General features: G+C 39.9%; 18 protein-coding genes across 33 annotated transcripts; 8 read left to right on the top strand and 10 right to left on the bottom strand.

Moving 5' to 3' along the window:
* Nucleotides 1-24,616: 24,616 nt before the first annotated feature.
* Nucleotides 24,617-31,977, bottom strand: spice1 (spindle and centriole associated protein 1). 2 transcript variants are annotated; one of them, XM_028004910.1, is made up of 17 exons: nucleotides 31,460-31,977; nucleotides 30,489-30,536; nucleotides 29,900-30,040; nucleotides 29,706-29,808; nucleotides 29,474-29,592; nucleotides 29,307-29,389; nucleotides 28,885-29,021; nucleotides 28,684-28,809; nucleotides 28,287-28,561; nucleotides 27,711-27,842; nucleotides 27,467-27,602; nucleotides 27,285-27,386; nucleotides 26,832-27,202; nucleotides 25,955-26,132; nucleotides 25,815-25,875; nucleotides 25,677-25,737; nucleotides 24,617-25,591 (listed from the first exon to the last, which is right to left on the bottom strand). In XM_028004910.1, exons 1-17 carry the CDS (start codon nucleotides 31,553-31,555, stop codon nucleotides 25,532-25,534), a joined length of 2,229 nt encoding a protein of 742 aa, XP_027860711.1. In that variant the 5' UTR covers nucleotides 31,556-31,977; the 3' UTR covers nucleotides 24,617-25,531. The 2 variants fall into 2 exon arrangements, with proteins under 2 accessions (XP_027860711.1, XP_027860710.1); XM_028004909.1 differs by having other exon boundaries at nucleotides 25,815-25,878; nucleotides 31,460-31,973.
* A 1,186-nt stretch (nucleotides 31,978-33,163) lies between these two features.
* shisa2b (shisa family member 2b) lies at nucleotides 33,164-42,430 on the top strand. Its single transcript, XM_028004912.1, has 2 exons — nucleotides 33,164-34,450; nucleotides 40,358-42,430. The coding sequence occupies exons 1-2, from the start codon at nucleotides 34,147-34,149 to the stop codon at nucleotides 40,918-40,920; spliced, it is 867 nt and encodes a 288-aa protein (XP_027860713.1). The 5' UTR covers nucleotides 33,164-34,146; the 3' UTR covers nucleotides 40,921-42,430.
* A 1,615-nt stretch (nucleotides 42,431-44,045) lies between these two features.
* On the bottom strand, nucleotides 44,046-106,564 carry atp8a2 (ATPase phospholipid transporting 8A2). Of its 8 annotated transcripts, none has more exons than XM_028004900.1 (37): nucleotides 106,276-106,564; nucleotides 101,611-101,718; nucleotides 95,464-95,641; nucleotides 90,548-90,647; nucleotides 89,850-89,948; nucleotides 89,687-89,732; nucleotides 89,421-89,461; nucleotides 87,210-87,283; nucleotides 86,877-86,946; nucleotides 86,047-86,174; nucleotides 85,622-85,733; nucleotides 85,196-85,364; nucleotides 84,972-85,099; nucleotides 84,382-84,459; nucleotides 84,216-84,304; nucleotides 83,916-83,960; nucleotides 83,682-83,757; nucleotides 83,394-83,582; nucleotides 82,681-82,730; nucleotides 82,531-82,600; nucleotides 82,370-82,454; nucleotides 81,446-81,585; nucleotides 79,397-79,535; nucleotides 77,235-77,299; nucleotides 68,414-68,586; nucleotides 61,447-61,630; nucleotides 58,995-59,105; nucleotides 56,806-56,880; nucleotides 56,383-56,505; nucleotides 54,943-55,021; nucleotides 54,805-54,866; nucleotides 53,942-53,998; nucleotides 52,517-52,624; nucleotides 49,392-49,480; nucleotides 49,093-49,197; nucleotides 46,268-46,359; nucleotides 44,046-45,420 (listed from the first exon to the last, which is right to left on the bottom strand). In XM_028004900.1, exons 1-37 carry the CDS (start codon nucleotides 106,316-106,318, stop codon nucleotides 45,326-45,328), a joined length of 3,675 nt encoding a protein of 1,224 aa, XP_027860701.1. In that variant the 5' UTR covers nucleotides 106,319-106,564; the 3' UTR covers nucleotides 44,046-45,325. The 8 variants fall into 8 exon arrangements, with proteins under 8 accessions (XP_027860701.1, XP_027860703.1, XP_027860704.1 ...); XM_028004902.1 differs by having other exon boundaries at nucleotides 95,464-95,608; nucleotides 106,276-106,563; XM_028004907.1 differs by lacking the exon at nucleotides 44,046-45,420 and adding an exon at nucleotides 48,834-48,882.
* Nucleotides 106,565-107,268: 704 nt separating this feature from the next.
* rnf6 (ring finger protein (C3H2C3 type) 6) lies at nucleotides 107,269-113,827 on the bottom strand. Of its 3 annotated transcripts, none has more exons than XM_028005504.1 (5): nucleotides 113,738-113,790; nucleotides 112,206-112,274; nucleotides 111,752-111,907; nucleotides 111,309-111,473; nucleotides 107,269-110,630 (listed from the first exon to the last, which is right to left on the bottom strand). In XM_028005504.1, exons 3-5 carry the CDS (start codon nucleotides 111,891-111,893, stop codon nucleotides 108,787-108,789), a joined length of 2,151 nt encoding a protein of 716 aa, XP_027861305.1. In that variant the 5' UTR covers nucleotides 111,894-111,907; nucleotides 112,206-112,274; nucleotides 113,738-113,790; the 3' UTR covers nucleotides 107,269-108,786. The 3 variants fall into 3 exon arrangements, with proteins under 3 accessions (XP_027861305.1, XP_027861306.1, XP_027861304.1); XM_028005505.1 differs by lacking the exon at nucleotides 113,738-113,790 and adding an exon at nucleotides 112,358-113,685; XM_028005503.1 differs by lacking the exon at nucleotides 112,206-112,274 and having other exon boundaries at nucleotides 113,738-113,827.
* A 2,462-nt stretch (nucleotides 113,828-116,289) lies between these two features.
* On the top strand, nucleotides 116,290-127,226 carry cdk8 (cyclin dependent kinase 8). Its single transcript, XM_028005581.1, has 13 exons — nucleotides 116,290-116,742; nucleotides 120,058-120,133; nucleotides 120,392-120,502; nucleotides 122,036-122,176; nucleotides 122,963-123,020; nucleotides 123,098-123,229; nucleotides 123,321-123,464; nucleotides 124,390-124,459; nucleotides 124,658-124,730; nucleotides 124,809-124,906; nucleotides 125,069-125,147; nucleotides 125,772-125,930; nucleotides 126,278-127,226. The coding sequence occupies exons 1-13, from the start codon at nucleotides 116,615-116,617 to the stop codon at nucleotides 126,401-126,403; spliced, it is 1,395 nt and encodes a 464-aa protein (XP_027861382.1). The 5' UTR covers nucleotides 116,290-116,614; the 3' UTR covers nucleotides 126,404-127,226.
* A 2,653-nt stretch (nucleotides 127,227-129,879) lies between these two features.
* On the top strand, nucleotides 129,880-145,504 carry wasf3b (WASP family member 3b). 2 transcript variants are annotated; one of them, XM_028005448.1, is made up of 10 exons: nucleotides 129,880-129,977; nucleotides 136,845-136,991; nucleotides 139,320-139,454; nucleotides 139,616-139,769; nucleotides 140,402-140,519; nucleotides 140,787-140,968; nucleotides 141,043-141,318; nucleotides 142,777-143,099; nucleotides 143,574-143,721; nucleotides 144,971-145,504. In XM_028005448.1, exons 2-10 carry the CDS (start codon nucleotides 136,859-136,861, stop codon nucleotides 145,107-145,109), a joined length of 1,608 nt encoding a protein of 535 aa, XP_027861249.1. In that variant the 5' UTR covers nucleotides 129,880-129,977; nucleotides 136,845-136,858; the 3' UTR covers nucleotides 145,110-145,504. The 2 variants fall into 2 exon arrangements, with proteins under 2 accessions (XP_027861249.1, XP_027861250.1); XM_028005449.1 differs by having other exon boundaries at nucleotides 144,983-145,113.
* gpr12 (G protein-coupled receptor 12) lies at nucleotides 145,155-156,164 on the bottom strand. Its single transcript, XM_028005450.1, has 2 exons — nucleotides 155,436-156,164; nucleotides 145,155-151,572 (listed from the first exon to the last, which is right to left on the bottom strand). Exon 2 carries the CDS (start codon nucleotides 151,570-151,572, stop codon nucleotides 150,535-150,537), a length of 1,038 nt encoding a protein of 345 aa, XP_027861251.1. The 5' UTR covers nucleotides 155,436-156,164; the 3' UTR covers nucleotides 145,155-150,534.
* An 851-nt stretch (nucleotides 156,165-157,015) lies between these two features.
* Nucleotides 157,016-167,029, bottom strand: usp12a (ubiquitin specific peptidase 12a). The gene is made up of 9 exons (XM_028005288.1): nucleotides 166,873-167,029; nucleotides 165,863-165,943; nucleotides 162,470-162,683; nucleotides 162,126-162,361; nucleotides 161,934-162,010; nucleotides 160,434-160,517; nucleotides 159,783-159,980; nucleotides 158,300-158,378; nucleotides 157,016-158,210 (listed from the first exon to the last, which is right to left on the bottom strand). Exons 1-9 carry the CDS (start codon nucleotides 166,918-166,920, stop codon nucleotides 158,109-158,111), a joined length of 1,119 nt encoding a protein of 372 aa, XP_027861089.1. The 5' UTR covers nucleotides 166,921-167,029; the 3' UTR covers nucleotides 157,016-158,108.
* A 575-nt stretch (nucleotides 167,030-167,604) lies between these two features.
* rpl21 (ribosomal protein L21) lies at nucleotides 167,605-170,419 on the top strand. The gene is made up of 6 exons (XM_028005289.1): nucleotides 167,605-167,707; nucleotides 168,307-168,385; nucleotides 169,018-169,079; nucleotides 169,525-169,637; nucleotides 169,990-170,140; nucleotides 170,293-170,419. Exons 2-6 carry the CDS (start codon nucleotides 168,319-168,321, stop codon nucleotides 170,380-170,382), a joined length of 483 nt encoding a protein of 160 aa, XP_027861090.1. The 5' UTR covers nucleotides 167,605-167,707; nucleotides 168,307-168,318; the 3' UTR covers nucleotides 170,383-170,419.
* A 5,025-nt stretch (nucleotides 170,420-175,444) lies between these two features.
* On the top strand, nucleotides 175,445-177,526 carry gtf3ab (general transcription factor IIIA, b). Of its 2 annotated transcripts, XM_028005332.1 has the most exons (9): nucleotides 175,445-175,644; nucleotides 175,717-175,811; nucleotides 175,884-175,980; nucleotides 176,060-176,148; nucleotides 176,229-176,302; nucleotides 176,366-176,446; nucleotides 176,528-176,760; nucleotides 177,028-177,081; nucleotides 177,159-177,526. In XM_028005332.1, the coding sequence occupies exons 1-9, from the start codon at nucleotides 175,531-175,533 to the stop codon at nucleotides 177,288-177,290; spliced, it is 969 nt and encodes a 322-aa protein (XP_027861133.1). In that variant the 5' UTR covers nucleotides 175,445-175,530; the 3' UTR covers nucleotides 177,291-177,526. The 2 variants fall into 2 exon arrangements, with proteins under 2 accessions (XP_027861133.1, XP_027861134.1); XM_028005333.1 differs by lacking the exons at nucleotides 175,717-175,811; nucleotides 175,884-175,980.
* A 1,315-nt stretch (nucleotides 177,527-178,841) lies between these two features.
* lnx2a (ligand of numb-protein X 2a) lies at nucleotides 178,842-194,507 on the bottom strand. Of its 2 annotated transcripts, XM_028005330.1 has the most exons (11): nucleotides 193,659-194,507; nucleotides 189,911-190,467; nucleotides 184,680-184,915; nucleotides 184,467-184,604; nucleotides 184,191-184,390; nucleotides 182,419-182,841; nucleotides 181,260-181,433; nucleotides 180,941-181,118; nucleotides 180,624-180,849; nucleotides 180,268-180,426; nucleotides 178,842-179,589 (listed from the first exon to the last, which is right to left on the bottom strand). In XM_028005330.1, the coding sequence occupies exons 2-11, from the start codon at nucleotides 190,312-190,314 to the stop codon at nucleotides 179,454-179,456; spliced, it is 2,274 nt and encodes a 757-aa protein (XP_027861131.1). In that variant the 5' UTR covers nucleotides 190,315-190,467; nucleotides 193,659-194,507; the 3' UTR covers nucleotides 178,842-179,453. The 2 variants fall into 2 exon arrangements, with proteins under 2 accessions (XP_027861131.1, XP_027861132.1); XM_028005331.1 differs by lacking the exons at nucleotides 189,911-190,467; nucleotides 193,659-194,507 and adding an exon at nucleotides 188,488-189,893.
* Nucleotides 194,508-194,635: 128 nt separating this feature from the next.
* On the top strand, nucleotides 194,636-196,822 carry si:ch211-140b10.6 (protein POLR1D). The gene is made up of 3 exons (XM_028005334.1): nucleotides 194,636-194,798; nucleotides 195,190-195,264; nucleotides 196,205-196,822. Exons 1-3 carry the CDS (start codon nucleotides 194,773-194,775, stop codon nucleotides 196,560-196,562), a joined length of 459 nt encoding a protein of 152 aa, XP_027861135.1. The 5' UTR covers nucleotides 194,636-194,772; the 3' UTR covers nucleotides 196,563-196,822.
* A 3,660-nt stretch (nucleotides 196,823-200,482) lies between these two features.
* pdx1 (pancreatic and duodenal homeobox 1) lies at nucleotides 200,483-202,689 on the top strand. The gene is made up of 2 exons (XM_028005318.1): nucleotides 200,483-201,254; nucleotides 202,266-202,689. The coding sequence occupies exons 1-2, from the start codon at nucleotides 200,876-200,878 to the stop codon at nucleotides 202,652-202,654; spliced, it is 768 nt and encodes a 255-aa protein (XP_027861119.1). The 5' UTR covers nucleotides 200,483-200,875; the 3' UTR covers nucleotides 202,655-202,689.
* Nucleotides 202,690-202,787: 98 nt separating this feature from the next.
* urad (ureidoimidazoline (2-oxo-4-hydroxy-4-carboxy-5-) decarboxylase) lies at nucleotides 202,788-203,878 on the bottom strand. Its single transcript, XM_028005319.1, has 2 exons — nucleotides 203,586-203,878; nucleotides 202,788-203,487 (listed from the first exon to the last, which is right to left on the bottom strand). Exons 1-2 carry the CDS (start codon nucleotides 203,758-203,760, stop codon nucleotides 203,138-203,140), a joined length of 525 nt encoding a protein of 174 aa, XP_027861120.1. The 5' UTR covers nucleotides 203,761-203,878; the 3' UTR covers nucleotides 202,788-203,137.
* Nucleotides 203,879-204,030: 152 nt separating this feature from the next.
* Nucleotides 204,031-226,737, bottom strand: LOC114136908 (receptor-type tyrosine-protein kinase FLT3-like). The gene is made up of 14 exons (XM_028005317.1): nucleotides 226,582-226,737; nucleotides 217,015-217,091; nucleotides 207,674-207,825; nucleotides 207,461-207,582; nucleotides 207,226-207,337; nucleotides 207,006-207,148; nucleotides 206,690-206,844; nucleotides 206,430-206,565; nucleotides 206,148-206,316; nucleotides 204,952-205,052; nucleotides 204,766-204,877; nucleotides 204,477-204,685; nucleotides 204,284-204,396; nucleotides 204,031-204,207 (listed from the first exon to the last, which is right to left on the bottom strand). Exons 1-13 carry the CDS (start codon nucleotides 226,607-226,609, stop codon nucleotides 204,314-204,316), a joined length of 1,599 nt encoding a protein of 532 aa, XP_027861118.1. The 5' UTR covers nucleotides 226,610-226,737; the 3' UTR covers nucleotides 204,031-204,207; nucleotides 204,284-204,313.
* On the bottom strand, nucleotides 208,435-211,426 carry LOC114136907 (uncharacterized). Of its 3 annotated transcripts, XM_028005316.1 has the most exons (3): nucleotides 209,096-211,426; nucleotides 208,932-209,016; nucleotides 208,435-208,481 (listed from the first exon to the last, which is right to left on the bottom strand). In XM_028005316.1, the coding sequence occupies exon 1, from the start codon at nucleotides 211,012-211,014 to the stop codon at nucleotides 209,281-209,283; it is 1,734 nt and encodes a 577-aa protein (XP_027861117.1). In that variant the 5' UTR covers nucleotides 211,015-211,426; the 3' UTR covers nucleotides 208,435-208,481; nucleotides 208,932-209,016; nucleotides 209,096-209,280. The 3 variants fall into 3 exon arrangements, with proteins under 3 accessions (XP_027861117.1, XP_027861116.1, XP_027861115.1); XM_028005315.1 differs by having other exon boundaries at nucleotides 208,932-211,426; XM_028005314.1 differs by lacking the exon at nucleotides 208,435-208,481 and having other exon boundaries at nucleotides 208,751-209,016.
* A 362-nt stretch (nucleotides 226,738-227,099) lies between the features above and the next one.
* On the bottom strand, nucleotides 227,100-237,168 carry LOC114136905 (fms related receptor tyrosine kinase 3). Its single transcript, XM_028005312.1, has 24 exons — nucleotides 237,064-237,168; nucleotides 234,926-235,002; nucleotides 234,022-234,167; nucleotides 233,809-233,930; nucleotides 233,567-233,678; nucleotides 233,347-233,489; nucleotides 233,031-233,185; nucleotides 232,771-232,906; nucleotides 232,489-232,657; nucleotides 231,550-231,650; nucleotides 231,364-231,475; nucleotides 231,075-231,283; nucleotides 230,882-230,994; nucleotides 230,673-230,805; nucleotides 229,922-230,026; nucleotides 229,735-229,845; nucleotides 229,492-229,648; nucleotides 229,251-229,354; nucleotides 229,045-229,163; nucleotides 228,704-228,826; nucleotides 228,497-228,608; nucleotides 228,308-228,407; nucleotides 228,086-228,191; nucleotides 227,100-227,956 (listed from the first exon to the last, which is right to left on the bottom strand). The coding sequence occupies exons 1-24, from the start codon at nucleotides 237,092-237,094 to the stop codon at nucleotides 227,735-227,737; spliced, it is 3,018 nt and encodes a 1,005-aa protein (XP_027861113.1). The 5' UTR covers nucleotides 237,095-237,168; the 3' UTR covers nucleotides 227,100-227,734.
* A 1,201-nt stretch (nucleotides 237,169-238,369) lies between these two features.
* On the top strand, nucleotides 238,370-256,828 carry pan3 (poly(A) specific ribonuclease subunit PAN3). Its single transcript, XM_028005313.1, has 18 exons — nucleotides 238,370-238,709; nucleotides 239,568-239,689; nucleotides 242,155-242,227; nucleotides 242,955-243,025; nucleotides 243,135-243,276; nucleotides 243,412-243,629; nucleotides 243,977-244,081; nucleotides 244,189-244,246; nucleotides 245,249-245,410; nucleotides 245,678-245,794; nucleotides 246,037-246,138; nucleotides 248,480-248,645; nucleotides 248,888-248,975; nucleotides 249,094-249,233; nucleotides 250,454-250,583; nucleotides 253,175-253,239; nucleotides 253,327-253,465; nucleotides 254,692-256,828. Exons 1-18 carry the CDS (start codon nucleotides 238,370-238,372, stop codon nucleotides 254,830-254,832), a joined length of 2,379 nt encoding a protein of 792 aa, XP_027861114.1. The 3' UTR covers nucleotides 254,833-256,828.
* Nucleotides 256,829-258,685: the final 1,857 nt, after the last annotated feature.

The following is a 258,685-nucleotide window of genomic DNA, read 5'->3' as shown; positions in this document are numbered from 1 at the left end:
AATGGAAAAAAGTAAAGCAACATTATGTTGCATTATTACTTTACATAAAAAGCACAGAGTTATTGCATTAAATCAGGATTACAAAAAAAACTACAAAAAAAAAAAACATTCATGGTTTTCTACAAGATTTATGGACCTTGCACAACAATTAAAGCTGAATTTACTCTGGCATTGTATCTGTCGTTCCAGCTCATTTTCAACAAATGAAACGGCGCCATCACCTAAAGCTTCAATATCCAAGATGTCTTCCGTTTTACATTTGCTAGTCTGACATCAGGAGGAATTCAGTTGTAGAGCTTTATCTAATATTATTGATATCCCTTAATCTTTTAGACATTTTGTCTCATTGCAATAACATAACTTCAATGTGTTTTATTAGGATTTTATATGAAAGACCAACACAAATGGGTGCATAATAGTGAAGTAGAAGAAAAATAATCTATTTGCGCACAAAAATCACAAAAGTGTGGGGTGCCTCTGCTGTGAACATCACCTTTCATGTCCTGCCACAGATTGTCAGGACATTGATTTTGGTATGGACTTTAACTAGGCCATTCTAACCCCCTGGAACATGAGCCTCTGCCCCAGTTTCAAGTCTTTTGCAGTGGATTTTCTTCTAGGATTACCTGGCGTTCACCTCTGATAAAATTCCATGTTCCTGTTGCTGAAAATCCAAACTTCCCACAGCATGATGATGCCACCACTATGGTTCTCTATAGTGATTCAGTGTAATGCATAGCATTAGTTTTCCACCTTTTATAATGCTTAGTATCTCAACAAAAAAAGTTGTTTTTGGTCTGTTTGTTCACCAGTGTTTTCCAACTGAGTTTAAATTACACACCGGTCGGGGTATAAAAATAAAGTAGGCACATGTAAATACATATCAATTTTCATATTTCTGTCAATGGAAATAGAATGTAGTTTGTGGTTGTGACATAACAAAATGTTGACTTTGCAAGGGCTGTAAATACTGTTGTGATGCAGAGCAAGTGTCTTATGAGAGAACAGAATGTTCTGTCAACCTTTCAAGTTCAACTGTATTTGTAGCACCAGGGCTGCTGTTGGCTTGTTTTGGGGATTTTTGCCATTCTAAAACATGACAGGGGTGCAGATGCGGGCTCTAGATGTGTCTCTACTTGCAAATAATTTTGTGCATGACAGTGGAGAGATTCAGTAAGATTGCTGTCATCCCACAAAGAGTATAGGGGCAGCTAGAATGAAGCTTTGTCCAACATCATCTGAAACGCGCCACAAAGCCACGAGTTAGCTGCCAGTAAATACAGGAGGAATGATAACAGAAAGATATTTCTTTATTGTTTAATCATGAGGGTGTTGTAAGACCAAGGTTTTCAACAGAGAAGTCAAAGTTGAAGTTGTTTTTTAAAGTAATTGCTTTCAGGCAAGATGATAACCACCTGAAAAATAAGAAAAGCTTTAGATGTTAGATGTCACTCCATCTTCTGTCACGGTTCAAGTGCTGTCAATATGCTAAACATTGAAGCTACAGGTGTTTCCGTCTCAGAAAGAAAAACCTCTTTTATCCGTGATACATTAGTACTATGTATCTGGAAATCTAGAGTCTCAGGTTTTTTGTAAAACGAGGAGAACAAATCCTAAAAGACAGTTTCAAAAAATTAATTTACACAGTGCATTGAAACTTGCAATGCATTCTGACTATCACTGATAATTTCAGAGCAACCTGGGCAACTTTAAACTCAGTGTACACTTTGACTTTAGGAAAAAGTGAAGGCATTAAAGTAAAAGAAGTCTAGAGAAATCAGGCGGCGGCCATGATTATCAGCCTGATCAGCCATTTCATTTAATTTCATTTGTTGATTGATAAAAAGCTTTAAAATGTTAAAATAAGGAGACCAAAGCGAATAACAATAAATTCATTCATTCAGTTATGGAATTCATTTCAAATGAATTCCATAATTGGTAGTTCTAAAATTTAGAAAATCCTACCTTTATCCTGATCAGAGAACGCACCATACTGAGATAAAGATGAAGATTAATAGAGTTCAATATCAGAAGGAAGTGTAGATCTGGGCTGCAGATGACGTTCACCCTCCAGCAGTAGGACTGTAAATATTGTAGCTGTTGCACTACAAAGGACTGGTTTAAATTAGACACATTCATCTGGTAAAATGGTCCAGTCAAAGCACAGACCTGTCAGGGGCAAGACTTCAAAATTTATGTTCGCAGACGTTCTCCAGACAATTTGACTGAGATTGAGAAAAAGAATTGGGTAAATATTTCAGCCTAGATGAACAAATCTGGTAAAGGAATACAATAAGACTTAAAAGTACATAGAAAGATGTTTGAACAGTGAGCTGATTTATGGAGATTTTTTTTTCCTCCTCTTGACAATTATGGTTTCTCCTTCAGATGCAAGTTTGAGTAGCACTCTATAAGTTTGTGATTGTTTTTCATGCGGTGGATGTTACATATCTTTAAACTCTTTTAGTATTTCACTTGCCACAGCTGTAGAGGCTAAGCTCTGCCTTGTGCTTCACCCCCCCATCAGCTTCCCTGAAAAAAAAAAAAAATCTCAAATTTCCCAGAACAACTGGAGCTGAAGAGATTTATGGCATCTTTTTTCTTTTAAGATGTCTTCTCCAGAAGCGCCTACTATGTACATGTGAACACATGCATACACAAAGGGAGAATTCTTTACTTTAGCTGTGCATCGCCGCCTCGGGAGCTTTTCATATCCGGAGATTTTATTGTACTTGTCCTATCTTAGTGATGTAAAGCGTACTGTGTGTGTGTGTGCGTGTGTGTGTAATAGGCTATTATTGGTTCTCATTCCAGTGGGATTGTGCTGTTGAGACAGACATCAGACTCAGGTGGGGTCGGACCTCAGGCTGAGTAACTGTGCATGTCATGTTCAGGAATGTGCTCCACGACTGCTCTGATTGGATGCTGTTTTTCTTCTCAGAAGGTCTCCAATGATAACAACAGACAGTAATTTCCTGCCTTATGTTAATTTCGCATTATACTTTAGGCTGTGCTGAAACAGCAGTGGACGATAAGTCAAGAAAGCTTCCCTGACTTTTAGTTGATTGCAGAGAACAGAAATCTACAGAGCAACTTTTCTTTTTAGCATTTCGTCTTTTTAATGTAAAAAGTTGCATCTGTGGCTTCGTTTCAGGTGCAAAGGAGTTTACTTTTACAGAATGAAACCTGATAAAAATGCAAGTAGGTGAACTTCTGTGGTGGAGCTGAAGGTGGATACAATTCGACAGCCTCATTTATTAGACCCTAAAAACTGGAAACTAAAACCCGCTAACAAACATCTTTAACCTGTTGTTTTTTCCAGTCACTGCAAACCCTCAAACTGGTGTGTTGCAACATGGAAAAAATGCTCTTACTGGGACAATCTGACAGCAGCCCCACTCCCACTGCCTTCTCTGTTTTCAGGTTTTATCCCCGCAGCCATATTAGGCAGTAAATATCGCAATGCTCTTTGTGGTACTAAAGCTTAAGTGGCCAGCAGTCTAAAAGCTGTGACTTTATATCCCCGCTGGAGTGAAGTGCGAGTTTTGACTCAAACTCCTAACCGTGTCCAAATGCAGCAGACGGTCCTAATTGGACCTGGAGCCGGTTAAATCCAGGACCCGTTCTGCTCAGCTCGTGTAACTGCTTGGCCCCTGGTTTGGCCTAAACTGTCCTAACAGACCTTCTTTTATCCAAACTGCAAAAACTGCAGTGCCTTGCAACATACACATTCAACATTTTTACTTTTCATCACAGTGAAACCACAAACCTCAATGTATTTTGCAATTATATGAGACCTACACAAATTAGCATGTAACACCATGCTCAATGTTGTTGTTGAGAACAGAGGTGTGATGGAGAGTGAAGTAGAGGATCTAATAACTGACAGAAATATGTTAATATGGCATTAATGTAATGTATTTTGTAGATACCCATAAACTTCATCCCAATTCTATCCAACGTTTGAACAAAATCATTCAAAGGAAAAACCACAAAAACACCTAAAAGTCAGAAGTTTGATAATATATCAAGCTTAAATTAAAAAATTACCTGTATTTGCTTTGTATGGGATCAATACCAACATATACAGAATCGCACACCTCTACTAATGATGGCACAGAAGCTTCGGATAACTAAGAAAACAATCAACTCCAGGAAAACAGGACTAAACATAGAAAAAACACAAATAACCCAAAAATACAGAGCCCAGACAAAAGTGATCACAAAGCATAACAATAAACTAGAAGCAATGAGGCATGGCTTTCTATTTTATTTATTTATTTATTTATTTTTTACAAATAAACGTTAAAAAAGTGTGAAGTGTATTTATAATGAGATCCTTTAACTAAATATATTATTTTGCTGAAAAGTCAGTTTGTTGGAGTGAGTCTCTAAAAGCCCAGCACATCTGGATCCCAATATCTTTACCCATTGTTGTTTTTTTGTTTGTTTGTTGGTTTTTTTGTTCTGCAAAATAGCTCAAAGTCAGTCAGGGCGGGTGAAAAGCATCTGTTTCCGAGTCTTACAACATATTCTCTAGTGGATTTAGATCTGGGCTTTAAATAGGCCATTTCTGTTTAGCTTTGGCTGAATGTTGATGGTCTTTGTCCTGCTGGAAAGTGAATCTCCAGCTTAAGTCATTTGCATCTATCTTCCTAAAAACTCTAAGTAACTGGAAGTCTGCAAAAGAAAATCCTCCCCACAGCATGATGCTCCCACCAACAACAGATTCTCTTTGTGTCTTCTGCACGATTTATGGAAAAATGTAATTTTATTGGCTTTCATATAACAGTGGCTTTCTCCTATAAGTGCCTGATTTAATTCCCCTGGATTTCATTTAGGGGTATCAGAGTGACTAATTTGATGAAAATTAATGGAATGTTTCATTTTACATTGTTGTTTTTATGTTAAATGCAAATTAGAAAACATATACAGCTCTTCTTATAATGCAACAAAGTGTGGAAAAGTTCCCACTTTGTAAGATCTAGTCTTGGTTTCACTCTCTGTTTTTGCTCTTGAAGGCATTTCTGTGAAGAACAGCCGATCAGGAGTAGGTGAAGGATTAAAAGAAAAAAGAACAGTAAAGTTAAGTTACTGACTCAAGCTGGTGTTGCTGAAAGGGTCAAAAGGTCGACTGAAAGCAGAGGTCGGGGAGTGCGTGCTGTATATCAGGACGTTGGGAGGGAAGAGAGAACATCCAAAGAACTGTCATGGCAGAGAGTCCAACATTCCAGCTTTTATCAAACACCTGGTTTCATCATCCAAATCCTCCCTGCATATGGTTTTATTTGGACCTGCCTCTCTATCACTCCCACATCACCACTCAGATGTCTCTTCTTGCTCCCATCATCCATCTTGGCTCTCGCTTCCCCTCCCTTATTTTGACTCCTTCTCTCCCACTCCCCCTTCCCGTACTTCCCTCTGCCTCCTATCATCTATCTCCCATTCCTCCCCCTTTCTTTCCATTTCTCCATCTCCAACTTCCTGCTTTCCAGTCTGCCAGACGGTCATAATTAACGAGGAAAACGATAGTCCCCCTGGCCCTTGGGAGCTCTCTCTCTCTCTCTCCGCTCTCTGCCTTGTGTGAGAGAGAGGAGCTGCTCCCACTTTAGCTCCTGGCTCGGCCTATATGGTCCCGCGCCACTCAAAGGGCCTTTATGTTCAGTGTCAGCATGATCTCACCCCCTCCAAAAAACATGCTAAAATGACTAGCAGCGACTCCCAAACACAGGCTGCAAACATGGACTGGTCTACTATCCAAGAGAAATAACACACACCCTCACACACACATATATGCAAGCCCTCTGCTGGCACCTTCTTCCTTTATGACTAATTCTGACAAGGAACAGGAGGAAGTTACAGGCTGAATCTGTGTTCAAGCAGTGCTTTTGTGTGTTTTTACACAATCCTACCCGAATCAGATATTTACATGATGGCATGTGCTTGTGTGTCTTTAGTGCTCTCTTGTTTTGGCATGCCAACGCCATTCCCGCCTCTCTCCACCTTCAGTCAGCGCTGGAGGCTGATCCCAGTTCAGAGGGCAGGGAGCTGATAAGGAGTCTGCATTGATGCTATCTGTCAGTCAGAGCCAGAAGGGTGGAGCTCTGATCCGAGAGGTCAGGACTATCACAGGTCCCTTGGCTCTCCCCCCCACTTCCTTAGCCAAACAAACAAGATGCTTTCACTCACTAACAGAACATGAGAGTGCAGAGTTTGGCCACAACAACAAGAATGACACCTTAGAGGCCAAAACAAGCTGATCAGTGCCAACAAACTCTTTAATATTTGCAGCATTGAGTTGTGGATTCAAATTTCCAGCCAACTGCCTGCAAACAAGTTCCTATAAAATGTAACATTTTTAAAAAGGTTTCTCAAATTTATGACTAAAAGCATTTTTATTTTATTCTTTTGAGTTTAGTCATCTTGTATTTTGTGTGGAAAACATTTTTTAATGTTAAATATTTAAATGAAACAGAGCAGGACTCAGAGACATTTTCTGCCAGACGGTCAGAAAATGGGGCGTGCTGTGGTAGCGCAGGGGGTTAGCACGCCCCGCATTTGGAAGCCTTAGACCCGCAGACGTCGCGGGTTCGACTCCCGACGACCGGCTTTGCCGCATGTCCTCCTTCAAAAATGGTGCCGGCTCAGCTGGCTGCCTGCAGACGCAGCTCCCATCGTGTGTGTGTTAATCTGTGTATAAAAAATTCTTGCTGTAACTGTGAAATAATTTCCCTGCTGGGATGAATAAAGTAATTCTTCTTCTAATTTTGTAAATCGGGAAATGCTAATTTATCCGATAAACTTAAATCTGGATAAATAGTAGAAACCTATATAGAAAACGTCCAATGGCTATTTACATTTCTGTTTCCTTTCTTTTAATTTATCAATGCCTTATACCAGTTTTAATAAAAAGTAAAACAAACAAACAAAAAGTTATCATTGTAACATGTAATTTTCCAGCCCGTAGGATCTGCTCAGGTTTAAGACACTTCATGTCTTCAATCATTGGTGTGATACCTCCACGATTATCCTGGACAAACATATACAGGACCGTCTCCCTGGCAAGGAGGGGTTGCAAGATAACTTTTTGTACCTAACACAGTCATATTGTTATAGGGTTGAATAGGTGAATGCCGGTAGGTTTTTCATATCTTGTGTATATGTGGGGGGTTTTTTGTTTCTTTTTTTTTCTCTTTTTGTTACATCTTCCAGGATTATGTTATATCTTTTAACCTCGGAGGGAAATGATGATTAATATTAAATATTGCATATTTACTTATAATCAAAAGGGGGGAAATGATGTGGAAACATTACAATAAGGTCACACCTGCTAGTTGTATTGCTATTTGTTTATTCTAAGTTCCTGTATATTCCCACCAAGTTAAAGCTGTTTGGGTTACATGTACAAAGTTTTTTTTCCCAGCTGCATGGGAACCAGTCTGTTTCCCATGCTTTGGATCCCTTATCCCTTTGTATAAAACTCATGTGTTGTCTCTGCCTGGCCGAGCTTTCCGTTCAGACTTGCTTCATTATTGATTGTCCTACGAACTCTCTTGAGTTGTGCACAATTCATGAATAAACCTGATTGAGTAATTTCACCTGAACAGTGCTTGGAAATAGTTTTTTTCCACAACAGGCTTGTTAATATTTTAAGCACAAATACACACATAGCAGATGGTTTAAGTGATATATATAAACCGTTTGCACTTTGCAATAAATTGGCTTCATGTACATTGGATAATGCAAAGAGTAAATAAAACCAATCACTCCAATAGATATAAAGACAAACAACTCCAACCAATTCAATCACTGCACATTGTGTGTACACATGTTCTTGTGTTTGCTCAGCCCTTAATCTGTGCAGGTAGGAGCACTGGGCCAGTATTGGAGGGTCTGTGTAAGTGTGTGTGCACACAGGCAGTGTAAATATTGTGTTGTGCTCTAGTAACAGCTCTTCCTCTGGCTCTGCAGTAGCAGCACGCTCGGCTGTTTATTTTCCTTCCTGACGGACGACTTCTTATCAAATAAGCAGACACTGCCTCAGAGCCTGATGTCCAACCACGCGCTCCCAGTAGATATCCCGCCCTCTTCTCATCTGGACCATCACACAGCAAATTCTCCGCTTGTATATAGCAGAGAGAGAGAGCTCTAAATGAACCCTTCATACATCTGTCAGGCGCGGTGACAGTGACTGCTTTATAGTTGAGTTTTGATGAGCTTCACAGGGCATGACACCAACAAGAAAACACAATTCACATGAAGATGACCTGCATTTAATTGCTGTATTTCCATAACTTTAAAAAGCTACCATTATCTTGAAGAGTTTGTAGAAAAGTGGATAAGTTCTCAGATTAGTGAAAGGTTAGCATCAAACAGACGCCATTTATTAGTGATTAAAAACAAATCAAACTGAAAAGGTTTATATCTGTGAAATACAACATGAATCCTCCACAACTTTGTAGAAGTTTGCTGTCAACCTTGCAGCTGATTTCTCATGTGAACAGCAATTTTCTTGCAACAAAAAGTTGTTTTCTTGCCATTTTAAAATAGTGGTAAATCTTAAATACTGCCAGGTATTTTATTTGTGTCCCATACTTAAGGTACAGGTTGTTTTTGATGATGATTCTATAATTACTAGCATTTTGGTCACCGCTGAAACCTTAAAGTTTACTTATTTCTGAATGTGCTGTAAACTAAAGGAGACCGTCAGCTGTAAAGGTCTGCCTGTTCGGATAATTCAAATAATTCATGAACAACTGCGAAACTTTGAAAATCTCAGCAATGCACCACCAATAATAGATTCAACTATCAGCCTGTAACAAAATCCACTAGTTTATCCCACTTTTGGCGGATCTACAACAAACTGATGATCAATTGATCATGCAGATTGATTCAAGCTGCAGCCTTTGCCAACATAACTTTGGCATAGTAACAGAGAGCATTCTTATTTTCCAGATCGTTCCTTTTTAAGCCTTTAAGATTCATGTACCTACAATAATAAGTAGCCAGAGTAACCTTTTAAGGGCATGATAAACATTTTTATGTTTATACAGTACAATATCTCTGAGAGTAACTTCTGTGAACCACCCAAGTTGAATTTCTTAGAAACTTTAAGGACCAAGAAAGCTAATTCACTGTCTTTCCCTTCCCTATGCGTACATTTTCAGGTAGAGCACATCCTAACTGAAACCACCTGGCCATTATTACTGAACCCTCTCTCCTCCACCAGGCCTCCTCCTGCCCGTCTGTCTGAGAGAAGAAGTGAAAACAACGAGCTGCACTGGTCCACGCATGGTTGTGATTACGTGTTTATATCCATATTTGCGAGTGCGTAGCAAAGGGACCATGTTCGTGAGTGTGGTGCTGACAACAGGGTTTGTGTATAAGTCCATGTGTGTGTGTGAGAGAGTGAAAGTGTGTACGAAGAGAGAGTTGTGAGAGTAAATAAACGCTGTGCAGCGGGAACTCACGTGGCGTTATTATCAGAGCTCAGAGAAAAGACAAACTGTTTTTTCTCTCTGGTTTGATTCATACCACCTTCTACTGCCTTCCCCTTTTCTCTGTGACCCACCACAGCATACGCACACCCACGCCCGTGCACGCACGCACACACACACACACACACACACACCCTCACGCAGAAAGACACAATCTCCCCAAAATTCAACACATGGCTTCCATCAGAGGATTATTTTTAGCGCTCATGGAGAAATCTGAATCATTTGTAGTTGTAATTATTTCAGCTTACAAGCTGAAGTTTGTTGATGTAGCTCCATAATGTCATGAGTACAAACACAGAGTTCTAACCTTTTAACTAATTTCTCTGTTTTTTATGAAATCCCTTCATCCTTCATGAGCTTTAAGATTTGGCCACATAAAACATTTGACCAAATATGAACATTTTCAACGGTTTCAACTGTTTTACTCAACAAAAAAGAAAAGAAAAAAGAATCTGACTGTATGCCAGTATGAGTGAAAGTATCTTATTTATTAAGTATAAACCTTCAGTACAATTTAAAATCCACATTTAATCACTTTTAAATATTGTGTTGAATCTTTAATCCAGACGCAATTTTAAACACATCCATATAAGAGCGGAAAAATATCAGTATGATGCAAATTTGCAACATTAGGTGTGCTTGGCTTGACAGTAACTAAATAAATGTTAGTTTCAGTTACATGTAATATTTCATGATGTTATTGCTAAAAGAGGACTTTGCAAAGGATCTACCATTACAATTTTTCACATAAAGCTTAGCATCGGAAAAAGGAATTATATGTAGCTCACTCTCTGGGAGACATTTCTTAAATGACTATTGATGTATGTTGAATATGCATCAACAGGTAATTCCACTGCATTAAGAGTAGAAGTGGTTTGAAGGTGATTTATAACAATAGTCTTCATATGATTACATGTTTGAAACTGAATATTATACAGCTTGAGGCTGGAGGTTGTTTATCTGCAAGGATAATTTATTACATTACTAGTCTCTCTGGAGTCCACTTCTGGTTGGCCGATGAGATCGTCATGACGACTCCATCCCCTACCAAGTGCCAATACGCTAAGTTCTGATACACACACAGAGACCAGCCTATTTCTTCTTTTATTTTTATTGACTTATTTATTGCATTGTATGCTTTCCTATGTTTATCTAATTTGGCGCAAGATTCGTGTGGCTTTCCTGTTTTTGCGTTTCCTTTCACCCGGTCTAAACCAAGGACCGGGTGAAGAACAGAAGCTGAACTGAGAGCCTTCCAAACTCAAATGAGTTTCATTTTTTACTCCAACAGGCTAAGCTAGACTGATACAGTCAGATATTTTGATAACCATTATCACAAAATGAAAGCCTGAGCCGACCACACTAACATGGTTAATTATTTTCATCCTATTTAATTTGATAAAAGTGTGACACTACTAATAAGGTCACATTTTTTAAATAAGAGCTATCTGAACTAATTTTTTGTTTCAGCTCTTTATTTAGCTGTTCACTGATCATTTTATCAATTGGGTCATGTAGAAATGTTTAACTGGATCATCAAACATTATACGGTCACATTTTCTGGTAACATCTATCAAACTCTGTAAACATCTGCCTCTATAGTGCCCTCTTTAGTCCCAAAAGACATCAGTCACAGAATGTGGTGGAACAACAGAACTGAGCTCAGAGAAGCAAAATGTCTGACCCAGAAAGCAGGCGTGCACTTTTCTTTTTCAATTCCCCTTTCCTGTTTTATTGTGCTGTTTCTGGTTTGACACGCTGAGGGCTCTGTTTTCAGGCTGAAGCGCTGAATTGCTTCTGACAAACAGTTTTCCTAAATTTAAAGATTGAAATTGAAACTCAAAACAATTATTTTCTTTGTATAATCCTTGACTTAAATTTTAAACCTTTCAGTGCTGACGAATGACCTCAGTCTGAGAAATATAAATGAAACTCTTTACTTCTTCAAATTTGCAGCAAAAAATTGATTAAACTGGGAGGTGTAGAGTTTATCGGTTCAACACGTTTCCTGAAGATTTCAAGACTTATGTATTGACAAGTTGATTGATATATTGTACTTTATTAACTTTACTGTAGTTCATCCACTGCTACAGTAAACTGACCTCTCCAGCCCCCAAACAAAATGACTCTGGGAAAGCTGGTAAAACTCAGGCCCACTTCGACTTAGTCTTCAGGCGCCTGCCACTTGATTGCAATCTTATCCCATTTGCTTTGTGATCGGGGAATTTTTTAAAACAGCCCAGATGCTCGGAGTGAGCCAGTCTTCTGCGGAATCACTTACTTTGATGATTCGCTGCACCAAAAAAAAAATCCACAAAATAAAGTTTGGTTTGGAGACCACAGATCAAACACACACATCAACACACACGTACAGTATGCAAACTCACACACTCACAATTTGTGGTACACTGAGGCATTCTTTCTCCCTTCTCCTCTCTCACACATACATACACATCGAATTGCACTCATTAATCTGGGCAGACTCAGGAAACCGCTCCAGCGAGCTGGCTGGAGGCCCTGAGAGGGAGGTGGAAGGGTGGATAGGAGAAGAAGGAGGGCAAAAGGAGGGGGGGGATCAAAGCAAGGACGAGAGCGGCGGACTCACTGAAAAGAAACAGCAGAGGAGGGAAGAAAAGAGAGAAGAAAGTTTTGAGAGGGAAGAAAAGAGAAAGGAATATTTCCTTATGGTCTTGAGTTCTGGGAATACAGGAAGAAGAAAGGATCTGAAGCCTCTTGATTTAATGAACCTGGACTACAAAGAGTGTGTGATAGTGTTCTTGCTTCCATCCTAACCTTCAGAATGAGTCAAAGGTGTGTGTGACTGTATAAATGACAAAACTCAGCTGAGAAAACACAGTCAGTTTGTGCTCAAAGCTTAGTAAAGTTTTGCAGTAAAACTCATTCACATGAGCACAGGCTCATGTATGTGCACACTCTTAATAAATGTGCATTTTCCTCCAAAAGGCTCCTCAGGGAGGGTCGACAGTCCTTAAGAAAATATTCCCCAAAGCACTAATTAGAAAAACGATGGTGCTCGTTAATAGCCAGATCCCCCCCCCCCTTCAACCTCCGCCTACATGCATGCACACTACCAAACCCCACCCTCACTCCACCCCCTAAAGTCTGGCAGAAGTAAAAAACACAAAAACAAAAAAGATTCTGGCAGTGGGAGAAGAGAGGCTTTCCACTGGCAGGCCTGGGTTAGACGCTCAATACCTACCGCAGCACGTCTCTGATTCCCCTTACAGCACTGAGCACCTCCCCTCTGCATTGAAACTCGACCCCTCGTCTCCTCCTGCAGCACACACCAACATGCAACAAAGGGGGAGCAACAAGACCCTGGTATAAAACCTTCTGGGGTTTTTTTGGGGGGGGGGTTGTTTGCTGGAAGCAATGTTTTTCCGTCAGTTTACACAATTTTTTATTTCAGAAAATAAATGTGAAATGGTAGGAGTTCCATTATAATCTTCCTTCTGTGTGTTACCCTCATAGCTCACCCCATTTATCTCTCATCATTAGAAAAGGCGGGCCAAGGAGTTTGAATTAGCTATATTATACACAGCAGTAGTAAGCAAATGCCCGATTGCGATATTTTTTTTCTGTGTTGTTTTTTACAGTGTTGCTTAATGCTAGATAATTTTAGCAAAATGTTAAAAAGAGGCATTGAAATTCAAGTTAATTGTAGCTAGCATAAGTGGTGAAAATGCTACAGATACATACTGTAATTATATTATTATAATATTAGCTAAAGTGGTGAATATGGTGAATAACTACAGGTAATTTTAGATATATGAATGAAAGATATTAATGTTACGTAACATCAATGTTAATTTTATTAAATTAAATATACACCTAAATGCTTGCTGATATTAGCTAAAATGACTAGCAGTCAATGCTAACTATACTTATTAAAATAAGAAAACAATATAAGCTAGAATAAATATTTAAAATGGAAAAAAAAAACATTTTAGATACAGCTGAAAGGATCATATGATTGCTAGTTGATATGAGCCATGATGAGTTGTGAGTAATGCCAGCTAAATTTACAGACTATCAAAAGTATATAAGGGGAAATGTGTGGTTAAAAGCTTATGGGCCCCAAAAGAAGCCTAATCTTGTGCTCATATTATTGCTCTGATTTCTAGAATTTCATTTGAGTTGTGATAATAGGCAGGGGAAAACAGAGAGCTGTTTTAATTAAATTGTTATCCATTCTTGTACTAGTCACACATCACCAACAGTAGATAATAGTTGAGTTTGTGCTATATTATAATGAAGAACATTTGTCTTGTGATAAAACCAACATGGCATATAAATATGCTGTGGTGAGACAGAGTGGGAGGAAAAAAACAAGGGAGAGAAAATTACGATGGATGCCATGATCAACCAGCGTAGGGCTTGTGAAGGAGTTCTATTTCCACATTGCCAGACTGCATTCAGCTCAGTGCAAATCAATTTGAAAGATATCTTGGGTATGTTGGCTGAACGAATATCTGTCGCAGCACACTGTGGCCAAAATTCTGCAAATTACAACTTTGACCAGAGCCCAGTGGATGCTTCACTTTCATGCTCAGCACAGCGCAAAACCATTGTTGAGAGAGGAGAGCAAGCCACATGAGTTGGTTTCAGTGCACAGTGCTGCTGGTGCCATTGTCATTCAGAATTGGGACTCCATCAAGCTGAAATTAGCCGCTTAGGTAGTCATGCTATCTGCTCTGGTATCAAGTTAGCCGTCTATGTGACTAAAAAACATAAATATGTAAATAAGGAAAAAAGTATTGTAGCTATCTTTAAGCCAGCGCACTGGCAGCGTGCATCAGCACAAAGTGGATTCAGCTTATGGTCACTCAGAAACTTTCTCTGGCATTTCATTAAAAGGACTTTAAACAGTACGGTGTGACGTTAAAAAGGTTTTGAAATCAGAACATTTTAGAACCTCTTTGATAGTTGTTTCATAGTCGTTGGAGAACAAAAGGTGCCTACAACTGTAGCATAAGGACAACAGTTTCCTCATAAATCTCTATCAAGACAAACAAGGTGGCAGATTTTATGAATCAATTTGTTTTCTCTTTGCGCTCATAGCTCTCTATCTCTTATGGACATTTCCTCCCTCCACCATAGCCCAGCCCAACTGCCTATTACTTAACCACACAGGCTCTTATTAAATGTATATATAGTCACGCTTCAGACCAAGAGACACTTTCTCACACAAAAACTCAAAGGAGTGAAAGGAGGGCCATACAACAAGTTCCTCCTGTGAAGACATGCAGCCTAAGGCACAGAGGGAAACTGAAGCCTGACCATGATCCAAAATGGCCTCAGCTTGTGTGGGCTGATGAATACAGTCAAGTCCAAAATGCCTGCGTCTTGTTTCATGGTGTGCCTCTCTACCCCACCCTGCCTTTACCTCCCAATCAAAATGCATGTCTCCTCTCCAGCCCTCATTAGAAGCATCTCGTTTAGGGTACTAGTGTTATTTCAATGTTTGTAGCTCATTATGGGAGTGTTTTTCCTGCGGCATGGCTCTCGCCGTGCGAGCAGAGAGAAGGGAGGAGGGATTGACGAAGGCTTCACGAACCTGGGTTAAGAGCGTAGAAACATGGAGTGTGATTCCAGATGTGTTTTTTACTGCTCTGGCTGGGATGACAGGGCTGTAAAGAACCTCTCTGGAGTAGCCTGCAGCGGGAGCATGGAAGAGGGGGAGCAGAAAGGAGGAGGCAAACGCTCAGTGACTTAAGCGCCTCAGGGTGAATTAAGGAAAAAGCTGGGGAAGAGTGAAGGGTTGGGAGAGGAGGTCAGGTGGTGTTCAGGGGTTTGGGAGAAGTTAAGTATTGGGCAGTTTGCAAGGCCTTGGGGACTGCAAAGTTTGGGGTCTGGAAGGGTGAGGAAAGAGGGGAGAGGATGAGGGCATGGAGAGACTGAATAGATTTTCCTGTTATAAACATCTGGCTCAGGTGTGCTGAGGGGCGTGTCTGGAACAGTCAGTCGACGATTATGGCTGTCATAGCAATGAGCTGAATTTAAGGGCCTGAGTCCAAGAGTGAAAAAGAGAAACAGACAGAACCAACTTCAAAGAAGAGGTCCAGCAAGCAACTGCTTATCATTAGTTCAGCTTCAACATTTTGAAGCAGTTAGTCAAGTTCTTCCTATAGACCTTTAAACCCCGTGCAGCTTAGTGGTAGTTCATTATGTACAAAAAAGAGACGAATTCAGTTCTCTAAATTCAGACGACTTGCCCGCTTGAACTATTTTAAGGTCACCTTTCAAGCTAAGCCTGGATTTCTCTGCTCCAGCGTGATATGAGTTTTACATCTGGAAAAAGTGTTACAGCCTTTGAACATTTTAACAGTTTGTCACAACTACTGTCCTTTATGTATTTTATAGGAATTTTACATGATCAACTCAAAGTAGTCTATTTTTTACGAAATGGAAGAAAGATGATCAATTATTTTTAGAAATAAGCATCTTGTAAGTGTGCTGTGCATTTGAATGCAGCCCGCAGTAGTGAATGCCTTCTGTAAAATTGCACTTGCAAGCTTTTGCTCATCTAAAGGTGTTCTTCAGATTCAAATTTCTCTTTGTAAAGAAGTTCAAACTCAGTCTAACTGGATGGAGAACATCTGTGATGAAAGTCTTTCTACAGATTCTAAATTGTCTTTGGCTCGCCGTTCGACCAAACCAAAATATACTTATGTGTATAAGAATATTATAGTGTAGATGTAATTGTAGGTGCAATATGTGCAATGTGTACGTATATTACTAATTATAATACACTTATTTATAAACATTTTCACTGTTCTGCATGTGATTTGGGTTGTTGTCCTGCTGGGAGGTGAAGCTCTGATTTTCTCGTTTTTGACTGACAGCATGAAGCTCCTCCTCTCACCATATCAGTGGTGATGTGTAATGTTAGTTTCCATCACACATAGTGCTTTGCATGTAGGCTAAAAAGTTTTAAGTTGAGTCTCCTTGAGTCAGAGCGCATTGCTCGACATGTTTGCTGTGGCAAGGTTCAAAGAGAACCTCTTATTGCTTTTATTTAACAATGCCCCTGTTCTATTATTATTTCGTCAAAGGGATCCTCCCACCTGAGCTGTGGATCTCTGCAACTCCTCCAAAGTTACCATAGGCTACTATGAGTCTAGGCACAGAGTCTAAGTGGAAAACCATGTTTTGTTGGGCACTTGACCCATTTCAGATAACAGTACGGTAGACTTTGGGTGGGAGCTCTTAATTTTCAAAAAACGGATGTAGAGAGCTCCGTAAGATCTTCAAAAGTAAGGATTCTGTTTTATACTATAACTCTGCTTTAAACTTCTTCATGACTTCTGTCTGCTGTGTTCCTTGGTCTTTATTATGCTTTTTCATTGCCAGTGTTCTTGTTGTTGTGTTGTGGCTTTTGCATTTTGCTTACTCTTCTGGGCTACCGTGCAAACTCTTGCTAGAAAATCTCTGTAAAGCGGTTGGTTGCATTAGATTTCATTTTGGGGTGTCGTATCAAGAGCTGAATACAATTATTTGAAACACATAAAAAAGAAAACAATTTTCTCCACCGTTGGCTACTTTTTGTTGGCCCATAACATAAAAGATCTTCACAACAATACGATGGGGTTTGTGGTTACGACGTGACAAAATGTGAAAGGGTTTAATGGGGCATGGATATTTATTGCAGAAACTATGGCCACAGCAAAACAAATCATGACTTGGAAGGAAAAGGAACTGCAAGCGTCTTCTGGCACGAGCATTAAAATATATCAAAACCATTTCAAAAAGATCTCTAAATTAAGTGAAGCTTGGTATGTGTGTAGAAAATAAGCAAAGCTGTGACTAAAAGACAAAGGGCAAACTTCAAGGAGCATGGAAAGAAAATGAAATACTTGAGGAGACATATTGTAGAAGGGTGTGTGTGGGGGGGGGGGCGTGTGCAGGAGTGTGCGTGAAATATACTCTTACAATCCCTGCAGCTTGTTAGTCGTGCTCGTCAATATGGGCCTGTTTTATGGGCTCTGTTCAAAGACTGACGTGGCGTTTCATCTCATCTATACCTTCCTCACCCAGACGTTTGGGAGAAGTGAAGAGAAGTAAGTGGTTGTCAGAGGTAAAGGAATAGTTGTGGTGTGAAAATATGCGCAAAATGTTCATCTTTTTACGATAGAGTGTATTTTATTTGCTAAACATGATGAAACACAGGGCAATGTGTTTGTGGAGGAACAGAGAACAAGTGAAAAAGGTGCGATATATCTTTAACTATCATCACTTTATCCGGATACTAGCAAGAGTATTTCGTTTTTGTCTTCAAATCAACAAAAATCAATCCATCCTTTTAGCAGCCGACTGCAGTCATATGTTACAGATTTACCGTAAGTGTGGAAAAAGTCAGGCTGGATTTTTGCTACAATACTAATGTTCCCCAAATAACCATCTTAGATAATTAAGTTTTAAAAGATCTTGGTTGTAAAGTCTGTCTCTGCAGTAACAGTTTTTAAAAAATGATCCCAGGTAACAGTAAAACCAACTGTGGAAGTTAAGAGAGTCATAAATCACAGATGTTTGCTTGAAATACATCACACTGTGACTGCGTTCTCGTTTTCATTACCTGATGAAGTTAAAACTCCTGTTAACTTAATGTCTGCATCCACAGCAGCAGATTAAGTGTTCCTACCCCTTTAACAGCCACAATATTTGAAGCATTTAATGGGTTTTACTGGGTCTAACCTACACAAAGTTGTGCACAATTGCAAAGAGAAAGGAAACGGATGCATGATTAAGATTCAAAATCTATAATCAAAAGTATTTAGTTTTCCTTTTGCTGCAGTTACAGCTACAGTTGTTTGCAATATGGGTCAAGCCATTTTAACACATTAATATATGTTGGTTTGAACTATTATGTGTTTATGTTTGTTGTCCTCCCCCCAGTCTCTGGTATATATCTAATACCCTCCAACCATCTATAGTTGCGCTGTATTCAGTTTCATCCAACTTCATTCGGCTTCCATGTCCCCTTCTGAAAAACATGCACAATTTTCCTTCCACTTCACAATAATACGCTGCTTTGCTTCCAATAAAATGAAATAAAAGTTGAAGTTGTCATCCAACAAAATGTGGACAAGTTAAAGCTAGTATGCACACTTTGGTGTCAGAAAAAAAAACAGACATTAAACAAACTTATTCCTGTTTTTTTGGGGTTAGTTGTGCAGACTGAGATTCAGTTTTGATTGGCTTGCAGGGTCTGCTACAATGAGTCGCCCCTTTATTCTCGGTTTGCATGCACCGTGGCCCTCTAACTCTATAAGTCTCTTGTTCAGTTGTGCTTTTAACCTTCATGAATGCACAAGGCTCCAGTTGTGTATGTCTGAGCTAAATATCATTATCAGACGGACTGCGTGAGGCCAAACGTGCAAAGTATCGCACCCTGAACCAAGCTACAGCTCTTTGCACATCTGCAGCTCAGCATAAACAGGCTCTTATCCTTACCCCAAATGTTTATGCTCACTGGGGTTTCAGTACAAGTCTGGCAGCGTGGAAATGGAGAAGCATGCTGCTCATGTTCCTGCTCTTAATTGAAAGATTTTTGACTCACTATTTAGGAGGCTAGGGGTTGAAGTGGGAGGATTTTTTTTGGCACACTGTTCAATGGATTGTAAAGTGATGACTACAGGATGTGAAGAAGGAGACAAACGAAAAGCGGTTAAAACGTGCCACATCTCTCCACATTGTACTCAACACACACCGTTTGCGTGTGACCATTCACTCGCCCCCGATCTCCTTTCCTTCCCGCTTTACCCCCCCACCCCCCACCCACTAGGCACGCCAGCACGTCCCCGTCCGGAGAGCCAGGCTTTCTGAGGGGATCAGAAACAGATGTGCCTCCTGCCCTCTTCTCTTAACTCACTCACACACGCTGGCAGGCGTTCAGAACTGGCACCGGGACTCAGCGCGGGCGACGGGCCAGAGTGACCCTGAGCTTGACCCCAGCCTGCAGCACCTCAGACAGGAAAAGGACGCAATTGGCTTCAGCTGTGACCCTCCGCTCCTCCCTCTCCGCTGCATGGGCCCCCTCTGCTCCCCCCCCACACACACACACACACACTCATTAAGACAAACTGTTATTAAAGGCAAAGCAGCTTTCACTGCCACTAAAGCCAACACCCTGGAGCACGGAGCTGGGGATGGAGGGGCAAGGGTGGAGAGATGAAGGGGAAGGTAAAAGAGGCAGAATCAAAAAGAGCTGCCAGGGGAACAAATTATTCTTTTTTTTTTTTTTTTTTTAAAGAAACATCAAAGTGCAGCAGAACGTTACACGGGGAAAAGGGAGCAGCGTAAGAAAATCCATACCGAGAGCAAAGGGGAAAGTCGGGAATATCACTTGCAGCTGTTGCATGCATGTTCCCAGAATGCACTGCAGCTTGGAAAGGCTTTTTCTAATAAGAAATGGTAGTGTCATGGTTACATTCGTATCAAAACATTCAGAGCAACAGCTCCGAATGGGAGGAAAGGGCTTGGGGCAGAGAAAGAAAGGCATATGAAGTCATGAGATAATAATGACAATTAAACTGCTGTAATTATAAACAGCAGGGAGACGCATCTGTCTTAGAGACAGAAGGCAAAGTGAACAAACATTTGCTTCTTTCCAAAAGGAAAAAAAAAAAGAAATCCTTGCCCCCCAGTTTTTTTTTTCCTCACTTTTCTGCAGAACAGCATGTGTTGTTCAAACCCAGCAGAAACAGAGTTTTTTTTTATTGTTTTTTTGTTTTTTTGTCTGTCATACTGCATGTTCCACATCCGAGCGTCTTCAGAAACCACTGACCGAATTAGCATACTCCATGTTTGGTCTCCTGCAACTGCCAGAACCCCTCAACCAGAGAAAGGAAAACCGTGCAAATGTGTGTAAGAATGGGTCAATGTGTGTTAGCGAGAGTGGCAGGGCATGCTGGGGTGGATTAGTACAGCCGCACAGAGGGGGCTGGAGGCGGGAGTGGCTCCCCATTCATAGCTGACTGATGTGCGTCCCAAATTGATTTATGAAAATGGCCCTTAATCAATTATATGTGGAGAAAGAGGCAGAGAAAGACAGAAGAAAAGACAGAGAGGGATTTTATTTCTAAGGAGGTAGACTGGGAAGTAATAAAGGATAGAAAGGATTCAGCGAGCAGAGGGGAATGATGCTGCCCTGCTGAGGAATGTGTCCAGCGGATGTCAGTGTGTGCCACAGCTGTCCAGATCGGTGGATGTCATGGTTTGTCTTACAAAAGTACTTGTATCCTTTTCCACTTTTGCTTCATGTCACAACCGCGGTCGTACATGTACCGTTTTGGAATTTAATGTGGTAAACCAACACAGAGAATCCAGCACTGGGAATAAAGGAGGATGATCTGTTGTTTTAATTTAAAGTTTTCTACAAGTCCTGCGGAGGTGCTCTGCTCAGATAACAGTAAGGTAAACTCTGGGTGGGAGCCACATGCCAGCATCTATTTCACAGAAAACTAAACACACCAGCACTGTCCTATCCACAGTGAAACATGGTGGTGGCGGCATCATGCTGTGGAGATATTTTCTTCAGAAGGGAGAATGGAGTCGGTCAGATACTGGAAGAAAACTTGTTAGAGGCAACAAAAGCTTTGCATCAAGAGTGGAAGCTCACTTTCCAGCATGACAGCAACAGTAAACAAGTTCACTCCAGTGTTAAATCGGCCCTGTCAAAGTCCATTTGGGTGAGAACAGTTTCTTTCTCTGGATATGCAAAAAAATAACAAATAAAAAATCAGACTAATCTGATGTTAAAAGAAGTATTTGGGACACATTTAAGGATGTGTTTGTGTACCTCATAAAGTCCCAATAAAAGCGTTGAGGTTTGTGGTTGTGGCATAACAAAATGGAAAAAAAGTTCAACAGGTATGAATACCTCTGCAACGCTTTTACGCATCTGTAGCAACTTTCATACAAATGACGCATATCAGAAGTAGAAGGAAAAAATGTGCTCTGACATTAGGATGTTGCCGAAAACGTTTTATTTTTCCAGCAGTTTATTTGTCTGCATAGTTTTTGGACCTGTGGAAAGCTTGTCGTCTGTGGCGGGGAAGAGGAGAAGAGTGGAGTTGAGCAAAAGGGCAGTTGTTTAAAAAGCCCTTTTCCTGCCTTTAGCCATTGTGCCTGAGACAGGGGTGTGTGGGGGGAAAGGGAGGGTCACGCTGAGAGCTCGTTTCTCCTGCCTGTCAGAACTCTATCTGGGATCCAGCCGGAACTAATCAACTCCAATAGGCCTCCCCATTACCCAGGGTGCAATGGGCCGCAGGCCGGAGGCTGGCGGGTGGGAAACAGAGAACAGGAGAAGGCAGAGAACCCCCCACCCCACCCCACTCTCCTCCAAAACCTTCCCTACGCCACTACCCCTTCACACACGCAAGCACTCCATTACTCCACCAGCCCGTGCCGCACACACAACTCTCCCACTGTTTCACACTGAAGCAATAATAAACACTTGCAATAATATTTTCACAGCAGCCAACAGCCTGCTGCAGTTCAGAACCTCGTGCAGCTGTGGAGGACGCGTCCACACACACCACTCACATGCATGCTTGCACACACGCAAACATGCACATGTCACGCCATGCACACACTCACATTTAGGTTACTCCGAGGGTCTTTTTTTTTTTTTATAAGATAAGGGCAGGAATAATTCAAAGCACAACTTCATCAAGGCAAGCTGAAATAGGTAATGATAGCAGGTTTAGCTGACACAACAAGCACCTTTTTTCAGCTTTCAACTGTTTTCACATGAAGAAAAAATAAGTATCACACAAATAATGTTTTCCTACTGTGAAATTCTTTGAGTGAGTAAATATGTTGTCAGTATTATTCAACAAGTTTCGGCAATTGTTTGAAAAAGAAATAGGAGATATTGAAAAAGTGACGATATAAAATTCTCATTGCAACATAAGAGCCACAAAATCTAAGAAATACAGAACTCTAGCAAAACATTAATACTGCCCCCTGTTGCCAGTAGACCTGTACTGACACTGTGACAGCGAGTTTTATTTTTTATTTATCTACATTCTTGATATTACTGTAAAATACAACAAAATAAAACACACGGGAAGAACAAATAACTAACTGCCAAAGTATATCATCAAGTTTATATCTATAATTGTTTCTGAAGGAAATGTTAATTTGTTTTTATTTTATGTGCTTTTAAATCCAAGTAACTATAAATTGTCCATAAATTGTATGGATTTAACATCCCAGAGTAGTGACAGTGTTTGTGTTAGGGTGTATGGCATTTAAAAAATCACTATATCAAAAAAAACACTGTCACCTACCTGAACTGTAACCAATGAAAATTAAATTAAATACATAATGAATTATTTTTAAAAGATATTTATATAAAATTTCTAAAATATACATTTATAAGTTTCCCACCCACCTCTTTGCAGGTAGTGTAAAAAAGTTAATTTGAATAACATCAATGTGAAAAAAAACATTTATTATTTTCACATCTAAAAACGTAATCATGTCATTGATTAAATCTGAGGTTTGTTGCACTAAAATACTATTAAAAATGGAGAGAATTAAGAACATAAAATGGTTCAGCTTTCTGTAGAATCTGGGCTACATGCGAATAAGATCCGTGTCACTTTGTTTACTCATTCAAAAAGATTACCTCGAGTGTGTGCACAAGCTTCAGTGTGTTTTACTGAGTGATTTTGGAGTCCTTCACTGAGGTGAAGTGGGGGCACATTTAAATGAGTAAAAGAAAACAGCTCCCATTCTAATCTCCCTCTCACCTCCCCATAGTTTTATAACTGCGTCTATAAATTCAGTGTAATCCATCCTACAAGACTGATATCCCCTCCACCACATTCACTATAGCTCCACTTTTGTGAGAATATTAGGAGTTTAAACAACGTGCTAAGTTGAAGCAGGAAGGTTGCGGTCACATGGGAACTTCCCCTGCAGTGGAGGAAAATGCATTGAGGGGCACTGGGCTAAGGTTAATCCCCATTCACCCGGTCTTTCACCCAGCCTGCCCGGGCATAATGAGCCCTGCCCACCTCCCACTGCGTTGCTGCTGTGACCTCTGCCCCCAGGTTCACGGCCGCCATCGCCGTCCTCATTTATGTCAGTGTCCTGTCGTTATCTGCAATATTTACTTCTTTTAATTTCCCCCGCTGGACATCATCGTCATTATCCGCACAGATCGAATGATTCAGCATGAAACTCTTTTCACTTCTCCCTGGGTCAACCTAAAATGGTAAAAACGAAGCTCAGACAAGTGGAAGCCAGCCAGGGTGTGGTGATGTTTTCAGGAAATTTTGATTCAGGAAAAGGGAAGCAGCATCTCTTATGTTCTGTCTGTAACTGCTTGTTGAAATCATGTTTTTTTTATGTTCTGAAAAATGAAACAGAAGAGTTATACTTGATATTATATATAACTTTCCTAAAGTGTTTCCATAGTTTAACGCCTTGTAGGAATCCCAGTTATAAGCACTCAACGCCTCCTTTTAATCGCAGACTGCAGAATATGCTGTTTAGTGAATAACAAATTACAGTTTGAGTCCTTTTGAGCGCCAATAACTTGTCTTTGCTGTTCTGAAGCTCTTTGTTCACAGTTGAGGATTATATGCTGATGGTCACCAGACGTTTCATCTTCAAATTGAATTTTGTTTTGAGTCTGCAGTGCCACCTGCCGACAGCAAGTTGAGCTGCACCTCTTCACCCTGAACATACAAAACGTGAAATGAGTTGAATCATCAACCAAAGACAAAACCGATCAACAGAAAATGCTCAAATGAACTGTAAGAGAACTGCTGGAGAACAAGTAATGATTAAAATAAATTATTCACCGGTTATTGGCGCTGACTCACCCAACAGGCTAACCTAAAGCGCCATTGTTATATTACAACCACAAAGTATGTTATTTCACAAATTTTATGCAGTTGATTTTTTTCCACATTCTGCTGATCATGGAACTAGTTCCTGATTCAGCACAGCAGCAAAGGACAATTTTGGTTTTTAGTACCTGGAGAAACAGATCAGCTCCATTTTAAAATCTAGAAAAATTAGGTTTGTAGAATCTGGACTAGATAATCTGGACTACAATGATTAGGAGACTTGTGAAATCAGATTTTGTACTATTTTATACCTTTATTGACTAAACCAGGTTCATTTCTGTAAAAATCCCAGATCTGAGAACAAAAAAAATGAAAGAAAAAAAAAAAAACTTCACTCAGTACAATTTGTGAAACTGGGTGGACTGGACAAGTCACATAAAAACTTTGTGACAAATAATAAGGTCAAGGCAGAGTCGCCTAAATATAAACCCAAGAAAACAAATGTTCTCTAAAAATGATTCATTGTATCCTTTGAAACATGTAATAAAGAACGGAGTCTGGAAACTCAAACTTCTGTCCAGACTTACTTCTCAGTTTTCCACACTTGCAAAGCTGGAAAATGATCTAATCAAATTTCCACAATTTTAAAGACTTTATGGGAAAAGAATAAATTTTTTTAGAGATCTTGAGATGATATAAAATCCTAATAAAAGACTGTGGTTGGAAACCAATGACAAAAGTTCAGTGGTAATTGATAAAGCACCTTTGCAAAACGTGCGAGATAAACTTAATCAACCGTGAAGCAGCTATTTAATCCTCATGACTTTGATCAGTTAGTTTTAACTACATCATTTTTGCAATATAATTGTAAATATTGAACACAAATAAAACAAAAAAGCAGTAAGACAGTAACAACAAACTGTTGAGTGGAAAAATTGTCTAAATGGTTAGTAAGCTAAATTTCACTGTCACTAATACATGTTTACTTTAGTTTTACTGCTATGTAACAGTCAGGCTGCTCAGCTCAATTACCTCTGGTAAAAAATAAAATAAAATAAAAAGATGTGAACTCCTCAGAAAATAAAACTTTTCATACAGCCAACATATAAACTGCAGGAATGAAAAATGCACTACAACTATTTGGCTGAAAAATAGAATAAAAACATTCATTTTTGTCAGGTTCGTTTAGTCTTTTCCCTCGTGTCATCTGGTGTGAGCGACCAGAGAAAACCATCCTTCTCGTTCTCGCCGTTTCTCGTTTTGCTGAGAAAAAAGAAAAAGATTAAGTTCATCTAACAGCATCATAGTATGAGAATGTGGATATAATGTGACATTTATCAGCCTGCACCTTTATTTCTCCAGTCTTGCTCTCAAAACTCAAACTGTTGGATGCATCAGAACCAGCATATCTGCAACAAATATGGCAGTGAGTCATGCTCCGTGCATACAAGGTGTAGATTTCCTCTAAATCTGCTCAGCCACTCACTGTCGATGAGACCCAAACTCCCTTTCAGGTGGCAGCACCGACTCCTCTGAGCTCTGTCCTTCCGCTGAAAATCAAACTCTTCTTTTAATTCTTTAAAAAGAAGAAGTCGCAGAGCAGCATGCTTCATTCACTCATTGTACCTGCTGCGTTCGGGCTGACGGCCGAGGAAGGGATGGGGGAGACGGATGGGGAGATTCTGAGCGAAGAGCTTCGCTTCTGCTGCTCGATCAGCTCCAGCAGTCGACTCCTAGCTGCCGCGCTCTGTCTGTTGAGCTCCAGGAGGCGCTGTTCCACGCTCGGAGTGCTGGAGGACGCTGCCTGAACAGAGATCATCACGGCTCTGGTACGTTTTCAGGTTCAAATTCTTTACCTCTCATAGATTCAAATGCCTTACATGAGTAATGCCTTACTCATGTTTAAAGCAATATTTGAAAATAAATATAGGCTTTAGACTCAAAACCTGCACACATACTACAGCAGATAAGAAAGAAGGGATGCAAAATCGGATGAACTGATGAATGGACAAGCGACTAACTAGTGGATTGAACTGTCAAGCCAATAAAAGTATTAATAAAGCAGGAAAGCAAGTATTTTTCTACACTTTCTTGCTATATTGTCATTATGAAGCAAAAATTACTTTACCTTTAGGAAAAGTCATTAGGCAGTGACATATACCAGTACTATATACAGAATTAATGCAATCTTGAGATCAGTTTTTTTAAAGTTTACTTATTTAAGACAGTGAGGTCTGCAGATTGTTTTTACATTTTTATTAATTTGATGGATTAATGAAAATCCATCAAATTCCAGAGCTGGAAGGAACCTCTGCTTGGTTTTGAATTTTAACTAATTTTGTCACAATACCTAACTTTTATTTCTGATTATGTTGTGAAAATTAGCACAACAGTTTTGATATGAAAGAATTTTAATATAATTGAGAATGATTACTTATAAAGGTTTATCTAATTTCCCTTTGAAGGCATCAGTAGCAAAACAACGATCAATCAAACTTCTCACCTGAGAAGCTGAAGATGTTCCCTCTGGAGACTGAAGATGCTGGCCGGTCATCTTCCTCTCTCCAGTGCCGCTGGCTGGACTCGACTTGCTCTGCTCATTGCAGCTGTCAGCCAATCCCGTGTTCCCTGACCCGAGGCTCTTCGCCTGGATGAGCTGAGCCTTGATCAGGTCGTTCTGCCTTTTCAGCTCAGCGATCTCAGCCAGCATGGCTTTAGGGGAGGGAAGGAGGACGGGTTGATTAGAGGGGAGTGACGATGAGGAGACAGACTGACATCTCATGAGAGCGGAGGTGGAGACGTGAGACTGGACGCTTTCACAGGAACGCTGGGTGTCTGACGGGGAAAGGCGTCGCTGTAGTGGTAACGCGTGAACTATTGGAGAAGAAGGGAAGGAATAAAATGTCATTTTTTTATTAAAATGAAGACAGGTCAATTAATGTTTCTGGAAATTCACCAGGACTTTGTTGCCAGTTGTCACATTGTTGAGGTGGGGAAAGGAGGACGGCAGGAGAAACTCTAGTTTGTGTTTTCTCATCACCACCAACAGACTGACAAACTGCACACCAATAATTCATTATCAACGCCTTACAATCAAAACACAGCAAATCTGCACAACCAAATTAATCTGATCTATACCACAAGACTGGGACACTCTTCCATCAGAGACTCTGCTTGGTTTTGTCTGTTCTCCCAGTACTCCCAGTCCACTCATCAGAAGCACCACAGAATCCAGCTTCTGCTCCAGCTCTGTTGTCCGCTGCAGAAGCCCTGCCTGGTCAGTTCAACAACAGGCAGAAAGAATGACTAAATATTAAGGAGTGACATCTTATCTGATTGTCATGATTTATCACTCCAGACAGGAAACCACACTCTGCCTCACCTGCATGGCGGCGCCCTCTTCTCTCAGGGTCATGGTTTCAGCTGTTAGAGCATCCATAAGCCCTCGTTGCTCCTTCAGATCCTCCTGCAGTCGCCGGCGTTCCTCGGCTTCTTCCTGAGCTTCAGCTTCTCTCTAACAGAAAGGAGGCAGAGAAGGAAATAATGAAAGACTGAACATGTGAAATCTGACAATAATTAGTCGCTGTTTCCCCAAATCTGCTTTTTATGGAAGTCTGGTAAAAAAAAAGAAAGAAAAGAAAACCTGTTAGAAGCTGCAACAGACTTGACACTGGGGCAGATTCACTTTGAAACAAAACTACAACCCTGAAACCACTTTGCATCACTGTATTACAAAATGTTGTTGCCATGACAATATCAGCTTTGAGTTTTTTTGCACCACTTTCTCTGTTTTCCCATCATGACATTATTGCCACCAATTTTTCTGAGCTTTAGAACCTCAACGACTTTGATCTATACCACATGTGGGAAAATAAAATGACAGACAGAAACTGATTTTAATGAAATAAGACAAATAATTCAACATTCAAATTGTTTAATAAGTCTACAATAAAAATACCTTTCTGATGAGCTGGACTAAGCGTCCAATCGTGGAGACCAAAGCAACAGAGAATCCGGTAAGACCTTGTCTTTCATAGGGTTCTGGACTCCCTGTTGGTTCTGGTGCTATATCAGAACTCATAGTGTCCAAGTTCGCCTTGACTTGGCCCAACATGTCCTGCAGCAGGCCCAGGCTGGACTGGTCTCCACTAAGAGACGCAACTGAGGAGCCATCCAGCTCCAAGGTCCGACAGACGCCCTTCCTGGTCTTCTCAGTGTGTTTTCTTATTCTTCCTGAGAAAAATTGAAAATGTGGGATTTTTTTTTTTTTGAAACACTAGAATTCAATTATTGAATAATTCATTTAAGATTAAAAAAAAGAACAAAAAACAAAATTAGCTTGTTGCAGATATTACCTGACTGGCGTGAAGGCAGTTCGGGATTCAGGACCTGAGAAACCAGGACAGAAGCCTCTTCCTCGTTTTGATCTGATGGACGCTGTTTGGTCAGAAAACGCTTAACAGCTGCCGTGGCGTTGAGAGCTGGAAGGAAAAAGGCTGGATGAGTCTTTCTCTCAAACTTCAGTCAATTAAACAAAACATCTGGATGAAGCTTACCAGTTGGGTCCGGTGCTCTGCCTGATCTGATGGGGGTCACAGGGATGTTTTCTTTATCTCCTGCATGAGACCTGAGACGATGACCTTTTTGTTTCTGTGTCGCTCTGGTCTGGGTTTTTGTTTTCCTTATATTTGTCCTGCAAACAGTAATTGAGCAGTCATTGATGTTAACATTATTACATTTTTAAAGCCATTTTTTTCACTTGTGAACTGGTAGTACAACAACCACTAAGGAGGACTTAGAAAAAAAAGAATTGGGCGCAAAATTTTGAATTCATCATGAATTTTTCTTTTTAATCCAGCGTTAAATATATACAAACAGCTTTGTCTCATTAACAAAACGAATCCTTTCACATTTCTAAAAGAGTTGATGCTAAATAGTTGCTTTAATAATAATAGGTTGTTGGTGAATGGATTAATACCTTCTGATGAATCGACTCCCTGAACTGCTTGACAGATCCTCATCTCTGACATCTTCTCTTAAAACTTCTACTTCATTAAGTGCCTGAAAAAAACAAATTTGCCTATAAAAATGCCATCATAACCTCTTAGGGAAATCTAAACATTATAAAGTGTCATCATTTCATACCTCTTGATCCATTATGGATTGGCTGAGGAGGGACAGTTGGGTTGGAGGATCAGGTCTCTGGAGAACAGGCAGTTCTGAGTCAGAGTCACAGTTCGGAGCCACAGTCACACTGGGGTGCCCTGCACATGTACACATGTAGCAATAACTATACAGCTGAAAGAGGCATCTAAAGAGACAAATATTCTAGAAACAAATGAGTATAATCTCAGAGAGTTCATGTAGAAACATTCACCAGTCTGCCTCCGTGGAGCATCTCCAAAGAGGTCCTTGACCACAGCCAAGGCTCTGTCAGACTGGGCCAGCGCATCGTGCAGCAGCGGCTGTTCAGAGAAAACCTGCAGCAACACATCACCATTCCTCCAGTGAGCTGTGTTTGAAACTGTGTGGAAAACTAAAAAAGAAACCCAGATTATTTATTTCACACACATCTCTGATGATGGTGAGGCTGGTGTGGTCCAGGCCTGGGGAGCTGCCGGCATGTCTGAGACGACGTTTCAGGGCTTTCTCCCTGAGCTCCCAGTGAGCTGCAGCTTTATTGTGAGACTTGTGGATCTCATGTCGATGACACTGAAGAGGAGAAAAAGAAAAGTCACATCTAGATGTGCAAGCCTGATTGAGATCTATCCATACAGATTCCATGTTGCGGCTGCAGCCAGAGGTGAATCTACTAAATACTGACTTGATGAGGGTGAATATTTATGCACTTACTTATTTTATTTAAAATATTTGTATTTAATTTTCATTAGTTTTAAAGAAATCAGTTTTCACATTGGCATTAAATGTGAAAAAAAAAAAAAAAAAGAGCCAAATTCTGTTGGTTATGATTAATCTTTACAAGAAATAAAAGAGCAAAACATCCAAGATGTGAATACTTTTTATATGCACCGTAACCAAGGAAGAAGTCCTTTATGCAACTAAACCACACATCAAACACTGCGACCAGATTCTTATGTACATAATTCACACTCACACATTTTCCCTCATAAAAAAGTTGTTATAAATAAAAAGATCTTACCAGCTCAGCAGGACTCAGCTTGTGTACAGAGAGGTCGTTGACAGTGCTCTGAAACAAAAAGATCAATGATTAGACTTTAAAATAAAGTTGTTCAGCAAAATATGAAAATAAAAACATGATTGTAAGTCTTGATGATATTAGTGCAACAAAAGTTGTGAGGTTCTACATATCCAGTGATAAAAAGGATCACATTCTGACATATAAGATAAGATAAGATGTATTTGTCATTGTCATCAACAGATTACAACGAGATTGAGATTTGCTCGACTCGAGTTAAAATGCAGGTTATGTGTATATACATAATATACAATATACATATACATACATACATACATACATAAAATAGATAAAGAAATAAATAGTACAAAATGAGAAATAAATAGACATCAGGGAAATAAATAGACATCAGCTCAATAAACCTAAGCTCAAGTGTATTTAAAAAAAAAGGTCTGGTATAAAAATCTCACCTGCTACATCGGAGTTTCTAAAAGACTCACTTAATAGGATTATTATTATTGTTGTTAAAACAGTCATTTTAAAACAGTCGTGTTGTTAAAACACGCATCACGTTTCAAGAATGAGAGAATCAGCCTGAAGCAAAATCAGAAAATTTAAAAAGAATCTTGTTGGCATTTAGTCACCAGTGAATTATTTTCTATACCAAAATATTGCATTGGGCAAAGCAACACATTCAGGTAAAGAGAGCCAAAGTTCCTCCGCAACTCAATGAGAGACTGATAAAGTGACACAAAAATTAATGTGGGATGTTTGTTCTGGTCATTTTCGCTTCATTTTCATAAATAATGGGTGTAATTTGCCTCCTAAAACGTAAAATACGTTTGAAATTTTACAATGTTTTCTGTGAATAAATTGCATCTAAATTACTATCCTCTCGTTTTCAGAGAGGGCTCAAAGCAAACAGAAGTTGATGTCTTTAATCCCTGATTAATTAAATAATCCGTGCTACTTACCACCCAGTCTTTCTTGGGAGCTGCTGCCTTCTTGGGGCGAATGAGTCTTTTCCCTTTGGGTTGCTGCTGCTGCGGACGCCCCGTTCTCAAAAGCATTGCTCACACAGTAAATTAGCTGAGAATCGTTTTTTTTAAAAATCCCACAAACCTACCGCGACCTTCCACTACTTCAAACCTCTGCTTCGGGCTTCCGGGCAAATTAAACCTAGTAAAAAAAAAACTTACATTATCAGTGTAGAGGAACAATTAGCAGGAAAAGGAGATTTTAAGGGGATATAAGCATAACAGAAAAGCTAACGAAAATTTGATACAGTTTTTAAACTGTCGCGCGACACTTCCTGTGTTGTTACCACGGATACCCTTGCTTCCGCCTCTGATCGCTTGACGGCTCACTACCGCCACCAACCGGCCTGACTGACGGACTGCATGAATGATTTATTCTTGAACTAAACACTTTTCACTGACTAAAATAGTCACAAACATAGCGCTGTATAATAAGTGAAAATATAGAAATAATCTGTTAGCAACACTACGAAAGAAGAAACGCACATAGGCATTAAAAACAATACCTGAACTATGACCCCACACCACAGAGGAATGAGTGAGTTATAACATTTAAACTGTGATTTCTGTATGGGTTGCAGAATAAACAGTTACATTGTTGACTAGCAGGCACGTTTTACTAGTCTTAAAAGAGCTCTTAGATACGGACAAAAATTTCAAATGTCCACAGCTAACCTCAGTCTAGTTAGCTGTGGACATGCCCCTATGTAAACAAGGATTAAGAGCAAAAGTGTGAATGCAGGTCAACACCACTAGATGGAAATGTTTCTGCTAATATTAATATGTGTGCTGAGAAAAAGAAAGAGCAGCAGGCAAATGCCAAACTGCCAAAAAAAGTCTTTGCCTCAGGATCAATATATATATACCGTATATTTCATTTAGGATTTCCTTGCCAGAAGTTCTTCCTAAATTAAATTGGAAACCGAGTTGTGGCATTAAACAACCTGACGTTCCTACTCTGTATTCCAAGGCTTGAAACGTTTTAGTACACTTTGAATTTTCTCTCTCATTAATCACAGCATTTTTCTATTCTTCTGAGTTTTGATGTAATCTGCCACTGCACAGTACTACATAATGTTGCAGAAAAGAACATTTATGTCAGACGTACTTAATACGATGGTGCGCATTTGTAAGCAGACCCTTTTTACTCTGTTACTCCTTAATAACTTCCAGTAACTGAGCAACAAGCATGCAGCAGATAAGGAATCTGTTTTACATTCGTTATTTGTTATGAGGCACATTTAGCTCTCTGTGTCTTACTCTTCTAATTAACACGATTATTGCTTGAATTATTTAGGTCTGCTTTGTTTTGTAAAGCATGAATTGTCATTTCACTTGTACTTCTAGCCATGACATTAATTCAATGATTCAATAATTTCAATTAAGCAACAGGAAGAATATCTCATTGACCTGCTGTTGAAGAGCAAATATTTCCTAACACTGTAATGCATCTAACCCAGAAGACTTGTCAGCTAAATTATAGACTAAACTCATGGCTCAATTTACAAATGCATCTTAGGAAATAAAAATATGACTGAAAAAGTTATTCTATGTAATTATGACTTACAGCTAATTAAAACCCAAAGTCAGTTTTTCAGGAGGCATAGAATATTAAATAAATAAAAAACAAGATGAATAAATTGGTCTACAGAAAAACTTGTCTATGTTCTGTATAACATCTGCATTGAGTGCTTGGTTGGGGCTCCTTTTGCATGACATACTGCATCAAGGAGTAGCAGTGCATGGAGATACTGCGTTGAATGCTTCGCCTCACTTTTTTCACTCACACATCTTTCTCTACATTTTTTTTCTTCCACTAAACTTTCCGTTACGGTTGGGTTTCAAGAGTTGTAATTAATCTGGCTACGTGTGCACTTGAAGGTCCTAAACAGGAAGTTGTACAAACCAGTTTCTAACTTGACGTGGTTCATTCAAAGAATCCGTAAGGTGTTTCATTTGCATCCGTCTTCTTTTACGCCCCTCTCACTCCAACGAAAACTAGGGAAGACTCTGCCCAGCGCAGTTCAGTAAGGCAGCAGCAACACACACACACACACACACACACGCGCCCACACACCACGTACGGTTTTGATTGACCGACTTTTGACTTTAAACAATGCAGAAGAGGCCTGAAAAGTTGGAAACTGCATCTTTGGGCACGGGACTGGCTGGGGCAGCAGCTGTGCGCCCACGGATCGGGGTTCATGAGTTGGTTGCCCTGCATTCCTAAGGAAAGTCGCCTGAAGAGTTGGGAGAAGACACGAACAGCCGGGCTGCGGTGCCAATAAAGGAAATCCATTCATCTTTTATACATATTGCATTTACTACCGCTGGGATATTAATTTAACTCTCTTTTTAGAGATTTAATGCTTAAGGCACCACTGGCTACAGTTTGGAACCTACTTTTGGAGACGTTGGCTGTGTTTTACGCACGGGATTTTCTCAACAAATGACCACCTGTGATTGCTCCTCAACTGTCTTCCTTTATCCGCTCAGGTCTTTTTTCCACTCTGACCCAAATCATCATCATAATCATCATCATCATCATTTGCTACACCGGCTTTGACGAAGGAGACTAAAAGGCGTCCCTCCGTGCATCCAAACGCACCGGCGTGTGGCTGAGAATGCGTGAAGGAGGTTTCCCGATGTCCGTCTCCGTGGTGATGACTCTGCTTTTGGTCGTTATAGACGTGAAGGCCAGCGGGGAATACTGTCACGGGTGGCGAGACTCGCAGGGCGCGTGGAAAGACGGGTTCCAGTGCCCGGAGAAGATCGACGGGGAGGACTCGATCATCTGTTGCGGGAAGTGCGAGCTGCGATATTGCTGCGCCAGCACGGACGCGCGGCTGGATCAGGGCAGCTGCGAGAACGACAAGCAGGCTGAGGTACCGGGAACGGAGAGCAAACAGGACAAGGACTCCCGTGCAGGTAGGAAAGCAGAACCAGTGGCGGTTCTTTTTTGAATGGTGGCCCGGGTGAGCTCTTTCATTTGCCCCCAACAAACTACTATAATCCACTCCGTCCTTGACCACTCTCAATAGTGCTTCACATTTGCCTCAATGTTAGGCTATCCTAATGCGGTGAAATCATAAGAAATGGCCCTACAGCTTTGGAATTTCACAGCAAATCATTGGCTGTAATTCAAATACCAACATCGGTATCAATAGCTGCCCTTAGTGTCCCTTAGTGTCCAGCAATAAAGTTTTATAGTTCATACACCTATGAACTATAGGAGGCACCGTTCTCTCTGAATAGCTAAAAAGGCTTCCTGAAAGCAGAGTTGGCATTTTTATTATGCCCCATTGAACATGCAGCCCTGGCAGAAAGCCCTAACACTTATGTCAAAACCAGCAGCAGCCCATAACTTCTACTATTACACCCTTCAACGTGCAGAGCAATCCTCATTCACAACAGAGGGCACAACCTTTTTCTGGATGCTTAAAACTAAACAAAGGAAGTTGAATATAAAAGTCGGTTTAGCATGTTCTTAAACTGTAGGAGGATTTTGAACTTTTTCAGAGTCTCTAAAGAATCATGAAATTAGGGTTCTGAGACGAGGCTGTTTGACTCATTAACTGCTTTACCGTAAAGTGAGTCAGTGGTGATTATGGCAGCAATAGATGCCAGTAAAAGCGACCCACTTGTCAGAGGAGCTGCTTCTAAAAACCAAACCAAACAAAACCATTTTCTTTTTGTAACTTACTTTTGGAACACTTTTTGTAACACTATGAACTGGAAAAATATTATTCAATAAATAAACAATCATTTAAAAAATATATATATATCAAAGTATATCAAACAAATAAATGCAGAATTATTTAAATGTTTCAAATATTTTAAAAACATTATTACATTCAAAGAATTGATAAAATAAGCATTTTCTATTTATTGATGCTATTTATTAGAGTTCTGTGTAAATAATCACATAAAGAAGCATTTGTGTGAGCAATTATTAATGTACTGGATTGTGGTACTTTTAGCTCTCCATACCATCATATCTTCAACAGATTTTTTATTTATTTATTTGCCTCTTAGCTTCCCCTCTGAGGTGCGTCCCTCTGGGCAGAAAGCCTTATTGCCCATAATTAAGTTTATATTCATCCAAAAGAAATCCTGCCTAATATGAATATTTTGATATTGTTGGTTGGACAACATCATGAAAACCCTCCGCTCAGGATGTTTTGGGCTTGATCGTCAAATCCGAAAAGTGTGAAGCTCCAGTTTTCCTCCTCCACTAACGTAGCATTGCGTACAGCAGCCATGGCTCTCTGTAAAAAGAACTCATCTGTTGCGACAGCTGCACAGGAGACAGCAGACTCCTCCAAAAACCAGTTAACAGCCCTCACAAATGGCAAATTGTGCCGTGCCGCTGCACTTTATAAATAGCCGTGTTTGTTCTGTAACAGTGCAGAGTAGGGCCAGGCTCGAATCACGCTGTCCCCACGGGGATCAAATTTGGACTTGACCGGATCTTGGAGAGTGGCTTGCCCTGGGTGCTGACAGGACTGTTCATAAAGGAAGAAAAAAAAAGAAAAAAGAAAAACTCAAATCATGTTATTTTCCTGTTCAACAACCCACCTCCCACCTACTGCAGTCGTTCTGGTGTCTGTGGGCTTTAGGAGATTCACTCTGAAGGGAATCTCCTGACATCCAAAGAGGAATAATTACCAAAAACAACAGCTAAACCTGTAGTTTTCAGCTTATGTTGCTGATTTGTTGACAAAACAAACTCGTTACCAACATTCCCATGAGGTAATCTTTCATTAAGTCTTTGAACTTGCATTTTACCACAGAAAGGCATCAAGAAGTAAGACAGAAAAGGCTTACTTCTTGTTTTTGTCATTGGTCTTCTAGCTACAACGTAACCTGTCATTTGCAACTTTCATACCTTATCACTGCAGGAAGAGGAATATACATTCCAGTCTGTGGCCTCCTGCCAGAATTACCTCAAAGTGGTTGGTTTTTCTCACCAAGCACAGAGAGAACGTTATTTTCAAACAGGAAAACCTTGTTCACTTTGCGCTTTTTGCACATTTTTCACTTGCTTGTGGCCTATTCATCATTCCAGAATGATACAGTGGCAGGAAATTATTAATGTGCTCAACATGAGGGAACATGTGGTATTTAGGAACAAGAGAATCCCCGGGGGATGGCCCGAGGAGACAGAGGCTGGCCGGCTGGCCCAAACAAGAGCTTAAAGGTGGAGGGGGTGGAGGGCTTTTTACTGCAGCGTGGTTGCCACAGCTCAGCGGCAGCAACAGGTGTGGGCGAGTGACAGAAAACAATGGGGGAGCTTCGACCAGCATGTGCATAAAAACCGATTCTTGCTTCTTTTTAAAAAAAATTCACTCCAAGAATGAAGGTAGGATTCAGGGAATCTGAATTGACACTAGAAACACAACAACTGTCTCACAGTTTTGCTCCTTCAATACATGGGACGTTAAAGCATTTAAACATAGATCCAAGTCAGATTTTTATCAAAACTTTCAGTTCCGTTTGTTCTCAAGCTGTCCAGGTGTACATTGCAATTATTTAGTTAGATAATAAAGTTAAAAGGTGGCTTTCATGGAAAGCTTTTCATGCCTCCATTTTTCCACTATATTATGATGCATGCGACTGACCAGCACAATGTAGTGTGAAATTGTGACACTACAGGAGAAGAAAACATGGTTTTCTACTTTTGGTGATGTGCAGTGTTAGCTTTCTGACCCACAGTATTTTGCATGGAGACTTAAAAGTTTAGTTTTGATCTCTATTGGCACTTTTTCCACAAAAGCCAGATATGTAGAAAATATTCTCACACCTGAGCTGTGGATTTCTGGTAGATCTCCTCTAGATCTACCAGAGGCCTCTTGGGTGCTTCTCTGACTTTTGCTTTTCTCAATTTAGGTGAATGTTCACGTCTTGTTAGGTTTGACGTTGTGTTGTTCTGATGACGGATTGAACATTGCTCTCATTCCTGACCTTTCTGCTGTGTTGCTTGATCTTCATGACAGTGTTTATGAACAAATTTTCAGATTTTCTTTATTTAAAACGGTCAAATCTTAATAGAACTCTAAAAGGCTATCATTGTAGCGTGACAAAAGATTTTACAAAAAAGCACAAGGGATTGAGGATATAAAACATTCATTTGAAGTAGATTTGTGATATAGGTATAGTATTGTAACTCTAGTAAAATAAAGGATTTGTTTGCCCACCCATCCAGTTGTGAGGGGGCTTTAGTTTGCATTTTTTACTAAAATGCCAGACTGTATTTTATGTGCGATTGAGCAAGTAAAACTTGAAGCTCGACTTTTTTTTCTTCTTCCACCGTTGATTTAAAAGGTGATTTTAGAAAAAAGCAGATCTGCAAGAAGGGATGAAATCACACACACAAAATAAGCTTTGAAGCACAGAGAAAAGGGGGAGTGGAGGCAGAAATGTTGAGACTGAAGTTGTGTTACTGCAGGGAAGGAAAGACTTTCAGAGATATCTCTGCTGCGAGGAGCGAGGTGTGACACCACCAAATACAAACGGGTCAAGGTCCAGTTTTCCTTCATGTCCCCGCGATACCTCCCTCCCTCTCTGGAAAAGTATCATGCTGTAATCCTTTTAATGCCCTGCGACTTTTGATGAGCATTCTGAAAAAGTCAAACGGTTGCATTTCAAAAGAGCCCAGAGACAAAAGGAAACTGGAGCAGGCTGCCACCTTTCTCTCTCGCTGGCCCACAGTTCCACCTCCCAACAACGCTCAGCTACACCTTGTGGGAACAATAAGACTAAATTAATCACTTTAAATGTCACATGGACGTTATTGTGTTTGGAGGGAATGAATGGGTGCAGGAAACACCTCATGAGTGACATCATGTTATATGCCGTCTGGGCAAAATTCGCTCTCTCTGCACTTTCCCCATTTGGCGAAAAACTGGAAAGCTCTCGCTGATCAGGTTCCAAAGTTGTTCCTGGAGCGCTTCCTGCTCTCCTAACACATTAACACTCTAAAACTGAGGTTTTCGCATGTAAAACTGTCAAGACTTTACATGTTCAACAACAGAGTCCGATTGGTGGAGCTGTGAAAGCTGGGAGCATGATTTGCTGTTTTAACTTAAAAAAAAAAAAAAAAAAAAAAAAACTCAGAAAGGTCAGTGAGAAGGAACCGGCTTATTCCTCTGATTTACAGAGTGGAATAACTTCTCAATGCAACATTAAATCAGTCCACTTTAAAGCCTTTCTTTAAACTGATGCCAAGTGCTGCAGTTCAGCTACAGTAACTTATTTTCATAAGCTTAGTCATAAATAGCTGAGGAAAAAGAGGGGTCACAAATATCCACCGGCAGCTGGGTTTAAGAACATTACCCAGTCCAACACACCCCCACAGGCACGCACACACACTGAAGTCTGTGGGGTGAAGGAGTCTGAGGACACAGCAGGGCGTGGAGGATTAAAACAGATCAAAACAAAGTTAATAACTGCTAATGAGAGCCTGAGAAACCCTGGGGACCCCAATAGCTCTCTGTCTTTTAATCTGCAACAAACACTTGGCTTGTCCAGTCTGCCGTTTTACTACCTTTACAAAAGTTTTAATGCTTCTTAAAGCTTTCCCACATTTTGTCAAGTTACAATCTCGGAAAATCTACATGCATGTTTTCAAAGCCCAAAGAACGAAGTAGACCAGTCAGGGATAAAGTTGTGGCGAAGTTTGAAGAAGGATGAGGTTATAAAACTGTGTTGTAATATTTAAACTTTTGGACTCTGTATTGTTACATCCATCATGCGAAAATAGATAGAAGGCCTACATGAAAATGATGCACATAAACTACAAGAGTAATAACTTTAGGGACTCATGGCAGCTGCGGAGGAGCAGCAAAGATCCACAACTTTATGGCCTTTGTGGAAAAGTCTCAAAAATAAAATCCACAGGTAGTTTTGCTTAGAGGACACACAGAAAACATGTGGAAGAAAGTTCTCTGGTCAAAAGTCGGACTTGTATGCAAAATGTCAGGAGTAGAGAAAAACTAACACTGCATAGCCCCCCCTCATAGTGAAACATGGTGGTGGCGGTATAATGCTTTGTGAACGACTGAGGGGGATATATCAAATTATTTAATTAAAAAATGTAGAAAACTATGCATCATTTTCATTGTTGTGCTAAATTTCCAATGAAGATGGCGACTGTTATGTGGCAAAAATTTTAAAACAAGTTCAAACTGTGTGAATGCTTTTGCAAAGGTCTGAATAGCGGGACTTTGTTCAAACGTTTTTCTTTGAAGACCCTCAAAAGACACTGTCTGCTGAACTGAGTTGGACCATCCAACACTCAGAGGTGCTTTCTTAAATACTGATGCCAGCAAATAGACTTGCATCAGTCCCACAGTGAAACACTGTGGTGGCATAGTCATGTTGTGGGAAGAGGCTGAAAAACAGTCAGAGATTCAATAGAACATGTGGGATGTAAAATATTCATGAGTTAGAATGGCCTAGTCAAAGTTTGAATTCAGTGGAGAAAAGCAGTGTTCCATCCAGACTAATGGAGGCTGAGCCGTGTTACAAAGACCGGTCTCTAGATGAGCAAAGCTGGTACAGACATACCACAAAGACGAGTATTGATCCAGAAAGCTGAATAAAAATACACACCACACCACACTTTTCAGATTTTTCTAAGCAAAACACACAAAACATTTTGAAAACCATGCATTACTCTCCTTATGCTTTATAAATGTGTACTTTGTGTTGGTCTTTCAAATGAAATACTCTGATGGCTGTGGCAGTAACGTGAAAATGCTTTAATTTTTATGTTAGAAGCCAGCTGAAACACTTTAAACTCTTGATTAATGATCCTGTGTCGTCTCCTTTCAGTGCCGATCTACGTGCCCTTCCTGATTGTGGGATCTGTGTTTGTGGCCTTCATCCTGGTGGGTTCTGTGGTCGCCGTGTGCTGCTGCCGCTGCCTCCGGCCAAAGCAGGAGCTCTCCTCGGCTGGCGCCTCAGGAAGCGGAAGCACCGGCGGCCGCCTCCCGGAAACCATTCCCATGATGGCGAGCAGCTCCAGGGGCTCCTCGTCCCGGCAGTCCAGCACCGCCACCTCGTCCAGCTCTTCGGCTCCGCCCGCCGGGGCCCGCCCCGGTCCTGCTCCGCTAATGCGGGCTCAGGCCTCCTGCTGTCTGCCCCCCGATGCCAGCGTCTTCGTCAACATGCCCACCAACTTCTCAGTTCTCAACTGCCAGCAGGCCACCCAGATCATGTCCCACCAGTCACAGTTCATGCACCCACAGTACATCGGCTACGCCCACCCCGTGTCCCCTACGGCGGCCTTTTTAGACCACAGTCAGGGGGGATACAGACCTCTCCAGTCCCCCTGTCCTCCTCCAACAGTATCCAGCGCCACCAGTGACAATAAAGGCCCACCAGTAACAGTGTGATGAGGATGGAGGTGAGGGGGGAGGGTGACTTACTTGCAGACCACTCTGGATCTTGTTGGAGCAGGGACATTTGGGCTCACTTCCAAAGTGGAGAAAACAATAAAAAGAAAAGAAATCAAGGAGTCCGGACTCACATGAAGGACTTTTTAAGCTGTTCCCAGTCTGGACCTGCCCTGCTATTGTGTGTTGGCCTTTCATATGATCTCTTGGCAAAGTGTCGCCGAGCTAAGCTCAACCCGTGATGGGGGTTTATGGATCCATAAACAATTCTCTGCAAAACTGAATGTTTTAGGGTTTACCACGGCCCAGGTGGATAACGACGCACAGTTCAATGCAGTACAACACGCAGCTCAAATCGGACCTGCCTGCAAAAGTGTGAAAAGAGATTTACTGGCTTATATGTGCAGGAATGAGTGACGACTGTTTGATTTATAGCATGAAAAATGGATCTCTGAGCAGAAAAGAACAAGACCACATGTTTTGTTTGAGGCACCGTGCACATCTGTGGCCGCGAATAAATGCGAGTGAGTTTACACAATATGGTGCAGTTTGTTTGTGTTGAAAGCATGAGGAGAGAAAGCATGTGGACAGACGTTTAGTGTGAGCATGAAGCGCGGACGGATGTGGTCTTATGCGAGTAGCTGTGAGTGAACCGGGTGTAATGGGAAATGCAGGTGGTGTGATGTGTAAGGCTGTTGCAATCTCCCAGCAGACCATTTAAAATCTAATGAAGTGAACACGGGACGCAGACTGTGACGCTCCACCCAACTGTACCAGTTCCCCCACGAGGCCTTTTGCCCACCACCCAGAAAGAAAAAACAGCCCCGAGCGGAAACGCTCTCACAAACCCCCTCCAACTATGGCAGTATTCACAGTAGGCTGGTGGTTAATGTTCCCTGGAAGTGTTACTGTGACATGAGCAAGAATGCAAATATCCAGCAACGAATCTAAAACTCTAACCCCATCAATTATTTCCTCTGAGAGGCAGATGTGGCTTTTGATATGGGCCACATGGGCAACTGCCCAGGGAGGCATTAGAAAGGTTGGGCGCAGAAGCACCAGATAAAACCAAAACTCATCGAGTTGTATCGCTTTTAAGAACCAGCACTGGTGAGAGAAGTGAGGGCGTGCGCGTGCGTGTGTGTGTGACAAACGCTGCACAGTTCGGTGAACTTGCAGCCGTAGGGAGTCAGGCCAGGTTTGAGTCACAGTTTTCCACTTTAAAAAGTCACGAAAGTAGCAGTTATTGGCTGTGGGTTAGGAAAAACAAACAAACCTTGCTTAATTTCCAGTCATTTGGTGGAATGTTGCACAGCTGAGGAACATGCAGTTGATGAGAACATGCAGCTACACCAAGCATGGCTTCTCATCTCTAATCCAAGCACATTGAGAGATTCAGCTTGTGTGAGACAAACCGTGGATTCATCATCGTTCCCTCTGAAACAATATATAAGGCAGGGGGAGATGACGCTTTGTTATAAGTTTGAAAAATAAACATTTTGAAACAGAATGTGGTCTGATGAGAGTTTGTGTCGCAGCGGTTTGTTGAAACAGATGAACAAGTGACTCTCAAACAAAGACACTTTGGTTGCTTAAGAGCCAACTTAATCCCTTTCAAACAGCCAAACAAAGAAGTACAAGACACACACTCGCTGACAAGTCTGCTTCCCACAGCTCTCGAAGCACAAAGAAACTTTAAACGTGGACGCTTAAAAGCCCGGGTTCCAGAAATAAGAGAATAAAGTGGAACGAGCCACTGGAGAGGAACTGAAAGAACCGAACTGATTTCTTCCTGCCAAAGATGGATTCTCCACCCAGCAGCAGCTGTGGTTGGTTTTGGCCGGGCCACATCCAGGAAGGTGGGTGGGAACAGGATCTCCAGCTGAGAGAGGGGGAGAAGGGTCTCCTCATGATCCGACTGTGAGGACTCTCCTGAGCTTAATGGTGAAGTGTGGGAGAACTTTGATTCTGGCCGCATTTATTGGCATCCCTGCTATTGATACAGCATCAGAAGCTTCTTTTGCCAATAGGACGGTATTTTCTGTGGAACAAGGTTGGAGCACACACACACACAGAGAGAGAGAGAGAGAGAGAGAGAGAGAGAGAGAGAGAGAGAGAGAGAGAGAGAGAGAGAGAGAGAGAGAGAGAGAGAGAGAGAGAGAGAGAGAGAGAGAGAGAGAGAGAGAGAGAGAGAGAGAGAGAGAGAGAGAGAGAGAGAGAGAGAGAGAGAGAGAGAGAGAGAGAGAGAGAGAGAGAGAGAGAGAGAGAGAGAGAGAGAGAGATCGATCTTTGACCAGATCGTCTATTCTCTTGGCTCAACCTTTATGGTTGTTTCTCTTCAGCTCATCTCACAAGTTTTCAAGATGAATTATGTTGAGATTTTCAGTCAGATTAAAGTCTGGACTCTGCAGGCCTCTCTAGGACATTCACAGATTTCTTCTGAAGCCACTCCTTTGAGAAAAACGACCCCAGTCTGCGGTCAGATGATCAGCGAGTATCTGTGAAAGCAGTGATTATTTAATATAAACCATTCAATCCTCATGGTGAACCTTCAACCCAGTGAACTCTTAAAGCCTCCAACAGGTTTTCTCCAGGAGAGCCCTGGATTTATTGCTACAGAAAAACTCCATTCTTGTGGTAAAATATGGTGTTGGTAGCATCTTGCATTTGAGATGGTCTAGTCAGCGGCATATACAGCTTTAAGTGAAGGGCAAAAATGTAATTTTGGTTGTTCCAGCTCCACCTGAGATTTGCCATGGCTTTCTTCCCTATTCCAGAAATGGCTGGTTTGTTGAATGCAGATCCTCTTTATTTCATGGTAACTGTTACAGGTACCAATAATCGTTACATTAGTGATCTTGCTAAAAGTAGTTTAATTGAAATAACCTGAACTAAAATAGCATAATCAAATTAAAGGTTTTCCAAAATGTAATTAAGGCTTTGTTTACATCCTTACCAGGGGTGCTAGTAAATGCAGTCAACACTGCGCGTATCTCATGTCAAACCCTCGTGGTCTACACACACACTTTCAGCCTGAAACATAAACCAAACTTCTGAAGCTTCCCCGGACCTACAGCTGGACTCAAAAACCTTTCAACCAGCAGTGAAAACACAAAGACATGAGCTCGGGCCATGGATTGATTAGATTTAATGATTAGGACTTGGATGGACATTCCCCCCCCCCCACCCGCTCCTCACAACCCACCCATACAAAGCCTTCAATCTCGCATTCCTAAAGCAGTGTCCTCAACACAGAGCACACAGACAATGGACATTCAGACAGCGCAGAGAAACACATGATTCATGCAAGCGTCCTCAATCTAATCCCTTCGCCATTTTTGGACGCCTGTTAGTAGTTCAAGTAAAATATTCCTGCGGGTATTAACGGGTCTTCCCCCACTTATGAGTACAAAAACATAAGTCAAAAAGGAAAAAAAAATATAAATGCATACACAAGAATGTCCACTTTAATAAAAAAAAAAAAGTTTAGTTAAGAGCAGATATCCCAACAGAACTGGAAGGGGAAGAATTAAAAACGGGCATGCTGCTTCTACATCAGCTGATGGCGTTAGACGAGTGTAAACAGACCTAAAAACTGTCCAGAGGAAAATGAACTTGGCAGCTGCAGAAATGCAATGAGATGCAGAGATAAGAGCGAGGAAGAAATAAACAAGAGGAGGTCTCAGAGGGGTGTTGTAGCAAGGTGGTGGTCCAAGTTTAAGGTGGAGCGTTCTGCCTCAGCTCCACCTCTGTGGTGTTTGGCAGTGAAGCTTGGTGCTGCCATGGAGCCAAAACTGGGTGTGTAGCTGTGGTGCAGAGCTCCCTTCTGTCCTTTTTGAGGAATTTAGCCCGCACTCCATCATTTTGACATCTGTCTCCGCTTCGTTGCGTGACGACAGGTGTGCAGAATCTTCCTTGCTGGAGATGAGCGGTAACCGTGGAAGCGACACACGTAGACAACACATGCACACACGCACAGCGCCACGGTGTGCAGACGAAAATGCACAGGCAGAGGCAAAAACGAACTGAAACAGGCACACACACGCACGCACGCCCACACACACACACACGTCGACGCACAGCGGCGTGAAGCGATCTGAGGTGTATACAGGTACAAGTCTCTGAGTTCGACTCGGCATGTCTGGGATATGGTTTGCTCATGCCTGTGCAGCTTTTTTAGGAGTTTGTTCAGTAATTAGCCTCGTCCCGTCCGCCGAACACCAGACACAGCCCCTCCCCACCCGACCGTGACCCTCCCATCCCCAATGACGGGGAGGTCATGTCACTGTCTCGGTAAGGCCACGGCAGAGGCCGGTCAGAGTGTGGCTCTGAAGTTCATCTGGCTGTCGTTATGACAACGATTGCTACGTTGAGCCAACGCCTCATTTGGGGCTGGCGGAGGCGGCTAGAGGCTGGGGCGCTGGCGGGTGGTGTCGTAGGACCGAACTACCTGGGACTGGGACACCACGCCGTGCTCTTCCTGAGAGAAAGCATAGCCATCTGAAAAAGGACAAAACAGGAGAAATGTTTACAGTTTTACACTCAAACAAGAGCAACTTTTCTCACTGTGAGACTTCAATTATCATTTTTTGAAATACCGTTTGTATTTGAGTGTTTAAATATTTGCTTTTCCACATTAACCATTTTGTCCTTTTGGATCACTTCTGAACAGCGAAATTTACTTGAAAGACTTTGAATTAAAATTCTCTCATCCTTTTGATATTCTAGATTAGGGTTTTTTATAAAAGATTTAAAATTTTATTTTTATAATTTTTTAAAATTTCTTTTGACTCAACATTGGTTTTCTTCTCAGAATAACTGGTTTTATTCTGTCCAGAGCATTTATCAGACTCAAAAAAGTATTCGCAAAGTTTGAACTTTTTCACATTTTGTCACATTGGAATTAAAACCTTTAATGTAATTTAAAGCACTGTAGTGAAATAAAACATAATGCTCAATTCTTTTTATTGAAATAAACAGAGCATTTCTATTTAGCCTCAAAAAATCTAATAACCATATATAAAATCAAGTGCAATCAATTACTTCCAGAAGTCAACAAATTATTAAATTGAGTTGACCTGTGTTTTAAGCTCAGTTTAAATTCAGCTTATCTGGAAATATAAGGTTATATAGGGAGGAAAGCTGACACTGCCCATCCCTGTAATGGTGGCAGCATCATGCTGTTTGAACACATTTTGTTTTCCTTCCTTTTCACAGTAATATGCTGCTCATATTTGTTGATCTATTGCATAAAACACAGAAGATGGAGGCTGTAAGGCGACAAAACTTAAGAGTTCAAAGGGTGTAAATACTTTTGCAAGGCTCTACTGTGTTTAAGGAAACTCACGTGACACCGTCTGCTGCACCGAGTTGGAGCGTCCGACACTTGAAGGCGTTTTCCTAAATACTCTTGTCAGCAGATGGGCTCGTTCGTTTAGACTGCAACACGGATGAAAGGCAGAGCGATTAATCTGCAGTTTCAGAGTGAAAATCAACACTATGCCCCAATACTGAGGGCTAATGGGAGATTGCATCTAAATCAAAGCACATTGATCAACATGTAAAGTGAGTTTAGGTCCAAAGGGATTTAATGATGCATGTTTTGGAGATTTAATTAAGCCCAACTGTAACCCAACAACTGCCTGCAGGGAAACAAGCCATCCACAGTGAACGATTCCTCTCCCCCCGGCTCCTCTCCTCTCCTCATAACTCCTCCTGTCCACGGCGAAGAGTGGCCCCTCTGTTTTAAGACCACACGCCGTCACGGCTCCTCTCCTCCCCTGACCAAAAATAACTAAGCTCTCGCCACATATTCCACACGAACACACACAATCATGAATTTCCCCCCCTGTCTCATCACCATCATGGCAGCCATAAAAGTATATGCACGGGATGTAAACGTTTAGGATGCCGACAGCGACCAGGATGTATAGTTAAGTTTATATCCTCTGGTGTTTAAACAGCGTGAAACCGAGGGGTTTGCGCTGAAACCCAAATGCAAATGCATTTTGCAGCGATTATGATCGGTGGGCTACTTATGAACTTGGGCCAGAATGCCCCGGGCTACAATTTGAATCTGGGAGCCAGGAAACTGTTGGGAATCTTCCCCCGAGTTTCTACCGGAGAGAAGTAACAAACAGCTTTTCAGCTCGCTCAAGGACTTCTTTCGCCTCGAAAAAAGAAATGTCTGTTAGATCGATGACAGAGCTGAATCATAAAAGGCTAAATGGAAGCTGGACATTTAGCCTTCTCCCCTCAAATTCCTGCCGGTTCAAAAGGAGCCCAAGGATATGCTCCATTTTGAACCCTTAAACACACACACTCACAAAAAAAATCCAGCACTGAAACACAGATGTGTTCTCATTTCAGTGTTTCCCACCCTACTTCTCTGACCTTCCATACTTTCCTTTTCTGATTTGAAATGGAGCGGATGGAAGGATCTGGTGATGATTCTGATTTGGAAAGTAGTTTGATTAAGGATGAGACCATATGTTTGGTTCCCCCACTTATCCGTCGGAAACCTGAAGCACAATTTAGGTTTTTCCAGCTCGTTCAATTAGCCAGCTGCGTTTAGAATCGATTTAGCAAACACTCCACATATCAGATGATGAAAAATTAGAGCTACCTTAACCCTCTGTTTAGTTAGAAAATGCATCATGCAACACCCTTCACCACTACTGGCACTTCTAGAGAAAATGATCTACACTTACATGGGCAGCAAACCCTACAAAATAAGCCTACTGATTTCCTGTTCTGACTGTGCTTCAAGAAAAACATGCCATTCAAATAATACACGCATGTTGATCTTCACGTGAGGAAATAGTTAGCCTACTGTCTGAGCAATAATTAGATTAAAACTACAGGAATGGAGTTGATCAGGCTTGGACGAGGACATTAGTTGGTTTTTTCACCACACTGGGAGAGAGATGGCACATTGGAATCCCGTCTATCCTCAGTTCACTATTCACATATCAAAAATATTCTAGAGAAAATACGGCTTATGAAGCTGAGATACTGATGCACAGTGCTCCTCTACACGCTATTGGACAGTGTGTGCAAAGCAGCCAATCCTGGAGCGCCATTTCATTTCCTTTCTGCTGATGAGGAAGACTGTGAATATTAATGCATTTTAAGGTATTTTTGGTGTTTAAACTATTAAAATATGCAAATGTAAGTGTTAGTATAGGAGGACTTCAGAATTTCAACAATTTGCAAGTGGTTGTGGTCCCTAAACTCTGCAAATACTGGGGGTGGACTATGTTTTATTTTATTTTCTTTAAATAAATAAAATAAAATAAAATAAAATAATTACTGATAGAGAGTTTTCGTTATATCACATGCCAACTGTGTTCTTGAAAGTGATGACCCTTTTATGTCTTAGTATTTTATGTAGTTAGACTCATGCTAACTACACTTTTTTGCAGAAGTACGAGATGTTTAAGTGATTGTTTTCCTTTCATTTTAATATTCACAATCCAAAATATGTGTACAGAAGCCAAACAAGGTTTTTGGTTTTTGAATGCATAATAAAATAAATTAGGGTTTTAACCTGAGGTGCTAATCGGAAAAATTGGTTGTGGATTCTGCACTAACTGAATCCCAGGTCCATTTCATCCTAACACAACTCTACAAACACCACACACAAGACCACTAAGTGACAGCCTAAGGAGCCACAGCCAAACAGTAAACACACCAGGTCTGTACAGCAGTTCAAATTGGTCCACCTAAAAAAATAAAAAAATAAAACAAAATCCAGAGGAATGGAAATTTTTAAAGACATATGGAGAGAAAATATACATGAACTTTCAGATGTGATTGAGAGAAAACCATGCGAGTGTCACTCAAAAGTCAGCGTGCAACAAAAAACGCAGGTCTTGTGAGGCCAGAGTTCACAGGGCAAACCTGAAAACTACCTCTGTGGAGCAGTTCTGGGTCTATGGGACCTCGGGTTTGGATTCAGCCCTGTGGGCAGTGCCACAGGGGTAGATTAATTTATTTCCATGAAGAGTGAAATGCATACAGAATATTTACAAAAAGAACTGAAATAGATCTAGAATGAAAAAAAACTGTACCAATACAAAGTAAACATCTGAATTAAATACAAAAACAAACAAACAAAAAAAAATTCAATGTTGATGAGATGACGTTAATTTGTGCTTTCGTATACTGCACCTGCGGCCGCTGGAGTCCCTGAGCACCGCGGCTCCCGGGTCAACGGCCCGCGCCTCCAGCTCCTGCACCTCCTCCAGCAGAGTCTTCCTCACAGTGCGACGTGTCCTGCAGAGAAGAAAAAAAAAAAAGAAGTGAAACAGGGTCTGGATTACTTCGCTTTGCAGACACATGCAGCTCATAATCCGCTGTGCGTCAGTGTTGACATAGACTCGATATGGGTTATGTAAACGATTCACTTAACTTATACAACCTGTGTGTAGATTTTATAATGTATTTATGCTAAAATGTGCTCTACTTACGCAGACCAAGCAAAATCTTTGAGTAAACATGCGGTGGGCACCAGGACCAGACCCAGCCAGAAGTACCAGCACTGCATCACTTTACCAGCCTGCAATCACGACATACAGGTTACATTTGGTTTCACTGACGTTTTGATTTAAATTAAAGTTTAACCCACTTTTCTCCACCCTGAGCCAGTAAAACTTCATATACAGTGCCTCGCAAAACAATCCCACCCTCTATCTTTTTCTCCTTTTATCTCCTTAAAAACCACAAACTTTGATGATTTTATTAAGGTTTCCTGTGACCAGCACAAAGTGCAACATTCAGGGTTCGTACACTTCACCCACAGTAAAGCATTTTCAAGGTAAGTTTTCAAACCTTTCCAGCACCACACTTGGGAGATTTAAAAAAAAAAGAAAGAAAAAAGTTTCAATTCATGACTGAGGTTTTTATTTCTGTTGATAATGTCTTGTGAAGGTTTTCTACAGCAGTGACAAGGCACATAAAAATATAACCAAATGCTATGTTTTAAAATGTCTCTCTCACACACTCTTTACATCCGATTGGTCCGAGAACAAAACACAAATTTAACAAATAAAATTACCCAATTTAAAATAAAAAAATAAAAAATTATGTATGAATATAAGACAATCTTTGGTTCAATTGCACAGATTGATACATTATTTAACTGTTAGGAATAACAAAAATTAATTACATTGAAACAACCTAAACAAACTGTGTTAAGGTAAATGACGTTCCTGCTCAAATTAAATGCTTCAGCACGATCCAAAGAAAGTTACAAACAAATATATCTAAAAAATGTTCGTTCCAAGTTTTCTGCCATTTAGTAAATAGAAATAATTTTGGTAATTCTAACCACCTAAAAACAAAAAAAGGTCAATCCGATTTAACTTCGTATAGTGAGAAAACCATCTGTGTCTCTTTATTAAGTGTATCTACTGTAAATATCTGGCTTCAACTAAATAACATCTTCCAAATTTAGGTTTTTAGTTAAACGTAAGATTGCACTTCACAACAAACCTGCATAGTTTGAAAATGAAAACAATTTCAGGGAGTTTAAACAGAAAGCACCTAATTGAAATTCTATTTGCATCTTAGAGGATTTCAAGCACCCTAACACACCCAGGAGATATTGCCAAGAAGAAAAATGATTCAGTTTAAAAGTTTCTTTGTAAACAGAAATCTAAAATCCTTTTTCTTCTCATTCCATAATTACGTTCTGCTTTGTGTTGGTCAACAACATAGAATCCCAATAAAATGCATTAAAGTTTATGGTTGTAACAAGGTTTTTCAACCATAAAAAGGTGATAAAATTCAAGGGTGGTGAAAACTTTTCCACAGGACTATATGTGGCAAAGATGATTAAGTTTTAAAGTGCATTAAGTACAGAGTGTGAAACGTAAACTCTTAACCCAACATATTTTGCAGCATTCTCACAGATTGTTTCTGCACCACAGAACGGATTCACTGAAACTCTGCTGTGAAACAAAAACCGCACAGATTCTACCCCCTACCTGTCCATGCAGTCCAGCTGCATCACGACTCATTGACCTTTGACCCTGTTCTCGGTCCGTCTCCCAAGATTAATCATGCATCCAACCACTGTCTCACTGTGTCAGTCTGCATGTCTCTCTCCGTTTCTTACTCCCACACATCTTTTCTCCCGCAATTTCCTTCAATCTCTCTCTTTCGCAACCTTCTTTCACCATTAGTGACTGTTGTCTGCTGCTTGTCCTCACCTGCTGCTGCTAATCTTTGTCTTCTCATTCTCACACAACTTTACAAAAGTCTGTCTGTAGCTATGAATATTTAGATCAATTGTCACCTCAAACCACGCTCAGTGAGTTTACCTTCACAGACAGAGACGAAAGGAGCAGGGTTCAAACATTCGTAAAAAAACCAGATCCAACTTCCAGAGTGCTCAGTCCTTCATAGCTTATTTGAAAATACAAAACTCTAAACTACTGTAAATTCATGGATCTGGTGAGGATGAAGGAAGAAATGACAAAGGTGGAAAGAAAGGAATAGAGGAAGGAAAGACAAGAGAATTACAAAAGAAGGGAGGAAGAAGGGAAGGATAAGACAGGAAAGAAAGAGGGGGGAAAAAAATCAGGGAAGTAAGGAAGGAAAGAGGAAAGGATTCATTTTAAGGGCATAATACAAACTGGGCCTGAGGATGAAAAAGAAGAAAGTAAAGACAGTATTAAAGAAGACAGGAAAGATGGAGAAAAGACTCATTCAAGGAAATCCAAGATGGATGGAGGAAATAACCAGGAATAAAGAGGATGAAGCAAGGACACAAAATCAGAGGTGATCACATAAGAGAGAGACAGAGAAAAAGAAAGACAACATTTAAACAATGGAATGAACAATGAAGGCTGTAAATAGTGTTATTTTCACATCTGAAAAATAAAACATTTTTATTTAAATCAGTTAAGAGCCATGAAGGTTTTCCACATTTTTTGCAACAGCTGATGGTGCCACCTTCTGTTATTCTGAGCACAACTATGCTGCGTTTCATCCTCCGCCGCCCTCCCCCCTGGACAAATGGACGTATAGATAGGCGGAGGAGGGGGAAATAAGAGCGGTAAGGGGGTAGTTACGGGGGTTGTGATGGCTGAGTGTCTCCGACTCAGTCAGTCTGAGCAGCTGCAGGGATATTTGACCGCATTCCTGATTTCTGACACAAATTGAATTAATGGGCTGGAGAGAGTTGAGACGGTCCTGTTGCTTCTCCATGTCCACTCAGTGGGACGCCCAGTCCCACCCGGGTCTTTATCCCCAACCTCTGCAATCAGTCTCCCAATTAGGGGGTTCTTCAAACACTCTCCTCACTCCCCTGCTCGACCCTCATAACAATCAGCAGCAGCCCACCCTTATGAGTCAACACCTCCTCAGAGAGCAGTAAAAGACCGGAGTTCGGGTGACACGCAGCAGGTGTGGGGCTGTCCTCTGGGGTAAACACCTCTCTCCTGGGGGGCTCCAGCAGCGCAGACATAGAACACCCAAGAGGTGAGTCTCTTAGACGCCAAGTAGTGCCCATCATGGAGAAATGGTGGACAGGCAATCGTTCAAAAATAATGATATTTAGGGATCAGCTGCTTTAAGGAGAGTAAATTACCTGGCCCAGCATGTCGGGAGCGATCGGGATGGCGGGCCAGAATACAGAGTACACGGCAAAGAAGACCATCCAGAGCGCCATGCTTCCCCAAACGGCCAGGTGGGAAAACTACGACACAAACAAGGGAAGACAAGAACAAAAAGGGAGATTACAGAGACAAGACGAGGTCAAATAGCTCTGAATATAGCCAACCTTTCCCTCCCTCCGTCTGTCCCCTGTCTTCTTCTGTCTCTGTGATGTGCTGTAAGGGGACACTGTGTGAATTCCAGCGGGACCTCACTTCATTACTCCCAGACTGTTGTGTGGACAGCTGAACGGACAAAGGTGTCAGCGCCTCGCTGTCTGTCCTGCCAGTCTGTCACTCCGGCAGCGGGAACTAACTAAATAATGTCACCATCACAGCTGGAGCTCCTGTTTTCCCAAACTTTACCTCCACTTCTGCTTGTGGTTAAGAACTAAAAGCTGACACTGCGCGTTAAGGATCATGAACAGTTTAGAAAGGTGACCGGCCTGATGGAAACTTGGAAATTAAGTTTTTTCAGTACACAAACTGAACATAAAGGCTACCAGGTTGCATGTTTTTGGTATCATTGAAGCATTCTATTCAAATAGACAATGTTTTCTACAAACACTGGGACATGTCTATGGTTCATCCAGGCTGCGACAGACAAAGAGATTTTCAGCAGATAACAGGAAGGCCGAATAACTTACCACCAAGTTCCTCTGTTTTATCCTTTTTTATAGCCTTCAATTGCAGCTTGTTAAAGAATAAGCTGGGACTGGAAATGCTGGCCAAATTCTATAAATTTCACTGTTCCATAAATAAGTACAAGTGATATTTTTGCTGGAAAATTATGAACAGAGCCATATAAATGATCAGTAGTCCTCTATAACAGTTTATAAAAAAAATCCCAAAAAAGGAAAGTGAGTTGAATAAAACATTTTTTTCTAGGAACACAGAGGACATCTGCATTCTACGTTAGCAATGTCAAATTCACTCCATTTTCCTTTTGGTGTTTCTAACTGTAATATCAGTATGATTGATGGTTTGGGGTGTTTTTCTGCTTCACCATGGAGCAACTATGATCTTCCTTTGTTCCTTTCAAAATGAATTTCTCAGAACATATTTAGCATCCGTCTCAGCTGCTTCACAGTAAGGCCTCCAGACTCGAGGGTCAATCTATCATCATTTGGATGTTTCCTAGACTCTGTTTTTGTACATATGAAATACTGCTGAGAAAGAAGTGGAAGGAAGAAAACCGAAAAAGAAGCTGCACTTAGAGAAAACCCATAAGATTTTCCTTGACTGTGGAGAGAACTGACATTTAAAAAAAAAAAAAAAAAACAAGCTATAATATCCTTTTAATTTAAGAGCAAAATATTGCACATGTGGCTCTGTTTATTAAGGGGTGTTAATGCTCCTACCCTGGTCCAAGCGGTGGTCTCCATGCCAGCTTTTAGACAAACTGTAACAACCACATACTGCAAAGAGACACACAAACACCAGGAGCGGACAGGCACACAAACAAAAACAGAGAAAGAAACAGGAGACCGTATTAGAATGCTGGCAACTGTGGAGACAATAAACATTAATGCTGTACAGTAAACTCAGCAACGTCTGTTAAAATACCCCGGACTCCCACCAGCACCTCTATGCAAACACAGAACAGACAGGATTCCTACATAGTTCCCATATAAAAATTCCAGACTTCTCCAAGACTCCACTTTCCAGAGATTAGTCCTCCACATTCAGTCAAAAACATAAAATATTAAAGTTCACAATGAGTTTTTGGCAGAGGAAACTAAATGGAGACAGAACAGAAAGACTGAAGGAACAGAAGGACTGAGGGAAGGAAAGGAAGGAATAGAGAGGAAGGCAGGAAAGAAAGAAGGAACATGAAGAAAGGAAACACACAGGAAAGCCAAACGAGACAAAGATGGAGATAATCAAGGAGGATGCTTGGTGGAGTCAAAGTGTTACTTTCAAACATGAAATTAACCAACTTCAGAAAGAGGAGTGGCCAAACATTCATCAAATTATCTTTGACTAATAAGTATGTAGTTTTCTGCAATGCACCAAAAGACATTTAATCAAGCACTAGTTTTATCTGCCATGTAAAAGTTTGGTCTGAGGAATTGAGGGGGGAAAAAAAGAGGCAAATTCCAGCATGTGCACCAAGTTATTAGTTTTAAAATTTACAGAAAAGCAACATTTCAAATGCATCTTTGAAAGCCCAAAATGAATACATGACACAAATCTGTAGAAAATAAATAAATAAGAAGCTTACCGTGTAGACCATGTTTCCTGCAAACAGGTAGTCGTTTCCCTGGCCGTTACTAAATGGGGAATCTGTGGGCAACACATGTAAAGCTTTATAAACCAGAACTAGCTTTATATGATAAAAAAATTTGTGTGAGTTGCTTACCGTGCTCTAACATTTTGAGTGGAAACCAAAAGAGGATAATTGAATGAATCAGTGCATTGATACAGTGTCCCCAAAATACCTGGAAGAAGGTGTGAGAAACCTTGTCAGAAACGGCCAGCAGACCTCCAGACAAAGTCAACAGTTTTTTTGGAGTTTGTTGAAAAGCAACTGAACACAACGAGTCACCAGATCATCTCAACATGGACGAGGTTCCCCACATGCTTGATGGTTTTTAAATAAATGTAACTTATCGTCCAGTGTGACATGCATTTTTTGACTATACTTTGGCATGACTTGTCTGAAAAATACAGCATAACGATATTGATGCACACGCTTTTAGTATTCCCTTTGATTTTATAGTAGACAGGACCACGTTTATCCACTGACTTTACCGTTACAGCTGAGAAAAGACTAAAACTTTATATTTTTTCCCCAATCAATGCCAACTGAATTTGCAAACTCAATGCCACTATTTTAATGAGGTAAATCTGCATTAAGCTTTGGCTCTCCAACAATTTAAACATCTGTTTGCTACAAAAAAGGCTATTTTATTTGTTTTTCTAAACTGTTAAATGCTTTAAAAATAGTGAATGCATAGTTTATTATTTAGCTAAACATTTTTGGGCTAAAACAAGATACATTTTTCTTTGGGCTGCAAATTCTTTTGACTTGACAAATTTGGTGACAAAAAGTTTGGACACTACCAAAATTTAGTTTGCTGCATCAAACAACAAATATTTAACTGAGCGCCTGAATGATCAGCCCTTAAAGGCGACCTATAACACCTCACAGTTTCAACTTCCTGCCTACTGTTCTCTTATATTTCCCATTTTCTAGAATGTCCAGGAGACATTAACCTCTGTTGCTTAATATTTGTACCTCAGGAAAACAGAATATGACAGATTATTTCAAAAAGGAAAATATAGCATTACAAAAATGCTTCTGTTATGTTTATTTTATAGGATGTGTTCTGAGTCATAGAAAAAAAGAAAATCACTGGTGCTTTTGTTTTTATTCCCAATGAATGAATATAGTTAAAATAGGTTCCAAATCAGGATTAAGCTAAATAAGAGGGAAATTTATTTGAAAGATTTTCACTTTTTTTTTTTAAACCAGAGAAGTGAATGAATAGCACTTACACCATACGGGTCTTACATGTAAAAAAGTAACAAAAAAGCAATTTCTTATAGTAAAGCACAACATTCCCCATGTGTCACCAAAAGCTGCTTTCTGTGCAGTACACACACACACACACCCACATGCAGCAGGCTAAAATGAAAGAGTTTCTTATTCCACAGCTGCGAATTTCATTAAGACTTTGTTTACTTGCCTCAGATCCCAACCCAACACCCGGCATCACTCATCATATCACAAACATCCACAGCAAGCTCAATGTAGACCAGGAAAAACGTTTTTTCCAGGTTTTTTCCACATGCATACCTTGGTGTTGAAGCCCTCGGCATTCTGGGTTATCCTGTAGAGCTGTGGGAAGCGGAGCATGTTCTGCTGGCTGCACGGTCGATCAAAGATACCCAAAGTGAACGGGGGCAGCGCGGTGAATATCTGCAGAAAGCACACACATGCTTTGCTGAGCAGTCATTGTTCTTATCAGATGGTCAGTGCTAAAAAGGAATTCCATAATGTTTTAAACACAGAGGAGCCCCAAGGCATCTGCAGCCAGACGCAACGTACACACAGAGTCGCCAGGACGTACACAAGCACACTCCCATCCAGACATGCATCCATGCAGACGTCTCTGGCATGAGGACAGAGCAGCGATAAGAAGACAGAGTGCTTGAGATCCATGGAGAGATAGGCAGAGAGCAAGAGAGACGACTAGGTGAAAGTGTAGGAGGTTCTCACCACGTTGTAGAGGCCTATGCACCAGCGCTCGAAAAGGATCTGACCGGAGAAGCCGTTCACAAACGCAAACCAGAGCTAGGACACAGACAGAGGGGTGAGAGGTGACGACAGGAGCAAGGTCTGCAAGTAAAGCTAACTTTTTGTAAGAGATGATAGTGGAAACAAGGCAAAGACATGGACAATGTCTTTGCCTTGCGTCTCTCTTAAAGGAATGACATGGAAACCTGGACGTAACCTTTGCAGAGTTGCATTAGGGCAGTGGTTCCCAAAGTGTGGGGCGCGCACCCTACAGGGGGCGCCTTGCCATTGCAGGGGGTCGCAGTATGGATGAATGAAAAAAAAACAGTTACACAAAAGTGATTTACTGTAAAGATGGTTTGTAGTTTGTTTTGTTGCAACCTGAAGTGTGAAATAAACTTCAGTGGAGTTTGAAAACAATATATGTGTATAGGTTTATGTTTGGCTGAACAATGTGTGTCCCCAGTTGATTTTTTTTCTTTTTTGGGGGGGATTTTATTGTAATCCATAGGAGAGCCCAGAAAATCTTTGGGAACCACTGCATTAGGGCATGAATGCCAAAACTTTTGGGATTGTGAAGAAATAGGTGAGCTCTTCTTTTTCAGGGTGGGCTCATTATAAAAGGTATCATATGACTTTCACATAAATTATTGCACTTTGTTCATGTTTATTGAGCTATTTTTTCCTAATTTCCACAGGCTCAATAGTAAACAACAAATATGTGCATATATTCAAATTAATATCTTCATCTGGCTGAATGTTTGCTTACTATTATTAGCAGAATTGGTAAAAATGCTATTAACAGGTAAGTTTCCTTGCAAAGATTCAGCTTTTGAGCTTCCCTGATAGCCAGAACATTCGTCAACATCGGCTTTCCCAGTTCCTTTGTTATTAGAAAATTCCCAATAATTTGAGGGCGCCACCAGTTTGGGTCAGATGGTTGAAAGTTGGACAAAGATTGATGTTCCAGCTGGACAATGATACCCAACACACATCAAAACTGGTTTTGATAGGAAAAAGCAGGCCAACATTAAACTTCTTGAAGAATACTGGTATTATTTGTGATATGAAAGCAATAACTAATTTATCCTTTACAAACTCTGATAAGAAGAGTGGTCTTAAATCAAACCAAAACAATGTGAGAACCATGTTAATGTCAGTGCTTGCGGATGCTACAAAACGCCTGTCGTCCAGGTGCAACTTGGTCAGAGATAACAAAATGTTTGAGAGTTTTTACATCTAGGTCTGTATGAAACAAATAATTCATAAAAGTCCAATAATGATGTACATGATTAATGTATGTCAACTTTTGACTGGCAGCGAAAGACTATTACAAATGGTCCAGTGTGGAGTTTCGCAGGCCACAAGCTGATCTGAGGTCAGATAGATGAAATTCTTGAGGTCGCTGCTGGGAGCTGTGGTGTTACTGGGAGCATACTGTGGCGCAAACAGCCAAAAGGATGAAGTCACACACAAACACACTCTTCCCACTTGTTGTATCTCCTCTAAATGGACAGAGTTCATCTCTAACTTTTGGCACAGAATGCTTCGCTGAAGTCCCATAACGTGAGACAATCAGAGAAACGTGCATTTACTGATAAAGAACCGTGGTTAGAACTGGCGCCGGGCAACAGTCAGCGCCTCCTGTGAGAACCTGCACCTGCTGGCGTCCTTCTAGAGCAGAGCGAGTTGCTGGAAGTGAGCACAGCTGACCAAGGACAGCAGACCCCTTCATCTAATAAAGACAATCCAATCATCTTTCAGGCATTTCCCAAACCGTGACTTCTACCTCCTGTACAATAATCCCTAGTAAAAAACCCTATACCAAGTCTTTCTCTTTGATAATCTGGGATTATTTGGTTCCCAGATGATAAATACATGAAACATGTAATTCAAGTATGTGCACACACAGCAGCTGACCTCAAGGGCCAAGGTTTCGCCATGGCTGATGTAAAGACTCTTTTAAAGTATATATATATATATATATACACTTTATATATATATATATATATATATATATATATACACTGTGTGTGTGTGTATATGTGTGTGTGGAAAGGAGACAGAAAGCAGACACCATAAGGGCACCTCGTCCGTCACTGTCAGCCATGTCGACAAACAGCTGCTGAATGTCTCTGTTAATGTAGCCGAGTGGGTGTGTGGGCTCTTACCTCGATAATGTAGAGGACCACATTCTTATAGAAACAGTAGAGGATGCACTTGGTGACGCGGTTGTAGCTCCACGCCCCGTGGACCAAAAGGAGTTTCTCCAGATAGGAGAACTGAGGAGATACAAATGAGAGACAGAAATGCCTCTGATCATATGAGAAATATAAGAGTTGGAATGAAAAACTTCAGGCAGAGGGTGAATGAAGATGTAAAGATGGCAACCAAGAGAAGAAAAAGTTTCAGCAAATAGATGCTTAAAGATCTTTAAAATGAACCTGATAAACAGCATATGAGCTACTTTAATATGGCTTCAGTATATATTGTTATTTGATTAGTATTGACATCAATATACGTATCCAAAGAACCGCTAATAAACACTAGCTGTGCATATGGCCTCTCTATGCGATTAATTGGAAAAGCTTGTTTAATGGCGCTGAATGTTTTCAAAGGACATTTTCATGTAAAGTAGCAATATGATCAAAAATAACTTTTAATAAAACTGTATTGCTGAGATAGAAATAATAAATGTTATTTGCTCCAACTGATGCATAGACTACTCACCATCTGCAGTTTAGGTTTGCATTGAGGCAGAAAGATCTTAATACTCAGTTAAAGCTTTATTTATAACAACCTTCATTGTCATTATGACATTGCAATATCCTGTGACTCCTCTGTGTGCTTTTATAAAAGTTTATTAACTTAACCATTTTCCCCTGAACAATATTTTCCAAATGGGATCATGCATAAATACAATGCACTATGTGTTTGTCACATAAAATGCTAATAAGATACTTTGGAGTTTGTCATCACATCACTAAATGTGGAAAGAGATAAACTTCCTATAAAAAATAAATACTCCTGCAAAGACGGTTAAGTAATACATTTGCTATTAGTGTCGTTTAATTGCTTACAGTAGTTAACCTGGTCAACTTGAAGCTGGAAAACAATTGAACCAAATTGCAGTCAATGCTAGAACCCCAAAATTTGGTGAAATGAATTTTGCCACATTTTTTCAACAAAATACAGCTTCCTTTTATATTTAGGAAACCTTTTGAAGTTATTTCAGTCACAACCTCCAGTCACCTCCAGTTGTAAATATATGTTTAAGTGCTTTTTAAGGGGTTCAAGTGCTGATAAGACCATTTATAAAATCTTAATATGGGAGTACTTTGTCTTTTGAAGAACTTTAAGATCTCCAAGCGACCATGTTTTTTTAAACTTTAGACCCATTAAAGGGGTCTAAAGCAGAAGACTTATTGTCTTCTGCTCTTGTTGACCTCAATGGTGGTATAAAATATATATTTTTCATTTTGACTTGTGTTTTGTGGATTCTTACATTTAAGTCACTAGATTCACCTGATGGCTCTCATCTGTGGACGGTTAGCAAAATTGAAGGAAGCAGGGACACAATTTAAGTTTACATAAAATATGATAAAAATGTTATTTCTAAAAATGCTAACACATGCATTCATTGTATATTAATTTTACATTTACTGCAATACATAGCACTGCCTCCTAAAATAATGACCACCAAGATGAATATGAGTGAAATCTTTATACCTGCATCTGCTTGTGTTTTGACTATTATTGCATTGGCTTAGTTTATACTGTAAAGGCTTGTTGAGAGCAATGTTTTCATACGGAAAACATGATACTTCACTGATCTTTGTAAGTGAAATCTCCTTTCATTCCCTCCCCTGGGGTGATGTTAAAGAGCAGGATGAGAGGAAGAGCAAGTAGCCAAAACTCAGTAACTGAAGACGTTTCAACAGCGTCAACAACTTTTACAAAAAGGTGATGACACCAAAATTTTGTAATTTCTAAGAAAAATAAACTACATAAATGCTTGAAAATGTTTGATACTTTACACTTAAACACTGATATTTCTACACAGCCATTAGCTTGGTTTTAGGAAACAGCTTCACGCTGTACTTGTCTGCAAAGTTTTAGGGGACTTTGTTGAATCCTTGGACACATTTTATACCATTAACAAAGCTTTCAAGCTGTAAACACTAACATTTTGTTCTCAAGCCATTTGAGTCTGAATCATCGGCTGGTTTTTCCGATGATACATCTGGTCGTAAGTAAACCCGCACTCAGAAATCAGTTGGTGACCGGAGGTTGTTAGTTGACTTGATGAATGTTTCCTTTCACCGGTAAACACACAGTTCTATGTTTATTAAATGTTGAGACATGACTGCTGTGAGAGAGACCTTAGAACGACAACAGGAAGGCCTAACAGAGAACAGGAAAAGGGCTTCATTTAACCCATTCCAGCTTTCAACCTCTGACACAGGACTAAACGCATTTGTAATGTTGTTGGCCTTTTGGAAATCTCAAAGTTAAGGTAAAGGTCTGCAATCTCTAACAAATACAAGAGGATACATTTTGAATTATGTTCTTAAATCTACTTGCATTACAGTCTTTAAAAAGAAACCAGAAATCTGCTCCCACCTGTGCGATAGAGTAGTCTGAGGAGTTGGTGGCCTGCATGCCCTCGTTACCGCTGATTCCCACCCCAACATGAGCCGTCTGAATCATGCCCACATCGTTCGCTCCGTCACCTATCGCCAGAGTGATGGCTTTCACGTGCTTTTTCACCATGTCCACAATCTCAGACTTCTGCAGCGGCGACACTCTGTAGGAAATAGATGGAGATTTTCTAGTTAATATTAGAATATTAATGGATGCAGCTGCTTGAACTGGGGATTAAATTGGAAGGTAAATGTATTTTAAAAGAAGGTACAGGTTGAATCAGTCATTAATGCCAGCAAAGCCAGCAGAGATGGGAGAGCCAATTTCTGAGAGGCTGCTGGAAACACACCACAGTAACCAGAAGCTTTAAGCAAATGCTCACTTCTCTGCTAAACAGATTTGGTGACAGTCATCCTTGATGTGCGTTTATGACTGCATGCATCTTGAGCGGGGTGTGTTCAGGGAGCTTCCAGAGGTACTCCACCCTCTTGACCCGTATCACTGATACTCAGCCTATAACCGGTTCTGTTTCTTCACTGACAAAAGAAGACGGCAGGAGGCTCAATTACAGGTGCTTCCCTGAAGGACGCAGAGGGAGGATGGCAAGGTGTCAGGCTGCATTTACTGAGCCACCGAGAAGACGACTTATGGTTACTGACGGGTTTCTATGGATGAAGGGCACAAAAGGCTTATAGTCCCACATATTATTGCTTTATGCTTGGCTTTCACTTAGAAACTCAATGTAACTGGTTTCTAATGAATGTCAATACTCATTGAGTTTTTGACACCATCTTGCAAAAGCACTAATGCCACTTCTATGATTTGAAATGTTTCCACATTACTACTATTTTGTGACCAGCACAAAGCATTGAGACGATGGTTTTTAAATTATTTTTTTTTTCAACTTAAAGTAGTACTGCATGCATTTGTAATCAACCTCTATGAACAAATACTTTCCAGAACAATCATTTGCTGCACTTACAGGTGCAAGACTAAAACACAGTCCTGTTGGATAAAATAGGACGGAGTAATATTTTCCATCTGCTCTTTCCATCCCCCCCCCCCATCATTAGTTTCCCTGTATCTGCTGAAGGAAAGCTTCCATTGTGACTGTATGATGCTATTTTAATGTTTAGTACTTAGTTAAAAAAAAATTTAGTTTAAAAAAAAAACCCGACTTCCATGCAGCATGATGCCGCACTATCGTGGATCACAAAGAAAACAGATTGTGCCAAACTATAACTGCAGCTTCTTGTTTATTTTTTACATTTTCTTTGCAATCTTTTCACATAAGGCCAGAATTTTGGAGTGCATGAGTAAACATTATATCAGCAGATTGCTCAACCTGAGCTGTGGATCTCTTCAGCTCCTCCAGAAGGATCTCTCAGCTGGGATCAAAGCTCCCTTATCCATTAAGGAGAGTCATGATTTGCGAGGTTAACTGATGTGCCACATACCCTTTCCATTTTAGAATGATGGCTTGAAACCTGCTTTGGCAAGAGATTTCCTGATGTGATCCCAAGAAGCGGATCTATCCATTTTTCAAATTGTAGTTCTCAAATTCCCCACCGAAATTCATCTCCAGATCCTTCTTTTTAAGAGTACGTACATTGTTTGCTTCCACATCTCTTGTGAATCATGCAGCTGTGTTTTGAATATTTTATTTTTTAAATAACAACCTGTATTTATGTGCATTCCTTGAAAAACGCTATTCTTAGTCATGCACAGTTTTGTTGATCTAAAAAAAAAAAATCATATTCTGCCTTGAGAGAAAGAGAAACTATTCTTTGCTCAACAATTTACACAAAGAAGGCACCAGCTTGGAAAAACAAAGTTTAGATCAATAATTCACTACTCATGCTATCGTTTCAAATTTCTTCAGCTTCCTTCCAGAAACAAAATATAACGTGTGTATGCAAGAAACAATCGTGGGCCACACACACAGTGTTTGCATTCTCAGAAGTTGCACCCTGGAGTAAATTTGTCCTTAAGAGTGTGTAAAAAGCCCTCTATCAGTTTCCAGTTACTTGCAGCCAAGCTCTTAAGAAAGTTTCATCATGTACTACCTAAAAAATGTACAGTGAAAACAGATAGGTCTCAGAGGAGGAAACATGGCAGCAACGGGATACAAGCACTGGGATTAGAGATGAAGTACAAAGGAAGTAAAGCACTTGTAATTGTAGAAGCTTTTGTTGAGCATCAAGCAGATAGATTCTCCATATTTTTTATTTTTGCATGAGCTTTGTTAAAATATTGAACAGATTCAGACATACAGTATATTACAGGCCTCTATAGCCAGATACTATACAGCTTTCAGTTCTATAACTGATATTAAGCTACAGTTTGATAGCAAATGTATATGCTATATTTTCCCGATTATATTAAAAATTCCTGCAATGATATCTTTCCGAGAAAAAATCATAACTGAGTGAAGACGACTGGGACTTTTATGGGTTCTGATCATTCAGTTCTTTCACCATTTCTTGCTTTTGAGGTCTGTGCTCAGTTTTTTGGGATACAATTCTGAACCATCTTTCACAGGACACCCACTTACTCACCTTGGGGACATTTTGTAAGCGAAATGACCGACAGTTTTATCAGTCGATGCAAAGAAATCTTAATGTTGTAACACAAAAAAGGCACCATTTAATTGTTTGGAGCTTGTACTAAACAGCAAATAAGACTGTTAAATAACTTCAACTACAAATAATTTAGTCCTTGTTTTACCCTCTCACTGACAGTCTTGTATCAACTGATCGGTTACTGCAAGAAGGTGTGACGAAAACGCAGAAAGAAAAGATAAACTATTATTGCAGAATGACGCTGCATCAATGGAAGTTTGTTTTTCCAAGATTCATCTGAAAAACAAACTTTGTCAAATGCATCTTTACTTGCAGAGCAATGAAACTCTTTAGCATTAACACTTAAAAGGGCCAACACTTGGTCAAAATGTCCCTTATGTATTTTTTTTATTATTAATGGAACTTGACTAAATGTTTAAATTGTTGACTGTGTGTCCTATGATTTTGTATTATTGTGTTTTTATGGTGCAAAGCACTTTGAAATGCATTATTGCTGAAATGTGCTATACAAATCAAATTGGATTTGATTTGATGCATTTGTCCATCTGTCAATCTCTGTGCTACTGACAACTGCTTGTTTTCATGGCTGAATTTCTTCAAGAAAAATCAGAATCAGCTAAAGTTTGTATCGGCGGATTAAACTGGAGATCGGAAATCGGCAGCAGTTCTTTGATGGGTCAAACTCTAGTAGTAACCAGCAGTTACTTCCCTCTCAGTCATGAATGACTGACAAATAGCATTAGTACAATATTTTCTTGAAAGACAAAGTCTCTCTGAGAGCTACTGTTAAAAAGAAAGAAGTGTGACTCCTGGAGGTCAAGTTAAAGCAATCCCCTTCCATGTGTGCAAGTCCTGTGATAACAACATTACAAAATTAGATTTTAGTCAGCTGCATGAGGAGTCACATGGCCAGGGAACAAAATGAGATGATTTTTATGATTAAATTAAATTACAGGCATACTGTACGATGATCCCCTGTCCTCAGGAGGGACTTAAATGAAGCCCACGAGCTACAAAGAATCAATTTGGACCATTCTTCAGATGAGCTAAATAATCAGCTCCAAGTGGTTTTCTAGCACTCATGAAATCATGTGCAAAAACTTGCTGTTCCAATAAAATTAACCTCTTATAACCCACATCACCCAACCACCACAGGAGAGTAGCAGGAACTAAACCTCAGCTGCTTCACTTCCAGGGCCATTAAGGAAGGATGGGATCTAACTCTGCTCTCCGCTTTTCCTGTTTCTGCATCTGAAGTGCGAGCTCCTGCATCTCTTGGCCTCTGACCACAAATCTCTCTTCATCTCCGCCTCTAGCTTCCCTCTAAACATGGCCAACAGAGTCTGGGATTGTGTAAAGTGGAGCTGGGAAGATGAAAGCCGCCCGAAAGCTCTTCACGGTGGAACTGAGCAGAAAATAAGCAGCCGCTAAGTCCTCCTATAAACAAACGCACAGTGAAGTCAGGAACCCAAGCGTACCGAGCACACTCGACCCAACGGCCCTATGAGAGCGAGAGACAGACACATACACACACACACAACCCATTCCCCCACTTTGATTCATCATACACAGAAAATCATAACTCATCTCGCAGACAATTTTAGTGAAATTCAAATCTAGGTCTCATCATATGCATAAATACCTCCTCACTAGAGAAATCTCCAAAAATCCTGGTTCCCTGTTGAGGAGATGGGGTCTCCCTAGGGATGCATGATAAGTCCAAGCAAACAGTTCTGTTTCATTGTGCAACCGTTTTTTTTATGCAAGTTTATCTGATCGCTGGATTTTAAATTTAGCTTCACATCATCTAACCATCGACAGTAATTTTGATAAAAGGCTTCTTGTTGTTCAGCAGATTCCTTAGTGTTTAAAAATATCTTCTGTATGCAATTTGGACTAATTTGTCTTTGATCAAAGACGACAGCAAAGCTACAAGATAAAACCATCTACCAAATGTCACCATAATCAGATTGTTTTAAAATAAATACAGTCATACTTTCATATCTTGTGTATTAGAAGATATAGCCAAGCTAAAATGAAACATGTTTTCCTAAGTTAAAACAGCATATAGTTTGTTTACTTCAACAGAACCAATGGTGGAAGTATGTACAATTAAAGTTACAATCCCAGTTACGGGGGTTTGCCAACTCAAAATCAAAAGATGGCTACTGTTACAGATTATTGTTCAGTCAGGAAAAAAAAATTCCCATGTTCTTCTAAACAGCACCAAGTAAAATGAAGTCTATAAATAATTTCCCCCAGGTTGATGAACAAAGTACAACCATAATGAAAGCATTAACTAATATCTTAGCTCAATATAATGCTTAACCTTAACGTCGTAATAATAAAAACTACACTATAGAAAATGTACTTCTTCATAAGCAGAGTCTAAAAATTGATCTTAGCCTCACTAATGTCAGACAATAAAAACAGTAAAAGAAAACCTGCTGGAACCTAATCTCCACTTAAGCTTCATGTTTATGAACAAACTAGTGCTAGCGCAACAGTAAAGCTAGCTGCTACAGGAAGTAAGCAACAAAAAAAAATCTGTTTAGAGTGGGATATCTTTAAAGTTATGACATCGTTTATGATTCATTAATTTTTATCATGTGAAAAACATCTTGGGTGATAATTTCAGTGATTGTCTTTAGTAGTTTTCAGTTTTGTTTCTGTTTCAGTTATGGGCTGCTGTTTCAACTTATTATGGCTAAACAATTTTGCATGCTAACTCTGCGAATACACAGAGACAGCATAAGTAACATTTTATAACAAGTGTATTTTGCTCTGGTGGTATAGATTTGTGTATTTCAGCACAGACAGCTGCTATAGAAAGTTTAGAGTCTTGTAGACCATTAACTCAAAACTTATGCAATTATTTATGATATACATTTTTTTTTTTGCCAATGTGGAAATCATTTTGGGAGATAATTATTTTAATATTGGTTTGATAGTAGTGTCATTTGTGTCTGTGTAAAAGCCAGTGTTAGCACTGCAGCAGAGCTAGCCCTTAAGGGAAGTTAGAAAAGCTGGAGTTTAAAAATCCTCAAAGATGTATTTGATCTGTGACCTCTGTGGAGTGAAGTACGCCTTTGCATGTGGCAATCATGAGGATGCAGCTTTATTGTTAGAGGTAAAAAGCAAACACTAGTTTTCATAGCCTGCACAAGGCTTTGAAAATATACAACCAAGACAACTTGCTAATTGTATTCGTGAAGGGATCTTTTCTTGGTGCAAATTACATCTGGAGATTTTTTGTTGTTGTTTTAACTAGATCAAGATACTCTTGACCTCGGCAGAAGAGAAGAGGAGTGGACAAAGGAGAGAGAAAAGAAAGAGAGAGAAGTTGGAGGCTGTTTCTAAGGCCTGTGAGACCAGAGGCCTCACAGGCCAAGGATATGGCTTGGATACAGAAGAGAGACTCTTTTACGTCCCTCCTGACTTCAAACACACACAGAAATGCACTCAAGGAGACATGGACAAATGCAAACTCTTAATATTCAACTGGTTCCAACTGCAACATGACCAAAAGAAGGAACATGCAGTTTGCTTTATGAACTAGTTACACTTGGAAATCAGGTGATGTCAAATGACAGCATCCATTATAGGGACATCAGCAGTGAGTTACTGATGACATTTCAATACAGGAACATGACACGACTTTCACTGTCCTCATTCACTTTCTCTCAGGCTCACAACAAAGAATCAAGTGATGTTGTGTAATTCAGTCGGTCTTTGTCAAAACACATAAAACTGCAGTTTTACCTCCAGACTATAGGGAAACTTTTGCTGTTGAACTTCTTCAGCCACAAAACATTAACATTTGAGAGTTGACTTGATCGAAACTTGAAATTGTTGTTCTTTTTTTTAAGAATGTACAAAAGTAACTACAGTCTATAAATGTGCAATGTTAGTTTAAGAAACTTAAGATTTTTGTTTAGCCATAAATGTGTTTATTTCATATTTTGTCTTGTATATTTTTATTACGGTGAACCTTCTTGCACGGCATCAAAAAATCAAAGATTTAAAATACTAACATTGTGGAAAGCATAAACAAGATGTTAACTGGGTTTGTAAAAAAGGATGAGACCAATGATTTTGTACAATAATAATAATAAAGGTAAGGGAACTCCCAAACAAACGCATTCAATAAGTGAACTTCATTTTTTTTAAAGCATGGATTTGCACTTCTTTCTTTTATGTTATCATAATGCAATAAAAACTGATTTTTAAAACCATCTTTTTTCACTTTTTGAGAAAAATCCCATTCAGTGATTTTGCTTTAAATCCTTCTTGACCCATTTACATAAATATAAAAAGGTTTTGTATGAGAAATGCACAATAGATTGCAAATGATTCCTCCATACCGGCAACAGATTACAGCTTTGCAGGACAGCGCCAAGTCGAGGAAGGCCTGGCGGAGCTCGAAGGACAGAGCGTATTTGAGAGTTTGGCCATCGATGATCAGTGCAAGTTCATTTTCTTTTCTCAGAGAGTCGCCGAGGGAGGAACAGTGGGTGGTGAGGGTGGCACGAGTGGCCTGCAGGAAGACAAATGCACAGAGAAAAAGATGCAAATTATAATTTTTAACATTACCCAGATCTTATCATAAGTCAGAAGAAAACAGATGCAAACCTTAATAAGATTACACCAGGAAATGCTGTTGGCATTAAAATGATAAATCTCTTACCATAAATCTAAATCTTGCCACAAAAACTCTTTGTAAACTAAATCTGATTAACAATGTTTCCTCCTTTCCTGCAATGAGGCAGCGGATGTTTCAAACCACCACTTTTCTCTTTTCCATGTTTTCTTATGTAGACACTGTTGTCTTACAAAGTGATGAAAAAGCAAATCACGCACATCAAAACACACTAGCTGGTTTGCTGAAAGGTCAAAGCCACCAGCAGGTAAATGGAATCCATGTGTGCTTGGTTGCACGGTCGGCTTTCATCTGGGGAAACAATTTGCTTCTGTGTACCCCGAAAACAATTAAAAATGCCAATATAAAGTTCACAGTTGTTCCCGGCATCCTAATACAACGTGCAGATGCTGCCAGGTCCTGAGGGTACGTTTAATCGGTCCATAAAAATCCCAAATCCTTCCTTTAAGCGCTGCAGCACATGACGGCAAGAGAAAAAACTAGCAAAAAAACGGAACGGAAGTTAAAAAAATGAGCTTCACCGGTGTAGATGGGTGAAATCTCGCCTTCACAAGTAGCAGCAATAGGTACCTGTGCATGCGTGTTTGCGTGCGTGGGGGTGGGGGTGTGTGTGTGAATGCTAGGTTGCCTACAGCGCAGAGGTTTGGGGCTGTTTTGATTTAGATCTTGATAATGGAGGAACAGGGATTAATAGTGAAAACAAACATCCAGCGGCGGTGTAATGAACTCCATGTGGGGAAGCAGACACGCTACAAGCCTGACCACCACACACACACACACACACACACACCCGTACGCCCACACACAAACCCGCATGCACACCTGAATTAGTTATATCCACTGACTCAAATCCTTATTTACTTTGGAAGTCCCTTGGACTTCAAAAAGACTTTAGCTGATTAAAGGGAAACTAAGATTTAAAAGATAAATTCAGGTTAAAATAAGTAAAATACTACCAGTCAAGCATTCAGAAAAAGGAGGTTTTATACAATACAAATGTTTGTTACATCAGTAAAAAACCTGGCAACCTAACCAGTTTAGTTTTTTGAGCACATGAGAACATTTAAAATGCATGTTCTCTCTTAAAACGATTGTTTATGACAGCAGGAACAAAGATAATTAGTGAACAGTACGTTGCGAAAGAGGTTATTCCCGTTGAATTGGATTAATTCATTTCATTTATCCTTAAATGAAATGCAGCAAATTGCCTTCAGAAGCTTCCCACTTAGTAAACAGAGTGCAGCTGTGTGCAACAAATGTAATCAATATAGCAGTTCTATGAAGGGGTCAAAAACTTCCTAAAGGACATTATTGAACAAATCTGCACTGCTCAATTCTGGGCTCTTTGGAAGAGCAGCAAGAAGAAGTTAGGTGTTGAAAGGCAGCCATACAAAGTCCTTTTCGCAGTTTCCCAGAACAAAACATAACTGAACTTTTTGGTTTAAAAGAAAAAAGGCTGCATGGAGCAGAAAACAACGACGACAACAAAATTACACCCCTGCACTCTGTTATGCTATGGGGACGGTTTTCTTCAACATGGACAAAGTAGCTGGTTAGAGTTGATGATAAGATAGATTGAGCCAAGCACAGGGCAAAATTGGAAGAAAACATTCACCTCTCAGCAGGACAGAAACAGTAAAGAGAAAATTCAGAGCTACATTGGTTTGGATCAAAGCATGTACTAGAATGGCTTAGTCAAAGTCCAGACTTAATTACAAAATCAGTCTCGGTGATTTTTAGGTTTTAATTTTGCTTTAAGAAGGTGCACAAATGTTTTTTTCTTGGTTTTACAAAGTATTAACTCAGGCAAGTTGAACATAAAAATATGGCAAACTTTTAGAATTTCTGTATTTATTTTCACAACCATTTTCCTTCCACTTTAAAATCAAAAATGGTTTTATTTGTGTTAGTCTGTCAAAATAAAATCTTTAGAAAAATGCACTGAAGTTTGTTGCTGCAACACCTTTAAAAAAATAAAAATAAAAACATCTCAAGACATTAAACAGCAAACATTAATACATCAAATAATAAAGAAACCAGCAACCCACGGGGAGGTGAGCCTCCTGCCCACATAGCATTCAAAAGACATGAATGTATCAAACGCAACCATATGAACAAAGCAGCTGCTCTTCTTCCTGCCAAGTAGCGATGCACACGTGCATGCCCTCCCTCCGCAAACTCACGCACGCACGCACGCACGCACGCACATGCCCACACACACACAGGTCCCTTCTCTTCCCTAAAAAATTCCTCCCTCTTGTTTTCTCAGCCTGGGGGCTGTGTGTTTTTCCTTTGAATGCCGGAATTCCTGTTTGCCTTCACCTTTTTGCCCAAAACAAGGAAGAGGAAAACAAAAACATAATGAAAGGATTAAAGGTGGTCAGAGTTCTCAGACTCAAAACCTTGGTGCTGTTGAGTATGTGTAGAGTGTGTGCTTTAGTTTTAAGGTCTTGCACACTTTTACACCTAAAGTTTGATCATGTTTAGCCATTAGTGAGTCCATCCCATCATATTTAATTCACTAATAAGTTGTGCTTTAAAGTATGATAGGTGATCTGAATGCAGACACAGAGGCGCAGAAATGGTCTCCTGTAGCTGCCACTGGGCCCTAATGCGCCACTGTAACCTGTCACAGCAGGTTCAGACAAAGCTTGAGCGGCAGTTACGATAACCCAGGATAATAACCAGGATAAACCTGCGGAGAGCTACGGGGATTTAAAGTGTAACTACAGTTTGAACAATGGTTGGCTTTTGCAACCACACACCAAGTCCAGACCAACCCGACAAGAAAACTGTCTAAACATAAAGAATAGCTCACAATGGTCCATTACGGTCTGTTAGTACTTAAACAGAAACGCTGATGCAAGAAAGAGAAAAGGTCTCCGTCTTTCTCACGCCAAATTACCTTCTATTTCTGGAAACTATGTTGGGGAGGAAAAAAAAAAGTCTTATTTTTTAATTGCAACAATAACAACATGACTGATCTCATTAGTAGACATTTCAGCTTCCAAACTAAATGTTTATGTTTCATATGCATCTGGTCTGGACGCAAGCGGAGAGTCTCAGGACCACAGACACAAACACTGAGGCACAACTAGCAGACAGCATTCACAGGCCAGACGGCATGGACATTTTTTCAGGTTTATATCTGGGTCAGAAGCTGGGTGGTGTATGGAGGCAAGCTGAGGCGTCCCAGGTCACACTGTTACTTCGTTTTAAAACAAAGGGACAATAAAATTAAAACAACCAACCCAAACATATTTAATTAACAGGATTTTTTGCTTATTTTCAAACCACGTAAAAGGTACAACTCTACACAACATTTAAATGTTAATTTCTGAAGCAACCTTCCATTTTTAATCCACAGGGTTTAAAATGATACCGGTCTATCTACACTTTGCAGATAGCTACAACTCTTCCAGAAAGGCTTTCTACAAGAATTAGGAGTGGGTTCATGGGAATTTTCTTCCAGAAGGGCATTTATGAAATGAGAAGTTTCACTGCTGTTGCACTAGTTCATTCCAGAAAAGTATTTGAGATAAGGACTCGCACTAGTCGGACCTGCAACTTTCTCACCTCCTAAGGCAGGGTTGCCCAAGTCCAGTCCTCAAGAGCTACCATCCTGCAATTTTAAGATGCATCCATGCTTCAGCACACATGAATCAAATCAATGGCTCACTACCAGGCCTCTGAAGAGCTTAAAGATGCTGATCAGGCAAACTTTAAACAGGATTTCATTCAACATAATGTTTTCTGCTTGCAGGTCAATTTGCAGAGTACATGATAAAGACCTGTCAACAACTTCATAACTTAGTCTTTCTGATGTTTGCTAATGTTCTACTTCACAGAAGACTCAAGACTTCTGAAAGCTACAATGGATTCTATTTATAGGTATCAGTCTAAAAGGGGGGTGGAAAGAAATGCACACCATTACGTTTCAGATTTGTGACTATAAAAATAATGTGGAAAACTAATGTGCAAAATTTTTCTTCCACTACAGTAAAACTTGAGTGTCGCACACACATGTACACACACACACACACAAAAAAAATCATAAAATACATTGAAGCTTGTGCCTGTAACAGGACAACGTGTGCAAAGGTTCAAAGGGTTTGGAAACTTTTGCAAGGCCATTTATCTGTGAGCTGGTACAGAGACATGTGGAAACACAGACATGGACTGGTGACCAGACAAGCCTTGAAAAAAACTGCAGAGTGGGGGGGTAAAGGCGGGTAAGGACACGCTCATTTTAGCAGTGCAGATTCTGTCACCAGTGAGATGCAATATACCGTTTAATTATCAGACGATGCATCTGTGCAAACAACCCACATCCTCTGCAGCCAGGGTCACACAGGAGGACTTCAGCTGTGAGAACAGCAGCAGTTACAAGCTGGAGCACACACTGCAAAGCTGTGTGTGTATGTGTGTGTGTGTGTGTGTGTGTGTGTGCGCGCACATAAAGAAGATGAATGGGCAGAAGAAAGGGGGTGTTTGTTTAAGGGTTGTACTGCGGGCAGCATGACGAGCGCCTGGCGATTGTGGGAAAGTTTGATGGGACGTTTGTTCTACACGTTTATCATGCTGATCAGGAGGACCCAGTGCCACTTGGTCTTGGGTAAACAGTGGGTGAAGTTAAGCAGAGATGGGTGTGCTTCTGAGATTTTAAGTTTAAAACAACTTCAACGGGAGCAGGGCAAAGATTTGTGCAGGTCTGTGTGTGGCAGTTGATCTGAAGGTGACAGGTGGCGCATGTCACGGCGAGTGCTCGCAAACCATTTACCCAGGGGCATTGGTCTCAGGGTTTGTTTTGGTGAGGAGGAGCACCAAAAGGAGATCGTGTTACCGCTCATTCATCGCCGTAAAATGGGCTGGTAAAAAACTCCACACTCTACCTTTGCCCAGAATGTCCAGCTCATGGATGGAGCCAAATAAACAGTCCCCACAGATTTATTCACAAACCCACTCCTGTGTCTGCAAAAAGGATAAACACACATATACTGTTCCTGTTTTCTGCTCTTAAGTCTACCTTTTCCTGCCACAAAGCAGCCAGGGTGTGTGGTCGCTTCCTGAGCATAAAGAACATGCTGACAGATGTGGAGGTAGCGGCGTAAGGAGGACATGCAGGAAGAGGATCACACACCAGACAGCACACTGAATAATGTCGGCTATAATAATGTTTTGGATGCCATGCATAAAAATGTGTTTATCCATCGATACATTTCACAATAATCTAGAGGTGGACGTAAATCTTAATCTCGAGATATATTAGCAAATCTCTTGCTTTGTTTGTTTGCAATAATGATTTGCCCAATCGACAGGAGAATATTTCCTTCTTCTGACTAATTTTCACTTTAGCTTACTTTAACATAGCCTACTGAAGATACAGACAAATCTGTGAAGTCCAATTTAATCATGAAGGTAAAATCTATCCACAAAAGAAAAATAAGAACAGTGGGTTTCAGATGTGCTTTTTCCTTTATCTTTAAAAAAAAGACACTGACACACACAAGTCCAAAACATTACCAGCGAAGCTACAGTGCCTGATACAAATGGAGGCAAAAGGTCAACCTCGAGAGATTTTGATAAGCAGCTTCTGTTTTCACTCATGTGCAGGTTAGGCCTTCAAACAGGCCCACATGCGTACAGAAAGCGGACCTCGTGTGAGTTATTTTAAGTGAACGGCAGACAAGTGTTAAGCTGAGGATGGCATGGCTTTCATCTGCATCACGCACATCAAGAGCTCTCTGAAGTCATCCTGATAGACTGGAGGGATTAACACCACATGCATGTTTCTTCTGCTGCAGTTTAAAGCTACAATTTCTAAGAAATCTTCCCAGCTTCCTCAAGTCAAAACATAAAAGATTATTGCAAAGTCCACTCAAAGCACTTCATTGAGGTTTTCTGAATCTCATCCGACTGTTCATCTCAAATTTCCTGCTACTCTGGGTAAAATACATCCAAGAAAAAAACATAAACGCCTCACCTTCTCAGTTCAACGAAACTTCCCACAGACCTCTGTTTATGCTGCCTCATCTGCAGACAGCACCATTTATCCTGCTTCATATAAAGTCACTCAGGCATTCAGGATTTTTCTTCTTATGTATGAAAACATTTTTCTTCGAGAAAGATTAGAGTGTTTTCCCTACGCACATGTACACGCAAAATATACTTAGACCTTTTCTCATGAGCAGTCGAGCCAGTAATCTCTGTTGAAAGTGGCAAAAATAAAGAACAGGAAACAAAATATTTGCAATCCACCATCTATTTGAGTGAATTTGACCCCCTTCACATCAACTATTAACCAGACAGCAAACGTCAAACTAATCACACATAGCAGACCTCTAGAAAAAGAAAAGAAAAAACAAAAACAACCAATAATTTGATTGATCAGATTAGAGCATTAACTGTGCTAGCTGTCACCTGTTTAGCATAAAGGATAGGTCTAAAGCACTATATTTGCTCTAAACCTAAAATATGCATCCTGTCCAACTCAATTTACTCAGCTTTTAAGAGGTCCTGCATGCCATCTGGATTCACAATGTCTGGAAACCTCAGGGTTTTGCTTGGAGCATCATTTTGATAAAGTGAGAAATCTCACAAGTGCTCCATTATCTGTCACAATGCAAACATTTTAAAGTGATGGTGAGTACCAGTGTGCAGTTAAATGTGTAATCATGAACAAATTAAAGTCTTTTTACATCACTCTCAAATTAAGTCCCCTGTTAACCATATAAAGGGCTCATGCTGACCATGCGCCGCAGTAATGCAATTATTATATGAGCTAACAGTCCAGGACGCCGACTAACCGAGGCGCTGAAGCAAGAAAATTACAAACCAAACATAGACCTCCACTGTTTATAGCTTTATGATACACTTTGGACCCACAAACTGATATCCATGCACATAATAATGCTTTAGTACAGAAAAAAAAAAGCTACAACCTCATTTTATGTGACCAAACAACACCACAATGTCCACAACAGGAAATTTACAAAAGCATATTATATTTTTAAAAACCGTGACCCAATCATTGTACTTTGACTTTCAGAGACTTTCTGCTCTCATGTCCACTTCAAATGATCAGATAGATTCTATTGGACTAAATAAACTTTTACTTCAGCCAAAACTAAAAAAGCACAATTTACCAAACTGTTAAGATAATAATGGAAAATACTCATGACCCACTATATAAACACGTTTACTCTCAATTAAACAGCATTAACAGCAGCCACCATAGCCAATATATTGCCTTGATTTATATTAGCCTATTTTTTAACCCCTTTACCAAAACAATTTGTTATTATATGTAATTTTTTTTTAAAGGGGGCAGTATTGCATATTTTCCAGGTACATGGTGCAATTTAGTTGTTATAAAATGGCTTTAAATGAACATAACTTAAAAGAAATGAAATTGGGCCTCTGTCTCTTTAAGAAGCTCCTACTCTTTCTCATACTCCACCTTTAAAACATTACCACAACAAATGGTGGTGAGGATGTTGTGCATTATACCGTTTACAACTGCTTTATGGAAATAGGCGGTGCTCTGTGAGAGCAACGGGACATTCAAGAATGTTTCAAACATGCATGAAAGAATCGAGACAACACTCCAGGTATGTTTTTTGATGAGGGAACAACTTTACAACATGAAGTAGAGTTCAAAACAAGTCAGGTTTACATATTACAGCCCCTTTAAAAGGATCTGCAAAAACTAAACACTTAAACCACACTTTGGGAACCACTGCTTTACACTACTTTTACTTTATTACATGATTAAATTAGAGAGCACTAGATAAACTGGAATGTCCAACAACCACGCACTACTCTGGAAATGAGCAGCTTGTTTTCAACAGAGCTGTTTATGGACTATTTATTGTTGTAACCATTTAGGCAAATAATGATTTTAGCAAGTCTGTCCAGCAGTTTGTTCCTTAATAGATCCAATAGTAAAAGCTCCTCAAGCATTGACTCGTTTGCTCCCAATGTGGATAGGATGGCAGGCCTGTAGAACGAGTCAGCTCAAGTATATCAGCTTAAAGATAAAAAGTAAGTTGTGTTTATATTCTTAAAAGCACTGGAGCTGTACTTTTCTGCAGCCAACATCTTATTAAACAAAAGGCAAACAAGTGAGATTCTTAACACATGAAACATGAATGCAAGAAAAACATAGATTAAGTTAAGAAGGAAGATTCAATCTCAACAAGAAAAGCTCTTATACTTGAATGGTAACCCTAAAAAAAGTAAACAATGTTCACACAGTGATTGGACAAAAAGTGTGATATTTTAGTGATCATCATCCATTTCACTAAAGGGGACATTAGAGACTTTAATTACTTCCACCTGGAAACGTACAGAGCCCCACCCACCAATCTGACTGCAGACCACACCCCAGTTCTCACGGTAACCCTGTTAAAACACCCCACCGCATAACTTCCTCCCCTGGGAGCATGAAAAAAAAAAAATCCCCCAGTCCTGAACAAAATGATGCAGGCGCAGGAGGAGGAGGAAAAGGAGGAAGGTTTACTCACATCAAGAGAGTCCTCGTTGACAATGATGAGGGACATGCCGTGTGTCACCAGGCGACAGGAGTAACCTGAGAAAACAATACACCAGAGGGGAGAGAGTGGAGGATGGGAGAGAGATTGGGTTTACTCAAATACAAAAAAGACTGTCACTCAAACCTGCTCAACCTCTGACCAAATGACAGCGTAATAATCTGATGTCACGGTAAAAAGAAAGTATACCATCTTGACATTGTAGAATTTTTTGTCGAGATGCACAGAAAAATCAGATGTTGCCCCCATTGTTGACTTCCAACTTCAAAATCAAACCTTTTTCTGATCAGTGAATGTGGCATACTAAATGCTAAACAATCAGAAAACACAACCTGAAAGTGTTAGTCGTTTGCATCTCATGCAGGGGTTAATTTTTACATATAGATTGTTTTTGTTTCCTTTTCTTAAGTCTGGTTTGATTTTTAATCTCGTGGTCTACTTAGGAACTCACAACTCATACATCAATCAATCAATTTTATAAACATTTGTCAATGAATTGGTGGTTAAATTGGTTTCAGGTTTCAATTAGTAGAGGAAAAGCATCCACTCATATTTTGTTTTCAGGTCCTTGTATTAGTGGACAATTGCCACCAGTTTGCTCTGTGACTCCTACGATAACCAAGAAACTACATTCAGCTGGAGCACAAATATACCGTTTTCCAATAATTTGTCGTTAAAGACCTAAGGGGTTGCATAAATGCTCACATTCAGAATACATACCACTTAAGATTCCTACAAACTGTAGTTAGTTTGTTGGAGTTTGTCACACCTTAAACTAAGGGGGATTTTTTTTCTTTAAATCAAGAAAAACAGCTATGCTATGATCCTCCCAAGCATGTGTTTCTGAAGTCAGATTGAATGCCAGCAGAAATATCTTCTGCTCCTTACTTTGAAACTTGCTTACAAATCTCTCTGGAGCAAATTCTATGAGAACAATGGTCACAATATTTTACTAGGCAGAGTTGCTACTACGTTCCAAAATAAAAGCAAAGAAAAATATGCTAGCAGAGAAATCCTATCCTAGAGTGTAGGGGTCATCTCTAAAGAGGAAGTTGAGCTGCATTTGATTTGTCTCAGGAGTCAGAGGTGAAAATGATGACCTGAGATGAGTGTGCTGTAAAAAAAAAAAAAACACTTGAGAGTTGCCATTTGTTTGGCTGCTGACTTTACTTCATATAAGCGGATGACATTTCTGTATCAAAAAGAATCATGTCCACAAAACTGAAGGTGTACAATATGCACAATGCTATGTTTACTCTGTTAATATGAATCATCACAACAGATTTGGGCAACTTTTGATGCACTTGATATGCATGGACGCCATATTGGATCCTAAACTCAAAACTGTTTGATAAGCTCAGACTTTCTTAATCGGAATATGCGTTTAATTTTTATCAGGGAAGTCTTTTGAGTACAAAGAGGACACACCTTTAAAGTGCAGGATTTAATCAGGAGGAAAATATGTTTGAATAAGAGGCTCTAAATTGGAGCACCAAAGCACTAAAGCAAAGCATTTGTGCAAGAGAGATCGTTTTAACTTAACAGAGCAGCACAAGCAGTGAAATTAAGGAATCGCACTTGTAAACTGAACACTTGTTTTTGTAAGAAAAAATTTTCATAAAGCTACAATCACAAAGCCAAAGTCATAAATTAGAGGTTTTATTTTGCTCCAAGTCTGCCAGACCTTCCCAAAGTATTAGAAACCGGTTTAGAGCAATATTGATTTAGGTCTTTTTAAGGTTTTTAAAAATAACTTGTCACTTTTCCAATCATATTCAGTCCACTATTTGACCATTTTAAGATAAATGTTTATTTTGTTTAAGCCAACAAATTCTGACCTTCAAGGAAAAGGAAAATGTTCCTAAATTCACTACAGAAACTAATGTAACTAACTTTCAGATATTTTTTCCCACCCTTGATAAGTCTTTCTGGCCTCCACTTGTCCATTCATAACATTTCTTTAGCATGCACTCAATATGAGGTCAGACACAAGCACTAAAAAGGAAATCAGCAAAAAAGATAATAAAAAAAATTATAAAAAAAAAAAACAGAGCTACGAGATTTTAAAAAGTCTGGCTTCTTGGAATGACTTTAGTTTATTTGCATTGTGTCTTTATTTAATTGTTTTCTCTCACCTATATTAATGGCCGTCTCTTGCTTGTCTCCTGTGAGCACCCAGATCTTGATCCCGGCCCTCATCAACGTGGCGATCGTGTCTGGGACGCCGGCCTGGAGGCGATCCTCTATGGCTGTGGCTCCAAGCAGCATTAGGTTCTGTTGGCAAAACGGACAGAGCCAGAGGTAATTCTAGGAAATGAACCCATAATGGCATAAAAAAAAAAAAGTTAACGAGGTTTTAAGAAATTATATTAGGACTGATTTCAGAAAGACATCAGGTCCCTGTAAATGTGAACAATTCTGACAACACCACACATGACTAATTTGAGGATGAGAGTGATGCCAGACAGTTCAACTTTGAGTCGAGAAACCATCTAGCGAAGAGGTAACTCATTACCCTTTCCCATGCTAGTTTAAATTTGTTCAATGTTTAAATGCTTCTGTGCCCTCATTAGACACCCACACAGACACACAACTTAACACGACTGTGTTGTTGACTCCGGTTTTATGGGGCTTTTGGCACGCCAGTGCAGGTAATTGCCCTTGTGGTCTCCAAGTCAGAGGTTTCCTCCTCCTCCTGCTTCCTCTTTTTTTTTCTCCTCACATACTTTTCTCACCTCAGCCTTTTCTGCCAAATCAGTTGGCTTTTAAACCTATTAGTTCAGCTCTCTGGTGAATTTCCTGTTTGGTTTTTAACCAGATAGTGTAGTCTGTCAGACATGCAACGCACTGCTGCATCAGAAAGCAAAACATACATGATGAAGAAATCGAAACACTTTAAAAATTGTTAATCTGTGCATTACATTAAAGGTGTAACAAATCAGTAGATCCACTCTGCCACCTGCTGGCAACCAAACTCCACAGTCCATAAATGCTTTGGCTTTATACATCATGTCTTATTGAAGGTGAAAACATTTCAACACAAAGTTCTTAAAAGCTTTCTGTGTTTCCCCCCAAATATTAAAATAAAATCTACACATTCAATGCCAAATTGGAGTCCTTTTTACATTTTTGGATTGGTATAATCACAAACTAATGTATTTTTAGTAGAATTTTTAATGTGATGACCAGGGGTGGTCAACTCTAACTCGAGAGCCATTATTAACCTGAAACATTTAGATGTGTCCCTCCTCCATCGTACCTGAATCAAAATAATAGCTTGTTAGCATGCCTCTGCAGAGCTGAATTACAGGCTGATGAGGGAATTTAACCATTTTCTTCAGGCATGTTGGAGAGGAGATTCATCCAGAAGTTACAGGATGATGGCTTTTGAGAACTGAATTGGGCAAACTCTGTGATAGACCAACAATAAAAAAAATTCTGTAGTTGTGAAAAGGAAGAAATTCATACATTGTTTGAGCTCTACTCTGATGCCCCTAAATACAGCTGTGCAATCAAGAAATATGGACTTTTTGAAAGAAGAAAAGCATTTGCAGACAAGCAAAACAAGATGGATGGCGGAAGACAAATAGTCACATTAAACGTGAATACATGGGTACAGTAAGATACAGTTGTGGCAGAGTCATGCCGTGGGTATTCTTTGCCTCAGCAGGGACAGTGAAGCTGGTAAGAGCTGATGCAAATATGAATGAAGCTAAAACGTACAACAATCCAGGAAGAAAACCTGATAAAACTAGGGGTGAGACTTTGACTCATTAATTTTTAAAGTTAACAACGTAAATTTTCACATGCTAAAAATTAACGCAATTACTTTTCTTTTTTTTTTTTAACAAACATACAAAAAGTCCTGAGCCGGAACCTTTGCTGTGTGTAAATCTGCTATCTCCCCAATAGACAGCAAAGCTGATTTTCTCAGCCCACTGAGGGTTAATTTTTGCGTAAAAATAAGAAAAACAAAACAAAAAACGGACAGGATGCTGGAACAGACTATTGTTATAAGCAAGTTGTGTAAAAAGGAGTTAGCATATTACTGAAGCTATTCAAAACATGTTGCAACAAGCACAGATGTAGCCAATATAATGCTTAAGCAGTTATAATACAAGATTTGCAGAACACTAGTGGGAGATCAACAACATTCAAGCATAATAGATTAAACTTATTAATACCTTTTCCAGTAGTTCGTAACACTCCTCTAGTTTCTGAGTGCGGTCTTTAAGTTCAGTGCTGACACGATTGTATTCTTTCAACCACTCCTCATAGGCGCCTTCCTCCAGGTCCACATAGGCAAAACAGAGCGTCCTCAGACCTGAAGGAACAAAACAAGGAGAGGCTGATGAAAAATACACTAAGGGTAGATAAAACTGCTGATGTTTTCAGGTGAATTTGATAATACACTTGGTGTGTTTTTGTGCATTCAAAAGCACAAAAACACAAAAGGGAAACTAAGTTCAAATCTGATTTATGAGATGAGGGGGAAGATTTGGAGTGAATAATTGGTTCAAAAGCTGCATTCCTGAATTTGTGCAATCACTGAAATTTACAGCAGGAACATGTAATGCTCTTGTTTTCCAAAGGATTACTTTGACAACTGCTTGCAGAAAGGTACATCTTAAAAATATTGAAAGATTTCATCAGTAACCTTTCACTTCACCTTGTCCGTTTGCCATTAAAAAAGATTAAAGATGGAACTCTTCCTGAAAGTCAGCTTAAAGTCTCTGAGATTGTTTTTACACCAGATTTATTAGAAATCACATCTAATCCAGAAAAAACACTTGTGCCAATACCATTGTCTTGACTCCATATTTAAAAGGGAGGTGAAATAAGCGATTGCTAAAATATTCTCAATTCTACAAATTGTGTTTTAAAATGTTGCAATGCAGTAAAAGATTTCTTGAATTAGAGCTGATCCAAGAATGAAAAAAAAGTGAAATTGTACAGATCTCTGGTAAATCATTACTGAAAGGTTAAACAAGAATAGAGTCCTGTAGGAGCTCTGAGTTTAATATGTTAGCTGATAGTACTGCAGTTTATTTTCTCCATTGAATGAAAATATGAAGACATCTGCTGTTCTTTCAGAGGGTAAGTAATACCTTCAGTAGCAAACTGCTCCAGATGAGCGACGGTTAGATCTTTATACTGAGATGCTTCGGTTAGTCGTTCAAAGATGACATTATCCTGAAAAAACAAATTGAAATTTCAACGTAAATTCAAGATTACTGACAGAATGACAACGACAATCTGATGAACTTACAGCTCCTTTGCAGTAAAGGCGCAGCTTCCCAGTGGGCGTCCTCACCACCACGGACATGCGTTTGCGATTACTGTGGAAGAGGTAGGTGTAGTTTTAATGGAAGGTCACAACACGATTATTTGGGAACAAGGACATTTCATGGAGGATTACCTGGAGAACTCCAGTACGTTCAGAAGTTCATAGGTCATTTCCTTTCCTCTCTGAAACGCAGAAAGCTTGTTAACTTATACCAAAAAAGGGGAAAAATAAAAAATACAGTTGCGTTTTAGATTTTTTGGTGAAACTGTCCATACTTGTAAAATCATTTAGACATTTCAAAAGCTGAATAAACATTTTTTTTTAAATAAATATCTAAAAAGTGTTCATTTTATTTACTTCATCCATCTATCAGTTCCTACTAGATTTCCTGTCCATCCTGAAAAAGCATTCCCACTGAATAATACTGACACTACCTTGGTTCACACTATGGATTAGCAATACAATGGGGCAAAAGGCTCCGGAAAATTTCCAGAAACTGCATGTGATTGAGGAACAGCCTAAATATATTTAACTTTACTCACATGAGATTTGTTTTAGTCAGGATTTAGCTAAATAACATATATTACCAAGAATAAGTTAAATCCCTGCTAAGCAGTCATCTAAGTAAAATTTGCTAGCTTTCATCGAATTTTCTAACTCTAAATCGGATATTGTGTTGAAGGGTAATATTCGGTGTTGGTTTTCTGCCACAAACAACATTTTGCAAGTCATCCAAAAAGTCTAGTTTTTCCCTCATCCAATGAGATTACCTTGCCATGTCCTGTACACGGCAAGTTATGAATTTCTAACCAAAATCCCAGCTCAGATTTAACACACAAGCTTACAGCATCGATGATGACCGAATGAGGGGTCCTGGCTGTGAAGACGAAGCCGAGTCCTTTGGCAGCTTTGACCAGCGCTCCTTCGTCCGGCGATGAGGCCTGGAAAATTATCTGGTCATCCTCCCTCTCCGGTACGACAGTGTGGCACACCGCCATCATGGTCAGGAACTCACAGATCTGAGGTGATGTTGGCTAAAAACACGGAAAAGATTGGAAACAATAAGAACATTCACTGCAACCTTTTAATTTAGATTGAATCTAAAACGCAAGAAAAACATTTAGGACACCTACATGATTCTTTTCAATGTTTTGAATGAGACTCGGGTCGTCAAACTCTGTGGAGTTATGGCTGTTGGACGGCAGGTTGCTGAGAGTCGAAAACATGTTTCGGTTATTAGACAGAAACGAATGGATTCATAGATTAAAAGGCATTGTTTAATGTTCTATTTAAAGCAAGCAGGCACACAGTTAATCATTACTAGAGGTGCAAAACAGAAGTCGGAAGCTTGAATGGAAGTAACTCACCTGAAGTCCTCCATTGAACGATCACAGTCAAGATCAGGGAAGTGGCTGCAGTAATGAACGATGTTGAATCGTGTAGGGAATCAGGTCAAAAACAGGTGATTAGTTGATTAGTTTCTTTGATTAAACATGCAAAAGTACAATCAGCTCAGTCTTAATTGGGTTAGTCTGCTACATAATGTAGCGACTGAAACAGCAGAAGTGTGTTTAGCAGCATTCTGAGCTCATATTCTCTTATCAGGATCCTCGTTTTACAAGTAAACTCGGGATGTAAAAGAGGTGTTTAAATAAAGGATGACTGACCCATATGTGATTCCTGCAATGGTACACTTCTTAAAGTGCATGATGTTACACGTGAGCGTTCCCGTCTTGTCAGAAAAGAGGTATTTCACCTGGAAGAGACAGAGATGGCTTAATGTATTGTGCCACTCTTAGTTCAGAAGCCAGTTGCTGAGGATGGGCAACTGACCTGGCCCAGTTCTTCATTGAGATTGGACGTTCGCGCCATGGCCGGCGTGTCCGTCTCCGAGTAGTACATCTCAACGTCCTGAGAAGATAATAATATAGCAGGAACATAACAGGAGACTGCAACCTGCTGCTCCGAAGTGGCTCTTTGGACTTTCCACAATGGCTCTTTAAAACTAGCTAAAAATGATACAGAATTAACTAATGTTTTTTGCAGCAATATTAACAAATGCAGGTTTTTAATAATTTTTTTTTTTAATTCTTGCAATACTAGCACTGAATTTCCACAAAGAATGACACTGAAAGTACTAGTTATGTTTATTTCACTTAATTTTAAATCCTAAAAGTATAAGTAAAATGTTGTTTTTTAAAAAAATGACAAGAGATTTCCTAAAGTAGATACTTCTCTAAAGAGGTGTCTTTTTTCAAAAAGTCTTGGGACATTTGCAGCTCTAAAATTTTATTTGGTTGTCCTGAAAGCAAAATGGCTTATGTACTTGACCCCTGGTGTAGCAAATAAAATCCCACTAAATTACATTGAAGATTTTGATTTTAGCAGAGTTAATCGATTATAAAATAAAATATGACTCATACCCAGTTGATGAAGAGGGCTTGTGTGAACTTCACCACCTCCAGGGTAACTAGCAGGCTGATGGGGATCAGGTTGTTGTAGAGGATGATGAACGTCAGCAGGTTGTATGCAAAGTTAAGAGAGATGTCACCTGGAGGGGAAAAAATACCTTTAAAGCAAAACATTTCTGTGGTTTTTCATGCACTAGACCCAACAGTTTTCAAGGCGAATATGCGTGTGCTCTCACCGGCCCGCGACAGATACCAGCAGGCCTCGTCTGTGTGTTCCCTATTCCAGATGGCGGCACCCACCGAGCTGACCAGCGCCATGACCAGCAGGATGCCGAACAGGACCAGGATCTGCATGTTGGTCACCCGCTCCACGTTCGAGCGCTTCAACGGCGCCTTGGTGGAGTTCTGAAAAGGTGAAGAAACCAGAGGAGTAATAAAGTAATTTCTGAGGCAGAAAAATCCATCCAGCTAAACTTCTTTGTTTACTATATAAGTTAGTCATGTCGAATTACTACTAAAGAGATTATAAAACAAATTTGTTCATTTTAAGTATAAAAGTAAATGAAAACTCCTTGTTAAAGTCTTTCATTATTGTATCAATTTCTGTTCAATATAGAAACAATATGTTTCTTGGCTTTTCAAAGCTCAGAGGTTTGAGGTACCTGCATTAGTTTAGAATCATGGCCAGTGTAGACGACGATTCCCACAACCCACTGTGTATTCCTGAGCTGGGCTCCACGCAGCAGCACCTGGTCTGGACCCAGAGGAGCTGGACTGAGGTAAAGCAAATGGAGATTTCGTCCATGAGTGGAAATTTATAGCATTTAGGAATCAACATTGGCTTCTTATATGGCTCTGCTTTTCTTACGCCAGATGTCTGGATTCTCAGAATTTCAGTTCCCTTGAAAGATCCAAATTTCTAACTCTGAACAGCCATTGTTGCACAACTAGTTTCATGCACATTTTATTCATCTGTCTTTTAAAAATTTATTTAACCAGTTTTTTTCTTTTTTAAAAAAAAAATACAAAAGAAATCATCCATAGCTTTTGGCAATACAACTTTTGCTAAATGTTGTGTATGTCTCACTTCTGGTTCACCAGGCGCAGCGTGCCGGTGAAGTCATACAGGTGTCTGTTGGGGCCTTCGCACTCCAAATGACCCGACAACGCCATCAAGTCATCCAGGGTCTGAAAACCGGCTGTCAGGGGAAGACCCTGAATGTAAAGAAAAACCAAAGAAGTGGAAGATTTATAAACACACAAAACAGAACAAGAGTCCAAAGAAATTTGAGGAAAAGTTGACAATGTAAAGTTCCTGGAAAAATAAAACATTTTCCACATTCCTTGGTCTGTTTTAAATGTGTACTTACAGAAGTAAATTCTAGTATAAAAGATTTTTACTATACAATCAAAACAGGAGTTCATATAAATTTTCATTTCAAAAATCCATACATTTTCCTGGACTGAAGCTATCAGTTGTCAGTCCTCATTGAACCGTAGATGGAAGGAAACACAGACCAGTGGATAGATAAATTAAGATTTATGGATGAGTGAATAAATGGATTGGATGGATGGGAAAAAGTTTGTAAATATTTTTCCCCCCATTATTCTTTTTCCAAAGCATTCCAGATCTGGATTTTTTTTTTTTTTTTGTAATCAAACTTTTCCAGACTGTGGAAAACTGACTGTGGAACTCCATCAATGCGTAGGGAAACAATGGTTTCTTAAGCAATTTATTCTAAAAATGAGGCAGATTTTCCCATTTGAGAATATAAAGAGTCAGAAGAACATTTTTTCCAGCAGCTTTTTTCCTAAATCTAGAAAGCATTACATAAGCTATTTAAATATTTTAAACCTATAGTTAAACCCAGGCAGACCAAAACCCAAATAAATTCTGCTAAACACAGATTATTGTACCTGTCTGATCTTCAGGTTGGTTTCTCCGTCCAGGTTTGAGGTCTCAATGTAGCACATGGCTTGTGGCTCGCTGCAGAAATGGCAGCAAAGTTAAAATGACAAAAGTAATTACACTAGATAAGTTGTTCACAATTAATTTAATTGGTTTGTTTAAAATTCAGTTAAAGTCATGTGGAATTGTTTAAATCATCTAACACCACCTCAGTCAGCAAAAAGTTAATTAAAGCCCAATTAAGTAAAAAGGCATGCCAGTGCCACATTTAGGAAAACATTTTCTGACATTAATCAAAGAATTTTCTAAGACACACACACACACACAAAACGGAGTCTGACCTGGAGGACACTATAACCATGTCAGCTGGAAGATGCTGGCCATTGGTCACCTTCACTATGTCCCCTACTGCCACCTGGTGGCCAGAATGCAGAGGAGCGACAGAATGAGCAAGAGGAACAAGAGTTTGTGTGGGGGCATGGGTAGGTGAAAAGAGGGAAAAAAAGAGAAAGAAAGAGGGAGGTTAATCAGTGATTACAAAGAAAGCAGCCATCAGAGGGAAAAGACTTGTGATAAGATGACAGCGAGCACAGCAGTGCACCATGTTCTGGTCAGGTTGCAACAAATTCAGATTACAGAAACATAACAGCTTGAAAGAATATGGTGATAAGAAAAGGTTCAGAAAGCAAAAGTTGTTACTTTTATTTAAATCAGTCAAGCATGGTGCAGCCATGCTTGACTGATTTAATAATAAATAGTCATTCATTACAGGCAAGAAGCTTTGAAAAAGAACAGAAAGCAATGTAATGTTTTAAAATTACAAAAGGAAAACTAATATTATTAACTTGTCTGACTTTAATATGTTCCAAAGAACATCAACAAAAAAAAGAATGTAATCTCTTTTGAAAACAAGGGTGTGGAAAGTTAATACACAGTATCACTATGCACAAGAGAAACTACCGTGCTGTAGGCTGTTTACTCTTTTTAAAGAGGCACAAATGGAATGCAATGGATCTCGAAAATGTAACCACACCTGTTCTCACAGTCAGAGATTCAGAGAACTTTCGCACAAACTATGAAACTTTAGACAAAACTTCTTTCAGAAGCAAACTTTAATGAGACTGGATGACAGCTGGACCAAATTCCCTTACCTGTCCAGAAACACTGAAGCTTAAATCCTGATAAAAATAAAAAAAGCTTGTCACCCACACACTGTAACAAGGACCCAGATCTGACTTGATTCGACCTAATGGAGCGAGGCTGAGCACAGCTGGGCCCAGTTAATGAGGACATCCAATAAGGAGCAAAAATCTTAGGAAAACAAGTTCACACTGCAAAGTGACAACAGAACATTTGGGAACTTGCTTCTAATAACTAAGCTCAACTGCATTGCTGCTCTTGATTCGGTACATTTCTCCTCCAACTCTGATTATACGTTTCATTGTCTCAATGAGCTGGCTCTCATTTCAGTTACGCATTTACTTTCTGTTTTTGTACAACTCGAGGAAATGCAGCACTCTCCACATTTATTAGCTACAGAAAAGCCTAAAAACACTGAAGTGTTGCAAAAAACTGAACGCTTAAATTGAGTATATATATTCGTAGAGAGAAAGCTTATTCAGAAACAGGTTATTTTTTCTATAATTATTTTTTGCCACATTTATTATCAGATTTATGAACTGTTAATACTTAATGCTTCCCCTATTCCAAATAAAAAGCACATACTCTTTCTCTGAATCACATTAAAATGAAGGAGCATTGGACAAAAGGGGTATTTGATCATTCCTTATCTACAGACCTGGGTTAACTCAACCTCAGTAACATTTGGAAACTCCGAGTTTCAGTTTGTGATAATAGAGTAAAAAAAAAAAAAAATTCCTGGCATTTTGAATGAAAGAAACAAATCCTTCAGGGAGTTGTAACCAATGTGGAAAAATGTTGATTTTGTGTCTGATTGGATTGACTGGGTCATCAGTCCAAATAATGACCCATTTTGGGTTTTCTGTCAGGTTGCGCAAGAATTTCCTCCAAAAATGAAAAAGGTTCATACACTCTGAAAAAGGCCCATTGCATCACAGATTGTCTACATTATGTAAAAGTGTCCATAAGTTGCAAAAACATGATAAGATCATGTCGACTCACGACTAATTACAGACAATAAAGAAAAGGTGTGTTTTTAAAACAGATTTAAAAACAGGAAGCGAAGATGTCTGTCTTAGCATTTAAAGACAGTTTGTTCCAAAGTTTGGGTGCAGACATGCTCAATATTATTTCTTGCCTTTCCCATTTTGAAAAATACATATTTTGTACTGGAATTTACAGAAAGTTGTTTGTTTTTTTTAAAAGAGGATGAATTTATTTTGGAACTGTCAACATTTTTCTTTTTAACTAACAGTTGTTGTATTCCCAACAGGTTTAACTTTAGACACCTTGAATTATTTTATAGTGGGTTTTTTTCATCATTTCTGTTATTATGATGCGATGAAGTGAATGAGAAATCACAGGCATGATAAATGAGATGGCAGCAGCCGTGTTTGCGATGATAGCGATACCTGCTTCCAGATGATCGTCTGCCAAGCTCCGTTCCGCAGCACTGAGAGACAAGGACAACACAGCCATCAGTCAGCCTATGTAGCGGCTCTCATACAGTATTCATGGCCTCTAAACCTTTGTCTTTTTTTTTGTCTTGGTCTGAGTGCCCTCTAATGCTATAATGACCGACAGACAAGGGCCATTCATCCAACCATGAAAGGAAAACAAAACCCAGACAGAAACAGACACGCACGCTCATGGAAAAAAAAACAACTGCTCAATATACCTGTCGTCTTCTTCTTATTCACCGTGTTATCGGCTTTGTGTCTTTTCTGCAACAGGGTAAGAAGAAAATAGAATAAAAACATAAGTATTTATAATAAAGCATTAAAAACTTGCTCTAGGAGCAATACTACAAGTCTTGACCAAGTCCCTGCTGAGCTACTCACATAATCCTCTATGATTTCTTTAATTCCCGCCACAGTGAGAATAAAGATGAGCGGCACCAGAGTGGTGTAGCGACCGGTCGGTGATACATCGGGGATTTGCTGATGAGAAAGAAAAAGAATCTATACTAACATATGTGCTGATGGGCAGCATAGAAGAGCTATTACTATTATCTATGATGATGACAATAATGACAAGCAGAAGGGTACTTTTAAATGACGGTAATGGTTTGGAACCGTCACAGTTTATGTTTCATTGTGAAATTGTAGACTTAACATTCGCCAACACCACAATGTGTCACATTGATAAACATTTTCAGTTTTGAACAGTGTAAGTCAGCAAAGTGTGTTAATTAAATGTATTAATAACTAGCTGTTAGCTTTCACTACTTAGTGAATTTATTTTCATTTTAATGCTGATGTCAACTCAAAGTAGTGAAATCTCTGCTATAGGGTAATAGTGGAAGTATTACAAAATCTGTTAAATTTACAGAATCTCAGAACAAAATTTATTTTGTTGTACTTTTTACAGTTTTAAAAGAAAAATAATAAATTGGACTTTGCAGGTCAGGGATTTAAAAAAACAAACAAAAAGATAAATCAAAAATTTTCCACAAGATCTCTGATTGGTCCATTTCGAGTATAAACTAAAAGACAAAGAATCAGGCCCAGCCCTGATCAGAACCAGCTATAGTGTTTACCTGCATAAGTGCGATGAACAGGAAGAAGGCGTTGGCCGCCCGTCTGATCTGCTCATAGAGGAACCGGGGCAGAAATGTGAGAATCCCATATTTGGTGGTACTGCATGAGGAAAATGGAAACAGATAATGTGTTCAGATAAACAAGAGAAAAGGTCATGTAATGCATTAGCAACTAAAACTCAATAAATAATAGATTAATAAATATCAATAATGATATCTTAACCTAAAATTCTCTGGGGCATCGCTTACTTTAGGGGATGAAAAAAACAAAACTCCATTTGGACTATAAACTCCCAATTGTGCTCAGATAGGGAAAACCTGAGCCACTACAGGCTGCACACACATCGCATTTATAAATAGATCAAGATATTTAGTCCAATGCACTAAATTGAGACCGAGAATGTCAGAAAATAGGTGCAAGAAACCTTGGCAGTCCCAATTTATCTGTCAGCTGTATTGATCAGACAGCTGTATTGATTAGCCTTGATATAGCCATTAGCTACAGTAAGTGCTTATATAGAAGTTAAAAATAAAGTCAACCTTCGAGTTAAGGCCTTGTTTTCTGTTTTTTTTTTTTTTTTTTTGTTTCCCTCTTTCGCCTAAGTGGAGAGAAAAAAAAACTTCTGCAATAAGCTTCCTTTAATGGATTGTGCATGTTTCTGTGTGTGAGTGCAGAGAGTGTGCATGCATCAAATGGCACAGCACAGTTCAGGATCGCCAAGGAGATGAACCCGTAACCCAGACTGCTGCCCCATCTAGATCTGCCTCATCCTTACAGACACAAAATACGAGGAGCAGGATGTTACATGGAAAAAAAACATGGGAGCAACAGCTGTTGACCAGTCACACTGACACACAAGATCCTGACCCGGAGGCGAGGGATACATCCGAGCTGGCGATACTACACGCCTCAATCTAATCAAAGACAAGAGATACGGCACTCCAGCAACAGAAACGCGTGCATTCCCACTGAATCAAAAAAAGGACAGAAATGGAGAAAAGGCACCTGCATGCGTTACTTTTTGTAGTGTACATTGCAAGAAGTGTGAGCAGCTGTTGGCAGCAGGGGTGATGCTGTCCTGCAGCTGTGCAGCTTAGGACTGTTTTTATAGAAAACAGCATTCAAAGAACAGTGCAGTCAAAAAGTATTTGCCCCCTTCCTTTGGCTCAGATTTAAAAAAAAAAAAAAATTTTGATCATTGATCAAAATTTTACTAGACAAAAATAGCCAGGAGTTAATACCCAATAAGTTTCTTAAGATAAATGCCAGAGCTGCAGAACCATGAAATCACTAAACTGAAGCTGTCTTACAACAACAATCTGGAAAAAGTCATCATGTCCCAATTTAAAGAACTTTCAGAACAGATGGGAAGTAGAGGCATTTACATCAGTCAGTCTGGTAAAGATTACAAAGCCATTTCTACGGCTTTGGGACTCCAGAGGATCATTATTATCGACGGCTGGAGAAAACATGCAACGATTGTGAACTTTCCAGGAGTGGTCGGCAAACCAAAACTAATCTAAGAGGGCCTCAACAACTTATCCAGGAGCTGATAAACTCCAGAACATTATCTATGTCATTTATCATTTTCTCACTGACCCAGTTAAGGTCAGTGAGAAAATGACTAGGGAAAAAGGTCAAATATTTACCAATAAACATGTTGAAGGCCCAAGGCTTTGGAAAATATTCCGTGGACATAAGCAACAAAAGTGGAATTTCTTTGACTAAGCTAAGATAGTATTAAAAATATAAACATCTACAGTCAGAAATTGTGGTGGGAGTGTTATGGGTGTTGCTTCTGGTTCTTGCTGTAGTCGAGGCAAGTCGTAGGGCTAAATTTGTTGCTTGCATAACCTTTCTCATATCAAGTAAAAATATTTGAAAACTGCTCATTTGTTTTTGCTCAAGTTATGTCCGATATTTAAACTGTTTGATCTGAAACCGTTAAGGGTGACATAAAAAAGGCAAGACCAGAAGACATCTTCAAAAGGGAAAGCACATTTTCCGGCACTTCTTTATTCTAAAATGATCATGCTGTGTACTGAAGAGTGAAGCCTGGAAATGGAGAGGAGGACAGTGGAGTGAACAGATAAGAGCTGCAAAGCTTTAATCTCAGAAAGAAAAATCAATAATGCTGTTGGACTTTTAAAACACAAACTAAAGAGTTACAGGAATACAAGGACATGAAAAGCTTTTTGCCTCTAGAGCAAGAGTACTCCCGTCCGTCCAAGCTGCACGGTGGAAAGGCGGAGCGCCCAAGCACATCCAATCAGATGGCCGAATGGCACCCACATTAATCTTATTAGGTGAAATGCTTCTTTTTTTTAAAGTGAAATTCAATCTAGCAGAAACACTCATTCTAAAACTTCGCAGCACAAGCAGAAAACAACTCCTTTCTGACACGCAACAGGAGAGTTGATCTACCAGCACACAAACAACAAAACTACAGGAAAAGACACGAGGGAAAACGACACTAAAACAAAACAACGTATTTCCCTAAAGATGTGAGCCCAACAGAAACCTGTGAGAATACATGCGAGAGAAAAGGTGCAAAGATCTGCATCGGAGTTTACTTTTGTCGCACCAAAGCTGTGATAAACTCAGAAGGTCACGTCTAAATAAATCACACCTAAAGCCTTTGACGAGGAGGAGGCACAGGAGACAGGTTTTATCCTCAGTGACATCAGTCATGCAAAAATAATTAATCACAGTTCCCCCTCAACAGAAACGCACCCATCCTGAGGAGCTTTGTGTAAATTTATGTGAAACGTGTAATTAGGGTTTAATTTACCAAGCAGCATTAAATATTAATGCGGACATATTGATTGGGCAACACTGTGTCATGTCATCTTGTTCAGCCAAGCTCTTTTTCCACCATTCAAACATGTTAGCCTCACCCTTTTAGGAAGACGGCAAATAATCACCAACAGGAGAGAGAGATTTTCAGGTGAAAATTTGTAAGAATTTGTAGAAACTCAGAGAATAATCATTATTTAAGTAACAGGAATACATTTTAAGAGACGCAAAACAACCGTATATCCAAGGTTCAAAGTCTACTTGACACACAGGTGAAACGCGGTGGCTGTCCTTCAACTCCACTTGCTGTGGATTTAAAACCTGCTAAGCAAAGATCAGCTTTGATGGACCATCTTTTAGCCAAACAAAACACCAAAAGGTTAAAGAATTAACACATACACTACAAAAATGAATTTTGGATTATATTAGATATTATAACAAAATTATGAACTCTATTTTAATAACACATCCTGAAAATGGTTGTCCAAACTGCCATTAGCTTTTCTCTTTTCTAAGTAGTTTCTCTTGTAAGGCTGATATACCTACATGGAACGCACTGCAAATGAAAATCTCAACTTGGTAGGAGCTAAGAACTTTCAAAAGACTTTTATTGATAAAGTTTCTGTGTTGGAGCAAGGAATTATGTTTGCAACCCGCTGCTAGCTTAACAAAGGCACTAATGCTAAATTCAATGAGGAAATATTTAAATAATAGCACCTGATTCAGTTATGCACAAGCCAAAAAATTAAGTCCTCTGCTCTGCGTATGATCTTTGAGGAGAGTTTATTGCATTTACAACATTCATGTTGGAGTCTATCATGGTTTGTGGATCATTTAGAGTCATTATCTGTCTCAAACACAAGGTTTAATACCCCTTGCAGCTGGGATTCAACCACTGATCTCTGATGAGTTCCTCAGAAAAAATGACGTTTTTACGACTAGATGAAATTACTTCTGAGTCCATGTCTGTGGAATGCTGCTCATCCATACTGCTCATTAAAGCAAACAAATAACGTTGAAGCTCTTTGTGTGGATCAAACTTGTCCTTTAAGACATCAGCAGCCTGAATATTTACTCTGCAGAAACAATATTTTGTGTTTAAAGTGTGCTTTTTGAAAAGGTCGATATTTCTGTGAAATCCTGGTTTGAATATTTATCATTTCTTCCGCTTGCTAAAATATAAAAATAAAAAACAGATTCATCTTTGAGCGGCTCCTTTTATAACTTGTAAGAATTGAACCAATTTAGTCGAATAAGTACATTTTGTAAGTTTGTGTACGCTGGTAGACTTTTTCATGAGCAACTTAATAGGAAGAAGGGCAAACAAAGACGGGAAAGACATGAAACAAATGTCTCAGCATCAGCTTAAACTCAGACTATAACGTTTATGCCCCAGCTTGACCTCTGAGCATGTGGCATCTTTGTCAGCAAAATACATTTTAATTTGTACACCACCTTGAACATAGAATCCCCAAAGGAAAAGATGATGATGGCAGGATCATACAATGGGAATGCTTTTCCTTAGGAAGAAAACTGGTTTGAGCTAAAGTTCAGACTTGCATCCAATTAAGAATCTGTGGCAACCTTGAAAATCGATGTTCACATATACACTTATCCTCATTTGACTGAACCTGAGCAATGTTGCAAAGTGGAAATTTCTGATGCCAGATGTGCAAATGTTGTAGAGGTATATCCAAAAAACATGCAGCTTTATCTGCAGTGAAAGGTGCATTTAAGTACTATTGACCCAGTCCATCTGCAAGCAAAATCATCCCCCACTTTTCAGATTTTTATGTCCAAGAGACATTTGGTTTCACTTCTAATTAAGAATTGTGTCCTACTTCGCTAGTGTTTTAAGTTAAATCTCTAAAAGTATAAAAGTAATCAATTTTGATTTAGCTGGTAGACTTGTGGGATTTCAACCCTAATAAAATTGTCAGATTAGTTTTAGTGATTAAATTCAAACCATGTTTTGTTTCCAGTGCGGTAATAATGCGGTTTCGTGCTACAAATCATGATTTTTGAAGCCTTTAAAGAACCTCCTAACTTAAATAACATTGATAAATAATACACGTCAGAGCAGAAATCAAGCATCAAAGCGGTGGAGTTTTAAGCCTACCTCACGTGGTTGTCGCAGAACTTGGTGCTTTGGGTCCGGTTGAGGATCACAGTCCGCGCAGTCGCGTCTACGGGGTCCGCCTGGGAAGTGGTCCCGGACATCTCGTCATCCGCCTTGCGGTACCCGGCGGACGAGCCAGAGGGTCCTGCGCCGTTGGATTGATGGGAGAGAGGTGAGGCTGAGTGAGTCCGAGTGGGAGATGGAGAGACAGAGACAGGGGGAGGATGGGAGAGACACACACACACACATATAGACGTGGAGACGTGGTTTTTACAGATCAACAGCGACCAATTACAACCAGAGGATGGCTACTGTATGCTGAGATCTGCTGAAGCGGTTCGGGTCGATTCGGTGACGTTTCCCTTCTCTGTGTAATTGTCTTTCATGCGCGCGCGCGCGTTATCCCAAAGCCCACGGGGAACCCCCGCGTGTAATAATGGATATGCTGAGTGATGCACAAAGGCGAACAAACACTGCGGGTTAGTCTGCTTTTTATCAGCTGCTCATGTGGACACTGAGCGCACACGTAGACAGAGAAAATCCAGAAAAGTGACAGAGGAGGAAGAGAGGGATCCCACCCGCTCCGTCTTCTTCTTCCTCTCCTCCCCGCCCGCCTGGCTTTGTCATCTCGAGGCGTCGTGATCTCCGCTCATTCACCCCCGCATGCGCTCCAGCTTCGCGGATTTTATTCCCATAAAACACGGGAGCCAGAGCGTTTCTGCGAAGACGCAGGCAACAGCAGCAACTGGATCTGGAGGCTACAGTTCACTCAGCTGCTGGAACAACGGCGAGCGTGCACTGGCGAGGGCAGCCGTTTCAGCGTTACCCGCCTCCCCGCGCTCCTCTTTCGGCTCGGCTGAGCCTGAAGCTGTCGGTGACATGTACTAAAGTGTGCGCCTCCACGCTGAGACGCTATACGGGCTTTATCTGGTGCGTTTGAGGCGAGCTCCTCCCTCCAACATGACGGCCCCGGCTGCTCACAAACGAAGCGGGGAAGCCATATGGAGCTCCTTCAGAGCTGCGGGACTCAGCTTTTAAAGGGCCAGAAGCCTCGCATCGCCTTAAGGTTCTGTGGTTGGGCACAGATGGGATCAAATGACATGCGGCAGTCAGAAACCATCCATCAGAGATCACTTCATGTCGCTTTCTCTTTACTTTGATGCATGGTAAAGTAATGGGAACAGTTTGAGGAATGGTGTCCAGGACACCATTCCTCAAACTGTTCCCATCTTTAAAATAGAGCCAATTTATAATCATGGGATCAGATTATCCTGTTGTTTGTTATAGGGTAGTCTGTGAGTGAAACCGTCAACAGGCTAATTGCATGAATAATTCAAAAAAGAATAAGCCCTGGCAGGGTTCTGCTTATTGAATTTCCAAAGTCCTGAAATGCCATTTCTGCACCGCTGCAGTGCAACAGGAGATGCATTAGTCTGTCCCATCGTCGATAACCAAAACTGGATTAAGTCCTTCGATTTCACTCAAGCAGGATATTCTGGGCATGAAAAGAAATGGTAAAAAAAAAAAAAAAAGTGCACAGATGTAAAGTAAAGTCAAGTGTATACTATAGATTAATCAGCAGACTGTGATAGTATGTTTTGCAAAGGAAATCATACACCTAGGACTTTTTCATATTTTATAGAACACCATCCAGAAACCTTAAACTTAATGTGTTTTATTGGGATTTTATGTGATTAGGCAACAAAAATAGTGCATGAATGTGAAGTGGAAGGAAGGATTTCTGCACTTCACTTTACTGGCCGGTGTGGGGAAAAGCCAAGGGCTGTAAAAGTTTGCTGTAAGTCATAAGAGGACACAACAAACATGTGGAAGAAGCTGCTCTAGTCAAATAATAAAATCTAGGTAAGGTGGAAATGTTGGGATAAGCATCCTTTAATGTTTCTCCCAACACCTGAAAACTGATTATTACAGTGTGAACTTTGCATTTGCTTGTCACTTTAAATCTCAATAAAATACATTGCAGTATGTGTTCGCAAAATGACAAAATGTGACAAAGTTCTAGAGGTATTAATATTAATTGCACAACAAGCAAATTGTTTGGACTATTCTAAATAATATGATTATTTTGAATGGACAAAATACATCATCTTGACATTTTTAGAATTAAAACACTTCTACCTTACAACGCCCTCCGCTGCCAGAAAGGGTTTCTAAAAGGACTTGGCGAGCCCAACATTCTCCCTTTTTGCTACAGTTCAATGAGCTTTGAATAATTTTGTAACTCCCCTTCCATCCTCCTCGCTCTGCAGGGCGGCATTGTAGAATAGGGTCCTTGTCCAGCCTTAATGTGGAATATTATCTTTGCTGTCCAGAATTTGAGCTGTTAGTGTGTCATGACAGTCATGAGACTGTCACACAGCAGCAGTCTTAAATCAGAAGCCTCTTCTGGTAAGTTGCAAAACTAACTATTACCACGCGTCTCCATACATAACAACTCTTCGAAGATACTTACATGATATGAGGTATAACAACATTTAATTTCTCCTTGAGAAAATAAGGTATTTTTGAAACGAATGGAAGACAAACGGGCCTCGGTGTCACATCAGGTTTATACCCCAGTGAAAACAGGAAGCAATGGATTATTAAATAAAAATTATAATACATTTTAACCACCTTTTAAAAGTAGATAAACACATCTTTACCAGGTGTGCCAATAACTATAGAGGATGTTGTACATGCAGCATTTATTCTTTGCCATCACACAGAGATCCAGTATGAGGCAAAGAGCAAGGGTCAAAGTCTGTTGAAGTAAATTGATAATTGACAGCCTCTCTGCCTTTTTCTATATCTTTGCACATGACCTAATGAGAGATATACAAACTGAGATGTGAGTCACAATCATACCTCAGCACACTGAGCTGTAAACAACTCTTGGAGCAGCTGGCATAGCAGCAGACAATTCAGCTGATTACAGTAAACATGAGGTTAAAAGTATAGGAAAAGGCCATCGTATTGATGTGATCAAGTTACAGCATTGTCTTTCAAGAATCCTTTGGAAATTGTAAATACACTATCCTTCATTTTCTAACCCTGATGGACTCCACCTTACCAGAAACGATCAATAATGGCTCTCTCTGCGCCACGCTTATAATTCATCTCTGTGGAGATCAATGCTCCCACTACTCATCGCGGATGGAGTGGAGGCCGCAGATGCCTCTGTAGCTGCACTGATGCACCGCCGATGAGTCAGCAGCAAACTCCAACAAAGCACAGCCCAGGTCAATTACACGCGAAGCGCCTGAGGCAGCCAAATTAGGAACCTCAGGTCTGATAACCTGCAGTCGGAGCAGGAAAGACTAGCCTGATCCCCACTCAACACTCTGATCTCATACCCAGCCAGAAAGATCCTTCCAGCTACCCATTTGGTTCCGCAGTCTTAAACTAAACTAAATTACTTGAAAACAAGCTTGTTTGATAAATCAATAAAGAAATTCTGAGTACTATATACTTTCTAATGTCTGTCTCACACAAATGGCACTTCAAATTGAGGCAAAAAGGGGGCAATGTAATCCAGAAATGCAGACGAATAACTTAAGCGTAGAAAAAAAAAGAATTCAAATTTTTACAAACTCTAGAGTTCCCAATTGTCCTTTGGCCTGGGTTGTTGCCAAAATTTCACCGTTAAAAAGCAGCCTGGGTCGCTGAATAATACATGCACGGAGGCTGCATAATTCATCTACATTTTCCAGTATGGCAGAGCATATTGAATCCAGGGCACTACCTTCGTGTTGCTGCACTTGTGCTATCACTCCCAACAGCCACAACCAAACGGTCTCCCATCTGAGTTGTATTTTAAATGGCAAAAAAAAAAAAGCCACTTCACAGACAGTTAAACTCTTAATCCAATGATGCAGTCCAGAGAAGAAATGAGCCGGAAGACATTAGCTGCTAATCATAACGACAGATATGGCAGGGCTGCTGATGCTATCCCCAGATGTTCAAGCTCTGCCACCACACATGCCACACTTAGGATAGGATTCTGGCAGAGTTCTTGTTTTCATCATCTGGAGAAAAAAAAAACTCTTCAAAAAGAATCAGCTTCCACATGGATGCATGCATGCCTATTTCACAGCAAGACTGGCAAATTTAGCAGAAAAAATGTCTTGGGGAGTCATTGTCTGTTAACATGACAGTTGTTTTTAATCCAAAGACAGCGGCAAGCCTCACTGAAGTCTGCTCAGGCTGAACGCTAAAGAAGTCCCATCCTCTAGGCCTGTCATGACCATTACATAATCAAAATATCACATTAAATTTAGCTTGGTCAGCTTGGAAAACACCAAAAACATTTCATCTGGGCATTTTTCACCACTAGTAATGTGCTCTTCTACGATTGCAAGGCACAATATGTTAATCTTATGCATTAAATCAAACAAGACGTCTCTATCTGTCATCAAAATGTCAACAATACGCCTCCGCACAGTTCTGCACAGGAAAACATTACCTACAGAGCTCCGTCTGCCTGGGCGACCCTTATGTCCCATTGCGGCCCCGGCGCCCTGAGTCCTATTTCCAGCTCCTTGCTAACATGGTTGCCATCAGCCCCCGTGGGTCATTTGCCACCGTACCGAAGTAGGAAGCAAAGGGAAGAAAGCCTCTTAGGGAAGAAGTGAGCGAGCATGATAATCCTTTCTGTGTCTGCTCTGCAACTTCACCTGCTGTTAATCCATAACCTGGTAATCCTACAGGTGCGACACACACCAGCGACATAAGTTGAGCATATGCAGAGAGTGCCTTGCAAAAGTATTCATACCCCTTGATCTTACTAACGTTTGTCATGTTACAAGCACAAGCTTTATGTGATAGACCAACACAAGGTAGCACATAACTGTGAAGAATATGGGACATAGGATTTTCATTTTCTATTTGAAAAGTATGGCAAGCATTTCTATTTGCCCACCTTAAGCAATTGTTTGGGGTGATCATTTGATGAAGTTACAGCTCCAAACCTGTGGAGAATTAACTTTTTTGGCCATGTTTATTTGCAAAATAGCTCCCCATCAACTCATAAAAATCATCCCCACAGCCTGATGGTGCCACTACCACATCTGCACTATATTAGACAACTGGTCATTATTGCACATAACATTTTCCTTCTGCTTCACAATTATGCATCATCCTACTTCATAAAATAAATTGAAGCTTGTGGTTGTAAAATGACCAAATGAGGAAAGGTTGCCAGGGCTGTGAGTACTTTTGCGACTCTGCGCGTCTACGCACCTTCGGACAGCCACTTCCACCGCACAGATGTATTTTCACACACAGACGAGAGAGTGCACGTTTTTATGCCAGAGGATATAAAATAAACCATCATGCATCTACTCCCCTGTGCTTCTCTGCACCACATGCAGGCAGCACTTTTTGTGTACTTCCTCTGTTCATGCATGCCGTGGTCATACGTGCATGCATGTGCTGATCTCTACAGCATGCATGTGCTAATATTTTTATTTTACCTCAATTTATGCATTTTCTCCACTAATGTTTGAAGTGCTTTCTACTGACTACAAGCTCATGCAATTAGAGAGTGAAGTCCTGTGCAGCATTCACCATTTTATCACTTCAGACCCCAAGGAGCTACAGTTACTCAAGACCCAAAGCAATGGTGCTTTATTTTTCAGCTGCAGATTACGGAGCCCGTCAGGTGAAGTGGAAGAAGAAAAAAAAAAAAAAGTTGTGACCATGACTTAACTTGTGGGCACATGATTTTCAAAACTCATGGGCAGGGTTTAGTAACTTTTTGCTTAATTCATGGGCACGACTTAACTCCTGGGTACGCTTTGTTTAATTTGTGGGAACCACTTAATAATAACATTAATTATTATCATTAATTATTATTAATTATCATTAAAAACTATAATAATGGACAAACATGATCTCATTTCATTTTAATCTGGGAATGAATTATAATCACTTCTTCAAACACTTGGCATGGACATGGAATAATTCTTAGCAAGCATTTGGCTGCTTTTTTTTTTTCTTCGCTCCAATGTCACCAGACGGGCTTTGTAGCAGATCAAAAATAAAGTATTTTAAAAAGTCCATCAGGGTCGGAGGTGGGGGAAACACCTGCCCCTAGCTGCACATGCAACTCGGGTTCCTCATCATCCAGGTTGTTTTTAGCAAACTCACTTTTGTCAAACCTGTCTGCGAGGCGGGCACGCATGGTAGCGTTGGCGCCCTGGTCTTGGTCCTGAAGTTCAGAAGCCTCCTGCCTAATGGTGGTCAATACTAACTGCTCTGTGGGCGCCGAAAGAGGCCGCAGGAGAAGAAAACAACACACACAGGACAACAAGTCATTACACGCGCACAGCGTTTCCGAAAACAGAGTCTGCATTTCAAGTTTACAATGACATGAGATTCCATGTCTTCAAGTGGAAGGTGTCCTGAAGAGCTGCTCAGAGAAATTTCTTCTGGCTTGTGCACGAGTGCCCCCTTGTGGCTTACCCGTAGAAACACCTCATTTTAGCTTCTACTTCTACTGTCTCTCCCAAACGGGATCTTCAGTTTCAAGGCAGCCATGACGACCAGTCATTATCTTTCCAAAACAGATGCGCTGTTGACAGTTTGGCCGATATGCACGACTCGCATAAATTAGATACACAAACAGTGGTACAAACTGGGGCCATTTCTATTCGGTGCCGTTTGTAAAGTTACACAGTAAAACATTAACAGCAATAATTTGCTTTATTTAGCCCCATCATAAAAAAAAAATTTGTGTTCATTATTCGGTCACCATGTTATTCATACACTTATAAATGTCAGAGTTCCAAGCTAAATAGTTAATTGGAGTTAAATATTTAGTTTGCAAACTAAATATTTAATTCCAAAATAATATATAATTTGGGTATAAAAAATTAGTTTTCAAACTAAATATTTAGTTTGAAAACTAGATTACAAAATAAATACCTAGCTCCAAATTCTTATTTTGCTAACTAAATATTTAGCTCAAAACTTACTATTTATTTTTCCAACTAAACATTTAATTTTTGGACTAAATATTTAGCTTGCTGGCTTGTTATTTTGGTTACTAGCTAAAGATTTAGCTCGTAACAAAATATTTAGATCCAAGCTAAATATTTAGCTGATATGCAAATTAGCGTGGCGTTAAGAGGAAGTGGAATATCAAAAGAAAAGTTGGGTTTGCTCGCCTCTTTATAAACTCCACCGTTGAATCGTGGCTGAAGTTACGTTTTCTTTGTCATCGATTATTTTCCTCCCGACATTTCCACCATGTCAGTTAAAAACATAGAATCTGCTGTTTTAATTGCTATGCAAACGTTTACTTATGGAACTACAGTTTCTTCATAAACATCCGCCACTGCGGTCTAGTCAGAACACTTCCGGTTCATAATCGTTTCATTATTTTTTTAGTTGTTTTAGTGCGTATAAACGTTTATACACAAACAATATATTGAATCATTTTTATATAAATACTTTTGCTTTATGAATGAACAAACAGGAATTTTTGAAAGTCGGTAGCCGCTCTTAAAATAGCTAAATAAACCAAATTAATGCTGTTAATTTTTTTTTTTTACTGTGTAATTTTACAAACGGCATCCCGGATATACATTCAAATTTATCAAGTAGGAACAATTTTATCAATTGTATTTTGTTAGGACCTATTTTAGATATCCCATCAACTTTAAAAGCAATACAATCTGTTTGTGAATATTGTGAGTAAATATGACAGGCTGACAGAAGTGGACGTCATCGCCTGTAGCAGCTCACTAATTGGAGCAAATTACCAAGAGATCAGGCTTCAAGAGATTAAAGTAAAGGCAACGTGAAGAGCATACTGTGCTGGAGTGCTTTTCACATGTTGCACTGATGTCCTAAAACGTGATTACTCTATGCCATACCTGCATGGCAGTAGAGTAAATTATATCTGCAAATGTATAAACATTAAAGTAGGTTTAACTCAAATATTATTTGAGGGGAGAGGATTTAGATTATGTAGTAAAAACATTAGTCTTGTGTTAGACTTACAACATTCATTTTAAAATAAAGCTTTATTAGCAAGCTTGTTTTTTTAAACAAAAAATTCTGGTTTCACATTAGTCACAGGGCAATAACAAGTTTATAAAAAATTTACCTTTTAAGACTCAGAAGATCCAGAAAACTTCTGCCTAAAGTCCTCATGGCCCAGATGACACGCTCACAATCTGCCCTGCTTTTTATTTCTGGAGGCTTCAGGAACAATACACTCACTCACAAAAACAAAGACCCCTGACAGCATGTGCTATTTAAAACACCAAAATGGGATAAACATTCTTCTTTGGTAAATCAATCCATTTAAATAACCCTTTGTCACACATACAATCATATGCTGCAGCCTCATATATGATTATCTCCATCTCATCTCCATCTTTTCTTAAGAAAAAAGATAATATACTAATGAAAAAAAAAGCAGCAGATCTTAAAAAGGACATTTATGTAAATTAACCTGACTGTTTCTTGGCATGATCCTACATGCAATTGGAGCTTAAACTGATCATTTAACCCAAAACTGGCAAGGCTGGTTTTGGCAGCTGTTTAGGACTCCCAAACCAACAGGGGGCTCCCAAGAGCATTAGAATTGTCATACAAATCATGTTTACAAATGAGATTTTTATTTAAATACTTCTTACAAAATTAAGTGTTTTGTTGTTAATAGGTTACATTTTTAAAGTAGCCAGACCTGTTTTAAACCTGAGAAGACAAAATGCAGAAAACTATGTTAACGTCGGCAAAAAATTCAATTCTTTCAAAGAACAAGATTGAGCCAGAGGTGAATTATATTCAATAATCATGTATTCAGTCCTTATGTTCTAAACTCTGGACATCAGAGCAGAATTACTTTAAGTAATAAAAAAATATATATATATATTTTTAAGCTAATACACCTTATTCAAAGTGAACATAGTTGGCCCAAGTTTGTACGGAGCCTTTTGTAGAGTTTTAACAGGAGGAAACCCTCTTCTTGTTAAGCCCATCAAGTCAAGTTTATTTTTTGTATAGAACATTTTCAGCAACAAGGCAGTTCATTCTGCCCAGTTACCAGTATTTTAATACAGATGTTTTTAGGGGAGGAAGAAGGAAGCGAGTTTATCTGTTTTTCAGCCTAAAGGCAAACACAGACAACTATTAACTATTAATTATTCATTGAGATTACTTTTGTCAACCACATTGGTTGAAATAGAAGACCAAAAAAAAAAGATTAAACTGGTAGCTGTGACTTAATGCTATGTAATGCTATGTATGAAGTTATGTAAACAAAACTGCATTACATCTTTTAAATCTACATATTATCATTCTCAATGTATAAATATAAAATGAAGATTCCTTTGGGGCTGTCTTGATGGTTTTGGAGACTACAAGTGAAGGCTTTGGCCAGCTCTAGAAAACCAGTGTAAATAGGATTCAGGCGACATACAGTCCACCAATGTCATATTCAGATAATACTCTCCAGTAGTGAAGCACAATAATGGTTTTGTTGTATGATACATAAATATTTGAAAATAGGTGTACTGTACTTATATTGAGCTGTTTTTCATCACAAATACCACTTAGAGCTATTTTACACTGCCATATTCACCCCGTCACAAACACAAACACAACATCCGCACACTCACACACAGATCATGAGGCAACTTAAGTGAAGGAAGTTGAAATCAGACCCACAACTGCCCCCATGTCCTCTGCATGCCTGTGTGTGGTGGCGCCAGCTGCAGACCACACCTTGTAAATCTCCCCCAAATTCTTGAATGGCCGTTACTTCACAGTACTCTCAAAGCAGTGATTATTCCCGTTGCTTGTGTTTTTCCAACACACTTTTTCCATCCACTAAACTTTCCATAAATATGCTTTGCTGCTACACTTTGTGAACAGTCGGTCTTTTCAGCAATTAGCTTTTGTCACTTTAACCTTCCTCGTGGCTTTTTGTTTTTTCAATTATTATGAAAGACAAAAAAGCATACATGTGTTACATATGGTTAGCTTACTGGCCTTATATAGTTTTGTAATTTTAATATAAACTGAATTTTGGGGTTTTCATTAACGTTGTGTGATTATTCTGCAAATGCATTATTTATTTATTTTTTGACAAGAGAAATAAATTAACTTTTCGATCAGATTTTAATTTATTGAGATGCACCTGTAGATGGGGGGCCTGGCAGGGCAGCTCGGTGCGCTCCTCAGACGGTCACGTGGTTTTTAAATAGGGTTTTATTGGATTGGTGCTGCAGGTGCTTGGCCTGGACTGTCTGACCCAGACGATGTACAGATATTTTACTATGGGGCGCTCTAAAAATAAGAGTCCATTCATGCATTCAACTGGGTGGAATGCAATAATCCAATGCTACAGATTTATGTAATACCATAATTATGTCATGGATCAGTTAATGCAGTACCTGAATGAGCGATGAGGTTACACTCTAGATATTTTTATCCCAAAGTTTTGGACGGTGTTATAGCATCATTAGAGATTCCTTGATGAAAAATATCAGGGTTACACAATAAATCCGTCACCTGCAGACTAATTGCCCTTGAATTACCATCCGGAGGCTAAAAAATTAATGAAGGGATTTTGGGATACTGCAAGTCACCCCATGTGCATGCCGCAGTCTGGAGTTATTATGCCAGGCACATACCAAAACCAGCCGAGTCCAAACAGGACGGGACAGGCCGCTGAATGTCCAGCAGTGACAGGCCTCATCTAATGAGATAAGCACTTTACAATGACAGGTCGCGGTGTGAGCGGCGGGATGAATCCTGATTGGTCCGCCATTAAGAGGTGAACTAGCTTATTTAACTCACCTCCCTCGCTGTGGATCTTCTTGCCTCTCCGGTTGAAATACATCTTGCTATGGGAGAATGACAATCGGTGTGGCAGGGACCAGGACGAGGAGGAGGCCGGAGCAGTAACATGCTCACGACTCACCGACAGAGCCGAGGAGAGCCGCTCCGGGACCGGGCAGAGCCCGCCTCACCTGCCGCTGATCCTCCTGCGGCTGGAGCTGCTGGGCGATCATCGCTTCTCTGCTGCTGGACCGCGGAGGATACGATGAAGGGGGCAGATCCAAACAGCGTTCATTTCACATATGTAATATAGCGCCACATCCGGTGGATTCTTTCAAAATAAATCACAAAACTGACAAGGTTCCTGTTTGAATTGATCTAAAAAGATCCTTCCTGCACACAGCAATCAGCATCTACAACCGCTCTTTGAAGAAGCTCGGATATTTTGAGTTATATTTCATTTTCCTTTAAGATTATAATTTATTTTCTAATTGACTTGAACAGACACATGAGACAGGCATGGAGGCTCACCTTCCAAGAAACAATCACCCTCAGCATGCAGTCAGAGCTACAATAGAACGGTTTAATCAAAGCATATATGTCTTAAAAGGGTGGGTGTCATTTTATAGCACAATCAAGCACAATATGTTACCTTCAGTTGTTATAAAATAATTCTTAATGACTTAAAAATGCCTTTGCATTTTGATGCTTTGAAATTGGACCTCTGTCTCCTTAAGAAGCTCCTACTCTAACACTCCACCTTCAGCACATTTTTAATACAATGTTAATCATTAAGCCTTTAACAAGTACAGAATCAGGGGCCTAAATACAAATACACTTATTGGATTTTTATTTCTAAAGAAAAAATAATAATTGAACAATTAAGACACTACTGTGTGTTGGTCTATCACAAGAAACACAATTACGTTTGCAGTTGTAAATAAGTGAAAATAAGTTCAATACTCGTGAGCGTAACGTAACAAAGCATTTTGAAGGAGAGAAGACAACCAGTGTCTGATTTCTTTTTCATACTATATTCATCATATCCATTTTATTTACTCTCATGACAAAGCAAAATATATCAGTTTATATTCCAAAGGCTGATTTCCATCATATTAAATAGGAACAGAATAAATATTCACTTCTGAACCCTTTGTCCACACCAACCCTACTATGTGGCCACACATTGAATAGAAGAGTTCTTATAGAACCAGCTTCAACAGACACCAGGCCTTTTTTATACACACACACAGGCAAACAAACCATACACTCTTCCACACATTCCTACACATGGTACTGCAACAATCCTGCAGTTTAATTAGGGACACAAAAACTGCAGAGATGCAGTTAACGGGTGTGTACTGCAGCTGTTATGTATAAAGTGACAGAAACAAATGTACTGTTTGGGTTAGCTCTTAATCCATTTCTTTTACACAAAAGGCTATTCTGTGCATGTAATGGGAAAAAAAATAGATTAAAAAAAATACATCAGGTTACACACCAAGTCAGATGCTAAATGAGGAATTTTGAGTTAGCTGGACAAACCGTACACACTGCAGAATAATCTTATTTCCACATTTTCCCAGTCTGTTGTCTGTGGACTGGCAACAGAAACAATGAAGATATTGATTTAAGAGTTTTGTCTTAGAGCGGAAAAGACAACCAGATACAACAAAGTTAATGTCCAACAAGTCAATATTTTCCTCTTTCAATATTGCACAACTTATGCGGACCAGTCTGAATCCCTGATTATCAAAAGAGCCTGTTTTACTGGAACTGTGGCGACAAATCTTTAAATGGTTTTCATTCAAAGTGACTGCTTTTAATGGATGACTGCTGGATCTCTGAATTGCATTTTAACTATAGGGCTTAAATTAATACAAGCACAGAATGAATGTATTTCCAAAGTGAACACAAAACTTGTTTAACCCTCTCAAATTTTACACATTTTTAAGAAACTTTAAAATGGACTCTTTAGGCTTTAAAATAGAAAAAAAACAATAAAACAAAAAAATTTCCTTCTTTCATTCTGAGCAGTTGGGATGTTAGCCTTGTATCTTCAAGAACCTGATAAGCAGTGCAGCCCTATTTACAGCGCATACTGATTAAACCAAACCTACAAGTGTGCTGTACGGTCAGTCAGTTCTAAAAAAAAAAAAAAAAAAAAGAAGGTCACGCATGTCAGACATAAAAGTGTTAGAATTAGACTATGCAACGGTCGCTACAGGAGCTCCTAAAGCATAAAAGCCATTTACTGACAGGCTTCTGAAGCCCGATGAAACAAGTAGCAACTAAGGTCACAGGAGGAGCTAAATGACTTGCTCAAAACATAGCATCTAAAAAAATAAAGTTGTTTTTTTTTTAATTCTCTGGATTTAAAGTTTCTTTCCTGTTTTGCACACTTTTGGTTCCACCTTTTTAAACTCAACGGATGTTTTCAAAGAAACTAAGCAGTGAAAGCGATATGTACACGCTAAGCCCACTTGGGTTTGCTCAGTCTCAGCCAGCCGTGAGCAGGAGAGGGTGGGGTCAGTCGTGATGCCCTGCGAGGATTGGCTGCCTGCAGATGGGGCAGGTGTTGTTTTCGGAGAGCCAGCGGTCAATGCAGTGGACGTGGAACTCATGGGAGCAGGGCAAGCGCCTTAGCTTGTTGCCTTGAGTGTATTCATTGATGCACACGCTGCAGGCGCGACCCATCTCACCTTCAAGGCTGGCCTGACCGTACGTACGCGTGGATAGATTGTCGATCTGCTCTTTGGTCAGACCTCGGGGATGTTCGTCGTCTTCGTCGTCGTTGAGTAAAAAGAAGTGTGCCAACCTTAGGATGGGTAGGGTGCCGTTTTCAACCAAGTTGTTGGTGTCTCGGCTGTTTGCCCGTCCATCTATGGAGCTAACTACTCCACCTCCAAATCTGGCCTGCCCAATCTGCTCATCCTCGCTCCTCACCTGGCCCTCCAACCCTTGAACGACCTCATTGGTCCCAACCTGGCCAGGCTCATTCTCATTTAAATGTAAACGACCGCTACTGCTATTAGTAGCGCCAACGTCAGCGTGGCTGGGCGCAACGCTTTCCGAACTCGCCTCCGTCTCCATGAGCGAGCTAAGCTCCCCAAATCCAGTCATAATCTGACGCAAGATGGACCGCAGGGCGGTAGAGTTGGGTTCTCCGAGGCCCGTCTCGCTGATGCGCCTCAACGGAATCCGGATGGTGCTGACGTAGGTGCGGATCCCGGCTCGCTCCGAGCGGGAGATGGTGCGTCGGAACCCACCGCTGTCACTTTCGAACGTGACCGTGTTCTCAGCGACCCGCGCGCGGGATCGAGTTCTGCTGGCGATGCTGTCCCGGTCCCTGTTCTCGCCAGGCCGGATCCTTCTCACCTGCAAGTCCAGCATGATTGTTGGATGGCGTCTGACCGCCGAGCTTCCTGCGCCTGCTGCGGGCAACTCGCTTGCGCGCTCTACTGTTTCCACGGCGGACTCCAGCACAGCGTCGGGTTCGGACACAATTCCCCCGGTCTCCATGGATACAGAGGTCGTGACACCGCTCGGCTCACCAGTTTGGATCGTAGACCCGTTTGGACTGCTTCCAGCTGGTGGGAGGGTGCTTACACTAGGCGTTCTGTTCAAAGGGGATCGACTTCTCCTCGATGCGCGAGAAGAAACTCCGCCCCCTGCTGCTGCAGCCCTGCGCGCTCGGCCACGGGATCGAGTCCTGCTGCTGCGTGATTCGTGTCCCGCAGCTTGGGGTTGAGAGTCGCCCTGTGGTGACACCCGAGGACAGTCTAGAGTAGGAGGCATTTCATTACGCCCGTGCTCTGCCTCTACATTCAGGACATGATGCTGCGATGGTGCACTTTGATCATCGGGAGGACTGGGGACATTAGAAGAAGGTGCTGATGAATGCAAAGTAGAAGCCCGCCTCTGGTTGGTGGCTGGGACTATCTCTGCAGGAGGAAGCGTGGCGGAGCTCATGGATAGAGCGGTGGTACTGCTGCGTGTACGCCGGGTCTCGATCCTTCTTATGGCCGGGCGTGGGGAGGGGTAAGGCGCAGGCCTCGGAGTGGCTGAAGGCCGAGAGCTGGAGAGGGGGGAAGCGGTGCGGGCGGAGGTGTTGAGAGGAGTCACCGGGAGTTCTGGGGCATCCACAGAGTTCACAGTGTCAATATGCTCTCCCGGCTCGGGCTGATCGTGGTTGATGTTGATCTCGAGACTGAAACGAAACTCCCCGCTGTTGGGATTGGTCCGGCTGACAGCCCTCCACGTCTGGTTACCACTCTGGCCGCTTCGAGTCGCGTTACCGGTGCGCCTGAACGTGTTCAACCACTCCAGTAACGAATCACCATTAGAAGAATCGGCTCCAGCTTCTGTAGCCCCTATAAGTAAAATAATGTAAGCCAGACTTAGTAAGTTAATATGCAACACACTAAGGAAGGTGCTCTGTCAATAACAATGTACACACATAAAACAATTACTTGTGATGTCAGGTGAATGACAGTTATATTTTTCTGATTTAATGTGAGCTACAATGTTCTGGGTCTATTTCTTTAAAGCCATACAATACAGCCTAGCATTCAACATCTTTTATTGGGATTTTATGTGGCAAACCAACATCAAGTAGTGTATAATTCTGAAAAAAAATACAAAATAAAGAAATACCTGGAAAGTATGAGCCATTTTTTTATTTAAGCCCCTATACATTGATGCTCTTAACCCTTGTGCAGTCTTAAGAAATGGGGTCATCTAGACCCCTCAAGTTTCTTACTGTGCATAGGCCCAGCAGGGTCACACTGACCCCGCATACGCTGTTACGACTGTTTTTTTTATGTGGTTTAAAGAACTGACAGGGAAACCCCCCACTCAACCACTGTCTGACCGTGACATTTCCCGCACTCCTCCTGAGCGTCGCACTAAGATCGTGGGAAGGTTAAATAAGATCCAATCAACTGCCTTCAAAAATGTGGAATTAACTGGCCAAAGTTACAACCGCAACAAATATTCTATTGTGCACAAGCCAAATTTTGGCTTGATAGAATCCCTTCCCCCCTTCTTACCGGCCCCTCCTCTTCCTCCAGCCCCTCTCTCCTCTCCTGCGCTGCTACTGCTCTGCTGTTCTCCAGAATCACCAGTCTGCGATCGCTGCTCAGCATGGGGCTGAGACGACACCCGCTCTTTGGCTCCGTCCAGGCGCTGACGGAGTTCCTCTGCAGTCACCTCCCCTATAAAATATGGTAGGTAGGTATGAACATGAAGGCTATTATAGCATAAATTGTACAGAATCTAATATGTCGGAATGACAGAAGTGTCAAAAATTCCCAAGCAATTCTACTTAATTTCATTTTGGGCCTTTATTTGCTAAATTATTCATACATTCAACATCTTTTGCTAAGACTTAACATTTTGAGAACCAAAAACCTCTTGACCACTTGGATAAAGGTGCTGCTACGCAAAGAATAACATACGTAGTCTATTAAGGGTTAATCAAAGTGTATCCTACCAGGAGTGCCCAGCAGATTGCCATCTCTCATCAGGCGGTACTCTTCTTCACTCAGTTCATTAATAAAGTTGTAGTATGCCTCCTCCCGTCGAAGACGCTCAGCCTGCCTCCGCCGTTCACTTCCCCCACCAGGAGGGTCCATCACCACCAAAAATGCTGCAAGGGCAGATGGGTTTGACTCTCATTCACACATGGAATCGCAGCATTACACAAGTGGACAAACAGTTCTGTTCAAAATAATAGTGTGTTGCAAGTACATTAAGAACATGTGTACTCTACTCAGAAAGCAAACTATGAAAAAAACGTTTACACTTTACCATTACTTTGCGGAAAAGCCTACATATTCTCATTTATCGTGCGAGCCGAAACATCATTAATCATAATAGTTAGTTGTACAATCACTCTAAGAACTGCTTCATGTCTCTGTTGTATGGAATTGACCAACATGTCGCACCTGTGAGCAGGTATTCCAGCCCAAGGTGACTGCACTACATTCCTCCACTTCTGTGTTTCACGGTGTTGCCTAGAAAACAGCACGTTTAACGCTTGGTTTGGCATGATATTTTTCACGTTGGTCTTGTTGGAACTAAGATGCTGCTCCCTTACCCATTTCAGTGGCAATTCTTTTTTTTTGGCATAAGGCAACATCCAAATATATTGAGATATTAAAGTTGAAAACCTCAATGTAAAATAAAGAGGCCTGGCATCATAGTTTGAGAAACATTCCTAAATAATGATGGCAACCAACATATGACAGTCTGGGAGAATCTCAACGGAGACTGTTGAGAGAGAAATGGGGAGAAACGTAGCACAGTTGAAAAGCCGTGTTGCATTTTCAACACAAACCCTTCAATTACACATGCCATATTGAGATACACTCTTCTCCAAAAACAGAAATTGCTCCAGTCAGTGATATCAGACTTCCCTCATTTTCAAATGGTGTGATATTCCAGTGATGTACAGGGATACAAATCCAAAAGCGGTTTCAATCTACTGTGGTCAAATAACCAAACATCATGTTGAAGTAATTATTCATTTACATTGGTGTAAAGCAATGTTTCTCAACCTTTCTCAGATCCTACTGTGCTGCAAGCCTTAAGTGTTTCCCTGCGTTCACACACCTGATTTGAATAAATGGGTGATTTACAGGATTCTGTAGGACTTGATAACCTGCTGAAGAAGTGATGCAATCAATTAAATTAGGTGTAAAGCAACGCAATTGTTTAGCTGAAACACTCTTTCAAGGCTCTACTAAAGGCAGTCAATGAAGTCCACACCATCAATACGCCATTAAAAGTTGAGGACTATGTGCTAGGACGTCCGTGCTAACACTTACCCTGAAGGTAAGGGCAGTAAAGCTATCCTAATCTGATAAGTGGATCGAGGATGGAATTATTAACAAATATAATAACGACGTATCTCACGAAAGGGAAAACTTATTGTGGTTATAGTAAAATCTGCCGAAAACCCAAGAAGACTGCAGCTAATACAGCAGAAAGACTGGCGTTGTCGTTACAGCCAACAGCCAATCAGCATCCCGGTTTCCATGAGTGACACTCCAAGCGTTCAATCAGTGCTCCGCAAAGGCGGGTCATTGGAGGCTAAACGGAGTTTTCCTCCATGTAAACGCAGAGCAGCAAAGGAAAGACAAAGAATGCCCTCAGCACTTTTGACTCGGACTAAATAACATGTTTGCACTTGGTGATGAAATTCTGCTACAGACGAAACACAATAGTTACCTCTGTAGATGTTTCAAGCCGGTAAAACGTCATTTAAATACGCAACGCCTCGGTGTTAACTGAGCCCTAGCGTATTAGCATAGCCAGTGAGTAGCAATCAGTCGACACCACAGCAAACTGCCAGAAAAACTCAACATTACGCTCATGACAAACAATTTTATGAAACAGATAACATATATGAAGCCTGGCACTTGCTTAGATTACACATCAACAACTGGTGACGGCGATAATTAAGCGATTAAAGTACCTGACAAAGCAGCTGTAATATGGACGGTTCTCTCCTCTCTCAAACCAAGATGGGACCAGTGGTCCAAATTCTAATGCGGTCCGGGAAAAACACCGTCAGCCGTTCGCTAGTTCCTATGAAACGTAACACTCTTTTTGTTTCATAATAAGCGAGAACAATAATACAAAATTTGTTTGTAATATTTTTTCCATCAACATAATGAGATCAAAAATTTAACTGGATCTTTAAGAGATTAAACAACACTATTTTATGTTGACCTATATTGTCTCATACTTCCCAGATTTTTCTTTAAAATCAGCCAGACTCACGTAGAATATACTTATACTAAATCGAAACAGTATGATTTAACAGGTTGAAAGAAAGGAGCCTAGTTGTAAAATATATGTATATATTTAAATCTTTAGTATCAAAGGGCATGAAAAACATAACTTAAGTGTGATGAAATAAATATGTGAAATCAAAAACACATTCATAGAGGAAATTTGTTTGGCTTTGCTATAATTTCTTATTCATTTAAAATACAATTTATTCCTCCAATGAGCTTCCAATGGCTTGAAAGATCATTGGACCCAAGCTCAAGTTTAATCCCTTAAGTAAGAGTATTACAGAATTTGTCAAAACCAGCTAAATGCTGCTTGTCCACAATAGTGTTTAGTAACGGCATCTGATCATATTTATTCTATAGCCCCTTATATAATCATCCCAAATACAAATGAAGCAGTTTTTTTCAATATGCTTCTTAAAAACATTGAATTAAATGAAATCCAGAACTTAAAATCTATGCTGCATTGCCCAGCTTTTATTGTGATATTTTTATTATCACAATACATATACCATGAAGAAGAAATGCACCGTTAGGTACTGTCTATAAATTTTATTGTCATGTTTTTTTTTTCTTTTCTTTGACAGTATTTTTCCACAGGACTGTTCTGTATGTAGCCCAATTGAACAATTCTACCACCGTCCCTGCTTCTACTGAAGAAAAAAAAGCATACCCACAGCACGTTGCTGCCACCACCAATATTCAAAGTTGTGATTTTGTTGACAAAGATGTTAGTTTTCCACTGAATGTCGATGTTACATTATATTGATTACCAATCTTTTAAACATATCTCTATAACTGCTATTTATTGTTAGGACTGGAAAAAGCATTACCAAAAATTTCAAATAAATGCTATGACTACTGGAAACAAGTTGTACTCAATATATGTAATAAATAATAAAACTATTTAGATTTTTGTTGATAGCTTCAGGTGCATTTCCAAAGCAACATTGTGAAAATATAAAAATTGTTTTTGTCATTTAAAAGTATGAGTTTCTCTGTCCATTTTCCCATATTCTTTCTCCACTGCATAATGACGTGTCATTTATGGCCGAGCATACTTTAGATGCCAGCTCCTTTTACATTGTTGTTTTTTTCCTTTGTGTTGTTGGCACACACATTCAAGCTGTAGTATTGACAGATTCTGCATGCTCCAGTGTGCGCCATCTAAGAATAATTAGCCAGTTAAAATTAATGCAGCTAGAAATATGTTTGTGATTATTTGAAGAGCATAGAAAGCATTTTGTTGGAAATAATTTTGTTGGACTCAATGGAGAAGCTGTAAGAAACTGATTCAGCTGTGTTTTTATAAGCACGAGTTATCACAGGACATGGTTAGCTTGAGTGGCTTCTTGCCATAGATAATTTGTGCATAAACACACACAGCTTAATCATAAAAACATGTCTTAAAAGCTAAAGATACAATAGTCTTCAAGTATACAAGTATACAAGCACCCAATCTTCATTGTACGTTTTATATGTTTAATGTGAAAGTCCAGCACAAAGTATGCCATAACTTTTCTTAATGTTTTGTTGTTGTTTTTTTTGTGCTTTTTTTTACTATTTAAATTCTCTAATTTACTCTGATGCTCCCCAATAAATTCAAGTTCAACCAACTACCTTCAGAAGTTACCTGATAACTGTGTTGTAGTTCAGCCTTATCATAAATCAAAGTGTTTTGTGAAAGTCTCAGAGGTTTGTTTCAGACTGTCAAGCAACAAATAAAACAGCATCATAAAGACCAAAGAAGATGGCAGAAAGGTTTGGGGTTGAAGTTGTGGAGAAGCTTAAAGCAGCATTAGGTTCTGAAATAATATTCCAAGCTTTGAACATTTCATAGAGTAGTGCTTTAGGCGCCATTCAAATGTAAAGAAATTGCACACAAGAAATTGAAGAAAAAAAAGCATACCCACAGCACGTTGCTGCCACCTACACCAAGACATGATTGTCCACCTTAACTTGAATCATCATTCAAGGAAAGGTAAACATATTTTGTGATTTTCATGAGATAATGTATTTCAGGAGCAATGCAACTCTTTTACGTGTTGAAAACAAAAGACAAGAAAAAATGAGTACATTGCAATGCCATAATAACGGAAAGGAAGAAAAGAAGAAGAATCGTTTAGACCTAAAAAGAGCCGACCAAATTATCCGGATCCCTGGGAAAAGCCAAAATTCACACCACCACAACTGCAAGGTCTGTCTTTACGACGTTTTTCGACACTGCCGTGCGTGAATACGCCGTCGTTACCGAGTTGAAGTGCGTCTCTTTGGAGCAGATACCGGCTGAGAGAAACGCAGCAGCAGGACAAAACATTTATTCGGGCTCGCTTTTCCCTGGACCAACTCCGTTCACCGCGCATCCCTCCTCTGGAACATTACATTTACCCCGATAGCTCGATGTGGAAGCTGGGTTAAAAGGAGAAAGGGCCACGCTGGGGAAGGCAACCAGCTGAAATACCGAACCGAGCTCGTTGGAGGAGCACAGTTGCCTCCCAAAACGACGCTTTAATAAAGGAAGGAGTTCACACACTTCAGGCCAAACAGTGGTGAAAATGGACTATGACTTTAAAGTGAAGCTCACCGGCGAAAGAGAGCGAGTCGAGGACCTGTTTGAGTACGAAGGATGCAAAGTGGGAAGGGGCACCTACGGTCATGTATACAAGGCGAAGAGAAAAGATGGGTGAGTTTAATGAGCTGCAGGCCTCCAGCCAGGCAGCCAGCACCCCTCCCTGCCTCCCTCTCCCAAAGACATTTAAATGATTCCTCTCGTTTTTCTCCCCTTCAAGAGGGCCAGGCTTACTGCTGCATATTCATGCAGACAATTTGAAGCTATGTGTACTGACTTACTATTGTGACAGGGGCTCTCCGTTCTCTTGTAAGGCATGCTTTTGTTTTTAGTAACATGTATTACTTGATTTATGACAGTGAAGGCGCTCATTTGGCAGATGCATATATGCTGATGACGTTTACCTATTTATGTTACTAGTTATTTTCTCTGCACATGAATTAGTGTGAGATTCTGACGCAATGATTACTTGAGTAAAAATATCACGGTATTCAAAAGTAGCCCTATAGTTTTCTGCTTTTACACAGATGAACACCTGAAACTAAGATTGCTAAATATATAGATTATATTTATTTAATTACCATTAGTCCCTAGCATGTCTAAGAAATATGTATAGATTTTTTTTTATAATTTTGAACCCCTGAAATAACTGCTTTAGCGATTAAAGCGTTTCCTTTCTTTTCTCTTCTTTTATTTTATTTTAGAAAAGAGGTTTTTTATATTTTCTTCGTATGTAAATTAGGGGGTGGGTTCCACAGGCACTAGAGACTTTAACATTTTCTTTTGTGCAAAATTGTTTGTACATAAATATTTTGGACACAAATTTTTTTGTTTCCCCTTTTCAATACATACATGGGAAGAAATGCATATATTGCCAGGAAGTTTTTGGTTTTTTTTAAAATTGCAGTTGCACTTTTTTTGTTTGTTTTTGCAAGATTGTTAATTCTCTCTTCTTTTTTTTTCTTTACAATAGTACCAATTTTCTATTGTAGAGTAAATTGGTGGATTTACTCTACAGTAAAAAAGGTTTTCATCTAGAGGAAAAGCGGTTAAACATGGCAATTCCTCACCCACAAATTAAGAGAGAAAACAATTAAAATGGGGCTGCACAGTGGCACAGTTGGTAGCACTGTTGCCTTGCAGCAAGAAGGTCCTGGGTTCGATTCCCGGCCGAGGTCTTTCTGCATGGAGTTTGCATGTTCTCCCTGTGCAAGCGTGGGTTCTCTCCGGGTACTCCGGCTTCCTCCCACAGTCCAAAAACATGACTGTCAGGTTAATTGGTCTCTCTAAATTCTCCCTAGGTGTGAGTGTGTGTGCATGGTTGTTTGTCCTGTATGTCTCTATGTTGCCCTGCGACAGACTCTCACCCGGAACGTAGCTGGAGATAGACACCGGCAACCCTCCCGACCCCATTAGGGACAAAGGGTGAACAGAAAATGGATGGATGGAACAATTAAAATGCTTGATATTCTGGTTATAAAATCACTTAGATTTGGCGGCACAAAACACACCAAGACTTTCTTTATTTCAAAAAAGGACATTAAGTACTTGAAAGGGGGGAGAAAAGCATAGCTAAATTTCGTCCAGATTACCCAGACTGGCCAAATTGTACCCATACAGCCAAATTTATGCGCAAAACACACTATAAACATCCACGGACCCACAATACAGCAATAATGTTTAAAATGATCTTATGGCTTTCAGTTAAAACAGAAAAGCATCAATTATCCCAATTTCCATTAAAAGTGAAATATTGATCCCTGCAGTAATAATAATGTTATCAATAACCACTGATGATTATTTTAGTTAATATATTTATGCATTAGCAAACATGGAACACAAACACACCTGCTAAATTTAGCAGTAGATTTAATTGTTTATTGTGCAAAATTATCCCTTTTTGAGGAACACCAGTATAACCAGCTGGTATTAGGATAATTCAACAATCTGCAACATTTAGGATCCAAAGAAACATTTCCGACCGTTTTCCAAGTTTGTCACAAACCACTAAAACTGCTTCTCTCTTAATATAGTAGAACATTATTTTTAGCAGATACGTGCATTTCTCTCCAGTTGCATGAATGATCATTTCATACATAATGTATGCCTAAAATCCTGGTAGATTTATAACAGGTGTTCAACATTCCCCAAAACTCAACTTCAGTGAATGTCGATGCTTTCAGCCTCTGTAGTGTTTAACTGGAAAACCCCTTTGGTTTTTCTCTTTCTGTTCGGGATTTTTTGTTGTTGTTGCTATTTCTATTTCTGTGTGTGTGAGAAACCACAATACGGCATTCCACCCGGCAATATTGTAACAGAGGCTGCCTTTGTGTTTAGTTCGGAGGACTCTGGAAATGTAAATATTGTGCTAATTAGCTGATTTGTTTTCTCCACGATTTTACACTTAACATACATTTGCATACATCTGTAAGAGAAAACCTGAAATGGGCAGAACATCAACACAATATGCCGTATGTTACTCTTTCGATTTAGTGAATTTTAATTTTTTCTATGTGATGGACTGATGGAAAATGGTGCATTATAAAGTCATTTGAGCTTTGCGTCATTTTAATGTCAACATTTTTAGCAAATCATAATCTGGAAAGTGTGGCTGGCATTCAAATCTACTTAAAAAAAAACGGTTATTTAAATGCCACAAGAGGACCAGCCCACAGCATGATTCTGCCATCAACATGTTTCACTGTGCGGACGGTGTGAGACTAAATAACTACACACCTCCTAGTGTTGGCCCACCACTTAGTGCGTATAAAGACCACTTAAAATAAAATTAAAGTCTGTGCTACAACTTTCTGCCTTTCAGTTATTTTATAATTGAACCCACCAATTGTTTGGGGAAAACCTAGAATAAATCTAAATGGATGCTTTCCAAATGTCTCCTGCTGTTTGTAATCAGTTTCTTTTGAGCAGACCGTAGCTGGAAGGAGCCCATGCAGGAGCCATTATCACAGCCTGGACTGTGGCACCAACAGGAACCACTAAATAAAGCTCAAAATGTTTAAAGATGTCGGAGTTGCCGCTGTTTAGGAAGTAAATCTGCTGTTTTTAGACCGACTCTGGAGAAGTCACAGAATTTGGGTTTATGAGAGGATTTGGGCCGACAGGGGGGGAAAAGGAGGGAATTTTAACCAATTCGTTCACGTACGAGAAAGTCCTCCTGCTCTGTTTGTGCCATACTAGCTGCCAGGCAGAGCCTGTTTCCTCTCCCCTTCTTATTGTTTAAAGTCTCAGAGGTGAGCTTGATTACACAGATCTGGAGGTAATGCAACTTGGCCTCTTCTCCCCAGTTCCCGTGCCAGCTGCTGCCAAGCGGCCTCGTCCTTCATCTCTGTTTGCGTATGGGTCCCTCTCTGGGGGCCGGCAGTATGGCCTGGTGTTGATGCTGCTCTGCCTCTCTCCCTGTGTTTGTAGGAAGGACGATAAGGACTACGCCCTCAAGCAGATTGAAGGCACCGGTATCTCCATGTCGGCCTGCAGAGAGATTGCAGTAAGAGTTGCTTCTGGTTTTCCTTTCGGGCTGTGAGGCTCACACAACTCTTCACTGCTGTAGTAAAATAATCACCTGTAATTAACAAGAACAATTGAAAATGGGGAATTAAAACATTAGTTGTCTGCTGTATGTTGTTTTTAAGTTACCATTTTCCCCAGGCATTCATTTAAATAATTACCAAGAACTTATTTTCATTGTCATGCACCTTTCCTGAGGTTGCTTAGATATTCCTCTGATTGGGTTTTTGTGCTGCAGCTGCTGCGGGAGCTGAAGCACCCTAACGTGATCTCGCTGCAGAAGGTTTTCCTGTCACATGCTGACCGTAAAGTGTGGCTGCTGTTTGACTACGCAGAACACGATCTCTGGGTAAAAATGTAAACTTTCATAAAGCAACATGTTGTGCGCTGCATATTGTGAACTGTATTTCTAGCCTTCATTCTGTTTTGACATTTTGTTGTTAGAAAATCTCGCAGAAATGTTGGTAAATGTTGTGATGACTTTCAATTTGTGATATATGATGCTTTTCTTGTTTCCTGCCTTTGTCATCTGTGCTTCCATCACTTTGTGTCTTTGAGCATTGTGAGCAATACCATGTGTGTCCAGTGTGAGCATCTTACACTGTGCGACTCTATCCAAATGATTAAATATTACATTAAGATGTAAATTCAACTTCACACACCTTGGAGTTTATCAGCCAACAATCATTGCCCTCCAGTTACACTCACTGATATTGCAGTGATGATGTACCTGCAATATATTATGCAGCCTTATATTTTATTATATCCATCCATCCACTCTTCATTCTTCTGTCATTTCCTTTTCCTTTCTTCTACCATCCCTTCATATCTTATCTTCTGCCATTGTCCATTCTTTCTCTCACTCCCTCTCTTCTTTCATTTCTTTTTTATTTCTGCTTTTGTTGCTGCTTCCCTTCCATCATTTATTCTTTCTTTCTTGTCTTCTCACTTTTATACCTTTGTATTTCTATCTATCCTTACTCCCCTTCTCCTTCCTAATGTATTTATTTACATCCTTCTTTACTTATTCCTTCATTCAGCTTCTTCTTTCCTTTCCCCCTATATTCTTCTGCCCATCTTCTTTCTTTTTAGCTTTATCTTCCCTTCCATTATTTCTTATTTTTGTTCTTCCTTTGTTTCTTTACTTTTCCTGCCTTCCTTTCTCCATTCTCCATTCTCCTCCCTTGTTTTTCTTTTTCATTCCTTCTCATTCCTTTTATCTTCCCCCATACCTTCTTTCCAAATTTTTCCCTTTCTTCTCTTCTTTCCTTTCTTCCATCTTCCTTCCAGTGCTTATTGCAGGGTTTACAGTTAGAGGTAGACCTCAATAGAAATACCTGCAGTGAACTCTTTTGGCATTTTAAAAATGAACTCTCTCAATTTGATTCTGGAAAAGTACAGAGCTGGAACATGAAGAATGTGTAGGAACTATGTTTCTCGCTCTCTTTTTTTTTTTGCATTTAAATAAACATTCTCAGCTGCAGCTTTTCACCCATTTTCCAATCAATACACATAACTGAATGAATGTTCAGTACCAAACCTCAGCGAAACACACACGCACACCCCCCTACACAGACGCACTCCCACACACACACACAGAAACCAAGATGTTCTCCACATTTGGTAGTTAAACCTCCGCTGCATTACAGGCTGCAGCTGCAACTGGCAGACTAGCAAAGCTGAATTAAATACCTCTTTCTGCCACATAGCTTCAACACTTACAATGCCCTTTGAAACAAGTGGAAACACATGGCACGGATATCAGTCCTGCCCATCTTCCCTGTAGCTAGCTTAATGTTTATAATTTAGTATGAAAAGTTTCATGTATTTAAACTCAAATGCCAACGCAGACTACATCAACTATTATCTTGTCTTCCCTCAGCACATTATTAAGTTTCACAGAGCCTCCAAGGCCAACAAGAAGCCACTTCAGCTTCCAAGAGGAATGGTCAAGTCTTTGCTCTACCAGATTCTGGATGGCATCCATTACCTCCACACTAACTGGGTGCTTCACAGAGACCTGGTAAGAGGGCTGGCTGTTTAGGTCAATCTGCATTCAATCAGTTAATTATTACATCATTAGGGTTGAAAGTGTTCATTTACTTACATAATTAGATACTAAACTTGAGGGTTTTTTTAATAACTCTGTGGAGATGATAATAATAAGGTTGCAACTAACAATTATTTTTGGAATTGATTATTCTGTAATTATTATGACAATCAATTTAATCTGAAGAAATTGGCATATTCTGCAGATTTTTCATTTTACCTTTTTTATACAATATTAGAAATTCTTAAATATGCAAATAAACAAATAATCCATTTTTTTAAATTGGAAAAAATATTTTATTGCCTAAATGCAATAATTTAGCATACCTTTTACTGAATTGAAACTGGGTGTGAAGATAAAACTATGCCACTTGAAGAGTTATGGGTAACTCATAATGACAGACAAAGGTGTTTTTATCTTAAATGTAAAATTTTGATATTTTCTACAGTTTTGGCTCAATTACTGCTATAACTATGTTTTGAGTCTGTGTACTACAGTTAGTGATTAACTACTACAGTAGTTGACGATCATTTCAATAATCGATTTGTCACAATTAATTCAATTAATCATCCTGTAGATAATAACAAATCACATAACAAATTTCAAATGTTGACGTTTCTTCATCAAGAGTTTGATGAGGAAACATCGTTTTTCCACTAGAGGGCAGCAACAAACAATACTAAATGTTGAACTTCCTCAACTAAACCAAACAAAAATTGGAATATTGTTTTAATGTTTTAATGCTGGTTTCGCCATCAGAAACCAGCCAACATTTTAGTGATGGGAGAAGGGCCAGAGAGGGGAAGAGTAAAGATTGGTATGTATGGGCTCTAAATACTCTGCTTATTGTTTTAGTTGACTTCACCTTCATCAACTAATTTATTCGTTTTGCAGCGGACATGGGGTTTGCCCGTCTCTTCAATTCACCACTGAAGCCTTTAGCTGACCTCGACCCCGTGGTGGTCACCTTTTGGTACAGAGCGCCTGAACTGCTGCTGGGAGCTCGGCACTACACCAAAGCCATCGGTGAGGCCTTGTGCTCTCCTTCTCTTGTACGTGTGCGACCAGCCGTATGGTGGAAAACTCTGGGTTAGTGTCCGCTCTGTTTTCCTTCCAGACATCTGGGCGATCGGCTGCATTTTTGCGGAGCTGCTTACATCTGAGCCCATATTCCACTGTCGTCAGGAAGATATCAAGACCAGCAACCCTTACCATCATGACCAGCTGGACCGAATCTTTAACGTTATGGGCTTCCCTGCTGGTGAGACCCTTCACACACCCTCAGAGAAAAATATTCCAGAGGAAATGACTATTTATTTTAATCATGTTATTGTGCCTTTATTCTACCTGCTTTGTTGTTGTTGTTTTTTTTTATCTGGGAAGAGATGTGATTAAGAAGATAGCATTTTCCATTCCTGGCTAAGGCTCGTTATTTCCTTAGGCTTTACTTGCTCTGTTTGGATTAATGTGGTCTTCAGGCTCTGAGAGTCAGTCTACAGTCCCTGCACATGATGCCAAGTCACAAACAGAAACATTTGCTGGCAGGGATGCATTTGGACCGATATTTTCCAGTTCACCTACCCCACCCATTTGTTATCGTTGCTGCTCTTTTTATTTAATACAGTACACCAGTTTGTATAAAAGTTACTTCTTGAGTCTTCATTAAAATTTGACCCCTTTTTTAATGTTGCTTGTAAATGGAGTGGGGTTTTAGCTTTAGTGTTGCTACAGTCTGGGAAAAGATGGGATTTGATTTGGGAAAAGTACTAGATTTGTGTTTTCACACTTAATTGTGTTCCCTAAAAGTTATGTCCACCCATCCATCCATTTTTGTCAGTTTCATATTTAAAATCTGACCACATATCTTCAATATGTTTCAGAATACCTGACATGTCAGATAAGTCTGACATGTCAGGTATTCATGGAATTTCATGTCATGTTTTCCATGATTCCATGATCGCGTTGATATCATGGACTTTGACATCAAATTCCATGTCAAAACATAAAATTTGACATGGATTATGTGTTGGAATCCTGTCACTTAAAAAAGCTAATTGTTGTTAAATCATTGCTTGTAGCTTGTCAAACTTTTTTTTACTTTTTGTCTGAAAAAGAGATGTTAATTTGTTCCATATCCTCCAGTATAAACAAGTGCAACCTTGCTTTTTGTTGTTGTTGTTTGACAGATAAAGACTGGGAGGACATTAAAAAGATGCCAGAGCACTCCACACTGATGAAAGACTTCAGGAGGAACACGTGAGTCTGCAAAAAAAACAAAAACAAAACAACTCTGTCCTAATTTCTTAAATCTAAGATCTAAAACAAAACCAGAGCAAAGCAAACTCTGTCTGCCGGGAAAAAGGCATTTGGAGTTACACATGTTTAACTATCTGTATATATGTGGTAAGTTGAAATAAGGGATTATTAATATATGTTGCGTCATTTCTTTCATAGATACACAAACTGCAGCCTTATAAAGTACATGGAAAAACATAAAGTAAAACCAGACAGTAAAGCATTCCACTTGGTGAGTTTTAACAAATCTGTCCAGTATAATTTTGATTTATCTGCTTGTTTCACATTAACGCCTATCTTTTCTTGACAGCTGCAAAAACTGTTGACCATGGACCCCATTCGTAGAATCACTTCTGAGCAGGCGATGCAGGACCCCTACTTTTTAGAAGAACCTCTACCAACCTCTGAGTGAGCTACTGAAGCACACACATCCACTTTATCGCTCACTTAACAGTCATTAGATAGACTCACAGGATGCAGAGACTTGAATGTGTCTCCTGGTTAATTAGATCTCACTCCTGGAAATAAGCATATTAAGGTGACCTATTTTCTTTGGCTTTTTTCTTCTAGTGTGTTTGCAGGCTGTCAGATTCCTTATCCCAAGAGGGAGTTCCTGACAGAGGAGGAGCCAGAGGACAAAGGAGACAAAGTAATATCCATTTAGTGTAGAGCCCTCTTCCATTCAGTTTACAGGGCCTTAGAAAAATACCCAGACCACTTGTATTTCTTTTCTTTTTTTTCTTCCAAATTATCGCAAACTTCTATATATATTTCATTGGAACTTTATCAGGCTGGGGAGGCAGAGTCTTAATCAGAGAAGCAGCCAAGAGGCCTATATTAACTCTGAAGGAGCTGCAGAAACACTCCAGCTGGGCAAAGACCCTAAACATACAGCCAGAGCTACTATACAATGGTTTAGATCAAAGCATTTCATGTTTTAATATGTCCTAATCAAAGTTCAGAGTTAAATCTGTGGCCATCCGGGGGAGACTTGACTGAGACACACCTCAAACTGCAGCCCCTTGTGGTTTTATAAAGATTACAGATGTTTAAATGCAAATGCAGGCCACACTTTTAGTTTAGTTTCAAAAAATATGTATATGAAAACTTCACAACTATGCACTACTTTGTTTTGATCAATACCATAAAATCCCAATGAAATGCATTGAGGCTGTAAAGTGACATGATATGAAAAAGTTGAAAGTTTTTCCACTCATAAGTTTTCATTGATGGCCAGATTCACATTTATAAAATCTTGTTTTGCGTTTTGTAGAAAAACCAGCAGCAGCAACAGGGAAACAACCACACAAATGGGGCAGGCCACACCGGTAACCCTGACAACAGCCACGCCCAGGGCCCGCCACTAAAGAAAGTGCGAGTTGTCCCACCCACCACTACCTCAGGTGGCCTCTTAATATCCTCAGACTACCAGGTGAGTTCTTATGTCCTGACATCACCATGACGCTCAGTTTCGCAAACATGCAGGAGATATTTTATATAGAACATGTAGGACATCTTTAGTCAGAAAGCCCCCCCTCCCCCCCGCCCCCTCACACCCTCAAATAACAGCTTTCTTCTTTTCTCACATTGCTGCTTTGAGGGATAGCTCTGGTCTCTGTCTTCAATTTATTTTCACCTCAAAAAAATACCGAAATTGCTATGTGACAAAAAGAAACCTCACTAACATCAGAAAGTTTCTAATTTCATGCAAATTGTTTTTACAAAGACATTTGGCTAAACCGAACCTTGTTTTATTTTTTTTTTTCTTTGACCCCACAGCGTTCGAATCCACATGCTGCCTACCAGAACCCTGGACCAAGCACATCACTGCCCCAAAGCAGCATGGGATACTCCTCTACCTCCCAACAGCCACCCCAGTACTCCCACCAGACCCACCGCTACTGAAACGCCCCTCCTTGCACATAAACACACGTATTTCTAGAACACATACACACACAGCTCTCACCACGCCCACCTGAATGAATGTACTGAGGGATGTGGGGAGACCTTCCCTATCAACCAGTCAACTAATCAAACCTACAGAGGGCGCTATATCTGCAGCAGTCTGTCAACAAACTCTACTTGTTCCAGACAACAACCATAAAACAAATCCAGTATTAGAAACACAGCATAGAGCCTGAGTCGTGAAGCAAAAAGCAGGAGGTTAAAAATAAACAGAAATGTTATTGAATCCAACCTGTTTCTGCTACTCAGACGTAATAAAACCGACCAAGAGTCTCTTGTGTCATCTCCTCTCCTCTGCGACTGACCCTCTTCCAGTGCACCCCTTTCCTGTCAAAGCTTGGATGAACCTGAAAGCTGCTATGTGACTGCCGGCCATGACAGATTCCCAGCCTTTTCCTCATTTCCGTGTTTCCATTCATGTGAGGGCTGAAATGAGCTGCTGGGAAGCATGCTGGGTTGGTGCGGATCTCCCGCATCCGTTGAGTGGATTTGTTTTTCTTTTTATTTCCAAAGGACGACAAAGAAAACGACAAGATTTTAGTAGTTTATAATTTAATCTGTTGTCATGGTTTCGTTTTCATGGCAAGAGCGGCTTGTCTGACCCAAGCACTCGGCCTCTTGCTGTGGGTTAAAGCCTTAGAGTACATGACGACAAAATCAACCAGTGGCATGGAGGAAGGCCGATTGAACATGCATTGTACTGTAATGTACTGAAATATTTTACATGAAACAAATATCCTGACAATAAAAGTGGAAACATTAAGTTTGGTGATCATTTTTAAGCATGCGTGGAAACGCATTATGTCCAAAGATGACAAGATACAAGACGAGAACACTTGGATTTTGTCTTTGCTTTAAAACAACTCTTCTTCTCAAAAGCAGGAAAGTTATTTCATCTTTGATATTAATTACGAATTTATCAGTCTTTAGAACCTAATTCCTAAATATCAGGGCACAACAAAGTAGTATGTTTTAAAACAGGGTAAATGTAGCTTTAGCTACATAGTATGATAAGTTTTTAAAGTCTGGGTATGTGGTCATGAAATTTAATATTCAGAAAATAAATATAAAGTTTTATCCAAAGTTTGGTGTTTTAAAGACTGAAAGCAATAATACAAGCAAATGAAATGATTGTAAAGTAAATTCAGGTGGGAGAAACCTCTTCCCAATTTTGTTTCGACATAAAACTCATCAAACCAATACTTATAGTGGGGAATAGATACTGTGCATCCTAGAACAGTGTAAACTACTTTCAGTGAACATATGTAAACTGTTAATGTACATTTGACCTCCAAATGACAAGAATGTCAGCAGATTAGAACAATGAAGCTTGTGTACAAGCAAGAGATCTCACTTTGCCCTAAGCTTTAGACGTGGATTTATGTTTGGAAAATCATGTTTGTTCTTCAGTCCCTGAAGTGACTTGCGGTTAGAGTAGCCGGAGTTTTACTCAAGTAAGAATTGAGATACTTCATGCTAATATTACTCAAGAGTATACAGTAAAACTACTCCTAGTTGTACAGTTTTTTCCCCAAAATGTTACTCAAGTAAATAAAATGTCCACTTCTGTGTGTGTGTCTACCAGCATTTCAGATCTCAAAATTGAATATTTGTTGTCTGTTACTGGGAAAATATCTTGAGGTCAGGCAGATTAGACGGAGAGAGTCTGTGAGCATCCTTTTTTACGTCTCAGTACAGACTTCCAATTAAATTTAGGTTTGAATTTGTCTAGAGCATTCTCACATATGCATATGTTTTGAACTAGCTCAGTTGCATGTCTTGCTTTATGTTTGGAGTGTTTACTCTGCTGAAAGTCAAACCTGTGCCACCATCTCAAGTATTTTGCAGCCTCTTAACAGGTTTTTTCCAGAATAGCCATGTATTTAGGACCATCCATTTTTAATTTCTACTCTGACCTGGTTCAGTAACCTTGATGAAGAAAAACATTCCCACAGCATCATGCAGCCACCATGGGGATGGTGTGTTCAAGAGGATATGTATGGTTAGTTTTCATCTAAGCATACAATTTCCAATGTAGGGTTAGGGTTCCTGGAACAGGACTTTCTTCATGTCACTCTTACATAAAGGCCAAAGATGTGGACATAGTAACTAATAGTTTTCCTGTCAACAGATTCTCCCCATGCTGTGGATCTCCATAGCTTCTCCAGAGTTACCTTTGACCTCTCATCTGCCTGTCTGATTGATGCCTGCCCTGCCCTGCCTTTGTTTTGTTTTAGTAAACAGCCATGTCTTACTTAAAGTACTCTTTTCCATTTTCAGATTCTGAATTAAAGAACTCTGTGACATTTTTAAAGCTTGGGGTATTATAATCTAACCCTGATTTTAAAAAGTCAACAACTTTATCCTTACAACATGAAGGAGAACACGATATTCCTTGATCCAAAGAAATTGAAGTTGGTTAAAAAAAATTATCTGGCATTTGTGTTTTTTCTAAGGCTTTAGGACTCCAGCAAGATGCACTAGAACACATTATTCACAAATAAGAAACTGTACCATGTGAAACATGCTACAATTCATCTTGCTCCAAAAAGCTTTTACCTACCTGAGCATGCAATATCAAACAAGAATCTGCCCCATATCTCACTCTGACTGGTAACACCAATCAAAAAATATGCTTAAAAATAACAAGTTAATTGCATTTATTTAAGCAGAAGATATTGGACACCAAGCAAGATGGGGAGGAGGTGGGGAAAAAAAGATAGCTTCTCAAAATATCAGCTACTTTTAAGATGTTAAGTTTGACATTGCTCTCTTGGATTTTTTAAATTATTTGACAAGTAAAAATGGGAGCAATTCAGACAGTTCTGGAAAGCATTTCAAAATGCATTGATTTTTCTTCCTTTACTGTGCAATAATGTGACATGCTTCCTTTGCTTACATGTATTTTTTTTTCTTTTCTGTTGCAGACATATTTCACTGACTATTTTCACCTAAGCACACACCTGAAACACTAGACCATAAATCTGGATCAGGTTCTGTTGAACCTTTTTCTGAAGGATGCTGGTCCAGCTATTTTTGTAATACAATGCCCAGCTTACTCATTGTACCAATGCTTTGCATTAACATAGAAGCACAATCTAAATCTACTGTACGCCATTTTAGAAGGTCTCCAAATGAAGTAGAGATAAGACTGTAAATATTGTCATTTATAGCATCTATGATGTAGACATGCTAGTTGAATGGGGAAAAATCCCTTGAGCAACGCCCAGCTGTGGCCCCGCCTCTTCCATTCTCAGCATTGCTTTAGAACTGGGGAGGTTCCCTGTCAGTCAATCTCTTACAGAAATCCCATTGGCTAATTGGAACGTCCATTACGTAATAAATCCTCTGCTCTGAAATATGATTGGTTGAAATGGATAGTGGGCGTGTTTTCATCCTCAAAGGATTTTCCCCAGAGTGGCCAGACGGGCTGGGGACGCAGGATGGCAGAGCTAGTAGGAGTAACTAACGGGACATGCGGACGGAGTGATTTCTTCTAATATTTCAAGTTCTGGTGAGGGCCTTATGATACTTTTTACAATCAACAGTGACACCATTTATTATAATAGTGACATTTATGTAGATATTTCTGCAGACTCTGGTCTAATTTGACCAAACTAAATAGTCGGAAGACTGGACATAAGCTAGCTAACCAAAGTGGTCAGTCAGAGCGGACCCCCGGCGTTGGAGAATATAATACACGACCCCGAAACATTGAATATTATCCCTGCTACCAGGTTACTTTGAAGCTATTTAACCAAAAAATAAAAATTAGTGCTTGCTAGAGAACCCAATCGAAGACGCCAGGTTAAATTTTGATTATAAATAGTAGAAATTTGGGGAGGGAGAGATGAACAGATGTGGGTCAGTCCATTGGTAACGAAAAGCGACGGTGCGGAACAGTGATTGATTGCGGTTGCCATCAATTTACGCCTCTGTGTATGTGTGTGCATGCTTTTGTCAGCCTGAGGGGAGGGAAACGGAAGAGGGTGCTTAAACGTGAAATTTAGACATCTAAATAATAAATTGAAGAAAGAAAAAAATAGCAAAGAAGTGGCTGAACTGGAAATGGTAAGGATAAAAATGTCAGTATTGCAGTAAAAAAGTAGCTAAACTTGGATTTGCATGAACAACATTTTGATTAGTCAAGTAATAATTTCCTACAGTATAAGTTTATGTAAAAATACTACGGTTTTCAAGTGATTGCACAGCAATTTAAAACAAAAATAGATAGCAAGATCTAATTGACTTTATTCTAAACTGATTATAGCACATTGATTTGTGCCTTCATAATATTTATTTTTATTTTGATATGTATTTGATATATTTATCATTGATATATTTGATATAATTTACTTGATAATTGATATATTTACTTACAACCGAGATACCTTTTAAAAATATTAAGTGGAGTTTGTTAGAGTTGTTTTTGCAGTCAGTATCATAGCTGTCTGTAGAAATAGGATCAATCCTAATTATGTTAAAAAGGGTAGATTTCTCCTCACAGTAATGGTTACAGTTAGCTAGTTAGCGGATTTCTGCCTTTCTCAATCACAAAAATCTCAATGGGGTAACACTGTAAGTTAAACCTATACACCAGTGTTACTTTTTCTAAAGATATATTTTAACATTTAATCAACCCCAACCACATTTGAGCTGCATTTAGGTGACTTGTATTTGGTTGGCCAAATAACCAAATACATTTTGGACTACATTGGATGCAAGCGCTGTGTACCCCTAATATGTTTAGTAAATTGAAGAGTAGGGATGATATAGATGCATTAAAATCAGTATCAGTCGATGTTAGTCATTTCTTAACATATCCATTTGGTCCCATAAGTAAACTGGTGTTAATAACGATGTTTATTTCCATCTTGTTGTCATTTGTTTATGTGTTTTTGGGAGGAGAGGAGGTTGGCCAGGTGGTATTTGTACGGGCATTTGATAGTGAAGAAGGGAATCGATGTCGACGGTGTGGTCACTTTTTCCCAGTGTCGATAGGATAGGAAAACGTATAAGATATATAAAATATCGATGCAACAGAAACACCGATATCGTCCCAAATTTTCTTATCGATGCATCCCTATTGAATCGACTTCCTTTGCTCTTTTTGCCCTCATTGAGTTAAGATAGAGACAGCAGCAGCAAGAAGCCAGAAAAGAAAAGAAAGAGTGTGGAAAATCTGGGTTAACAACTGCAAATATCATCAATACAACATTTAACATTAATAAGATATTTTCCTTCCTTGTCACATTGCCTTACAGAAGGTTGTGTCAGTCAGTGGTCCGACACAGATAATGCTCCATGTGAAACTAGTTCCAAAGCGGAAACTCTCAAATGTACTAGAAGCTGGACGTAGAGCATGTATTACAATATTAAAAATAAAAACGCAGCCTAAAACGCCCAGATTATTAGGTAGAAAAAAGGCAAATATTGCTATTTTATTGAATTACCCACTACATTCTTTTCCCAGTATTTCAATAGATGTCTAATTTCAATGTAACCGTAAAGGTTTATAAAAAAAAAAAAGGAAAACCACTTAGGATATGGTAGTCGTTGCGTAACTGTTTTAACATTTTTGCTATTACTTTCTCCACAGTAATGCTTTCTATCATTGCAGCAACATGTTCAGTGCTATGTGCATGACTGACATTAAACATTGAGAAATAATTAATTGATTAATAACATGCACTGAGAATGAAATTTATACTGTCTTAAACCTGTAGCTCTACTCAAAAATTAAAATCTCCCAACATACCACTCAGTCGAACATAGTTTGACGATTAAAAAAAAACTGATTAAAGCCTGATACAACAAAACTGTTGTCTGAAATTTTTTTTTTTTAAAGCTGATTGTTCATTTGACCATTTTAACAAAACCTATCTGATGTTTTTTTGGTATCATAATTGATACAAAAGATTTTTTTTGCAGCCATGTAGTTGTTGGAAAAACATTCTTTTTATATGTTTATACAGAATATATAAAATATTGGTTTTCACGTAGTGCAGCAATTTTTTTAAGTAAGGTACAAACTTTGTTAAAGAGGTTGCAGTAGATATTAGTATCAACACTTCTGGTATAGTTGGTGAAATTTGGGGGCGGACACATTAAGGCGTGAATGGTGATAATTGTGTAACTACTAGCGCTGTCACATCACCTGCTTCACTTTGGTCTCTTTTATATGCTATAGTTCTTCAATTTAAAAATAGGTCAAAATCAGACATCAGAGTCCTCTTTTCACCCCAGCAGGATTCTATATTTAAAGGAGTTTTTCCCATATTCCACTATGTTTGTCCCTGAATATTATTAGAACCAGTAGACGTTCCTGGTTCTCGTTTTGTTTTTAGACATCGTATTTGGGGCAGTGAGATCTGACGTAATCCAGGATGCATTATTTATAACATTAGAACAAGCAAAACAGCCTCCGACACGAGAAGCTGGACGTAGAGCATAAATTGGTAATGACCCGCCTTTCAGAACTTAATGGAGCTCTCAGGTCTGTAGTAGTAAGGGCCCGGCTGCCGGCGGCCTTACTACTAGGGGAGCCGAGTTTCGTCCCGGATGCAGCCCGAGTGTCACGTCTCGGAGGATGAAAGGCTGTTTTTTTGGGGCTAGCTAATGGGACATTTGAGAGGCTACCTGGTGTGATGTTTTGGTGAAGGGCGGGGTGTGCATGTTGTGTTGGAATAATTAAAGCGTCCAAACACATGACCCTGAGGAAGCGTTGGGCACCTTAAACACAGGAGCGAGGATATCTGTCGAGTTTGAGTTCAGCCTTTTTAGAAAAAGGAGCGCTAGCTTGCTTTTGCTTTCAGTAGAGGGGGACTTAGAGAAGGTTGGGGAGGAAGATGAAGAGAAGGAAGAGGATGGTGGAGGGGAGGGGGATTCATGGGAGAGCTAGTGCTGTTGCCGTGTGAACGGAGCTCTATTGTCCCGGGAACCTTTCAGTGGCTTCCCTGAGGTCCCTCTCCAGACCCATCCCCCCACTCAATCCAGCCTGTCTCCATCACACAAACACAGAAACACACACATATATATATGCTCTGCTGTCTCTTTCCCACTCACCCTTAAAACACACTCTTTCTCACACACACCGTCTCATTTACTGTATCTCATCTGTCACACTCTTATCCCACTTTGCGCCTCGTTTAGAGCGCCCTCCTCTTTTCCCCTCATGTCTCACGAGCAAGACAAGGCTCCCACACCCCCACAACCCTCCGGTTGCTCATTATTTCGCCTCATCAGTGTGATTGTCATGCAAGCCAGACAGTGTGAGCAAAAACATGCAATCTTCTAATTTGCATCACCTCCTTTCCAACAGAAAGCTCAGTGTTTCCAAAATGTTCATGCAGAAAGCTGAAAGCCGTGGTTTTGGGACACTTCAGGCATCTTGTTGGCTGGATTAGTCATTCTTTGTGGCAGCCCATTATGGGTGTAATTTTACACTTTGTTTTAGCTTGTTGGCATGATGCTGCCGGATCTAGTTAGGAGTCTGTGGGTGGAAATCATTGCGGGTGACTGATGGCTAAACAGATGACATGTAATTACTGTGGTTTCCTATTGAGAAATTATAGTTCATCATGTTAAAAATCAGCATATTTGACCCTTTTACAGGTTTTACTCTGTTTTGCTTTTTTTCCCTGCATGTTTCAGATTATCAGATGAATTTTAACATTAAACAGAGAGAACACGAGTAATGACAATATAGCACGCTTTTGGGAAAGCTGAGTTCGACTTCACCGGCCATAACCAAGGCTGACTACTGCCACACCTGTAGAGTCGAGAAGTCTTTTTAATAAAACCTGTCTGATAACGAGAAGTGGGCCAAAAGGGTCTAAAAAAGCAACACATTATGCCCTGATCTTAGGAAAGTAAAGAAAAGTTGAGAATCAATGACATTTACATTGACTTTTAAGCTTAAAGTTATTCAAATTCCGACAGATTCATGGTTCAAAGTAATCTTTTAATTTTACCAAAATTTTTCTTCCTAATGGAGAGTAATTATTACTAACAGCGAGTCCTGACTTGAATCTGCTGGAAAATCTGTGGAGCAAGCTAAAGATTAGGGTGATGGAAAGGCGGCCCTCCTACCTCAAAGACCTGGAGTGCATCAACACAGATCAATCATCAAAACACCTGTGAGAACCGCCATTAATTATTGAGAATAGTGTAAATACAGTAGTTTTCAACATTCATGTTTAAAAAAAAAAAACTTAAGTTATGTTTCTCAAAATAGATTCTACTTTATATTGTTTTATTATCTTTCACTTGTTTCGTTCTGTACAAGCATCTTTGTTGAATAAAACTATTTTTAAATCTAAGTCAGTTGGAGGTTTGAACACATTTGGGCAGGTCTGTTTTAGGCCAGAAAGGTTTATGAAGCCATTTCTAAGGCTTTGGGAGTTTCGTAGTATTCTTGGAGGATCAGTACTGTACATTTCAATTTGTTGCCAAGAATTCCATTTTATTCAGGTTTTTATTCTGTGTTGTCTATGTTTCATGAGCCAGTCTGCTATTATTAGCCCTCTGTCGGGCTGCCAGGTCTCCTGTGTCGATGCAACCTGCTTTTCTCCCTTTGCAGAAAAGCTGTGCAGTAAAAACACTCTGGAACCATAACTGAGCCTGGATCTTTTCGGGAACATTTCGTTTGGAAAACTCTCCTTCTGGTTGCTTCTCCAGCTGTGACTGTATTGTTCTTTTCCAAGCGTTGAGCTGAGACTGGAAGGTTTGCTGTGACACCAGAGAGGACCAGGAAACAGGAAGAAGACTCGAGCTGCAAAAACAGGAAGCAGGCAGAGGGGCTGATAAGACGACTGCTCTCTGATGCTCAGAGAGTAAGAGTGTGTGATCCTACAGCGATTGAGCGCTAATTGAGGCAGTCATGTTCAGATTTGCAGGGAATGGGAGCAAAGCACAGTTTATTGTCTGCAGAAAGCCAAAGAAAAGAGAGCTGTGCCTCTGGGTGTATTAAAGTTTTTGTTTTTATTTCTGTTTTTCTTTGTGCTAAGCAGAATCTCTGGCTGTGACAGTTTTCCAGCTGGGCCGGTGACAGGCTAGCCTGGGATTAGCTGGCATGTTGTATCTTCCCATCACTAATGCTTTAATCTTTCCTCCTGTCGCCAGCAGTATATTGGCTTTGGTCATTGTTCACAATCTCCCCATCAACAACTCACACACACACAAATTGTTTTTACACAACATACAGTGCTTTGCAAAGCATTTTTGAACTTTTTCACATTTTACCAAATTACAGCTACACATTGGGTAATGATCTGGGGTAGGGATTTTATGGGCTATACCAACTTAAAGGAAAATTATACATCGTTTTCATCAAACTAAATAAAAATCTAACATCCGATATGAACCACATTTCCCTACCTGAGGTCAAGTGTGAACCAGGTTTTGTAAATTTGCACATTCACAAAACCTGTGCAAATGTGAGCCACGTTTCTCTGCAGTAACAGCTGGAAATCTCTACCAACATTCCACATCTGGAATCATCAATTTTTCCCCCCATTCTTCTTTGGAAGAAAGCTCAAACTCGGTCAGATTAGAAGGAGAGCGTCTGTGAACATCAGCTTTCAAGTCTTTCCACAGAGTTTCTCTTGGATTTAGGGCTGGACTTTAACCGGGTCATTTTAACATATTTTAACTCTGGCCTAACTCTGGATGAAGAAAAACATCCTCGATGCATGTTGCTGCCATTGTCAGTATGTCTTGTCACTAGTTTAGTTGATGATTATTGCTGTCTAGATACAGACTCTACAAAAGGCCATTTGCTGAAAGAACAACACAGTAAAAGCCAAAACTGTGCAAAAAGTACATACATTTTGCACTTAAGAAGAAAACCCCACTTTGTTAAAAAATATATAATACCCAGAACTCTTCTGGTGAAAAGGTTTAGCTTCCCCTGGTTTAAATTCCTTAACGAAGGGCTGAGTTTTTCACATGTTGATAGAAGGTTTTTTAGCTGCAGAAGCATCCTTTGCTACAGATGATCAAGTGTTCACTAAAGGAATGCTGTCTATTTGCATTTTAGGCAAACAAAATGTTGAGTTTCTTTTGTAAAAGGTAATTAAAATTTTTTTAAAAATATATTTTATGCTGTACTTTATGTTTCCAGAGTTTTTTAGAAGACGTTTTGTTGCTACTCATCGGTTTCAATTCGTGACAGGATACTGACACGTTTCTACATTAAGCAATTAAATGTCACTCTTGGGAAATCAGACTGCTTTCCGATATATAAACTTCGGCATTGATCATTGAAGTAATTAGGAGTTTGATCAATGCTTTGCTCATTAACGCCTCAGCAGATTAGATGCTGACAGTCTACATCTGTGTCTCATCTGATGTGTGTGTGTGTGTTTGCTCCTCCCTCCAGTCTGAGGCCTCGCCATGCCGCTGGTGAAGAGAAACATCGAGCCGCGTCACCTCTGCCGGGGGGCGCTGCCGGACGGCATCGACAGCGAGTTGGAGTGTGTGATGAACAACACCTTGTCAGCCATCATCCGCCAGCTCAGCAGCCTGAGTAAGAGACACACACTCACCGAGGCAAAGTATTTACACCCCTTCTTCACGTTTTGTTGCCTCTAGTTTCCACAGTCGAGCCAAAGAAAAGCAATCCCTCATGATAGTGCTGCCATCACCATGTTGGAACGGTGTGATTTGGGTGATGCACTGCCCTCTTTGTTGAGTTGTAGTTTCCTTTAACCAAAGCATCTTCTTCCAACTAATTGCAGGCGACTTTCAATTAAACAAACTGATGCATAAAATATTAATATCTGAATAAATTAAAAGAGAAAACAGATTGAAAGTACAGCAGCACCTTCGGGGTTTTCCCCCATTAAGCTTAGCATGATGATGTTTATACTCTGCGGATCCTCTTTGCGCCGGCTTCATTATTAATCCTAAAGCTGTGATTGATTTGTATGTCGTCATGGTTACAGTGGTGGAGAGGTCACAGGGCTCGCTGCAGGCTTACGCCAGCCTCGCACTGGGACACAGAGCGCTGAAATGTAATCATTTCAGACAGCGCCGCAAAAGGACCTTATCCATCCAGCATGTGACCGAGCTGCTACTCTGGGTGTGTGTGTCGGAGTGTGTGTTTGTGTAAAAGCTGTTTACGCGCTGGTCTGTCGATATCATGGTCCACTGCAAAATGGAGGTTTTACAGCGCCATCCATCTTCCATCCACTTCCTATTTCCACACACATCAACACACTGTTAATGTGTTTTTATTTAGCACTTAGCTGCGTTCATTTTCCAACTCTCGCATGAACTGTGCTGAAAGTTTGTTGTGGGATAAATTAAAACATCTATCCTCTCTGCTTTTTTGGCCCCTCCGTATCGATTCTGTCTGCGTCTTATTGTGTCAAGTTCCTGCTGAGGGAGTTGGCCTCTCAGCAACAGCTGTGTGAGTTAAATATAAATGCTTTCAAGGGCCTGACAGAGGAAATCTACATACTCGGTTGACTGTGGATGCTTTTGTGCACATGTGTGCGCGGCAGGGCCGTAACGAGAGGCCGGGGCTGACGGGCTCAGCATGACGGATTTGGGATTCTTCCTTCCTCTAAATGTTTTCCCTGCAGCCCATCCTGTCAGCAGGCCTGACAGAAATAGCCCTGTGTTCTCTATAGGACGTTGTACGTAATGTTCTGCACTGAAATAGTTACACTATAATGAAACTTCCCCTGTTTGATTTCAATCAGGGTTCCAGTGAGCAACAATTTCCAATTTTAGGATAAGTCAGTTTTTCCTACATTTTCTCCAAATAGCCACGGCTGTGAATTGCATTGCTTAGCTTAAAAAAAATTCTCATTCTCTTTAAGAAGCTTTAATTATATAACAAACTTTGGTTTTTCTTTACCTCTGTAAATCTGCCTCGCCTCATAAATATGGCAATAAATTTGAACTCGATGCTCTCCATGGTTGTGAAGTACAAACGTTAATGTACTTCATTGGTATTTAATGAGGAGCAACACAAAGTAGTCTGTGATTGTGAAGCGGAATAAAAGTGATCCAAAATAAAATTTAAAAAATGTTAAATTAGGATTCTGTCTTTTTTCTTACGCCCCTGAATGAAATCCTTCACAAGTCATGTGTTCAGTGGCGCCCCCAAAGGACGGAAGGAGGTGCCACGGCCCCACAAACCTAACCATTGTTGGAGTAATTTTTGTTTTTGCTGTCAGAGAGTCAGCAAACATGTTCTGGTCAAATGGGACCAAATCTGAACTTTTGCATCTTTACATTCAAAATGCTTTATGGCAGAAAACTAGCAGTGTATGTTGTAGAGGCAGCATCTTGATGTTGGGAATGCTTTCCTTCAGCAGGGACAGGGAAGCTGGTGAGAGTTGATAGAGATGAAGTTCAGTGAAGCGCTCCAAACGATGTGATGGAGTTTGAGCGAGAGGCAAAAAAAAGCTGGTAGACACAAAACCCAAAAAAACAAAATGAAGAAAGATTTGACAGGTGTTTTTATGTGCGAATATTAAGAGGTTTTAGTTCCAAATTAGTCGCTCTACATTTCTCTTTTAAGAAATGTAGAAATTTGGTGGCGTAAACGAATGCAGCTGTTTTTGGTCACTTGCTGCACACTAATATCTACTGAGATCAATTTGGATGATTTATATTTGACTCGTGTTAAATTATTCATGAGGTAATTTCTTTATGGAGTCGTATGAGTTACAGTTCCCAGCACTGATCCTTCGACTATCGTTATGCGTTGTATCACATTATTTTTGTATTGATCGGACCTCAGGGCCTGTGGGGATCCGCTCGGCTTGGAATGAAGATTAAAGTCTCTGTCCTCCTCCTTCAGTTTCCCATCAGTTTTTTTTTTCTCACCTCTTTTCTCCAGGTAAACATGCAGAGGACATATTTGGCGAACTGTTTAACGAGGCCAACAATTTCTACCTGCGTGCCAACTCTCTGCAGGACCGTATCGACCGGCTCGCCGTCAAAGTCACGCAGCTGGACTCCACAGTGGAGGAAGGTGGGTAGAAGGATAGCACAGCAAGCCGCCATCTGTCACCAAAGTGATGTCAGTCTTGTGTGTGTGTGTTTTTCATGATTTCTAATAACTGAAAGCCCTTTTTCTTTTAATAACGGTGGGACCATTTCTCCGTTTTTATCTCACTGTTTTTGTTCTCTCAGTTTCTCTGCAAGACATCAACATGAGGAAAGCCTTTAAGAGCTCCACCACTCAAGACCAGCAGGTGGTGTCCAAGAGCAGCGTTCCCAACCCGGTGAAAGAGATGTACAACCTGAGCGACAAGCCGCCACCGCTCACCATCCTCACGCCTTACAGGTCCGCCTTCTCCACATTGAACTCTGACATTCTGCTGGCTGTTTATACTAAAATCTACCACATTTCTACCACAAGCCCTGATTCTGAGCTTAACGGAGCTTAATTGAAGTGTTTGTGCTCTAGCGGTCAATTTGCAGTTATGTTTTTATAAGGTAATGAGAAACATGATGGCATTTCTTCTTTTATTTATATTCTAGTTCTAATTGCTTTTAACTTAATCTTGGCTTAGTTTTTGCTATAGATTTTGTATCTAGCTCTGCAAATGTTCACAAAATTTAAAGTCCACATAAAATATTAATACTGGAAACAATATCAGCCCAAATTTTCATACTGGTGCATCCCAATCATCAATTATCCGACCTAAATATTACCAGGATCTCATTGATGGCAATGAAAAGTGAAGTATGCCAAATATTAGTGGGGATGTATGCAGATATTTAACTTCTAATGAATAATTTAAAGCTTAAATTGATGTTAATTGTACAACAGGTAACACTGGAACCTAAATTGTTTCTTTGTTAGCCAAAAAATAACATTTCGTTCCTGTTGATGGTGAGTGGATATAAACCTGAACTGTAACAATGGAGACATCTGTATATCATAACCTCCGTATTTGTTTTTTTATTTTTTAGAGATGATCACAAGGAAGCCCTTAAATTTTACACAGACCCCTCCTACTTTTTTGACTTGTGGAAAGAAAAGATGCTGCAGGACACGGAGGACAAAAGGAAAGAGAAGAGGAAGCAGAAGGTAATGAAACTGGCTGGGATCTTCTCCCAATCAGTGCTAGGCTTTGATTTTCCACAGTGCTTGTCTGCAATCTGCTTATGAGGTTTTAATTGCTTTCCAACCACAACTTTCTCCAATATTATGAGGAGTAAAACAAAGTAATTTCAGTGGAACTTGGTTTAATTAAAAACACAAGAAAAGAAGTGCTACAACCACGACTTTTGGAGAACATTTTATTTCCAAGTCGAGTTTGAGGTTATATTGCATTTTTCTTACACTTTGCTGCAGGAGCAGAGGCGCTGTGTGGATGGGACTCTGCAGAGGGAGGTCAAGAAGGTCCGCAAAGCGAGGAACCGTCGGCAGGAGTGGAACATGATGGCTCTGGATAAGGAGCTGAGGCCAGACCACCGGCACACAATTCACAGAGACAGAGCCGCCTCCTCTGAAGGATCCATGTCACCAGAAAACAGGTACTTACGGAACAAAAACTGGATCTTTTAAAAACTATTTTTATTCCTATCACTGACTATATTATTTCTCTCAGGGGTCACAGTGTGGATCAGCATCACTACCCCAACAGCATGAACCATGCCGGCCACGCCCACACCTACTCCGGCCCCCCGCCCAGCATCCTGGCCGCCCAGATGGCTGCAGGACACGCCCCCCGGGGAGGAGGCGAACACGACAGTAGAGGCAGGACCATGATGGCCTACCAGGGCGGGACGCTGGGCCGCCCCCACCACCACCAAGCCCCTCTGCCTCCTCCACCAGCTGAGGCCATGAATGGTGGCTCTATGTCTCTGCCACCAATGGACTACTGGTAAATAAAGTTTAAAGCAGGGGTTAGATTGGAGAAAACTACCAACACTGCAGGTCTCCACCTAAACTCACCAAATTGACAAGGAGAACATTTAGCAAAGCAGCTGAGAAAGCCAAGCTAGCGCTGGAGGAGAATCTGTTAATAACAGGATAATTATTTGTTATTTACTCCAAAGATCTGACCTTTATCTAGGAGTAGCAAGTAGACGGTAATACCAATTAAAAATTTTCCTTCCACTGTTTCAACATAAACATAAACACCTACATCATTGAAACAGGAGTACTTTACAGCTTTACAGTTAAAAACACTCTCTGCCAGTTTTAAAGGTTTTAAATCATTACTTTAAAAATCCAGAATAATATTTTTTATATTTATTTATTAAAAGGGGTGTATCAAAAATGATAATTTTATGCAATATGTTATTTTTTTAATCAAAAACTTGGATTATTGCCTTGATTATTTCATGTATTTGATATTTCCTTGAATCTGCCTTGGCAACCAATCAGGATTGCATAAAAAGTTCGCCTATTTCCATTTCATGCGAACTACTTCTCAGTCCAGCGCTCCTAAGTATTGCTGTAAACGGAATAATTAATGTGTTGTGATGATGTGCTGAAGGCAGAGTGTTGGATAAACAGGAGCTTTTTAAAGAGACAGCGGTCCAATTTCAAGGCATCAAATTGCAGAGTTTCTTTTCAGTTATGTTAGTTATATACAGCATTTTTACAACAGAAGGTAACATACTTACTTGGTTGTGCTATAAAATGGCACGATATACTTGGAAATTACATAACACTGCCCCTTTAAAATAAACTAATTTTAAACATTATATAGTATAAATATAATATAAGGGCTTCCAACAGTCCAGTTGCATTTACAGTCACATTTTCAGCTTTCTTTTTTCTTCTCAGTATAGCTTTAACTAATTGAGGCTTACCGGCATCACTTTATGTTTCGCTCTCTATGTTTCCATGAGGTTAAGGTTCAATCTGCAGCACATTGATCTCTTTCTTCAGCTGGTCTCCAGTAGCTGTATTGTTGTTCCTCTGAGGTTAATCTTAAAACGTTCTGATGCTTTTAATGTGTGTGTTTTTCAAAATCTCATTACCTGAGAAGGATTCACCTTCTTTCATTATTCTGCTTGAGCAATTAGATTTTAATGACAGAACAAATGAGAAACAGGGGACATAATTGTCTAATCCCTGGACACTTTCCAGATTTAATTTACAGGATCCAGCTAACAAAGGCTCACTTCTTTTCTTTTCAGCTCTGAGCTTTAACTTATTGCCAAATGGCTTTTCTTTGTTCAAATAGTGCCTGCTTTTGATTGGTATCAAAAATACTTAACAGCTCAGGCTCCAACATGAAATGACTAACTCTGTGTTATTGCTGCCCTCTAGTGTATAGCTGCTGGCTGCTATGGTTTCTGTTAACTCATCCCTCTGTCTTCTTCTGCAGTATGGACGGCTATGCCAACACCGGCCCTCCCCCGCTGCCCCCTGCACCCCTCATACCTTCTGCACAGACGGCCTTCGCCTCACCACCCGGCGGCCCCATGTCCCCCGGCCCCATGGCCGTCTCCGCCGGCTACGCTCCGCCTCCGCTACCTGTATCTGGAGCTCAAGTGGCTCCTCCTCCTCCCGGCCCCCCGGGGCCACCGCCTCCACTCGTCCCAGCTGGTGCCTCCCACTCCACGTCCTACAAGATGTCTTCCGCGGCGCAGGCTGAGAACGCGGCTGTCAACGACGCTCGCAGTGACCTGCTGGCTGCTATACGCATGGGTAAGATTTACTCGACTTAATGCAGGAGAAGATTTAGTTGAAGCAACCCACTTGTCTTTTATTGAGGAACATTTTTCTAATATTTTAAAGTGGTTTTAATAAGTAAAAACGTCTTTCTGTTGTTTTTTAAAAAAATTCATTTTCATGTCAAAGCTCAATTTACATCTTTTTGGATTGTCAACACTAAAAAGATCAACCAGTGTCGTTATCTTTTGAAGAATATTCAGTACAAAAAGCTGCCATAAAGGTCAAGACAGACACAGAGTGAAAAAGTGAACCTTTTAAAGGCCAGTTTTGAAAGGTTACAAGATACTGTGATTCCTTGGAAGAGAAGAAGGAATACATCTGAGATAATTTGTGCAGTATTTTGAAATTTGTAATTAGAGATTGAGTTTATTCTAGAGCTGTTCTATTGTAGAATAATTCTTCCCCGTTTCATGAACGTGTCAATAAAATGTGCTTTTCTGTCTGCAGGCATCCAGCTGAAGAAGGTGCAGGAGCAACAGGAGCAGCAGGCTAAGAGAGAGCCTGTTGGGAACGACGTGGCCACCATCCTGTCGCGCCGCATCGCCGTCGAATACTCCGACTCGGAGGACGACTCGGAGTTGGAGGAGAACGATTGGTCAGATTAACACAAAAAAAACAAAACAATAGGAGAACTACTGAAACACGTTTAACCACACGCTCACGCTGAGGAACACTCACTGTGACACACCCACAGACCATCAGAGACTCTGTCGCTGTAAAACACAGAAGCTGCACTTGAACACAATCACATGCTGTAGGGTCAATATTAGCTGTAAGATGTAAACTGGAAAATGCAAAAAATACTGTAAATGAACTTCAAATATTGACCACTCTTTAATCTGTTAACCACTGAGCTTCATTATACTACTTTGAAGCATTGTGAATAAACCCCAGTAGATGTTTCTATATTATAACACTATAACACACCATGTGAAGGTGATTACTTCCTGCATAGTCGGAGCTTGAAACTATTAGAGCTATTAGAAAACCTTCCTCTTGACCTAACCTGTGTACTTATCTTTTTTTAAAGTGTTTTTACTGAAATACCTGTGTATGTATACCATAGATCTTGAGGTAAGTCTTTAAATTGTAGATAAATATAACTGGAAGTATAGGGAGAGTTTAGTGGTGGCTTTTTGAAAGGGGCAGATCTGCTTTGGTTTAAAATGAGGTTCTGTGGGATTGTTACTGGTAATCAGTGTCTTACTTGTGGTGACCATTTAAATGACCTGTTTGGAAAAACTGAGATCCTAAATGGATTTCTGCTGTGCTAAAGATACTGACCGCAGATAGCAACTCCACAGAACCCCAGCTTAAAGTGACTTGCAGAAGTATTTATACCCTTTGAAGCTTTTCAGATTTTGTCATCTTACAACTACAAACTTTGATACATTTGATTAAAATTCTGTGTGACTGACCAACACAAAGTAGTGAACATAGAAGTGAAAACAACACCACCTGTCATATCTTTAGAATTTATTCATGAATAAAAACATAATTTTTGTGGTACAACTTTGTTTCTATTTTGTGTTAGTTTCACCTCAGTTATGCACCACTTTGTGTCGGCCTGTTACATAAAATACAATAAAAATACATCAAAGTTTTTTACTGTAATGTGACAAAGTTTGGTGTTTAAAAAGCTGTCAATGGAGGGATTATTTGTGAAATGTCTTATTATAAATGAGCCACCTGCGTTTGCAATCGCTCCCTGCTGTGAATGTGTGTGTATGTGGGGGAATGTGGGGTGGGGGCTTAGTTTGTAACTCTGTAACCTCTGACCCAAAGAGAAATAAAATCATGAATGAAGGATCGCTGCTGAGCCGTCACGTCTCTTTAATGCTCAGCTCTCGTCGCAGACGCAACACACACCTGGCTGCAGGACTTCGGTTGCCATCGCAACAGTGCTGCTATGAAGGGAGTTGCCAAGGAAACAGAAGAGCGCATAAAAGGAGGGCAGTGAGCCACGACGAGGATGGAAAATAAACACTGGTTAGAATTTTTTTTTTTAAAAATCAGTGGAGGCAGGAGTTTTATGCACAGCACATGTTTGTCTTTAATACAAAATTAACAAGATCTCTCAGTGGAGTGCACTAACCAAAGCAATAAAAAGTACATCTAACACCTTGGAAAAATAGACGCCACGTTCACATAAACATTTTTTTTTCCTTTACAATATTTCAGTTAGGTTAGTGCAGGTTGATTATCATGAATACGTTTCGTTTTGCAGATAAATTATTCGTTGTGCCATTTTCACCCCCCCCCCCCCCCCCAAAAAAAAATAAAGTGCATTTCACATTGAATATTACATCTACACAAGATGCTGTAACTGTGACTTCAACCTCATCTCCATCTTAAAAAATAAACAGCAACACACACTCTCACGCTCACACACACATTCACAGGCTCTTGTGTGTTTTGATACTTAGCTCTAAATTAGTAACCATCAGAAAGAAAGACGCCTCGTCCTGCTGGTCCAACATCTTGCCACTGATATAAAAAAAACAAACAATTTTGTTCACATCTTTGTGCATTGTTATCACAAAATAAATGCATTAAGTAGATAAACAAGGTGTTAAAAAAACGATAATTACACCCAACCTCGCAGTTCATCAGCTTTCCTTGATACAAAGCCCTTATTCAAGTGCTCAGCAGTTAAAACCTTGTCAGTACAGCTGCAACAAGAGATTCACATTCCCCGATTGTGGGTCGATTCAATTCCCAAACATTTGCCCTTCCCATCAGTCGGCAAACCATTAAAAAAAAAAAAGAATAAAATCTGCTGCATATTGAAGGGAGCAAATGAATCAAACGTTAACAGAGAAAAATAAATGGTGCAACCCAACTCTTCCCCACAGACTGACGAGCTTTGGTAGCACCATGCACGGTGGTAAGAAGCCCCCCTACTATTTACAGAAACGAAACTCAAGAGGACTTTGATAGATACTACATTCAGAGAAAGGCTTTACAGCGCGCTCGTGCCGTACAACGACAGACACCTGAAAGGAGGGAAAAGGAAATGCAACCTCTGAGTGACCGTAACAAAATAGACTATTCTCCAAAAGGTAAACAGTAAAGGTTTATGATGCGTCTGACCTGCAGCGCCTTGCAAAAGCTTTCATACCTCTTGAACTTTTCCACATTTACGTTGCAACCACAGACTTCAGTTTATCTTATCAGGATTTTACAAGGCATTGTGAACTCTGAAGTGGAAGGGAACTTATTTTCTAAATATCTCAACAACGTTTTGTATGCAGTAGTTTGTATGTATGTAATTTTCTTTACCTGAGATTAAAAGAAATGTGAAAATTAACCCACCCTAAATATACCAACATTGTGAAACATGGTGGTGGTAGCATCATGCTATGGGGATGCTTTTCCACAACTGAAGCAGGTTAGCTAATCAGTGTTGATATAAAGGGCGATAACCTGTTAGCTACATTTCAAGGGTTTAGATCAATAGTATCCAAACTGCAGACCGTGGGCCATTTGTGGCCCTCAGAATCATTTTTTTGCGGCCCTGGACTACAATGTGGCTTCCAGCTGCATATTGGCTAACGTAGAAAAATATCTATTTTTTTTATGAAGCGAAGCCTTTCAAACACAATGCAGATAAATTAAAAATCTTTTCAAAAATAAAAATATTTGCAATACAAAATATCAATTCTCTATTAAATAGGTTTTTGGCTTTAATAAGAAGAATTTTATAGTAAACTGACATTTTTTAAATTAAAATTTAGCTTAATAAGTTTACATTATAAAATGCTCTACCTTTTAGGTCATGAAGATTTCTAATTGCAGCAAAAGGTGGCTCTGAATGCAGGTGGACATTTCTTAGATCGTTAATTATAGAAACATAAACGAGAAAACATTTTGAACTCTGTGGTTGTAATGAAACAGAAAGTGGAACCGGAGAAGCGGTGTGAACACTTTTGCCCAACACTGAGGGTCTACGGGTTTGAGCCTCTCTCTGCACACATTCTCAGGCTACTTTTCCATGATTCGAAATGTTGATTTTCATTTTCCAAGCTGACCTTCCAGTCCTAAAAAATATTTCTCTCCTGCTTCGTAGCAAAGCTGAAGACTTGAAGCTCCTGGAATGTCATTAAAAGGCTCAATGAATAAAACATAAAAACCAAACAAATAATTAAAACAAAAACAAACTCATCTCTGTATTTGGAAGTAGCCGTTTTTAGCTCATAGGATCATTCAGAGGTCACTTGACAGACACCTGCCTCAACCAGACTGATTTAAGCTGGAGTGTGACGACAGAAACCCCAGCAGGATTGGGGTAAAAGTTCATTCAGAGTCACTTTTCCCTTTGGCTTGAAGTGCTGGGGCGCCAAAACGTCCTGGTCCCACTTCCTGCCGAGAAACACAAAACGAGGCCACTTTCCTCAGGAAAGTGGACAGTGAAGGAAGACTGACAGTGTAAATCCTCTAAGGTAAGGGACGTCGATGACACGAGACACATCATAGCGCACACTTGTGCACACACACACCCAGAATGCCATGCGACTCAGAGCAGATGCACAATCACAAAAAAAAAAAAAATTCCCTTTTTTGTTATTCAAGCCGACAACGCCTAGTGAAACCTTATCCGCTCAGGAAAGGAAGAGGCAAACGGAGAAAAAAAAAAAACTTCACAACTCTGCCTCCCCCCTGATGTGACAAATGATCAGAACCCCGTTCGGGGTTTGTGGATAAAATGAGGCAGTGTTGTCACCAGGATGAACGAGCAGCTCGGTCTCGCCCCGACCCCCGGGAGTGACTAACCCAACGCTTTCTTTGTCATATCTTTCACTTTTCTGGAAACGTTATGGTGCTTCACGGAGCGCGGATGTTATTGCTGTCTGAGTATTGCTCTGCATCTAAAAAAATAACTACCATTCAGGCTAGTTATTGCTGACAAGATCTGGAGTAACAGTAGAACCAACAGATGATTGGAAACAGTAACTCAGAGCAGCATGGAAGTGATGGGGCTCACATACGCAGCGCCTTGCAAAGGTTCTCCGACCTCTAGAAGCTGTTCTAATTCTATCACGTTACAAGCACAAAGCGTGGTGTATTTCACTGGGATTTATTAGATAAACTAACACAAAATAAATGTAAGGTGGGACAAAAATGATACGTGGTTTTTTACAAGTAAAACTGCGATTCCTATTTGTACACAGGCCTCTATACGCTTATATTCCTAAATAATATGAGTGTTATTTAGGAATAACGCTAAGCTGCTTTTTGCATTCAAAGGGCTGTAGTGGCAAAACACATTATCAACACCATGAAGCATTGTGGTGGCAGCATTATGCCATGGGGATGTTTTTTTTTTTTATTCCTCAGCTAGGAAAGGAAAGCAGATCAGATGAGACCAGAATAAAACTTTTTGGTCTACGTGCAGAGCGCTATGTTAGCACCGCGTGTTACCCTGAACACACCATGAAAGCACTAAAACAAGCTGGTGGCAGCATCATGCTGAGGGGACGCTTCGTCAGGCACAAAGAATCTGGTCAGAGTTGGATGGGAACGCGGATGAAGCCAAACGAAGGGCCAGCCCTGGACGTAAACCTCTGACAGGCTGCAGAAAACTCCAGACTCCAGCAGAGGTTCACCTTCCAGCAGCAACAACCCAAACATTCCCCTAAACACCCACAGCTGGAGGTTTTCTGCAAAGCGCTTGCAGCACACAAGATTTTTATGCAAATTTTCTTCCAATTCTCTTATTACGCTCTATCCCCCCCCCATAAAATCCCAATGAAACACATTTAAGTCTAGTTGTAACGTGATACAATGTGAAAAAGTTAAAAAGTGGGACAACTTTCACAAAGTATCGTAACGCTAAAAGCAAAAAGCAACATTTAAAAAAATTAATTAAATTAAATAACAGCTGCCATGACCTTGGTGTGACAGTTTTAGCTCTTATAATGCAGCACATGTGAGGTACATGGTGGTACTCTGTACATAGACAAAATTATTTGGGTCATGGTGAAGTCAGGCAGCCACGGCACATAGCCTGCAGTGGCTACGCGCGGCCCACCTCGCGTCACTGGACTGTGCTAGTTGCATGCTAATTACAGCTAATCCCGTTAGTTAAAGATGCTGTCCAGTGTTGTTTTTGTTCTCACAAACAGATGCACCCCGACAAGAAGAACACAGCTGGTTAGCAAAACATGGATTCACAAAGTACAAAGTTGTTTTGTTATTTTTTTTAAAAAAGGGCGCTGACGGGGAAAAAATACATCTTTATATTTGGGTTGGTGACATCACAAGAGGCACGAGAACCAAGCTAAACAGCCTGCATTAGCAAAGGTTATGATGGACGACTGAACACTCATTCTGAGCTGAATTCGAGCAAGAAGTTCAACCCTATGTTGATTGAAGAATTTGATCGAAATGATGAACGTAGAGGGGAAAATAAAACAATAATATAAACGGATTTTGTCAGAAGAACGCTGGACAGATTCCTCACACCTTTTGTGATGTCACAACAGACATGTTTGTGCGGACGCTTCCTTTTTACAGGATTTCATTTTAGATAGAAACAGGTACAACTCGGAATGAAATGTTTTATAGATTAGAAACTATAACTAAAGTGAGTTTGATTGATTTTAAAGAAAAGTCTGGCGTGGTTTTGCTTTAAATCTAATGGTTTCGGTAGCTTTCTGACCAAATCACAAGAAATTTGGAAAACTTTGGTGAAGTGGATCTCCAAATAGATCCTGAGATGTCTTTAAATAGTTAGATTTTTTTTAAAAAGAGTTAAATATAGGCTTTCTTTTTGGTTTGGTATATATAAACTAACAAAAATACAGAGGGCAGGTACTGCTTGGGTGGGTCTGTTTGGAACCTTTCTTATTGTTGCGCATTCATGCGCAATCGACAGCCAGAAGAGAGAGGAGAGAAAGCAGCGAGGAGGGGGGAGAGAAATGGGCGAGGCGAGGAGAAAAAGAGGCTAGATTTCTTCCCCGGCGTCTGTGGAGCGGATCAGAAAGCATCGGGTCTATTTTTAGCTCTCCGGGTCTGCTCAGCTTTCGACGCACGTCCAGGGTGCAGCAGCAGCGGCGGCGGCGGCGGTGGCGGCAGCAACCGGGACGCTGCTGCTGCTGCCCCAAACGGGCTTCAAGTGTTGCTCAGCCGCTGTTCATCAGCTGGGATCATTTCTGTGCATCATGAAAACAAGCAAAGCTACAGAGCTGTCAGAGGGCGTGCGTTTTTTTTTTCGCGCACCGGAACATGGGGATGCACTTTCCGGTAGAAATTAAGAACACACAGAGTGGGCAGGATGCAGCCCACCTTCTTGGCCTGGCGCTGGGAAGACAGGAAGACGCTTACGCTGCTGCCCTCCTCGTAACGCTGGACGGCTCCAGCGGAGGAGCAGAGCTGACCCTTCTCGTCTCACCCGGGGTCTCCGAGGTCACACGTCGCTGGGTGTCCGAGCACGGTGCGCCACGCTGGTCGGCACGCAGCCACAGCACACCAGCCACAGCGCCTTCTGGATCTCCTGGTTCCTGAAGGCGTAGATGACCGGGTTGATGACCGAGTTGTAAGTGGCAGGCACCAGCGTGGCGTAGGTGTACAGCGGAGGGTAGGTGTAGTCGGCTATGAGGGAGTAGACAGTGAACGGCATCCAGCAGGCGGCGAAGGTGCCCAGGATGATGGCCAGGGTGGACACGCCCTTCCGGGTGGTGACGTAGTGGGGCGTGGCAGCCAGGAAGTGGTGCTGCAGAGCGATCTGGTGGGCGTGGCGCATCACGATCTTGCAGATCTGGACGTAAAGCTGCAGCATGAGGCCGAAGAGCAGCAGGAAGGAGACGGACAGGACCGCGATGTTGTTCTTGGTCAAAGGTCGAACCACGCTGCAGGTGACCTCCTCGGCCAGGCAGTTGACCCCTGTGACTGGCAGCAGGCCGAGACACAGGGAGAGACCCCACAGCAGCACCAGCATAGTGTAGGTGAAGGCCGCCGTCCGCTCCGAGTTGTAGGTGAGGGCGTAGTATAGCGACAGGTAGCGGTCGACGGTGATGGCCAGCAGGCTGAAGACGGAGGCCGAGAAGGAAGCCACCACCAGACCCACCGTTAGCAACTGGGCCGAGTCCGAGCGGAGCAGGTAGGCACAGGTGAAGTGAAGGACCAGGCCCAGGCCGGTCAGCAGGTCGGCTAGAGCCAGGCTGCCAATCAGGCGGAACATGGGGGCTCTGAGCGTCGGGTTCTGCCAGATCACCAGCACCACCAAGGCGTTCTCGCAGGCAATCAGGGTCCCCGATGAGCACAGCACGATGTCCCAGGGGTTGACCAGCAGTGGCAGCTGGCTGGGCCGCAAGGGGGAGTCCTCCACTGGGAACGACCCCAAGTTGGTGCTGTTGTCCATCGGGGCCCCGCTGGCCCACGCTGTGGGATCAGGGCTCAGCCAGCTGGGGGAGACTGGTGGCTCCTCACTCACTGTGCCCCCCATCTGAAATTAGAGCACACACACTAAAATTATCACACGCAGAACATTCAGGGGGTAAAAACACAAGCTCCATCAGTCTGTAGTGAGTAGATCTCACGACGAGGCAAAGTAAACCGGATTGACTTTCCTCTTCGTCTTTGCACATTTTGTTCAGTCATGAAGAGGTGATGTTCAAAAAAAAAGCAGGCATAAGAATGTGAGAATATTACGCTAAGTCTAGACAAGGCAAGTTTATTTACATAACTATACACGAGGTAATCCGGAGTGCTTGACTCAGCGTCACGGGAAAGACAGAAAGACAAAGCATCAGAATAAAAGCCTTGCATGAAGTTAAGATATGAATTTTAACCCTCCTGTTATGTTCCGAGTCGAATTGACCCGTTTTAAAGTTAAAAATTTTTTTTAAAATAGTTGGAAGTATTTTTTTTGCATGAAACTTTTTCTATTTGTCCTAAAAGGTGCACTCTACATATAAATTGAAAATTAATTCATTTTACACATCTGTACCAACCCCTAGGTCTACTTTTTACATAGATACTGTTCGGGTCAATTTGACCCGGCAGTCAGGTTAAAGTGCAAAAAAAGATTAAAAAATGTCCATTTCTATATGTTTCCTTGCAGCTATGAACCATATTTCACCACAAACAACCCTGCACATGCCGACACACACACGCCCACTTTCTCACCACTCTCTTTACTTCACTAGGAAACTGCGAGAAAGCAGACAACTTTTGTCAGGAATATTTTCTGTTCCTGTGGACAAACTCCACCCACACTGAGTGACACTCAGCAGAAGTGGAGGGAAACATAAATACTCTCTGCATGACTCATTTGTCTTGATTTTAATCAGCGGGTCAATTTGACCCTGAACAGTTTGTGTGTCTCAAATTCAATTATAAAGATCACCCATTAAAAAAAAAAAGAAGTGTAATATAAAAAAAATTTACCAAAGATCATTTCAAGAAAATTATATATTTTTTGTGTCTAGGTTTTTTTCAGTGGACATTAAAAATGTAAATTCCATTTTTTATGTCCAAATGAGTAAATGAGTAGGTTGTCGTCATTGATCCTTAATTTCTGAGAAATAAGAAAAACATCATTGCACAAATATTGATAGAAATGGTTAGTATTGGAGTTAATAATTAGATACAAAAATGTTTTGGAGGAATTTTTTGGTTTCTGACACTATGGCATGATTAAACACTCCCCGGGTCAAATTGACCCACGAACATTTTTGCTGTGCCATAGAAACGAACAGAGATAAATAAATGTTTTAAACAGTTCATCAGTCAGATTGTTTTGATAAAAGCTATATAAAAAAGTTATGCTTTCAGTCCCTGACTTAAAGGGACCAATCTCAGGTTTTCAGGGAGTTAGTTCCAGAGCTAAGGAACAAAACGAGATGCTATCTCGCCTTGTTTAGTTATGGTCCGAGGAACACTGAGTAAAAAAAGTCTCCGTAGACCTGGGGTTCTTTACGGTTCAGACTTGACATGCAACGCAGAAATGTATTTTGACCCAAAACTATTTAGCGTTTTATAAACCAATAGCAGAATTTTAAAATTTGTATAGTGCAGTTATTTGATCCAATTTCTTGGTGTTGGTCAGGACTAGAGCTGCAGCTCCAGGCCGACCAGAAAAGATGTCACTGCTGTAATACAACCTACTCAAATTGAAGGCGTGCAACAGTTTTTCCGTGTCCTTGTTTGACAGGAAACCCATTAATCTGTCACCATTTTTAAGATAAACATAAGCTGATTTAGTAACAGAACCTGGGAAGAGCATGGACCGCAGGATCAATAAACGTCACTGGCTGCTGCTCCTATCGGCTGAAACAGGAAACAGGGAGAACAACTCAGACCCACCTCAACAGATTGGTAAATGTTGCTTGGTCTGATGAGTCTTGGTTTCCCCCTACAACTTTTATCAGGGCCAGAATTTCAATATGAACAATGTGGAGGATCATGGAGTCGACCCCAGTCGTCGGGGTTCACTGCCCCTGTGATCTCTGCAAACACCAGATCTCAGTCACACCTTTGAGACTGAGATCACAACCTAACGCTTATTTTAGAAATCATGTGAGAAACACATGGAGAAAATTTTATTTAACATCTTTATCCTGCTCGCCATCAAAGAAAACTGAAAACATGTAGCTCACTGATCCACTGCTTCCACTTTCAGAAGCAGTGGAACGTTACAGCCGAGCCCTTGATAAAATACTGCCTGTCTTTGTTCAATGCAAATCCATTTACAGGGTCTTTGCACAGCTATTAGGCAAGTCTTATTTTTGAGAGCAGTTTTTCTAACCACACTGTTAATACAAAATGCTAATTAACCTCAAACATGAATGTTTAAAAGCTTGAGAGGAAGGTATTGGCTTTTTTAGGAGAATTATTGTGCAGAATTATTTTGCAACTAAAGGAAAAACTAAAGGAGAAACTATTTTCCCGTCTGACTTTTTTTTTAAATTTTCATCTGTTTAAGTGAGAATTGTAAACAAGCGTCACAAAACTCTCCAATAAACATTTTTGACATAAAAAAAAAACCTGTCCTCAAGTTCTCCACTGGGTTCGGCTCAGGTGAAGAAAGGGGCCATGTCATACATTTTCAAACTTTAATACTTTCAGTGGCTAGCTATTCAGAGGTGTACTTTGATGCACGTGATTGAGCAATGTCTTGCATAAAAATCACGGTCTTTTTGAAAGATGCCGACTTCTTCCTAGACCATTGTTTGAAGAAAGTGGGTTTTTTTTTAAACACTTTCTCGGGAGTTGATTTTGAGCCCATCTCCAACCTGAAAAGATCAAACCAATTTTTAAAAAATAGTTTTGACAAGTAGACAAAACTATAACTCCTTTTTTGTTTGCTTTTACCAAGGATTTCAATTTCTTCAGTGTATAAAAATCCAGTTTAGGTCCTACTACCGGTAATTAAAGTTATTTTTTTAGATATTAAACTACAGTAAATCAAACCAGCATCGTTAGGTAGCTGTGGTGAACAATCTTATTTTTTCTAGAGGCGTTACAGTAGAGTCGACAAATTCCAGCCTGGAATCCCAAACTAGTTCAGGATGCAACTTATTATTTTCATCAAAAGATGGCGCCCTGAGCGTTTACCCACATCTTCACCAAAACAGCCACTGTAAAGATACATGAATAAATCTCTTGAATTGTTTTACTCTCTCATTAATGTTTCCAACACAATTGATCTAAAAAGCTGGGCTTGATCACTTTATCCAGCTTTGATTTAAAACAGTTTTTTATCACATTCACTCATTGCTCGGCACAGTCTCGGTTTTCTGAAAGTGGTACTGAGTGTTCTCTGGCCTTTTGGAGACTAAAGCACGCAGCATTAGTGTCACTGCTCAGAATTAAGCTTCGTTAGTTCTTTTTAAAAACGACCAAACATTACACTCTGCAATTACTAAATAAGGTACAGCCGCGTTGTCAGTGGAGAGGCGTAACAGATTGACTAAAAGTTATCACAACAGAGGTCTATTACGGTCAAGGGCTGCGTTTATAAACGAATCGACAAAAGAAGCCAGCGGATAACCAGAATCGATGCTTTGCACCAACTTACAGGTTGCAGAAGTCACTATCGACAGCGCTGCCCTGCCAATGGCCACAGCTCAATCCACCAGCTGCTAGAGAGAACATACCGCACCCGACACGGAAACACCACCACATCCCTGCGCACCTTGCTTTGGAAAAATGGCATTGCACCTTCACTAGCTCAGCCCGCATAATGAAGGTAAAGAAGGGAAGGAGAAGAAGAAAAAAAACATGCATTTCTCCATTCATGCAAAAGATGCTCAGTAATCACCAAGCTTCCATCCATCCATCCGTCCATCCATCCATCCAGCCTACCTTGACTCTGTAAGGTGCGACTTCCCGTCTAGATGGAAGAACGGCAGCTTTGTGTTCCCATGTTAGGGATGCAGATGATGCGGCGCCGGCGGACAGAGACGCAGCTCAGCGAGGAGAGGAAGAGGAGGAGAGAGGATCATGGAAGAAAGACCGGGGAGGGAAGAGCGCAGCGACGGCTCGGCCACTGACGGGGCCGTGGACTGCGGTGGTGCGGGGACGGAGCGGCGAGTGGAGCAGCAGCGGCGGCGGAGGAGGAGGAGAGGAGAAGGGGGGCAGGAGGTGAGTGAGAAGAGAGGAAGGTGGAGATGAGGATGATGATGCCGCTGAAGGAGGAGTCCCAGAAGGGCCACACTGGTTGAACTCCGGTAATTTGCCTCGCGCTTCATCAAGGATACATTTATTGCCGAGTAAACAAGAGTTTTTTTCTTAAATGTTGAGAATATAATTTAGCAGGAGTTATTGTGGAAGATGTTTAACTTGCTTTTGGCCAGACTCAAGTTTCAGACGGGAGGTTGCTGGATGCAGAGAGTCGCTTTTCCTCCCGCGACGCCCTGCTATTCCGGTCCTGTCTGAGCTATTAACAGCAACCCCCATGCGTGTCACCAACCTCCTCTTCCTCATCCTCTTCCTCCCTGTCTTCCATCTTCTGCTGCGAAGTCACCTCAGCATACAGGTGGGTTGCACAAAAATGCTTTAACATGACCATGCAGAGGGCTGCACAGTGGCGCAGTTGGTAGCACTGGTTGCCTTGCAGCAAGAAGGTCTTGGGTTCGATTCCCGGCCCGGGGTCTTTCTGCACGGAGTTTGCATGCGTGGGTTCTCTCCGGGTACTCCGGCTTTCCTCCCACAGTCCAAAATTGGTCTCGCTAAATTCTCCGTGTGTGCATGAATGTCCTAGTGTCAGACTGACCTGTCCAGGGTCAGGGTGTACCTGGGAGGGGTGCTGGTGAAGACACCAGCACCCCTCCCCTTAGATAACTTTGAAAACATTCATAAAGTGAAACGTATATAGACTCCCAATTAATCATTTAACTACACTGCATCAATGCGGTGCGACATGGAGAGGCTCAGATTCAAACATTCAAATGTTCCTCTTAACAACCTGCAGCTTTACTTTGGGATTTATGTCAGGGGAGATTAAAGAACTGAAATAAATAACAGCTTGTCTAATGAAATGCACTAAAAGATACTTGGCTGTGCAAACTTTAGATAAAAGACGATAGACAACCATCAGCAGATGATGTGACTCCCAATTAATCACAGACACTAAAATAGACTTAACGCAATTTGATTTCCAAAATTTAATTTCATCACAAAAGAGGACTTTGGACAAAATGAGCAAAATTTCAGCACTTTAAGAAAAGTACTTCTTAAAGTTATATACTGAACTTCTTTTCAGATTAAGGTAATTTAGCAGAATACAAAAACGGTTTTGATTTGATAAAAATATTTAGGAACACAAATGTTTTCTGGAATTCTCTATGCATCTTTCTAGTTTAGAGGGCCACATAAAGAGTTACGGTGGTCCAAAGACCTTACGTTTGGTACAGTTTATTATGGAAAAGCATTCCATATTATTGTACAGTCAGAAATATCTTTATTTATAGAATAATCTTGATTTATCTTACATAATACATTTTCGGAGGGGTGGGGAGTTATTGGTCATAATCAAAATAATAAAAAGAATTAAGAATATGCAATAACATTCACATTTATTGAGATGCATCTGTATAGGATCTTTCGCTGTGCTGTTTACTGGCTCTGAATGGATTAAAAATAACTCCGGATGGAATAAAAATAAAAAGCAGGAGTACCAAAGCACACCACTAGATGGCAACGTCGAGTCTCCCCATGAGTCATCAGTGGCACCTGTGGGACGCAGAAAGTTGAGCAGACTGTCCCTCAATCTTATTGGCTTTATTTCTTTTTCTTTAAAACAGAAAATGATCGCTTCACAACAGGCCTTTTCAAGCAACCCCCCACCCTCACATTAAGCTTGCCAACACCTACAAAACAGTATCAAAAGTGCACCATAGTGTTAATACATCTTCTCCAAGTCTAACATTTTCCAATGATAATATCTTAATGAAATATTTATACAAATACCATTCTGTACACTAGAAATACACAGCCCAGTGCTCCCTGTAAGCGGGGCGCCCACCTCCTGTCCGTCCTCCGTCACGTCCATGACCAAAAAAAAAACAACTTCCGTCACAGTTTAGGTTAACATTGTGGGAGGTGAAGACTCCAGGCCGATATTACATCATATGAATTAAATACCCACTCACCCGACACCCAAGGCAAAAACTAGAACAGCACTCAAACAGCCAGTCAAAATCTGTACAACCCTCAGTCGCTTCTTCTGAAAACAATCATGACACGGTTTCGTTTGTCGTTGTCTCTCTCTGTCCTCGCAGCAGCAGCGGTGGATGAAGGGAAGCAGGAAAGGTATGGGAGGAGGAGGAGGGGGGGGAGGGGGGAGGGGGGGGTCAGCTGGTAAGTAGGGGGGACTGCCACGGCTGAGCTGAGCTGCGGTGCTGAGCTGCTTAGAAGCCTCAGGTAGAAGCAGGTATGATGCCGTGCGAGTTTACAATCTGCTGCTCCCCCCCCACAAAGTTAGAAGAGAGCGTCTCTCTGGGATGATGTGGCAAAGCGCTGCGGTCCACATCTGGTTTAGTCTCTGGACTGGTAAAAGAGGATGTAGCCTGACTCAGAGTTCTTGGAGATCTCGGAGGTGAGACCGTAGAACTCTTCGATGGCCTGGGCGTCGATTTTCTACGACAGCAGAAGCAAGACGGACGGCTCAGTTACCGAACAAACAGACATGAATCCTACGGGGGCTGAACACAAAGCAACCTGCTTACCTCTACAATGTCGTCATCAAACAGCAACCAGAAGTCGTGACTTTTTACAATGGCGATGTAGTGACCCCTGTTTGGACCACTGGAAGAAAAAAAAAAAAAGTTTATCCTTTAGAGCTACGAATTTACAGATTCAGCTTCAAATTTCTGAGGTTTTCAGGTAGTTTTAAAACATTCTGGACATTTGAGAGAAGAATATATGTCCCTAAAGTGTTTCAAAACTTGTAATGCAAGGTTTTTGTCATGTACAATAATTACATCACAATGGTTGATTTCAAAGTCTGTTCCACATGTTGCATCCATTCCATATACTTCAAAAATTTTAGAGGGAAATGTCAAACAAATAAAACTCCAACAGTCTTAATTCTCTAATATTTTGTTGAACCATCCTTTGATTCAGTTTCAGCAGAAATCTATTCATCCCAACTTAGCGACATTTCTCTTCCCAGATTTAATCCGTGTTAGAAATCTGCAGGCCTGAACAGGCAAATCTGCAGATCTTCTGTTAGATTTAATTTTGAACTAAATGGAAAATGAAACTCCAACTTTCTGGAAGATAATTGAAGGTTACGAGTCAAAACTCAGATTTACATGACTTCATCCACCTTGTCATAAACCCCAAGTACAATGTTAATCCAAATGACCTTCAACCATGATGCCACCACCACCTTGCTTCACTTTTGGTGCCTCATTTGTGACCAAAAGGGTAAATGCATACTACATGCATTCTCCAAAACAATTTATGGAGGCTTTAACCAAGTTTTAACACCTGTTTTACAACCATGTATCTCAGTGAAGAGTTGCAGAGAAAATAAGAAATTATTGCCAATCCAGAAGTTGCCAGAAATCCCTGTAGCTCCTTCAGTGTCAACTTTTTTATAGCAACTGACTGTGGAAAATGTGTATTGTTTCCACTGTTAGACCTTACTGCTGCCTTTGAGGCAGGCAGCTGGCGCAATGGGTGGGAATCACAAGCTCAGTTCCATGACGGAGGTTTTTCTGTGAGGATTGGCGTCCCTACCTCCTCTAGTGCTGACCCAACATGTCGGCTGAAACTCTATTCTTGGGCCTTTTGTTTATTACCTGCACCTTTTTGTCACTGGAAACTATGCTTGGTAAATAATGGATTCTATTCCATTTATATGCAGATGAATGTCGAATCTACTTCCCCCTCAAGCAGTTTGATGCTCACTCTATTGAGCCACTTCTTGACTGATATGGATGGCTCTTAAATCACTAAGGGGTTTAGACGGTAGCTAGCTTGAATTAGATATGACATTTTACACAAGCAGGGCTCTTATCCCACTCTAAAGTTCAACCTTTCCCTCCGTTATTGTTTGTTTCGTGCAGAGCTCAAGTCTGTTTCAGCACGCACTTACTGAAAAACAGGCAGGGAACACCTTAAATAAACACAGACATACAAACTCTCACTCTCAGAGTCAAAAGGAGAGATGTTTTAACACCGGTTGCTCATTCACATGCTCACCTCCCACAATGCACTACCACAGCAACCAGGTCGTATAACCTCTCAGGATTGGTGGCGTCTCCAGAGGTGTTGAAGAGACGGAGCTCCAGAGGGAAGACAACGCGATAGGAGAGCTTGGTGTATCGCTGCAGCTGCTCCATGTACTTAAAGCGCTTTAGGTGCAGAGCCAGAATCATCGGCAGCTTCTTCACACGCATCCTGAAGGGCCGGAGATGAATGAAATTAACCGAGACGACGAACAATTTACAGTGACTTTCACAATTATTCTCCAGAAACTTCAATGTATTTAACTGGCATTTCAACATGAAGCACTGAATAATTTTGAGGTGGAAGTAAAAGGCTGCAAGATTTTTTTTTGACAAAAAAAAAACAATTTTAGAGGTTTTTCTTTAGAGGTGCAGCTTAACCAGATTTACAATCTGGCCTACTCTTTGCAAAATAGCTCAAATTCAGTCACACTGGATGGAAAGCATCCTTCCTAGATGTGGTATTTTCCTCCAATTATCTCATGCTACTTTGTGTTAATCTCTCACATAAAATCCCAGTAAAAGTCATTAAAGTTTGTGGATTCAATGGGACAAAATGTGAAAAACTTGAGGGGCATAAATATTTTTGCAGGACATTGGACCCAAAAAAATCTGCTCCACTGACCTCTTGTGCGCCTCCTGCTTGCTTCTACATTCCTCACAGTAGTATTTGTACTCACTGCACAGAGTCTCCGTGTTACTGAACCCTCTGAGAGGAAACAAAAGAAAAACAGTTAATCCAGGGTCCACGCTTACAAAAATAATCCCACTTCTTCCTGGTGCCGTTTGTGTGTTCCCAAACAAAGCATTTTAGCTGCTATTATATTAAGTAGATCTTAAATCAATTTTGTTTTTTTTTATAACTTTAACCTTTTTGATAATACAGAAGTCCAAAAAAAGGTTTTTAAGAAGCTTATACCAACATGTCTGCCGTGAAAAATATGAAAAAGTAGCAAAGGAGCACCTTAACCAACGTGAAGGGAACTACTGACTCTGCCAACTTGGACTCTGGCTGGGTTAAAGAACAACCTTGAAGTGGACTTCAAGTTAGTGGGGGAAAAAAACTGCTGTTTTTTTTCTTTTAGAGGTGCAGCTCAAATAAAATCAGAAATAAACCTATAGCCAACTACAGCACTGCTGACATTAGAAGAAAAACTTGAGGAAGAACATCTATATGTTTAATGGACAAGCGATACAAAAAATATTGTTGTTGTTGAAAATGTGTTTTTGGACAAACCCAAGCTGCGTTGCTAAAGTCTTTAGCCTCCAAACAAGTTCCTGTCAATTTAGCATCATTTCCTTTGCTTAACAGGTTTACAGTTGTGAGCAGCAGAAAAGATTTACTCTCCGTCACTGAACATTGGTGTAAGGGCACACTGACAGGACAGTTTGATTTTGAGAGATCTTTTATATTTAATGCACAAATTCCACAATATTCCACATTCTTAATTCTGTGACTTGGCCTTTGTTTTTCTTTGGTCTGGATTTGGACTGGACTCCGGACTTTGAAAATGGCTGCTATAAACCTTAACCGTTCAGCACCTGACGGAAGTTTCTGCCTCTAGACAAAAAAAGCACGCCTCACTGTGGTCTTATCTTGCTTACAACGATGCATTCAGCTGATTCATTAAAATAAATTATTGATTTTTTTTTTCTTGTTGCGTTGGAGGGAACTGCCAGCTTGACTCCGCTACACTGCATGCAAGACGTATTAAACACAGAAGTGAGCAGAACCAGCGGTCACGCACCCCTGCAATCTAAACGAAAGGAAGAGCGAGGCCTACGGCTGTCAAACTCAAACCGTCCTGTTACACTGACAGGAAAAAGATTCCTGCAGTATTATCGTTTATTACAGATTACATTTTATTTTTTAAACGGGGAAAAATTATAAGAAATCGAGGTTGGTTCAGCGTACATGCAGTTTTACCACAGGTTCCTGTTCTGCAGGAAATGACAAACACAGACTTCTAAAAATGACATCACATTAATTTACACTGTTGACACACAACCATACAGCGATGCTCAATAAATTTATCATTTAAAATGGAAGAAGCTTTAATTGCAATTCTTCAAAATTCACAAGTCTGTTTCAGGATGCTTCAGTAATTCAGCGGCGTAGTTTTACCTGAGGCAGTGTGTGATGGAGGTATTCTGTTCCACATCCACAGAAAGGTCCAGAAAGTCTTCATCTTTGCTGCTTATCTGGGGAGGACAAAAAACATGTTAAAATATCAAGATTTTTTTAAATAGGATTCCAACTTTTCAGGCCCCCGATAAAGAACGTTTAAGTCAGTGAAAATGTATGATGTGATCTCACCGTTTCACACGTGAGACAACGCGTCTCATTGGTCAGAGTGCCTTGGAAGATCTCGTGGACCCAGGTGGGAGCAGGCGTGGCGTTGCTGTTGTTGTTCTGGGAGTCCAATGTGCCGTTGGCTAGACGACCATTAGACTTCTCCTGCTTCCTCTCCTCCTGCAGCAGATCTGCGATGGTGTTGAGCAGGTAGTTCAGGAACTCGTGGGCATCCTGCTGCATGTAGTTGTCAAACAGCTCTGAGGAGAGAACAGAACCGAAACTTCAGCACTTCAGCCACAACTATAAGAAGCTCTGGATCTTCATCTAAAACAGGTTGCTTTATTTGCATTTACTTCCCCACTCACCATTCTCCTTGCGTAGCCGTGTGATGAACTTCTTGGGTGGTATGACCCCCACTTTTCTCTTTTGGTTGGCGATACTGTGGAACAGGTCGGCCAGGCAGGTGAGCAGGTTCTCCTTCCGCCGAGGCTGACTGCGGTACGCCAGGATCTTCTCCCGAAACGGCCGGCAGAAGTAGAGAGCCTGCAGCACCGAGTTGCAGTAGCAGGTGTTCCCAAACTAAAAATCACAAAATGATGATTTTAAAAACATCCCATAGCCACAGCTGAGCTGCAAGCCAGATAACATATCCACATCTTCACTTTGATTGCTGACCCATTTGAAAAATGTAGTTTAGATTGAGTGTGTGCCAGCAGCCTCTGCTCCGTCAGAGCACTCCAGAGCCAGGTGGTAAACGTACGGTAAGCACACAATAATCATGATGATTTTTAAAAGGCAGGCTAGAATTCTACATCAAAGCTTTGCTGCCTCTTACAACATAAAAGAGCAACTTCAAGAGCAAATGACGTATATCACAGGCTTATTTTTTTTAAGAATGTGTGTGTCCTTTGTTTGAATCATCTATCGCTACCTGTTCTGTTATATTTATAACAAAGTAAATCCACTCTGCACATGCATTGTTCATCTGTAACTCCTAGAATCCCAAAAGAAATCAAATTGCTTCTGGTCATTTTAAGCACAGCACGTCACATGACTTCGCAACGGTAAAAAGACACTTTTTCCAAACTGATCCCAACATACTTGAGTGTGAAAACCTTGAAAAAGCACAAACGTGTTCCATTTTTTGAAATTCTTGCAAAACTGGTTCCCTGCAGTCAGCACCAAAAAAACAGCAGAGAAACCTGGTGCAGCAGCAGCTGTGCATGCAATCTGGACATTTTTCAGTGGAGAATATAGTGACAAGGTAAACCACTAATACAAAGAATAAATGCTTTAAAGATTTATTATATTTCTTGAAACATTCTTACTGTTTTCTTATAGTTTAAAACAGATTAATAATGTTCATCTTAATATTAACTAATAGCACCAAAGGTGTGCACTGCAAGCAGTTCCAGCTGAACACTGGATCATGAAGCTGCTTCCCTGCTCTGCAGGACGTTTGCATCTAAACTGCAGCATTAATTTACCTACAGCAGCGTAATGTAAAAATATACATCACATCAAAACATCACATCCACTTCAGTTTGCAAATCAACGTCAGAGAACGAGCACTGATGATTGCATCCTAATGATACTTTGGCCTAATTTGTGTTAAAAGCTCCAGCAGGTGGTGAAATTATATTTCTCATGCGTTTCCCTGACTGCACTGAGGAACTGAGCAGCTACACCGCTCTTGCTCTTGTTTTTCATTTTATCAATGGCAAAATGTCATAAACAGTTCTACAGCTTATTTTCCCCAGGAGAATAAAAAGCTACAGTTAGCTACAGTTGGTACAGTAGTACCAAAGAACAAAAACAGAGCTCTTGTTCAAGTTTGGATTTTCCCCTTCTGGAAGTTTGGAAAAACCAAGTTCCAATATGCAATTAAATTCAGATTAAATTCAGCCACCAGCAAAGCCACAGGAGTCCCGACATTACAAAAAACAAACATGTAAGCAATAATATTAGCAGGACCGTAAGCTTTTAGTAGATTGAGTTTTCAAGAAAGCATCAGAGTACTGAAGCTGGCTTATAGTTCTCCAGTGTTGAAAATTTCTTTTCAGCATCTGGACAAAACCAACATAAGTTAAAATTTTTAATAAATTCCTGACTAGGCTATTTTAAATAAATACAGATACTATAACCCAATTTGTCAGCAATACCTCCACACACAAAAAAGTATTTTTGATCTGAAATCAGTTCAGAAATCTTGTCCAGTTTAACACCCATAGTTACAGAATTTTGAGAAAAAAATAAAGGTCAGATTGAGATTTTATCTAATCTAAAGTCATTTCCATTGAGTCGATGTAAGATTGAGCCTCTACAATGCTCCTCACTCTCAGTTTTTATTTTCCATACTTATCTAGACATGGAAAATTTAAAAATAAGAGTCACTAATTGTCAAAACTGCATAACAAGCCCATAAGACACACTGCTTGTTGAACAGGAGGGAGTAATGCAGTCGACAATTCCTCTTTTGACTTAAATTTCCCAGGTTTCTTGGCTCACTAGTAATGTTTACATAAATAGGTTTCTAAGAAATTACCAGTAGATATTTATGGTCTGAGAAAACACACAATTCCACCATGTCACGATTTGTTCCAGCATCTGAGTCACATAAATGCATAAAACACCGTCATGAATCCATCTTCCTCGTGTTCGGGTTCTGCATTTTTATTGTTTTTGTCTTAAACAAACAGACTAGGTATGAACTGCTATGAGATTCTCACAGAAAACCTTTAGTAGAAATGCCACAATTTCACAGTATTAATATGAAAACACACAAAAAATAGATTTCATGAGTTTTTATTTAAAAGGCAAAAGCAACATTTATTCCTACCGTTGCTAAAATAACATACGGTAGGAAAATGTTCTAACATTTATTTATAGTTCATTTAATTTAGATACAGACTTAAATAGAAACAGATTAAAGAGTTAGTTGTTTAGCTCTTGTGTAAAGTATATGTTCCTTTTGAGAACCAAACTCAAGTTATATTTTCCCAAAAGTCATAGATGATCTCAATATTTTTCCCCTGGGAGAAGAACTTATTGAGCAAATATAGTTTTACAAATATTAAGGCTATTTGCCTGGATGACAGCTTTTCTTTCAGAGTGCAGCTTAACAACACACTGAAAGAGACAATCAACCAATAATTAATTTTATTATTGAAGCAGAGCTTTTCTGAATTCATTGAGGAAGAAAACTTGCTTTCAGTGTTTATGACTGACTATTTTTTTCTGTAATTGGTAGAAATGTGTTCCACATTTTGTATTTTACTCAACAATCACTGAATCTCCAGCATACCAATAATAATGCTTTGTCTTATTGATTGTCTATATATATCAAAGTTCTCTCATATTAACTAATTAAGCAATTCAGAAAAGTAATCCATGATTAATTCATTTCAAATGTGTATTCATAAGTGAACATTTTGAATAAAGAAATATTTAAAAACTTAAATGTAAAAGAAAATTTCTCCAGTGAAGAGGTTGTATTTTATCCACAGTGATAGAATCCTTTTTGGCATTTCTCTAAAGAATGTGGCTTAGCAACAACGACAAAAAAAATCTCAAAACAATCTTCTTTTCCTTGTCTTTTTAAAATGGCATTTCCTCCTGTGACAACTTCTAAGCTAAAAGCACGTGCTGCTGCGAGGAGAGTCGACTCCAGGGACATTGGATATATATTTAATGGGAGGAAATTAAGTCAGCTTTAAATAAAGACACATGATCCAACAACCACTTTGTTATTCACTTACATTGACCAGGCCAAAGTAGTGCTCATTAACAGGAAACTGCTCAGATCCAATCTCTTTCTCCAGAGCAGAGGCATTGGCGCCCTGTAAAAAGTGCAACACACACATGTAAATTTCACCAACTCTTAATCAGTTTAAAGTTCATCCACGACTTAAAAAATAAAACATACATTACACTGACAATGAATTTGAATCGATCCTTTCAAAACAACTTTTATTCAAATAAAATAAGATAAAAAAAACACAAATACTTGGCATTCCTCTTTTGTCACTAGAGCAAATTATGCATAATTTTCAAATGGCAGTAAAGGCAGATATGTCTGCACTCCCACTATTCCCAGGGGGATTTAAATGCAAAACCGTCTGGGTGATTTTTTGTGAGTTTCCATACCAAGGAGATTATAAAGCTTTGAATGATCTGAAAGGAGCCCAAAGTCAAGCCGCAGAAGGAAGAGAAGAAATAAAACTGGAGACGGAGAACACAACTACGCCGCAAATGTCGTCATTGCCCACCTTATTAATATATGTTATATGGTTAAATGCCAGTGCAATATCTTAGTTTCCGTGTTCATTATTTTCTCTAAATATAATATAGGTTAAGTGTTTGTCTCCCTTAAGTCATCCATTACCCAGCTGCTCCAGTTGTTGACAAGCAGAAACACTGATTTTAGCTACAGATTAGCTGGTTAGCTTTGAATCAAAACGTCAGCAGGTGCACTATCACCGTCTTCACATTAAGTTTCGACAGACATGACCTAATTAAGACGTAAAGCTTAAGCAAAGAAACCACAAACACTCGAAAATGTCCGTATTTAGCCTTTAACGAAAAAAAAAAGAGTGCGGAGGAGAAGACGGTGGGTGGCTACATACCGAATATTGCTTGCCTAGCACAACCAACATTAACTGCTTTCATTTCTATTCCTAGGGCTTAAATAGATGGTAATGGTATAGTGGTGGTTTCTGAATCAGCAAATAATCTAAATAATGCCAGCATGTGGCCGCTGTGCACTCACCATGGTACAAAAAGAGGCAAATTTTGAGACTGTCATTAGGATTTCCATTCGGCTAGCGCCATCTTCCAATATACATCCGCGCGCTGACAGGACTGGGCTGGATGTCCTCGTGAGGAGACGCTGCTGAGCTCGCGACTGCTGCGGACAAACAGCCTGAAGAAGACAAGAGCATTCACTGCTAGCTGCTTCCGTCTTCGTTTAATTGCTACGACCGTTGCGTTTCAATGTTGGCACAGTAGTACTAAACATCAACGCAAACTTTTTTTGACTTGTATATGCATATATAAATAAAAGAGCCAAACCATAGTTTTTCACAAGACAGAGAAAGGTTAGAACCAAAACAAGTGAGAAATATCTCCTTCCTGGAAATTTTTATTGTGGTAATGTAACTTGCAGATTCCCCGCTGCGTCATTAGTCTTCAGTAACCTTCGGATATTGTTCGGATATTTCCGTGATTATTTATTTATTTGTTTATTTATTCCAACAAAGCCAATTTACTAATTGTATTGTACGAACAAATGTATCAAGTATTGTCTACAGTGGTGCAGTGTTGCGGCCAACCTTTGAGACTGGTTGTCAAATAATTTCAGACTTTGTCAAGTAAATCATTGCTCCTCCCAATTTCATGTGAAATGCACACCTATAATTACTGTATATTTGAATTTTATTTAAAAGAAAAACACACACACGAAACACCTATTTAGTTATTAAAATAATCTAATTTCTTTTAGGTCAGGCAATAGGACTTTCTACCTGAATCCTACTTCACAAGGCGGAGTTTGGGGGCCTTTAATCTCTCTTTCCGCCGTACCCGCCATCTTGTAGAGACCGGGGGTAAGATGTTCTCCGTTTAAATTGTTATTTTCCTCTTTATTGTTACCTGATTTATGCATAGTTATGTCAGTACGGTCGCCGGAGATGTGTATTTACACGCTACAGAAATGTTATTGGGTGGAAAATAATCGCCGAGTGTAATTTTGTTCGCTAATTGTGATCATGAGGAGCAGCGTGGCTCTCCATGCGGCCCTGTCTGCTTCAGAAGCACTGGATAGAAGGCTTACTTATCCTCTAAAATACATTAAATATATAGTAAATACAGTTAACGGGGTTGTAGCACTAATGTTGTCATAAGACATATTTAGAGGTATGGACTACGGTGATGAATTGATTATCTCTGTAAACTCCACATTGTTTTATTATTCTGCAACGCAGCATACACAGCTTTGATTAAAATGGCAATTTGTTAAAAGAAAATTTCGAAATTATGATTTTATAATTTAGCACTAAATTAGATGCTGTAAAGAGTTTTTCGTTGGTGGGAGGGCACAACTATATTGCTATTTATGTGTTAAGCTACATAAACATTGACTTTTGGTAACATGTTTGTTGTAGACGGTGCATTTCGTAGGTTATTAAAGTCTATTTTTCCTCAGTTATCAGGCATCATGACGAACACCAGAGGCAAGCGGAGGGGGACCAGGTACATGTTTAGCAGGCCCTTCCGCAAACATGGTGAGTAGCTGGTTAAAGTTGATGTCTGGGTTCACAACTGGTCTGTCAAACTCCGGTCCTAAAGGGCCGCTGTCCTGCAATGTTAGATATGCCCCTGGTCCATCACACCTGAATCAGTTACCTGAATCATCTCCTAAACATCCATCGACTCTCTAATAACTCAAAACATTTAATTCAGGTGTTTTGAAGCAGGACACTGAGGACTGTTTCATGTTTCTTCAAAAAGAAGCTTAAAGAATAAAATATACCTTGGAAAATGTTTAACAACCTTGTAGGGAGTTTGTGTGAGGACAAGTGTTATATTTATGTTTTTATTTCTTTCAGTATTCTAATTGTATGTTTCCCCTGCTGGGATGAATAAAGTAACTCTTCTTCTTCTTTCTTCTTCTTATACATTTGTCTAACCTAAGCTACATGTTTCGCCTCTTATGTATTCTTGAAACATTGAAACAAGGTAATGAAATGGTGCCAAGTTGAAATTTTATTATTTCAGTAATAACCCAAAATTATGTAGCATTTTAATTGTTCAGCATTATGGGGACCTGTACACACGCTTGAATAGTGAAAATCAGCATTAAAAAAAATCATAATCATTATTTTAAATGTTTGCATTATTTTCCCCTACTCTGCAGGCCCAATCCCTCTGTCCACATACATGCGCATCTACAAGAAAGGAGACATCGTAGACATCAAGGTGGGATATTGCATATTCTTTTCTTCTGTATTACATATATTTAAAACTTTTAACATCTAGAAAAATCTTCTGTGTAGTCATATAGAGAATTTTAGTGCTTATGAATTTTCAAAAAAGCATAAAAGGGTTTGAGAACTAAAACGTGCGCAATGCTCCAGGCAACATATCTAAGCAGCTCAGTAAAGCAGTGAAATGGCCTTTTGCATTGAGCCGTTCCGCAACACAATTTCACCACGATGCTGCTTTAATTAAAGCAACACACATCAACAAAAACTGACAACAGTGTAGGTATTTTCAAAGAATAATCAAACACTGAGGATAGATAAAGCAAAAATCTACAGTTTGTTGGTATTAAAAGTGTGGAATTTTAAAAAGAATAAATATTGGTAGCTACTGGACTCCATGTTGTGATGGTGGATTCATCGTCATGTGGGTGTTTTTCCAGGGCACCGGTACCATTCAGAAAGGTATGCCTCATAAGTGCTACCACGGCAAAACAGGACGCGTCTACAATGTGACTCAACATGCTGTCGGCATTATTGTCAACAAGCAGGTCAAGTAAGTAGAAAATGGTTATTCTGTTTTACTTTAGACTCTGTAGAAGGGGAGCTGTGTTCTTTGCTCTGAGGGATGAACGTTTGCCTGAACCTCTGGTGTGTTTGTTTTAACTTTCTAAAACCCCCATCTTCACTTTGCCACCTGGATTCTCTCTGTCCTCAGTGGTCATTCATGTGGGGGAGAATAGCTCATCCTCAGGCACCCCGGTCTAAGCTGGTCTTTGGGCTTTGGGTTGTTTTGAGGAGACATCACAGGACTGCAGCTTTGCAGGGCATTGCAGACGAGTCGAAGCTGAAGCCACTCACTGCTGCAATGTTTTTATACCTGTGTCTGTGTTAACTTTCCTTTTCAGGGGCAAGATTCTGGCCAAAAGGATTAACGTGCGCATTGAGCACGTAAAGCATTCGAAGAGCAGGGACAGCTTCCTGCAGCGCGTCAAAGAGAACGAGCGCAAGAAGCTGGAGGCCAAGCAGAAAGGCACCTGGGTGGAACTGAAACGCCAGGTATGATCTGATCCTGAGAGGTTTAAGTGGAGAACAATATATGTTACAGAACTGCATTAAAAGCACCAAACCACTGCATTTCATTTCCTCCACAGAGATTTCACACTTTGTATGTTAAGTGTTATTGACTTTATTTTTGTTTTCCTCCTCAGCCCGCTCCTCCTCGTGAGGCTCACTTTGTCAGCACCAAGAAGAACGAGCCCCAGTTGCTGGAGCCAATCCCCTACGAGTTCATGGCATAAAGTGCTCAAATTAATAAAGATATTTGTACACATCCCATCTGACATGTTGTCGTCTTTGTGCACGCCTTTTTAAATGTGAAACAGCTGTGACGGGCCCTCACTCGGTGATGATTCTCCTCCTTTGATTTCCAAAAAATGAAATCAAATGCACCTCATTTCACCGGCGAACTGAGGGTGATGGGCCTATGTCACAAGCATTTCATATTGTTTGCACCAACCACATAACTAGGAGAGAAACACAGACAGGGCTAATGCCTTTACAGATGTCTAGCTATAGCTCTCCAGACTGCAGTTTTCTCATTGGTCAGAGCAGGACTGCGGTGGCCGGCTTCAGTCCTTGGGCTTTGAGAGTTCTGCATGTGTTGGATGTTCGCTTGAATTAGATGAATTCTCTGCTGTAACGTAGCTGTGTTGGAGCACCTAAAACATGGAGGACACTGGTCCTGGAGGTCTGGAGTCGGACATCCCTGGGAGAGACGAAAGTTAAAACAAAAGCTATTAGGAGGAGAAATGTGTAGAAGTTGTAACTAATTTGTAAATGTCAACTTTCTTAAGTGTTTTACTTGTGAAATATTTTGAGATGCAGTAACTTCTGAACAGACTCAGAGACACACTTTAGTTGTATATTTACTCCAAATAAACCTCTCCTAAACTCAATTAAAGCGAAAACCATAAATCCTGAAAAGCAATTTTTCAGTCTTTCAATTTTTGCATAATTGAAAGAGGTTAACTTTTACTGTAATTAAACAAGCAAACTACAAAATCTTCAAATATTGACAGTTTTAAAAATATTAAAATAGCAAAACTAAGTATCTTTATAAAGATTGATCCTGTACAACCAAGAGTTGCATAGTTTAGGAAAAATAGTTTTAGAATCACTTGCATTATCATAAAGCTGTTCAACTAAATGTAACAGAGCAAATGTAAGTCATGTTCTTTCTCAGGACTTAACCTGAGAATATACGTAGCTTGTAATAATTGCAGCTGTTCAGGAAACTGCAGGTTCAGATGATTTAATACTAACGCTCCAAACCCAACAGTTTACATCATTGGAAGTTATTGCATCACTTAGCTTTTCTTGTTTGTCCAGCAGGGGGCGGTGCGCACCATCTTGTCTCTAACTCTTAAGAGGTCCAGCTGCAGCTTTACTGTTATTGATGTGAACGATTATTACTCTCTTTTTTAACCATTCAGATAGTGTTGGCTATAGAATAATCTAATCCATGTTTGGGTTTAATCAAATTAAATGGGAATTGTGTTTTCCTATTTAATGTAAAAATATTTGGGTTATTTCTTTTTTGTGTGTCTTGCTCCGTTTAATAAACGGAAAGAGTATAATACAGAGCCAAGTCTCTGTTGGTGTGGGCCACTAGATATGTGCTGTTTAATCAGTGGAGGCTGAATGGCTGGTTGGTTATGTGACAAATAGGTTATCTCACCCCATCTCAGTACTTTACCCAATATTGACACAAATTATGACCAGTTTGCTGAGATAAGGCGGCTTAGGAAGGAGGAGAGGACCAAAGGATTCTTGTGGCAAAAACTAACATCATTTTCCTTGCGTGTTTTTTGATTTTTTTAAAAGTAAACAGTAGAGAGGTTACAGTGGCCAAAGTATTGACACCCCTTAAACATTTTCAAATTTTATGTGACAGGTTTATTTTCAAAGTGCAAAGAAAATGATTGAATGAAGTGTGTTTGTGAACATGCATTTTATTTTCTAGTCTTACTACAGATGTAGTCTTGACAAATCAGTTTAGGTCTGAACTTTGGCTAGGCCATAGGAAATTTGAGCTAAGCTATTTATTTATAGCTCTGGCTGGATGTTTAGGGTCCACCTCCAACTGAAGTCTTCTGTCATCAGCTTCCCTGTCCCTGATGATGAAAAGCATTCCCTACATCTTTATGCTGCCATATCGTTCCATGCAAACGGACAGTTAAGGTGGATCAACTTCCACAAACAAGCTGAGTTTATATTCAGATTAAATTATAGAGGCAGACTCTAGCATCTTGACAACTTCTGAAAATGACTGGTAGTGTTAGATTTAATTTAAGGGGATCAGCGGAAAAGAGCCTAAATACAAATGCATGCCACACTTTTCAGACTTTTACTCGGAAAACATTCTGAAAACAGTGCATCCTTGTCCTTCTACTCTGCAATTATTTGCAACTTTCTGTTTGTCTTTCACATGAAATACCCCCCCCCCCCCCCCCAAAAAAATCCCCACACTGATGTTTGTGGTTGTCACATAAACTGTGAAATACTTTAAGGTTTACAAACACTTTACAATGCATTATATTTACAAGAGGATGATGAATCTTCTAATATGTGACAAATTAAGGTGCTTCTATAATTGAACGTGCAGAGGCTTTCCGTCCTGCTCCTCTGTAACCCTGCCGGCCTGAGGTCAGTAGATTCAGACACCAGCCTTATCAGTACAAAGTAATAAGTGTCCAACAACCCAAAGAGATAAAACCAGGAAAAGCAGATGGAAAACCAAGATGCAATCAATCAATGAGCAGCCTGGCAGCCAAAGCCCTTGGTATTGATCGGCACGGTTTGGATCCAGCTCGTAGTATTCAGATAATGTTATCTGCACAGCTTTGTCTTGTATTCTCCCAGTTGAAAAACGAATATGAAAGAACACGTTTTAAAGCAATCGTCTCATTCTCTCTAACATAAAACCCTTTCCCCCCCTCCTCCATCAACATGCTCGGTTACTTTCTCCCTGTTTTTCCATGTGCTCTTTCAGATTCTCACTGACTCATGGAAGTTACTGATTGAAAGACGAAAAAGCACGTAGTCTGAGGGGAGAGGGAGAAAGCAAAGCCAGTTGGTAGGTGGGGCTGAGAGAGGGAGAAAGAGAGAGACCAGGCCTGTGGATAAAAGCTGCGGAGCACTATGAACTCCTTAATCACACACGTTTGACACACACAGATTGAGTCTGTCAGCTCAGCCAGCAGCTCAGAGCAGCTGTATCGACCCGGGTCGTTACACATTAACAACACACACACACACACAGGCAAACAGTAGATAGTAGGACATGAACACGGTTTGTTTTGTGGAGCTGCTGCATAGCGTGATATCCCAATATGAGCTCACACCATTTCAAATCACCTGGACTAGTCTGAGTAAGAATGCGGCATGTTAAAAATAAACACCATAGAGGCATAACTGAGAAAATGAAGAAGTTAACATAATCAACCCTAATTGCTCCATGAAATAGAGCATCAGCAGTCGCTCTGATGCTTGTAATGTTTGGGATGTGCTTAAGGATGCAGGAAAATCCCACCGCTTGCCAAACAGAGCTGCTGCATGCTGTATCTCTGTGTGCGATAGGTGGGGTGAGAGTCTTGTGTGGTTATCAGGGGCAGCCAGGTGTAGGCGCAGGGGTATATGTGGCTATCGGGCCAGCTGTATTGATCCACGCCCTGACGGCGGTGGTGGTAGTGGGGGCGCCGGATGAGGAGGGGAGGAGGAGGCTGATAACAGGGTTTACTGGATCCAGGCATGCTTACCTGAGAGCGTGGGAGGGCGCTGAGCTAACGCCCAACGCACACTCAATAGGCCTCATTCACAAAAGTCAGTCAAAGGTTTCACATGAGGGCAGAGCATGGGCGCATAAGGCGATCTGGAATGTTTGGACAAGTAGATAGCGTCTCTGGATTGGCCACCACTTTTTTTTTTTTTTAAAAGGATCAAAATGACATACGCACATTATGTTTAGTAGAAAAAAGTGTGTATTTGTTCGATCATAATATTATTAATTAATATATAGAAGCATAATAAATGTGTATACTTTGCAGCTACAGTTCTAATCTGGTGGCTAATTCAATCAATTAGCTGAATTTGATTGTGCAGGGAAAACTGAAAAGGATCAAAACTATTTTAAAAGACAAAAAGTACAGGGAACAGTTCAGAAAATGCAATTCTTATGTAAAAGTACCTATAAAATGCAAAATATTGAAAACAAAACAAAAAAATCTACCAAAAGATTTTAGATACTAGAAACTAAGAAAGACCTTAAATCCTTAATAAATCTATGTAATATTGACAAATTCTGTAGAATAACAGAAAACTAATAGAAATATACAAATGCAACTAGAAAAATCTACAAAAAAATTATAGGGCAAAAAAAAAAAAAAATGCAGCATATGTAAAATGACTGAAAACAAATTAGAAAAGTCAGAAAATCAGCAAAACGATTAGCAAAGAGACAAAATAGAAAATGAATCAGAAAATACTTAAAGATCCAAAACCAGAAACCAGACGTAAACTGAAGTAACTTCTGTAAACGCATGTACCAATAAAACTCCCTAAATAAAGTCATACAAAATTGACAAAAACTTCTCTAAAAGTTTTTTATTATGAAATCAAAAAATGTATAAGATTATCTAAAAATTTGCATGCTCAAAAAGTCTCATAAACCCAGGAAAAGACAGAACCAAACTGAAAAAAAAACTAAGAAACTCTCGGTTGTTTACAATAAAGAAATAAATGAATAAAGACACAACCAAAAAAAATAAAAGATTCAAAATTTATTTCATTTGCTCTGTTAAGCAATTTTAGGATTTAAATTTTTTTTTTTTAATATTTATTTGTTATTAATTTATTTATTTTTACTTATGGGCCACACTACACAGAATCTTGTTAGGAACTTTTTTTCACAGCAATAAATCACACCTTCAAAGGAGATGCTATTAATAGAGAGATAAGATTAAGATTAGGGCAGTAAAATCTCAATGTGTCATACTGATGCAGACAATCAGACGCCTTTTTTCCTCCTGCCTGTCACCACATGGATCAGGAGTTCAGGTCACATTCAACAGGAAGCCTGGCTGACATTTCTCCAAAGATTGAGTGGAAACAGAAAAAAAGGGTAGATATATACTATATGTTATATATATACATATATATTACTATATGTTTCTATCAGTAAATCTGATCAGAGGGTCTTCTGAAATATATTCTCCTGTTTGTTTAGCTTAAAAATGGCAGGACATTCCTTTTCTAAATGGAATGGTACATCCCAATCATATAAATGAAGCCCAGGTGGAGCTGGTGTTTGTGGGTCATTGAGTGTCCTACCAGTTTTCACAAACCCTTGTTTGAGGAAACGGCACAAAACCTGGCAACTGTTTTTAAAAATGGGTGAACGGTTGCAAAGTCAAAACACGTACGTTTGCTCTTTTTCTGATTGCAGCGCCACATTTAGGAAGTCGTGGAAGTTAGAGGCTCATCTGTGCAAACACACTGGATTGGTAAGACTGACTGCATGATGCTGCCTCCTGTTCGCCCTGCGTTCTCAGTTGAAGCTTGTGGGTTTGTCTTAGAAACCATTTTCCTGTGAGAGCTGCGAGAAGAGTTTCTGCGCTCGCTATGAGCTCACCAGGCATGAACGAGTGCATAGCGGTGAAAAACCACATACGTAAGATCCACAATTGTTTAAAATAAGAAAGGTCACCTTCTGGGTGTCGTTAGTTACCGGCCTGGTTTGCAGGTGTCCCATGGATGGATGTTTGGAGGCCTTTGGGAAAAATGCCACCATGAAGAACCACATAACTCGAGTCCACCAGCACCAGGAAGACAGATATAAAGTACAGCTGTTCACCCTGTTAATTAAGATAAAAATTAAATTTTCTGTTTTGCTTATGCATGTTCCCCCCGTCCCTGTAGTGCGACTATGAAGGCTGTGAAAAGGATTTCAGCAAGAAGAAACAACTAAAAGCTCACAAGTGTGAACATGGAGAACCATTGGCTTTTCAGTAAGTGGATATTGGAAACATTCAAAATATAAAGAACTGTCAATATTTTTCTCTCTGCATAAAGGCTTCTCTTCTTATAGCTGCACATTCAACGGATGTGGGAAAGACTTTCCCAGTCGAGAGAAACTGAAGCATCACGAGAAAGTTCATCAAGGTGTGTTGACTTTTTTTTTTTTTTAAGAGTTACTCTCTAAAACTGCTGCCTCTCGTTTTGCAGGTTACCCCTGCAGCTTTGACCTGTGTCCTACCTTGAGTAAAACATGGACTGAATATCTAAAGCACAGAGCCCAACACAGAGGTACAGTATGTACGCCTTGCTATGCTCATGCACTTTTTTTTCTGAACGTCAATTAAAAAAAAAAAAAAAAAATTTTCTCAGAGAAGCTCGTGTGTGAAAAGTGCAATAGACTCTTCAACAACACCTGGTTTTTGCGCCTGCATGAGCTGCGTGCGCACTCTGGGGAGAAGAGGTACTTCCTGTGCCCCAGAGAGGGCTGTAACAGGAAGTTCACCCGCCGTGTTAAACTGGAGAGTCATGTACTGGGAGACCATGAAGGGAAGAAACCCTTCTCCTGTGCATATCCTGGCTGTGGGAAGAGCTTTGCCTTGAAGGTAAGGGACAATGATGCAAAATATCTTAACTTGAAGCTATTTTTAGAGCCACTCTACCAAAGAGTGATCCGTTTTTGCCTTCCATTTGATTTAACAGGTCTTGAATATTGGCCAAACTCTTAGGTTTCAGTAAATTCACCTGTATTAGGGCAAATGTTACTCTTTATGAAGCCATGGAGAAACCCTTAGCTTTCTGACTTGTTCAGAAACATTACATGGATTGATTAGTTTTGGACAAAATTATACTCCAAACTTTCTGCTCAACAGGAAAGCGTATGGCGACATGGTGTGGTTCACAACCCTGCAAAAAGAGAGCTGAAGGTAAATTATGCATTTAGTCCTCAATTTCTTGTTCATATGATCATCATTAGGTTTATATTTATTTGCACTCCTTTCAGAAACGGAAGCCTAAAATGGACAAGCCCTCGCAGGTTGCACAGGAGGCCACCCAATCGGCTGCAGATGATCAAGAAACCGGCAAGCTTGCTGCAAAGCTGCACAGTACAACTCTGGAGGAAAACGTATCTTGAATCTTACTCGTTAGTCTAGGGGTGACCTTTAATTGGAAAGCATTCATATACTTCCTACTGATTCTGAAAGTGTGAATAAATCCCCCGTTCAAAGCAAAACATAAGCAGTCTTCCTACACCTATTTTGTGCTAAAGCTACTAGTCCAAGTCAATGTATGGGTAGCTATTGCTACTATTGTAGAAATAATTTTAAAAAAAAGTATGCTCTTGCTGAGAATAAAGGGGTCAAAATTAAATTGGGGGTGGGGAGTAGTTATTGCCATGAAATGTAATGCTCTTCAGTGCATTTGAGGCACAGCAGCTTGTTTAAATGCATGTTTTTAAACATTTTCTGGGAGGGTAAGGCAAGATGGATTTCAATTTCCATTTAACTCTTTAAAGCGATTAAGGTAAAAGTTGCTTCAACTTTTCATCAAGTTGCAATCACAAACTTCAACTGGGTGCATTTTAGTGGACATGTGAGTAGTATAATGTGAAGTGTATTTGGTCACTGAGGGTAAATACTTGATCACCTTTCACCAAGTCTCCTGGTTTACAAATGTACCAGCACATTCTAGACAAATCTGCCCAAATTATTTGACATGTGCATCAATCTGAGTCTTGCCACAGACTCTCAATTGATGAGCTGAAACTGCACCATTCCAAGACAGGAGTATATCTCTGACCCAAACCATTGTATCGCATTTTGTATATTTCAAGTTGTCCTGCAAGAACCTCTGCAGGTCAGCTTGAAGAGGTCATTGAAGGCTGTCCTGGTGGTAAATCTTACTGCAGCCAATAAGATTCTTTCAGTATTCCCCTCTATTAAATCATCCCCACTGCAAAATGCTGCCACCACGTTTCATTAGAAGGATGATATACAGTGCTAGTTTCCCTCCACACAGTGATTTTAATATATTTTAGCATACAATGTTTCATTTTAGTCAAGGCAGACTTTTTGTCCACATGTTTGTGTCCCAACATGGCTTGTGGCAAACAGGTTTTCATTATGGCTTCTTTCATGCTGTCCTTACACTCACTTACCAATTATGGTAAGTGAGTGTAATCGGGGGCAACATATTCTTGCCTCCCTGCTCTGGCTTCCTATTAACTTGATTAAATAAAAAAAAACTTTTAATCCACAACCAGGCCCTTAAATTCATTCTGGACCTTTGAGATCATCTAGCTTCATCTAGGATTCTGGTTTTTGAGTCAAATGTTTGTTACTTTGAATCTGTTTTAAAGCCTGTGTAGACCAGGTTTTTCAAGCAGTGGCTGTAAGGCTTTAGAAGACCCTTCCATTGTCCACATGTGGCATGTACTTTAAGAAACATTATTATTCTGTCTTAATTGTTCTGCCTTTGAATCTAATATAAAAGGTGCTTCAGAAATAAAATGGAACTATTTTGTGTTCAGTCAGATTAAAAATTGCAGTGAAATTCTGGTGTGAAGTGACCAATTGATCAAAAATGCGTCAAAGCTCTGCTATTTAACATTTGGTGAGTTGAACCATTTGTGGCAGTAATTTCTTTGAAGAGCCTTTCAACAGAATCAAGGACATGGAGACGCCAATCCTTAAAAGGAAATGTTTATTAAACAAAACACACATTCACACATGTATAAAAGGTCAGCTGGTTGTATGGTGATGATACCTGAGGGCTGACCTCCCTCAGGATGCGGCAGGTTTCTAATAAGGCCTTGGGCTCATTCAGATGGAAACATCGCTGATGCAGCAGAGCAACCTGATGAAGGGGATTTGTGTTTTTTTTATTTCATTTCTTTTCATCTAGGATGGCAGAGGATCAGATCACGTTCATCTGAAACATTTCGGACTTGCAACGATGCCTCCACCTGAATAAAACCCTGAGGTTCTACCACTGCTCAGTGAGGTGAATACAGCACAGACTGCATGTTAACAGTTGCAGCACGGCTCTCCCTGCGGGAGTGAAGACAACATGACCATATGAAACACAGCAGTCTGTTTAGGAGTGCAGTCTGTCGAGTGACGTGGCACAATCTGGATCGGTCCCCCCGCCTCGCTTGGTCCTGCTGGGTCTACAACAGTCCTGGATGTGTTTGGTCCTGGATTAAGCCCTGTATGGAGCAATGTACAGTAGTTCACTTTGGCCGAGGTTGTTCCCGATTTAGAACAGTCTGGGTGAAGCCTGCTGACTTTTGTCCTGGTTACACCAGGCTGCCGGGCCAGGAGACCACGGTCAGCGCCACCCGGCTGCGCTGCTCCTTTAACATCGGCACCAGAGCTGAGTGGCTCATTCCTGCTGTGGACAGGCCGTTTACTGCGACTATCATGTCTCCACACCTAGAGCAACAGAGTTCGAGAAGTGGACTTTACACTGCAGTTTTTTAACAGAGCTTTTTCTTTACCTTCTTCACCATAAGAAGAAGGTAAAGAAATTTTGCCACATTATTTTTGCCATAATGCTACAAAATAAAAATGCGTCTTCGTTCAGCTAAGCCTGTCGCAATAAGTAATCTCAAGATAAATTACAATTAGTTGAATAATTCCCATTCTGATCATCAATTTGTTTAGGGATATTTTTAAATTTATGGTTTCAGTTGTAAGTGGGTTTTATTTATATTGTTTTTGGTTGTGATTTTTAAAAATATCTTCCAGTTTCAGTGTAACATGTTCTTCACAAAATTAAGGTCTTTGAGAGGGAAAACATATTCCATTATCATAATAATAATTGAAAATAGTCTCAAAATAACAGAAATATGCAACTTTCCTGAAACTTTTATGGATCTTACTAGTTAAATTTGTGGAAAATACAAAATATGTTTTTGGGAAATAACCTTGTAAGTATCGAGAAAGTAACCTGTGCATTCCATGAGAGTTTCAGGAAAATATGCTATAATTTCCAGAAACTACACAATAAGTACACAATATGCTTTGGAAAGTAATTTGCAAGTTCCTGAAAGTAACTTATAGGTTCTGGGAAATTATGTAACCATTGCATAATAATCACTGATTGCTCACTTAAGGCGGCCATCGTAGTATGCAGGCGTGCCAAGGACGATAGTTTTGATGAAAAATGCCTGGTTGCCATGGCTTTCCTCATAGCCCCCAACGATGCTGAAGCCCCAGCTCCCGGGATGGCTCCTCCGCAACACAATCTCATGGCTACTGTGCAGGTAGCTGCAAGAAGAGAAAAGTGGAGACATGTAGAATAAAGTCATCTACTCACACTTGAAATGCTGCAATACTTTAAAGTTGAGAGTTAAAAGGATCCTGGTACTTTTTCCACATTTGTTCCAACAACAAACCTGAATGTATTCTATTAGCAGTTTACGTGATAAACATCAACAAGCAGAGGTTGAGCCAGTCTTTCTCACCTAGGCAGGCCCAGCCACATGACCCACGAGGGAGACCAGTTTGCATCGAAGTCGCTGTCGTGGCCATGAGGCAGCAACTCGTCATGGTCGTGCTCCTCCACCATGCTGACCTCTAGCACTCTCAGCTGCACCGAGGGGGAAGCAGCGCTGGCCTTCAACGTCCCGACAGCCTCGCTGTGGCTCAGGTATGTCAGGTCCTGACCGTTGATGCTTAGCAGGATATCACCTGAAGGGAAGGAAGCAAAAAGAAAGAAAGAAACGTTTTTCAGGTAACGCTCAGGTGTCCTGACTCCTGGCCGCTGAAAACGAGGGTGCACCTCTTTTGATTCGTCCATCCCGGGACAAGCAGCCATGTGGCTGAACGCTTGTCACAAAGATCGGCAGCTCCCCGCTCTTGCTGCCCCGGCCTCCTGCCACGGTCATGCCCAGGGACTCGAGGGGTTCCTTCTTCACAGTGATGTGTTTCTCCTTACATGTCACACACTGGGACAGATCCTGGGAGACATCAGAAATCACAGACTCGAATGTTTCCAGTTCATCCTAAGACGCATCCTTCTCTGAAGACTCCAAGCTAAAAATACATTTATGTAGCATGCAGATGGGAAAACTAGTGCACACACATACACAAAACCTTACTCTGTGAGTGCTAGTGCGGGACAGGTGTACGGGCACAGGGCTTGGAGTAGAGCTGTGATTTGGCAGGAAGTGATCAAGGCAGTACAGGTCTCTGGTTGAGCTTGATTTTGGCGGTGGGGGTGGAGTTGGTTTGTTGGGTCGGCCAATCAGGAGGTGGACTCTCTCCCCGCTTGCCTGCAGAAGCACAGAGATGGTGTTTCAGTCCCTTCATACATCTGAACTTTGTTTGAAACAAAACTTTTTCTACATAAGTATCTTGACTAAACTGTAACTTACCGAATAAATGGTGACAAATTGTATCTAATGTGAGTGTGACTGATTTTATAGAAAAATACTACTAGTTGCTTTACAATATTTGAACAGAAAGTGTGTTTTATTTAAATATATATAGAAATGATTTATTTTGATGATTTATTTATTTAGTATTTATTTTACCTATGATTTATTTTGCAAAACTTAGTTTTTGCATATTTTTATACTTCCATTTGGGTCTCAGCTGCTTCTAAAATAGCCCAAGCGCTTAAAAAACACCATCCAGCTCCTTTTAGTAAGAAGTTATTTTTTTGTGTGTATTTGGATAATAAGCCTTTTCAAAAACCTCTTGATTGTTGAGTCACACTGTGCCGTTACCTAGCAACCCCAGACAAGGACAGCCCATCACCTAACAGTTCAAGTAAATTTGATCAGCTGGTTTTACCACTGTATTCACGGTACAATGGCTGCTGGAAAACAAGTATTTTGTTGTTGATTTACTATCCAGGAATCACTTCCTACATTCTTGTTCGTTGTGCAGAAGGCTCTTCTTCTGCTTTTCAAAGATATACGATTGTATAATTGTGCATCTGTTTGCAGCCATTTTCACGTGAGAGTGTCAACATTGAGTTGGTTGGCTAGCAGCAGCTATTTGGATTTAAAGAGACAAGAGGCCCTAAAACAACTCATTCTGAAAAGAGCTCAAAATCGGCAGAACTGAACAGACTAAAATCTCATTATCTAAGAATGATTTTGTGAGCAAAATGTAATGAATATGTTTTGCATAACCCATATATCTATTCTAACCTGTTTAAGGAAGCATAAGACTTTTGCACAGTACTGTGAATCTACTCCTCTTCTGATGATACCTAAATAATCTAACCATCACAACAACCTGCATCCACACCTGTATGATCTGAGCCGCCTGTTCAGGCGTGCCATGGCAAAGGTCCTGATCGTTGACAGCCAGAACTCTGTCGTTGCTCCGCAGTCTGCCATCCTTCGCAGCCAGGCCTCCTTCCAAGAGGTCCAACACAAACACCCCTGATTCGTCCGTTCGACGGACCAGCTTTATGCCGAGCTGCTCTGTGGAGTCTCGCTTGTGAAGCGTGATTCTTAGGGTGGCGGGGCTGGAGGGGGCGCCCTCGGGCGTGGAGCAGGGGGCGTGGGGCACAGCCGGGGTGGTGGAGGACGAAGAGGAGGAGGAGGGAGGAGCCCTGGAGGCACAGCGGCGCTCCCTCAGCACGGTCAGCTGCAGGGTGGTGCAGGGCCGCGCCAGGGTGGTGCGGGCAAAGCTGTGGGGGACGTTACTGATGTCCACGTTGTTCACCTTGGAAACAAATACATCAAAGCAGATGTGCATTAATGTAAATAAATTTTTATTCTCAATAGAAATTAATGATCAATATTCAATCGTTTTTTCCTGCTCCTAAACCAGTGGTTCCCAAAGATTTTCTGGGTCCCCCTATGGATTACAATAAAATCCCTCCCCAAAAATGAAAAAAAAAATCAACTGAGCACACACGTCGTTCAAGCAAACATAAACCTATACACATATTTTGTTTTCAAACTCCACTGAAGTTTATTTCACACTTCAGGTTGCAACAAAACAAACTATAAACCATCTTTACAGTAAAACACTTTTGTGTAACTATTTTTTTTTTTCAGTCATCCATACCGCATCCCGTTCCCCCCCTGCAATGGCACTGCACCCCCCTAGGGGGCGCGGCCCACACTTTGGGAACCACTGTCTTAAACAATGAATATATTCTTTAAGCTGTTAAACTTTTTTTTGACTTGTATTTGTTGTTTAGACCCAGAATGATATTTTTCTTAAAATTATTGTTTAAAGTTATTGTTTTAGATTTATGTCATGTTATGATAGTAATCCCTCATCAAAAACAGACTTGTTGCCTTGATTCTTTCATGCATATTTGAAAAATCCTTTAATCTCCCCTGGCAGTCATCCAGTGTGCCTAAATGCTTGCTCTCACAAAGCGCTGATTATTTATACACAGCTCCTCCTTGGAGCTGTATGGAGCTGTCAGCTCCTCCAGACTAGCGGCAGCAGCAATTAGCAAACATCTGATTGAATCGTGCCTCTGCTGAGCTTATGACACAAACTACATCTTAGTGCAGCACTCCTAGAAACGTTGTAAACAGCATCATGGAGGAGGATTGTTGTGACGACGTGCTAAAGGCGGAGTGTCAGAGCAAAGGCTTCTTAAAGAGACAGAGGCACAATTTCATTGACAGCTGAACGTAACACAGTTACTTTATTGTGCAATAAAATGGAACTATGTGCCTACAAACTACATGATACTGCCTCTTTAAAATTCCTGCCAGTATCTGAAGTTAACTTATCTCTGAGTTTAAGTGACATATAAGCTGCAACATTTTCTAAAAAAACCCCTATCAATTATATAAGTTTTTAACCCCGGACAGATATGTCTGTTTATATGAACCAATAACTGAGATGAATTATGCCTCCTCTTCAATGGCTGCAAGTCTTTTGGGGTAAACTTTGCCACAGGTTCTCAATTGCTTTAAGGTCTTTACTTTGATTGGGCCATTTCAACAAGGGAATCTTGTGAGCTGCAAGAGGAATACCTGGAAGGTTTTTTTTTAAATAGAAAAAGTGAATGTTTTATACATGATAAACAGAAGCTGATCCCTCACCTGCAGTATCTGATCTCCAGCCAGCAGTCTCCCGTCTCGTGCAATGACCCCGTCTCGGTACACTTCCTGAATCACTATGTTGATGAGAGGCGTCTCATTTCCGCCAACGATGCTGATTCCCAGCTCAACGTACGGGTTGGCTCTGTGGACCTCTATGGTCGTTATCTCTCCTTCGGGAAGGGAAGGTAACTTCACGCACCCTAAAAGACAAACCAAACAGCTGTAGGTCGCTTTCACTAGAGCCAAGCATGCTCAGAGAAATGAAGGATGACATACCTTCCTCTGCAGACAGAGGTGGAGACTCAGGGCAATCCCAGCCAGAGGAGGTGGAGCTGACAGAGCGGAGGAGATGGATGCAGGGGTTACTGAGGGGCCGCTTCACCCTAGGGACCACACACTCCAACCCCACCACACCTGGGAACAGGCAGAACATAAAGTCTTAGCTTATCATTTTCCTTCACTCAGAGGAAGCCTGGAGGTTGAGCTCACTGTCTTCTTCATTGCTTTCTTCAAATGCAGGGTTGTCGAGGCCGGCGTCGTCGGTCCATGCAGATCCATTGCTGCAGGCGGTGGTGGGGCCAGAGTGCGGCGAAGGCGAGCGTTCTCTCAGGTCTGTCTGCGGGGAGTGAGGCGATATGGGAGGGGTGGTCACCATGGCTCGCTCATCGCCGCTCTCACATCGTGGCCCGTCCACAGTTGTCTGCTGACACCGAGTCCCAGGACACCTTTCACCAAGAAACAGGTCTGTTACGCCATCAGATTCCTCTATTTGTAACAGATTTTTGACGACTATATAACTGGTTATGAGTTGGACTTATTTTACTTGTTAGGTTGTTTGGGACTTGTTGTAATTTGACACCATTTAAGTAAAACTGCATGGATCTGACTTAAAGAGAAGTAAAGCATAGACTGAGAAACCCTTTCCCAACAAATTGATGTTGAATTCTGCATCAGTTTCTATGCTGAAAGGTGAAAACAGTTACAATATTCTTAAGCATACCCCTTCATAAGATTTTAAGAGTCTCTTTACCCTTCTGGACTTATTTCAGAGTGAAGACAAACATTACTATGACGCATTCTAACCAGCATAAATTTTTTTCTGCTACTTCCCTGAAATAGGTTCTGCACAATTTGGAGTTATGGATGCTTTCTCTCTGCAAATATCAGCTTCATGGTGACCATAGTGTGGGTTGCTTTTTGAAATGCCAAATGGTTTGCTTCAATCATCTGTTCATGTTCTGGTTGATTCATAATGTTTTCTTTGTAATGGTTTTGGTCAGATGTGAAAAGGGGAATGTTTACAGCATTTTAAAATGTTTTCAGCATTTTCAAATGTTTACAGCATTTTCAAAAGATGGTATATTTTATCCGTGAAAATTTTATGCAAAATCTCCATTACACTGACTATTTCTTTATGAGTTAATGTTTTCTAGACAATACAGTTCATAATACAAGTCCATTCTTCTAAACCTTACCTCAGACTATACTCTTTTAACTTCAATTGCAAGATGGAAGCAAGATAAAACTATTTTTGATAATTCTGGTAACAGTGGTGTGTAAATTATATAGAGTCACAACAAATTTAAGAAAAATGGCGTAGCAATGAAAAAATCTGAATTGGAATCAAAATTCCTTGTGGAGGAAAGCACAAGGAAATTTAAAAATAATCATGCATAATAATAATAAAATTAAAAAAGGTTATTGATAATGGTCCCAGAAAACCACCTTTCCTGAAAAAAGTTCCTGCAGAAATGTGGCCTTAAATTCACATTGATGGGGAATTAGAGAAATTTTCACTAACAGATTGTGCAGTTTTTTTACTTTAGAAAAGCTGTAAATGTTCATCCTAATAAAGTTCAATCATATTCAACGGTTGTTCACTTTAAATAGGAATGCTAAATAAACCCTGGGACATACATGGGTACATTTAAAAATGGCTCTGGCCTAGAGCTCTCACATGGAATCACAGTTGTCATCATAATATCAGCATGTGCAATATCAAAGGACTCTCTGGATGCAATATTTGGTACAGTAATATTTCAAGTGTGATGCATTCACACGCTGTTTGCAAAAACATGACTCACTGCTTGTGATGTACAGTGAGATGTCAAAGTTTGTGGCAAGCTGGTAGAAACTTCTTGATGACAAAAAAGAAGCAGAAAGAGGACAGAAATGCAATAAATTTTTATTCAATATTATTATTGCAATAATAAATAAAAACTGTCAAATTGCATCAGTCCCTGATATCCAGACACCTGCTTTATGTGCTTGAAAAGGCTGGATATGAAAAGATCAAAGCTGCTAATGTAAGGAGAGACCCTTCTTTAAAAATACACAGCAACAAATAGACTCAAAGGATTAGACTGTTCACATCCTTGTTTGACCCTGGAGTCTTTCCTTCAAGCAGTATACAGGTGGGTTATGCAACATAACAAAGGTCTGCTGAGAAACATTCAAAGAAACTTTGTGCAAGGATAGTAGGAAAGTACTAGGTCTCTGTTTTCAATCAAAAGATGCATTAGTCAGACAATAATCAAGAAAACCTTAAAGAAGACACTTTTTTGGTACCAATAACAAACAAGCCCACCTTGAACACAAATAAAACGTTGCATTTTGGCAGATCTTCTACCGTGTTATCCTGTATTCTAATCCGCAACATAAACAACATTGACTCTCAATGTCACATGTGGACTGCAGACCCTTGGCTCCGATTAGCTTCTTACGGCAGCAGGGTAAGCGTGTGTGGAACCCACGTGGGGCCAGAGAGTAATCTTTACTTAAAAATGTCAGCTTGTTAAACTCATTTGATCTGTCTTACATCATCCCTTCTTGACATCTCAACATGCAACAGGGAAAATAAGTATTGAACACATTGACTTTTTGGATAAATGTATAAAATGTATCCAGTCCAAATAGGAATTGATCCATGATTAGGGTGAATGTGTTAAATGAGAATGATACAGCAAATAGTTATTGAATACCTAATCAAAATGGGCTTTAAAAACCACAGGAAAAAAACCCTAGGAAAATTAGTTCTATCAATATTTGGAAAGCAATCAGGGCAGAATGGCATTAGTCCTAATTGATGGTCTGCAACCTTATTGTTGTGAAACATACTGAAGAGGCAATCTTTTCTGAACTTCTCAGTATTCCATTGACCACAGTTGAAGCCATAATCCAGAAGTGGAACTAACATAATTTCCCCATACAACAAATAGTTGCTCCTCTGTCTGAGGAGTCAAAAAGTAAGAGAAACAAGAAGTAATGCACTCAAATTCCACATTACACACTCACAGCACAAGACTCCACTAATGAAGAAAACAAATTGAAGTTTGTTTAACACTTGCTGGAGAATATTGGACAAGCAGGAGGAGTATGATCTGGCCAAATGTGACCAAAGTTAAAATATTTTGATGTCACTGGACATCACCAAAAAAAAAAAAAAAAAAAGCCACACTAAAAGTGAGTTTTGAAGGTGTGAACATCATGATGTGACGATGACCGTGTAACTGAAGGGATGACGAATTTGCATATTTACTGAGATATTCTTAACTACTGTAGAATCTAAAGATGAAATGAGAGTGGAACTTTGAGCATGACAACGATCCCAAGGAAACCCTCGTTTGGTCCCTGGGAAAGAAAGTTCAGCTGTTGAAATGACCAATTCAGTCACCAAACTAGAACATTAAAGATCAGAATACTTAAGATCGGAAGACAGTTTCTTTGGAAGAGTGTTTCAAAGTCGCACCTGAGAAATGCAGGCAATGCTAGTTTCTGAATACAGGAGACGGCACAAGAGGGCACAGTCTTAGTTAAAAGAAAAATCAACAGCTCTCCTATTAAAGCACCTGTCTCACAGCCACTTCTATCATAGTGGTATAGACAGCATGCTAAGCTTCTTAAGGAACATATCCTCAACTTCAGTGTGGTGTTAGGCTGGCAGTGGATAGCCAGTGGTAATCCAGTGTCAAACACTCATGCATACAGCAAGAGGTAACACCATTGATCAAGTCTACTCTTATCCTTAAATAAAGATCTTTATATGTTAATATGATATTTACACATTTGCTTAAATTACATTACCTATTTTCACAGCTGGATATCCTACAGCAAACTAGATGGATTAAGGAAATTGGCAAACACATACCAACCTGTGTCCTATAGAGAACTGGATCAAATCAATTAAAACAGTCAAACCAAGTACAAAAAAAGAGAGTAAACTCAAGTGGACACCAGTAAGAAATAGATTCTGTTATATCCCCAGAACTGTCATCACGTCCCACCGTGTCCCACTCACCACAGGCCTGGGTTGCCCTTGGCCGTTTCACAGAAGAAGTGGTTGAAAAGATCTCTGGTGTTGAAGTTGCCCAGCATAGTTGTGAAATGAGAACATGAACCTGCTGGCCAGCCAACCTATGACTGCGGTAGGGAACCACTAATCCTCCATCACATGACCCACAGCTCAATAATCCCTTCTGGGTTCTGACAGCACCTGGTCCAAATAGGCCGACAGCCAAAGTGTGTAGAGGTTAAAGGTAACGTGGGTAAATCTATCTGATTCTTAGATAATGGTAAAAAAAATACAATGAAGAGTGAATAGTTCAGGCAGGCAGTTTGCAACAGTAAAATCATTATTTCATTTTTTCTTTTATTGCTAGACAAGTTTTATTTCGACATCAACAATGAGATTTCACAAGACAGGATGAGGTATTTCGGTATGTGGAGTCGAGTGCCAGTATAATAACCTAATCAAATCTTCCATACCGCTTTCTAAGCCATCCTACTGCAACACGACCACTGAATGTGTCAGATCTGCACTAGAAAGATTCCTCACGATCGCCATCTTTTTCCTAAGTATATGTGGGAGGTTTCTGAACCAGTTTTAGCTTTGCTGCAGAGAAGCAAATACTGTCAGTATTTTCAACTGCTTATCAGCAGCTTGATCTGCAACCAGATGAATTCACAGCTTTCTCCAGTCTCCAAGCAAACATCCAATGTGGAGTTTGGAGATGTGTGCGCCTTTCCGCTGCTGGGGTCCTTGTGGGGAGCCCCGCACACAATGATCTCTATGCGCAAGAATCTGAGCATGACTAATCATCACTGTATTCAAAAAAAATCCCAGATTGACCAACGTATCAGAAAAAGAAGCTGTAGGATCACTGAGGCGTCTGGGATGTAGTTGTTTGTTTTTTTAGCACATGTAGTTGAATATCATCTGCATAGAAAAGGAAATTATTATCATAGTAGTGAAGAAATTATCCAAAAGAAATGCATGCAGATAGATAGTGAATAGTTTTGGGACCACGAACTGCTTCTTGATGTACACCTAATTTACCCTCATTAGGTGGCTGACCTAATGAGAATACATTATTGCATAGAGGGCTTTGTTTAACCTGTGTGAGGTAGTAAATTCAGGGCAGGGTCATCATGATCCCAGAGGATAAAACAAAATACTTCTACTGATAGTTTTTTAGCCGGGGCTAATCAAAAGAAATTATAATTATGGTATCTCCACTGTCAGCGCTTAGCAAGCACTTAACTGCCAAACTAGTAAAGTCTTTTGTAGATACCTTAAAAACTGCCATAAAACAGAAGTCTCCTTATCTCTAAATTGTTTATGAAATACCAATTGACAGGCGCACATAATGTCTGACCTATGTGTACACAGCTTGAATCAATCCATCACTTGATTTATAAGTTAATTACATCAGCTTTATTACCTGTGCTTGAGGTGCGCCTCCAGGTCACATCGAGGCATGCTGAGGGAGCAGACGGGACTCAAAGGGCAGGTCACAGACAGCTTGTCTAGCAGCTTGTGCACCAGGATGCTGGATCTGCGGCATGCCTGCAGCTGCAGCCTTGTCCTGTCCAGAGGGCAGAAATCCCTTTCCTGGAGGAAGCTGCGCAGGCAGCGGGCGCAGAAGGTGTGTCCGCACGGTGTGTCGAGGGGCTGCACCAGCGGCTGCAGGCAGATGTGGCACACAAGGTCGTCGTCCACCTCCAGGCGGTAATTATAAAGGTGGTTCTCCCAGCTGCGGTGGATCTGGCCACACTCTGGACACGCGGCCTCCAGGGGCGGCTCCGAGGGCTTGACAACGTCTACGTCGCAGCCAGGGCTGCCCATCGCTTCTCCTTCAGCGCAGCTCAGCTTTGGCACAAATGACTCCAGTTGGGCTGCAGGGATGGGAAGGGGCGCACACTCCTATCCCATAGGCCTCAAACGTCAAATAGGTTGCAGAGAGGACAGAAGCCCTCCAGCGGCTGATGGCACATAGCCCTGCAGGTCAAAGGGCACAGCAGGAATGTTCAACAGCTGTTTCAGGAAAACGAGTGTCTCATTATACGCTGGCGAAATTATTCATGTGGCAAATGCCTTGTGCACGTGTTTGCGCTAAGTGCGTGCGTGCGTGAGAGCCTGCCGAGATTATGTATTGCGGCTCCTGTTCGCTAATCTGACGGTATAATCTCTCTTTTGCTCCAATCTTCCAATTCCACAGAGAGGGAATTATATGGGATTGAGGCAGAGAGAGGACTCAGATCAGAGAAAGCGGGATTGAGAAAAGCAGAGGCAAAGTCAGCAGGAGGTAGGGAGCAGCGGAGGCAGAGAAAGAGATTTGAAGAACGGTGAAAGAGATCAACGGGATGTGTAAACAGACACAAAGCAACCAACAAACAGGAGGGAGGGACGGAGGCTGCAAATGCTGCGAGAGGAGAACAAAGGAAAATGACAGGGTGGATTTATACACACTCCATGTTCAGTGCAGGCACTAAGGACATGCCTTAAGCAAGATCTTGAAATAAAGCACTAAGCTGAGCTTTGGGGTCCCTGAAGCTAAAGGGGAGAGTCTACTCAGATCTACAGCAGCTCTCCACTGCCTCTCAATAGTTTACACAACCCTGTTCAAACGTAAAAAGAATTACACTATAATAAATAATCTCAAAACTTTCTCTACCTTCAACGTTACATATTTGTTGTTGTACAATTAAACAAAAAATATATGTTAGGTGCAAAAATCCAAAAAGATAAATAAAGGCACACCGACCTGGTTGCATTAATGTAGACAAATTATTTGTTTAAGCAACTTTTGATTTAATATCAGCATCTATTCTGAGTCTAATTAATCTGAAATAAAGCTATGTTGTAGGAATTTTTGTAACTATACCGTTTTCCATATATCCTGATTAAGAGATAGCGTTGCAGAATACTCTTTTCTTCCAATGACACCAGGCAGCTACAATCTTCAAATGTTTTTGTGAGAGAAAGTGTTATTGTCCGAATAAACAAAACCACACAACCCAAAGGCATGTTTAGTGTATAAATAACAGTAAAGATCACCAAAGGAACACAAGGCATGGTGGTAGTAGGTTGATGAAATTATGAATAGTTCCAAATTCTGGTCATTTCAGATCCAAAACCTGCAGATGCCTGCTCAGTGGTGGTTCTACTATCGATATACCCCTCATTCCAAAGCACATAGGCTAGTCTCCTAATCCTCAGTACTAACCAGTAAATGCCTTCTCAACCCGTTAACTGCATGCATAAAAGCAATAGAAAACCTTTTCAAGGCACAACTGAGAAATTAGTTACAAATTTTTCTTTGCTATTGTGCGCTGCACCTTCTATCGTCATCCCCGGAAACCTGCCCACATAGCCATATAAAAAACCGTGGGATTTCATTTTTCAGCAACACAATGAGTTCAAGCAAACATCAAAATCAATAAAAATGAATTTATAAGAGGAAAAATTACGTTTTTGGAGTCCAGAACTAAGTCTGATAGAGAATTAGCTGAGTGGGCAATTATTTAGACATCAAGATGTGGGATGCTGCTAGATTCTTCCCAAAGCAGATTGAATGAATTAAATTGAATTAAATCACAGAAATGTGTTATTGCAGATGTTTTATTTTCACTAATAAATTTGTTTATGACTTATTATAAACAAATGTATATATATATATATATATACATATTCAGAATGTGCATCACTTTAAAGGTGGAAAAAGTTTATTTATTTATTTATTTATTTTTATTTTGATAGTCACGTTTATTTACCTTACAAAAACAATTTGACAGGAGTGGTGTACTTAGGATCCACTGTATATAAACCTCATCATCACCACCCACTCCCCTTCCTGTGTGGGCCTGATGCCATCAGCTGACGACAGAGGGCGTGCTTCTCCGCTCAGCTGGCCCGGCCAAGCCACAGTGACTACCTGCCTTTGTTCCTGTCTCCATGACGACCTGGATCCTGTTCTGCTCACTGGGGCTTGACATTCAGAGGGAAGCCAGCGAAGGATGCAGGGGACTGAGGCACACAGCAGATGCACTTCTCCCAGCAGGATGCTCTACTCCTCCCCACTACACCCACGAAAGCTTGTCACAGGGTGATCAGACGCCCCTTCCCCGTCCCCCTTCCTGTTTGATTTGCCTTTTTAGCTGCGTTTCGCCCCCCTTTTTAAATCTACACCCGTACCCAGCAGTTACCTACATGTATGTCTCCTTCCTTTATGTGTGACTGGAACGCTTCTGTCCCCATCCCGCAGCTGGACATGAATTAATCATGAAGACACAAGGCTTCTCTGTTTCTATAACAAAGCTGTGACATCACCACAAAACACGCAGGCATGCAAGCAAAAAGCAAACAAGCACACGTCAAGCACAGGAGCCTTTTTTAGGCAGCAGGCCCTGAGAAACCAACCGTGTCAATAAGTAAAGACTTCAGATGTCCTAATTATGAAAACACCGACATCTATTTTAAACAGGGGAGGACTCTGTTGCAACCTAGAAGTAAACCTGAAGATTGTAAATCATTACAGCAATCCTTTATAAAAACCTATTAATAAGTGACATTACTGCACCTGTGCTGTGTTCTGTTTTTTTTACAAGGCATAATCAAATCCCACAGTGGTACATAAAGGAGTTACTTATTCAAACATGGCATGATGTCTAAGGCCACAGATCTCAAAACTCGAGTCCTTTCGGTTTAGCCTACATTTTGACAAAACCCCTCATCCTGGAAAAAAAATGAAAAGGAGGCCTGCTGCTGTTCTGCAAGGTTCTGCAAGGTCTGTTGCAACTGACTGCTTTTTTTCTCCACACATCTACAAGACAGACATGCACTGATGATAACAAAAACTGTCACTGGTTTAATTGGAAATTGCAATCCCCCCCCCTTTTTTTGTCTGTTTGTTTGTTTACCCCCTCTCGTTGTCATTATCCTCATTTTTTTTCTGGGCAACGCACAAACTGCAGCGTCATAATTTCCGATTGTTTAGACAGGAAAGATGTTGAAATTACCCCCCCCCACCTCCCATCCCTCTCCATCTGTCTGACTCCATCCCATCCTCCTTCCAGGAGCGGCAGAGAGAGGACAGAAGGACAGAAGGACAGAAGAAGCGACAGTACCAATGCAAAGCCGGCCACACACTGACACCACTCATGCATGCAGATGTGAAGGATGATAGCTACCTTTTTCGCCGGCGGCTCCTCCGCGCTGAGCGCTCGGGCCCCGAACAGGGGTGGTGGGAGGGGGGGAGGCGGTCAACTGTCAGCGGCGGGACCTCGATCACGCATTCGCCGCAACCGAGCGGACCGCAAACCCGCACGAAAACGCCCCCGTGCCTTTGCTGACGCTGGCTCCGCCTACTTGTGTCAATCAAAGTGGGAGTGGGCGGGATATGAGTGCGCCAGCTGAGGTAGAGGTGGCTTGTTTTCTGCCTGTACAAAAATCTACTTTTAAAAACCTTGGTTGTCTTGAGTTTAATTTATTTATGTCAACGCATGTAATTTTCATATTCATGCAACATTGTAGGGCGGCTTATCTCTTTCTCAAGATTCTCTCATGAATTTCAGTGGTTTTTAATATGGGCTCTTCGCCCAGGGCACCATCCATTTAGGGTGCGGTAAAAAAACTCAAAGAAAGAAACATTTGCCTTTACTGCGGTTTTACCTGTCTGTTAGTCTGTCAGTCTGTCTGCCTATCTGATATTTTACAGTAAGATGTCCTGGAGGACCCCATCAATGGTTTCTTATGCCTCTTTTGCTTATGGTGCTCCTCTGTCAATTTCTGTCTCTCCGCATGGTTAGAAAGGCAATGCAAACGACGTTGAAGTCAAGGGCATGATCCTTACCCAATATGATTAACAGTGATGTTTTGAACTTCCTCTTCCTTTCTCTGCTCTCTGATCTGCCACGCTCCTTTTCAACTCCTGGATTTTGGGGCCACAGTTCAGATAGATGAGCTTTTGAGAAATTTGCATAAAAGATCAAATAAAACGGACATGAAGCACGACTTCTAATCAAATGTTTTCTTTTAATTAAGATTAAATATTAATCTAAAACAGAAATTTAACATGTCAAACAATTCAGAAAAACATCAGCAGCTCCCCAAATTACTCATATATTCAGAAACTCACGAATCAGGCATTCTTCAGGGCTGCCAAAAGAACAGGGTCCTTGGTGAGAGGCCCTCTCGGGGAAGTAAACAGACGGGAATGCAACATTAACACTACAGATATTGACTTAGAGATGAAGCATCTCTTTGTATAACAGCTCGTAACTGATTGTTTTAAGCCGGAAGGTGATGGCAGAAGATAACGATCTGGAAAAGTGAGTAACTTAATCGCTGTTTTTTCCCCCCCAGTCAACGTAAAACGAACAATGTCCGTGCTTATTTCACTTCCAAACTGTACCTCCAGTCCATTAGCAGCATATTCACTTCTCTTTATGTGTAATGTTTATAAAAATGCGTCCATGGACAAGCCAGCTTCAAGATGCCTGCACCATGTGATTAAAACTCGGCTGATTCGGCGACGCTCACGATTAGCACCTCGGGTTAAACGGGGACACTGCCCGCTGTCATATGATTCACTTCTGCAGTTTTCTCTCACCTCTTCACATCCCCTTGGCTCTACCTTGAGTGTTTACGTCTGGTTTGAGCTCAGTTTCCTGTCCATTTCCACATTACGCTTTTTTCCTGTGGATCCATCTGTCCATGCAGGCGCGCTGTAGAGGAGCTCCTCAGGGAGACTGACAGAGCCCGGCTGAGAGCAGAGACCATGGGCCCCGCAGGATGGTGAGCTGGGACTCTTGTTGTGTTAAATGCATTTCTGATGTTCTTTTCATCGACCAACAGGTGGGCGGCCATGTCGCTCGTTTTCTTGTTGTGCCATACGCTGTGCATTCTACAATAATAGATTGAAGAATTATTATTTGTCGATAGTGCTTTATGTTAGGGATGGAAATTTGGGCCAATAAGATATTAACACTTCTGTTATTTAACAATATCATACTTATTATTCATTTCCCTGCATCTTCGATGCCATATAAAATCAACTGCACTGCCTTCTTCTGCTTCAGTTAAACGCCCCATAATCCTGAACTGCATCAGTGAAACTGCCATATGACTTTCCCCTTTTGAAACACAAATCCTAGTAAGATATAAATAAACACTGGTTGTTGATATCTGCCCAGTTTTACTTATCAGGGCCAGTAGCAATATGTTAAAAATGACGGCAGCGGATACCGTTATACATGCCGATATATCGTGCATCCCTACTTTATATCCCAATACGGCTTTAAACCTGTCTTCTGTTCCTTGATCTCCCTGATGCTATTTGTTTTCTAACAAACCTCTGAAGCCTTCATAAAAAGAAATGGGCTATACCGAAATTATAGGTTGAACATATCTAAAGTAAAGGGGGCTGAAGACATGTTCGTGCCACATCTTTCAGATTTTTACTTGTAAAATGTTTTAGTATCTTTATCTTTCTTTTTTCAAATTATCTTATAGTTTGTGTTAGTGTAAAAAAAAACCCAGTAACATAGTATAAGAGTCTGTGATTGTAACATAGCAAAAGGCAGAACGAATCACAGGGTATCAAAATTATCTAAAAGCAAAGTCTATCCCTGGTGCCATGCTGTATAGCTGATGTGAGTTATGATCATCCGAGTCCTTTATATCATGTCCATCTCTTCCTCTGAGTGACGTTCTGATGGCTGGATTGACCCAACAGGTTGAAATGCCCCCTGCAGGGCACCAACAAGCGTTTTCTCCTCAACACGCTTCGCTCCACAGACCTGCAGCGCCGCTCCGACGTGTCCAGAACTAGTCGCTCCAGCAACACGAGAGGACGCATGAGGAGCGAGTCCCCGGACAGACGGCGTGACCGCAGCAGATCGCCGCCCGCAGATCACAGGAGTAACGGAGGGCGCACAGAACGCAAACGCTCTCCTTCTCCTCCTCGAAGGGACGGCCGCACAAGTCAAGATAAGAGGCTGGACAGAGATAAGGACCAGCAGCGCAGGCACAGAGACAAAAGGCATGACGATGGACGAAACAGAGACAGAAGCAGACGGATACAGACTTCATAAACGAACTGGCTCTGTCTGTGGAGAGGTGGCAGGTCTCCACACTCAGAACCATCTCAGGCTTTCAGAAGTGGTGTGATGTAGAAGGTTGCGATTTATCAGACATAATTTAGGTTTAAAAAGTAAAGTGTGTTTTACTGATTATTTTCTATTCAAGATTTTGGTGAGATTAATGTATATTTATTGTCCTTTTTGGTTCCTGTTCACTAAAATGTGACCTAATAAAAGCTCAAGCTGCCGTTACGTTGGCATCTCCCCGGAAATCTCTTTTCAGCAGACATTTTCTCCTCCTCCCTTCTCACTTGACTCACGCTCACATCTAGCTGTGTTTTTCACTGAACCTCCATTATAATCCCATTACTATTCTTTGGCCGCTATTCACACGTCATGGTGTTGACACAGCCCATGCTGCTGTCGCCACAGGCTAAGCTCAGTTTTACCACATGTCCAAGATTTTGTCAGGCTATCTGAAAGTGTTTTGTTTGCTAAAGCAGATAAAAAAAGAACATGTTTTCCTGACACACCTTTACCGTCTGGTCCAAATGATCTCAGATTTGCCGTATTTCTAAAACACCATAGCTCAAGTATTCTCAGCCTTGTTTCTTGAACATCACAGTGTGTGATGTTTAGAGTTGCTGCCCATTTGGAAGATCAACCTCTGCCCCAGTTTCAAGTCTTTTGCCATCTGCTGAAATTTATGTTTATGTACTTTATCACCATGGAGGTGATCAACATGTGGCTCTATTGATGTGTTAAGGAAGCCCAGGCTGCTTTAAAGAAGATCATCATCATCAGTCTGTCTGCACTGTTGGGTCTCATGACTCTCGTCATCTGAGCAATACTCCATGGATTCTCTTTGCATTTTAGGTCAGGAAATATTTTTGAACAATGACACCGTGGTTATTAAAGCAGGTATAGCACTTTTCACAGCGTGGACACGTACCAAGTCCTGCTGAAAAATTAAATCAGCATCTCCATAAATTGCATCAGCAGAGGAATGCATCATGTAAAGTGGCTTAGACTTGATAAAACACAATGGCAGGTGAAATAGCTCCCCCAAATCCTACAGATGATTCTATTCCAGAGTAGATTTAACACAAAGAATGCAACAATTATCACCCTGAAATACACCAGTGTGTGGTGACTCTTATAACTCACTCAAGCTGCAGTCTTTAGTTATTGCTGTTGCTTTTTTCTACAACACCTTTTACTTTCACTAAACTGCCCTTTTTATATGGTTGGATACAGAACTCTGTGAACAGCCAGGTTCTTTAGCAGTGACTTTTTGTGGCTTACACTCCTTGTAGACATTACATAGTCAGCTGATGCAGAAAGCAGTTTTCCACATAATTTTGTAGGACATAGCATTCTGACTTTCAGAAAAACCTTGATTTTGGTTTGTCATAAGCTGTAACCTGTAATCTTCTAATTTAACAGAAAATAAATGCTTAAAATAAAACCACACCGGTGGAAGAAGTCTTAAAGTATCACTTTTTGAACTTTACTGGTGACATGAAGGAACTTTTCAGTGATACTCTAATTAATCTGTATATCTCTCCTGTCTGCACGGTAAGCCTGATTAATCGACGTGTATGGGTGCAAACATTGCTTGACCTGCGAGATAAAGGGACCTGGTAAAGCAGCCACAGTTGTCTTGGAAACGCGCAGTGGGGAGCTCGGACACGGGGATGTCCTATTTTCCACCACCGTTTTGTCACCCCTGTCTGGCGCTCAACATGTATCCATTACACCTTTCTAGATGCATCATTTAACACCATTTTCCCCCAGCAGCTCCACACGGACAAGAGCCCTTGGCGACAACAAACAGGGCTGCTGCGGCCGCCGCACTCTCGCCGTGTTTGCTGGCCATTAGCCTCGCGCGGCCCTGCGTGCGCGCGTGTGCGTCCGCCTCATTAAACACCGGCGCTCGCGGTAAGCCAATTAAGCTGGAGAGAGCGACTGAACTCAATTAACCGCAGAGTGTCTGGAGCGCGAGTCCGCATGCCGTGGACTTCAAACCCGCGATGTCGCAACGACGTTAAGACCCATTCATTTACACGCAAAAACCTTCCTGAATGAACCTCCTACGACTCTGATGGTGTGTGCAACAACAATGGACTATTTGCAATGAGATCTTCAAATGCAATTATGGCACTTTCCACGGTATCTTAATGGGGGCACTCTGCGACGCAATAAAGTTCAAGCAAACCAGTTCTATACACAACACCCACCTGCATTATGGCTTAATGGTATTTATATTTGATCATTGTTGCAAAGAGGAAGGAAACTGTTAACTCGGGCTATTCTCCACTATGTGGTTTATGAAGCATGATGTGCCTTGAATGCATTTTAGACAACTTTCCAAGCAATTTTAAGGCGGCAACAGGAGGGATGATGAGACTTAAGTAGAGAGATGAGATGGGTAACTGTGATAGCAGAGAGTGACCGCTTTCCATGCCTGTAAATCTGTGGGACAATAAAAAGACAGATGGATGGACAAGATATAAACAGCATAAGATCAGGAGTAAATGACACTCTGCTGCCCTGAAAATCGCCCTGATTTCAGTGTTTGACATCTGAATTAATCCTAATCCAAAGACCTCTGCAGAAGCACCCTTCCTCCGCTCCTGTCCCGAATAAATTAATACAATTCGTTTCATAGCAGTAACTTTTCTTGCAAAAGGTTATAGAAATTGAATTCTATTAATTATCTGGTCAAAAAATAGTTTCCAATAGTATTCATTGAATTTTGATATTATGCTGAGTGATTTGCTACAATAATATTAAAAAGTTGAGGGAAACTTTTGTTTTCACTTATGGCCAACTGGTGTATAGTCCTCTAATAAACCAGTTGTTAAGCTGACTTTTTTTTCTTTAAAATAACCTTAGTTATATTTTATCATGTCAAAAATTTGCAGAAAAATCTGTTATTCAGTTATTGATCCCATACAAATAGATCACCTTTTATTGTGATTATCAGTACTCTTTGTAAAACACTTTGAAGTGTGTTCTGCAGATTCCAGTTGTCCTCTTTAAACTACCGAATGCCCAAACACTTCAGTTTTATTTCCATCAGCCCCCAAGACATTTCTTATAAAAGTTAGGTCGTTATTCCTGAATTATGCTAGATGGGTTGGTCCGTGTATCTACCCGTGTATCTTGCCTGATTTCTATTTTTGCTGCCACCTCAAAAGCAGCATGTTTGAGGTGTTCCCTTAAAGTGTATCCACAAGAACTTAACACTCTCCAGATACAAACCATATATATCTGTAATGAATCTTTGTAATACTTTTTAAAGAATAAAATCACTGAAGCAACATTTCAGTGATTGGCAAAAGCTTTGAGACTCGGTGACCTTTTGTCTGTACTGCTTTAATTTTTAAAATTTGCACTTAGTCTCGATTGCTATGAAGAAAGAATCAAAGGAAACACAACAAATTTGCAAAGTTAATGGCAGTTAGTGAAAAATGAACTAAGCCCTTCCACAAACTAACTTGCTAACATAATTCAACACATTCTCACTCCCCACTTATAGTTAACTAAGTTATCGAGGACAGTAGAAGTCATTTTGGCTGAATTGCATCAAAAGACTTTCAGTTTAAGTGAAGAAAGTCATTTGCTGGGAAGAGAGCTTCAATGCACCCAAAAAAGGACCTTCTCCTAAAAAGGGTTCAACTAAGACCGGGATGCCACCAGTGCAATGCCTACTGAAGAATGGCAGCAGGTATGAGTGTGAAGTGGAGACCTTATATAAGACCTTCAGGAACTTTTGCAAAGAGAAAGTGGCATCAATCAGGTTTTGTCCTGATGCAAACATCGAAACTCAAGGTTGACACGTCGCATTAGCTGGAGATAAACCTCAAAGACTTTATAAAATATGAATGATAAATTTATGTAAACTATATGGACATCTAATAGAGTAACAATGGAGTTTTTTTTGCGGTCACTTCTAAACTGCACGCATGCAGGCCTAAAATGTGTTTTTCTGTTCTGACAATTGTCGATGCTACATTTTCACTCGCCCTCTTGTCTGGAGGAAATAAAGAGGTGGCTGCAGGTGAACGTTGTTGTATTTGCAGAGCGGCACCGATTTACGCGCTCTGTTCAGAATCTCCTGGAAACTGGCCGCTGTAGCTCTCCCGTTTTGTGCAAACAGTGAAACCAATGACTTGGTGCGCCGCAGGGTCACATGGTGTCAGAGGGACACACCTGTGCGGAGCCCGCGGGGGCCTTGCAGTTGCGCCACAGGTGCGTAAGAGCTGAAGGTCCACGCCGAGGCAGGATCGCAGGTACGCAGCCTCGGGTCCTCTCCAACCATGAATCGGGAAGACCCCTTCTACCCTTCTCAGGTTTTTAAAGACTCCTGCGCCTACCAGAGATCCCCGGGAGATGACTACAGTCCGCCGCCCTGCCTCTACATGAGCAGGCAGGTGCACTCCGTTTTCACGCCGCCGTCCCTGGGGACCCTGGAGCAGGCCAGCCTTCCCGACGTCGCTCCTGCTGCTTTCACCATGCCCGGCATGCGGGAGGATCCGGGCGTGCCACCGCTCCACCACCCGCAGGGCCTCCAGCAGCAGCCAACACTCCAGCCTCCGGGCTATATAGACGCAGGAGAGCAGAACAGATATCACCTCCCTTTCCCCTGGATGAAGACCACCAAATCCCACTCGCACACCTGGAAGGGCCAATGGACAGGTACAAAAAACCCGCATATAAATCGATATAAGAAAATAAAAGTATATAATTTTTTAAGGACCCACAATGCGGAATCAATTAATACATCTGAGCTCTGTTTGACTTTCTGAGGCCTTTATTGACATCTCTTAGAAGAGGACTTGAATTCACTGTATTTGGAACAAAAGATCAGCGCTTGCTATTGTGCCACAACTTGATACTGCAGCGCATAGATTCTGAAACTTAAACCTGTAGCAAAACTATAACTTATGAGGAAATTATACCCATTAAAAAATATAAATAGATTATTAATGCGGTGTGTATTCTTTAAGCTGACATATATTTATTTAATCAACTTAAGTATGGGTAGTTTGTAAGTTTGATTAAACAGAAAAAAATACACAGTTTCTGTATATATATATATATATATATATATATATATAAACATGATACATTTGTAAAGTTTTTTAATATATATTAGCAGAAATTGGGCGTTTTTTTCTGTTTAATCAAACGTACAAACTACCCATACTTAAGATGATTATATAAATGCACGTTTGATTGCTTAGTTCTTAACAATAACTTTGGTTTTGCATAAAATATATTTTCACTTACTGGTTATGAGAATCAAATCGAGCAGAAAAAGTGCTTTTTACATAGAAACAGGAGGGGAAAAAATTAAGAAAAAAACCCATAAATTGCTAAACGCCTAAATAATCACCTTTTTAGGTTAGTAAAATTAAATAAACTGAACTAAAAAAACATTAACTTAAATTATCAAGATGTCACCATTTTCAGTTAAACCAGTTTTGAATAAATCAGATGTTATTTGGCCTTGACATAAATAATACATTTATTGTTTTGTTTCTGTTGCATGACCAACTTGTTTCTGATTTTATCATCAGTTATTTGGCTCTGCTCTAAGTTTTACCACAATCCCAATAAAAAAAAAAGTTTTATTAAAGTGTATTAAAGAATAAATAACAGAATTACATTATATAAAAGACTCGGAATCCCGATTTTGTTTTCCAGGGTCTTACGTGATGACCGAGGCAGAGGAAAACAAGCGCACGCGGACCGCGTACACGCGCGCCCAGCTGCTGGAGCTCGAGAAGGAGTTCCTCTTCAACCGCTACATCTCGAGGCCGCGGCGCGTGGAGCTGGCACTGACCCTGAGCCTCACCGAGCGCCACATCAAAATCTGGTTCCAGAACCGGCGCATGAAGTGGAAGAAGGAGGAGGACCGGAGGAGGGCCAGGGGGTCTGAGCCGGACCAGGACTCTTCCATCACCTCTGGGGATCAGGGAGAGACTGCGGGGGCAGGGGTGTCTTCCTCGAATGGACCTCACACCAGCACGCCCCCTGTTTCCCCACTGCATGGCCACACGTTGTCCGCGTCGGGGTCCAGAGAACCAGCATAGACGTGGACAGCACTCGCTCTTAATTGGATTATATAGGAAATATATATATTTTTGGTGCAGAAAGATAAAGCTGTTCTTACAGCAAGTTAAAGGACCTGTCGAGATCCCCTCATGCATTCCAGTTTTTTTTGGGTTTTTTTTACATGGGAAATGTGGCTCACTGCCGAGGGCGCCATTCATCAGGGAGCAGTCTATCTATCTATCTATCTATCTATCTATCTATCTGTCTGTCTGTCTGTCTGTCTGTCTGTCTGTCTGTCGACAAGTCAATTCAAAGTTACATTTCAGTAGGCAACAGGTTTTACTATTGTGTACATTCCAGATATCAGCATCCACCTGTGTATATATGTTTAAATCACATGCTTTATTAATTACACTGTTTAAAAGTGTATATGCTAACTTTGAAATAAAAACATATACAAGTACTGAAGTATTGCAGCTCCCTGTTAAATGTGGTCAAACTGGAACAGAGAACTATAGGCTTTATAACTTGTTTGTTGCGTCAGAGAGCGTGAGACCTTGGAGACGCAGGCGGCAGATCTTCTTCACCTCCGCAATGCCGCGCGCCCTTTCCGCCGCGCGCTCGTTCCGGCAGCGCTCGGAGAGCTCGCGCAAGATGGTCACCTTGTCATTCATCCGCGCGCAGATGACAAACGGGAAGCCGAAGCGCCCCTTGTACTCGGCGTTCAGCCGCGCCATCTGCGAGGCCTCCGCCGAGCTCAGCGCGTCCATCCCGACTCGGGTCTGCTCTTCCTGGGACTCCCGGGTCAATGCACCGCTGTGGAGATGCTTGCCCGCGAGGTCCGGGTGACACCTGAGGATCCCCTCCTTACCTGGGCACATCTGGTGACTCATTATACTGCTCCCAGTATGGATATGATAAATAAAAGTACAAGGTGCGTGAAACGCAGCAAAAATCCTTTAACCTCACCCGACTCTGGGAGAGCATCGATGAATTCATTAATCGCAGCTTCTAAAGCATTTAAGCTCGTAAAGGGACGACGGGTCCACACAGCGGCTGTTATAAGAGGACATTTCTCCACGACATTACCGAAAATACTTACAAAATCTTCATAAGGAAGAGCATTTACTACCGATATGTCCATGGGAACAGATTTTTTGGGTTGTACGGGTAGTGTTTAATGACCTTCGGACAGCACATTTGGCAACAGGTTAACGCACTGCTGGACATTCAACTGGCAAAAATCTGATCTCTGGCGACACCGAGCGGCTGTGTAGCACAGAACGGGACATAATCGAGTAGAGAGCCTTGCACAACTATTCACCTGTAAACTTCAATGTCTTATCAAGTTCAAATTACAAGCATTAATGTATTTTATTGGGATTCCAATATTTTAGTACAAAATAACACATCATTGGGGTGTAGAAATAAAAATGTTCTATTTTTATTTATTTATTTTGGCAAACAATTAAATTCTACAGCACAATGTGGGAATTTTTCTTCTCCAGAATATTTTTTCAGTTCCTTACAGGTCGTTGTCGTTAGGTCCAACCACCTGGATCATCTGAAGCTGAGGCTGATATTGGGATTTCTGTTGAGAACCAAAATGATTTAGTGTCTTCTATGGTTTTGCCTGTGTCTGTGCTGATACAGTGTGTGACACATACCTTTTTCTTGATGTAGTACACAAGCACAAATTAGATTATTGTCAGAGCCAGGAGCAGAGCCAATATGCCAATTTTCAGTGGCATTAATAAGTGACCGTCATAAGATTGATAAGCTAAAAATATGTAAACATGGTAGAAGTCAGCTAGAGCAACGTTATAGAATGAATGTCGAGGGTGAATGATCTTGCCTTACCTATGGAGGCTTCGGGTTTGAGGTCTGGAACCTCATAAAATCCCTCACTGCACCAGGACCCAGCTTGGTCCGTCAAGCAAAACTTAAATTTTGTTGCAACCGTTACATTTATTGTGCTCACATTGCTGGTGAGTTTCTGGTTACAGAAGCCATCAGAAACTGAGTGATTCTTCCTCTCAATCACTTCCCAGGGTGGGTTTGTTTCAGAGCTGCAGTCAAACAAAGATCACTGAGCTTCAACAATCAGGCCTACTGATGTCTCAGGGCTGAGCTGCTGTGTATTACTCACCTGTTGCTGGATGATAAACTTAACATCATCCATGTAGACTTAGCAGGCAAGACACTCACAGTCTCAACAAAAAGGTAATTATCTGTTTTCTTAATTGATGACCCTTGTTTCTCTGGAAGGGAAATTTTAAATTACAGGTGATGCCGTATTTATTTGCATTTTAACAATGACACATAAGTTACATACCTACAACACAAACATTTGTTTCCTTTGTTTCCATTTTTCCTCCAGCCTCCAGGTGTAGTTTATACACTCCAGACTTTAATGGTCCACAGGCCTTCACAGTCCTGAGAAAATAGTGACACAGCCAACAGATTAATATGGTGAAAGGAAAGCTGAGCAATTTCCCTTTTGGGGTTTGAGACATAAAACATTTCTGGTCTTTATGACGCTTTAAAAGTAGATTACCAGCCAATGATAATAAAAAAATGAAAAGTGGGGAAGTTGTGTGTGAAAAACAAAGTACATCCTATAATTGAAGAGATTGTTGAACCAGTTTTAGCAGCAATTACTATGTTTTCTGTATAAGTTTCCCACATCACTGTAGAGGAGTTGTGTCCCACTTACTAGATTGATCTCATTTTAAGGTCTAATATGCCAACACATTGCTTTGGGTCGACACTATGGCTGAAAGATAGGCCCAAAGATTGACTGGTTGCAAGTTGTTTTGAGCTGTTTTTGCTAGCATGCAAGTCTTTATTTGTCAGAATATTGTTGTTTTTTCAGATTCGATTCTGCAAACCCTAATTGTGCCGCCTTATTCTTTTTAGCCAGAAGAACTTCTTCATGACACAACCCCACAACTTAATGCATTGATTAGGATTTTGTGTGGCACAACACTAGAAAGACTTGTATAACTGTGAAGTGAAAACACAAGGACATTTGGTTTTGTTATAGTACTTTTTTTTTTTTTACAAACACAATAAATCTGATTTGTAGTGCATTTCTCGACTCTACTTTGAAATAACAAAAGACGGTCTTATAACATGACCTTTCCTTAAGCTGCCTGAGAACTTGCTTTCTGGCCTGTTCATTGATCTTCATGATGCTTTTTGTTCATTAATGTTTTAACAATCAAAGATTTATTCTGATGATAAATTACACACAGGTGGACTTTAGTAAATAATTTGTTGCTGTTTGAAGGCAGCTGCTTGTGCTGCATTTGAATTAGACATATCCAAGTAAAGGGGCTGAATATCAATTATTTAATTTAAAATACATAGCCTTCGAAAAAAAAAAAATCCTTTTTATGAGGTCACTGCAGAATAAACCCTCAACAGAAAAGGAAATTAAAAAATATTTTAATGCTAAAATTTAGATTATGTAATTATCTTTGAAAAATGATTATTCTGAGATGCCGAGGCATTGCTTTATGAAACTACCTGTGCTTTGTCACTTTCTTGTCTCTGATGCATTTAGTGAAACTCCCATCAGGAGCTTCCCAGTAGCAGTGCTGCAGCACTGGGTGGTAGGAAACAGTTGCTGCCAAGCAGGAGCTGTTCTGAGTTATCACAAACTGATCAGGCAGCTGGGAGGTGATGAAGCTCTCAGCTGAGGAGACAAGAAAATAAAATGTTCAACACATGTACATTATTAATTCAAAATATAAAACAATAGCTATTAAAAGCTAATAGTAACAGTTCATGTAAAGAGCTGTTACTGACCCGTAACGTGAACATCCACAGATTTAGTTCTGTCTGAGTTTTTGCAGGTGTATGTGCCGTTGTGTTGTGAGGTTACTGATCTGATGAAGACATACAGCATGCAGCTCTTCCCATGTCTGTCCTTTTTAATACAGATCTGGAAGAAAAACATTGAAATCCTAATCATGTAGAACAATGTATTTGAAATGAGTAGAAATCTGTGGTTAATGTGGTTGTATTTGAATATAATAAAACAAAAATCATAGTTTTCGTCACTGTACCTCATTATCTGGACAGGTTTCCGCCAAAACCTTGCCATCATGTTCCCACACAGAACTACAATCAGCATATTTTCTGCAGCGAAGCACCAAAGGCTCACCGGGACTTATGGTCACACTAGAAACCTCATCGGGTTTCATTGAAGCAGTATTTATGTCTGAAACATAAAACACTTCAAGTTATTCAATGTGTTTATTTAGAATTTTCTAACTTAATTTGAGAATAATCCTGAGATGAGAGCTGGTCTCTTTCTCTGCTCAGGGTTACTGTTTGAGTTAAAACATTTTCTAACATTTGTCTGTTTTTTTATGTAATTACCAAAGTCATACAGCTGGGTGCATTCTTGTCCTTCATCGTTGGTGGCACAACACATCGCTCCACTCTCTGCATAGTTCGCAGTTGTGGTTGAGCTCTGTGCTGTTGAACCATCAATATCTTTTTTCTCATCCCTTGAGGATGGACTGAGAAGAAAGATTGATAGTCAGAGAGTGAAATGATAAAACTATGTATGTCTGAACAGAGTATCTAGTTGTCTTACCGAGACCATTCAATACTGGGCTTTGGAGAACCACCAGAGATGCATTTAAAATAAGGAGACATGCGTGCCATATTCATATTATCCAGAGACAGCTTTGATTTTGAGGGACGTTCTATTAAGCATGTGAATCACATTGATTAACATCATTTTAAATCCACTAATTTATCTGCATTTTTATGCTTCTCTGTTTAGTTGAGTCTTAATTAAGATGAGAAATGATGAAGCTGCAACTCACCAAGGATACGAAGATCAACAGTTTTTGAGATAATGGTCTTCTCTTGTCTTTTACAGGTCAGTTTGTAAATCCCAGAATCATTCCTTGCAAGTCTTGGTATGACCATGGAGACACTCCTAGTTCTGGAGAGGTTTAAGAAAATGTCAAACTTTACCCACATAAAGAAAAGAAGCACATCGATCAACAAACACATAAACCTAAAGATGCACTCACATGTTCATCTGTGGGCTTTTCTCGCTCTCCCACTGGCAGACAGGATGATCAGGAAGGCCCTCTAGAGAGATGAGGAGTTTCTTACCAGCTGACAACTTCAGGCTGACAGGATCAGAGTCACTCAGGTGGTCAGCTGCCTGAAAGCAATCCGACTGGAAGGCAAAACTTAGCATTTAATCCTCCTTGACAGAGTATCTTTTTTTGCTCAGTGATTCTTTCAATAGTGTTGGTATATGTTGTGATAAAGTATAAACAAGGACAACCAGAAAAAGTACAAATTTCCTGTTTAAAATGATGATTTAAAAAAAAAAATCAGCACAAGCTATCATTGCCCTATGTAAAAAACCAATTGTCCCAGTCATCAAGAGGCCCTGCCATTTTAAAATAACAAAAAAAAAAAAAACATTGACAATTAGAAAACTTCAGAAGATAAGGCTCTTTGGTGTCACAGTGATTTTAGGCTGTTTTTTAAGCTTGTGTAATGATAATTTTGAAAGACCAGGTTATGATAATGTAACAGTTATGGGCTAGGCAGCTAACTGCGGCTACATAAGCAGCATCGGAAGAGTGGCCTTTTAAGGAGCCTGAGGTGTGAAAAAACACAGGAGGCAGTGCTTTTAGTTTTGGTGAATATATATTAAGTGATTTGAATAAAAAAACATACAATTACAATAACACAATGAGACACATGAGAATTGACTCAGAATAAATTGATTGTCCAAATCATAAAGTCCATAGTCCATTCCTAGCTCGCCATCTTTCGATCCAGATGAGGATCTGATCCGACAGGTGGAAAAAAAAACCCGACCTAAAAGGTCAGAAAACCCATTAAGTGTTTTATCAGAAACAAATATAATACAAAGGAAATAATTATTAAATTTAAACATCTAGTTTATGCATACTAAATGCAAATGCAATAATTAGATTCCTAATAATTAAACAGACATTTCAATCAGGTTAAACTAACCATAATTTAAATAAAACAAAACTATCATATTTCAACTAATCAATTTAAACTTAAAGTACTAAAGTTAAAGTGCACTTCCAAAATATCAATCAAGAAAAATAAAATAAATTAATTGTCAAATACTCAAGCAGAGTGAGGGAAGAAAAATAAATAAATAAATAAATAAATATACTGCGCAATATCAATTTAAGTGTAGCTACATTCTGTTCTGATCAATTTTAGTTTAAACTTCAGTGCCTCGGCATCAATGTAAAGGTGTCAGAATACGCACAAACTTCAGCAACAAGTTACCTTTTTGAAGAGAGTGGGGCGTACTTAGCCACAATCAGCACTAACAGAATCCTGGTGACGGTCCAGGTAAACAATGCCAGTGATTCTAATAAAACAACGCTCCAATGAGCAATTGAGCAGAAGTACCACATAGAACAAATAACACTGTTAACAAATAAACTCACCCAGCAATCAAATCAATATGTTCAAAGATTTTTTTGAGGAATTCCTAAGGAAGACGCCAACAGCAAGCCACAATCACAGTGGAACAGGTGAGGATCTTTTACTGCGCACTGGAGGCGTGGCTTTAAATAAGTTAGCAGCGTTCGGGCAACACAGGAAGTGGGCCCGCAAAAATAAAAGTCGTTTGCTAATTGTGGGTTACAGGTTCCCCCCCTAAACTCATGTGCGGCCTCGTACATGCAACAGGCTGGTGACACACCACACTGTCACATGATGTAGAGGTCACAGAGGTCTCATCCAGGTCCAGAGCAGATGTAAAGATTGTACTGAGTCCTTGAAACAGGGTCTGGATGCTCTGCAGAAGTGGATGACCAAGTGTTGAATACTGCAGACGAGTTGGTGGCTGATGTGTTCGGGTAGAGCGTCTGACAGGTGGTTCAGGATCTGGGCTGGAGAGTTTTGCAGCAGAAGAATCACTTAACATGCTGGATTGTCCTGGAGAGGATGCAGATTCTGGGTGAGGAGAGACAGGTCCTGATTGAGAGGAGGAATTTTCCACGAGAGGCTCTGAGTCATCAGAATCTGTTCCATCTTCAGCTGTTTGTTCCATGTCCAGTTCAGCAATAGGTTCAGGTCCAGACTCCACTTCCTTTTCCTCACCAACCTCTTCTTCCAAAGAGCTCTGGGGATGCTGGCCAGGCGGATCCACAGGCAGAGGAGCGACAGTAGATGCAGGAGCAGGTAAGTCAACCTCAGTTGTAACTCTGGTGACATAGGAGCTGGAGAAATCAGGTAAGTCAAATAAAAACAGTTCTTCATTTTCAGGGTCTAAAAGATCTACATTTTCTGAAGTCTCAGGTGCAATGGCTGTTGTTGGCTTTATCTGTTCTGGTTTAGAGGCTGGGGACAGGTAGCCACAAGGCAACAACAGGTCACGGTGGAGGGTCCTGATGGGACGATCTTTGCCTTCTGGTTTGACTGTGTATACTGGAAGAGTGCCGGCTTTCTTCTGAATAATATACACGTCTGATTCCCACCGGTCTGCGAGCTTGTGCTTGCCTCGCAGTTTGACGTTTCTAACCAGAACTCTATCTCCAACTGAGAGTTCTGCAGCTGTGACTTGCTTGTCAAATCTGAGTTTGTTCTTCCACATGACTTTCTCAGCGTTTTCAGTTGCAATCTTATAACTTTCTTTGAGATGTGACTTGAGCTTTTCAACATACTGTGAATGAGATGTAGATGGTTTTTCAGACACAGGCAGTCCAAAAGCTAAGTCAACAGGAAGGCGGGGTTGCCGACCAAACATCAATTCATATGGGGAGTATCCAGTGACATCATTTCGGGTACAGTTGTAAGCGTGTACCAATGGCTTCACAAAATCTTTCCAGTGAATTTTATCTTCTTTTTGCAGCGTACCCAACATGTTTAAGAGTGTTCGGTTGAATCGCTCCACAGGATTGCCACGGGGATGGTAAGGTGTGGTCCTAATCTTTTGGATTCCTGTGATCTGACAGAGCTCTTTGATAGTATGAGATTCAAAATCAGTCCCTTGGTCGCTATGGAGACGCTCTGGCATTCCATAATGGACAAGGTAGTTCTCCCATAGCGCTTTTGCTACGGTTTTGGCTCTTTGGTTTGGGGTTGGCACGGCAACAGCATATTTTGTGAAATGATCAGTTATCACTAGAACATTTTTGGTGTTGCTTCGGTCTGGTTCTATGGAGAGAAAGTCCATGCAGACAAGTTCGAGTGGTCTTGTGGTTTTGATGTTAACAAGTGGTGCAGCTTTCTCAGGTTGTGCTTTTCTTCGGATGCATCTCTCACAGTTCTTGAGTTTGTTACAGACATCAACTGCCATTCGTGGCCAGAAGAACCGTGATCTGACGAGATCCAGAGTCCTTTCTGTGCCCAAATGGCCCATCTGGTCATGAAGCTGGTTGAGGACCTCAGGCCGCCATTCCTCTGGAAGTACAAGTTGGTAAGTAAGCTCACCTCCAATATTCCTCCTCCTGACAAGAACATTATTATGGAGCTCCAAGCGTGTAAGCTCTCGCAGGAGTAATGGCAGATCGGGGAGCTGTTCCCTCAGAAATGGCGGTGGGTTTTCCCCTCGTTCCAACTGAGCAATAATGTGCTGAATGACTGGATCGGCTCTCTGTTTGTCAGCAATTTCACCTTCAGAGAAAGATGGCACAACAGGTGAAGAGAACTGTAGATCATTAACAAAACTGTCTGGTAAACTGTCAGTGTTAATGGAGAGGGTTTGCACAAGAGCAACAACCTGGTCCAGGTTGGGTGAGCTGTACACCAGTTGCCTGTCACATATTGGTTGGACTGAGTGCTGGTCAATGGAAATACAAGATGGATGTTCCAGATGTTGTTCAGTAAACTTCAATATTCTCTCTTTCTCCTTAAGAGACAAAGGATCAGCCACCTCTTCAGCATGAGGTCGCCGAGAGAGACCATCAGCATCCACATTTAACCTGCCAGCCCGATAAATGATCTTAAAAGTAAAAGTTGAAAGAGCAGAAAGCCATCTATAGCTTGTAGCATCCAATTTAGCAGAAGTTAGCAGATATGTCAATGGGTTGCTATCTGTAACCACAGTGAAATCGGATCCATACAGGTAGTCATAAAATTTTTCTGTAACTGCCCATTTGAGGGCCAAAAACTCAAGTTTATGGGCAGGATATCGACTTTCACTGCGGGACAGACCTCTGCTGGCATATGCAATCACCCTGTTCTGCCCATCCTGTTCTTGGTACAAAACTGCACCAAGGCCAGTAGAGCTAGCATCTGTGTGTAATATGTAGGGTTTACCTGGGTCTGCAAATGCAAGAACTGGTGCTGTACTGAGTTTCCGGATTACCTCTTCAAAGGCCTGCTGGCAAGCAGTTGTCCAGCGAGAAGCAAAGGGTTCTTTGGGGTCAAGGTAATGCTGCAACTTCATCTGTTTTGATTTTTTCTGGCAGGGTGGATATCCAGCTGTTAACTCATTGAGAGGTTTGACCACTGATGAGAACCCTTCCACAAACCGGCGATAATACCCTGCAAAACCAAGGAATGATCTGAGCTCTTTTAAATTCTGAGGAACCGGCCAAGATGTTAAGGTGGAAATCTTGTCTGGATCTGTCTCCACTCCATCCCTTGAAACTACATGTCCAAGGTAGCGAACAGATGTCTGAAAGAAAACACACTTTTCAACTGACAGCTTCAATCCAAATTCTTTCAGGCGTTGAAGAACTTTCTTCAACCGAAGTTCATGCTCTTCTAGAGTTGGTGCAAACACTATTAAATCGTCAATGAAAACAAGCACTTCTTTTAAATTCATGTCTCCCATGCACCGCTCCATAAGGCGTTGAAAGGTGCTAGGAGCATTAGTTACACCTTGAGGCATACGATTAAATTCATAAAATCCAAGCGGACAGACAAATGCAGTTTTATTTTTGTCTGATTCATTCATCTCAATCTGGTAGTAACCAGATTTTAAATCCAGTGTGGAGAACCACGTCGAGCCAGACAGTGCTGAAAATGTGTCCTCCAGCTTTGGCAAAGCATATGCATCCCTGATGGTCTGTGCATTCAACTTCCTGTAATCAATACAGAGCCGTACTGCACCATTTTTCTTCCGCACTACAACTATGGGGGAAGCAAAGGGTGAGTTGGATTCACGTACAACACCAGACTGCAGCAGTTCTTGAATATGTTTACGTACCGCATCCACATCTAGGGGGTGGATGGGTCTTGGTCGCTGTTTAAAAGCAGTGGGATCTGATAGCTTGATCTCATGCTTGACCTTATCTGTACGACCAAAATCAAGATCATGCTTTGAAAAAACATCTGACATACTGTTGAGCATGGTTGTTATACGTTGCTTCCATTCAGTTGAGAGTGGCGAATCTCCAAAGTTGTAGTTCAATTTGGTTGGATTTGGCTCAGAACTATAGGAAGGTTGATGCACACTCTGCTCTTTGTGAAGAATGGTTTGGATGGTACTGACTTCAGCGATGGCTGCTCTGGCTGGAATCACAATGTCATGGTCAGATTCATTAGTGATCACCACTGGCAGAGAAGCAGGCTGTACAGGAGGTAAATCAAAAAGACTAGATTTTACTATCAAACCACCCGGTAGAGAGAAAGAGGTTGGATGCTGAATAACTACTTCTTTTTCACCTTGCAGTAATGGGCAAATAAGAAGAGCATCCAGCACAGCAATCTTCTGTGCAGGAACGACCTGTGGGATGGATGACTGCATTTTTAGAATGCCATGATAGTCATCTGTTGTTAGTTTATGCCTTATCTCCAAAATTTTGTGCACTGCTCTATATCCAAAAGGCACAGGATGGAACTCAGACTGTGACTGACAGCACTGGTTATACACAACATCCAAAGTGTTGGTGCCAATCAGAACAGGGGGTTGTGATGATCGCAGGTCTGGAACAACCAAGGCCAAGGTGTTTATGTCCATCTCTTCTCCTGTGAACTCAGGGGGAAATGTCAAACAGAGTTCCACATATCCGATATAAGGCACCCTCTGACCATTTGCACCTTCTATCTCCAAAAGATCATTTATTGGTTTTATTTTGTGATCTGATAGATGGGTGTTATAGAAGGAATGTGAAATTGTGGTGACTTGGGAACCTGTGTCCAAGAGGCAATGAAAATTGATCCCTTTAATCTTCACCTCACCAGTACTCCTTGTGCCCACTAATCCTTTAGGTAATGAAAAATGTGAAAATGAGTCTGTAGTGTGGGGACATTCACTAGTTGCAGCTCCCACTTGTCCCTCAGTAAGAACTGCTTCTAGTTTAATGGCTTACTTTTGTCCCAGGACTGCTGTTTGTGTTTGAGCTGGCGGCGTTTTTCTTCAACTAAACTGGAATTTGGCTGACTGGAACAGTTGGGAGCAATGTGACCATCCTGTCCACACTTGAAACAGAACCAGGGCTTTGGCCTATTACTAGGTTGGCCAGATTTTGGTTTCTGTTTTTTCATCTGATTTTCTGGTTTAGCAGAATTAGAGTCCTTAGACAGCAGGGCTGACATTTGACTCTGCAGCTTTAACATTTGCTTCCTTAAGTCTTCGATAGCACCCGAGTCTGATAGATGGCTACATGAACATGAACTGGTAGTGTGAGCTTGTGCACTGACACGATGCTTGACTGATGGAATATGTTTTTTCATTAACATCTCTTTTGCCAACTGTCTGTCTTCTTCTGTTCTGAGTTTTAATAAAAGCTCTGAGAAAGGAGGTGGTTGGTCTTTTTTCTTTTCTAGTTGAAGTTTGTTAATCATGCTGTTATCCCAGCAACCTCTACAAAATTGTTTTAACAAATATTTGTCAATTTCAGTGGCTGGAATCCCACCACGCTTCACCACTGTGCTGAGAGCCAACTGGAGTCTCTGCAGATAAGAAGATGGTCGTTCCCCATGGTCCTGAAGCGTGTTTAAAAATTTTGCAAACAATTCTTCTCCATCCTCAACAGTGGCATATGCAGAATCAAGTACCTGCAAAAATGTTGCAGGCAGGGCACCAGGCCCCAAACCCTTCACTAGGTCAGCAGCTGGAGGGAGTAAACCTTCCAAAATGCGCCTTGTAACATGTAAAGGTGCTAGACTTGGATCTGCATTTAAGAGTTCTATTTGAGACCTCCAGGATTCATAATCTGCCTCATGCTGAGGTTTTGGAAGTCTTCCTGAAAAGGTGCGTAGTCTAACTGAAGACAGAGGTTGAAGATTTACATCATCTCTGCGCACAATGTGTTCGACAACAACCCTTTGAACCCCAGAAGGATTCAGATCAGTCCCCGAGAGGAAAATTCTCGGCCCCACATTTGTAGTTGGATTAGGCTGAGTTTGTGGTCCCTGCTGGTAGGTGGTGGACTGATCTGATTGGTTTGCGGGAAGAGTAGATGGCTGAGTCTGACTGGACTCTCTTTCAATGGTAAGTATTTCAACAATATCCTCCTCATCACCATCCCCTTCATCATCCCCATCAGGCTCCCCTCCGGTAGCCGCTATTCCTAAATGAGCACTTATTTGTTCAAAAACTCCTCTCAAAACGTCATCAAATGATTGTCCACTCTGCTGGGAAATACGTTTCAGTTCATGGAGATAATCAGGAGGTAAGGTCGTGTCCACTGTGACTGTGGCAGGGCACTCTCTTGAAAGCAATTTAACAACAAATATAACATCTTCTGCAACCTGAGATGGATAAACATATGGTAAAAGCGATTTTAGCTTTTCCAAATCTGCAGAATTAGTAAATTCAACGGCCAGGTTTTTATAAAATGGACTCTCACATGCAGTAACAGAAAAAACCTTAATTCCACCATAACTACGTAAAAGATTGACAATCTCATCATCTGCTTGAGTGTTCGTTACACCACTAATGATGACAGAATTAGCAACATTGATACCAACTTGGTCAAAGAAATCCATATTTCAATACCAAACCACAAAACACATTCACCAAAACATTCACAGTATCAGGCTCCTGGCTAGCTCGCCAAAGTAATGTAACAGTTATGGGCTAGGCAGCTAACTGCGGCTACATAAGCAGCATCGGAAGAGTGGCCTTTTAAGGAGCCTGAGGTGTGAAAAAACACAGGAGGCAGTGCTTTTAGTTTTGGTGAATATATATTAAGTGATTTGAATAAAAAAACATACAATTACAATAACACAATGAGACACATGAGAATTGACTCAGAATAAATTGATTGTCCAAATCATAAAGTCCATAGTCCATTCCTAGCTCGCCATCTTTCGATCCAGATGAGGATCTGATCCGACAGGTGGAAAAAAAAAACCCGACCTAAAAGGTCAGAAAACCCATTAAGTGTTTTATCAGAAACAAATATAATACAAAGGAAATAATTATTAAATTTAAACATCTAGTTTATGCATACTAAATGCAAATGCAATAATTAGATTCCTAATAATTAAACAGACATTTCAATCAGGTTAAACTAACCATAATTTAAATAAAACAAAACTATCATATTTCAACTAATCAATTTAAACTTAAAGTACTAAAGTTAAAGTGCACTTCCAAAATATCAATCAAGAAAAATAAAATAAATTAATTGTCAAATACTCAAGCAGAGTGAGGGAAGAAAAATAAATAAATAAATAAATAAATATACTGCGCAATATCAATTTAAGTGTAGCTACATTCTGTTCTGATCAATTTTAGTTTAAACTTCAGTGCCTCGGCATCAATGTAAAGGTGTCAGAATACGCACAAACTTCAGCAACAAGTTACCTTTTTGAAGAGAGTGGGGCGTACTTAGCCACAATCAGCACTAACAGAATCCTGGTGACGGTCCAGGTAAACAATGCCAGTGATTCTAATAAAACAACGCTCCAATGAGCAATTGAGCAGAAGTACCACATAGAACAAATAACACTGTTAACAAATAAACTCACCCAGCAATCAAATCAATATGTTCAAAGATTTTTTTGAGGAATTCCTAAGGAAGACGCCAACAGCAAGCCACAATCACAGTGGAACAGGTGAGGATCTTTTACTGCGCACTGGAGGCGTGGCTTTAAATAAGTTAGCAGCGTTCGGGCAACACAGGAAGTGGGCCCGCAAAAATAAAAGTCGTTTGCTAATTGTGGGTTACAATAACAAAATTACACATTTTAGCTAAATAGGTACAAACTCCTCATAATTGTAATCAGACAATAGTAGCAAATGTTGTATTAAATGTTATTTGCTCAGCAAAACCAAAACAACAATATAGATTTTGCTATTGTGCTGAAATAAATAAATAAATCTCAATAAATCAATATTTCAAGATACATTTAGTTATCCCTGAAGAAAAAAAATATGTTTTTTATATGTCATTCGTATCACTTCGTATCACTTTGGAGATACCAGCACCATATTTTAAGTTTGAAAAGCGTTTTCTTTTACCTCCCAGCTGCACACACATTTCTGATTATCAACATCATCAGAGCAGAGTGCGTGAAAAGCACAGAGCAGGAGAACAGCTGAAAAGACAAAAAAAAAAACCAAACACTTAAAATAGGTTTGAAAATTTATAATGAGACGTAAAAAAAAAAAACAATTTTCAAAAGTATGTTCCGACTTTACGCGAATTTGCTGTATTTTGTTTTCAAGACAGACAAATTCAGTTCATACATTGCATTTCTGATTGTTGCACAAAAAGTTTTAAAGTTATGGTGGAACGAATAAAATCACAGTTGCTATGAATATGTGTAGCCAGGATGCAGAGCCATGCTCGCTGCTCTGCAGCTCAGCCAGAGTGCGAGCAGAAAACAACAGACTGCTCGGCAAAGGCGCGGCAGCTGCAGGCATTACGTATGCCGCGTTTACTTCGAACAAATGCATTTCTTCTTCAAGATGTTCTCCGTGAGCTTAACTGATCTTGATACGTTACTTTGTTATTCTTTTTATTGTACTGGCCAAATAATTATATAATTTTTGCTATGTCAGAATCAGAATGCTTTTATTGTTCTTGTACAGAAGCACAACAACATCTGGGTTCAGTACAGCCCGTCTAAAAAGACGGGGTGCCTGGGGCCTCCAACAGGTGTTATGCCCAGAAATGCATGCCTGCCGAGAATTGCATCCCCTGTCGCGGGAGCGCGCATCGCTCTAAACTCTCGCATTTTAATGAGGAAACGGACTGAAATATGACCGAAGACGAAACTTTTAAAGATATTCGTAACAATATCACGTTTCTTAAACATGTCAGCCTTAAAACGGTGGGTTTTATATCGCAGATTAATTGAAATAAATACGGTTTTTACACATTTATTGAGACAAATGAGTCGAACGTTTTTCAGTCCGTGTCTGAAGAAAATGTTCTCCGCATTTGGTTTGAAATTTCCCGATTTTTCTTTTAACATCATATTAGCTTAAAGTATTACAAAACAGAGGCCCATTATGTAGAACATTTTATATCATGCTTAACTGTCTAGCATATTAATGTAGAGGGGATGCATTTTAATGACTGAGCCTGCCAATATTTGTATCCCCTGTCTATTGTTGATATGAAACGTATAGCAGTTGCACAGAGAATAAGTGTCATTACGTAGAAAAGGTGAAGTCCCTCTTAACTCTTCATTTCTTCAAGTTAGCAGAGGGATGCATTTTCTGGCATAGCAAATTATTACCTTGCCAATACATGTAGGCCTTATATATTTTCCACAAATATAATTCTACTGATACAAAATGTATACCAGCAGTTCATAAAACAAGTGTGATTGTATAGAAAAAGTAATTTCACTCTTGACTCTTTATTTCTCCATGTAAGCAGGGGATGCATGTACAGCAAAGCCTATTATTAGCCTGCCAAAATATGCATGGCCTCTCCATGTTCTTCAAATATTATCCTATCGATATAAAACCCATACCAGTAATTCATAGAACATCTCTGATTATGTAGAAAAGGTGAAATCCCTCTTTAATTCTTTATTTCTCCATGTTACCAGGGGAAGCATTTTTTTGGCAATATGGATGTCGAGCCTGCCAAAATATGCATGCCCTACCTATTTTCCTCAAATTTTATCCTATTGCTATGAAATTCATACCAGCAGTTCATACAACTACTCTGATTATGTAGAAAAAGTTATTTCACTCTAAACTCTTTATTTATCCAAGTTAGCAGGGGATGCATTTTTTGGCAATATGGATGTTGAGCCTGCCAAAATATGCATGCCCTATCTATTTTCCTCAAATATTATCTTATTGATTTAAAACTTATATCAGCAGTTCATAGAACAAGTGTGATTTTGTAGAAAAAGTTATTTCACTCTAAACTCTTTATTTCTCCATTTAACCAGGGGATGCATTTTACGGCAAGGCCTATCATTAGCCTGCCAAAATATGCATGCCCCCTCTATTTTCCTCAAATTTTATCCTATTGCTATGAAATTCATACCAGCAGTTCATACAACTACTCTGATTATGTAGAAAAAGTTATTTCACTCTAAACTCTTTATTTATCCAAGTTAGCAGGGGATGCATTTTGTGGCAATATGGATGTTGAGCCTGCCAAAATATGCATGCCCTATCTATTTTCCTCAAATATTATCCTACTGATATGAAACTTATACCAGCAATTCATAGAACAAGTGTGATTATGTAGAAAAGTTATTCCACTCTTAACTCTTTATTTCTCCATTTAACCAGGGGATGCATTTTACGGCAAGGCCTATCATTAGCCTGCCAAAATATGCATGCCCCCTCTATTTTCCTCAAATATTATCCTATTGCTATGAAATTCATACCAGCAGTTCATACAACTACTCTGATTATGTAGAAAAAGTTATTTCACTCTAAACTCTTTATTTATCCAAGTTAGCAGGGGATGCATTTTGTGGCAATATGGATGTTGAGCCTGCCAAAATATGCATGCCCTATCTATTTTCCTCAAATATTATCCTACTGATATGAAACTTATACCAGCAATTCATAGAACAAGTGTGATTATGTAGAAAAAGTTATTCCACTCTTAACTCTTTATTTCTCCATTTAACCAGGGGATGCATTTTACGGCAAGGCCTATCATTAGCCTGCCAAAATATGCATGCCCCCTCTATTTTCCTCAAATTTTATCCTATTGCTATGAAATTCATACCAGCAGTTCATACAACTACTCTGATTATGTAGAAAAAGTTATTTCACTCTAAACTCTTTATTTATCCAAGTTAGCAGGGGATGCATTTTGTGGCAATATGGATGTTGAGCCTGCCAAAATATGCATGCCCTATCTATTTTCCTCAAATATTATCCTACTGATATGAAACTTATACCAGCAATTCATAGAACAAGTGTGATTATGTAGAAAAGTTATTCCACTCTTAACTCTTTATTTCTCCATTTAATCAGGGGATGCATTTTACGGCAAGGCCTATCATTAGCCTGCCAAAATATGCATGCCCCCTCTATTTTCCTCAAATATTATCCTATTGCTATGAAATTCATACCAGCAGTTCATACAACTACTCTGATTATGTAGAAAAAGTTATTTCACTCTAAACTCTTTATTTATCCAAGTTAGCAGGGGATGCATTTTGTGGCAATATGGATGTTGAGCCTGCCAAAATATGCATGCCCTATCTATTTTCCTCAAATATTATCCTACTGATATGAAACTTATACCAGCAATTCATAGAACAAGTGTGATTATGTAGAAAAAGTTATTCCACTCTTAACTCTTTATTTCTCCATTTAACCAGGGGATGCATTTTACGGCAAGGCCTATCATTAGCCTGCCAAAATATGCATGCCCCCTCTATTTTCCTCAAATGTCATCCTATTGATATGACATTCATACCAGTAGCTAAGAGGATAAGTGTAATTATGTAGAAAAGGTAAAATCCCTCTTGACTCTTTATTTTTTCAAGCTAGGAGGGGGATGCATTTTTTGGCAATATCGAATTTGAGCCTGCCGATATTTGCATGCCATACCTATTTTCCCCAAATATCATCCTATTGATATAAAACTCATACCAGCAGTTAAGGGAACAAATGTGATTATGTAGAAAATGTTATTTCTTTATTATCGCTATTGCAAGTATACTGAAGGAAATAAATCTGACAATGCATCTTTGCTAAATGTAAAGCATGCACAAACCATTTTTATTTTGGTTTAACATAAAAATTAAATCACTTTTTTTCATTAATTTCAACAAAAGAATATTCAAAACAATAGGTTTCCTTAACTCACTTGGAGAGTCCCAAAAAGATGTGAAGAGGTGCTTGGAAGTAACAAGGTGAGAAAAACAAGAACAATTATTGTTTATTATAATAAAAAATGTCATAATTGGATAACTAGAATGTTAATTTAACATTTTATCCTCTCAACAAGGACATTTATGAGAAGCAAAGGGATGAAAGTGTCAATGTGGAAATGTGAAACAGTATAACATGCCATCCAGCAAGATGTGGTTTCATGTGGTGTGTTTGCGCTTAAAGTAAGTGCTGTTTAAATATATATATATATATATATATATATATATATATATATACCAGTATATATATACTGCTCAAAAATAAAGGGAACACTTAAACAACACAATATAACTCCAAGTAAATCAAACTTCTGTGAAATCAAACTGTCCACTTAGGAAGCAACACTGATTGACAATCAATTTCACCTGCTGTTGTGCAAATGGAACTTTGTACAGAACAAAGTATTCAATGAGAATATTTCTTTCATTCAGATCTAGGATGTGTTATTTGAGTGTTCCCTTTATTTTTTGAGCAGTGTATATATATACATGGATGCACATGGTCCTCCAGAATGGTTCGGTAGTCCTTGGCAGTGACGCGCCCATCTAGCACAAGTATGGGGCCAAGGGAATGCCATGATATGGCAGCCCAAACCATCACTGATCCACCCCCATGCTTCACTCTGGGCATGCAACAGTCTGGGTGGTACGCTTCTTTGGGGCTTCTCCACACTGTAACTCTCCCGGATGTGGGGAAAACAGTAAAGGTGGACTCATCAGAGAACAATACATGTTTCATATTGTCCACAGCCCAAGATTTGCGCTTCTTGCACCATTGAAACCGACGTTTGGCATTGGCACGAGTGACCAAAGGTTTGGCTATAGCAGCCCGGCCGTGTATATTGACCCTGTGGAGCTCCCGACGGACAGTTTTGGTGGAAACAGGAGAGTTGAGGTGCACATTTAATTCTGCCGTGATTTGGGCAGCCGTGGTTTTATGTTTTTATATACAGTATATATATATATATATATATATATATATATATACAGTACAGACCAAAGGTTTGGACACAACTGTGTGTCCAAACTTTTGGTCTGTACTGTATATACTTGACTATGATTACTTATATTTCTTATGTAATGTAGAACATTGTCTGTTTACAAATCAATTTATATAACCTTTATGTGTACTGTTCTGTCTCTTTCCACATACATGTATATCTATCTATGTCTGAAGATAGATAGAATTATATATCAATATATTGGTATACATGCTTGTTTATGTTTTTGATGTTGTGAAAAAAAGATTAATATGAAAGTGGTTTTCTAATAATCACATTGCCATTAATCTAATGCTATTTTGTAGGAGTAGAACTTTTAAGATGATGAACAGCTTTGGCTTAACAACTTAAACTGTGCATTTCTGCCTGAAATATAATGTAGTTTATGAATTATATTGCTTTATTACATGGTTGATTTATTTTAATGACATTGGAAAGAGTCTGAAATAAGTATAGCAAAAATGTTAAATTATTCATAAATGTCATGACCTCTATATGACAATCTAATACTTTGACAAATATTTTGTATTTGTAATGAGTCCGCTGTTACTCTTCTTTCTTTTTTGAAAAAAATATATTTGCCTTTACAGTTTGCAGAGTGCATACTGGAAAACAAGGACCAGAACTTTCCATCAACAGCAGAAGCTGTTAATACCATGAGACTCAACATGTCTTCCACACTTCTCTCAGAATCAGGTATCTTTTGACATATTTTTTATTCAGTTCCTATGTGGGTGGGATACTATGTTGTGTGTAAAATCATGCACGCACAAAAAAATTGTGTTAGGTCAGCTATTTTATCTAATTAGAAATATTAAAATATTGAACTTTGCAGATGTGTGAAGTACAATCATGTTAGTGTTTATGTCAAATTCAATTAGTGAAGAACATTTCAATACACCTGGCCTTGATCTCTAATAAATAAATTACACATAACACAGCCCAATAACTGTTGAGGCAAAAAACATAATCAACAAACTTAAAATTGTTCTAGGATACAATTACACTTTTCTTGAGTAGCTTTAATGTAACTTAATAAGCAAAAAGGACTTGCAGTTTGTGAAAGTACAAAACTGGAATGAGATGTATTATGTGAACCATTATATTCATTACTGTATTTTCATAAAATTAACATTTACAAAATGACAAATTTCACAAGATGTATACACATATATATGTAGACATATTAAAATTTTCTGAATGCCATTTTTATACTTTCAGTGGCTTAAGTTGGAGAAAATTATAAAAAGGTAAACACTAAGTGATGCTTTCTTTTACCATAAATCCCAGAAATACCTTGAATACATGTGTGTTTCAATTCATGAATAAACAGACACCATGTGAGCCTGCCTAATATGCCAATATGATGTACAGTTTCTATTACTTGTATTTGTTTATGAGACCAGACATTATCAAAAAGGGATGATTAGACGACTGAGATCTACAGGATTATTGTTCCACTTTCAAAAGAACACTAACAAATGGAATTATTTAAAAGAAAAAAAAAACGCAAAAAAATACCATTAAGATTATTTTATAACATTGATTTAAAGATGCGGTTTGTTTTTCTGTAGAGTCAGTGGAGACTCTGCAGACACTGTGGCAGTGAGGACACAGAAGATCACATGTGGGTAAGACAACAATGTAATGCAGTGAAAAATCAATTCAAGCAAACCATATACCATCCTTAAAATAGTTGCAAAGTATGTAGATATACAAAAATAAATCATAATAAAATAAATAAACACCCAAGGCAGGTAAGTGGGAAGTAGCTTAAGTTTTTTTTTTTTTAAGTACAGTCGTAAAACATTAAACACAGTTGCTTGTGGTCCTAGAATTTTTTTTACCTCCATACATGTCAGGAACATGCTGTCATCTCCTCAAATAAAGTTCTACCAATCATATATTGATAATTAAGAAGAAGCTTTATGTTGGCAAAACCCAATATCACCTTCAGTAAACAGATAAGGAACTAAAAAAAAATTCTTTATGTTGTTATTTGACCATTTTGTATTATTTATTTACAGATCACATGTGACAGATGCAACTGGTGGTACCACCAAGGCTGCATTAAGGTCCCACAAACCGACACAGACTACTGCTGTGCAATGTGTTTATAGATTTTATGTTTGTACCAATCTAATTCATTAATGACTGCAGTTCTGTGGATTTTCAGTTTAAACATGTGACATAATTTTTGTTGACTTAATTGGTTTTCCAAAAATTTTTGTTATGAATATTCTTTTGTTGAAATTAATGAAAAAAAGTGATTTAATTTTTATGTTAAACCAAAATAAAAATGGTTTGTGCATGCTTTACATTTAGCAAAGATGCATTGTCAGATTTATTTCCTTCAGTATCCTTGCAATAGCGATAATAAAGAAATAACATTTTCTACATAATCACATTTGTTCCCTTAACTGCTGGTATGAGTTTTATATCAATAGGATGATATTTGGGGAAAATAGGTATGGCATGCAAATATCGGCAGGCTCAAATTCGATATTGCCAAAAAATGCATCCCCCTCCTAGCTTGAAAAAATAAAGAGTCAAGAGGGATTTTACCTTTTCTACATAATTACACTTATCCTCTTAGCTACTGGTATGAATGTCATATCAATAGGATGACATTTGAGGAAAATAGAGGGGGCATGCATATTTTGGCAGGCTAATGATAGGCCTTGCCGTAAAATGCATCCCCTGGTTAAATGGAGAAATAAAGAGTTAAGAGTGGAATAACTTTTTCTACATAATCACACTTGTTCTATGAATTGCTGGTATAAGTTTCTAATCAGTAGGATAATATTTGAGGAAAATAGATAGGGCATGCATATTTTGGCAGGCTCAACATCCATATTGCCACAAAATGCATCCCCTGCTAACTTGGATAAATAAAGAGTTTAGAGTGAAATAACTTTTTCTACATAATCAGAGTAGTTGTATGAACTGCTGGTATGAATTTCATAGCAATAGGATAATATTTGAGGAAAATAGAGGGGGCATGCATATTTTGGCAGGCTAATGATAGGCCTTGCCGTAAAATGCATCCCCTGGTTAAATGGAGAAATAAAGAGTTAAGAGTGGAATAACTTTTCTACATAATCACACTTGTTCTATGAATTGCTGGTATAAGTTTCATATCAGTAGGATAATATTTGAGGAAAATAGATAGGGCATGCATATTTTGGCAGGCTCAACATCCATATTGCCACAAAATGCATCCCCTGCTAACTTGGATAAATAAAGAGTTTAGAGTGAAATAACTTTTTCTACATAATCAGAGTAGTTGTATGAACTGCTGGTATGAATTTCATAGCAATAGGATAAAATTTGAGGAAAATAGAGGGGGCATGCATATTTTGGCAGGCTAATGATAGGCCTTGCCGTAAAATGCATCCCCTGGTTAAATGGAGAAATAAAGAGTTTAGAGTGAAATAACTTTTTCTACAAAATCACACTTGTTCTATGAACTGCTGATATAAGTTTTAAATCAATAAGATAATATTTGAGGAAAATAGATAGGGCATGCATATTTTGGCAGGCTCAACATCCATATTGCCAAAAAATGCATCCCCTGCTAACTTGGATAAATAAAGAGTTTAGAGTGAAATAACTTTTTCTACATAATCAGAGTAGTTGTATGAACTGCTGGTATGAATTTTATAGCAATAGGATAAAATTGAGGAAAATAGGTAGGGCATGCATATTTTGGCAGGCTCGACATCCATATTGCCAAAAAAATGCTTCCCCTGGTAACATGGAGAAATAAAGAATTAAAGAGGGATTTCACCTTTTCTACATAATCAGAGATGTTCTATGAATTACTGGTATGGGTTTTATATCGATAGGATAATATTTGAAGAACATGGAGAGGCCATGCATATTTTGGCAGGCTAATAATAGGCTTTGCTGTACATGCATCCCCTGCTTACATGGAGAAATAAAGAGTCAAGAGTGAAATTACTTTTTCTATACAATCACACTTGTTTTATGAACTGCTGGTATACATTTTGTATCAGTAGAATTATATTTGTGGAAAATATATAAGGCCTACATGTATTGGCAAGGTAATAATTTGCTATGCCAGAAAATGCATCCCTCTGCTAACTTGAAGAAATGAAGAGTTAAGAGGGACTTCACCTTTTCTACGTAATGACACTTATTCTCTGTGCAACTGCTATACGTTTCATATCAACAATAGACAGGGGATACAAATATTGGCAGGCTCAGTCATTAAAATGCATCCCCTCTACATTAATATGCTAGACAGTTAAGCATGATATAAAATGCTCTACATAATGGGCCTCTGTTTTGTAATACTTTAAGCTAATATGATGTTAAAAGAAAAATCGGGAAATTTCAAACCAAATGCGGAGAACATTTTCTTCAGACACGGACTGAAAAACGTTCGACTCATTTGTCTCAATAAATGTGTAAAAACCGTATTTATTTCAATTAATCTGCGATATAAAACCCACCGTTTTAAGGCTGACATGTTTAAGAAACGTGATATTGTTACGAATATCTTTAAAAGTTTCGTCTTCGGTCATATTTCAGTCAGTTTCCTCATTAAAATGCGAGAGTTTAGAGCGATGCGCGCTCCCGCGACAGGGGATGCAATTCTCGGCAGGCATGCATTTCTGGGCATAACACCGGCCCTGCGGGGCGTCGCCCTTTACTTTTTGGTGTAAGTAAAAGACTTGAATGCTGCCTCTTACCTGCAACTGTAATTTTCTTTCTCTGCATTTTGAGACTTCCTGGCAGTCCGCTTCACAAAGTCTGCATCAGATAACACTGTGAAGTTCACCCCTACTGCTGTAGGCGATTAGGGCAAGCACAGACAGTGGCCAAGCATACTTTCTTCTTCTTCTTACATTTTTAACGGCAGCTGACATCCAGCAGTGCTGCACTTCTGCCATCTCTTGGATATTACTTTAAATAATTTCAATTTCTTAACAAAATGGAACCATTTGAGATCCACAAAGAAAAAAAAGAAAGAAAACATCTTCACTCCAGATGATCTGTCTTTATTATATGAAATATATTTCAGTGCTGTGACACGTGATATTTTAAAGTACAGTAGAGTTTATAAAATAATATGATAAACTGATATATATGTGATTATAATGAGTTTAAGATGCTTGTAATAGTTAACAGTGCTTTTCAATCCAAATGTTAAAATTGACAGGAGTAGAATATACAAGTGAACCTATATTTGATCGGTATTAATGTTTTCTTTTTTTTTCATTAAAATCACAACATGTACCATCTATAAATTACAGTATGTCACTGACAACGCTTTAGTCATAGTGAAAAGTGTATTTCAGTTTTAGCTGCACCGTTAAAATCTCATTGCTCATATATTATAAAGCATCCGTGCAAATGCAGGCGATAGTATAAAAAAAACAGAACAATATATTAAATTCTACATAAAACACGTTTAACTCAACATAACGACAAGGATAAAATTCTCATGATATGTGGAAAATAATAATAACAAAACCAGTATGTTATTTTGATAATTATGATGAACAGAACGTCATGAACATTTTGGCCTACTTCCGCAGTATTTAATGTGGCAATAAAACCAACACTAAGGATAACCCTGAACACACCATCCCCACTTGTGAAACACGGTGGTGGCAGCATCATGTTGTGTGATGCAGTTTTGGACAGAGGACACTTACGATCCCTTATGTATATAAATGAATGCTAAATCAAGCCTGTTCAACTAAACGCAAATATAAATCTAAAATGCTCATAATATTTGTAAAGGAATATAAAGCCAGTATATTACTTTGGTAGATATGATGAGCAGAATAGTAGGTAGATTGTTATATATGCTGCAGATAAAATAGCTTGAGTTGGAGATCACTCTCCATTAGATGGCTTCAGAGGCTCCTTCTCCTCGTCTTCCCCTGCAGCCTCTGACTTTAACGCCTCAGCTTGGCTTTCCTCTCTCTGGTTGGCTTTGCAGTAGTCATTGGCTGCTGCTGTCTTGCTTTCACTTTCTTTCACCAATGCTGAAATGTCCCCAATAGTTGATGCATTTTGATAGTCGCTGAAATCCTGGTCTTGCATGATCTGGTAGAGCTAAAAAGGAAAAAGCACAAAGGGAGATTGCTCAGAAGCACAAAATCATTGACAGTGCTTGTCAACTGGTGTCTGTTTTCCAAGAAATATCAAGTGAAAATCACTTGATTTTTCTCTGCTGCTTCATACCTTTTCCTCCATGTCCATCATCTGGCCACTCATGAAGTCCACTATCTTGGAGAAAGATGGCCGGTTGTTAGGATCCAGAGCCCAACACTTGCACATAATGCCATACCTGCATATGAGCAAGAAAAGAAGTTAAGTGGGAGGAAAAGCTCTGAACCTTAGATTATAAAATCAGTTATCATGGCTGACTGACAGATAGATAGCATCCAACATAAAGAAACTTACACAGAATCGTTGGCATAGTATGGACACTCCATCTTAAATCCTCCCTCAATCATTGAGTAGAAGGTGTGATCCACTTTAACACCGGGATACGGAGTGACGCCTAGAAGCAAAGAGTGTATTTTGAATACAATATAAAAGCTTTATGTGTGGTTAAAATGTGTTGCTTCAGTGATCTTCTGTGAAAAGTACCGAGTGAGAAAATCTCCCAGAGCAGAATGCCGTAAGCCCAGACGTCACTCTTCATGGTGTACATCCCCTGAAAGATGCTCTCTGGAGCCATCCACTTAACTGGCAAACGCACCTAAAAAAACAACAATCAAAAAACATCATAAAGTAAATATAAACAAGACTGGACACACTGATGTTGTAAAGTAAGATTAATATCAGATCACATACGTTTCCTCTCACAACATAGTTGGAATCATTGTCGATGTCTCGAGCCAGCCCAAAGTCTCCGATTTTCACCAGTCGGCCTTTTGTTACCAACACGTTTCGAGCCGCTAGATCTCGGTGGATGCACTAAAAACAGACATCATACAGAGATCGTTAACTTGACTTTTACATCACTCAAACCAGATAAAATTTGGTTTTATTCTTATGAAGCGGTTGTTGAATTTATACACCACTGATCCTTATAATAATAATAATAACAACAATAACGTCCTTTACAAATACCAATCTGAGAAGTGTGGCTTGCATTTAATTTCACTGAGTCAAGAGAAGAGTTTGTCTCTCACATTCTTGGCGGAGAGGAACTCCATCCCTTTGGCCACTTGAAAGGCAAAACTGAGCAGATCGTCAAAGGTGAGGGCCTGCTGCTCCATCTGATCATCTTCACTCTCGTACATTTCTGGATCTGGCAAAACCTCAATTTAATTACAAATCCATTTAAATAATGACACATTCTTATTTATCCACTCCATTTCTTGATGTGGCGTTTCACCTTCCATGTCGTTGGAGCTGAAGGTGATGACAGCGATGTCCTCCTGCCCCCCGGTGGTGATGCCATGCATGGGGATGTAGTTATCTGTTGCTGTTACCAGCTCACTGAAAACAAACATTAAATGATATAATGCTGGTGTACTTTATCCAGTGAGGCTTTGATATGCCATAGTAATTAAAAATTAGCATGTACATAATATAAATAATACAAACTTCCTGCTGTTTCTTTTTTTAATTCTTACTTGGAGTTTTTCTTGGGCGGCAGGTTGTTGTACAGGCTGCTGAAACGGTCCCTGCTGAAGGCGTCAGTCACAGACTTGTGATAACGAACACCGCTCTTCTTCAGGTAGTTCAGCAAGTCTCCATAACAGCAATATTGGAAGATCAGGTATATGGGTCCTACAGAGAGGTTGCTTTTTATTATCATAAAGTTGCATTGCATATACCTAACAGCCATTCAACTCATCAGAAGATTGCAAACATACCAGTCTCTGTGCATGCGCCGAGCAGGTTAACGATGTTGGCATGCTGGCCAATGTGAGTCAGCATCTTGAGCTCAGACATGAGAGCTTCCTTCTCCACAGACTCGTGTTTTTCTGCAGATAGATATCAGGAGCTGATGTAGCATCTGTGGCTCTCTGAAACTGGCTTGTGAAAAAAACCCCCACTGACCTTTCAGCATCTTGACGGCCACCTGCTGTGAGACTCCGGATTTGTTGATGCCATAAGCTGTAGCCTGAACCACCGTGCCAAAAGCTCCAGAGCCCAGCTCTTTTCCTGAGGGAGGAACACAGAAATGCTCTGAGTACGGATGTTAAGATTATTGTTATTCACAAGTGACATCTACTGTGGTTTGATTACAAAGGTGAAAAAATCCCCAGAGTATCCAGTAAACAAAGAGAGAAAATAAATCCATGAGAGGAAGTGACGTCTTCTGTTTGTATGATTCACAGATATATATTTGATATGAGAACTACCTGTGTAACCACAGCAGCATGTTGTAGTCTCTATCTCTATCTTTTTCTGTACTGTTGTGTTTGGCTCATGCATACAGAGCAACATACTGGTAGCTTGATGCCTCACTTATAGCAAGATATTTTAACATTTAATCTTTGATCTTTGAACCAAACAGACATCATTTAGTTTTTTTATAGCAAAAATTAACATTTTAGACATCAAGACTGACATTATTTTTTATCCATGATAAACATTTCAGCTAAACATCACACTTCAAAATGGAATCACATTTCTCATTTGCCTGTATTGTATCCACAATAGGAATTTTATAACAAATCCACCATATTTGACTGCATTTCATTGGATAGAATGAAACACAACTCAAAAACTCAAACTGTTTTTGAGTTGATTATCAAAGTATTTGTTTAGTCTCTTTTTATATTTAAAGAGGTGGTCTGACTCCTACCAAGCTCCAGGTTCTCCCGAGGAAACTCCCATTTCTTATCGTAATTAAAGTCCTTGAAATTGATGTAGATGTAGTCGTTGTCGTTAGGTCCAACCATCTGGATCATTTGAAGCTGAGGCTGATATTTGGGTTTCTGTTGAAAACCAAAATGATTTAGTGTCTTCTATGTTTTTGTTTGTGTCTGTGTTGATGCCGTGTGTGACACATACCTTTTTCTTGATGTAGTACATGAGCATAAATGAGACTAATGCCAGAGCCAGGAGCAGAGCCAATATGCCAATTTTCAGTGGCATTAATAAGTGACCGTCATAAGATTGATAAGCTAAAAATATGTAAACATGGTAGAAGTCAGCTAGAGCAACGTTATAGAATGAATGTCGAGGGTGAATGATCTTGCCTTACCTATGGAGGCTTCGGGTTTGAGGTCTGGAACCTCATAAAATCCCTCACTGCACCAGGACCCAGCTTGGTCCGTCAAGCAAAACTTAAATTTTGTTGCAACCGTTACATTTATTGTGCTCACATTGCTGGTGAGTTTCTGGTTACAGAAGCCATCAGAAACTGAGTGATTCTTCCTCTCAATCACTTCCCAGGGTGGGTTTGTTTCAGAGCTGCAGTCAAACAAAGATCACTGAGCTTCAACAATCAGGCCTACTGATGTCTCAGGGCTGAGCTGCTGTGTATTACTCACCTGTTGCTGGATGATAAACTTAACATCATCCATGTAGACTTAGCAGGCAAGACACTCACAGTCTCAACAAAAAGGTAATTATCTGTTTTCTTAATTGATGACCCTTGTTTCTCTGGAAGGGAAATTTTAAATTACAGGTGATGCCGTATTTATTTGCATTTTAACAATGACACACAAGTTACATACCTACAACACAAACATTTGTTTCCTTTGTTTCCATTTTTCCTCCAGCCTCCAGGTGTAGTTTATACACTCCAGACTTTAATGGTCCACAGGCCTTCACAGTCCTGAGAAAATAGTGGCACAGCCAACAGATTAATATGGTAAAAGGAAAGCTGAGCAATTTCCCTTTTGGGGTTTGCAACATAACCAGTATGAGATTTTGAAAGTTGATTACCATCCAATGATAATACATAGTGAAAAGTGGAAAAGCTGTGTGTGATAAACAAAATACATACTTGCAGAACCAGTTTTGGCAGGTTTAACCGTTTCTCAAATCACTGCGGAGGACTTTTGACCAACTTTTCTTTAAAACATTGCTTACATCTTACTTTAGAGTCTAATACCCTTATATACAGAGGAGCTCTGGGTCGACACAATGCAAGATAGGTCCAAACCGTCTGCCCTCAACTGGTTTTTGCTCAAAGCAAAAACCTTTGAGCTGTTTTTGCCAATATCAAGCCCATCCTTTCCTTCAAGGCATGCTTGCCTAGTCTTTTTCTACAGGTTTGCTGGAACAGTATTAACATCCACTGAACTTATTCACAATAAATACTTTCATGTATGTATTAGATTTTTATGTGATGCTGCACAGGAGGACTTGTGAAGTGAATGGATTAGGACGTTTAATTTTGTAATTTCTAATAAAGAAAATCTGATTTGTAGTGCATTTTATGTACTTTATAGAACCACAGCATCAACAGACTGTAATTTATGCCTACACCACTTTAGGAAAAAAGACTTCATAACCTTCTAAACTGCCTTATAGTTTAAAACAAGGGGTTGAATGAAAATCCTCAACAGAAACGGAAATTTAAAAATATTTTAATGATAAAATTCATATTATGTAATTATCTTTGAAAAATGATTATTCTGAGATGCCGAGGCATTGCTTTATGAAACTACCTGTGCTTTGTCACTTTCTTGTCTCTGATGCATTTAGTGAAACTCCCATCAGGAGCTTCCCAGTAGCAGTGCTGCAGCACTGGGTGGTAGGAAACAGTTGCTGCCAAGCAGGAGCTGTTCTGAGTTATCACAAACTGATCAGGCAGCTGGGAGGTGATGAAGCTCTCAGCTGAGGAGACAAGAAAATAAAATGTTCAACACATGTACATTATTAATTCAAAATATAAAACAATAGCTATTAAAAGCTAATAGTAACAGTTCATGTAAAGAGCTGTTACTGACCCGTAACGTGAACATCCACAGATTTAGTTCTGTCTGAGTTTTTGCAGGTGTATGTGCCGTTGTGTTGTGAGGTTACTGATCTGATGAAGACATACAGCATGCAGCTCTTCCCATGTCTGTCCTTTTTAATACAGATCTGGAAGAAAAACATTGAAATCCTAATCATGTAGAACAATGTATTTGAAATGAGTAGAAATCTGTGGTTAATGTGGTTGTATTTGAATATAATAAAACAAAAATCATAGTTTTCGTCACTGTACCTCATTATCTGGACAGGTTTCCGCCAAAACCTTGCCATCATGTTCCCACACAGAACTACAATCAGCATATTTTCTGCAGCGAAGCACCAAAGGCTCACCGGGACTTATGGTCACACTAGAAACCTCATCGGGTTTCATTGAAGCAGTATTTATGTCTGAAACATAAAACACTTCAAGTTATTCAATGTGTTTATTTAGAATTTTCTAACTTAATTTGAGAATAATCCTGAGATGAGAGCTGGTCTCTTTCTCTGCTCAGGGTTACTGTTTGAGTTAAAACATTTTCTAACATTTGTCTGTTTTTTTATGTAATTACCAAAGTCATACAGCTGGGTGCATTCTTGTCCTTCATCGTTGGTGGCACAACACATCGCTCCACTCTCTGCATAGTTCGCAGTTGTGGTTGAGCTCTGTGCTGTTGAACCATCAATATCTTTTTTCTCATCCCTTGAGGATGGACTGAGAAGAAAGATTGATAGTCAGAGAGTGAAATGATAAAACTATGTATGTCTGAACAGAGTATCTAGTTGTCTTACCGAGACCATTCAATACTGGGCTTTGGAGAACCACCAGAGATGCATTTAAAATAAGGAGACATGCGTGCCATATTCATATTATCCAGAGACAGCTTTGGTTTTGAGGGACGTTCTATTAAGCATGTGAATCACATTGATTAACATCATTTTAAATCCACTAATTTATCTGTATTAAGACATTTTATGCTTATCTGTCTAGTTGATTCTTAATTAAGATGAGAAATGATGAAGCTGCGACTCACCAAGGATACGAAGATCAACAGCTTTTGAGAAAATGGTTCTTTCTTGACTTTTACAGGTCAGTTTGTAAATCCCAGAATCATTCCTTGCAAGTCTTGGTGTGACCATGGAGACACTCCCAGTTCTGGAGAGGTTTAAGAAAATGTCAAACTTTACCCACATAAAGAAAAGAAGCACATCGATCAACAAGCACATAAACCTAAAGATACACTCACATGTTCATCTGTGGGCTTTTCTCCCACTGGCAGACAGGATGATCAGGAAGGCCCTCTAGAGAGATGAGGAGTTTCTTACCAGCTGACAGCTTCAGGCTGACAGGATCAGAGTCATTCAGGTGGTCAGCTGGCTGAAAGCAATCCGACTGGAAGGCAAAATTCAGTACTCAATCCCCTTAAACAGAGAAGCTCCAAACATGTCACTGTTAGCAAGATTGTTGGGTTCAGTGGCAATTCTTGCGCTAATGTTGATTTATGTTGTGATAAAGTATTTGCCCCTAATGGTGTTTATGCTTGGATGTTTTAGATGAAACTGGATTTTACATCAAACCAAGATAACCAGGATAAATCTAAATTTCCCATTTAAAATCATGATTTCATTTCTTGAGAAAGCAATCCATACAAACCCTATATTAAAAATCAATTGTGCCATAAACTTCATAACTAGCTTTCACCCTTCGTGGGAATAACTACCCTCAGTCCTTTGCAATAACTGCTGGTAATGAGTGTGTTACATTTCTGTGGGGGGAATTTGCTCACACTTCTCTGCAAAACAGTTTGGTTTCAGTCCCACAAGCAGTTAGTTTAAAGTCATCTGTAACCCTGTTTAATAATAATGTTTAAAGTATAGGCTGCAATAGCTAAAACACATATGGTTTTGTGGGGAAAAATAGTTAATACTTACAAATCTGAGGGAATTGTAAGTATTAACTTACAATTTAATCTGTAAAGCCAGCAAATTATAGTTAAAATATTTCTTAGTTTGTTGAGGGGGGGGAAAAAAATCAATAATTTTCAAAATAAATGTATTATTTCTGAAGAAAACCAAAATGTTTTGTTTGATTTGTGTCACTTTTAAAACATCAACACCCCATTTTAATGTTGACAAGCTTTTTTCTTTTACCTCCCAGCTCGACACACATTTCTGATTCGCATCACCGTCAGAGCAGAGCGCGTTAACAGCACACAGCAGGAGAGCAGCTGAAACGACAAATAGAAATCAATTAAATTAGAGCTGAAACTAATAAAACTCAGTAAGTTTTCAGTATTTATTTAACAAATCCAATTCAGTTCAGTTTCTTTACATAGCACCAATTCACAATAAATGTCCGAAGTGTCGGAAAGCCATGTCGACACAAATGCAAAGTAGTGTGTAGATGTGAAGTAGAAAGGAAGAAACACGTGATTTTTAACCTTAAATCTGTTATTTGTCAGAAAAGCCATTATTCAGTCCACTCTTAATCTCTTAATCACTAAACCTATTGCGACCAATTCATCAGAAAAGCAGCCCTGTAATGCTGGGGGAGCTGCGGAGATCAAACAACAGCAAACTAGCACCACTTTGCACATGACTTTATATCCAAAAGTGAACAGCAAAGAGTTGACTCAAGGGTCCTGAATATGCGCCAAATTTATCAGTCTTTTTATTTTTACTTTCCTTCCACTTTACAATCAAGCAATACTTGATGTTGGTCTGTCACAAGAAAGTCCAATGAAATACACTGAAGCTTGTAATATAACAAAATATGAAAAGGTCCAAAGGCTGGGGGCCAGTTTTTTCCAGGCACTGTTAAGACTGATTTTTAAATCACTCTGACCAGTTTAACACAAGAAAAAACCCCAACTGTATTTATTATTGAACATATTCATTATATTTTCATATGATATGAAAAATCTGAACAAACTTGGGTCAGATAATGTTATGAGTTGCAGTCATAATGGTGTCATCATGTCATCTGTCCAGCAGAGTGACTCTAGCATTACCCAATCTATCTGCAACACCAAGAGACAGAACTCAGACATATCTGGGTAGACTGCTCACCACTGTTATCTTTTTTTTTTTCAAACTGGTTTCAACTTTTTGAAATTAATCACTTAAAAGTTAACAAATAATGTTCTTCAGCAACTCCCCACAAAACAAACAAACAAAAACTAACTAAAAAAAGTCTAATAGTTGGGATCTGAGTGAGTTAATTTTAAAATTGGCACAAAGATTGAACTTTGACCACAATGCAGTTCTTATTTGTCTCATAGTAAACAACTCTGGCTTATACCTTTTCTAGCCGCTTATGATATGCATTGGATTAAAAATAAATTAGTACTTGAAAAAAACTTATTAACATAACTGCTCCTTTTAAACAAGCTTTCACAATTGTAATATTTATGGACTAACTTTTTTTTTTTAAACTTTGCATTATTTTAAATAAGATATAATGCATTCTGCGTGTTCGGGACTTTTACAGTCAGTCAAACCAAAATAGCCCAATAAAAATAGCATAGTCAAAAACAGAGGTATACTTTAATCAACACTGAGGATGAACCTTTAGCACTTTTATATATCAGATAGCGTTGTTTGTCCGCTAAAATAAAATAATAATAAAAATCATGAAAAAGAATAGAACTATCTCTAGTTGTCCCACAGTGGAAAAAATCAGATGCACCAGCAGCAAGCTAAAGTTAAATAGAAGCAAGCAGATTTATACTAAGGTTAAAAATTATTTTTAAAAATAAGATTACAGTAAGGGAAACTTACAACACAAAAAATACTGCAGTTATTGAAAATAGCATACTTTAAAAAGAAATGTGCAACTTCAATAATTTTTTTTACAAGATGTGTGTTTGTGCATAGCAAATAGCAACTTGCAAAAAAAAAAATCATCTGACTATTGAAAATTTCAAAAAGTCTTATTGTGTTAATGTCAATATTAACAGGATTATTAACACTATATGTTACCAAGTACATATAGTGGACTAAGTAGAGTTTCTTATTTTTGTAAGTTGATTGCATGTGTTACTACCCAATTCTGATAAGTGAATGCAAATAGGCTGGCTTTACATTTTTTAATAAATTATTCTTTTCGTTGCATTGTTTTAGCTTCAAATAAAGCTTCCAATATTTAGACATTTCAGTCAAGTCAATTCTGTATTTTGCATATATGGTCATTTTTAAATTATTAGGGAAAAAAAATATATTTATAAATTAGACCAAATATGTGCATGAGTTTTGCATCATCAGTAAAAGACTTAAATGCCTCTTCTTACCTGCAATCATGTATCTCTTTCTCCGCATCATGAAGCTTCCCGGCAATCTGGGTTACATACTCTGCCTTAGACGGCACTGTGAAACTTTGCTGTGCGGGATGTGAACCAGTATGTTTTGAAAGAGGAAGTAATGTACTACTGCAAAGACTTCCGCCCTGACTTCTGCCATATATCCGGAATATTCAAAAAGCAGAACGAAAAACATATCTAAACATTGAAGCCACAGAAAATATTCCTGATGGGATAAAGGAATATGATAATCCCTAGTTACCATGAAGGGTAAATATACAAAGAAGAACTCGATTTTAAGAAGAGAAGGTGAAAAAAGTAGAATGAAGAATCAATATTAGCACTTTTCAGTTTATCTTAGGGTAAATATGCTTGTTTCTGCAATGAAGAGCAACATGCACCACTAGAGCTGGGCCAAAATGTTACAGGCCTCAGAGCACAATTATGATGTGTTCTTGGGAACTATAAATGGTACACATTTTGGATTTGTCCTACTTTCGAGTAGGAAAAAATCAACTGGCTCTGGAGCTCAAGCCTGAATAAAAGAAAATGGACTAAGTTGTGAATTAAAAGCAACTGTACATCGGAACAGATTGAAGACGTTTTTGGAATAATTTTTGTTTCCCTCATGATGCTTTTAGGAAACCAAAGCATTTACTGACTGGTAACGCTGCCAAGCTTAAGCTTACTTTTAGTATGCCTAGGGCTGGCTCTGACCATAATATAAATGATCCTGTTACTTTTAATATATATATATTTCCTGAAACATGTCTGCATCACATTTTATTGAAGTGTTTTAAACGCATCGCTTTTCCTTTCCCCTCCCTTTTCTTTTCTCTTCTCTTCATTCCTGTTCTTTTCTTTTTCATTTTTCGACAAAACCGAATAAAACAAAGCAGTAAATCACATTAGTTGTTATGAATGTGACTGCTGCAAGTTGTGCTAGCAGCAGGTGAGCGCTGGTGTACCCAGGATGCAGAGCCATGCTCGCTGCTCGGTAGCTCAGCAGCCAGAGTGCGAGCAGAAAACAACAACAGGCTACTCTGCAAGGAAGGCAGCTGCATGGATAGCGACAACAACGAAGAGCAGGACCTCGTGTACGCCGTCATATTTACTTAAAACAAAATGCATTTTATATTCATAATGCAAGGAACTCGGTGTTTATGTGAGCTGTGCTGATTTCGATCCGTTACTTTGAGGGGAAAGTGTTTGTAAAGTAGCTGGCTAGCAGGCTAGCTCCCCGCGTCTTCTCTATGGTTGAGTATCTTCCGGCAGCAGCGGCGGCAGCAGCGGTGCCATGAACAGCGGACTTCCACCTTCCGCTGCTCCGCTCGGGGGTGCCGGGATACCCAGTGTCAAGGTGAAGTTTTGCCGATACTACGCAAAAGACAAAACCTGCTTTTACGGAGATGAGTGCCAGTTCCTGCACGAGGATCCCTCCATGGGAAGCATGTCGCTGCACGGAGGTGGCGGCAGCCCCGTCCCGCTGCCCATGGCCGGAGGTGGCGGGACGCCAGCGGGGTATTCCCTCGGTGGTACGGCGACGGTCTGCCCAGGCGGTGGAGGGACCGGAGTGTCCAAGAAAAGCGAAGCACTAGGGCCTGCAGGCACGGCTTTAGAGGGGCAGCTGCTAACCAGTGAGTAAACTAAGCAAAGCAACACACGGGTGGTCTGATTGAGTCAGACTTTTCCAAAGGGCCTTCCGGGTCTGTGTTCAAATTTAGTCCGAGGATTCAGTTGGGCCTTTTTACTTCACAACAGCGTGCTTGACATTTAATTTGCACATAGAAACCCTTTACTATGTACATAGCTGCTTCTGTATTATTTGGCAGTGTTGTGAAAAGTTCTGACTTCATGCTGTGATCGCTGGCTCCGTTATTACAGGCTTTAGAAAAGGTATACTTCTGGAGCTCAGAGTGAGGCCTGTTGTTTTTGTATGACAGCTGGGTGGGCTAGTTAGCATTAGCTAAGCTAGCTGCCTTGATTGTTTTTCAAACTTTGTTCACTTCTGGCTTCGGTTCCAATGTGTAAATAAATGTTAGTACTTGCGATATTAGTTATTATTCAGTTTTTTAAAAGTTAGGCGCATTTATAGATTATAAAACTGCCTTACGTTTGCCATCATTAGCATGGCAGTGCTATCTGTCATTGTTTTTGCTCTCTGGTGGCCCCTTTTCTCGGGGTAAACATTGTAATTAACGCCTATTTAAACGTTTCGGTGTGCAGTAGTTACTGTGTAGGTAGGCTTACACTTAAGGACGCGGAAATAAGTAACCCCCAGTAATAATAACTTTTTAGACATCTACTGCATATCGCCTTGTGGCTGTCTCCGAAAGAGTCTGCAGTGTTTACATGCTTTATAATTAGCCCTGTAATTGGGTAATTACACATTCTCATAGTAATCACTGCTGGGACCTCTGCGCAGAAGTAACCACATGTTACATTAATCTGGTTTCAGTCAGTATTGACTCTATTTTATGTTTTGTCATCCACAGTCCCAGGGATGGAGGGTCCTGCCCTTAGCGACGCCAATCTCACCAACTCTTATTTCAGCAGCAGCTTCATTGGTGTCAATGGGTTTGGAAGCCCTGCAGAGTCGAAATATACAATGATGCAGGTACAAGATATATGTCAAGATATATGTTTTATATCAATAAAACAACATATTGACACACCCAGCTTTAAAAAAAAAAATCAACTGAAGGTGTTTAAGACACTAAAGGCTCTTGATGTTTTTTGTTGGGGCTATTTAGTTTATGGAGCTGCTACTAGAGGCGACTAAACCACATTTATAGACACCTCCGGTGTCAGCTGAGGATACCAAACAGAGTTAAACTACTTGTGACTCTACTACAACACTTATTATCATATCCAGTAAGTTAGTGTTTTAATAAATTCTGAGATCAGAAATTTTCCCAATTATCCTGGATTACTTGGATTAAGAAATACCCACAAAGAAAATAATAAAAAAGGCAACAATACAAATATAAACTCTTTTTACCGTTTTGAGATTTTCTTTAACAGAATTTATTTAAGTTTAGAAACCGAGAATCCTGTACCTTTCAAAAGTGTTAATATCCGTGGACCTTTCTCAAACTTTTGCAGAAATCACCCACATGCTTCAGGATACCTTGCTGTAATTCCTGGTCTCTTAAATGAACACACAGTAATGCAGAATTGTGAAGCAAAGGGAGAACTCATATAAGATTTTGTTTAAAAATGTACAGATTCAAAAGAAAACAACACAACAATTTTCTGTGTAGAAACTTGCATTGCAGAGGACTTCTGAAAAATCTCAGCAAACTTTCCATCCAGAAGACGTACATTTCCTCTGGTGCCTCATTGTGTTTTCACATGTTTCCAGTTCCATTTTGAAATTGCCCTCTGTTTCCCATTTGTCCTTTGTAGACAGTGCATTTTCCGCTTCAGATCTTTTAAGCTCTCTGTATTTCAGAAATGTATCTAATTCATGAAGTTGATTTATAAGGCAAACCTCCAGAACACCTGACACATCTCCCTCTTTATCGTTCTGCATGTCTACTTTCCAAGAATCTACAGAAATTCTTAATTTCTTCTTGGTATCGTTTCAGACAAATACAAAACTTATGGTTTGACTACCTCTAACCTTTGGACTCTTTAATTGGCGCATTATATTCTGTGCTGTCAAATCTGACTTTATTTTATCAGGATTGGGGTCGTTGTTTAGGTTTTCAATATTGGGAACTTATTATCTTGGTTGAGATGAGAATGGTAAGGTCAATATCACGTTACCGTGTATGTTTCTGCAAAAATAAAAATTAATTAGAATTTTCCTTCTGCGTCACAATTTGTGATGATCCATCACAAAAAATCCCAACCAAATATGAAGGCTGAGATCATGAAATGAGTAAGTGTAAAAGTCTTTAATGGGTATTATGTTTTTGAAAGGCAAAACATAACAGATGATGTCATGATTATTGAACTAAGGTTAAAAAAAAGCTTACTAAAAGCAGACGTGCCCTTATGATTCCTACGGCAATTATGTCGCAGTTAGTTGCTTTTAGGTGTGTCTTAACTAAAGGACTAATGAGATCAGGGAGGTTCCTTAAGCAAACAATTGATGCACTCTCTAAATCTAGAAAGACATACATTTTTACCCAGGTCAGTTGAAGTTAATAATTTTGCTTTGGGGAAAACTGCAAAAATCTTTCTAGGCATGGTTGAAGTCGGATACTAGTAAGAGAGGTTGCCATAAAGTAATCTTGCATCTTGCATTCTACTCAGCAGGTATGTTGAATCTAAAAAAAGAAACAATCAAGAAAGTAATATTAGAAAAAAAAAAAAATGAAAAAGTGTTCTTTGTTTTTAAAATGGTTGCCAAGAAAAAATGTCACTTCCCTCTTTAAAAAATAAAAAAAGTCTCACCAGACCACAAGACTTTCTCAATGATAATCCCTTGGTGATATTTAATATCAAAACAGTGAAGTAATTGGGTCAAAATTCCTCTGCAACAATTTCACAGAAATGTTTTCTAAACTTTGAATGTTCTTGTCAGCTCCTGATTTTAGAATAGAAATGGAAGTGAAACATAAAGGCAGCAGGTTAAAAAAACGTGTGGCTGAATAGAACAACCTAAAAAATGTACAAAAAATATATTTGTGCACGAATACAAAAACATCTTTCGCTTTAGTTAAACTTTTATACAAATTCAATTCAATAGCAGTTATGTCATTAACAGAAAGAGGTTTTATGTTTCGTTTACTTAATTTTAAGGCTTTACTAGAAACACCTAATGTTTTTGTTTAACCTTAGAAAAGTATGAAAGTATATGTGCATATTTTTTTACATGACAGTGTAATAAAATATCTTAACTACAGATTGTTGCTATAATAAACACTTATCAAGCGGGTTTACCTCTATTCTAAAAACGTTTGTTACATTTGTACGTTACAACAGAAATATTGCTTTACACAGAGTTACAAATAAATGGTTTGCATGTATTATACATTAATTGAAACCGGTTAGTATTTAGGATTCACGATGCACATAAATGTGGGTTATACAAATATTTTTTGTTGTTTTGACAATTGTTTTTGTTTTTAGCGAATGACTACAAGCAGCAGCTCTCCCAGTCTTCTCAATGATAGTGCCAAGAATTTCAGCCACAGCACTCATGGTAAGACTCCCTCACAAAGTTCCTGCAAAGTATGGAAATATGTGGAATTTACTTTTGTCATTTTTAGGTATGGAGAAACATTCATGACTTTATAAATTTATACTTTTCGACCAATTGTGTGTAAGAGTTTTAAGAAGATGACAAAACATGAAAATGACTAAACCAGTTTGAGATTTTGGTATTGTAATTGATGCCTGCATCAAAATGAGCTCTAGAGCACATTGTCTTTGGGGCAAACTTTAGGTTTTTATATCTGAATATAAAGGAAATATTTGGTTATCCTGTCAAGATAGCTTAACAGAAAGTATTTTCCAGATATTGACATAATGAAACGTGTCACAACAAAACAAGTGAAAAGTACTTGGTGTTTTGAGTTAATGCAATCATTGAAGATTTATCTGAACAAACCAGCAAGTGCTCTCATGCTTTCAAAATGCGATGAAAATAAATTTCTCTGAATAACTGATAATAGTCACAATGATGTAATCTTTTGCTTCATCTTCTATATCCAGCTTGCAGTTTAACAGTTTAGCGTCGTCTTTTTTTTTTGTTGAGTTCCTGTCTGCAAATTGCCAGTAATGAGCCTTTATGGGTATCTTGGATGTCTGTGCCTTTGGCCATGAAAGCTGGTCTAAAACGTATAGGCTCCCTGAACAGACTAGATAACATTTGTCTTGAGAGGATTGAAAGCGCCTCTGCTCAGCTTGTAATTCTTGATCCCTGACAGATCCAGTAAACTCCTCGACTTCGTCACTGTTCAGTGATTTTGGTGCTCTTAGCATTTCCCAGAGGAGAAAGGTGAGAAAACGAAGCTGTGCTTTTATATGAAGCGGTTCTTGGAGCCAGAGCCTCACATCGTCTCTATTTTTGTTCATGTAATTTTTCTATATTTGACTCATGCCAATAGGCTCCTAACCCCACTGCGAGTGAGTTCATCCCTAAGGGCGCTCCGCGAATGGCTGCCATGACGCAGTCTGCAGTTCAGCCCTTCCCTTCTCCGCTCTTTGCTCATCCTGGTCTCGGTGGCTCCACAGCTGCTTTGGCACCAGGTACTGGCGAGGGTCTATTTCTCTTAAATACCTTATGTGTAATTTTATTATTTGACCTGCATGTAAACGTCCTTAAACTGTGACTATTCTACCTGTTTTGGCCAGTATTTCATAAGCATTGTATTTTTTTTTTAGGCATGTCTTTGTCTGCTGGGTCATCTCCTCTGCACTCCCCAAAGATCACACCTCACACCTCACCTGCCCCTCGTCGACGGAGTCACACCCCGAACCCCGCTAACTACATGGTGCCCACCACTGCGGCCGACCAGGGCGCCCACATCATTCAGAAAGAGACCGTAGGGGGGACAACGTACTTCTACACAGATAACACCCCAGTACCAATGGCAGGGATGGTACGAAAAGCACAACGCACGCTGAAATACAACTGAAGTTTTAAGCAATCTCAAAAACGCAACATCACACATTAAAAGTCTCAAGCTCTGTTTTTCTGACACTTTGTTTCATTTTGCTATGCAGATTATGGTAAACTTGCATCTGTAGTTATGGTCTACTAGGTTTTAAAGCGTTTGTTCTTTAATAATCTTACAGTTTGACACTTAATGCAGACAAAGTTTTGTTTCCTCCTTCTTTCACATCTCCTTAGAGGTCCATATTGGAAAAAACCCCAACAAAGTTTGTATCATCTGCATGGTTTTCATTTCTTAATAAATGGGAAGCTGGTCTGTTTGGTTTCTTGCAGGTGTTTCCTACCTTCCATATCTACCCCCCCACTGCCCCCCATGTGGCTTACATGCAGCCGAAAGCCAATGCCCCGTCCTTCTTCATGGCTGATGAGCTCCGACAGGTATCAATTGCTAAGTTGTCCTCCTCGCAGTTTCACCAAGCAGCATCTGTCTTCTGTTTTGTGTTGGAGATCTTTGGTGAAAATCCCCGTTTTGTTTCAACAATCAGGAGCTGATTCACAGGCACCTGATAACCATGGCCCAAATCGACCACTCAGAGAACCCAGGTAGACTGTCTCTTTGCTGGTGGTTGCTAAAACATGATGAATCACAGTTTTGTTCCCCTATTCTAAAATATGCAATCAACGATTCAAAGGATTCAAATATGACTGTTCTTCAATATTTTATTTCTAATTGCTGCACCTTAAAAAGTATTTAACTTTTTCATGTTTGTCTTGCTTTGACCACAAATCTTGATGTATTTTTCTTTTTGTACTTTATGAGCTAGAGCCACACCAAGAAGTGTATATCCAAACTGAAAGGAAAAGGCACATTTATAGATCTCTGAAATGGTTCCTGGTAAAAATCTGAGGATTTAGGCTTAGGGTGCATTCATACCAACCTGGTTTAGTCCACTTTAATCAAACAGTTTGATGTCTGATGTGGACCAAGTGGCAAACTCTGGTCTACCTAAAAACCTAGGTCTTGGTTCAGTTGAAGTGAACCATGTTGTGGTTCCAATTCATTTGTAAATGCCAAGTGGGCCGGAGATCGCTCCAAAAGCAGGAAACGGACTATGTTTGTGAGCAAACAACATCATGAGGACCAAGGAACACAGCATGGAGATTAAGGACATAATTCAGGGACGTTTATAGCATGGTCATGGTATAAAAAAATAAACTCAGCTTCAAATTTCTCAAAGAACTCTTTTAAGTCATTTTTAAAAAATATGAAATGAATCTTGAAAACATAATACATGGCCATCCACCTTAACGAAAAGGTTGATTGGTGTGATAGAAAGATAGAAGGACGACGTCCCTAAACATACAACCTGAACTATGATCGAAGGGTCTGGAACCGGAAAAATCAAAACCATCTAACATTATTCTTTAACCATCTTAATAAGTCACTTTGTACTGATCTAATCACTTACAATCTGGATGAAATACATTGAAGTCTGATTTTAATGTGACAAAACGTGACGTTCAAGGGAATGTTTTTTAGCATTACTGTGTGTCTGTACGTGTGTAATCAGTGTCCTGATTTCTTTTGGTAACTGCTTTCTTTAGAAGTACCGTCTGAAGTGGACAGCTACCACAGCCTGTTTCCCCTCGAGCCTCTCCCCCCGCCGAACCGCATGCAGAAAACCAGCAATTTCAGCTACATCACCTCCTGCTACAAGGCGGTCAACAGCAAGGATGACCTGCCATACTGCCTGAGGAGGATACAAGGTAATAAATGTGTAAACTTTACACAGAACGTGAAGCACTGACAGAATATTTACAAAGATCTTTTTTTGTTTTTTTAAATATGAGTAACTCATGATAATCTTTTCATAAAGTGCCCCCCATATATCAAGCATGAAGCTATAAGCCATAAACTGCTGGAGTTTCTTCTCTTTCTTTACAATAACAGACTCTCTTCATGTAGGTGTGCTGTCACACATTTGTTAACACATGTTAAATGTCTTGTTTTTTTCTTGTTTTTCAACCGACCAGGTTTCCGCCTTGTTAATACAAAGTGTATGATGCTGGTCGACATGTGGAAGAAGATTCAGCACTCGAACACGGTGACACTTAGAGAGGTCTTCACCACAAAGGCCTTTGGAGACCACTGTGAGTGTGTGCTATTATTATTTTACAGTACACATCTTGTCTCTGTATGTTTACCTTTTTTATAATAGTTTTTGTGAACGTGTTTCAGGCTGATGTTGATTGTGGTCATAAATGTGGAGCTCTGTTGTAAAATTCAGCGGTTATGTGTTTTCAGGTCAGCTGAAGTACTTTATTTATCTAGTTCTCTTGTTATTATTGGCTTCTTACTTTTGTGCTCCCCACTTTTCTTTTTGTCTCCCCAGCATTGGTCTTCTCATACGACTTCCATGCAGGTGCAGAAACGATGTTCAGCAGGCATTTTAATGACCCAGCGGCAGACTCATACTTCACAAAGAGGAAGTGGGGTGAGTTTATGTTTTTTTCATATATTTTTTCTCTTTTCTCTGAAATAGAATCGGCTACACCTCAGGTGCCACTCATCATCGCTCAGTTTCACACATTCAGCTTTTGTTGACTTGTTTGATAATGAGGTAATTGTCATGGATCTATTTAGATGCGTTTTTTGTTGGAGGTGTTGCATCTAGACGCGCTCCTATCACACATGTATGTAATGTTTTATAAATTATGTACTGAATCACAGGAAATGTGGTCTAATTTGAGTCTTAAAGGGACAGTTTAGATGTGACGTTTTTATCTCTGGTGGACAGATTGTGAAAAAGTATATAAATTCTCAGCAGGGGAAGGTAAACAGCTTGTCCAGTGTTTGAATAATAAGTTAAGATTTTTGCTTCCAAAAAAACTCAAAACAAACATAGTTAACATTGAAGGTGTTTACTCAGCTAAAGAACGGCCGTGCAACTCTGCACGATTGATTGAGGCTCCTGATTGCATTATCCACTTCCACTATTTTCTCTGAAACGATTTGAGCAAGGCAGCTTGATGCAGCTGACAGTAAAAATGCAAGACAGCAATGCTGTCAATTCAGTAACAACAGCCACTGTTGTTACTGAATGAAGGACAGGTTGGCTATTCTCAGACCTGGTGAGGCGTTTGAAATTAAAGTCAGAAGACGCTCCAGAAAGTAGCGACTCTATGACAGCGTGTTGGCTTTTACATTCATGTTCTTGAGATGTCAGAAGATTACAGAAAGCCTACAGTATTGCATCAAAGTAACATTGTTGCATGCTTTTAAAGATCTAATTATGTTTGTCTTGACTCGGAAGTGGTGGCTGGTAAGGTAAACATCTACTTACTGTAAAGGCAATAAATAGAAACTGTGATCTTATGCTAATTTAGGATGCTTTGTAATATTAGTTAAAGCCTGTTTTCCCTGCACAACTTGGTAACACTGATTTCTGTTGCACCCAGTGTGACATCTCTTCTGGTCCTAATATTTAAATTATTAGAGATGCAACATATCTCAAATTGTACACGTCATTGCTATATTAATGTGTGCAAAGCACAATGGCAAGGAACTGATTAAATGGATTACTTTCTAGTAATAATTTGATTATTTTCTAGTGCCATAGAAGCACATTGTAATAATAATTTTGGTCTCTTGGAACATTTCCACTTCTCTCGATGTCCACAGTTTATTAGTAATCTGTCATGACAGAAAAATTAACAAAGGTTTCATTATAGTTCTAATAAATTAGTGTAATAATCTAACACAGAAAAGAAAATCTGAGCTTTGTATCTCATACATTTGGTTGCATATCACTTTTATTTATTGACCATGTGAGATGGCACATTTCTGTGTTTGAGGTGTACCAAAAAAAAAAAACCCCAAACAAAATAAAAATATATAATTGAAGATCATAACGTCAACTTAATTTTGCGTGTAGTAGTTTCATTCTGAGAAAATCATTAAAAATGTTGCGGTATAAACAGCTGCTAGCCATTCACCACTCTGAGGCATTTCTTCACATTTCTAGTGACTCATTGTAGCTAACGCTTCTCTCTACCACAGGTAAGGGAGCTGTTACTGATAATATTGCCACTGAACTTTGTCATAAAACCCAAACGATCTCTTTGAGGGAGCTGTTTGTAGTTCCAGTTTGACAGTTGGCTGCCAAGTTTCTTTTAAAGATGACTTGTGGATCTGGAGGAAACTGTGGCTGAAAGTGATCCCAGGCAGGCACTGTTGATCAGACTGCCTACAGGAATGACTGATGGGAGGAAGCAAAACCACGCTCACATAGCTCTAGTCCGCGGCAAAAACTGATAAGAATCCTCTATGCGCAGTCTGACACAAGGAGAAAATGTTAAAAATAACTCCCAGCATGAAGTGTAAAACTGCCCAACTCCTTTTCAGCCTTATGCATCACATGGTGATATTTCTTACAGTTCACACCCTTTCGCTTCCTCAGCTGCTGCCATTGCACACAGCTGCTGGCTAGATTTGAAAGAAAACCTTTCCATTGATAGGAAATAAAATAAATCATAATTTTCTGTTAAATATGTCTGCCTTTGTTCACACTTGGCTAAACTGGTAGCTGTTTGCAAGTAATAGCTTCGATAAAATGTTTACCCCTAAGATGAACCATTATTTTAACTTCAATTGATCAAAAATGTTTTTCTGTGTTTTTCTAACACCACTGATATTGTATCTGCCAGGCAGATCTGTTGAGGATTACAGCGGAAGCTGACAGTTTGAGGTTTAGTTCATCAGAAATGTCTACCTCAAAGACATCTGTATGATAAAGCTGTTTTTTTTGTTTTGTTTTTTTTTAAAAACTTGCGCAGGGCAACACGAACCTCCGCCGCCACGGCAGCATGCAGGCCTTCTGCCGGAGTCGCTTATCTGGGCCTACATCGTCCAGCTAAGCTCGGCCTTGCGGACCATCCACACGGCTGGTCTTGCCTGTCGGGTCATGGACCCCAGCAAGATACTCATCACTGGTAAAACCAGGTACAGGATAGTTTCAGTCTACATCAAACGTCCGCTTGTGTTATTATTAAAGCCCGGTTCTGCTCATCTTAAATGGCTTTTAACCCAGCTGCACCAGTTATGTTATTTGAAGTCAGGCTTCCCGTAAAGTCATATGCTAAACAGAGATGCTTACTTTTGACTTCCTTTTTTAAATCAACAAGTCATGTCAATTACTCGACACAAGACACGCAGGCAAACTAATGAAGGTCTCTTATCTGAAGGTTACGGGTGAACTGTGTTGGGGTGTTTGATGTCTTAACGTTTGACAACAGTCAGACCAATCATCTTGCCCTGATGCCGCAGTACCAGGTACTTATGCAATAACCGGGTTTTCCCCGCGATATACCCAACATCCGGGTTTTGTGTTGCAGAATTGAAGTGTCACGCTGTGCCAACATTAATGTATTTGTGTGTCTTTGCCATGCAGCAAGCAGATCTAGTTTCTCTGGGCAAGGTGGTGCTGGCTTTGGCCTGTAATTCGCTGGCTGGAATCCAGAGGGAGAACCTGCAGAAGGCCATGGAGCTGGTTTCTATAAACTACTCTTCAGACCTCAAGAACCTTATTCTGTAAGAGGGTGTACATGAATACTGTAGGTCACAAGAAAACACTTTTAGAGATGCTTCCAAACAATTACCACTGCAGGAAAAAAAAACAAGCATAGAAATCAGTTGGAATAAAAAGAAAAATATTTCTAAGAAGCAATGTTTTTGTACAGTTTTCATGTTTAGGTTCAAAGAAGAACCCATGCCTGAGAGTCTCGCATCAGGAAACAGAAACTTTGCCATACTTTCATAAATGAACCACAGTCTTCTATTGACCATTGAATCTAAAGCAAAGTAAAAGTCTTTAATCATATATAGTCTTCTATATAGTCTTCTTTTTTTAGCTTCTATCCTAGAAGTAAAAAAAAAAAATTGGAGTTTGGCTGGGGAATCACTTTCTAACAAGAAACTACCCTAAACGCAGCTCTGGAGCTAATACGGAAAACTTTAGATCAAAGGATAAGAACGGCTCAGTCAAAGTCCTGACTTTACTACAACTGAGAATCTGTTGTAAAACAGAAATTGATGTAACAAATGCTTTTCATACTATTCTCGTCAGATTGGGCCATTTTGGAAAGACGAATTAGCCACAGTTTCAGTCTGCAAACATCTGGTGCAGACATAACCCAAAACTCTTTGAGCTGCTGCTCAAATACCCACCACCGTTTTAAGATTTTTACTTAAGAAAATAACCTTTACAAATCACCTAGTTTTGAAAAAGAAATGTCTGGTCTTCTCAAACAATAACTTTAAGGATAAAACAAAGTAGGTAAATCATGGCTTACTTAAATGTTTTAGAACTTTTAGTCTGCAATGAGTGAATTTGAATAAAATTATAATATGAAGCAGTTATTGTAGAAATGTATAGGCGTAACGCTGTGGGAGTTGTGGAAACCCAAGTGTCATGTTCTGTTCTTCTGCATTTTGAAGAGGAGAACAATATGTTCACATAAATTTTGCCTAATTACAGAGTGCATTAAGGTCAACATTTATTTCCTCTGTCCTGCTGGAATATTAAAACGAATAATAAAAACCCTGTTTGTATTGAACCATTACAGTGAAATACCTCCTAATTTTCATTTTGCCATGTTTTGTTTGAGGTACCAGATGTCTTTAACAGAGTAATGACTCATCACACAAATGTGTAAAAATAATGTTTGATATATGTAAATTTAAATATTCAGAGAACAGAGCGCATCTAATTTTCGGGGTAACGGCATTGACCTGCTTTCCTATAATCACAGGTATCTTCTGACTGATCAGTCTCGGCTGCGCAGCGTCAATGACATCATGCCAATGATTGGAGCACGATTCTACACACAACTCGATGCATCGCAGATGAGAAATGATGTCATCGAAGAGGACCTTGCCAAGGTAACATGAAACTTGATGAATAGATGATATTTGCTATGCAAGAAAAGAGCTTAATAAGCAAAGAGGGAAGTTGTGCGAATACAAGATGTATAGTTTATTAAAATGTTTTGACGTCTTTGCTAAAAGTTAGTTTCCTCTTGGTGTGAATGTGTGAAATAACTGCCCTCAAACTTTTGCATGTTTCTCCCCCTTCATGCCTCAAGTTCCTCTTCCCTTCCTGGACTCTGGTTTAATACATCAACCCAGCTTCTTTGTGTTCTCTAAACTACAATTGTGCATTTTGGTTTATGGCTTTGCTTCAACCATGTTAAAGGTTTATTGAGCAGATATGTGGAGTTTTGCACATTTAAGCACCCCTCTTTGTGTATGTAATTTGTTGCGGCTACTACTGCTGAAACCTGCTTGTAATCTGCAGGTTTCTATAATGGCGGGGAGGGTTTCCTGTTTATCGGCTCAACTTTGTTAGCTCAATGTCGTCTCCTATAAAACTAGGTGTACTGTTTATTTGCCTTGGGAGGGCTTTTGTTAAAAGTCTTTGGTGTTGAAAACATCAGAAGTGTATTGTTTTGATGAATACAACTCTTGCATAGAGAAGGAGATAAGTCATTTCCTAATTTATTAGCAATTTTGCATTTACATCACAGCAAGATTTTAATTTGCTGTGGTGCTTTAAAGTTCAGTAAACCTCACAGTCTTGATTAATTGATTCAGTCCAAAGGAAAAAGAGCAAAAACATTGTTTGAAGGAAAACCATCCACGTTTTTAAATATGGAAATGGAAATTTTAGCAAATTAGCATTAAAGTTAAGGTTTTGCTCATGCAGCTCCCACAGTTTTATTGCTCAGTTCAGCTGAGTTGAAAATTTGGGTGGTTTCTGTCAGAAGGACACTTCACACCAATCGCGTTTTGAGCGTCAGGCGTGTCTGGTTTACATTTAATTTCTATGTGGAGCGCGTTGAACGCTCCAAACGATTCAAATCACGCCATAGATGTAAGCCGTAGCTCCTTTGAAAAACCTCTTCATGTGCCACATATATGTCTTGTGTCTTGGATAAAAACCTTTTGTGATTGGAAAAATAAGTTTTTAGTCATGGCAGCAAATATTTTTAGCACATTTAACTTTCTTTCCACTGAGTTTTCAGAGGTGATAAATTTTGTTTAAAACTGCTCTAACATAATTAAGAAAGACTCAAAACATTCAGGAGCTATAACATAAAAAATGAACATGTGGTTTTCTTATATATCCATGGAAGTTGTAGATTGCTTGCATGCATCAATACCAACAACTCGCTGGGGCTCACATGCCTCTCTTTACTTCTGTTCTTTACAAATTGTGTTTTGTGGGGCATTGCAACACTGCTGTTGTGTTACTCTTGAAGCTGTGGTTGGGATTGTATCAGTTTTTAAGGTTGGTTGTTTTTGTGAAGCTTTTAAAAACAGAGTAACACGAAAGTTTGCATAATTCTCAGAACTTATTGGCTAATTGGGACCATTGATCTAATATCTGTATTTTCCTGTATTCTTTTTAGTTTCACATCTGTTAATTGCAATACACTGGCTATGCCAATTATGTCATGAAGTTTTCAGGCAACTTATTCTTGAAAATAATAATAATTTATTGCACATGTGTTTCACAAAACTACTCATAACCACTAAATATTTTAGCTCTTCATGACTTTATAACAAAAAAACCCCAACTATTTTCTTGATGTGGTACCACAACACAAAGTAGAGTGTAATTGTAAAGTGAAAAAGTACAAAAATCTTGTACTCCACAAGGTGGATTTTTAGATTAAATAAGTAACCAAAGGAAACGTAACCTTTTGAACTAGATATAAACATATCAGTGCTTCTCACCCTACACCACACTATCATCATGGTGAAACCTGGTGGTGTCAGCATCTTATTTGCATCTTTAACAAACAGCAGTCTTAACCTTCGATTTTAAAACAGCTTATGAAGGCCCGGATCTGCACCGATGGAAACTCAAGCTGAGCATTAAGGGAAAAACACAGTTTTCATTCTGCATAATTAACCTGCATCAAAACTACTCTGTCATTCTGTTTGTTTTCTGGGTTTTGAAATGAGGCTACATGGATTATTAAGTATGTTGCGGTGACTTCTGCTCCGTTTTTAGTAAAAAGGAAGTATCTTGTGGGAGCTGCTAGAAACAGGCACTTTACACCTTGTTTGGACAGAAAGTCAAACGATAAGACTTTCAGTTTCTGGGAACATTTCAGTTTTTTTAGGACCTTCACGTGCTTTCTTCATGAAGACCACAAATATTTATTCATACGTTGTTCTCTCTTAGTGCGGTTATTCCTCACTTGGTGCTCCAGCATTGCTCACTGTGCAACCACAAGCAAAAGTATAATTTACTTGTAAATGTGGAGTAGTTCTTGTTTTTAGTGGCATACATTTAAATTTATTAAATCAGAAGACAATCTAATTAGTTCACTGGATTTCTCCATTTTTATTAACAACCGTTTTGTTTAATAATTTTCAAAAATGTTGTTTATGTTAAAACTTGACATTCAATAATTGTTTGTAACGCTGTCGACTAATGGAGAACGTCTGGTTTTGGTTTTCAGGAGGTGCAGAATGGTCGCCTTTTCCGCCTGCTTGCCAAACTGGGAACCATCAACGAGCGGCCAGAGTAAGGATCATGTCCTCTTTCTGGATGAGGTTGAACCTCTTGGTGTCTATTTTCTTTCTGCTCCGTAATCTTGTGCTGTGTAATCAGGTTTCAGAAAGACCCGGCGTGGTCGGAGACCGGCGACCGCTACCTGCTGAAGCTTTTCCGGGATCATCTGTTCCACCAGGTGACGGAGGCGGGGACGCCGTGGATTGACCTCAGCCACATTGTCTCCTGCCTCAACAAAGTCAGTGAAAACTTCTCTTTTGTAACTCAGCAGCTGAATATGTTGTCATTTGTGTTGTTAATTCAACGGTGGTTAAGTGTGTCTCTAAGTTACCAATCAATCTCATGATCTTGTTATGTGGAGATAATGAAAGTGTTACTAAAACAGTTTAAGATATTGAAATCTGAGGTCAAATTTGTTCTAGATCTCAATATTTCTAATTTACAAATCTAAATAAAATCAAGTCAGATTTCAGTTCAGTCACATAAATTCGGATTCCATTAATATTAAACTGGTAGAATGTTTTTTTGTCCAGTCCTCTAATCTTGAAATAACGAGGGAATTATCGCTCCAAAATAAGCTTGAGGCATTTTCCTTATATGACAAAACAAAATAAGATTTAAGGTCTTGTCTCTAAGATAAAAAAATAAAACAAAAAGGCCAAACCAGACTTGAGACTTCTTTTTTCTTAATGGTGAGAAAGACAGACTTGCTACAAATTAAACTACGCAGTCTTGACACAGTAATAGAACGAGTCGCTTCAGATCTTTTTTTTTAAGATGGTGCGATAACATGTCTGGATAGTGTGTAAAAATAAATGTGTATTCATGACATGTTGACATTTAGCTTTACAAAATTGGCTTTGTGCACAGCTTGAGGTTTCAGTGTACAGATGATACTGATGCTAAACCCAAAACATGAATTCAAGAGAGGAAAAAAATATTCTGCTAATGTCGAAAAAATGCAATTTCACAATTGCCGTGTTTCCATTAAATAAGAAACGCAATTAAAGCCTACAAGCAGGAGCAGAAGACTGGAAAAAAATGACTTTTTTAGTCAAACACTATTTTTACTTGATTTTCTTTGACAAAAATCACAAAGCTCGCCGTTTTACTTCTTTGCTCCTACATAGCGAACAAGTGTGTGAATCTTACACACACTTCTAAATGGCTACTTCTAAATTCTGAAATATGAAATGGAAATCTTGTTGTTCCTCTTATTTAACCATATTAAATAACCATATTATGGTTAACCATATTTAACCACATCTCAGGCTGTTTACACCAATATTTAATGTACTTGACAAAATGACACTTGCAGGTCAATGTTTGTCTGAACATAGAAGTACTCATGGGTTCTCGCCGAATGTTCTGCATGTGTCTGTTCAGTCCCTGAGCACAGATCACGTGTCGGCTCCTGTCATGCTTGGTGTTACTTAGCGTGTGTGTGTGTGTGTGTGTGTCCAGCTGGACGCAGGTGTTCCTGAGAAGATCAGCTTGGTGTCCCGGGATGAGAAAAGCGTCCTGGTGGTCACTTATTCGGACCTGAAGCGCTGCTTCGACAGCACCTTCCAGGAGCTGCAGGCCGCAGCCGCTGGCTCTCTGTAGCGCCCCCTATTGGGCCCAGACCTGTAGCACACCATTGTACTACAGCGGAGAGGACCAGGCTCTCAGACATCAGCACAGCGAAGGCAGCGAGGCGGGGCTTCGTGAACCTCAGTCACATACACTGATTCCTGTCCACCAGGAACCATTTTTGTAAAGCATATATATATTTTTTTTGTGGCTGAAAATTGAAAAAAACAACAAAAAAGAGGAAAATAAGACTAACATGGAAGCTGTGATGAATGACATTTTAAAAAAAAAAAATTGGGGGAACAAAACGAGAAACATTTTTTTCCTGCTTTTATTGTTTATTTCTACAGCTGGGGATGTTTTTTCTTTTTTTTGTTTGTTTTTCTTCTTGTAGAGGAGGATGCACTAAGATTTTAATTTTTGTTATTTTTTGAAATTGTGAGTGGCCTCCTGGGTGCACAGAGAGCTAAAGGCCACACACACGGACACAGAAACATCCCTCTCTGCCGGTTGGAGACCACACCCCTTCATTCTGACGCACTCAGAGACGGGACGCTTCACTCGAGGCTTCCGGTGCGACGGGCCAGCCCAGCTCAGCCTCGACTGCTGGTTCCCTTTTTGAAAGGACTAACCACTTGGGAAGCTGGGAAGGGTTGTGAAACTGGGGGTAAGGGGGGGAATGGATTTCAGATGTTTTTCTACAGCAGAACGTAAGGCTCATACTCTTGGGTGGGTGGGCAGACGTAGGTTTGCTCGGGACCAGCATCTGAGGAAGACGTGTCTTTTCCTGAGGCTCAAATGTTACATATGCAGCAGCCACCTTGTGGTTATCGGACTTTGCTGTGGTTGTTTCGGGTCAGCGAGCCACAGCTGCCTCTTCGTGGAATGTCCTTAATTTGTCTCCCTCCTTTGGTCTCCTCACCCCCCAGTGTCCCTGATTTCTGTCTTTATCTTCCTTATTTTTTGTGCTATAATCCCAAACTTCACTTCCCTCGGCTGGGGGGTGGGGTGTCTACGTTTTGGAAGAAAATTGATACTTTGCGACTTTTTAACCAGCTGCTTTTTCTCTCTGCTCAGCTGTTGTGCAAGATTGCACAGGAGGCCAATCAGGTTTTGCCTCACTGTTGCTCTTTAATACTCTGTGGACCAATTCCAGCTGGGGTTTTAGGTGAAAGGAGGGGAAGGAGGATGGGAGTGTGGGGGACACACACCGACTTTTAGTTTTATTTGACTTTTTTAGGATCATGAGATACGAACAGGCTGGAGATGCAGCTTTCGCACTCGGATTTTCTCTCAGGATGACAAGCGGCCGGAGCCCCCTCCCTCCCTCCCTCCCAGCCCCGATGATTGAATGTCTTTGGCTGTCATTGGGCGGGACGTCTTCAGATGGAGGTTTTAGGTTGTTAAAAGTTTTGTTGATTGTCGGGATCATGCTGTCAGGCAGTTCATGTTGCCCCGAAGCGCAGATCTGTTTTCATTTTACTTTAATTGGGAGGTGAAAAAATGCTGTTGAAGTCTCATTTAAGACCAATGATTAGATTTTTTTACACCGTTGTCTTATTACACGATAGTCAGCGAACACAAATTACGCTACCAAATCATCTATTGTTGTCATTTTCCCTGAATATTAAGGAAAATATGAAATGATCTGTTCTTGGGGGCAACAGATGCACAGGGAACTGTGTTGGATCATGAACTACTTCCTCTGTTAGTGAAATCAATGAACGGAAAAGAATAAAACAAATTTGGTGAATGTGGTGCTTTAGAAATCCCTCACACATGCTTACAAATACACCCGAATACCTTTGGACTCAGCCAACATGATGTCAGTGTTTAATCACTGTACTCCACATTATACCACACTCCATTTACCTTTAGGGTCAACCCCCCATTTCCCCCAGTTCCCCCTACAGCAACACACCTACAGTCACCATCTTAGTATGTTTTATGGCCCTCTTGTGTTCTTGTCTCAAATTTTTTGCAATATTTGTGTGTACAGCAGTATTTTAATAAAGAATACCAAAACTGATGCTGATCGGAGAGCTCTTCTGTTTTTTCTGCTGGTTCCTTTTAGACATTTTGTTGTTACAACCACCATGTTTAAACCTCAGGCCTTCACAGAACACCTGGATTAATACTCAGGTTAAAGTAGTCAAAGGTGGACTAATTACTAACTAGCTGACTTCTAGAGGATATTGGCTGTAATAGATTTCAACTCTGGTAATCAGATTTTAGGGAGGTGAATGGAAAGGCACACCACACTTTTCAGATTTCTCAAAAGAGCTCAATGAGTGTGTGGTTGTCATGGGATTTAATGTGAATTAGCGCAGTGTGTGATGGTGTAAAATGCTGCTTTTATAGAAGGATGAACCAGGTGTAGGAAACTGTTTTAAAGGTGTAAAATTACTATTTTCCAGCTCTGAGTTGGAAACTGTATTTTCTTAAGTGTGGAGGACTTGATGGGTTTTATAATAAAAAACATTTTTGCATAAAAGGGGCTAATTTAAATGGAAATTAATCGCAGTTTTGTCTGTCTATGAATAAGTAACCTTTTCTATTTTGCTCAACAGCAACCACGTTTTATAGAATAAGTATTTTGCAGAAGACAGACCCTGTGTTTAAAATTATAAACTTGTTGGAAGAGCAGGCTCTCGGCATTTTAGAAGTACTGTTATTGTTCTCACACTGTCTGTGCTGTAGCTGTAGACTTTCATGACTCACTGCTGCAACATGAATGTTGCCTCTGTTCTCACATCATCTGATAAGTCAAAACTAAAGCTTGTTCCTTATCAGTGTGGACAGTCTATGACCTGGCTAGAGATGGGTGAGATGCATTCAGGAGAAAAATTCAGTTTGAATTTATAATTATTTGACTTTCAAAAGTAATTCAGGAGTTTTAGTCGGATACATTTTTACAGATGACATATTTTGTACCAGTATTTTTCTTATGTAATAAGTCACAAGTTGGAAACAAATTTCTTGTGCAACATGAACGCACCAGTTTAGAAGAGTAGGGAGAACGTTTTGAAACTTTATATGTTTATTAACTGGACAAAATCCCAGACCACTCACTGATTATTCATTTAGGCAACTTTATCGCTGTACATAATACAGTAAGGAGGTTTTAGATCAGAGACTTTAGGGGAGGAAAACAAAACAACATAATTCTGCGTGATACAATAATATAGTTTTCCACTATGTAGTTTGACTGATCTGCAAGGCAGACCTAAACACTCCTGAAACAATTCACACAAACTGACACTGAAAGTAAATCAGACAATTACTATCAAATAAAAAAAACGATGTAACACAAAGGCAAATGTGACTTTATCTCCATGAAAGTAAATTTGAGCAGATACTTTAAAAAATAAATCCAAGTTCAAATAGGGAAACTTCATAAAACCAATACTAAATGTAGTATTGATGTGCAATTTTGTTATTATTTCAAACAACTTGAATGATTTATTGAAGAACTTTGTGCAAAGGTTTGAATTCCTTGTGACTTCTGAGGGTTAAAATATTACACACATGCTCTTATGTAAGATCAACTGTAGTGGCCATCCAAGATAACTAGCATTTTAATTCTTATCCCAAAGAAATACGCTCCTTTCAATTGGTTGAATTCCTGACAAACATTTCAAGAATAATAGTAAAATGTTTCATCTGGTTCAGAACCACTTTTGTTTAATGCTCCACTGTATTCCATACTTCAACTCCTGAGGGGTTTGATAGACTGATCTGATTAATCAAATGGGGTTATAAAGTTCATGAATCAGGCTTATGTTAGCCACTATGAATATATTATTTTCTTGCACCATGACCACAACCACAATTCGTTTTTGGGCACTCGGCTGATAATCCAAGTCAGGAAACTAACCACTTTAAA

Source organism: Xiphophorus couchianus, chromosome 21 (genome assembly GCF_001444195.1).
Source record: "Xiphophorus couchianus chromosome 21, X_couchianus-1.0, whole genome shotgun sequence".
NCBI classification, from domain to species: Eukaryota; Metazoa; Chordata; class Actinopteri; order Cyprinodontiformes; family Poeciliidae; genus Xiphophorus; species Xiphophorus couchianus.
The sequence above is the reverse complement of the archived record's forward strand: the minus strand, read 5'-3'. Positions and strand labels throughout refer to the sequence as shown.

Bases quoted from the DNA above. Each gene is read 5' to 3' on its own strand.
- spice1 (XM_028004909.1), bottom strand. From the start codon at position 31,555: ATGCTTTTGAGAACGGGGCGTCCGCAGCAGCAGCAACCCAAAGGGAAA. The intron at 27,387-27,466 runs GTATAGATCAGA...ATTGGTGTGCAG, and splicing joins AAGAGTGTCCCAGTCTTGTG to TTTGTCAGTCTGTTGGTGGT. The intron at 25,592-25,676 runs GTGCAGGCTGAT...CTTTTTTCTCAG, and splicing joins GCAAGACTGGAGAAATAAAG to CAAAACGAGAAACGGCGAGA.
- shisa2b (XM_028004912.1), top strand. From the start codon at position 34,147: ATGCGTGAAGGAGGTTTCCCGATGTCCGTCTCCGTGGTGATGACTCTG. The intron at 34,451-40,357 runs GTAGGAAAGCAG...GTCTCCTTTCAG, and splicing joins GGACAAGGACTCCCGTGCAG to TGCCGATCTACGTGCCCTTC.
- atp8a2 (XM_028004900.1), bottom strand. From the start codon at position 106,318: ATGTATTTCAACCGGAGAGGCAAGAAGATCCACAGCGAGGGAG. The intron at 89,949-90,547 runs GTAAACACTATA...CTTTCTCATCAG, and splicing joins TGTTCATCGCACTTATGCAG to CAAATCCCCGATGTATCACC. The intron at 49,481-52,516 runs GTAATTTACTCT...TCGTGATTGCAG, and splicing joins CTCCCGACATGCTGGGCCAG to GCTGGTAAAGTGATGCAGTG.
- rnf6 (XM_028005503.1), bottom strand. From the start codon at position 111,893: ATGGACCCTCCTGGTGGGGGAAGTGAACGGCGGAGGCAGGCTGAGCGT. The intron at 111,474-111,751 runs GTAGGATACACT...CATATTTTATAG, and splicing joins CAATCTGCTGGGCACTCCTG to GGGAGGTGACTGCAGAGGAA. The intron at 110,631-111,308 runs GTAAGAAGGGGG...TTTTACTTATAG, and splicing joins TGGAGGAAGAGGAGGGGCCG to GGGCTACAGAAGCTGGAGCC.
- cdk8 (XM_028005581.1), top strand. From the start codon at position 116,615: ATGGACTATGACTTTAAAGTGAAGCTCACCGGCGAAAGAGAGCGAGTC. The intron at 116,743-120,057 runs GTGAGTTTAATG...CTGTGTTTGTAG, and splicing joins AAGGCGAAGAGAAAAGATGG to GAAGGACGATAAGGACTACG. The intron at 123,230-123,320 runs GTGAGGCCTTGT...TTTTCCTTCCAG, and splicing joins GCACTACACCAAAGCCATCG to ACATCTGGGCGATCGGCTGC.
- wasf3b (XM_028005448.1), top strand. From the start codon at position 136,859: ATGCCGCTGGTGAAGAGAAACATCGAGCCGCGTCACCTCTGCCGGGGG. The intron at 139,770-140,401 runs GTCCGCCTTCTC...TTTATTTTTTAG, and splicing joins ACCATCCTCACGCCTTACAG to AGATGATCACAAGGAAGCCC. The intron at 140,969-141,042 runs GTACTTACGGAA...TATTTCTCTCAG, and splicing joins TCCATGTCACCAGAAAACAG to GGGTCACAGTGTGGATCAGC.
- gpr12 (XM_028005450.1), bottom strand. From the start codon at position 151,572: ATGGGGGGCACAGTGAGTGAGGAGCCACCAGTCTCCCCCAGCTGGCTG.
- usp12a (XM_028005288.1), bottom strand. From the start codon at position 166,920: ATGGAAATCCTAATGACAGTCTCAAAATTTGCCTCTTTTTGTACCATG. The intron at 162,011-162,125 runs GTGAGATCACAT...TGTCCTCCCCAG, and splicing joins GTTGTCTCACGTGTGAAACG to ATAAGCAGCAAAGATGAAGA. The intron at 158,379-159,782 runs GTGAGCATGTGA...TTTTTCTTCCAG, and splicing joins GTGGTAGTGCATTGTGGGAG to TGGTCCAAACAGGGGTCACT.
- rpl21 (XM_028005289.1), top strand. From the start codon at position 168,319: ATGACGAACACCAGAGGCAAGCGGAGGGGGACCAGGTACATGTTTAGC. The intron at 169,080-169,524 runs GTGGGATATTGC...GTGTTTTTCCAG, and splicing joins GAGACATCGTAGACATCAAG to GGCACCGGTACCATTCAGAA. The intron at 169,638-169,989 runs GTAAGTAGAAAA...TTTCCTTTTCAG, and splicing joins ATTGTCAACAAGCAGGTCAA to GGGCAAGATTCTGGCCAAAA.
- gtf3ab (XM_028005332.1), top strand. From the start codon at position 175,531: ATGGGTGAACGGTTGCAAAGTCAAAACACGTACGTTTGCTCTTTTTCT. The intron at 176,303-176,365 runs GTGTGTTGACTT...CTCGTTTTGCAG, and splicing joins TCACGAGAAAGTTCATCAAG to GTTACCCCTGCAGCTTTGAC. The intron at 176,447-176,527 runs GTACAGTATGTA...AAATTTTCTCAG, and splicing joins GCACAGAGCCCAACACAGAG to AGAAGCTCGTGTGTGAAAAG.
- lnx2a (XM_028005330.1), bottom strand. From the start codon at position 190,314: ATGGGCAGCCCTGGCTGCGACGTAGACGTTGTCAAGCCCTCGGAGCCG. The intron at 181,119-181,259 runs GTAAGGTTTTGT...GATGTCTCCCAG, and splicing joins CCCGCACTAGCACTCACAGA to GATCTGTCCCAGTGTGTGAC. The intron at 180,850-180,940 runs GTGCACCCTCGT...CCTTCCCTTCAG, and splicing joins GGATGGACGAATCAAAAGAG to GTGATATCCTGCTAAGCATC.
- si:ch211-140b10.6 (XM_028005334.1), top strand. From the start codon at position 194,773: ATGGCAGAAGATAACGATCTGGAAAA. The intron at 194,799-195,189 runs GTGAGTAACTTA...CTGTCCATGCAG, and splicing joins GAAGATAACGATCTGGAAAA to GCGCGCTGTAGAGGAGCTCC. The intron at 195,265-196,204 runs GTGAGCTGGGAC...TTGACCCAACAG, and splicing joins ACCATGGGCCCCGCAGGATG to GTTGAAATGCCCCCTGCAGG.
- pdx1 (XM_028005318.1), top strand. From the start codon at position 200,876: ATGAATCGGGAAGACCCCTTCTACCCTTCTCAGGTTTTTAAAGACTCC. The intron at 201,255-202,265 runs GTACAAAAAACC...TTTGTTTTCCAG, and splicing joins CTGGAAGGGCCAATGGACAG to GGTCTTACGTGATGACCGAG.
- urad (XM_028005319.1), bottom strand. From the start codon at position 203,760: ATGGACATATCGGTAGTAAATGCTCTTCCTTATGAAGATTTTGTAAGT. The intron at 203,488-203,585 runs GTGAGGTTAAAG...AGATGTGCCCAG, and splicing joins CGATGCTCTCCCAGAGTCGG to GTAAGGAGGGGATCCTCAGG.
- LOC114136907 (XM_028005315.1), bottom strand. From the start codon at position 211,014: ATGGGCCATTTGGGCACAGAAAGGACTCTGGATCTCGTCAGATCACGG.
- LOC114136908 (XM_028005317.1), bottom strand. From the start codon at position 226,609: ATGCAGAGAAAGAAAATTACAGTTGCAG. The intron at 205,053-206,147 runs GTAGTTTCATAA...CTATTTTCTCAG, and splicing joins AAGAAAGTGACAAAGCACAG to GACTGTGAAGGCCTGTGGAC. The intron at 204,878-204,951 runs GTATGTAACTTA...TTTCCCTTCCAG, and splicing joins AACAAATGTTTGTGTTGTAG to AGAAACAAGGGTCATCAATT.
- LOC114136905 (XM_028005312.1), bottom strand. From the start codon at position 237,094: ATGATGCGGAGAAAGAGATACATGATTGCAG. The intron at 229,355-229,491 runs GTAAGAATTAAA...GTTTGTTTTCAG, and splicing joins CCGCCCAAGAAAAACTCCAA to TGAGCTGGTAACAGCAACAG. The intron at 229,164-229,250 runs GTGAAACGCCAC...AGGTTTTGCCAG, and splicing joins CAGCTCCAACGACATGGAAG to ATCCAGAAATGTACGAGAGT.
- pan3 (XM_028005313.1), top strand. From the start codon at position 238,370: ATGAACAGCGGACTTCCACCTTCCGCTGCTCCGCTCGGGGGTGCCGGG. The intron at 243,277-243,411 runs GTACTGGCGAGG...TTTTTTTTTTAG, and splicing joins CACAGCTGCTTTGGCACCAG to GCATGTCTTTGTCTGCTGGG. The intron at 253,466-254,691 runs GTCAGTGAAAAC...GTGTGTGTCCAG, and splicing joins TTGTCTCCTGCCTCAACAAA to CTGGACGCAGGTGTTCCTGA.